We start from the raw sequence: 288,358 nt of genomic DNA, 5'->3' as shown, positions 1-288,358 counted from the left end.
GAGTCTACCACTACCCAGATAGTGTCGAAACCTTGTCTGCGTGGTAGGTCCGTGATGAGGTCCATCGAGACAGTGTGCCAGGGTCTAGGGGGAATCGGTAATGGTTGGAGTAATCCCAGTGGGCGACCCCTGCGTGATTTGCCCTGTGCACACACCGAGCACGTGTTTACGTAGTTCTCCACGTTGCGTTTCATTGATGGCCACCAGCACCAGCGTTTTAGCAGTTCCAGAGTGCGACGTTGCCCCGGGTGGCCATTAATGGCGGCATCGTGTGACCATTCTAGTGCCTGGTTGCGTGTGTCAGTAGTGGGAAGAAAGAGCTTGTCTTGAATAAAAGGTAACCCCTCCTGAAGAACCAGATCCCATTCCGCCAGTGCGTGTGGATGTTGGGAGACCCAATGACGGATGGTGGACTGCATGGACGGGGACGGTGTACAGACACAAATGACAGGACCCCCCTCCAGCAACGTGGCAGGAAAGAACGGAAGAGACTCCCCCCCCGGGGAACGTGACAGTGCATCAGCCTTCCCATGGACAGCACCCGGTCTATGCCTAATGACAAAATCATAAGCAGCGAAAAACAGGTGCCAACGCACCTGTCGGCTGTTAATGCACTTAAGGGTAGCCAGGTCCTGCAGGTTCTTGTGGTCGGAATAAATCGTGGTCTGGTGTCGGGCCCCAAGGAGGTGGTGACGCCAGGTTTGTAGTGCGTCCTTGATGGCCAGTAATTCCTTCTCAGTGACAGTATAATGCAACTCGGCTGAGGTGAGTTTCCGTGAGTGAAAAGCCACGGGATGCAGACGACCAGTGGCTGGACAGGGCTGGGAAAGAACTGCACCCAAAGCAAAAGAGGAAGCATCCGCCTCCACGATGAATGGGAGTTCAGGGTCTGGGTGTTGGAGCACGGGAGCTGTTACAAATCTGGTTTTTAGCTCCTCAAACGCCTGCTGATGTTTCAGGGTCCAAGAGAACGGAACCAGCGGACTGGTAAGGGCGGTAAGGGGAGCCACTATGGAGGAGAAACCAGCTATGAACCTCCGATAGAAATTAGCGAAACCCAGAAAAGATTGTAACTGCTTGAGGGTCTTTGGAGCAGGCCAATCCGTGATGGCACGAACCTTTGACTGGTTCATAGATAGACCCCCAGGCGTTAGGTGGAACCCCAGGAATTCGACCTCCTTAGTGTGAAACAGGCACTTTTCGGGTTTGGCGAACAAGGCGTTTTTGTGTAGACGAGCCAAAACCTCCCTAACTTGGACGATGTGGTCTTCCAGAGAAGGGGAGAAAATCAAAATGTCATCCAGATAGACCACGACGTAAACGTCTAAGATGTCACTGAACACTTCGTTGACGAAGCGCTGGAAGGTGGCTGGGGCATTACATAAGCCAAAAGGCATTACCGTATATTCAAAAAGGCCTTGTCGGGTGCAAAACGCAGTCTTCCACTCATCCCCCTGACGCATACGAACCAAATTGTATGCCCCCCGGAGGTCCAGTTTGGTGTAGATGGATGCATGTGTTAACCTGTCTAGTAATGTGGAGATGAGGGGAATGGGATAACGGTTCTTCACGGTGATGGCGTTTAAACGCCTATAGTCCACACAGGGTCGTAGGTCACCCTCTTTTTTCGGGACAAAAAAAATGGGACTGGCAGCCGGTGAATTGGAGGGTCGGATGTGACCTACCCGCAGGGCTTGTTGTATGTACTCTTTTAGGGCCTGTTCCTCCGACTGTGATAGTGAATAAATCCTGCCTCTCGGTATCGGGGCATCAGGAAATAAATCAATAGGGCAATCATATGGCCTATGGGGTGGCAGGCCTTCTGCCGAGGCCTTGTCAAAAACAGTCAGGAAGTCATGGTATTCGCTGGGAATACCAGCCTGAACGGCTCCAACGGTATGTGGTGTTGCGACTGGATGGTTCCCGTCGTTCATGTGCAAAGCAGCCAAGGCCCCAAGAACCCTAGCAGGGTTGGAGATAGTTTCGGGTTCGGTTAAGCAGTAATGTTGGCAGACCTCGGACTCAAATGAGACTTGTCCAGTGCCCCAATTAATAAACGGGTTGTGTTGCCTAAGCCATGGTATACCCAGAATGATCCCGAATTGTGGTGTGGCGATGAGATCAAAGGACATGGTTTCCTTGTGGGTGTCCTGGATCACCACTTCCAGAGGAGCGGTTTGATGCTTGATCGGGCCAGAAGCAAGGGAGGTCCCGTCCACTGCTTGCACGGGTTCGGGGTACTCCTTGGTTATCAGAGGCAAGTTGAGGTGATGGGCCAGCGTGATATCTATGAAACAACCCGTGGCCCCTGAATCAATTACTATATGCACCGGGTGAATGCAATTCCCGGTGGGTTTCAATAGAGCTTGGACAACGATGGGTCTAATGGGACCGAACGAGGGCTCAGTGGGAGTCAAGGAAATGCTCGCCCGTCCCCCCGGTCTCAAGGGCGAGCCTTCGGAAAACCCGGATTCTTGTTTCTTGGGCGACGGGGGCATTCCTTGACGTAGTGCCCATTGATGCCGCAGTAGAAACAGGCATTATCTGTCCTTCTGCGCTCTCGCTCGGCCTGGGTTATAGGACTACGTATTCCCCCTATCTGCATGGGTTCGGGTTTTGTGTCCCCCAAAGAAGGTGATTGCATGGAAAAACCGGCTTCTGCCCTCCGCTCTGAACGTCGAGCGTCTACCTGCAGGGCTAGGTCCACCAGGTCCGAAAAAACGGCCGGGAGAGAGGGAACCACAGAAAGAGCATCTTTCATTGCACTGCAGAGGCCCCTGTAGAACACAATAGCTTTTTTGTTCTCCGGCCATGAGGTCTCTGCAGAGAGTTGGTTGAAACGAGCGATGTACTCGATGAGTGTTTGTTTGCCCTGTGTAAGATCGAGTAGTTCCAGATCTCGGGAATGTGCCTTGTATCTAGTGTCGAACACCTTGGCCATCTCACTAATCAGGAGGTCAAAATCATAAAGAGCAGGGTGGTCATTTTCCAATAAGGGATTCGCCCAGGTGGCCGCTACCCCCGACAGATGAGAGAGGAGAAAAGCTGCCTTAGTAATAGAGTCCGGAAACGCGTGGGGTCGACATAGAAAATGGAGCTTGCACTGATTAATGAAGGTTCGGTACTTCCTTGGGTCACCCTGGTATCTTTCCGGGGCTGCAAGTGGGAACGGGGTTGGGAGAACCAAGGGTGTAGGGACGGTGGGTGGAGTGGAAGATGGAGGATCATGGGCTGGGGTGTCCCCAAAGTCAGTGTCCTCGGGTAAAGGGTGACGAGCACTCTGTAGGGCGTCAAGGCGATGGTGAATGGCAGTCGTGGCTGCGGCCATGTCTGACCTAAGGGCCGCGACTGCCTGCATTAGAGCGGTCACAGGGTCCTCGGCCGAGGTATTCATAATCTGGACGACCAAAATAAAAAAAAGGCTTCACAGTCTGTCTTGATCTTGTTGGTCGTGCAGATTAGTACCACCTCCGTCCCCAAGCACCACACAGTCGGGAAATAACAACACCGCCCGTGCAGCGCTTGAAGACACAGGTGGAGAATGTCGTCTTATCAGGAACCAGAAATGCCAAAGGACCCCCTGACCACTGTAAGGCAACGGAGGGTTAATCAACACAGGGAATGAACAACAATGCCATATGATAGGATAGCAGAAATGGGCTTACCCGAAAGTGAAGGAGAGGGTGGCCTGAGATGTATGCAGGAGTAGTGGGGGTACAGCAGGCACTGGTCGGTTGTGTCTCTGACAGGACTCGAGATGGGAAAACCTCTGAGGCAAATACGTGGGACAATCCGTGAGCAGTCCAAAAGGCAGTTCCGGGGTCAATAACCAAAAATTCAGTATTCAATAGGATATCCGTGGGGCAGTCCAGTGAACAATTCCGAGTCAAGAAACCAGTAGTAGACAATGGAACCCAACAGAATGGTAATCCAGGGGTGTTTCCAGCAAGGCAGACAAACAGCGTGATATCCGGGACAGAGATGAGGCAATCCGTGTACAGTTCCGTGGTCGAGTAATCGTGGTAGCAAAATATCCAAAAACGCCAAAGCAGTCCGTGAAGGAAGCAGCTGTGAAGCGGGGCTTCCGTGTTTCTCTGCTCCCTTTAACTTGTGTGGAAGGTCACATGATTCACATCACGGGAGGGGAACGTGAGAAGTCCGTGTCACATGACCCGTGATGATGACGAAGGCCGTTGTGGATGCCTTGTCACGTGACGTGCGGTTCTGCGTGTGCCCAATCGGCAGCGCCAGTCGTGCGAAAACCTCCATGGGAGGTGCCAGTGAAGGAAGGGGCGAAGATCCCTCGGGCCGTAACGTACGGGTCTCCTTTGTTTGGCAGGAGATCGCCGCCGTTCGTGTGCAGGGACACGAAAGTCACGTGAGTCTCGATGGTGGCGAATGTTGGGAGACACGACAGAGCCCCCCCCTAAAGGCCCACGACCCCGTGGGCTGGATGGATGATCACGATGGAACTGGCCAACCAACCGGGGGGCCCGGACATCCCCGGAGGGCACCCAGGAGCACTCCTCAGGGCCGTAACCCAACCAGTCCACGAGATAGTGCAAGCGACCCCGAATAAGGCGGGAACCCAAAATAGCACTGACCTCAAAGACATCAGGAGAGGACAAGGAGACAGGGGCAGGAGGGGCAGTGAGACGGGTAGGACCTAGACAAGGTTTGAGCAAGGAGGTGTGAAAAACCGGATGGATACGCCAGGTGGCAGGAATAGACAATCGTAGAGCCACAGGATTCAGGATTTTAGCAATACGGTAGGGACCCACAAACCGGGGAAGCAACTTGCGACAGCCAGGGATGTGTAGGTGGCGGGAGGACAACCACACTCGATCCCCCACCCGATACTCGGGAGCCGCCACCCGTTTTTTGTCAGCTGCGGACTTCATGGAGACCTGGGCTTCGCGCAAGTGGACTAGGGTTTGCACATGGACCGAAACCAGATCACGGGCACAGGTATTGGCAGCAGGAGTAGTGGATGAAGCGAAATCAGGGAATGGAAGGGTGCGGGGATGCTGACCGTACATGGAATAAAAGGGAGAAAAGCCAGTGGAGGAATGCAGGGTGTTGTTATAGGCAAATTCCGCCAGGTGTAGTAGATTAAGCCACGTGTCTTGGTACTGGAGGGTTAAACAGCGTAAGTACTGTTCGAGGGCTTGGTTCACCCTCTCAGTCTGCCCATCTGTTTGCGGGTGATAGGCCGAGGAAAAGCGGGCATCAATGCCAAGTAGCTTTGTCAAGGCTATCCAGAAACGGGATGTAAACTGTGTACCATGATCTGATATTATGATCTGTGGCAGACCGAAGAGACAAAAAACAGATTTAAAAAACAACTGGGCCAGTGTAGGAGCGGAGGGTATCCCCGTACAAGGTACAAAGCGTGCCATCTTGGTATAGGAGTCTACCACTACCCAGATAGTGTCGAAACCTTGTCTGCGTGGTAGGTCCGTGATGAGGTCCATCGAGACAGTGTGCCAGGGTCTAGGGGGAATCGGTAATGGTTGGAGTAATCCCAGTGGGCGACCCCTGCGTGATTTGCCCTGTGCACACACCGAGCACGTGTTTACGTAGTTCTCCACGTCGCGTTTCATTGATGGCCACCAGCACCAGCGTTTTAGCAGTTCCAGAGTGCGACGTTGCCCCGGGTGGCCATTAATGGCGGCATCGTGTGACCATTCTAGTGCCTGGTTGCGTGTGTCAGTAGTGGAAAGAAAGAGCTTGTCTTGAATAAAAGGTAACCCCTCCTGAAGAACCAGATCCCATTCCGCCAGTGCGTGTGGATGTTGGGAGACCCAATGACGGATGGTGGACTGCATGGACGGGGACGGTGTACAGACACAAATGACAGGACCCCCCTCCAGCAACGTGGCAGGAAAGAACGGAAGAGACTCCCCCCCCGGGGAACGTGACAGTGCATCAGCCTTCCCATGGACAGCACCCGGTCTATGCCTAATGACAAAATCATAAGCAGCGAAAAACAGGTGCCAACGCACCTGTCGGCTGTTAATGCACTTAAGGGTAGCCAGGTCCTGCAGGTTCTTGTGGTCGGAATAAATCGTGGTCTGGTGTCGGGCCCCAAGGAGGTGGTGACGCCAGGTTTGTAGTGCGTCCTTGATGGCCAGTAATTCCTTCTCAGTGACAGTATAATGCAACTCGGCTGAGGTGAGTTTCCGTGAGTGAAAAGCCACGGGATGCAGACGACCAGTGGCTGGACAGGGCTGGGAAAGAACTGCACCCAAAGCAAAAGAGGAAGCATCCGCCTCCACGATGAATGGGAGTTCAGGGTCTGGGTGTTGGAGCACGGGAGCTGTTACAAATCTGGTTTTTAGCTCCTCAAACGCCTGCTGATGTTTCAGGGTCCAAGAGAACGGAACCAGCGGACTGGTAAGGGCGGTAAGGGGAGCCACTATGGAGGAGAAACCAGCTATGAACCTCCGATAGAAATTAGCGAAACCCAGAAAAGATTGTAACTGCTTGAGGGTCTTTGGAGCAGGCCAATCCGTGATGGCACGAACCTTTGACTGGTTCATAGATAGACCCCCAGGCGTTAGGTGGAACCCCAGGAATTCGACCTCCTTAGTGTGAAACAGGCACTTTTCGGGTTTGGCGAACAAGGCGTTTTTGTGTAGACGAGCCAAAACCTCCCTAACTTGGACGATGTGGTCTTCCAGAGAAGGGGAGAAAATCAAAATGTCATCCAGATAGACCACGACGTAAACGTCTAAGATGTCACTGAACACTTCGTTGACGAAGCGCTGGAAGGTGGCTGGGGCATTACATAAGCCAAAAGGCATTACCGTATATTCAAAAAGGCCTTGTCGGGTGCAAAACGCAGTCTTCCACTCATCCCCCTGACGCATACGAACCAAATTGTATGCCCCCCGGAGGTCCAGTTTGGTGTAGATGGATGCATGTGTTAACCTGTCTAGTAATGTGGAGATGAGGGGAATGGGATAACGGTTCTTCACGGTGATGGCGTTTAAACGCCTATAGTCCACACAGGGTCGTAGGTCACCCTCTTTTTTCGGGACAAAAAAAATGGGACTGGCAGCCGGTGAATTGGAGGGTCGGATGTGACCTACCCGCAGGGCTTGTTGTATGTACTCTTTTAGGGCCTGTTCCTCCGACTGTGATAGTGAATAAATCCTGCCTCTCGGTATCGGGGCATCAGGAAATAAATCAATAGGGCAATCATATGGCCTATGGGGTGGCAGGCCTTCTGCCGAGGCCTTGTCAAAAACAGTCAGGAAGTCATGGTATTCGCTGGGAATACCAGCCTGAACGGCTCCAACGGTATGTGGTGTTGCGACTGGATGGTTCCCGTCGTTCATGTGCAAAGCAGCCAAGGCCCCAAGAACCCTAGCAGGGTTGGAGATAGTTTCGGGTTCGGTTAAGCAGTAATGTTGGCAGACCTCGGACTCAAATGAGACTTGTCCAGTGCCCCAATTAATAAACGGGTTGTGTTGCCTAAGCCATGGTATACCCAGAATGATCCCGAATTGTGGTGTGGCGATGAGATCAAAGGACATGGTTTCCTTGTGGGTGTCCTGGATCACCACTTCCAGAGGAGCGGTTTGATGCTTGATCGGGCCAGAAGCAAGGGAGGTCCCGTCCACTGCTTGCACGGGTTCGGGGTACTCCTTGGTTATCAGAGGCAAGTTGAGGTGATGGGCCAGCGTGATATCTATGAAACAACCCGTGGCCCCTGAATCAATTACTATATGCACCGGGTGAATGCAATTCCCGGTGGGTTTCAATAGAGCTTGGACAACGATGGGTCTAATGGGACCGAACGAGGGCTCAGTGGGAGTCAAGGAAATGCTCGCCCGTCCCCCCGGTCTCAAGGGCGAGCCTTCGGAAAACCCGGATTCTTGTTTCTTGGGCGACGGGGGCATTCCTTGACGTAGTGCCCATTGATGCCGCAGTAGAAACAGGCATTATCTGTCCTTCTGCGCTCTCGCTCGGCCTGGGTTATAGGACTACGTATTCCCCCTATCTGCATGGGTTCGGGTTTTGTGTCCCCCAAAGAAGGTGATTGCATGGAAAAACCGGCTTCTGCCCTCCGCTCTGAACGTCGAGCGTCTACCTGCAGGGCTAGGTCCACCAGGTCCGAAAAAACGGCCGGGAGAGAGGGAACCACAGAAAGAGCATCTTTCATTGCACTGCAGAGGCCCCTGTAGAACACAATAGCTTTTTTGTTCTCCGGCCATGAGGTCTCTGCAGAGAGTTGGTTGAAACGAGCGATGTACTCGATGAGTGTTTGTTTGCCCTGTGTAAGATCGAGTAGTTCCAGATCTCGGGAATGTGCCTTGTATCTAGTGTCGAACACCTTGGCCATCTCACTAATCAGGAGGTCAAAATCATAAAGAGCAGGGTGGTCATTTTCCAATAAGGGATTCGCCCAGGTGGCCGCTACCCCCGACAGATGAGAGAGGAGAAAAGCTGCCTTAGTAATAGAGTCCGGAAACGCGTGGGGTCGACATAGAAAATGGAGCTTGCACTGATTAATGAAGGTTCGGTACTTCCTTGGGTCACCCTGGTATCTTTCCGGGGCTGCAAGTGGGAACGGGGTTGGGAGAACCAAGGGTGTAGGGACGGTGGGTGGAGTGGAAGATGGAGGATCATGGGCTGGGGTGTCCCCAAAGTCAGTGTCCTCGGGTAAAGGGTGACGAGCACTCTGTAGGGCGTCAAGGCGATGGTGAATGGCAGTCGTGGCTGCGGCCATGTCTGACCTAAGGGCCGCGACTGCCTGCATTAGAGCGGTCACAGGGTCCTCGGCCGAGGTATTCATAATCTGGACGACCAAAATAAAAAAAAGGCTTCACAGTCTGTCTTGATCTTGTTGGTCGTGCAGATTAGTACCACCTCCGTCCCCAAGCACCACACAGTCGGGAAATAACAACACCGCCCGTGCAGCGCTTGAAGACACAGGTGGAGAATGTCGTCTTATCAGGAACCAGAAATGCCAAAGGACCCCCTGACCACTGTAAGGCAACGGAGGGTTAATCAACACAGGGAATGAACAACAATGCCATATGATAGGATAGCAGAAATGGGCTTACCCGAAAGTGAAGGAGAGGGTGGCCTGAGATGTATGCAGGAGTAGTGGGGGTACAGCAGGCACTGGTCGGTTGTGTCTCTGACAGGACTCGAGATGGGAAAACCTCTGAGGCAAATACGTGGGACAATCCGTGAGCAGTCCAAAAGGCAGTTCCGGGGTCAATAACCAAAAATTCAGTATTCAATAGGATATCCGTGGGGCAGTCCAGTGAACAATTCCGAGTCAAGAAACCAGTAGTAGACAATGGAACCCAACAGAATGGTAATCCAGGGGTGTTTCCAGCAAGGCAGACAAACAGCGTGATATCCGGGACAGAGATGAGGCAATCCGTGTACAGTTCCGTGGTCGAGTAATCGTGGTAGCAAAATATCCAAAAACGCCAAAGCAGTCCGTGAAGGAAGCAGCTGTGAAGCGGGGCTTCCGTGTTTCTCTGCTCCCTTTAACTTGTGTGGAAGGTCACATGATTCACATCACGGGAGGGGAACGTGAGAAGTCCGTGTCACATGACCCGTGATGATGACGAAGGCCGTTGTGGATGCCTTGTCACGTGACGTGCGGTTCTGCGTGTGCCCAATCGGCAGCGCCAGTCGTGCGAAAACCTCCATGGGAGGTGCCAGTGAAGGAAGGGGCGAAGATCCCTCGGGCCGTAACGTACGGGTCTCCTTTGTTTGGCAGGAGATCGCCGCCGTTCGTGTGCAGGGACACGAAAGTCACGTGAGTCTCGATGGTGGCGAATGTTGGGAGACACGACAGTAAAGCTGTTAAACGTGGGTCGAAGAAAGAGGAGGCCCCCTGCAAATAGTACCGCTGGAAAACCCGAAACTGTGCTTTAGAAGTAATGGCACAAGGAAAATGGGGGAGAATCAAAACTGTGGATGAATATATGAAGCCCCAGGAATGGCACAAGGAACCGCAGTCCTGATGGACCATTATTGGGCATGTGGATCCAAGGCCTACATAAGACTACCAAAGAACTGGGGAGGCATATGCACACTGGTGAACGTCCACGTTCCTGCACTAGTGATCCCAGAAAGTGAACTGAATTTGGACAGCTTTCCGAAAGCAGATGCTCACCTGAGGAAAAGGAGGTCTGTGGAACTAAAGTCAAGAATGAAGAGGGAGAATTACTTCTTCGCCAAATCAGAGGACACATTTTATGCCATTCCCTATGAACACAGGCTGTTTAGCCTAACTTCATCAGTATTTAGAACAATACTCTTGCCGCATATCCAAGTTGCTGCAAACACCAAGTGGTTGCAGATAACGAGATGGGAGTTACTGCAGACCATCAACACCACAATAAAAGGATTCAATGCGATCAAAGAAGAGCTGAGAGCAGTCAGACTGATGACCCTCCAGAACAGATATGTGCTTGACATGATCACCGCAATGGATGGAGGTGTTTGCGCAAAAATTGGAGAATCATGCTGCACTTTTATACCATCACAGGACGAAGACAATGGAACCCTCACAGAGGCCATAAGCATGTTAACAACCCTGAAAAACCAGATGACCGAGGGAACAGATAAAGTCGATGATGACAGCTGGTTTGGGAACCTATTCTCATGGGTCCCACAATGGATGGCCGATATATTCAAGTTTCTGGGAGCCTTGCTAGTGATGGTACTGCTAGGGTTCTGTGTTATCAAGATAATCATCACACAGTGCCAGTAAACTACAAAGAAGGCCATCGGGATGAAAATTATGGTCGATGTCGAACCAGGCTGGAAGCCCAGAGACCTGACAGATGAGGAGATAAAGGGCTTTGTGAAGGCCAGTGAATTTGCACCAGAGGGAACAAAATTCACTTATCCCAAGAAACGAAGACGGTATGAAGGCAAATGGATTTACTGCAGTCCAAATGGAAAATGCCAATTGATGACCTGGAACAAAGATGAGTATGTGAGAACAGAAGGAAGTTTGAAAGTAGTGATAAAGATATGGACACCCAAATTGCATACATTCACACCATCTTGTGTAAACCCAGAAGACGATGAACAAGACACAGAAGAATCAAAGAACCTCAATATAAAGGAGGAAGCAGAAGTGGTTGATGAACCGACCAGGGGGGGGAGTGTAGAGGAGACCCCAGATGTGGCCTGCACCCCTGTCCCTCGCTTCGAGGTGCCAGTAAAGGAGGAGCAGCTGAACCAACAAAGGGCTGCAATGGGCCTCTGCCCTGTGTACATTAGAAGATCAGTACCTGTTGAAATGCCCATAACCAGGCAACCCTGGGCAGCATGGTTCCCAACCAGACACCCATACCAGCCGTTGATACGGAACGATGAGGAATACCTACACACGGTCCATGAAGTGACTCCAAAAGCCATAATGGAAGGCCAGTGGAGATGAGACAAGGACCAGAGCAGCTCCAAGAACGAACTGAAGGAGTACTGAAAGCTTACATGCCAGTACTGATTACTGCGGGGACAATTGTAGTGGAAAAAGGGGAGAGACACTGTGAAAAACGTATGAGAATGGTGCCATGAGACAAGACGGAAGCAACCGCCCTGTTGAACTTGTGTAAATAAGCTTGAAACGCAAGATGCTAAGAAATCGATTCTGCTTGCAATGCTTAGTAGAAGTTAGAGCGGCAAGTGCCAACTGTATACATCTACCTCAATACAGCACAATGTACACGTGCAACTCCATTTTGTATAAACAGAAGTACTCCCAGGGGGCCAAGGCCTGACTGGCCAAGTTTCATATCCAGGCCCAAGCTGAGGAAAGGAGCGGGATCGAAACTTAACAAAGGATGGCTCATGCCGGGGAAATCGAGGTCAACCAGAGAAGGGGAGGTGAGCATGACCTCACAAGGCTCCAACTTCAGAGCATACCAGCCTGCCCATGAAGGTCAAGATAAGAGAGGCCCATGCAGGTGGCTAATCACACACAGAATTAAATGCAGAAAAGGTTGGAAACTGAAGCAGATTCACGGTGGACTAGCACGTGACCAGACAGGCACGAAGATGTACCCCCACCTGATGTCATCCAGAACCCGAGGGTGCCATAACTTGTCCTGATAAGTGACTACAGATCCGAGGCCATACCCAGCCAACTAATTGACACATAGCCCCAAACCACTGATTGATGGAAGGGAGGCAGGGTGAAACTTGGGACACCAGGCACATGGGTGTCCATTCTGCATGCTGCTAATTACAAGTGGGGATTTATGTTTAGGGGTGTAACTTGCCCAATCACAAGGTACCATGTAATCTAGGGTCCTATAGGCACTGTAACCAATGAGGCGTCGTACTTGTAGTGATGTCAATCACGTGTGTTGTAGAGGGATGGGCTTAGACGCCCACCAGATAAGAGTTAACCAATCCGCATGCTATATTTCCATATACAGATATAGCACCTATACTTAAGTTACCTTTCCCAACCAATTGTATTGCATGATGATTTTTAGTAGAATTAGACGTCAATGATGACGGATTTTACCCATAAAAGAGGCTGTTTGACTAAAGTTCGGGGAAGTCGGGTGAGGCAGGTGTTTGTGATGCTGCTGATTTCATTAAGCTGATGTATGTATCATTAAATAGACTTACCTTTGCCAATTTACTGAGTCCTGATTATTGATTCTTGCCGGAGTATGTGAATACTGCACTCTGTCCTCGCTTGTGCAGCTATCTTTTATTACTAGTCTTCGAGGGTGAGTGCTGACCAATGGGCCCGTCAGTAATTACCTCTCCTCGTCGACACTCCCTCCCACTTTCCCTTCTTGGGGTGCCTGAAGTAAGTCTGTTTTGCAGCTGTCACTGTGCAAATCAACAATAAATGTAGGAATACATCAATGTCTCTACCAGTCATTTCTCCTCATGTAGGCGCTCAAATGTCAACGGAATATGTCAGTTTCAAGCAACTCTAGTACACTGTGCTACCTCACTTCCACCAATTTTCAAATGATCCAATCGATTTCATATCTTTCTCAATTAGGTCATTTGTGCTGATCTTGGAAGGTTTTTCTCTGCAGCAAGGCCAGAGAAGTGTCACCTCAATTTATGAGTTATGCCTTTTGATTTTTGGTCACGGTGCATGTAAGGGGCAGCAGCTCTTTTCTTTGTAATGACATATGAGGAGAGCAATGGCAACAAATAAAACAACTAATACACAAAAGCATTTCTGGGACAACTTTGACGGATGCTTTTGGATGTAATTGTTTCCTTGTGAGGTCAAGATAGCACTTATACATTCTTCTAGTGTGATTTGATGGCATGGTTTTAGAAGGATCAAAAACCTCTGCCCCTGTGATAATCAATGAAAACTAACTGATATCAATTGCTAATAGCAAATCTGATATCATTCCATGCTCTGCCACTGCACTCTGTAAAAAGAGGCTCTACCATGGGTGGGCTTACACCTGTAACATGTTATGCAAAAACCAACGATGTAGCCATGACAACTTTACTTTAGGAAGAAATGAATTTCTATATGATTAAATTGTCATCCTTATTAGCCAAGTTGGTGTAAATACTTTACAGCACAACCAGCTGTTTACACTTGGTGGTCCACAGGAACATCCAGTAGAAATGCACCTACTGGGCTGGGGCAGACATGTGCTTGCGCCCGGGGCAGGAGGCATTATATAGGGCCACCCTGGAGGTGGGAAGCATCTTCTGAGACACCACCCCATATGCCATAATTCTCCTCCGGACTTGCATGTGCTCACAGTAACATTGACCACCCACTTTTAGACCAGCTGTGTGTTGGTCTTTAAGTGGGTGAATTTGATCCTTGAAAACATTGCTTCCTAATGTTTAATGTGTAAGAGGCTATTGGAGCCAGTTGTATGGGATGATTCGGGCAAGGGAACGCTCCCTTATAATGTGTCCTTGCCTACTTAACCTCCACTGGCAGTGTCTGGGGAGGCTCCTTTAGGTGGGATTTTTCCTGCCTTAACGGTCCTCCTCCAAACACCACTGGCATTTTGTACCCAATAAAAAATACTTTCTTTTTACATTTATTGGCACATCGTTTGTATCTTCAAGTGGTAATTTGGTCATTTTAATCTTATTCAATGTAAATTTAAGTTTGGGGACATTCGTCGAGGATATGTTTTCCTGGATTACATATTTAGAGAAATCATCTATAACATATTGCAATATTGTAACTGACAAACTATCACAATGTAGGTCATTTCAGGTGACAATTTGTGGCAAGAACGTTGATCTTCGGCACACTCAAGTTATCTATACATTAATTTCATCATACTTCAATGATGTGAATGTCTCAATAGGCCATACAAATGGCAAAGAGGGCTAGCAGTTTCAATGAATTTGCTATAGACCTGCATGATTACCTTTTGCACACTGCTCCAATATCTTCATCTCTATTGTGGTTAACAGTTCAGTACCCTATCGAGACCAATTTCAAAACTTAGTTAGGGAGTGTAGAGGCTGGAGGGTGGTATATGTACTGCTGTCCTCTAAATCGCTGGGCGACCCCACGCTTTAACACAATATGGTACGGATAGTTGCCAACAGCCAGACTGAGGTGCATATACCTCTATTGTTTTGATCAGACAGCAGTCAAAAAACTGATAAAACAAAATGTATTCACAATCAATAGTACAAACATAGATATTAAAACACGCAATCATACATATAATAGCACAATTAAAATGCTAGATATCATTCTCACAGAGTTTAACAAAAATAGCACAGAAGTGGTGTGGTTAGTAACTAATGTGAGTGCACTGTATTAATTCTCAGCACACTTCATTAGTCAGCACTTTTGTATTTCCTGCTCAGAGGTCAGCTGACTCCAGTTTCCAGTTCCAGTTTGGATTTATAATATATCCTCTGGGCTTTCTTCAGGACACTATGGCTTAACACGATGTAGTATCATTCTAGATTCCCAGGACAAAGGAAGGATGTCCCAAGTCTAAATAAAAACAAATGAAATATAGTGTTGGTAAGCATTTACTACTCAAAAACATACCTTCAAAACTGATTAAAAAGAGAGCATGAATTTGGTCTCCAACGGCTGTGGTTCACTACCCATCTACGTTTACTTCTTTGTGGCTTGGGCCCAATCTACAATGATACTACCTCGCGTTAAGCCATAGTGCCCTGAAGAAAGCCCAGAGGGTAAAAGAAAAAGTATTAAATCCTCCCACAAGACGGTATGGGTGGAACTTTGTCCTACATTCAGTGCATTCACATGTTTACAACTGAATACCTAAATGTAAAACTCAACCCCACAACATTCTACCGCAGACAAACAGGATGTCAAGTCCTCGATTATATGCTTACCCATGTGCCTGAATGATCTGTGGATGCAGAGCCAGTGAAGGACAGGCTCTGTGCCTTCGGTCTCAGTGCAGTTTCGAATTCCCCTTCTTTCTCTTCAGAAAAGGCCTCTTTACCACAGTCAGCCTTGGTCTGTCTGGCTCCGATCATGCCCAATTCACCTCCTCTTTTCTGCATTTTTCCTTCTTTCTCTTTTGGTAGCCAAGAGAAAAAAGCCATGCCTTTCTCTCTGTGTCTTCTTTTTAAAGCCTCCTTTTCACTCACCCAGTTAATGTATAGTACTCTACACAAAATGTAAGATCTGCCTGCCCCTGACTGTGATTTCATGCCAATCAGACATCTCCTCTGGATGGCCAAACCTCCTGGAAACTTCCAGGAGTCCCTATTCTTTTTCACCCCACCTTTCAGCAGAGTTTATTAAAATGAATGCTGGAATTGATGAGTTACATTTCTTCCTAGGCCCACTTTGAGAAACATGATTCTGCACAATCATTACAAGAGCAGCTTTAATTGCTGCATTTACTTTCTAAACAGCATTTCAGAGCTTGTGCTTGCAGTCCCATTTACATCCCAGTTTGTACCCTAAATTTGTACCCCTGATTTGCACAAAGTGCTATGGTCTAAACTGTCCCATTCAAAACACTAATTGTATTAATTGGTTAAGGGTTAAGATTTGTAATTAGTCATGTTGGAAGTTAGAAATTAGTAACTAGACTGCTGGAAAATATGCACCACACTGACAGGGTAAATCCCAAGTTACCCCTATACTCTGATTTGTATGAATTGTCTATGCTATCTCACACCAGTGTCTCCCATACAACCCCAAAGTTATGATTCCTGGACTGTTGAAATGTGCACTATGTGAAAATGTGCAGCACCTAAATCTCCTACAGTCTTATACATATTTAGCATTGGCCTTAAGCACCTATTATGCAACATAAAGCACAAGGGGTATGACTGACCAATTTCTCTCAATAGATCCTGGCATACATACAGAGAGTAAAGACAGCATGCAAGGGTATTCTTACAACACATACTTTCAGAAACAGTTGTAGTCAGTAATGTTTTCTTTATTTTATTATCTATCAAAGTGGAAGGAACTTCTTCAAATTTGTCCCACCAAAATGTATCTTAGGGGGACAACACCAAAAGTTACATTTCTCACAAAGTTTATCAGCACAATTTTGTGGTTGCAAACCAATCCATCGGCTACATGTAAAAGGTCCTCTATTCCTCCATCCACCCCATACTGCTGTCATTGGACTCCCTGAAAAACCCACAGCAAGCCATAAATAGAAAGGTCAATGGGGGCATGTGAAAGGGATTTTTGGGGGTGGCAGCAGACTTCCTTCCCTTGAAGGGCCACAATTTGTAACCTTCAGTGAACTCCAACTTCCCTGAACAAACCTCTGGAAAAGGTCTGATGGTTTGTGGAAACGAATAAAAAACAATGTCTAGTCTTGTGGCAAATCACTGAAAATGTTTACCCTGAACAACTTCCTATATTAGAAATTGTGTGTTCTGATTCCATCGAAGACTTCCTGAAGAAAAGGGTTAATAGGACAGGTATGCCTATAAACATGTTGTGAACCAAGAGATCACGCAATCATTTATTTCACAAAGTGCTGGTTAATTGGCATCTATATCTGCCACTATATATTTGTTTACTCTCCTACCTCTCTGCCCTCCAATTCCTGTTCTAGTAGGTCACTGATTCCACTGCAGCACTAGCCATCTAAAATCCAAACGTTGATTCATTCTTCACACCAGTGCATCATGTCAAAGGTAATTACAACACAACAAACATGCAAGCATGCTTCTCGTTCCAACTTTGAATTCCTCGTCCAACCACTATGGAGCAACATATATACTTTGTGCTTTTATATATACTTTATTTTTGATCCATCATATACATACGATAGGATGCCTCTCCCATTTCATTTGCTGAAATATCACTGAGGCGATATGCCCTGAGGCTGCAGGCCGACCCTGTAGGTAACGGCCCATCGCCCAAGTTGAGGGCCCGAGTGCACCAAGGGTCCCTTAACGAAGGTGCCAGTGCCATTGCAGAAAGAGTTGGACTGCCACCGAGGAGCATATCGCCAGGGTGCTAATGGTCTCTTTTTTAAAAACGATAATATAAACTTACCTTGCTTGCGCGTCGTGGCGCTGGCAGTGCGGCTGTTCCTGATGTCCGTTTTTCTTGTTGATGACTGTGATGTCATCAACATGAAAACGAACTTTGCAGATAGCCGGGTCACAAAACAAAGGTAAGTTTCTGTTTTTTTTTTCAATAAAAAAAAGAAGACGCCATTAGCACCCAGGAAGGGATGCTGGCTGCCCAGGCAGCTCGGAACGCGGGCTTGTACCATGCAGAACAGCCGCGTTCAGAGCCGCTTAGTTGGCCAACACTCCCTTTCAGGGTGATAATGAAGGTTATGGCAGAATACAAAGCTAGAGATTTCTTCTTTTAATGTTGATGCATTGGAAATGCTGTTTTCCACAATTTGAACTCAAAGAATGATAAGCTATTGACATTTTTGACATATCTGAGATGAAATTTCTTGCTGGGCTTGGGCCTTGCTAGAAGGTAATGTTTGCATGATCTTATTCTGTTAGAGGACATGTCTATGGTGGCTCAATATTTTCTACACGTACCCCGAAATGTACACTAGAGAGATATTCAATCTCATCAGCAAGCTCTGTGCCATAATAAAGTAGGTTACTGGGACCTATTTGCAATAGGCTTAATATCCTAAACAACCCAGGTGATGGTGTGTATTATTAAATTAAGTCCCCATGATATTGTTTTGAAGAATTTAAGATTGCCTTCAAGTTAGGAACATGTCTGGATGGCTTTTGTTAAGGTTTCAAACATGTTGCTGTCTGTTAGCTAATCGCAGAACGCAGACACTTCCACAACAAGCTTCGGTAAGTTACACCGCTAAATTATGCTCTTTTCCTCATTTTGACAGTTCGGAACAGATAGCATAGGTACCTCCAGCATTTCCCACCTGGTGCACTATCCTTTCATAGTCTAAGTCGTGCACTATAGAAGCTTTTAATCCTCTTTTAGACATTTTCTTAAACGCGCACGGCAGCACCATTCTTGCAAAAAGATTGTAAAACATCATATGTCTATGAACACGGCGATGGCAGCACCTAGCTTCCACCCTGATCCAGCACAAGCACTCCTTTAGCTATGTCAAGTCATGGCACAAAAACTGCTACAGCATAAAACATTTTATAGAAAAAATTGTTATCATCTTGGACTTTGCACCCACCACAAAATCGCATTGCAACCTCCTCTTGCATGCTTGTGTCACTTTTAATCACAGTAAACTGCGTTTTACAGCCCATAGTTTACCATGACATTTAAACTTGATTCCTGCCACCGACAAGATACCAAAATGATAGCCCTTACCTCATGGCTTTGTTGACAAACACAACTCGCACAAGACATCCACACCACCGGTGTCCATCATTCCGGGTCCAATACTCACCACTCCAACACATCCCATGCTGGATGTACGTGGGCCTTGTGTTTTGCTTGAAATAGACGGTCTCCCCCACACGTGGAGATAACGGTATACTTACCTTTGTTTCTACAGCTCCCAGAGACCACAGGCGCCAATAAGTAGCCTAAGTGACCTGATTCACACAAGCCCTCTCATGTCTCCAAGAGTCCAGCAACCATAACAGGACTCCAGCACAGCGTCTCCGCTGCACCACAGCAGACGGTAAGCTGTTTAATGGTAATACACTTCGAGTGTATTTTTAGGCACCAATCAGCCACTATTTATTAATACGTAAATGAAACCTCAACTACCCGAGATCCTGACAGCTCTCCCCTTCCCCCACAGATTTCCTTTTCGGACAGAACCTTTATTAAGAGACCATCCTGATGAAGGCCACTACAACTTCGGGCCTAAACCCAGCCCAGCTTGGCCGAAACACTGTTCTGTTGATTTTCTGTGGCACAACCCCTGTGTATATGTGTTTGTAGAATAGTGTTGTGTTCACTATTGTTGTTCTAGTACCCCCGGACCTATCACAGTCCTGGGCTGCACACTGTTGACACCCTCTGTCATCACCCACTTGTACTGTATACTCGTGCATCACTGTGAAAATTGTTCCTCCACAAGAAAAGAGGACGATACTCACTTGTATTTCGCAAATAAAGAAATATCTGTCCACATAACCTTTCGTACTTATCGAAAGTTTTGTAAATGTTTAAAAATACTCATCTGTGCAAAATCTTTTTGAAGGCAAAATAAAATAGCTTCAAAAACTTGACAGCTGTTTTCGGATCTCTCATCCTGATTTCTATCTATTTAACTACAAGCACCCTCCTGAGCATATCAGGGGGATGGCAGCCCCTCAGCCAATGAGGCGGCTCAACGGCATCCCCGCTCTGAGCATCCCCTTGGCTGAGAAGCTGCCTTCGCCCCCCCGCCGGGGACTCAGGTAAGAGTTTTTTTTCTTCCCCTTTCCTCCCACCTCCCTGCCATCCCCACCCCAATTACCTTCTGCCTCCTTTGTCCACGGCAGCGGCTTGGCAGCCTCCAGCTTTGTGGAGACTCGAAAGTGGGGCCATCCCCGCTCCGCGCCTCCACACGGCTGGAGGCTACCATTGTCCCCCGCCGGGGATTCTGGTGCATCTTTTTTTTTTTCTTTCCCCAACCCCCCTGCCCCACTTACCTTCTTCTCTGTCATCTTTCGGAAGAGGACACGCTGGGAACACTTGTGTTCCCAGCGTGTCCGCTCCCGATGGCTGCCATGGAATCCCGGCAGCCATTTTCTTGGACAGAACAAACTGCTTTTAGTGCCCTGGTCATGCAGATCTTGCGGGCCAGGGTACTAATAGCAATATGCCCCTCGCGGCAGGGGCATTACTGAGTCAGGTAATGCCCCGGGCCTATAACTATGGGCGCCAGGGAATTACTGACTCGGCAATGCCCCCACCACTCGGGGCATATTGCTTAATTATAGTGTATTAGTTGTAGGTACATACTCCATAGAAGCCTGCACAATTTATACAAGGAGTTCATTTTATTATTGAAGAGTAACTGTGAATTCATTACTCATATGTGAGAACAACATTACATCACTGCCATACTCTAATGACATTTTGCAATTGAATTGAGAAGGTGCTATGCCTGCTGCCTGAGCCAGCCTGGAGTGTGAATAGCAGCTGCCTGAGTGGAATTCCAGCTGCTATTAAAGCTCTTAATTAATCATGAACAGATTTTAATATTCTTTTATTCAGAACTACCTTTCATCAGTTGAAAAGGAGACATTTGTGATAGTATTTGTTTACTGCTGGGGTTAGTACAGGAGAGTTTAAATCTCTAACAGGTTCATAAGTATTGTACAGTACAAAGCCAGATTGCAATTGCATTTCATTAAACTGCTTTCACAATGGGTATATAACCCATTGCAAGCTTCAGAATGTAGTCATGCTATGTTTATTTTACAAATCCATAACTGTAATTTCCTTTGCTTCAGAAGGAGTACGATACCATTTATTAGAGGGGAGGTTGTGACAACATTATGGAATAAAATACAGCCTATCATCATACTACTTATATAATTCTCTTAGGCTGTCTGTGTGTTGCGAACTGAGCATGTGCACAGGCTTCCTTAATATGAGGCCCAGGGCCGAGTGGCAGGAGTAACCCAATGGACTGGTCGCTGTAACAGCCATTGTTTCCTCAAAGCCAAATATTGTGGCACTCTTAATAGATGCTTCACACATCAATAAAAGTCAAAAGTATGTATCCTTCACATGGTTTGAACATGGTAATGCCAATCTCTATAATAATGTGAAATGGCAGAGAATGCTAAATTTATTAGCAAGTAACAACACAACACAATTCTGGCAATAAGTGAAAACCAATTCAATGCAACAGAACGATATACTCATCAATTCTATTGCTGAGTATTAATGGATTGGATACATTAAGAATATGTATTATAAGAATATCGGAAATATCTAATCGGATGTATACAGAGTCACACTATTATGGTAACTTTCCGGTTGATGATATGTACAAAATAATATCCAATTTGCAACGTTCTAGAGCACCAGGCACAGAGGACCTGGCAAATGTCATCCTGAAGTAAAATCATACTCAATGGTCAATTTTCTCATCAAAATATCTTCAAAGGAAACAGGATGCTAATTCAATTCCTAACTCTTGGAAATCGTCCATACTAATGCCTACTTGATAGAACATCCATTGGCTTAAAACTGTCTCTTAATATGATCCAAAACTATTCGAAACAACATTATTTAAATATAAATGTTGAAAAAACAAATGGTATGTACCTCAGTCGTAAAAGGACTTTCCCCTACATTAAATGGTACATGTATAATAAAAAAACAGAAGTAGTCAAATCATTTGTGTACCTATGATTTAACCTAGGAGGTTTGAGCTGTTATTCTATTTCTGAACAAGCAATTTGGGATAGAAGAGAAACTTGCATGTATTAACAAGTTTCCCAAAACGCATGGAGGTTACAGTTTGGCAGGTTCCATACAGGTCTGCAATGAGAGTCCTGCTCCAGCCATACTGTATGGTCTTGGGGCTTGCATTTGCTCTAAACTCTCCATGTTAGATCAAATAGAAGGGAAGATGAGTTGAAGAATTCTTGCTATTTCCAACGGTGTCACCGTCCAGGTGAACAGAATTGAGCTGGTTTTACCTTCCTTATATACAAAGTGCTAAAATTGTGAAAGGCACACTTTATATAAAAAAGCATCTCTTCTAAAGAAAACGATACATATGTCAAAAGGCACTCAATGTTCACAAAAACAAAAAGCACATTGAAGAATTATTATTTCTTTTTTTAAATGTCAATTTTGAGTATGATTTATATGGCCAGAGAGCTAAATTAATTAAAAAAAAGGAGAAATCTCGGATACGATTCGAAATATTGATAATGTGGCCAAGAAATAAAAAACACACAGGAGGATATCATCACAACCTACCTTACAAACGAATGCCAACCATATATACTAAATTTCCATTCCAATTTAAAGAGGAGACACATTTTGTTCCTATGACTTAAGCAGCTACCAGTGCTATCTGTACTGGGCGCCAGAATGAATAAGCCAGAAGATAAACAACAATGTAGAATATGGAAAAATACAAAATAAACATGCAGACATTTTATGATTGAAGGCAAAGCTTTGACTGAAGAAAAGCATGACCGTCTTCATGATTATGTCTGCGGTATCAGAATATTAGATGCTTTTGATATATGGGTAAGATTTTTAGTAGACAAACCATAAGGACTAATATTGGCATTCATGAAATGATGTATAATATTCTATGAGAAATATCTATTGGTTGAGAATAGTAAACTGTAATATCTTTAAATAAGTATTCAATGAAAAAACTATATATTGTCATCTTCCTGCACTAAGTGATTTAAATGATTCATCAATTGTAGTCGAATGTAGTAATTATTTTTCATTTGTATAATCAGTATATTATATTTGATATGTAATCATTTAGATGTGCACCTAAATGGATTATGTAATGTGTGTAACGTTTGTAAGAACTATATCACACAATAATAATAAATAAAACATTTAATTTAAAAAAAATAATGTTAGTGTGGGTTTTGTGAACAATGAAAAGAGTACCAAGCCCACTGTGCATTATTTACTTAGTTATTACAAAATTCAACCCATTTACCACAGACATATTTGCCGAAATATGAAAATCTGTGGTCATTTGTGTGTTCCCAAAATACTTTATGATTTTATGCAAAGCAGGCTGGAACCCTCACTGGTGCACAAGCCTGATAACTTTCTATCCTGAAAATAATTAGTAAGGATATTCAAGGTTTTGATAATGTGGTCTGCTGAGTAAGGTAAATGCAATGTTCCATTTAGCACTGCAATATATAGGGGAAGTGATCATTATAATTAAACATTATGCAACTTTAACAAGAGTCAGTTGACGTTGTTAATGCAATTAAGCAATGTCCTTTTTGAATAGTTGCTTTCGAAAAAAAAAAACACAGCCACAAACACAGACGACAATCCCCAACTCACCTCAAGATATATGTTTTTTTCTCTAGTTGTACAAGTGTCAGAAATGGCTGGGTGGCTCTAGCAAACATGGTCCTGACAACATGACTCTCATCCACACAGAGATAGAGCTATAGAGTGAGATAGAGGGAGACATACAATGAGCAAGAGGCAGAAAATAAAACAACAAAGTGAGTGTGTGAGAGAGAGAGAAAGAAACAGCGAGAGAGCCTCAGAGAGAGTGCGTGATCAAGGTATGATAGTTGAGGTACAGGCAGTATGTAAGAAAATCATGTTGCAAGTCATCTCAGAGTTCCTTGGTTCAGTCTGCCACCACAATACTCTGGTCTCGGAATACTAGACCGAATTGCAACATCCTTGAACGGTAATGTTACACTTGGGACGGTATTACCTTAGCCACATGCAGTAAGCATGCGATAAATTGAAGAGTCTGCATAATTCTGAGTCATGTGGACCCTTCAGTTATTCACCATTTTGTTTCAGAATTTAATCTCAGTATTTGGTGTGGTGATAAAACTTGAATACTGCACAGTTAATTGTTACCACCAAATTCATAATTAGGCCAGTGGTGTTATAAAGTATTATCATATCACTATTGGAACATTCTAAACCTGTGCAAAAAAATGGAAGAAAAATATGGGCTAATGTAGTCCCCAATATATATGAAATCTAGGTTCTCGGATGCAAGAACACTTTTTAGTCTTCTGAAGGAATTGGGTGGCTAGCATGTCTATCTACCAATATAGGTGCGTGGAGGTGCTGACAGTGTGCCATTCCGAGCATCATTCACTGAACTCAGGCAGACAAGCACTAATGTCCTGCTTCTGAGGTACATACAAAAACCGGGAAGTGTTCATCCATGAAGGATGAACACTTTCTGTAAAAACACCATATTTTGATAAAGTGCTAATGTAGTGTTCTGGCATCAAAGCCACTACTTTAGCCTGTACCTGATTTGCTGATTCACAACAGCCTTAGCAACCTCGGAAATGCAGAGTTAGCGCTGTCAGGGTATTTTGCTGTCAGAAGCACTGCTTTAGCACGTCAGTGAGAGGAGTTAAAATATGGCACCAGTGGGCTGCCGTTAAATGCTGCTTCACAATTTCTCCTTTATAAAAATAGCATTTCCTAGCCTGCAGCACTATTTCTCTAGTTTAATGAAAACTTAAGCAAACGTTCTTAAAATAGAAAAGGGGCAGTCTTTTATAAAATGCTTGCAGTGCCACTGCTATACATGTTTCTATATAAATGATAGCTTTAAACAACTTTTACTTCAGAAAAGCACATCATTTCCCCACTAATATGTCCACCCCTCTCAGAATGCTGATGCTGGAAATCGTAGGGATGCATGTCGGCTTTCCACACTATATTTAGCACAAACTCAGAATCAGGCCCCAAGTCGACAGTGCTTCAGAGTTTTGGGGTGGGGGTTCTACATTCCGCGTTGCAATTCCCAGGCCTTTATCAGATTCTAGTTTGAATTTAATTTGTAATAGAACGGTTGGGTGTTCAGATTTTTTCTACAGTGTAACTTGTGTAGTTTTTGGTGTTTTAAAGATCATCCGTTTGAACATGCTAAAATATTAACTTAATAATATCAAATGAACACGAATTTCTGCTGCTTTCCAGCAATACTCTTGTCTCCATATTTTCAAATGCTTGGCCTTCAAAGCTCAACAATTCATTCTAAGGTGAGCTAAAATGCATTCCTGGATTATGCCATAAAGGCTTGTGTGTTAGCCCTGTTTGAATAGAATGTATCTGTTCCTCCATGTTGTTTCTGGAGAGTTTAGTAGAGTGGGTGGGGGCAGGCGCAATCTCAGTCTAGTCAGGGGTAATGTCTAAAGCACTGTAAACACATGCAGTGTGAGTTATCTAGAAATTAGAGACTGTCTTGTGATTCCATAAATCAAAATAACCGGTTATTAATATGTGATACAATGGAGAGTGCACGTGCATAATTATTGGGTGGGTGGAGTCCACAGCTCATTACAGACTGAGGTATGTGATGAAGTGAGGGACTGAAGGGCAAAGAGGCAGGGTGTGATTGAAGCATACAGTTAGCTTGTGCACCAATAAAATAGTGGCCCATAGACACAAATGATGATTCATCGCTTTTTAAACAGACTGAGGGCACGATTCGCAAGTGGGTGTTAAATACAGAAAATGTCATAAAAAGTGGTAACGACATTCTAACTAATTAACACCTATTCTGAAGGTGGCACATTCTTCCAAAGTTAGACTGAATGCGCCACTTTACTAGGAAGGGCTGAAAAACGACCTAGCGACGGGCACTTTCGTTATCTCTCCCTTTGCATAGGTATTGTTGTGCCACTCCTCCAATTTCAGAACTGCCTGAAATTGGTGCCGAAGTACGGTACCAAATTGGTGTCATACAGGAGGAGTCTCACAAGAAGCACACGGTTATTTGGTTGTGCAGATGGTGACAGGTGGGTCCTCCAAAGCATTTGTTTATCTTTGTTTGCAGAAGAGTGCATGCTGCCATTCATGGTTCTACTGTGGATGGCAATTTGCACTCTTCTGCAAAGATAAACAAAAGCAGTGCAGGACCCACCTGTCACCATCTTGCTTCCCACTTGCCGCCTGCAGTCAGCACCTGAGTGTTGTTTTCATCTCAACAGCATTTTCATTAAATAACGAATCCCTTGTCATTTAACGAAAGTGCTGCCGGGATTCTGCAATCCACCTGTTTCCAATAAAAACAGGCGGATTTCAGCAAAACCACTGTCGTGCTTTACGAAGACACCCAGGCCCACGTCAGAATAGTCCTGGTGCTTGGGCGTCAAGATATGGTGGAGTGAGATGTGCTCATTGAGCCATCATGAGAATCGGGCCCTGAGTAGTGTCCAAGGGGACGTTTTGGCGTAAAATGTGTTGCAACTTGTGCATTTAAAATTTTTAAAGAATATTTGTTCAGTACTAAAACCACTAGTTAGATGCAGAACACATCAAACAAGACATGTCTGTGCAAAAAACGGGCACATTTTGACCAAACAACTGACCCACATTAGCAAAAGAAATGCGAATGAGAGGCAGAGAATGCAGATGGGTGGAGAGAGTGAGTGTCAAGGAAAAAGAGTCAGAGGACGGAGGGTTTGGACAGAGTTAGAAGAGAGCAGCACAGGAATGTTGAGAAAAAAGAAGAAAGAGAGCGGGAGAGAAATTGCTACCATTCAGCTTGATTATACGTTTGGTGCTAGTGGTAAAACCTCCTGTATTTGTGTATACTTAATAGCTTAATACTCCACCTAATCAGGTGTTTCATTACAGAAGTTCATTTTACGCCTGCTTTTGTGCAGAGGAAATTTCCTCCACACAAAAGCATTATCGCATGTGGTAATGCCCAGGCAGTTTGCCCCCTTCCCCTGCATGCCCCCTATGGAGTCCTGTGGACTCCAAAGTGGGGAATAACGCAAGGGTCTGCATGCCTCGGAATCATGCAGAACCTGTACATTAACACATTATTGCCCATGTGATAACAGTACATTTAGTGGTATTACTGGAGGTAAAGCTAGCAAACTCATAATCGGGTCCTACAAGAAGAAAGAAAAGACAACCTGCTTCACGCAGTTCTAACAGGTGCTGTCTGACCTACTACAAAAGATATGGGCCGAGAGCCAGTCGCAGGGGCCACATTGCAGTTTATACAATTTGACGACCAGATCGCAAAACTCTAAATAAAGTTGTGAAGTTGTGGGGATGTTCTTTGCGCCTCCTACACAGTCCCGGAATCGCATTTATTCTAGAATGTTTAAGGCGGCCCCGCACTAACCCTCATCCTTCCCATATAATTTCTTATTAGTGTGTGATATCTGTGCAATCCAAATGGAGCAAACTGAGTGCATACTTTGTACTTAGTCTGATACAGTTTCATGCTGGTGGATCCTTTGCATGCAATCTTTTTCATTTACAACGCGGAGTGCAGGGTAAATCAAGCAAAATAGCGTGTATTCGTCATGTTTACACTTCATTTTGTAAAAAGAAAATGCAGCCTGCAAATTATGTTATTTGGAATGGATCCTGTGGAATACGCCTGCTATTTACTAGGTGCAAATGAGAGTCCTGTTGCATAGCAATGCACTGGTTTTACGCCTGCATGAAAATCACATGCAGGTCTGAAACTGGGTGCACTTCCAAGATGGAGAAGGAAAACAAAGTGGAGATCAATCTCTGGTCTGTGCCCCTCCTACTCCTTATAAAGGCATGAAAATGCCCTGGAGTGTTAAAGTAAGGTGTAAATGGCTAACATCTTCCGTTAACGCCTTACTCTTGCACTAGACGGCATTGAACATGACACTGTTTATGCTTGTTTTTAAGGAGTCTTACAGCATCATTTTCTATTGAATGTTAACTGCATGCATTTATGTGGTGTTAAGTCCCCTGCATGAAATCTCAAACATTCGCAAGGCGTAAGGGGAAAGTAAAGAGTAAAGCAAGGCTAACTCGTGTTTACTCTTCCATTTTCCACTCTGTCTAGTGAAGAAATAAACACTGTCTGCAAACTATGCTTTGCAGGTGGTTTTATTAAGCCTACTCTCAGCAGGTGCAAAACCGAGGCCGGTTCCATGGAAATCCATTTGCATGAAAATCTCATTCAGGTGTAAACCAACATTCACTGATGAGATGGAAGGCATCAGCATGGCAGGGAACTTTCTTCTGCTCTGTGCCCCTCTCCCACCTTGTCAGTGCTGGAGAATGAGGGAGCGAGTCAAATCAAAGCATAAAAGCATTAAGCCTTGCTTTTCATGCCCTGATTTATTGACCCGCCCCATTCAAAATGAGGGTGATTTTCTGCGCTCGGTGCCCCTTCTCCACCTTGTCACTTCATGAAAATGGGGCAGAGCAGGAAATGGAGGTGTGAAAGCATTTTGTCTCGCTTCTACATCCCAATTTCCCACTCCACCTCATTCAAAATGAGGTTGTTAATATAGAAGGAAGATGTCTACACGGAAAGGATATCACATACCATGAGGCACCATCCAAGATGGTGGACATGCCAGTGGCTGAGTCCATACGAAGCTAGATGAAAGAACCGAGAAGATTGATAAAGGGAAATAAGAGGTGCAAAATGTATGTGTTATGTTATATTGAGCTACATATTGCAATGTTATCTTGTACTGTTACTGTATGTTATTCATGCAATGCTTTACTATGCTACAGTACGCTATGTCATGCTATGCTATGAAATCATATGTTATGCAGTGCTATGTTATGTTTTGCTATGCTTCACTTTCCTACACAGCTCTATATTACAATATGTTACTTTATGCTATGATATGTATGCTATGATATGTAATGATATGCAATGTTGTTAGGCTATGTTGCACTAAACTACATTGTGTTACGCAATACTAGATTATGTTATGCTATTCAAAGCTATGGTATGTTGAAGCTTCTTATGTTAAGAACAAATGCATATCTCCCCAGAGGTCTCATGGTACTGGGTGTCATAGAGGAGGACTGTTGATGGAAAATCGATATTTTTAGTACTGTCCTGAAAATCAAGGGAAAACAAGTTTCCTAAATGTTGCAGGGCATGGTGTTCCTCCAGGATACCATTTGAAAGGCTAAGTTTCGTCCCTTTTTCTTCGCTCTTTGAATGGACACTAACTTCGGTGTCAAGGATGCAAACCATGTTAGGAAGCAAGCAAGAAAATTAGATTGGTCTACAACCTGGTGGTAATATGCCACTAGTGAATACCATTACAAAATGTGCACTTTAATAAGTTATAACAGGACAAAAATCAAGTGGATCATCACATATCTTCCCTGATTCTACAACTTCAGCAATGAAGACCTTTCACTGGCTGCCAATAAAGCAATAGGTTCAGTTAAAGGCCTATTGCATTGACAGAAGGAGTTCCAGGACCCCCTCCAAGGACATTTCACAAACTAATTTCTTCTGTAGTAGCTGTGAGCTGACACTATGGATCAGATTCCGCCTTCCTAGTCCTTCTATGGAAGAACCGCTACTGTTGTCACCAACACCAGATTGACTGAGTGTAAACAAAAGGCAGATTTTCTGATACAAGGGAAACCGACAATACCTGTGTTCTATATGTTACCAAAAATCCATAAAACTTTGACAAACCCAACAGGTAGACCTATCTTTTCAGGCATCACATCAGCATTAGCACCATTATCTAAATACCAAGGCTTTATTCTGCAACCGATGAAATCATACGTAAAAGACACCAAGAGTTTCATATAACAATTACAATTCTTTCCTTTCGACAAAACAAAAGACATACTTATAGGCCTTCACTAGAATCTCTGTATACATGTATCCCACAACAAGCCTCCTTGGAAGAAGTCAAAGAATGCCTTTTTGATGCAGGATACTCTACCAGTGCCCAATTCCTTCATTATGTGGTGTATCAGAACAACATTAACTCAAAGTTATTTTCAATTCCTCAATGCATGCTATCAACAAATCGTGGGCACATCCATGGGTTCAGCACTGGCACCTTGCCTGGTGAACCGTTACGTTGAAATGTTTAAACTAAGTGTAATCTATACGGATACAAATCCATTTCAGAACCACATCTTCAAATGGCTCAGATATATGGATGATATACTCCTTATGTGGAATGGGCCCAATGTGAATTCATTACATGACTTATTGAACAACAGAGATACCTTAGATTCACTAATTCATGAATAATATAGAAATTAATGTCCTCGATTTGACAATCTATGAAGAGGGTCAACATCTAAATGCTAGACTGTATCGCAAACCTATCAATCGGAATGCTTTAATACATTTCAATAGTTACCATGTACATCATATCAAAGAGACTCTCCCATTTGTAAAATGTTTGAGACTCAACTAAAACAGTACAGATGTATCTCTTTATTGAGAAGAAGCTGGAATCTTAAGCAATGAATTAAACAAAGATATCCCAATCCAAAAGAGAACTGTATTATGACAAAGACGCATTACTAATCTCAGAACCTAAACACCACAAACAGATCGACTGACCTGTGTTACCACTTATTCCAGCTTATCCTTTATTACTAAGGGTATAATTAAGAAACATTGGCAGAAATGCTATAAATAAATTTGCACATCACCTTACATGCCCAAAAAAATGTAACATGTAAATAAGAGCACCAGTATCAAGTCAGGAAGAATGATATTACAGACATAATAGTATCTAATATGTCTACTACAGACCTACGAGAAAGAGGGCATTATCCATATAACAAGTGCATTATGTATAGCCAGACAAAAACTATAACTTTTGATAGTGTGGGGTTTAATAGATGTCCCAGTATCAAATTAACTGAAAGGCCATGTTAGGCCCAAAATGTGCAGACATACCCTCTTCTCATGCAAAGGCACACTGGCAGACTGCCAATGTGCTTAGTGAATTAGAAATGTATGTACTTCTGCAGTTGGAGCAAGGAGCAAGTGAAACATTAAACTAGGCTGCAGAAGGGAATTTGAAAGGCACAATGTGAGCTGACAGACAAAAAGATAGTATTTCATTTTCAACTGCTATATCAAACATGCTGTCTTCAAAGTGCATTTCATTACATGTGACTGAGGCCTACTTTCCAGTAAAACTGACTCATGCCTAATGTCTAAACTAATGAGCACATGAAAACTGAATTTCCATTTCCATGGTAATGCAAATACATATCTTGATGGAAAAGGTGCACATAATTTCTAAGGGAATGGTAACATTTGAATATCAGTTCTGTGCATGGAGAAAGGCTGGGTTCGATCATAAGACATTTCCCCTTGCCCCATCATGGGCTAAAAGCTCTGTTCAGCTCTTTATCTAAAAGTCAAATCTCCTTGATGTTTCTGCATAGCCAACTTGTGATGGACTAAGGCTGTATGAGGTTAGCAGATGACCCCATAGATAAACAGAAGACCCAATTAATAGAAGCAAAATCATGCATTTAAATTTGTTTCATGGTGTGGTCAAGACTTCAATGACAAATGACATGTTACAGAGCCTTCCCCATGATGGTGAAAGGGCAGAGGTTACACCATCTGGCCAAGAAGATAAGACCTCTTCTGCAGACCTCTGACTTCGGAAGAGTGTTTAATGGTTTTACACCACGCCAGAGTCCATGATGGAAGCAGATGCCCTGAGTTAATGTTCAGTGGAGAAATAAAACGTAATGTACTTGAAGTAAAACTATGCATGTAAGTAAGAGGTGGCAATATGAGTGCATGCAGAATCATACTTCACTAATTTTCTCAGGAACCGTGACACTTACAGAAATGGACTTTTGAAAACCAAGTTACAACCTAAAATGTGTTTCTAGGTCCCCAGAAAATGTCAAAAATCTGAGATACGGGGAGGTGACAGATTAATAAATTAGATATTTGGATATAACATTTCATTTTGATAACTGTTATTTATGAAGAAGCACAAACAACACAAAAACCCTCACTCAAACCCACAACCTCATGCCAACACGGGGCATAGTTCAATAAATGCAGCATGATGAGACGAACTCAAATATACATATATATTATGATTCGCTGTAAATTACAATGTTTGCCCACGTGGTAACTTTGTAGGTGTAAAAATTAAAAGGTGGCGAACAAGTAATTTTAAGGGGTGGACTTGTCCCTCCCAATTTGGCCTTGGTAAACTCAAGGGGCCAAACAGAGAAGGGGGGCTCTGGCAAGCTCAAGCTGTTTTAGATTCATGACAAGTACATTTTTGACAGGCCATTCATTCTAGTGTAAACAACATTGAGCTAGATAGAAGGTTGTTGATGTATTGTTTAGGAGCTACTGTTGCTTGAACCTAGAGACCAGAGAGGTGTACAGAAGTGAGATATTGTACAGGATGAATAAAAAGATTCTTGGGTTTGGTATTGATTGTGGAAATCTAGCAGGGATAAAATGTGAAGTTTCTGCTCCTTTGCAGACAAAAAGCCACTTTTTAAATGAATGCCATTGACCTATGTGAGGCCAGGAAACATCTCCTTGCCAAGCTATGTATTCAAGGATAATGAGCTGAGAATGAGGATGGTAGCTCACAAACTAGAATGTTGCAGGACATTACCTCAGTAGGAATTGATATTTGACAGGATAATGCTATTTTACATCAAGCTATAACAGAGTTTTACATGACCAAAAATATATAGGAATAAGAGGTCCAAATGGCCCAACTCACAGTGCAGTTATATTATATTTTCATTTGCAAATAATTGAAAAGCAATTGCAATTCATGAGGTCAGTAGGCTGAATCAGACTGGAGACCTAGAAAAGGCCCAGAAATTACTTCAGTAATTAGAAGATAGGTTACAACAGAGTCAAACTTTAGAGCTGAAATAAGAAAATCTCGTTGAGCAACTCAGAAATGAGCTAAACATACATCAGCAAGAGAGTTTCAAGTGAGAAATGCAGTTCACTGCACTGCAAACCCACATAAAGAGAGTGCAGAAATGTGAGCCACCTTCAAAACATATTGAATGATCATATTATTCAAAATAGACTGTTGTCGGATAGAATTATGGCCTTTAAACAGACCATAAATTAATTAAAATGTGAAAAGAGTCAGTTCATCATAAAAGAGATTGACTCACAATAGGGGTTATATAAAATGTGTCAGGATTTAAATATTTTGAAGCAACAGAAATGACAGCTAATCCAATACCAAGAAGTTTCAGAGTTAAAAATGTAGGTAGAGAAAGTTCAGCCTCAGTCTCCGGAACTGACCAGAATTATGGAAGGAAATATAGCTCTGAAAGAGCTTTTGAGGCAAGCAGAAGCTGACCTATGACAGGCAGCACGTAGTAGAGATGTTCAAGAAAGAGAACTTGTCAGTTTAAAAGACAAGCACCGCGATCATGCACACAGAACACAAGAATCTCAGAGGAAAAATGAAAGCCTGCAGGAGGAGATTCAGGCAGTGAGAGATTGATTGCTGGCACATCACAGTGTGCTTGAAGCTAGTGAAACATCAGTGTCAGAGTTAAATGTCCAGCTGTCTGAACATAAGCAGGAAATCCTGGCAGAGAGAAACACCTGTGAAATTAAATACTGAAAGCCAAAAATATAAACAGGCATCAAGGCACCCTGACCATTCAGGTTATGGAATAGGGCCCTCTAATCAAGGAAAGATGCCCCTCCCACCCAGGACCTCATGGCATTTATCCACAACCTCCCATGAACAGACAGGAACTGACCTCATGCATACCACTTATAGAGAAAAGGGAAACATGAGGTTGGTGGCATTGCCTGTTCCTAACCTGTCTATTCTATAAGGCCAGTCTTTATCTGGCATTGATGAATATTCACCTTAACCAAACAGAAGCAAAGGTTGCCGGACCAGTATGTCCTACGAGACCAAACCTATTCCTGTGAGTTCTTCTGACCCTGAAAACTCATATGATGAGAAGATCAGAGAGTTAGACGTATAGAAAATGAGATTGCAAAGAGATCATGTAGCCCGCTTCTCCAAAAGACAAAAACAAAAGCTTCAGCATACAAAGGCCATTCTAAAAACCGCCATGCATCCAGGTGAATGGGGGGATTTGCTCAGACTACCTGAAAGAGGGGATGGTATCCATTGGGAACAGTCTGAAGAAGAGACTGTGTTCTATCGTGTGCCTAAAGTGATGACAGGGAAAGTGACCCTGAGAGTTCATGGTGGCAAAGGACAGAGGGGTCCATGCCCTGTGATTCTGGGAGGTAGTTCCAATCTCATAGAGATAGGGAGCATTTAGGAGACAGGGAATGGTGTTCAAATAGCAGCTTTGAGCAAGGAGTGAAATGGACTCAGGTTCAAAGGCATAGAAAGACACAAAACAGAGAAAGGGTTTTGTTAAAGACCCAATAAGACAAATCTAAGCCATGAAGAGTGTCCTGACACCGTACCATAAGAATGCTAAATATTGGATGGGAGCACTTAGACCTTTATGTGCACATTATGTCATCATTTGAGATACAAAATGATGTCAAATGCATGGAGTTGCAAAATTGGCATTTTCTCCTGAGTACTACAGTTTCTTTGCAGGACTGGAGAACCAGAATCATTATAAATGGTCCACCTATAAGGTGGCCATTTGGAAACACTTCTCCACTCATAAAAACCCACAAGAGACCCATAAGGCTACCTCTAACTGGTAATGTGGGGAAGATCAGGCGCAGAGGCAGTTTGAGCAAGAACTAAAACATGCATTTGTGCAAACTTCCAGGCTGGGGAATACGAATAGCATGGAATTTGTGACCACTTATTTCTATGTGCTTCCCAAATATATAATTGCCCAGTTAATGCGTGATTTCCATGAGCAGAGGACACTGGATTAGGTAATATAACAATCAAACAGGATATATGAGGTCCAGCAACCCAATGACAATACAAATCACCTCAAAACCACAAAACCATCTAGGATTGCAGAACAATGATGCCTCTGACCCTGCCATCTATGTAAGTCCTTGATACAAGTGGATAAAACTAACCATTGGGTATGTATACAGTACCTTGACACAAAGAGGGGGGAGAAAACCAGATGAGTACATCCCCAGGAAACATCCCTCCAAACATCGCTCAGGAGAGAAATACCACTCCACCTTCCCACATGAATTTTTTCAACACGTACCCTCAAAATCAGAACTTTAAAAACAATCCTCCTCCTCCCCAGTTCCGGGACAACAGATCCCTGAAACATGGAGAAGGGAGCATCATGACTGAAAATTATGGAGGACATTTCCAATATACAACCTACTCTACTAGACGGGACAGTTTACCTTTTAGGGAGAAGCAGATGTATAAACAGAGACGTCCATACAACCCAGAAACCAAAGAAGGGTACACAACTGGAGCGCCAATTTCAACAATTCACCAACGACCTGGGGCACATGCTGAGGGCTCAGTCGAACCCCCAACCTGTCCAGGCTCCCATGAACACCTCAACACCTGTGTCTGAGGCCCCAGGGGAGAAATTATTGAAGGAAGGTTCCGACAAGCAACAGGTTCCTGAGAATGGGGCCCTGGTTGAAGGAAGATGCCGAGCCATTGAGGAAGCTTCCTTTCTCACCTAAACCGAACCCCTGGAGACCTCTCAAGCCTGATATTGACTCTTCAACCTCCAGGAAGCTATCACCTACAGAACAGAGGGTAAGTTAGAGAAGTCAAAGAAAAACCTGCTTTGTGGAGAAGGAAAAACAGAACATCCCCGTTGAAAGAGAAGAATCGCTGGAGGAGTTAGATAAACAAATCTTCTCATCCAGTTATGGGAGGATCCCTCCCAAACATTAATGGGTCCCAAATGAACCTTTGTTTGACAGGGTAAGTATATAGACAGATTCAGAGCGAAAGATTCCTAGACCCCAAATGTGCAAGCCAGATCATCCCAAAACTGTAAAGGTACAGACAGGTTCTGAGAATTGTCTCCAGACAAAGGGAGACAGCAAAGAATCTGGGGAGAAAGAGGACTCCTCCTCCTTGTTGGCATTAAGGGATTTTTGTGGGTGATGGGAAAGAGTTCTAAAAACAAATAGCACATATCTGTTCTGAAATGTTTGTTGTGCAATAGGACTGTCAGCTTTGCTAAGGGTGCAGTGCCAGTCAAAATGTGTTTTACAGGTGTTGCAGTTAAACAATACTGTAATGCCTTTCTAAGCACGCATGGAGATAGCCTTATAGCTCGCTGCATGTGTGAAATTGTTTTTGCAAAGTAAGGTGCTGCATCTTTTCAGTTCTTTTTTTAATGTGTATCCCCATAAGGTGAATGACTTCTATTGAACATCTGTTTTGGTGCCACAGAGAATGTGGTGTGCCATGTGAAGTAACATTTCTCAAGGGGGAGAGATTCACTGATTCTAGATGTGGTGCCACAGAGAATGTGGTGTGTCATGTGAAGTAACATTTCTCAAGGGGGAGAGATTCACTGATTCTAGATGTGGTGCCACAGAGAATGTGGTGTGTCATGTGAAGTAACATTTCTCAAGGGGGAGAGATTCACTGATTCTAGATGAGCCAGGAATGTAAACTGAAAATTCAATCTGGAACAATAAATGCAATCCAACAATGAGAATCTAAATCAATAATACACAATTTATTTTGCAATTCATGTAGAAAACAAATGTGAAAGGTACATACAGCAGCAGCACAGAATAAATACAGAGTCAGTGGTAGATCATTCAAATTTACACACATAACATCCAAGCACACCATGTACACACAATCCACTCAACAACATATTGCGCATATGGAAATACTAAAACAAACAGGGCGTTGTATGAAGGATCACAACCACAAAAGTCTAACTAAACCAAATAACACATGCATGTAGCCAAAAGGAGAACTTAGTAAAGGAAATGATTGTATGTGTATTTAGGCTACTTTCAAAGGACTGATGAATTAAATTGTATATGTCTTCATTAGGGGGAAAAGATAATTCAAGTAAATTGAGGCTGCTCAATTCAAAAGGGCCTGAAAAGGCTGCCCATTGTTTAAAAAGTAACACACTCGATTCCCAGAGCACATTTTGCACAAAGCTATCCCAGATAGCTGCTCCAAAATGCGTGCACTATCCAAACTCCACCAGAAGTACAGTCATCAAATATTGCATGCAGCACCGGAAGGAAAATCTGCAAACATGGTGGGATGTAACTACTTTAATGATGGAAAATTGTACAGCAAAAAATTTAGGAGGGTACAGCCATATGATTATAACCCAATAGCTACTATTAATGTGTATCATATGGTAGGTGAGCCATAGATAGGGCTAAATAGAATATCAAGGTCTATTTGTGTGGCACTGTTGATTGGGAAAGTACTCCTCACATTACCAGTGATTCCATATATATCTCACAATAGAGGACTCAAGAACCTCTGGGCACTGGTAGACTTTACTAACTGTGAGAGTATAAATGTTATTTACATTTACATGATGCAATGCTCTTGTGGCTTACGATACTTCAGAAAATCTACTGGAAAAGTAAAGACCCATGTGATAAAACATAAAAGCTGTCTGAAGAACAACATAACAGCCCCATTGGTAAAACATTTCACACACACAGCTCATCGATTTGATCAATTTCAATGAACAGTCATAACAAAAATACATGTCAAAAACCAAAATGTGCTACATGCCAAACTATCTAATTTGGAACAGAAATGTATTTTCATGAGCAATAGCAATATAAATGGTTTGAATGAACAGACTGAATGGCAACACATCAAAATATAATCAGGTGTATGTCAAGTTAGCTTCATTCATACAGGACATATATCCGAGGCTGCTTAATATACACTGTTGCTTACTTGTCCTCACAACTTTAAGATAACTCACAAACCACAGAATGGCAGAACCAGATGGAAATGCCTTTCTAAGATAGGATGTGTGTGCTATATCCCATAGATAGATCAATTTAGATCTACCGAACACTAAAATACAAGGCAACCATAGAAAATACAATCAACATAAGTATTGAATTACCTAAGAAGTATCTAACATTATGCTTTCAGATAGCATGGTAAAGCCAAGTAGACCAAGATTCATTATTTTCTAGTCAACAGCAGATATGTTTATACATACACTCCCACCATGTGTTTCATAAACAAATGATTATGTTGCCGCTTTGTAAATATAATTTTGTATCATAAAGCAACAGTAGATGCTTGCACGCTACGTTTTGTAGATGTTTTAACCTGGAATAGGGCTACATTTTTTAGATGAATATCTTATCGAACATCAGTGGCCCTAACTTGCAAAATATTTGTACATCAGTAATATGAATACCATGCCAAGTATTGACATATGCAAATTGGCCATGACAACATTGCGCTACGTTCGTGTAATGACATCTTGACGTGAAATTGACGCATATATAAGATTGCATCCACCACGCAGTCTAGTTTGGCATTTGGGTGCTGAGCCTGAGTTACAAAGATTCCACTAATAACAATTAAGGTGTAAGTGTAGAAGACCCTTTTTTTATTCATGAAGTTATTTCGACTTAAAATGTAAAACTACTTAAGACCAACAGGCATTTAAGACATTTCTTTTGACTCCTTTTCCCCTATATAGGCTTTGCCACAAAGGACACCCCAAGGGAATTTGAAACCCTGCAACACCATATATAGAATTACCAGAAGAAAACCATAAACAGCTGCACTAATAGGTATTTTAATATCTTTCAAGCAGTCAGCTACAAAATGTGTTGCCACCATATTAGTTGACATTCATTATAGAGAATCACATAGCTTTTTTATGACTCTTGACTTTTTGTTTGACAGTGGTATTTATCTACAAAGTTGAGATAGAGGTGATAGAGAAAATCCATGCCCAAATAAATAAGGATGGAGGTAATTAATATCTTCATTCAAGCCAGTATATAATTGATTATACTGGCATAAAAGCATATATAGCAACTCACAAAGATTGTTGTTCTTCTAATTTTCAGTGGGACCTTTATCCAATGGCACCATGCTTCAATTAAGACTAAGGTAATCCAGTCTTTGAAAGAATAGACAATAGGGTTACAAAGGAAATCAAATCTGCTCTAAGAATTATTCACCCTTTTGAAAATTATCAGCATCAAATGTTCTATTAGATTTGTGTGAAAATTGTGCTTATAGTTTGAACCTTTTGACTGAAGAATGTCATTATTATCTTTTTCAACAGCAGCATGTTGGGATATGATTTGTTCTTATGATTTGATATAAGAAGCACCATTTACCAACCAAATTAGAATGTTTGTAATGTATGTAAATATACACTGATACACATTGGTCTTTTGATATTTAATCAAGATAAAACAAGGCTAACACATTTACATGTCTGGTCAGAAGTAACAGCTAATAGCTTTTTACTGTCTTTGGTAAATGTGTTTATGATTAACATCAATGAACAAATATATACACATGTTCTAATATAAACACATCTTGTGTGTAGTAGGTAATAATTGAACCTAGTTGAATTACTGAAAAATCTGATTAACATGAAACTTGAGTTGTATGCCAACCCTAATATTTATGTTGTATATATGAGCGTAAAGTGTGCCATATGCCCACCTACATTTACCTACATAACAAGAACTCTTCATGCTTCTTCATTCTTCAACTTTAGCACTGCAAATCTTCCATTACTATCCTAATTACCCAGAACCTTAATGCAGCATCAGTGTTACATGTACATTGCAAACATGCCTAATAACATACAATATAAATAATCTGACTTGTTTTAATGATTTGGGAATAACACATAGGGATTGAAATTGACTAGGTTCAGTGTTAGGGAGTCAGTGCATTTAACTCACTATTTTGTCTTGGCTGTTCCAAGTGGACAGAATGAAGCCTCAAAGCTGGTACTTAGCTGCTCTTTTTGGATGGGGGTGTTTCCCTCAAATTGTGTATGGTTAATTCTTTCTAGTAAGGAAACAGCTAAGAAAGCTCAGTAGCTTACAAGGCAGATTTGCAAGCTTTCCTGCCACAACTTTTGATTTCCAGAGTTGAGGTGGGGGCGATATGAGAAGGTGAATGGCGAGTAGATAGAAAGGTTTGTAGACTAAGGACTAATGTGAAAGAATATAATGGGCAGCAGTTATCAACATTGATAAAAACATGGAGTGGACCATCAACTTTAGAGTTATAAATAGGAGCAAAGAGCACAGTATTTGTGATAGTGTGAAAATGAACAGTAAGTTACATGAACCAGTAAACATTGCAATGTGTTTCTAGAAACTTAAAAATTGATTAAAGTACATTGTTAGATTCTGGGTAGTATCATAGATGGAATATCAAAGGAGATAAGAACATTTCCATTATGGCATGGACTGTTCAATTTGGAGCTGAGGAACTCTCTCTTTTAGATGAATTAAATGGGTTTGCATGTGTCTACCTCAGCTAAAACAGCAGTAGAAAATGAGAATTGTGTGCATAAAAAAGTAAATGGTCATCCTAGATGCCATTCCGTTAGACTCACACACATGACAACACATCAGAAATGTTGTGATCAGGTTGGGCTAGTAAGGGATGTATGGCTATGTGCAATGTCCAGTACTAATATCATGTACAATATCATGGACTACTTGTACACTATGTATAAATAGAATCATTTGCCCAATGGATTTCTAACAATATAGCATGACCATATATGAAATTGCAGTCACACTTGTTCTTATAGGGTGTGTGTGTGTGTTTGTGTGTGTGTCTGCCCATGTTTATTTGGTTCTACGTTATTTCGCCGCAGTATTTTTCAACGCAGGTTTTTTTATTGCTGTTTTTCTTTAGAAAAACTTGTTTTTTTTGTGTTTTTTTTGGGGGCGTTACCCCCAAGCCTCCCCTTTTTTTTTATTCCCTTACACCCACAACCATACATTTAACTTTGTAACCCCCCCAAAAAAAACATGAGTTTTTAAAAAAAAAAAAAACCTGCGATGAAAAAACCTGCGATGAAAAATACCGCAGTGAAATGCGTGTATACCGTTTATTTTTGTCTCTATTTATGCTTCCATAAGCTTGTGTACTTAAATTTGTGTTGTTTGATGTGCTTATTTATATATGTTAATGATTCTCTGTTTTTAAATAAAGTAGTTCACGGTTTAGTAAAATTAACAACATTTTTCTATGTCCCATTTAAAATACAATGTAAAAATAGGTATCCAGTAGGAACATTTTAGGCATTTCTTTTGAAAATCTGATTATCATTTGGGTATATGACACTTTTTTGCAAGCCACTCTTAGACTGATTTAATTGTATTCATTATAGATGATTTTAAGGCACTAACTGCAGCAAGCTGCTTCCAAGCAACTTGCATAATGACCATTAGACTGCGTCTCAATCCGTGCACTATGGCAGTAGTTGTCTGATGTATTAGATTAGATCAGGGATTATAGTGCGCACATCTTTTCAGAAACAAACAGTAAACTGCCTCTAGGCGCAGGTATTAAGATCCTTTGCTCACATCGAGGCACAGTCACAGAACCCAGTTTATCACTGGAACAGGTATGTTTTTAATGTTTTTTGAAAGGGAATAATAGATGACATATTCCGCAATTCTTCTTGAAGTACATCCCAGAGTCGGTGCACCTGATGGAAAAACATCAGACTCCTCAAGAGAGGCATTTGGAAGACGGGACCACGAGAAGATTTTTACCTGAGGAACATAAAATATGTACTGGCCACTAGGTCTTGATTCTTGATATCAGATACCTGGATGTAGTTCTCTGGATGCACCTGAGGATCAGACAGAGGAGTCAAAATTCAATTCTTTGCCATAGTGGTAGCCAGTGCAGTCTTCTATGGTACTTGGAGATGGAGACTCTTTTTGGAAGGTTGTACACTAATGAAACATCCGCATTCTGAGCTACCTGGAGCCGATGCAATTGACAATCTGGAGCTGCAAGTAGCAATGTGCTGCAGTAGTCCAGACTTGAGTTTACCATAGTACCTACAATCATTGCACAGTCTGATTCAGAGACCAGGGACAAAATAGGTTTCAAGAGTCTAATGTGAAAGTAGACAGATTTGACTACCTCTGAAACATGGCCATTAGTGCCCAGAGATAAGTGCAAAATATATCCTAAATTCTTGATCCTATGGGAAAGGGATGTGGCAGAACCAAAACTGCCAACACTGGGAGTAGAGGAATGGTATTTGCTAAGAAGATGCTTTGGTGTAAATACTATGTCCTCAGTTTTAGTAGGGTTTAGAAGAAGCTTGCTTTCTACGATCCAGTCTTGTAAAGCTTCTGCACAGACCAAGACACACTCTGTTTCTTCAGGTGCTGATTTTAGTCTCACATATATTTGCGTGTCGTCTGCATATGAATGGTATTTCTAATTAAACCCGGAGAAGATATCCATCACTTTCATGAGATAGATATTAAACAGAATAGGGACCACTCAGCTTGACTAATTGGGTTCGAATTTTCAGGAAGGAAGAGAACCATTTCAAGGCAGCCCCTAATACCTGGACTACTTCGAGAAGTCTAGTCAATAATAACTCAAAGTCACCTGTGTCAAAGGCTGCTGACAAATTCAACATAATCAACATACTTAGATCCCCCTCACCAGCTGCCCTCATGAAATCTTCCTACAGAGCCAATAGTGCTGTTTCAGTCATGTGAGCGGGCCTGAAACCAGACTGAAAGGTGTCAAGAATGGAGAGTTCCTCTAAATGACCAGGGTAGATCTGCAATTGGGCGGTAGTTCCCCAAGTCTTGGTGATTCAAAGTATATTTTTTAAACATGGGTTTGAAAACAGATTTCTTTTGATCTTGGGGTACAAGGCCCTGCGCTAAGGATGAGATCACAATTTCTGTCCTAAAACCGCTAAGATTGGGGGCATGTGTTACTGCCAGATATGCTGGGATTGGATTATAATCATGTTGTGTGGGTATAATTGTGAGATCAAGTCTTCAATCCCCTTTGAATTAACCGGTGGAGAAGGAAAAGGAGGGATTTCGAGAAATAGCTGAGCGTCTTGAATTTGCTTAGAGGCCACAGCGATGTTAGATTGTGAATTCAATTGAATGCGTAGAAGATTTATTTTTTCATTAAAGAACAAATTAACTTCATTTGCCAGAGTATGACAGGAGGGGAGACTGGATAATATGCAGGCCGGTGACTTCAGGCTCCTAATCAAGACAAATAGATCCTTTGACCTGTTCTTGGAAGAGTTGATCTGCTCTTGAAGGAACTGAGATTTTGCTGAAATAATTCCCTGTTCACAGTTTGCCAGTGCCTCTTTGGCATTCTGATGGGAGAGCGTGTCTTTAAGTTTCAACCACATTTTTTCTTTCTTTCGGTAATTCTTCTTTAATTCCTTTAGGGAATCTATGAAACCAGGTTTGTTTTTTCATTCTTTTTAGATTTTTTTTACTTTCAAAGGCATTCTTGCATCGCAGCATTTACTTAACATTGATGTGTTAAGCTGAGAGAATTTGTCGCAGTCCTACACCAAGGCCAGTGGCAAGAGTTCAGCAGTTAGGTGTAATCCTTGTATTGCATTTAGCACCTTCTTGCTGCGTGATAAAACCAATTTAGGTAGTGGGCCTGTCAATGGGCATGCAAAATCAAGCAGGATGTTAAAAATCACCAGAAGAGGTCTGACCAAGTAACTGCTTTATTTTCCCTATGGCAGATATTCAACCCCTTAGATAAAACAATATCTAGACAGTGAACCAGATTGTGCGAAGCAGATAAACTGAGCCAAGACAGGTCATGGGCTGTTAATATCTGATTCAATTGTAGCCAAAATGAATAGGTTTGTTACACCACACATTAAAATCACCCAAAATCAGCAATTTGGGGAATTGTAATGCTTCTGAAGCCAAGTATTGTTTGAATTTCTCGAGAAAAGTTCCAATAGGACCCAACCCATGAACTCATTTAAAAATGAGACACAGAATCTTGAACTCTATCCACCAATCAACCAGCAGCCAATGTAGGCTTCTTCAGAACTCTGAGATAGAGACTCTCTGGGATAGAGAAAACATCATGCTCACAGCCGAATTTTGAGCCAACTGTAAAAGTTGAGTTTGATATTTTGGGGTGCCAGCTAAAAGACCATTGCAATAATCCAGCTTTCAATTTGTAATAGTGCCTACCACAATGGGACGGTCTTTCCCAGAAATGAGGAGCAATAGAGGTTTTAGAAGCCTAAGTTGAAAATACATGGATTTTATAATTTGATTGACATTTAGATTACAATTTAGACCGGCCTCGCAAATACAGCATAGATTTTGTAAAGCCTGGGTATATTTGGTAGGTAACCCAAACAGAGCCAAACAAGGGATCCCAAGTGTATCATTGGACAGCTTCTGTTTTGGGCCAAGGATAATGACCTCCATTTTAGAAGGTTTCAGCTGGAGTTTATTTTCCAACATCAAGCATTCAATCTGTTCAGCACACTTCACCAACCGTTCTGCTGCCTCCGCTGGTTGGCTTAGGCGAACATAAATCTGAGTATCATCTGCGTATGAGTGATACTGTAATTTGAATTACCCAAGAATATTGAGCAGGGACGAACATAAACATTAAAAATCAATGGTCACAGGGATGAGCCCTGCGGCACTCCACAGGTGACTGGTAGTTCATCGGACAAATAGGTGTTGACCTTAACCTGTTGTTGACGATTGGTTAAAAATGACTCTAATCACTTGATGGCTTCTTTGGAAACGTGATCCAGTGATCCAATGACAAGAGTCTGGATTTGAGTATATTAAAACCGACTGTATGGAATGCTGCGGACAGGTCAAGCATGACAAGCATGCTAAACACACCCTTGTCCGCAGCTTCGAGAAGATCATAACAGATTGTCACTAGGGTCGTCTCGGTACCATGTACCAAAGCCAGATTGATAGATATTCAAAATATTGTTGTCTTCCAAAAAAGTCTGCAGCTGAGAGGTAACAACCTTTTCCAGTATCATTGATGGTCAAAGAAGGCCAGCAATGGGACGATAATTTGAACGAGTTTTATGATGCAAGGAAGGCTTCTTTAACAATGGAGTAAGGTATGATTTCTTCAAATCTGATGGAATACTCCCTTGGGTTAATGAAGCATTGACAAACCACTGTAATGACTTACTGAGGGCTTGTGCATGTTGTTTGGCCAAATAGCCCAAAATGGGGTCATAAGAGTGATTTGTTGGCATAATATTTTCAATCAGTTTCTCAACAGTTTCTTCAGTCACAGGTAGAAGAAAGATTCTGATATATGTTTCCCATAGTCAGCCTCATGGTCATCATGGGGGCCAATTTGCAAAGGGACAGTCTGAGCCTCAATATTTAATCTAATCTGATCAGTATTCTCAGAGAAAAAAGAATTACAATAATGTTTCATAGAATGTGAGGCTGGTAGGCTGACGTTTACACCGAAACATTTCATATAACTGAAAACAGGGCTTTGGTCTATTATCTGGATGATCTGTCTGATTCTGAAGACATTGGGACTTTGCCAGTAGGATTTAATCCTTACAAATTTCGAGAGCAAGTTTTGTTCTGGCATAGTCGTCTTCTGGCCTTCACCTAAGTCATATTTTTTCCTTTTTCCATTACTGACACTTTAAAAGTCTTCATTTTTCACTATAGCATTGATTGTTCTTTTTCTGTTTGCTTTTCACTTTCTTTGAAGGATCTATGGTGTTACAATTAACTGTTAACTGATGCATCAGGTTTGTATAATAATCTGTACATAATAGATATTGTTTTACCAATGGTAAATTATATAACAGCTTGGTGTCTGATATGAGGTCAAGCTCTTTCTTTCGGTGACAGAATTCTGAATGCGTAGATATCAAATTCTTGCTGGAGATAGCAGCAGTGACCATAGTAAAATTCACCATAGTATGATCCGTCCAACTGACAGGTTCATTGTTTAGATGATGAAGCATAACACCTCTAGATAAGATAGGGTCAAAGCAGTGACCCCTTTTATGGGTAGACAGTCTGGAAAGAATGTTAAGACTCTGGGTATCCAAAATGTCTTCTAATTGTGCACAATCAACATTGGTGTGGTCATTGCACCAGATGTTTAGGTCTCCCAGGATAAGTAACTTTGGGTGTCAAAGTGGTTCTGTCCCCAAATAGGAGTCCATTGCTTCAAGAAAAGGCATAGCCTATCCTGGCGGTCTATAGCAGAGGATCAGTTGACATGTGTCATTCAAAGTGGTTTGATAGGTACAAGTCAACACCTGAGAAACGTCATCCCATTTCAAAGGGTGGTAATCTTGCGCAGAATTAGTCTTTTTTTTATAAAGAATATCTGTCCCCCTCCTTTGTGTTGTTCTCTATTGTGCCATGTTATCTGATAGTTTCCAGGCACTAAAGAAAAAGATTGACACACATGAGTCTGCGATCCATGATTCTGTTATAAAAAAAAAGTCTGGATCATTGCGCTGAATATAGTCATAGATGGCTATCACATTTGTGTGGCTCATTTGGCATTAATAAATGCTATCTTAAAAATGACACAGTAGTCGAGTTTGCCCCAATAAAAACAGGCGATATTTGTTGAGGCCTGATCTCATTTTATGCACGAAGAGAGAAATGGCCTTGCTGTAAGTCCGTACAGGACAACAATGTATCTTTGGATTACGTTTTTCTCATTGTAACATTAACCCGGCCTGAATCAGGTTCAAGAACAAAAATTAATAAAATTCAAAAGAAGTAAGCTCACCAACAAATCCGAGCAGTCAGGATACCGGGACGTACTGCCGTGTGCCACGAACCGCCACAGACTGGCTTGACGCTGTCGCGCCTGGTGGACAAATTATGATGCTTGGAACTACAATTTCACTAGGGAATTGTATTTCTAACTAGTAAAGAAAGAACGGCAGTCAAACTGCATTCTCCAATTTGTTAAGAATATTGGGCATAGTCGGAATTTCGAATCTAGGTGATGGGTTGAACGAGCAACTTTTACTAAAGGCTGAGTTTTTTACAATATAATGCTAAAAATATATTTTTACACACGGTGCCCACAATATCCCACAACTTTGTTTATAAATCTGAATAAAACACTAAAATACTAAAGTTACGAAAAGCTGCAATAAAACGATCCTGGTTGTATCAAAAGCTATCAGCGAGGAGTGCTGCACTGCATTAATTCGATCAGTATTGGATGTTGTAATATTAAATAAGATCATACTTCCTGCACCAATATATACTAGAATCCCAACGTGATGACACTCATTGTATTGGCGTTGCCCATAATGGCAGTATAAATGTCATGCCACTGCAAGGAAACAAATCCATCCTGGTTGCACCAATGTAGGCCGGTATCTCCACATAAACACACTCAACATGTTGGCTTTGGCCATATTGCCATTAAAAATATTAAAATTTAGTGAAGGACTTGGAAACCCCTTCAATGCACCCCAATATAAATAATAAGCTTTGAGTTTAGGTCCTTGAGACACCGCCAAATCACCCCAATCAGAGGCTCTCTACCCTGTCCCACATTCACACACATTCATACACATTTATATGTGCACCCCTAAACTACAACATACACACTGCACGCTCATTCTCTCATTCAAATGTGGACACATATGCTACACATGCGCACCTTTATGCTAAAAATACACACTGCACTCTCAATATGTTTCGTTCACATGCCCACCCTTATACTAAAACATGCACATTGCATTCTAATGTTTTAATTCACACAAGCACACACACACACAAACACACATTCATATGCTACAACAAACATATTTCCCTCTCAGTCACATGCACACATATTCACATATGTGCTTTCATGGACACAAGTCCTAATAGCCTCTTCATCACTTGAATAATGGGAGTAGGGTGTCCTCATTTAGGCTGCCAGATGAAGACCAAAATGGCACAGTAGCACTGTTTAGTTGTTTGCCATGCTCCCACTCCTCACTCCATGCCATGAGCCCAGAGAAAAAATGACAATGTCTTATCCCACCCAGGATTACTCCGGTAGAACGGCTGGTCATTATGGTTCTCCTTTGTGCCCCCGGTGTCTGGGCTTTCCCCACTTTCCCGTTTCCTTCTGCAAGAAGTTCTACTACTCTTGCACCTCAATGCCTCCTTTGAGGCAGGTGGTGTGCTCTACAAAATGTACTACCTACAGACCTACTCTTCACCAGTCACCCCCTAGTGCTGATTCGGGGCTCCGATCACTCCCTTTAAGAATACACTTCCACCAAGGTTATTTCTTGGCTCCCCTCACTGCCTAAACACCACCAATCCACTTACTGCCCTGGGGTAGCCTCCCACCATATACCCCCCACGTGTTGCCATAGCTGATTCACAGCCCCAGGATACCCAAATGCCCCATCTCACCCGGCTTGTCGTGGGCCCTCCACAGTCCCCATCACGCCCCAAACTCCCACCTTGGGCTGCTATGGGCTCCCCTCCCAACCTCTTCTGTTCCTAATCCACCTTGTATGTCTGATCACCTCATCACTTAACCAATATCCTCTCTTTCCATCATTTAATGTGATGTGTTACTCCCTCCCTCCTCGTTTGTATGTAAAGCGCACCGAAATGGGATTGCTACTGTCATGCTTTGTCTTGTGTATAGGACAGTGTTTTTTCTAAAAACATATTCTGCTGTTTCCAATAAAATGCAAAATGTAAAAATATTTCAATATGAAATGAATTATCTCAAAGATAGGTTTTTTTCATTTTTTTGAAACTCATTCTTGTATTCTGGTTTTGGTGAGTGCAGAACTAGCATGTGAGCTGTAGAACACATGCACTGTCATTGTCATGGGAATCCTCACAGTCCTTATGCATACTAGCTATGCAAATCCTGCTTCTATAAATTCTTGCTCTGGAGAAGCAGTGCTAGCACAGGCATTTAAAATGCAAAGTAAAATAGTTTGGCCAATTATGCCATTAACTCGTGCAATACACTCCAATCAGCACTTCCACACCATGAGAATATCTAACATGTACTTCCAATAAACACGCAGAGACCAAAATGCAACCAGTAAATGCGTTGCAGTCACATCATAGAAACTCCATTTGGTAACACACTTCTCTGAAGCACCTGTAGCAATAGGTCTGCATTGTTAGGTTGTTATTGCCAGCATTCCTTTTGGTTGGAAAGGAGCCCTCCAAAACGTTTAAACAGGGCAACAGTGGGCATAGATGAACCCAGCACTGATGCCCTAAACAAACATAATACAAAGGGAACTGCTGTGCCAAGGGAACTTGGTCCTTCTATGCTAACTGGTCGCATCCTTGACTACAGATTGACCATCTTGCCAATGTTGGGTGGCAATGGTGTGAGTTCCATGGAGTTACGTTACACCACCTGAAAATGGTGCGCATACCTGGTCTTTTGATATATGAAAGTGCTACATTTGTTATGTTATGTTATAGGTTTTTATGCCGCTCACTTTCACCACCGGTGTGGTCCGTCCCTTGGCGTTCTCGTAAAATGTGAGTACCAGAGCAAATCTTGCTAGTGCTTGACACACTATGGCACTCCCTGGGAATATGTGTTACGCTCACCTGGTTCTCAGGGGGGCGTCGACCGGAACTGGGCCGCTGTTGTTCCCACCAGCGTGACGTGTAGCGCCGAGATGACTGACTGGACTGGCCCGCTCAGCCTAGTTTGTCTGGCTCGCAAGAATATTCTTCTGCAAAGGAGAAGAGGAATTAACCACCCATGGAATTGAGTGTCAACCCACCTTCCACACTCCCGTTGTCTTCCCACAGATCACTCTTGATGTCCCCTCCTTAGTCTCACCTGATGGTTTGGAAGGATGAGCTCTCCATCCTGCGTCGACCGCAGGGGCGCGTTGATGACCAGTTACTTCACTGGCGTAGAGGAATTGGTGAGTTCCAGTATTGACTCTAAAGTCCAATTGTTCATAAGAGTTCAAATGTCTGATCTTCACTCTGTCCGATTCCTTGCAGGTTGCTGATTAATCCACTCGAAGATTTCCAAATGGCAATTGTTAAGATTCAGGTAAGTCTATTGTGGTTTTCCCCTTAGGGGCCGGGGTACGGCGATGAAGTTGAGTTGACTGTGCCGATCCGAGATGAGGTGAGACCCCCATGGTAAATCAGGTAAGTTTTGTGGGGGGTAACTGGTATTGTCTTTGCTTTCTCTCCTTAGGGGCCGGGGTACGGCGATGAAGCAGAGTTGACTGCGCCGACCCGAGATGAGGTGAGTACCTCCCGTGGTAAATCAGGTAAGTCCTTGGGGGTAGCTTGTATAGCCTTAGAGAGTCCCCTTGCTCACATTGCTGTCTTTGTCTCCTTTGGTGTCGGAGGGCTGCCGCGAGATGGAGAGAGCGTATTGGAATGCTGAAGTACCACCAAGCAGGTGAGTTCAGCGCGGCGCCGTAGGAATGCGAAGCAATGCTTCAAAGACTTCTGTCTTTCAGTTCTGTGGCGAAATGGATCAGGATTCAGGTAAGGATTAAAGTTAAAACTCCTGTTCTAACCCTTATCCTTCTTTTCTTCTTGTTTCAGGAGTCCCAGGACTGAAGCGGGCGTGGCTGAAAACTGGAGCTGCTGAACACACGGTGAGCGTTACGCTGCAGCAAGCAGAATAACGCGAAGCACGTGTGGCTGTCCGGGCGTGGTTTAAATAGCCTTGGAAGAAGATCCAGGTAAGTATTCTTCCACAGCCCCACCCAAGTAACAAAATAGTTCCTTCAGTAAAATAGTCCCTCCTAAGCCTCATTTGGCTTGAGTCTTCATGCAGCATGGTCTGCCTCAGGTGAGTATGCAGAATGGTCTGCTTCAGGTATGTTATCAATAATGAGCCTGGCGCCCATGGCGCCAGGACTGACTTTATCTTTATGAGCCTGGCACCATAGGCGCCAGGACTGCACCCAAACAGCCCCTAACTGGGGCTTTTGGGCATGCTCCAAGTGGCATGATGCCTGCTTCCGAGGCTGCTGGGCCTGGTCTGGTCTTCCGGGGGCAGGCATCATGACAATATGTTGGCAAAATATGGAAAAAGATGAGAAAATCTTGCCAATGGAATGTCAATACATTAGCAAGAGCTACTGGCTCCACACATGCATGTTGTATTGCCTCCTTGTGTTATGTTATATTTTGCTATTGAGTTGTATACCAGGCTCTGAGGCCACTTGCATGGAGTCTTGGCAATCTGGCAAATCTGAAAGAAGGGCAGAGTGTGGCTAGAGGAGAGAAAGGACACATGGAATATAAATACGATGTTTTGATGATGCCTGCATTTTGGAAATGCCCAGGTACTGTGAGTGGCTCTGTTTCTGGGTGGTTTGTGTCGAGAGCACTTGTAATATTTATGATTAGATTAGATACGTGTGTGCCCTTGGTGCAAGGATGCCTTGTCCGGGATTGTGATATGTATGTTGTTCAGAGAGAAGATGTCTATTTTGTGGGGTATTCAATTGCATTCAGGTGTGGCTTAGCTGGCATGTGTACTGGGTGTTTGAACATAGGCGTTGAGAATTGTAGCGTGGGGAGCAGTTAGTGGAAGCCCATCGTCTGGTCTGGGTATAATGACAGGATAAATGTGGGGCAATATCCCGAGGATCTATATTGTGGGCTGGTATGCCTGGCAGAGAACCCTGTTCCACATATGGTCGTGACTCAGACAGGTAAAACACAGGGAAGAAGGAAGACATAACGGAGCAAGGAGCAGTGGGTACCAGCTAAACAATGGAGTTACGTGTTTCCAAGGGAGAGATCACCATAGAAAGACGCAGAGGCAAGTCACAGTTGGCAGAGATCCATTGGGTCACCCTGGAACATATCACAGTGGGAAAAACACAGTACAATACCTTGGACCAAATGATAATGGGGCGCAATATAACATTGGTCAAGTGTGAGTAAAACAATGCGCGCAGAACTACTTGGGTACACTTGTGGGTGAAGTTATAATCAGCACCTATGAGCCCTCACAATTACAGTGGGACGCCTCCCACACTGGATCCTGAAAGACACCCTCATACTATGACCATCCTCTGTGGGTGTGCTGCAATAATGGCATGACCTTGAATTGTAACCCAGAGTGCAATCCTCCCTATGAGATGCAGAAAGTAACACTCATTTGGGCATTTATATAGCGTTTCATGCAGATGGTCGTCCTCTAAGCACTGTAATAATATGTTTTGTTAATATGGCCTACCTGTGGTAGTTAATTTATCTATCTGTGAATTATGAGGCTTCAACAGTGGCGTAGACAGGCTGCGGCCTATGGGGCCAGGCCAGCACTCTTTTCTTTGAGGCCCAACCTGTCATATTACACGCAGGTGAGGTGATGACAGCGGAGTGGGCAGCTGCCTATGGATTGTTGTTCACTTGTCTACTGATGAGTGACACATTTTAAAGAGTCACACACAATCTCAGAGGGAGCAGGAGGCAAACAAAGGCACCAGAGCCCCATGCAACTCAGTTTTGTTAATTAAATGAAACCCCATCATTTCACCTGACTCTGTTCCTTCCTTAATGAAAATGGGGCCTCCTGACAGGCTTAAACACACCCCGTACAGGGTGGTATTGGTGCTGTATAACCTCACGATGTTGGATGTTCTTGAATATTCACACATGAGCTGCACATCCGTATTAAAAGGCCTTTCCCACATGGAGCTCTGCTCTAAAACGTAAAACAGTGGGAACAAGAGCTTCTGAAACAAACACGAAAGTTCATGATTAACTTCATATTGATAACTCAAACCCAACATGGAGGCCTGGTGTACACATGGTTTGCATGCCCTGCATAGTACCACATTGTTTGAACTTGACAAACAAGGATTACAAGCAGGTGACCAACACACAGGGGGTCATCATGAGTTGGGCGGTAAGGGATACCAGGCACCGGAGAGGAGACCTGTGCTGGTAATCCCTTACCGCCCAATTCTAAGGTCCCTTAGTGGGAACCGTAAAGGACGTGTGGTCTGACCACACGTCCTTTACGGGTCCCGCTAAGGGAACAGGGCGCTAATAACGGGCCTGCTATTCACGGCCCCGTTATAAGTGCCTTCCCCATTCCCATTTGAGCCCTATGGGGGCTCAAATGGGAATGGGGAATGGTTGGTTGAATGGGGACATACCGGGTCCGCACAGGTCAGAATGACCCTGTAAGTCCCCATTCAACCAGACCGGACCCAGACCCGGTATGGGAGGCAGCCATGGCGCTAATAGCGCCATGGCTACCGCCCAACTCGGAATGAGGCCCACAGTCTTTTTTGGGTTGTGTATATGTCTAAAAGTAGTACAGCCATTTGTTATGTGCAGAGGTCTCAAGTTATGTCATATCAGATGTGATGTAATAAACAAATCTGGGCTTTGAAGTGCACATCAGATTACATTCTGGTAAATAATGTACTGCACTCATGATATGCACTGGAATGCAGAATATAATGCAATACAAACACCATGGGGGTCATTCCGAGTTGGGCCGTAAGGGATACCGGGCACCTGTAAGGAGACTGGTGCCGATAATCCCTTACCGCCCAATTCCGATGTCCCTTAGCGGGAACCGTAAAGGACGTTGTGGTCTGACCACACGTCCTTTACGGGTCCCGCTAAGGGACCAGGGCGCTAATAACGGGCCTGTTATTCGCGGGCCCGTTATCAGCGCCTTCCCCATTCCCATTGAGCTCTACGGGGGCTCAAATGGGAATGGGGAATGGTTAGTTGAATGGGGATTTACTGGGTCCTCCAGGGTCGGAATGACCCGGTAAGCCCCCATTCAGCCACACCGGACCCGGACCCAGTATGGGAGGCAGCCATGCTGCTAAAAGCACCATGGCTACCTCCCAACTCGGAATGAGCCCCCATGGCTTTTGGAACATGATTTCAGAGCTCTATTTCAGCATATTTTTAAGACACGGGAATACCCATGAAGTAATGATGTTACTTGAGAAAAGTGGATTGTATTAGAATTGTCAGCGGATGGTTCCTTGCATTCATTTCACTGTTGTATAGCAAATGGAAAAATATGAATGTTATTAAATTCTGGCAGGTCTAACTGTCTTGCATCTTTACACAAACAATACAAATTATTCTATTTAGTTGCATAATATTAGAATGAATTATTTCAAATGTTTCAAGGTTACCAGATGAGTCAATGGGTCTCATTACGACTTTGCCGGTCCGGAAACAAGAGAGCCGGTAAATTTACCGGCACCCTTGTTTCCACACTGTCAAATTACAAGTTTGCATTCCGGGGCCACTGCTCCTGATAGGTCTGACCTTGCCTGGCGCAGCGGCCACAGTAGGCAGACTCTTCACGGAAGCGCCAAAACCGTTAGGAACAGTGCCCGTGCTACCGTGACCCCATTCCCATGGGACTCCAAGAGAATGGGGATCAACATTTACTGGCACCTAGCTTGCCGGTCCGACGGGACTTGTAACCTGCTGGTAAAAGGTCACGAGTCTGGCGGCAACCCGCCAGAAGCACCGGCAGGGTTACCACCAGATACGTAATGAGGCACAATGTCTCTGGAAAGATGCTAATCTAGACCTTGTCTTTGCTTTTACTTTTATTTTCATTAAGTCTATTCTAATTGAAGTGACTCAAAACTACAACTCCCAGAAAACACTCAGTGGAGAAATTAAAGCTCACCACTCTGTCATGGTGTCCCTGATGTAACCATCTGGTAACCATACATGTTATGTAACTGCTGGTACTTACTATTATGTATTGTGTCCCACACACTGTTGTGGCGGGTACTGGCAGTGCAAAAGGTTCCCCAGTACCTGATTTCAATCTTAACACTACTTTATCCAGTCACAGAAACATGTGTCTGTTACGATTTTGGGAGTTGAACTGACATGCTTTTTTGGGGTTTATGCTTGGATGTTAGGCAAGGTTGAGTCCTGCCCCACATTTATTTAACATCTATGTTCAGGAGATTACAGATGGGTTGTTAAGTGGGTGCCAGGACTGCCCTAAATTGGCCTGAAGTAAGTTCCATCCCGGTTCAATGCGGACGATGCAGTCTTGATTGCCACTATCCTGCAGGGAGTGAAGCAATTTCTGTCTTTCTGAGGAAATGTGAGGTTTGTGGTCTTACTGTGAACACCAAAATGACAATTGTCCAAAAAGAAATGAGCGAGTGGGCACCACGTGATTACTTTTCAGGTAATGCATTCTTGATAAGGAATTTGGTCCTGTCGCCAGATACCTCCCCGTTGTATTCACGCGTGCGTGCTGCCCTGCCACTGTAGCATTGTTGCAAAACAGATTGCCATAACATGAAGGGGCATTCATGACAAATAGATGTCATATACCAGCAAACTAAACCAAGCAGGCTCAAGTGGAGTATGGAATTGGGAAATGTTTCCATAAGTAAGAAAATATAAACAAGGCTCAAGCCTTTAAGTGACATTCACACAGTCCCTGAAGATGGTCTGAGACAGACCGAAATGCATTGGACAACAGAATGTTTGCAAATGGCCTAACAAGGATGAACATTGAATAATAAATATACTTGTATTACAATCAACTGAATCAACTAGAATGTTTCTACGTATTTTGATTAATGCTACATGGTTCCAAGAAAGTACAGTGGGATACCCACACAGGTCCTTCGAGCAGACTGGTACAACGAATCCAGTCAATAGTATCTTACTGTGAACACGACTAAAAGCAAGTCTCTGGTTTTTGGATCCCAATTCAGGAAGTATATTTCGATCAAGTTGATGATAGAGGGTGACCCAAAAGAACAGGTCAACAGTTTCGATTACTTTGGAGTAAGATTCCAGGAAAGCCCAGGATGGGTGGCCCAGCAGCACTTTATGGGTCAGAACTGTGGGGGAACACGAAGGTCAAGAAGATGCTTGATAGGGCAAACAACTTCATGAAGAAGTTATTGTTATTTCCTGTGAGTGCACCAATAGCTCTAGTCCACTTAGAATACGGCACCACTCTGTTGGGTGCAAGAATTGTGTTTAGGCCAGCATTTCTTTAGTAAGAGTGTGGACCCAACCAGGTGTAGGACAGTGCAGGGAAGCATTGCTACATATCATGTCACTTGATGGAGGAAAAAGCTTGAAATGGATTGCCCATGTGAAAGAAGTGTTGACCAACTTGAATGAGTTCTGGGAAACCCCACAGAGCGTCTGTGCTTCAAGTTTGAGTAGGCTGAAGTGAATTTCTAAGCAGAGAGTATAGGATCTTCTCTTGCTTGACGCATCTAAGCTAAAGTTGGGCTTTGAGTATGTGGAACACATGGGCAGGAGGTTGGTGGTTTTAAAGCCTATCTGGACTTAATCATGCCAGCTTATTGCAGATTGTTGTACACGCGGCTTAGGCTGGGTATTTTGCCCACTGCTGTTTTTACACGTGCATGGAAGGGCTCTTATTCTGATAAGTGCCCAATGTGTGGAGCCGGTAAGGAGACAGTGTCACATTTCCTTTTTCTTTGTGTGCCGACCTTGCAGTTAAAATGTCTGCATTTGAGACCTATCCTCCTAGCATGTATTCTCTTAGACACGCATTGCTCTGTCTAACTCAAAGTTCCCTTCCTTTAGTAGTGTTTGCTGCTGCTCGTTACATGCACAGTGCCTGGCTGCGGAGGAGGGCACTGATAAAGTGATGATGCCCTTTGCCAATTTTGTATTATTGTTCAGACATTAGTAGTGTTTTAGACTGCGAGCATAGCTCTCCTAGAATTACACTGTTTTTAAAAAAAATCCTTTTTAGACTAGCATGTGTTCTGTTATGTGGATGAGGGTGATGATGGTTTAAGCAATATTTGCCCTTGCAGCTTATGATTACGATTTTAAATACTTTTTAACATATAACTTAATGTAATAACCTGAGATGTGAATGAATTCTCCTTTTAATGCTTATTTGTGTAGATTTTATTATATTAACACCATGGCCCTCATTACGAGTTCGGCGGTAACCATGCCGCTATTGGCGGCATGGCTGCCGCCGAAATCGCGTCGGGGTCCGGGTCCTCGGAATGAGGATTTCCCGGGCCATTCCGAGTTCAGAAGGCCCGGTAATTCCTCCCTCCGAGGACCCGGACACGGTCCTTTCCCATTCCCATTTAAGCCCCCATAGGGCTGAATGGGAATGGGAGAGGGAGCAAACAACGGGCCATTACGAGATGGCCCGTTGTTTGCTCCCTCTTCCCCTCGCGGGACCCGGTAAGCACGCCTGGTTTTCCCAGGCGTGCTTACCGTGTCCCGCGAGGGGACCTCGTAATGCGGCGGTACGGAGTGAACGGCGCCGGCACCTTTTACGGCGCCGTTCACTCCATACCGCCAGGGTCGTAATGAGGCCCCATGTATTTTGTGATGTGTTTGAACCTGATGACTACTTGTCGAATACATTTTTTTCAAACAAAACGTATTGACACATCTCCTTAATGAGTGTGAATGTTTACATGATTCACAATGCAACCAGTGCATATGATCTGAACTACCAAACACATACCAGTTAAACATCTAATTTTCCCAGAAAAGATACTGAATCACAAAGTAAAATCCTTTATGAAAATGCTGCCTTTTATTTTCATAATGGCTGATTGTTTCACCTATAAAAATGGGTTGGACTTTTTGTAGCACTTCAAATCTTTTGTCACACAAACAACTCCAAGCTTAACATGAAAACCAATGTCTAAAATAAGGTGCTTTAACTGCTCAATTTCTTTTGTTGTGTGTCTTGAAAGCGCAGTAGTAAACTCTGGAGTTTTTTTTTTTGCACGCACATCACTTTGTGTTCTAGTGCAATGCGGGTGGGCATTTGGTTTAATTGTGCCTTTTAATTACAGTTAAACGTGTAAAAAAAGCCTATATGTTTTAAAACGCTGCCCACGTCTGTGGTAGAATGCCCTGATAATATTAATATATAACTTCTTGTTGCAAGGGCTCCCGACCAAGACCAACATGTAGAATATGCGGGTGCATCTTGGCAAGAAATCCTGGCTACATCACTGGGGATAAATTAGCCCTGACCCTGTGATTGAATGACCTGGCTTCGATGTGTTTGTTGTTGGGTATGCTTGCTTTCGTGTTTGTGTGGGTGTTCGATCTTGCTAATTCTTGAGTGTGTTTGGTTTTGAGCATGTAAGTGCTTGTGTGTGGGCTTATGACCAATGGGGGGGTGGTGGTGTGTGTGTGTGTTTGTGAATGCACATGCTTGCTTGTTGGTGTTTGCTTGGCTGTTCATGGCCAGACCTATGGCTAGTGTTTCCGAAGACATTCTTGTGCAGAGCAGGGCCAGATAGTGGCCTAGATGTCTTTCAAAGGATAGAAAAGAACCCAAGCTTAGGCAAGTATTTATTGAAGTCTCCCCAGAGCGGAACTGTTAAACCACAAATCCCCCAGAAAGGAAATATTTTTAATCACCAATTTCCAATTTTCATAGAGGAGAATTTACAAATCACACCAGCCATCCATCACGTCTGAATTGATAGATTAAAAAAATATTCTTAGATGTGTAAAAAAAAAAAATGCTTTGACTTCATCCTGATTAAAACGCACGGACTTCTGTCTTCTGTGCCTACTTCAAACTAGTGTTAAGGGCTGCCAGCATGTTGTGCCATTTGACTGGAGGGAGAAGCCGCTATTTACACGTTTTGATCCCTAATACTGTAGTGTGAATTTGGCTATCGTAACTTCAAGGGTAGTGACCTGATCTACCACGTGCCAGTTTATGGTGGAGGGTGGATGGTGGCATTGTGTGCTGCTAGGCTGCATTTGATTGGATGTTGGTGGGTGGGCACGGAGCCGCTCTGTGTTTTCACATGTGCTCAGTCTGTGTTAAACACAAGTCACATAGTAAGCAAGGATCGTGCGTGAGACTGGAGGAGGGGATGGGGTCGAGGAGTCACATTTCACTCTGACATCACTCCCTCATTCAAAGCGCAGGCGGGGTGCTGCCGGAATAGTACAGAATCCGCTCTCTCGGAGCCGAGAAGTGAGAAGGCTTCCCGCATGCACCAGGCGAGCCGGTGCCGCGCAGGACCTCCCGAGCACTCTCAGGATCGTGGTGACAGCGCTCTTTGGCTGCAGAGGGAAGGCGGCCGCAGAGCAGGCTCAAGGTAAGTCATTGCTAGCGGGTGAAGCTTGCACAGATTAATGAAACTGACCAGCTCCTTGGCTCTTCCATCCATTTAGAATGATGAAACCACAGGGACAGCAAACTGGCAGCAAGTACTGTTAGAGCAGGCATGCATGTGTGTGCACGCGAGTTACACACGGGCGCTGTTTCTCCAGAAAGGTTGCACTTTGATGCTGTAACAATTCCGTTCCTCTGTAAATTAGTGCAGAGACACCGAACATGTAAAGTCACATTCCACATTAGAGGGGTATAAACATTCGTGCACATCTGAGCCGCACTAGATAAAACAGCCTCCTTTAAGAAAAGTCTAGAAGTATATTAAATATATTGGTATTCCTTTCTTGTTCTTAATTCTGCGTAATGAACCATCCTTCCTCCCTGCCTAAACCCCCCTGCCCGCCTTCCCTCCCTCCTTCCTTCCCTCCCTCCCTCCCTCTCTCTTTTTCTTTCTTTCTTTCTTTCTTTCTTTCTTTCTTTCTTTCTTTCTTTCTTTCTTTCTTTCTTTCTTTCTTTCTTTCTCCCCCTTCGCCAGTCCCTCTTTCTTTATTTCCTTAATTATTTACTGCCCGTCTTGCTATTCTACCCCTGTCATCCACGTTTAGTTTTCTTTTCTTTTTTAGAGTCTCAAGACAGAAATGTACTTGGTGTCCCTGGTGACTGACAGGGCAACATGCCGGATCGAGGGATACAAAAAATGCTCGTTGTTAGAATGTAGGTTACCCTACATTTAGGTCGTTCCGTACTTACCATAGAGGTATTTTATATCCGAGCTTGTTTTGGTCGAATTGTTATGTCGTATGACTGGAATGTGACTAACTAATGAGCCGAGTAGCACTGTTTTAAACCTCCATTATTGGCGTGAACTCAGGACACTGATCAGTTGTGCTGTTTTCTCGGCTCCTCGCTTCCTATAGTAGTAGTAGCCAATCAGAGCTAGAGCCCACACCGAGCTGATCACTGATTGGATTTAGCACACCACACATGTCCCTTTTATTCAGTTCATGCCAGACAGTGGCCGTGTTATTCTGGTCGTCACGGGTGCTGGTGCTATCTTTAGATCGGGTCAGCTGGAGCATATGCATTTTTTTTGGGTGCAGCGCTGCCAGCATTAGCATCGGCTGTATCTGTTCCCTTTGTGGTTTCTGTTATTTAAAGCTCTGCTGTCAGCTCGAGCTTTGTGTTTTTGAACGGGGTCTACTCAAGCATGAAGCAAATCGAGGGTTGGTTACAGTACATTAAGGAAGACGATACAACAAGGAGCGGACAAAGACAGCATGGGGGTGGCGGGTACATATCTCAGACTGACATGCCATGTTAAAATGTTGGCAGCAGTAGAAAGGTGTGACAGATGGCTTTAAATTCGGCCTTCCAACGCCCTTCGCTTCCTAACATGTCCTCCTTCTTCCCTCACTCCAACTCTCCTTCCTTCCCTCCTGCGCTCGCTGCTGCCTTCCTCCCTCCCCAACCTTCCTTCCTTCCTTCCTTCCTTCCTTCCTTCCTTCCTTCCTTCCTTCCTTCCTTCCTTCCTTCCTTCCTTCCTTCCTTCCTTCCTTCCTTCCTTCCTTCCTTCCTTCCTTCCTTCCTTCCTTCCTTCCTTCCTTCCTTCCTTTCTTTTCTCCCATTCCTTCTTTCATTATTCACGCCATACCACTTGTTTTTCATGTGCCCCTCCTTTTGCCTTTTCACACTTGCAATTATTCTATGCTAAGCCCTCATTATCTTCTATAGATGCCTGGATTCTATTGTACTTTTGAATTAACTCATATGATAGTTGCCTTGAATACATTTTCCTTTTTTTGCATGTTTAGGGGTTGCTACCTGCTTTCTTATGGCAACTTCAAAGGCACTTGAAAATTAGACATTTAAAGCAAAACATTATAAATAAACTTCAACATAAACATGTGAATGTACAAATCAATATTTACACGGATTTGTTCAAAACCAAACTAAAAGCCTACCTCCTCGCCACCGAGTTACCCTCTTAACTTACCTCTCATCGGTCTTCTAGCTAACATGTTACCTTGCCTCTAACCTGCCTCTGTCCCTCACTTTCTCTGCCTCCACTCTAGCACTTCATCCACCATGGTCACCTCCCTATCACAGCTGGCTCTGTTTATCTGCACCATGGTCCATTGTTAAAATAACATATATGTGCACACCTCACCAACCAGTCCTAATCTTAATGAACTGGATATATTACATCTATGTTTTATCCCCAGCCACTAGGCTTATCATATAGAGAGGCAATGGATTGCGATGGAGTGGTTGATAGTGCCAGAGGCCTCTGGCGGGCCGAGAATAATCAGTGGCGTGACACCACTGACACCTGCGGCTCTGCTCATTCTAGGACTATTACCAGGTTGGACTCTGTCCCCAAAACATACTGAAAAGCATCAAGTGAAGTGGTGGGCTAAAAAAAAACTGTCTGGATGTCTGGTTCCAACCATTTCCAGAAACTGAAATTCATCCCAAATTGGATGGAACTGAGGAACCAGAAGACAATTATTATTTGATCATTATTATTATTATTATTATTATTATTATTATTATTATTATTATTATTATTATTATTATTTAACAGGAGACAAGCAGATGGCTTTTAGGATGGAATTAATCATTGCAATGCCAGACCTTAGTTAATGAGATCAGGAAATCAGAGGTAACCAATTTTAAGATCTTCAAAGGGCAAAAATCAAGAGGGTAATCAGAAGAAAGGCCTGCCATCGTAGGTCTAAGAGAGGTAGACACGATGAACTTAAATAAATGGAATTCACCTAAGGAAAGTAAAGGAGACTCAGAAAACAATTCAAAGTTTGCAAGTTTGCAAAATAGATGGGTGGACATTATAACACATTTAATCAATTTTACATGAAGTAAGTTTGATGAATAACCAGAAAGCCAGAAATAGAGGAAGTGAGGATTTGGTAGCTAAGCGTTGTGGGTGTCTGTGTGTGTGTGGTTGAAATACAGAAATACATCTTTTGTAAGATAATAATCATGATACTAGTGTTTAGGGTAATAGGTTATTCGGCTGATTAAATAATGCAGTTGTACTCTTGTGTAATAATTGAGTAACACACTTTGTTATTGAGCTGTTATGTCCATTGCAACACGGCTATAACGTTTTACAATGAGGTTTGGCATCCCCCAGGGAATGAGACGACCATGGACCATCCTGCATTTGTGCAGGCGAGGGGAGTACATAAGAAGGAGAACAGGAATGCCCAATAGGCAGGAGAAGATAACTAGATCTGCTAAAATTCCAGATTTAAAGCTTGATATACTATACAAGTGACTATAGGCAAAGAGTCTTAAATAGGTAAGCATAAATGTGGCAACAGCCCATGTCTGCACCTTGTGATCAACATAGACATCGTTGACGCCTTTTGGTATTGACAATGTCAGCATCTCAGGAATCAAGCCAGGGTTGTGAACAGGCTCTGGAACCTTGATTGTAATGAAGATATCAGATCATGTGTATCAAGCATGTTTCAGTCTAGAGACCTGTGAAGCTTAAGCCCAGCCTCGTCCAAATGCCTGTGGCCAGATGATGAAGAATTAGCCATGCAAGGAAAGGATGTGGAGGCGCACCAAGGGCAGTGACCACACAGGATACTTAGACATTTAGCAGTGCATTTAGGTTGAAGATGGATGATCAGAAAACACTTACAAGAATCACAGTTTGATCACTTTCGGTGATCAGTATGAAAACCTAAGTGCAGCTTTCAAACCATGTAAAATATTCGTCTATAATAAGGTTCAATGTTGCAGAAAATATACCTCAGAGTCTCACACTGGCTTACAGACTTCCTGGTGATCACACTTCACTCTTTTCCTTCCACAATAATTGTAAAGGCTGCTAAGCCTAGGTGCCCCACATCAAATGCTGGATGTCAGACCCACCAGCCATCTAAAAAATAGAAGAGTCACAGTGGGGGTCAGGTATGCATTTGTTGAAATAGACCAACACTCAGGCCCATATCATTCCCAAGCTTCCTCTACTCCCCTCCATTCCTAAGGACGCTTCCAAACATACATTATGTTCTTGCATGAAACTGGATTGACTAGAACCTTTCAATTATAGAGACACCTTAGTGTTACCCAAGGGATTTCTTCACTCTGGTGGACCTGAGTGCATGGTGTGCGTGCATGATGCAAAGCACATACTGTCCCTTGTACCAGGTCCTGAAAGGGATCCTGACACAGGTCAGATACTGCCATCTTGCAGGACACCTCAGACTGTGGAAGATTTTGGTTCCTGAAAGAACATGACTGGTGAAAATGTCTTTGGTTTAAGTACAATTCACACAAAAAGATGACTATAATGTGAGGTGGAAATACTGAGAGGGTGGTCACTCATTATTATTGGGTTGATATGTCAAACCATATAGTAGGGCTGTACAAAACCTGTCACCCACAGACATAAGGGCTGGTTAATTGAGCCAAAACATAACTTTCATCTGGAAAGGAGCACCGCTTGGCTAAGGTTTCTTAGTTGGACTGTCATTGCAACTGAGCCTCCACTACAAAAGGCTGGTGTGTCACCTATGTGGGGAAAACTATAACTGAAGGTGCTGCCAGGTTGTTGCACAAGTCATAACTGTGCAGCAATGGTGGCATTGTTGTTTTTGGGCTACATGTACCTCATAGTTCTTCTCATGAACTTTGTTAGTTGTTGATTTATGTGTTTGCTTTATCAATAGCTCACTGTAGTCTTGTCATTGCTCCTTGCTATGAAGAGGTCAGTTTGTGATGGCTTGTAGATCACACTTGTGCAGTAAGAATTCTTAAGTCACTTTTCCCCATGGCTTTTTACTGAGGGAGTTCAACCTAGCCAGACGTGTTTGGAATGTGTCGGACCCCAATGTTGTGTTCCACATCAACCTGTGGCTCCTCAGGTCTTTGTGATGCATACCCACTCTGCCACTGGCTATTGTTGCTCCTGGAGGACCAACCTGTGACATAAGAAAACGAATGTACTTCGCTTCCTCTGCCTTCTGGGTGAGAACAACCCAATCCTTTCATCAGTTGCATTGGTCTACACTTCACACCCAGCCTCTCATATGGGACCAGCTTTGCCTAGTGATGTCTTTAGGGACTCAAACACTTTCTGACACATATTCTCCCAATTAATATCTCTGGCTATCAGATCTAGGAAGCAGAGATGGAGGAGAACTGTGGGTGGTAATGGACATCTCAGTTACGCCTGTGATTCCTTCAAGGTCTAAAACCACTTCTCAATTCATTCCTCTTTCTGTCCAATGACAGACAGCATCCATCTGCACAAGTGTCCCAATGACCAGCACATTGCCATTTAGGGAACATTTCCAAGGGCAATATACACGTATATGCCTTGATGTTTATCGCCACCCGTCTAATCCACTTTTCCACTGCCTTGATATTTAGGGTGGGAGTTCCAGACCGGGCTGAAACTGGCAAAATCATCCAGCTTCATAGATAGAATGGTTACAACCTGACAATGACATTAAGATATGATAAGCAAAATACTATCAAGATGCCAAGGTACATTTTTTGGAACTCATGGGAAGGTGATATGGTGCTTGAACCCTGATTGACTATTGGCTTCATACTCCAGTGACCTCATGTTTAATGCACGATGGAGACAACAGGAAAAGTTCCCCTTTATGTATGATCTTATACAGTCATGACATGGCTCAAGCATCACCCAAGGTGACCTAGTAAGCCTGCATGTAGGCAAGATAATCTGGTTGAATAACTGGACTTCCACACTAACTAAGCCACTCACAAACCTGATGGTGGCGGCCAGTGCCAGCATTTCCTGCAGCTGCCTGATGTCCTCTATGTATATATATAAAGGTAACTTTAGTAGGAAGTTCTGCGAGAAATAGGTCACTTTTGCTAAATTCCCACCTTCCACTGGTGTCAGAAATGCTTGTTTTCATACGAGATGGTTATTTGGTGGCAAAGATTCTTGGCACAAAAATCATTTAATCAGATCCACCATTTGTGATTCCTTCTAGACCCTTAACTGCTTTTAAAACATCTTCATGATATGATATGATAGGTTATTTATAATGTGCTTAATACCCAGAGTTTTCTAAGTGTGGACCCGGGGATCAAACCTGTGTTGCTCCGTGTCGTCTTGCTTCCAAGATGAGTACGTTGCCCCTGAGCTATCCTCCCAAGACAACACAAAATAAAATAAACATCTGCAATATGAAATTCTGTCTTAGATATTTTTTAAAGGAACATGTCGTTCTACCATGTGACCTCTGGGCCATAATCCTGGGTGCTTTCTTTTCAAATATAGGACCCATGTTACTGGACAAAGTTAGAGATGTTAACCACTTTTGGAGCAATTGATGGCCTTCCATAGTATGGATTGAAAGTGGCAATGTGTTTAATAGCTGCAAATCCAGCATAAACAATGATGCACATATGTATGTAGATATGCATGCATGGGATTTATAAAGCACACACCTAACTGGGAAGCACCTCAGATCTATACATCGGAGAGTCATTCAGAGGGGTTACAGATAAAGTGTTGGGGTAGCAGAAGTAGCTGGAATGGGTAGGAGGAGCAGTGGAGGGGCTTGATCTCCAGCGAGGGAGAAATGGAGTGATCAGTGGGTGAACTAATGAGTTATGTAAGTAACAATACTGAAAATCTAGAATTGTCTGATACCTCAACCCTTGACTAGACACTATTGCATAAATGGAGTGCCTCCATGTATTAGTCACAAATGAAAGCCATTTTGCTTCAAGGTTCATGTACTGCATCCTGCTGGCCACACACAGCCAGTGTAACGGCCACAGCATTGATAACATATGCTCTCCCAGCAGATCTTTATCTGAAAGTAGGTCGCCATGTTTGGAATTCATTCAAGACATGCCACAAAAAACCCAACTGTTGGCTGCTACTACAGTGCAGATTTAAAGAGAGGACTGCTTCTACCACTTCCACCCTGTTATCGAAGACACAGTAGTGGAAGATCCCCCCGGTACCCCAAAGAACTATCTGTGCCTCAAGGGGCAGAGCTCAATGGATGTTACACAATACGTTAATGGCGGATGCTACAGTCATTGTGTGAGGGACAATGTAATTAAGTCCAAATCCTTTTAATGATAAACATGAGTCATCAAAATAGTGAAAGGCCGAAATAATATGATAATTAGCCATACAATGCAGAAGGGAACAATGCTCAAAAGTGCTTGAGACCGATCCTAAGTTGCATGTCTTCCTCATACAAATAGAAATTGTAACCAAAAACAGTGGCAAATGATATATAGAGAGTTCAAATTGGATGGTATCAGGTAATAATGACCCTATACATAATGTTGCTGGGAAAAGCCATTGGCGACATTATATATGGTGACATTATGTATGGGGATGGGTTGCAGGGATGTCCCCTGCTCCCCTTGTATTGCTACTTTTTTTTGTTAGGAGATATTTTTGGAGGGGTATATTATTACATGGAACCAATTGAATGAGGTCTATAAAGATTCCTGGGTAATGGTGACCTGATTTTCCAAACCAAAAACCGGGGCAAGTTTTCAAAGTTACTCATAGAAAAAGGACATCAATTGTGGAACCCAAAAAATCAGAATGGCTAAGAACGCCAAATGATAGGCATATCGAAGTTTGTATTTTCCTTTGAGATATTGTTCTCAGATCGTTCCCTTCTTTCTGAGTCAGGTTAGGGTTACTTCACCGATTGCAGAAGCAGTTTGAATCGCAGAAATGCTTACAGGGAATGTGAACACTTCCGATGTGCATTTACCCAATCAATGCCACCCTCCCTAGTACCCATCCTTCATTGCATTACCCAGTGCTTTAAGTGGGGTAAGAAATTGAGGAGGGCCCTCGTTTGGGGGCGTTTCTTCCATTGTGGGCATGGCCTAAAAAGTGCACAAATCATAGTAAGATGCGCAAACAAATATATAAATGTATGTGAGCATTTATATGTTTGTATGCGCACTACTATGGTTTGTGCAATTTTCAAGCCATCTTTTACAAACATAACAATGTTACATATTTCTATGTTTATAAAAGGTGGTTTGAAAAGTGCACAAACCATAGTAAGTTACGCACACTTGTGTGCTTACTGTGGATTGTGTACTTTTCAAGCCTCCTTTTATAAATATAGACGTTTGTAACATACTTCTATGTTGATAAAAGATGGCTTGAAAAGTTAACAATTCAAGGCATCTTTTATAAAGCGTTGAGGACGGACAAAACCCAAGGTGGCTTTGTCCGTCGACAAAGCTTTATAAAAGATGCTTTGAATTGTGTACGTTTCAAGTCGTCTTTTATAAACATAGAAATATTTGTACGCTTCAAAAGATGGCTTGAAACTTACACAATTGAAGGCATCTTTTATAAAGCTTTGCCGACGGAAAAAGGCGCCTCGGGCTCAGTGATCTCTGCTCAGAGCAGATAGATCACAGAGCCCGAGACGTTTCACCTTCTGGGAACCTGCGGGTTCCGTGATCTAATCTGCATATTAGATCACGGAGCCCACAAGGGTCAGTGACCTGGAGAGGGCAAACAAAGGGACAGTAACTTCCTCTGATGACCCCTCATCAGAGTGGTCATCAGAGGAAGTTACAGTGACTGACAGAAGGGCCGGCCAGCATCAGCGACGCTGTGGCTGGTGGGCACTTTTGCAGGCTCACCTGACATTAAACTGGCGGGCGCATCTCCCATCGCGGCTGCGGCGGGATAATGCGTCCCGCCAATGTTGTGTGGGACCTGGGGGCCCCGGCAGGGCCCCGGCTCGGCCCCACTTTTTGGAGACTGCCGGGGCCCGCCCCGGCTGGACCCGACCCACTTAAAGCATTGATTATTCCTTCCTCTATCCATTATACTGTCTTCTAAGTTCTATTCTATTCCATGATTCACCCCCACTGTTTTGTCATCTCTTCTTTTCTCTTTTTTCTTTGGCTTGGAGCCTTCTGCCTTGCTGTATGTAACAAGAGGTGCTTGTCACACTCTCTCTCCCTCACACAAGTCTTTTCCTGCATCTAGAAACTGACTAGTTACCAAAGCAATGCTCTGATGACAATGTAGTTTCAATGCCTTTCCATAAAACTGGAACATTGTAATGTTTTGCATAGGTGTATTGGTACAGGAGGACATGGTGAGAACAACTGGGGCTGCCCCCCCCCCAAACTGGGACGTCCGATCATTACCACAAGTAAGGATTCTAGGTGCACACTTCAGTGGGACAGGAACTGACTTTGAATGGCCGTGTATACCCCCTTAATCCATATCAGCAAATGTTTCAATATCTCTTGCTTATTAATAGAATGAAACGGAAAACAGACTTATCCATGTGTAACAACACGTAGACACAGGGGATACCAACTTCCAATCACAGATCTTTCAACAACAACTCCAGGATATACTGCATATCACTGGTTGGATGAAACAGGCATTGCATAGGTTGAGAAGGCTCTCATGCTCCATACAAATCTGCATGTGCTTCCAATTGGTGTTGTTAGTGAAGTAAGCCATGTTGTAGTTTTCATGAAGAGTAGAAAATGATGTGCAAATCAAAGTAAGAATCTGTGTTTAGCTACATTAGCACCCAGGGGTGTGCGAACAGCCACCGCATCAGCTGTGCATGCCACAGTCAGAAGGCTTCTAAAGTGGATCTGCTGTGCATGCCGCGTCCCATCGCCTCATCCTCCATCAACTGCTGTGCCCCCATACATTCCCCACTGCATCACTCTGCCCCAAACCAACACTTACCATAGTATTACAGGGCCTGCTGTACATCTCCCAATTGCTGCCAATCAAAATGGCGGAGGGACTCTGAGTAGCCCCCTTTGCTATTTCCGGTCAGCCTTTTTTTCCTTGCTATGGCTCGTGGGAGGCTGGTCAGGGTTCTGGGGGGTAGTAATTCGGCCTTTTTGGGCAGGAGCGTGGTCTTCCGTGTGTTTTCGCGTGGCCAGCTTGATACGGAGTGATTTGGCACGTGAAATTCTTGCACGTCAGCGTGTAACTTGAGGAAAGTCCCTTAGCACGTAGGCGCGTCAGCACGCATACGCGATTTCATTGGACCAAAGGCCCTCAGCGAGTAAGCGCGTCTGTGACGTATCGCGCACGGGCCTGTACGTGCTTTTCCTGGGGTTCGGTGCGTGTGTTTTCCAGGCGTTGGGGTTCACACGCTATTACTTCACAGCGGGTGGGTGTTGGTTACGCGTTCTTCTACACGCAAGGCAGACGGTGAGTGGTACCCCGCTCGCCCAGGCCCACTCACGTGTGAAACTTCACGCGCACCCCTGAAATACATGTACCCAGGCCAATCGCGTGTTAAACTTCACGCGCACCCCTGAAATGCACGTACTCAGGCCAATCGCATGGGAAACTTCACGTGCACACCTGGAATACACGTATCCAGGCCAATCGCATGGGAAACTTCACGTGCACCCCTGGAATACACGTACACAGGCCAATCGTGTGTGAAACTTCCCGCGCACCCCTGAAATACACATACCCAGGCCAATCGCGTGTGAAACTTCCCGCGCACCCCTGAAATACACGTACCCAGGCCAATCGCATGTGAAACTTCCCGCGCACCCCTGAAATACACGTACCCGGGCCAATCACGTGTGAAACTACCCGCAAGCCCCTGAAATACACGTACCCCGCTCCCCCAGGCCTAATCGTGTGTGAAACTTCCCGCGCACCCCTGAAATACACATACCCAGGCCAATGACGTGTGAAACTTCCCGCGCACCCCTGGAATACACGTACCCAGGCCAATCACGTGTAAAAATTCACGCGAACAACAGTTATACACGTACCCCACTCGCACAGGCCCTTTCGCGTGTGGAAGTTACAGCGAAACCTGTAATACACGTTCCCCGCTTGGCGTTTGCTGTTTGGCAGTCCGGTAAACTGGTCCAGGGTTGGCGCAGCCCTTTGCGCTGGATTGGGGATTTTGATGGCTTTTCCTTGCGCAAGAGCGTTCTTGGGGGCGTAACTGGCGCTGCTGCAGGGTTACTGCGCCACTCTGCGCCACGGCTGCTTTTGGAGGCTAAAATCCATGAATACGCTGTGCGCGGAAATCAATTTTAGTGCACACGGCTGGCGCAGACATTCACACCGGAACACTGCTCACCAGCCGCGTGCGCCACTTTTGTGCGAATTTCTATGAATTACCCTGATAGTATCATAACCTATCTTGTTATTTAGATCTGAATTCCAACTGCAAGCCACATGTTTTAATCAAGGCACAACTAGTGACGTGTCCTTTCATTCTGGTTGATTAATTGAGTGGCAATGCATTTGGTAATGGCATTTACTATTTTTTGTGCAATTTACAAAACTGTATTAAAAAGAGGATTGTTCAACATGATTTCCTCCTCCTCTTCCTCCTCCCTCCTCCTTCTTCTTCTTCTTCTTCTTCTTCTTCTTCTTCTTCTTCTTCTTCTTCTTCTTCTTCTTCTTCTTCTTCTTCTTCTTCTCCTCATTATTGTTATTATTTTCATTGTTTTGTTTTATCTTTATTTTAGTATTATACTGTAAACAAAAAGTCAACTTTTAATACAAACAAATAAACAAAATCCAAATCTTTAAAACTCATATAATATTTAGTTCTGAATGTCCCATGTCAGGAAGAATGATCAAGTATACAATAAGAAAAAAGAGAATAACAAGAAAAACAAGAAAAAGTTAAAAGCACCAGTCAGTATGCATCTATTTTGTCCCTTATTTAATCTTAAATATTTAAAATGTATTTGATTTGCGACCAAAATTTCGTTACAAAGAGCACCACAAGACCTTCCTCTTTGCTTCTGCCTTTGCCCCCCTTCTCCCCTGCTGATCAGTTTCTCTCTCGGCACTGTGCACCTGGCCACCCTCTGTCTTCCGGGCCCAGCTACCTTCTCACCCTGCCACCCTCCTGCACTGCCTCCGGGCCCCCCCTTGCACTGGGGACTGTATCTGTACCCATACAGTACCCTACCCCCTTTTCTTCTGCACTTATCAAACATACCTTGTCTGCTAAACCCAGCACTTGCCACTTTCTGGCTGCACTACCACTGTTGGTTGTCTTTATTTATTTATTATTATTTATTCTGTTTTTCTCCTCTGCACCGCACTTTCCACTTCTCCCCCCTTCCCTGCACTTCTCCCCTTTTCCCTTTCCCCATGCACTTGCAGGTTCTCAATGTCACTGGGCCTAGTAAGATTGTTGTTTTTGTTCTCCGCTGTTCCCCTCCCTTGCCTTGTCGCGCTGGAAAACACTTGTGTACGAGCGCGATATAATTAAAATATCAATATCATTATCAATATCAATACAGGCATCCCAGTTACCACTCATAACATTATTCCATAGTCGTTTACAGTTACTAGATTCTCCCTGTACATTTGCATTATTATTATTATTATCATTATTATCATTAGTATCACTGACTGTGGCATGCACTCTGCTCCCCAATGAGCACATAGGGTGAGAAAGTACATCATGTTTGCTGAAGTTTGAGAAGCAACATTGAAGGCAACCAGCCGACCTGTTCTCGTGGACCCTGACCCTCTGTGCCAGAATTATTTTATGCCAAGCTCGGAGGGATGAGCTACCGTCTGAAAAGAAGGCCACGCTCACAGGAAGTAGGGCACAGTAGCCGGATCCCAAGAGAGAAGATGACTGCAGATTCTGATGAGCGTTTGCATTCCTTGTGTGGGTACCACCAGCAGTGGATCCCAGAGACCCTGATTCCAGATGTTACCGCCACTGATGCGTGCTGCGTGTATATTTCTATCCGGGTCAAAGGTCAGCACTGGGAGAGAAGCCTCAGGGCAGACTTGGCTCATGGCCATTTCTCCCCTACTGTTTTTGTGATTGAAGGCAGAGACAGATACTGTTTACATAGGGATCTTCATTTCACAGTGGCTCATCCAGACCAGTGAGATGCCTCTGCACCTTCTCCTAAACAGACTGATAGACATTTTGAGAACGAAATAGGAATTGTGTGCTATTCAGATTCACTCTTTTGGGATGGCAGTGGAGTAACTTTGCTGAAAATGTTGGGGGGCATAACATCCAAATGAAAGGTGCCCCTGCCAAAATAAGTGTCACAGAATGATGTGCCACAAAAGATGGGGAGGACAAACACCCTTGCCCCCCCCCCCCCATCCCTTAAATTAAGCACACGCGGATTCGTGAATCTATTTCTTTGCTACATTGCCAGGTACTCTTATCGGAATCTGGCTCATGAAATACATTTATTTTGGGTAGTATCGGGCGTGGACCACGCTTCAAGAACTACCAGAGCGCTGCACATCAGAGGTTAATAGGATGACACATTACAGGGCAAAGTTACAATAGGGCTGTGTTACATTGCAATTAAGCAAAAAGAGCAGCAATTAGGGAAGAGGTTGGGTTGGCAAGAGTGGGATTGGGGTGTAATGCTGCTTAAAGAGGGTACGCCGTGAAATGTATTTCAGTAGTGCTTTTTACATCACACATTTTTAGTCTTAAAGATTTGATTGTTCATTCATTCATTCTAACATTTATTTTGCTGTGTCTCAGATGTCAATTCTGCATGATCGAGTGTGCCAAATCTTGCCATGTGGTTATTAAGCACTTCAATGCCTCGTCGAGGCATCTGGAAACACAATTATTATTACCTCTTGAGATTGATTCTCACTTTATAGACGTCGGGAGGATGAATAACTTATGTGCCAGGGTTCAGACTTTTGGAGTTGGTGGAATAACAGCACCCTTGCCAACCAAGCTATGTTAGTGGACTGGCATTCGAAAAGGGGATATTATGCAGCATAAGTGTGGGCACGGGGCAAAAAGTAAGGTCATTTCCCACAGTCCCCTCTTCCACTTTCGTCCACTTTCTTCGGTCATGGGACTCTGTGGATGTAATGTAGAGGTGTTGAGGCAACATTTTGAAATTCTCCACACACATGGCAGTTTTTTTAGGGTGAAAGGCCAAAGGTCGGTGAGGGACGGTTGAGAAATAAGACATGGGTGCTATAGGAGAGGATATTGAGTAAATCGGCAAGAAACATGAACACATCAACAGATTTGCCAGCGACTAGCAGCACTGAATAAAAAAAAAAATAACAGTAAAGATGAATGAAAACACCAATCATAGATCTAAGACATTAGGCCTCATTACAAGTGTGCCGGTCCGGTAATAACCGCGCCGGTAAGCCTACCCGCACCGTTGTTACCGGACCGGCACACTGCACGTCTGCGGGTGGATGCAGTCCCGCCCGCCAGGTCAGACCTGGCAGGTGGGACGGCACCCGCCCGCAGACTTCTTTGGAAGCACCGTTATTAATGGAGCTGGTGCTTCCATCATCAAATGGGAAAGGGGATTTACAATTACCGCCGCCTGACTTACCGGACCTCTGGGGCTGTAATGCCCCGGTTATTCCGGCAAGTCAGGTGGCGATAATTCATTACGGGTCTGGCAGCTACCTGCCAGTTTTACCAGCACTGTTACCGCTGGACTCGTAATGAGGTCCATTATTGGTTAGATAACTACATTCCTTAATGATCGGTGCAGCTAATCTAAGAATAGTTTCAATAGTTTCGATTTTATCCTTTTCTGAACTTTGGTCATCTTCTTTTTGTCTTCGGTCTGGAGGGGTCTTGGTCGCATTTTTAACATTGCTATGGTTTTAAAGTGACAAATTGAAAAGTAAAAAAGTCACTCATAATCATCACAAAGCAACGTTGATTTAAGTTCCACACCACAAGCTATACTTAAGCAATAGAACCTGAGGACGGGGGCATTACTGTTAGGTTAATGCCCCGGGGCAATAGCGTAGTCCCGGGGGCATTATCCTTCCGGAAATATCCCCATCTGTGGGTTCTATTAGTATCCCAGCACGTTGTACCGGAGGACTAATAGAAATTATTCTTGTGTCGAGAAACAGCAGTGCAACCGTTTCTCGAATCGAGAAAAAAAAAGCAACACAAATGGCTGCCAGGGATCAGGGAGAAGGGACTTCACGTTGTCCCTTCTCCCTTTCCATGACGGCCATTAAAACTAATGAAAAAAAGTAAACACAAAAAATGGCCCCCATGCAACAGGGAGTAGGGACTACACGTAGTTCTTGTTCTTTCTCCCGTCAGGCTACCTTTCCATGGCAACATGACGGAAGAAAGAAAAGGAACTGCGAGGGACGCAGCACGCACCCCTTGTCAGGTAAGTCTTTTTTGCCCAGATAAGGAACCAGCGAGGTCCAATCATGTTGTTTGTAACAATCTGATCGACCCTCCCTCTCTGGGTACTAATAAACTATCATATGAAACCAGACGGCCATGGTACAGGACTGAGAAATACTGCTGAGATGGTTTTAACAGAAAATGGAGAACATTTTGAACGAACAATACAGTTTTTCAGATTTTGGATCAACTCATTCAAGACTTGTCTGAGAAATAGTTCAGTTGAATGCTTTGTTCAAAGGGTTAGTTTACATCTTCTTGAAAGTTAGTTCAGATGTTTTCTCTGGGTTTGTTTGATGGCATTCCAGAGTTGTAGGCATTCACACGGAATGCTTTAACCATGTTTTATTTGACTTTTGAAATGTTGCTGGTGAATATTCCTAGCCTTGGTTCAGTGTCCAGGTTGAGCAGTACCACACTACCAGAATCCACAGATAAACAGGCCGTTTGTTTCAGGATTCTGTGCGTCAAGGGCCCAGTGGAACGAATTCAGACTATTTTCAATGTGTCCTCATTTTTTGGACTTCAGGGGTGGTCAGTCACATTGCACCTTCAGCAGTTTGTCTAGCAGCTGTTTGAAGGCCGGGTTTAATTACTTTAAAGTAATACAAAACAACTATTACTATGGAGCTGGTTTGCTTCTCACACTGCTTTGCATGTTAGGAGGAGAGCATTTTGTAAAACTTAGCTACAAGTTGGTTCCTTTGGCAGCCGGTTTTTTGCCTTATGGTAAGAGGTAATCGTGATCTCTGAATGTAGCAAGTCGGGAGGCGTATATGGCCACTAATGGCCCACCATCCCAAACCTACGTAGGTAGGATCGTGCCACGTGATGGCCTGGACCATGGATGTAGGCCGTTACCAGCCGTGTATGCCCTCTGACAAGGGAGTGATAGATATTCACACACCTAGGTTCCCCAGGGTTATGTTTTTTCTTTCTTTTTTTATGAGAGATGGACTCTGCATGGATTGCATGAGCCCAAACGCTCATAACATTTTTTTTAAAAGGCTGTCTGCCCCGATGGAAAAGGGGACTTAGTCCCTTTTCTATTTCCATGTCAGCAGTGGAAATAGGAGCAGCGGGACGCAAACAGAAAGCAATGGTGCAGCAGGTAAGTGGGAAGGGAGAGAGGGAGGTGGTGGAGAAAGGGGTCAGGATATCTTTAGGGGTGGGGATGTGAAGCGCCACCCAAGAAAGTGCCTCAGGTGGCTGGAAAAAGCAGGCGCTACACAGTGTATTATCGCTCGCTTTTCTTGCCACCTGAATATCCGAGCACCCTTCCCTGGGTGCAAATCGAACATAGATGTCTAACTTTATGTGCCTGGTAGTCTTTGTATTTCAGGGTTAGGCACCAAGAAAAGATTCTTGGTGTCACACAGACAAAATAACGTATCTTTCTTTCAGTGACAGATATGGTCTTGGAATCCAGTTATGCTGGATTGGCTCCCATGCCCTGTCCATCTATGTGGGATTGCTGGTAGTAATTGATTAGGTATGACAGTGGGTACATGTTGAAAAAGACCCAATGCTGATTTTAAGTCATTTTGATGAAATGAAGGGACCCACTAAAGATTCGCTTCTGTGGTTTGCACAGACTCTTTTAGTCGTGTATTCAAGAGTTTGGGGTCCTGTCTATCAAAGGTTACAGAGAGATCTAGGAATATGAGGAATGCTTGTTTTTCTTTCTCATGAAGTGGTTCCCTGTAATGCTTGTTTATGTCATAACTATGGGGCTGGCACCTAACTTTAAGGTTTTAGCCAGCTGGAGGCTTTCCCTTTGCCAAGGAATGCATTCATGATGACTGCAGTTTTGCTGCTAGGGTTTGGAGGTTGTCCGGGTTTCAAAGCACTGGACATGGTTCTGATATCATGTTGGAGGTATTAACCTTGCAGACTGGTTTGTTTTGCTCACCCAACTCTAGAGGATAGAAATGGGGAAAATATGTTTAGTTAAGTGGAAGGAAAGGATGGCATGGCAATGGGACATGCTTTCTTGCTTTATCCTCGCAGTGAGTGCTTGAAAAGTGTATAAGAGTTATCTGGTGTGGGCACGATTTTTAGAGCTTCACGGTTTGTTTTTTCAAGAACAATATTGAAAATCTCCCACAAATGATTAGATGTGTCATTGGATATCACTATTCCGTCTTCGCTACTTTGTGGTATTTTCTCCTTTCAACTATGCTTCAAATATTGTCCCCCTGAGGGTAGGATCTGCAGCATTGGCAATCCAGATCTCAGCTTTATTTTTTAGCTTTACAAGATCCACATGTCTGCTTTGTCCAAACTTTAACCTTAACCTTTTCAAGATCATGGGTATGCTAATACTGCGAGTATGATCTGCGTCTATTCTTGCAAAGGTATTTTGCAATGCTGTTTTCTATGGATTATGGAAGGAACTTTTGTTGATATTTTCGGTCAGTCGGATTGGGGCAGATATTTTGAAACACTGCAAATCCTTTCCTAAAAGGGACAGTGTGAAGGTGTTTATTTTAAATGAGCATCCTGGTTTGGGAACCCGAGAGGCTGTTTATAACTTGGCCTGAGAAACCCCATTGGGAATACCACGTGTCTGCTTGTATCCACCACGTGATCTAGAACTTTCAAAAGGTTTACAAAATTAAGTATTGAATCAGGATGTTCAATGCACCCATTGTAGAAGTTAGAACAGGAAGAGTGTAGCAGGTGGAATTTTAATCATGATTGGTATTTTGGTGGAAGCACTGACTTCAACATAGTCCCACCTGCAAATCTTGACTGCTAGTTAAAGATATGGAGGGTTTACCACATTATAATGTAAAGGCCTCTGTGATGAGCCCTAGGGCTGGAGGGTTTCCCTCTTTATAAAGGAGGGACATCTGTGATGAGACCAAGGGCTGGAGGATTTGCCTCATTTTAAAGGAGACCCATCTGTCATTGGATAGAAGTATTGATTCTGCGGAGAGAAGCATATCCAAATGATCTATCATCTGTATCACCTTGTGGTAGAGAGGGGGAGGTTCCACAAATGCAGGGATTCAAATGACATCACCCATGATCTCCTTCTACTGTGGGTTGGGGAACACTGAGAATCCCCTTACCTTGGCCTTTGGCTTCCTCTGGCATGGCCCTGGAGGATAGTTCAGGGGCATCACGTTAGTCTTTGAAGGAAGACAGTGCAGAGCAACACAGGTTTGAATCCCAGCCCATGCTTAGGGACTGGTTTCCGGTTTAGGTGCTATAAAAGATCAATGAATTAAAAACATGCCTTTCAATGAAAGCCAATGCCAATAGCGGCATGGCTACCGCCGAAGTCGTAATGAGGGCCAATATGTTGATACCTTTTGTCGTGTATAAAATTACCACTGACTATTCTGGTGGATTGGCGCACAATGTATTAGTAAAAAGTAAGCACAAAACAAACCAAGGACAGTACGAGCCTTTGATGCAAGTGAGAACCCCTAATACTAATACTAATAATAATTATTATAATAATAAAATTAAAGGTAAGAATAGTAGTTTTTTCAGACTCATACCAAAATGTCGCCCACACAATGGCGACTTATCATTTACTGTGCATTTGCAGCTTACAAAACGTCTAACTTATTCCGACAGCAGTGCCATTCGTTCATTTTATGTCCCACGTCACGGCGTAGTTTGACATCGGGCATCATGGAAATGCCTCTTCATGCAGTTATGGAGATACTGAATGACCATTCAGCCCGATGTCTTATTTAGTGAATGCAAATGTTATGTTTTTTCACTGCAGTCGCAGCGCCATTCATTTACTCTGTTTCCCGCACCGCAGTTCACTAAATGAACGAACATCCACTGTGGTTCGGTGACAACGGGCGTTATTGAAATGTGTTTTCATGTATTTATGGAGACACTGTGAGGTTTGGCAATGCCCGGTGTCTTTTCCTCACGAAAAGCCTTCCCGTTCCATATTCCACCTATGCAATATCTAGTTTATTAACTTTAACACACAGTCACGCATGACCACATTTTTAGTTTAATAATGCATTTTCAAAGGCAGAAATCTTTGCTATTGTTATTCTTTCCTCACTAATGCCTCAAATGTTAATAAAACCGTTAATTTTCTTGCGTTAATCCAGGTTAAACAAATAATTTACCTTCATTTGTAAAATTATTTTTAATTATGCAAATATACTATTTCCGCGGATGGTGCCGCAAGGATCAAGTGTATATTTGAATGCGAGCGGGCGCATTAAACTAAACAAGCATTTCACACACTGCAACTTTCTACTGGTACCAAGTGTATTCGTTCGCCCTTAATACACAAGGTGAAGCATTGATATGATATGATATGATATGGCATTTATAACGCGCCTATACACAAGTGTTTCAAGGCGTGACGAGACAAGGGAGGGGAAACAGGGGGAAAACAGGCAACGATCCTATTAGGCCCAGTGACATTGAGATTGCGTAAGTGCAGGGGAGGGGGAAAGGGGAAAAGTGCAGGGGGAATGGGAGATGAGGCAGTGCAGTACATAGGATAACAGTAAGTAAATACACACAATAAATAAAGACAATAAATAAAAGGCGGCCAGCTGGAGGCCAGTGTAGGTGTCAAGTGCTAATAGGGTTTGTAGGCATGCAGAAACAGTCCCTGAGTGCAAAGTGTGCCCAGGGGGCAGTGCAGGTGTGCTACTGGCAGGGAGGCGACCTGGGCCCGAGATCAAAGGGTAGCCAGGTAACCAGTGCAATTACAGATTCAGGCAGGAGATCAGCAGGGGAGAGGAGGAGAGAAAGCAGAAGCAAAGAGGAAGGTCTTGAGGTGCTTCTGGAACCGGAGATGGTTGTCCTCAAGTTTCAGAGAGGCAGGTAGGCCTACATTTATGCGCACCAATGTATGAATGATATAATGTCAGTATTTTAAATAACTATCTATACTTTAACATTTTGAGGAAACCTCATATGTTTTAACTATGTGATCATTGAGTCGACGTGAATGCAGTCAGCATTTTTTAAGTCTACATTTCCGGCAGCGCAGTTATCATATAAGGCGCCAAATCTGGTGATTTGCTGCACATGTGCACTAAATGAGGCAGCGCCGTGGGAAAGTGATAGTCTTCTGTCTTAAAGGGGCCATTCCCGGCAAGCATGCTGTATCCTGCAAGAATTTTGGCTGCCTGTGAGTGCCTTGGGTCCAACCTGTTTCAGTTTCACACTGCTGCTGCCCCAACGAACGCTGTCGAGGACTCTGCACCAGCCTTCCAGATAAGATCACGGCTGCTGCTTGGTGCTGCCTTTGAAGATTCTCCTTCTGCGCTTGTCGTGCCATAGGCCCTGCTGAAGTGACAGACTGCCCAAACACTGAAGGACCATGCCCCAGCACTGCTGCAGGACACTTCACCAGCCGTGCTGCCTTCCAATCAAGAACACCAGCTGGCTGGTGCTGCCTTGGAAGAGCTCTCCTTGTGGGCTTGTTGTACCCTGGCCCCTGCTGAAGTCAGTGACTGTCTGCGACCTGGTCTGCCCGAACAACACTGACGGATCCTGCTGCAACCCTGCTGGCTTCCTAGAACACTTGCTGGCTCACACGGTTGCCTTGGAAGAACTGTGCACTCTTTGTGCCCTTACTGCTGCTGAAGTAATTCTTTGACCTTGCTTTGAAAGCTGGATGCGTTCCATTAACTGACAAGGACTCAACAGCTGGTAAGTGTGCATTTTTCTCTCCTGCAACTTCGCATATCACTGAATATATATATATATATATATATATATATATATATATATATATATATATATATATATATATTTCACAAATGTATTTTAACATTGAAAAAGTAGCCAGAGAGAGTGACTGTCTGGCCACTCTTTCAAGTTTAAAATACATTTCTGAGATATATATATATTAATATTTTTAACACAGCATAAATACCAGGTCAGCTAGCATGTAGCTTGGCAGTGAACATTTATAAGCCTTTCTCTTTGTAAGGGTTCTGGCAGGAACCTTGCTGTACATTTTCTCTATTGGGCATGTTCTGCGACATTGCCATAGTTTTCCTTGTGCTAGCCTTGGGATATGATATGATATGATATTTATAACGCGCCTATACACAAGTGTTTCAAAGGCAGTGTAAAGCAGGTGTAACTGATTTTCCTTTGCATATGTTTTAAGGGCATTCGTTTTGCTTTAAGTTTACCATGTGACAACGCACAATGCCACACCTGCCACATGCCTCCTCTTCCTTGTTGGCCATACAGAAACTGATAATTCCATAGATATCAAGTGCTGCTTGCAATTTCCATCACCATAGCTATTAATGGCAAAAAAGCCCTATGTCCACGGCTTCAGCACCCTCTTACACAGTGAATTCCTTTCTTTGGAGAAGTGATACAGCACCTTTCAAAGTTGTTAGAAACAAACTTTATGCCCAAGGTACCTTACTACAATTTATTTTAGTGTGTGTTAAACACTGCATTGTTTTGCATTCCAAGCTTGTAGTTTTCCATTCAGGTCGTGAAAATAAAGCAATAGTATTGTTTTCGCTTCACATGTTTCGATAAGGATTTACATGTTGTCAGGTTGCTTTACTATGTGATTTGTGTGTTTTGCAAGTAATCAATGTTAGATAGTGTTATTGAAGTCCCAGATAGCCAATATGTGTACCACATAAATCTCAAAAAGAAAGTGCTTAAGTGGCTAAATTCAAGAGTGGGTTAAAATCCCAACTTCACTGCTTAACTAAAGTGCGTGTGTGTAATCCTAAGAACTCAAGGCACTTTTGAATTTACCAACAATGTCAGTTTTGATAAATTCTACAATAGTAAGCAACAAAGCAAGTCTCAAAATATGTGTTTAAGTGCCATATGTTAACAAGAATATAAATTTTCTGGGGGGTAGGAATAGTACTGTACAGACCAAATTCTAGTCCCCAACCAGTGGAGGAAGCAGGGCTGAGGCCAGTGAGAACGCAGATGGAGGTTGTACATTCAACATATTTATTCTGATTGGGTCATTCAGTGGAAACTGCTCCCAGATTTCTAGCTGCCAGATTTAATACCAGTCCATTGCCAGCCAGCTATGTCCCGCCCTATGGAAATCTGATGGAGACAGGGACAGAGAGAAATTGAACAAACTATCTGTGTAGCTATCTATGGCATGTCAAAAGGCACAAATGCTGACCATACCCGGCTGTCTTTCACAAATCCCAAAATTCTTCTCACACAGGCTCCCACCCCCAATGGCCTCAACTCATATATATAGGCATTGTGTATTTTAATATGTGTCCTTCTTGGACAATAAGAAGTGTGTTTATTGTTGACATTGCCTGACCTAATTTGCATTGCTGCACTAAGTAGATTTATTTGTGTTTAAGTTCATTTATCATATCCAGTCTGACTCCTGTAGTCAATTTCGGAAACATTTTTCATACTGACAAAGCATGTGACGTTGAAAGTAATTTCCTAGGGAACTTGCTCATGCTCATTTAACCCCACCCCACATCAGTAAAATGGCAGAGTCAAAGAAAGAATTTCTAGCTGGTTCACACTTTGAAGATCTTTCTTTATTTTCAATATGCTTTGCTCCTGCATTTCCAGGGCCTGGTTCCTCTTGCCCTAGTTTCTTTGGTCACTATTTGCTCATCCTCGGGAATTCCCTGTCTATTGTTAAAGGCCAAAAGAAAACATGTACATTCATGGTAAGAATAGCTGTAGTACTGTGTTTTGTAGAATTATGTTACGTGAGATGACCACTGGGAAACTGCAAAGAACCTGTTTATTCTGCCTTTTAACTGTACCAAAAAATGGCTTAGCATTCCATGAACTTACTTGGATTGTATTGTATTTCTTATTGTACTGGTACATGTATTGTTGCTTAATGAAATCATTTTTTTAAAAAACCAATTTGATTGACTACACCACAAAAACCTATTGCAGCATTCTGAGGACACCATTGTGGAATAGGGTACCATAATCCTATTTTGATTAAGCTTCCATAATAATATCAGGGCCTCAAAGAGCTGGCATGAAGTTAAATTCTATTACGCAAATTCCGAAATATTGTCTTTTTTGTCAGCTAAAGAATCTTTTTCCATTGATAGCACTGCCCCCTCTTCTTCCAATATAGCAAAGCCTATGGGTGGATGGTATATGTGCCTACCCCTGGATAAAATATGAACACAATTGGGCCTCATTACGACCCTGGCGGAAGACCATGGTGCTATTAGCACCATGGTCCATGCCGGTAAATTACCGACTCTGCCATGGAGAAAGGGGGAATTACCACCCCATTACAAGGTTGGCGGGCGGTAATTCCCCCTTCCTCCATGGCCCTTCCCCATTCCCATTTTTGCCCCATAGGGCTCAATGGGAATGGGGAAGGCGCTAATTACGGTGCCGCAAATGGCGCCACCGTAATTAGCACCAAGGTCCCTTTGCGGGTCCCTACTTTAACGGCTGGTCTACACCAGCCGTTAAGGTCGGGTCCCGCAGAAGGACCTCGTAATTAGGTGCTAATAGGTTAACGGTGCCGCAGCCTTTTACGGCGCCGTTAACCCATTAGCGCCTGGGTCGTAATGAGGCCCAATGCATGCATGCTTCCAAGATGGTGATGGAACATGTAGCACACAATGGGCCTCATTACGACCCAGGCGGTAAGTTACCGCCTGGGCCGTGACTTTACCACCATGGCGTAAACTACGTTTACGCCATGGTGGTTGGCGGACTTACCGCCCCATTCCGAGGTCGGCGGGGCGGTAAGTCCCCAATCCCCATTTACCCTTCCCCATTCCCATTTTTGCCCCATAGGGCATAATGGGAGTGGGGAAGGCGTTAATTACGCCACCGTAAATTACGGTGGCGTAATTAACATCAAGGTCCCTTACCGCCATGGTTTTTTACACCCGCTAGAAGCAGGTGTAAAATCCGCCATGGCGGAAAGGGAACTCGTGATTGGCGGTAAGGGGTCGGCGCAGCTAACGCTGGCGCTAACCCCTTACCGCCAGGGTCGTAATGAGGCCCAATACCTCAATAACACAGCAAAACAAATACATCCCCACATCCCTCATTCTATTAATGATGTAAACTATTTTTGTATTCTCTAAAATTGACAGGGCTACTCTTCTTTTTATCTCGTAGTTTCAAAATATGGAACCACTACTGCATATAAAATCTATTGGAACAACGATATTCGCGTGGTAACTCTTTTCCTTAAATTCACTATGGAATAATATTCGGCGAACTCTCCTGATCTCAAATGTGTAAAAATCTTTATGATCAGATATACTTAAGCTTTATAGACCTAGCCCAAGGGTGGTATCTGGAGTTATGATTCCTGAACACCAAGTTAAAGCCCTGAGCGCAGCAAGGATGTTTAACAAAGTCTTCAGGACCCTTAACTCCTGGTACATTCGGAGGGTGTGGTCTACAAAGCTATTATCTACCCCCCCCCCAAAAATACAAAGTTTTAAAAAAAAACTAGTTTCCAGCAACCACGTCCAAACGTGATGAGGAGGAGGGGCAAGGTTTAATTAGCAGCTGGACTGCGTCTGCCCGGTGCAGATGGTGAAGGTTGTACCCAATAGAGGGGAGGCCACCTGGCCCCCCCACCCTTACAAGAGAAGTAGTCTGGGAATAGAGCGGCTTATTTCAAATTTCGTGTCTTTGAGGTGAGGTGAGGCAGGATAACAGCGACACTGGCAGGAGGGCCTCCGCCTTCTTCTATAAGGATGTAAGGCGTTGGGGGAGAGAGAGGGTCACTTTATGTGCCCGGGCCATGTCTGTCATGTCCAGCATGGGCAAGGTGGAGAGCCGTCTGTACAGCATTACTGTCAGCGCACCACTCCAGTGAAGAGGGAGCACTGTGCTGCCAACTATGTCTGCATGGCTCTCAGTGTGGCGCTCCCGTCATGAGAGGGAATGAAATGCTGAGAGCCATGTGGCACAGGCATCATGACTCTCAGCACGGCACTCCCTCATTGCGGGAGCGCCATGCTGAGTGCCATGTGGCACTGGCAGCATGGCCATCAGCACGGCCTTCCTGTGATAAGGGAGCAGGAAAAGTGATGTCTTCCGCATTGGCTAATTTGGGGTTATACAGTATTTGATAGCCAAACCCACTTTCATAGCCCAGACTTAGACCAATGGGGAGTATCACGTCACTCCCCCGAGTTATGATAGACTTTATTCTAATGCACTCTGTAGCCTTTACATTTGCAAGACAAGAAATGTTTCGGTATACTGCAACTGACAACTAACACAAGAGTAAGCCTTGTAGGTTACATCAATGATTGAACATGGATAATGAACAGAATACTATATTGTGTTATTAAATACGGGCGGTGATTTATAGGCCTCAAAAACATGTTATTCTATTTTCGGACACAGAAAACAATTGACTAAACGTGCTGCTAAGATCAAAATCATCATCCTGATGAAGGGTGGCCATGAAAGAAATACCCCTTCCGCCAAGACCAGTAGACTTCTATTTTGTTAATATTGTATCACTTTAACCATATTTTTTGTTAGCTTATTACAATCAACCCTTTATGTCTTTGTATTATTTTACCGTGTTGGCATAAGTAGTTTATGTAGGTGAGGTTCTGTATCATGAGATTTACTTTATGTGCCACTAGTATGTGTACTTTACAACATAGTCAATACCACATTTCACAGCATGATTGAACACCCACTAACGGAAATGTACAAAAATGTCACCTCTACTACTGCACCTCCGCAGTTACTGCAACTTTGGCAGTGCACAAAATACAGACTCCCATTAATGCACCCAAGCGGAAGAGGGGTTGCGGGGGTGTCCCCCGGTCTCCTTGGGCACAGTAGCCAGGAGTTAGGGTCTGCAGGGGTGTCCCCCGCTTACTACTGTGGTAAGCGGGGGAAAAGAAAGTAACAATAAAAAAGAAAAGCACCCTGCAGCATCAGCTCCGACCCACGTAAGTGGGAGGAACTGACGCCACAGGGAAAGCGGGTTGTAGACAGGCACACACAGAAGTGTGCCGCTGTTAAGAAAAGTGGGGTGGGGGGTCGGGAAAGGGAATGCAGGCCGGGGGACGCGGGCAAAGTGATCTATCTGATCACTGCAGCACTGTAATTGGTGTCAATATTTTATTCAGCGCAGTTGCGGGTGGCACAATGATCACATTGATTCCCCACTGACTGTTATGGAACTCTCATTGGGCTTTCATTAAAATTTTACATTTTGACCTGTAACACCATTCATGATTTGAGGGAAGCTTATGTGGTCAAATTGTTCAATACCTCTTTCAACTAGTGTGGCAGTCTGAATCTATGTTATTGCCCATTTTTACATGTGTTATCCTACTTCTTGCAATAGCATGCCAGTACCTCGTAAAATACTCACCCACTCCTAAAGCATGAAGCGTCTCATTAATCGTCCAGTTACCATTGTTTGTACAATTCTGCTGCCAACCTGTCTCTTATAGTGTAGGCTACACACAGTGAATGTAAACCTGCACTACGTGTTGCAATATGAGTACACACAGGTTTTCTGTGACATCTCACACTAGAGGCATAACTGCTATGGTTGCTAGGTAGCCCGTTGCATGCTTGGATCAACCCCGGGCCACCCAGAATATAACAGCTGTGGCCTGGCTCCTGTTTGTTAAGGGTGCTTCAGGCACTTCACTTCACAGGCACTTCAAAGTAAGCTAAAAAAAAAACGAGTTAAAATAAATGCTAGCTGGATCTCCCTTTGTGTGAATGCCAACTGCTTCTCCCGGACCATTCAATGATTCACTTGACAAAGGGCAGCCAATGAATTGCTCTGACATCCCATATAAGATGCTCTCATAGTTCACTAAAACAGGTCTTGGGTTTCTGGTCAAAGTAGAATGCAAGCTGACCAATGTCACATTTTGTCAACAGCCATGACTAATAGTGATCTGACAGGCAGGTGGCAGCTGTGAGCTTTGGCCTGCGCTCCTGCAAGACCAATGCACGTTCATTAGCTAATGGGGAAATAATGACTGTCATCAGCTGGCAGTTCACATCAGCTACTAAACTTCATAAACTCTAGAATGTATTCCAAATGCAGACTTCCGGTGACTACTTCTCGCGGCATTTCCGGCGGCTTAAATCCCTTGGCCTGCGTGACTTGCTTTCCAAGCGAGTAGAAAAGCAGCGCAAATTTAATGAACAATCTTGGATCTGAAATAGCAGTTTTCCATCTTTGGCAAGGCACAGCATGGTTTCATTCAAGTCATAAGATTTGACAAGGATTTTAAAGCAAATTTGTAAAATGAAGTGTACAACATTTACAAGACTACACAAATACATAGAACATTATGTATTGAAATGTTTGCAAATACTACAAATATGCTATATTCAGAGCCATCCTGTTCTGACATGTCAAAAATTAAAATAGAGCGGAAGATCTCCAGCTCAATTCAGATCTGATGTGCTTGAATAGGAGAACCAAATAAGCCCTGCTTTCTAACCGCACCTGATGAATGTATGACTAATTTAACGCGCCTGAAGAAGAGTAATTTTTGTTCTGAGTATATTCATTATTTTCTAAGCCCATTTTACAAACCACATTATATAATGACATGTCTCGCACAACATCAAATAAGGCTTTTATGTATTTTGGTATAATGTGTTGCAGGGTAAGGACATTCTTGGAGCCAGAGCTGGTCTACCACAACGGGACCGCATATTTCGTTTTTGTAATGACAGTTGCATTGTACAAATACTTTTTCATATTTATGGGGTATGCCATGAGCTGCAATTGTTTGTTCACCCTGATTTTACAGAATCAACACGTGTGGCTATGTCTAATATTAGGAAATCAAGTTTCACTTACATTAGCAGTATTGTGATTCTGCATTGTCTTGACAGCATGTACATACAGTCTGCAGCAACTTGTATCTGTGCAATCTATGTATTTATATTTTAATGGATATAGTGTGTGTGTGTACAGTATGTTCTAATGTATGTTATAATGTATAAGGAATATTCAAATGTGTATATATATATATATATATATATATATATATATATTTATTTATATTAACTAAAAGTGTTGGGTGTGCTTCAATCTATAGAGACTATACTTAAATAAATATAAAAACATGTATGTCAAGCTACACTCTTGATTGCGTTCATCTTATCATGGGTCCTTCCATGGAGTATTGTGCAGAGTAGCACTAGTCAAGTTGTAGAAGAAATGGAAAGTGTGGGGGAAAAATGGGTGGTAATTCCGTTATCGCCAATTCTTTTTGGTGGTAACAGATTTACTGCTGTATTTCCCCCACCGCTGAATTTGGAGGTAAAGTGGAGGATTTACTTCCAGCAACAAGCTGGACATGATTCCATCACTTCTGGAGTTGAATCTGCATTTTTCCTTTAAAAAAATGGATCTGTGCAGTAGATCAGCCAAAAAGCTCCATGGATTCCTACCGACTCCAAAATGTGTTGGTAATTTGGCCAATTTACTGCCATATTATCACCAAACCCGTAAATAGGCCCATGGTTTGATCCAGTTTTACAAATCGATGTGGGCATGTCAGTTTTCACTTTATTTTATGTTTGGACCTTCTGTCCATTATAGACAAATCTCAATAGGAGGTCTAACATGTTCTGTTCCGTAATTCCTGCACCATCAGAAGCCCATGCATAGGTCAAAGTTGATTCATTTTGTCACGCCATTCATTGCTGAATCCACTGGCGACCTAGCAAATACCTTCTGTTAAACAGTTTTATTTGTATTTATTTTATTTGTATTGTGCACCTGGCCCATGGGCATCTGGGCGCTTTTCTTAGGGATTGGTAACATGGAAGGTACATAGAAAGGCAGTGAATTTACAATAATGTCAATATGCAGCAATATACACCAGATAACAGCAAATTTGGCCTTAATTATAGAGAGGCAGTATGTCATGGCTTGGGAGAGATGTGAGAGAAAGGCACAGTTAATTGCATAAGGTGGTGTATTAGCATGCAGTGGACAAGAGAAGATAATGGTGGTGCCGCAGGTTATGTAAGAGAAGTAGTGTAGTCCTGCTCGATGAGCCGGGATTTCACTTTATTCTTAAATGCCAGATATGATGGTTCAGCTCTTAAAGTGGAGGGTAAAGTGTTCCAGAGTTTAGCGGCGAGAACTGGGAAGCTGGATCCCCCTGTTTTCTGGAGCTTGAATCTGGGTATTACCAGTGAGTGGCTTTGTGCAGATCTTAATGGTCTGCTAGTAATGTGGGTAGTGAAGCGGTTAGCAAGGTAGATAGGTGCCTGGTTGGTTCTGGATTTGTGGGTGAGTTCAAGAGTTTTGAGTGATATTCTAGAGGCGATAGGGAGCCAATGTAAGCTGCTTCGTGTGTAAGAGATGTGTGATTTCCTGCAGATGTTGAGGGCTGCCCTTATAGCATTATTTTGGGTGATTTGGAGCTTGTTGATGTTTTTTTGGCTGGTACCTACATATAAGGCATTGCAGTAATCAATGTTTGCCATAACAAGGGTTCTGGCTAGGGTAATGCAGTTAGGGGTAGTTAGGAACAGTCTGCATGCAGTTATCAGCTTGCAGGTATAAGCTGATGCAGATACAACTGCATTTGCGTGTCTGGTAAGTGACAGTGTGGAATCAAGATGAATACCTAGTGTTTTTGTATCCTTGGAGACGTTAATAGTATTGCCGTCAATGATAAAGGATTTGAAAGTGGGATCCAATTTACAGAGTCTAGTGTGGGAAGCAAGAATAAGTAACTCGGTCTTCACGTCATTTAAGCACAATCCATGATGTGCCATCCAGGCCTGGATGACAGAATGAACATCATTAGGTGCTTTGGAATCAGTAGCATGGTTGCCAGTGATGGGGATGAGTATCTGGGTCACATCCGCATAGTTGGTATAGGTGACACCCAGATAGTCGAGAATATCAAAGAGGGGCTTTGAAAATACATTGTAGAGTGTTGGAGAGACACAAGAGCCTTGTGGGACTCCATATAAGACTGAAGATGGTTCGTCAGATGCTGTCGGAGAAAAGACACGCATGGTTCTGTTACCTAAAAATGATCTAATCCAGGAAGTGGCTTCGTCTGAGAAATGGGCAGCAGTTTTAAGGTGATTTTGCTGGCTGACCAAATCAAAAGCTGCCGATAGGTTGAGCAGTAGGAGTAGGGTCAATTTGCCTTTGTCTTTTAGATCCTCGATTTGTGTTTTTAAGTCAATAAGGGCAGTTTCTGTTCCGTGTCTAATGTCAAGGGTTTTGACCCATGTTGAATTATTAGACGGGGTAGATGTGGGGATGAGCTGTCGCCGCCCATCATTCTATCCCAGCACAAAACTAAATCAATAGACTGGGTGGATGTGGGGATGAGCTGTCGCCGTCCATCATTCCATCCCAGAACCAGGAAAACTGCGCGGTTGTGCGCACACCAAAATGGTTGTCTAACCTGCCACCCACCAGTGCCAGCATGATGGACCGGAAGCGCCAGGGGTGAAAGGTGGTGTCAAAGGAAAAATAACAGGCCTGTTAGCTTAAAAGCACTTTAAAATCACCTTTGTTTCCCTGAATGCAAGCTCAAAATGCCTATTTTAAACATCACAAGATATACAAAAATCTCAATGAACACCAGCAGACATTTGGCAGAATGTATTCTTGTGTGCATACAAAATCTGGGAAGATGAAGAGCTAAAAACAATGTTTATAACAAAACTGGCTGAGCTGTGGATGTCAGCAGCTTAAGTGAAATTGGACTAAAACCACTAAAATCGAAATGTTTAAATTAAATGAGTGACCCACTTTTGAGTGTCACATAGTTTGCAACTGTTAAATGTCATGGTTCTGAACTTAGAATCAGCATTCTAGCTGCATGTGTAAAAATTGTAAGTTTGTTTTAAACTGGGAACAAACAGGACATTTAGCTGAAGCTTGACTTAAAGAAATTGATTTCTGCCTGACAACTACCCCCGACAGGAGTTGAACTGGCTCAACCCAGGCCTGGCTGCATCCTGCTGCCCACACCTAAAGGAGATCACACCTCTCTGATTGAATTAAGGGAGGGGTACCTGCAGACTGCAGGAAGTTGAACAAAGCCCTGTCCTGGGCTCAGGCAAATGTTATATTGGGGGGGTCGTAAAATGGCTTCCTCTTGGGAGAAACTGGGAGGGGCAGTGCCTGTGAGAGCCAGCTGAGCTTGGGGGAAGTGGATAAACCAGTTATTCCACCATGTGATGTGGGAAGCCACACCCCTTTTTGACCAGGGCATAATTTTAAAAAGATAGATAACTCATAGTGCGGATTGGTCAAAATTATATAAATAATATCATTATTCTTGGGATTTTTCCGTGCACGTTTTAAGAGGTGTTAGGACCCTGTGGTGTATTCTGGGGGGTTGCTAGCAGAAAATAGGGTCTTACTCCAAATGTCTGCATCTTAAAAATCTGACACTTCATCAATTAATGTCCATACTCCTTGCGCACATTTGTGTAATTTTTGGTAAATGTCCGATATTGGTAAACCGACCAAAAAGCGCAAAATGTTGTCATTTCTGAATCCCAGCTCGCAGGAACATGGGGCTTGAACAGAGACCTGTCTTAATTCATCTGTAATATGTACATGTAATGTCAACCACTTGTGTATCTGGGAAATATGTATTTGAGTCAGAAATAGATTTGTGTGCAATTTGACAAGGGGAGGATCCTCTGACCCATAAACAGACCTCATCATGATGACAATCCATTTCCTTCCCCCAATCATGGGAGAGAGGAAAATTGGGGCAATGACAAGTAGAGAGGGGCAGGTTCAGTTATGCCATGCACACACCCACTTTCTAAACACATAAAAGCAGACAGTGCAGGACAGGTGGGGACATTCACTTTCCACTTTCTTGCGGGACGCTTTGCCGGTAGACTTCTGACTTCACTTCCAGAGATCCAGACTTCAAATCCATCAATCTCCAGAGAACAGAAATTAACTCCAGAATTTGTAGCAGAGAGGCCTGAATCCACAAGCTGAATCCTCTTCAGCAGGCCTCAAAACCAACCAAACTATTCAACAGCCGGGCAAGCTGTTTGAATTTTTTGCCAAGAATTTTTGCAAGAACCTGTAGCAGTATCCAGAAAGCAGTGCTGTATCCGGAACCAGAGAGAACCACAAACCAGACCGTTGTGAGCAGAACCGGTGCTTGACAGACCCAGAGAGCAGAGCTGACCCAGATAGCCGGGACTTCAGAACCACCTGCCGGAAGTCCCGTCCAACCTGACCAGACCTTGACGGCTTATTTCAAAAATATAGTGTGAGTACTCACTATGCCAAAACCAATCTCTTAGTTTAAAATAATCTAATCCAAACTATTTTAGCCTATTAGAACTGCCTCCTAGAATCGTGTCATTCTGTCATCTTTAAAACTGAAAACTGTCATCTGTCATTCTGAGCTTTAAAATTTAAAATCCGAAAAACTACCTTGACTAAATTGGCCGTATCTCCGGAACCGTTCGTGCTAGGAGCGAAATTTATCTTAAAGCTAAGATTCTAGGCTTTCCAACGAACCTAGAACCGACTTGCTACTCCTAATAGGGCCTCCGTAATTACACTCGACGCACGCGATTAAATTTGCTGCGATTTGACATTTTGCACAATTTCAGCCACGTGTAAAAATCAGCAGCTCCTTGCTTTCCTTTGCTAAAATTCGTTTTAACCTGCTAGTTACTCATAGAGCATTGCTAAAGTGAGCCTGAACTAATATAAACTAGATAGCGACCCTTCCCGGGATCAGCCCAGGGGAGAAAATAGAGCCCCGTATCAGCCTGAGCGGGTTTCACAACTTGAGCGCCAGCTCCAAAATATGGCACGGGATCTGGGTCACATACTGAGGGCTCAACAGAACCCTCAGATGAGCATGCCACCGCAGAATGCCCCAAACTCTGGGCCTGGTGCTACAGAACAATGTCGGGGGCAGCACCCCGATAACCCACCGGTTCCCAGGGAGGAGGCACAAGGGGAAGGGGGGTGTAAAGCCTTGGAGGAAGCTTCCTTCCCAACTTGTAAACAGCCCCTGGAAAACCAGGTACAGGAAACAAAATCTCCTACCCCTGAAAGTCTGCCACCCAAGGAGCAGAGAGGAGCTAGGAGAAACAAAGGACCCAAACAGACCCATTTTGTGGAGGAGGTACAGGTCTTCCAATTTGAGGGAGAGGGATCCTCAGAGGGCGCTGGGAAAAGGATCTTCTCCTTCAGAAATGGGGGAACTCCTCCCAAGGAAAAATGGGTCCCAAGAGATTCCAATCCAGACTGGGTAGATGTGGGGATTGAGCTTTCGCCGCCCATCATTCTATCCCAGAACCAACAAAACCAAAAACCCCTGGTTCAAACCCATCCTGGTGACTGCCTCCCAAAAGGCAGGGGCGGCCCAGAACCGGAACCAGGGGAACCTAAAACCGAATCAACAGACTGGGTAGATGTGGGGATTGAGCTGTCGCCGCCAATCATTCTATCCCAGAACCAACAATACCAAAATCCGATGGGTCCAACCCATCCTGATGAATGCCTCCAAAAAGGGGGGGGGCCCAGAACCCGAAACCATTTCCAGTTGCCAACTTTTTCTTTCAGATTCCCCAGGCTCTCCACAGAATTCTGCCCAAATCTCTTCGCTAGCAATGTCCAAGACCAGAAAGTTAGCCTACCATTTGTCCAAAAATGTGCATTATCTGTGCCCCTTTGAGGAGAAAGAGGGAAGATATTATGCCCCGGTACAAGTACAGGGGCAGGGTACAATTTCAGCACTGTGGACACTGGATCTCAAGCTACCCTTCTGTCCAGAAGGGCCTTTGATGAACTGAATTTAGGAAGGGGAGAGAATTATTGTATTCCTCTCACCTCTCTTTCTGGACAACTCCAGAACTTTGACGGGAAGGAAATTCCCGTCGAGGGGACGGCAGATTTGGACATTAAAATTGGGCGTCACAGGTTGAAACACCCGGTCATAGTAGTGACTCCAGAGGGCACCCCTTGTTTACTAGGGAACGACCTCCTGAGAAGGTTGTCACCCCTAATAGATTGTGTAAACAAGGTCCTCTGGACCCAGACTAGCCGACCAATAAAATTAAAACAGAGTGTCAACCATGTTAGTTTAAACGGCACCTGCCACATGATTGAACAAAAATCTGACCAAGTAGAATTTCACTTCCAGAACAACCAAATTCCAGACGTGACAGTAATAGCAGTAGGACAACAGACTGGTGATGGGGGGTCCTCTCTATTTCTGAAAATCAACTTTCCTTCCAGTTTAAGGTGGTATTCCACACTGGAAGGAAACACTCTGAAATTCTTTACTAATCCACAATCAGACACTCCCACTCATATAGTCCAGAAAAATGTGAAATCAGCTCAGAGCCTGGCTGATATTCAGCAAATTGGAGAGCAGTTGTTCATCCCTGTTCAGTTAAATGATGGGAAGGACTCTGTTCTCGCTCGAGTGTGTGTGAACAACGGTAAGAACTTTATCAGCAAAGCCATGTTCCGCCAACTCCCAAAAGATCCAGCCATTCCCACATTCAAACTGATGGACGAATGGGAAATGGATCTGGAAACACCCAATTCCAAACATCTCCTGCCAAGCAGATGTATGCTCAAAATCTCCATTGGCAACAAGAGCATAATCCATAATTGTTGGGTCGTGCGAGACGTCACTGCCGCCTTTTACCTAGGCAGTGACATTCTCAATCGCTTCGCCATTAGTTTGGACCTAATAAACTTCAAAGCTTGGTCCCGATTAGCGGATAATCCCATGGGCTTTGATGATCATGAAAAAGCATTTAGGTCAGCTCAATTGCTACCTTATGCAGTTGAAATTCAGCTTAATGAGGAAGTCACCATCCCAGAAAGGACCCGACAATTCTCCCTGGAAGTGAAAGGTAAAAGAGGCCAAAAATTGAAAAACCCTGATGCTTATATTCATCTAAATGCTTCTCTCCAACAGCAAGGGTTAGGGGTAAACCCAACACCATTAGTCAACATAGAACATGACACCATTCCAATAGAGGTGGATAACAGGCACCATCACTGGAATGGCGGTTGATGACCAACATTTCTCCATTGATTTAGGAAATGAACTGTTAGGACAAATCCCCAAGGACTGTTTTGACAGTGACAGTGAGGACAATACAACACCAGACAGGATTTTCACCCGGCATGGGGGGAACTTCCTGGTGTACACATCTTGCCCTTATGGTAAGGAAGATGTGACTTGTGACTTCAGGAGGGATGAGGTGATTTTCCAGGTCCATGAGGGCTGCCTTTCCCACCTGAAGCCTCCAGTCCAAATCAGCACTCTGACCAGGGACTTCTCCACCCAGCTGGAGGAGGCCGCTGAGATAGCCAAACCAGAAGTCTTTCCAGGCTTCAGGCAGATGGTGGAAGAGAGAGTGAACCTAGCTGATGCCTGTGTGACTCTGGAACAGAAGCAAAAGTTGAAACAAGTTTTCTTGGATTTCCAAGATCTCTTTGCGGTAGACACATATGACTGTGGTCGCACCGACATCCACACAACAACAATTCCCACGGACCCTGGAATGACTCCAGTGTTTGTGAAGCAATATCATTTGCCTCTCGCATCCATGGAGTCCCTTACTGAAATATTTAAGAACTTTGAGTCCCAGGGAATAATCTGTCCAGTACACAGCACCTTCAATAATCCGGTGCTGGGAATATTGAAGCCAAACGGCCAGTGGAGACTCTGTGCCGACCTTAGGGATCTCAACAAACGAGTCCATACTTCCCGATGGCCTTTACCCTACATTGACCAAGGGTTGGCCAAGATTCAGGGGTAACAGGTATTCACTGCAATAAACCTGACCAATGGATACTGGACCGTGCCTGTCAGTAGGGAGGACCAATACAAGCTGGCTTTTACCTTTGGGGGCCAGCAGTACACATGGACCCGGACTCCCTTCGGAGACCTCAACTCCGGCAATTAATTCAACATTTTCCTACATAAGGCCATGCCCGACCTGGGTGCGAGGGGTAACCTGGCTTATGTAGATGATGTCCTCATCAAAAGTTCATCTGTGGAAGAACACATAGCGAAGATCCGTTATGTTCTGACACAGTTGAGGGCCACCGGAGCAAAACCTTCCTTTCAGAAAGCACAGTGGTGTAGAACCCGTGTTAATTTCTTGGGGCATGCGATTACTCCTCAGGGTCTCTGTCCCCAAGAAAAGAAAGTGGAAGCACTTCAGAAACTGAAGGATCCCACAACTCTGCGGGAACTAAGGAGCCTCCTTGGACTGACTAATTACAGCAGAAAGTTCATTGAAGGCTACGCAGAGATCACTAGACCCCTGATTCATCTCTTGAAGGGGGGGTGGTCAAGTGGGAATGGGGTCCAGAACAATACGAGGCAGTAAGACAACTCAAAAGAAGCCTCTCACAAGCGTCTTGCCTAGCTTACCCTGTCAGAAACAAGGAGTTCTTCCTGGAGACAGGGTTCTCTAATACGTGCTTGACGGCAGTATTATACCAAAAGCATGACAAGGTCAATAAAGTAATCTCCTATGCGAGCAAAACTTTATCCTCTGTGGAGGAAAAATTCAACGATTGTGAAAAGGCACTCCTGGCAACGGTGTGGGCATTGAAGAATTACCGCCCGTTTATCCAGGGGGAACACATCATAGTGGAGACTCCACACCAGCCTCTGCAATATCTCCAAAGTGACAGAATCCGGGCCGGTAATGTGAGTAATTCCCGAATTACTTCCTGGATTCTGTCAATGCAAGGTTTTCCTGTGGAGGTCAGATATGGCCAAAACAAGAAGAGTCCCCTCGAGCAAGGTCTGGCTGACTTGCATGATTGTGCCAGAAAAAACTGTCTCGAGGACGAAAGTCTAAAAATCAAGGACAACATGGAAGCATACCTTAATTCCCCACGCAAAGTCTTTGAAGAAGACAAGTGTGAGGGAATGCCCACTGTCTATGTGGATGGATGCTCGTACCATGTTGACAACAACGGGGAGAAAGAACTGGTGGCCGGCGTAGGGAATGCATGGCTGAAGGAGTTTCCAGAACCCTCCGCTGGATACAAAATTGGTCCCCGAAGTAGTCAGGTGGCAGAGTTGATGGCTGTGCATCAGGCCATGCTCACTGCCGTCCAACATCAACTCCACGAACTGGTCATAATCACAGATTCGGATTATGTACGGAACGGGTTCGTGGAGCACCTGGTTAATTAGAAAACCAGAGGCATGTTATGTGCTAATAACAAACCCTTGAAACATGGGAAGTTAATCCAAAACATTGATGATCTGGTCTCCTCGAATGGGATGACCATCTACTGGAAAAAGATCAAGGGTCATTCCAAAGTAGAGGGACCAGACAAAACTGGAAATGACTTAGCTGACCAGCTGGCCAAAACCGGGGCCATCCAAGGGGATCTAATAGAAATAGAGTCCCTGTTGGGGGAAATCCAGGTCACTGACATCACTAGGTCCCAGAAAAATGCTCACAATGATCTTTCAACTGCACAATGGAGTAAGGAGACCCCTGATGCCGATTTGATTACAGCTCAGAAAGGGGATCCAATAATTGGTAAGTTTTACCAACACATTGAGGACCCTGAGAACTTTCCCCTGACGGATACCGATTACATTGGGAAGGAGGACCTAAGAGTGTTGATGAAATGTCCAAAAAGGTTCCGAATCCAAGACGGTTTGTTGGTAAGGAAATCCCAAGCTGGCCATGATCAGTGGGTGGTCCCTACCTCATTCCGAAGCCTGATGTTAAGTCACGCCCATGATGCAGCCACCGCCGTTCAAAGGGGGTTTCACACAACACTGGAAATCTTAAGAGAGGTTGCATACTCGCCACACATGGGGCAGGACCTCGACCAATACTTGAAGGGGTGTCTTGTGTGTGCACAGTTTCAGCCATCATCCCTCACACACCGTGCGCCTCTCCAAAAGAGGGGGATGACACTGCCATGGTCAGATTTGCAAATCGACTTTGTAGGCCCTGTAATTCGCTCGTCTAGAGGAAACAAGTACATGTTGACGGTTACATGCTTGTTTACCAAGTGGGTGGAATGTCTCCCGGCCCCAAACTGCAAGGCAGAAACAGCAGCTGCCCTGATGATTAACCACATCTTTTCTCGTTTTGGTCTACCTCAACGGATTGAGTCAGACAGGGGTAGCCACTTCACCAGTGAAGTAATGACAAAGATGTGGGAGATAATGGGGGTCATACGGAAGCTATATATTGCTTACAGGCCAGCTTCCTCTGGGGCAGTAGAACGCTACAACCAAACCATTGTGAGCATCTTAAAAAAGTTTGTGGCAGATTCTGGGCCAAGTTGGGATATCCGACTACCTCTGGTCCTAATGGCCATCAGATCTACCCCTTCATCTGCAACTAAAATGTCACCATTTGAGTTGATGACTGGACGCAAGATGGTCCCCAGCATTTGCTCTACAGAACCCAAGAGAAAACGTTGATAAATGCCTCCACAACTCATGAGTATGTGGAGAATTTAAGGAAACACCTCCAACATGCTTTTGCCTATGCTCAGCGGAATCTAGAAAGATCAGCTGAGAGTATGAAAACGCACTATGGAAGAAATATGATGTGGGAGACCGGGTCTATCTATACAATTTCCAAAGGAACCAGGCCAAACAGCGAAAACTTTTGCCTACATGGAAGGGACCCTTTGAAATTATAGAAAAGATCTCCCATGTTGCCTACAGAATCCGCATCCCCAAAGGTAATTTGGCGGAAGGGGAAGATAAGTGGGTCTATATTAATCAGCTGAAATATTGCCATCCCAGGCACACTCTGCAACAACTGGAGGAATCCACTGGAATCCCAGAGGGGGCCGCTCCAGAGTTCCAACCCTAAAATATTCCACATATAGCATGTAAAATTCTGTGATTCTTGAATATATATGTTCTTGTCTCCTAATAAAAAATAAAAAAAATGTATATGTTCATATCTTCTGATTTACAAAAATGTATATGTTCGCCACACCATTAATAGTGGTGGAAAAATGTCTAGGAATGTGTATTGCCGCTTTGCTTTATCATCCTAGGAGAGATGAAACTATGGAGACTGACCATTGAAGGCGACCTGGGGACCGGGAGCAAAGATCCGAGGGGCCCGGGGTACCGTCCAATATTCCCATCAGGACCGGCGAGGAGAACCGATCGATCCAACCGGATGGAGGAAAAGATACAGAACTGTGCCATCTACAGAATTGGGAGAAGATGATGCGGACATACCAGCGTGTGGATCAAAACATTCTTTGCACCCGACTCCCCAACGACTCAAATTCAAAGTGCAGTCGAGCGGGGGGGTTTGTCAAAGGTTTTGACCCATGTTGAATTATTAGACGGGGTAGATGTGGGGATGAGCTGTCGCCGCCCATCATTCTATCCCAGAACAAAAGTAAATCAATAGACTGGGTGGATGTGGGGATGAGCTGTCGCCGCCCATCATTCCATCCCAGAACCAGGAAAACTGCGCGGTTGTGCGCACAGCAAAATGGTTGTCTAACCTGCCACCCACCAGTGCCAGCATGATGGACCGGAAGCGCCAGGGGTGAAAGGTGGTGTCAAAGGAAAAATAACAGGCCTGTTAGCTTAAAAGCACTTTAAAATCACCTTTGTTTCCCTGAATGCAAGCTCAAAATGCCTATTTTAAACATCACAAGATATTCAAAAATCTCAATGAACAGCAGCAGACATTTGGCAGAATGTATTCTTGTGTGCATACAAAATCTGGGAAGATGAAGAGCCCAAAACAATGTTTATAACAAAACTGGCTGAGCTGTGGATGTCAGCAGCTTAAGTGAAATTGGACTAAAACCACTAAAATAGAAATGTTTAAATTAAATTAGTGACCTACTTTTGAGTGTCACATAGTTTGCAACTGTTAAATGTCATGGTTTTGAACTTAGAATCAGCATTCTAGCTGCATGTGTAAAAATTGTAAGTTTGATTTAAACTGTGAACAAACAGGACATTTAGCTGAAGCTGGACTTAAAGAAATTGAATTCTGCCTGACAACTACCCCCGACAGGAGTTGAACTGGCTCAACAACTCTTCCCAGGCCTGGCTGCATCCTGCTGCCCCCACCAAAAGCAGATCACACCTCTCTGATTGAATTAAGGGAGGGGTACCTGCAGACTGCAGGAAGTTGAACAAAGCCCTGTCCTGGGCTCAGGCAAATGTTATATTGGGGGGGTCGTAAAATGGCTTCCTCTTGAGAGAAACTGGGAGGGGCAGTGCCTGTGAGAGCCAGCTGAGCTTGGGGGAAGTGGATAAACCAGTTATTCCACCATGTGATGTGGGAAGCCACACCCCTTGTTGACCAGGGCATAATTTTAAAAAGATAGATAACTCATAGTGCGGACTGGTCAAAATTATATAAATAATATCATTATTCTTGGGGTTTTTCCGTGCACGTTTTAAGAGGTGTTAGGACCCTGTGGTGTATTCTGGGGGGTTGCTAGCAGAAAATAGGGTCTTACTCCAAATGTCTGCATGTTAAAAATCTGACATTTTATCAATTAATGTCCATACAAGAAACGAGCCACCCTCGCAGCCTGGAAAGCCAACCCCAATGATGCAACCAAACTAGCTTTCAAGACCATCTCCAAAGACTATAAACTAAGCATAGTCCATGCTAAAGCAAACGCTTTTAACACTAGGATAGCCAACGCCAAATCCGGCACAAGGGAAATCTTCACCATTTTCAGGGAGCTGGAAACCCCTTCCACCCCGCCACCCACCCTCCTGAAGGATGAGAAATGGTGCAACGACATCCAATCTGCCATGCTCAACAAACTAAACACCCTACAAACAAAAATCCAAGCTCACCAAAAGGCCCTTACTCTCCTAATTGCCACTCAGAATAGCAAACAGAACAAAGAGACCAAAATCAAACCCTCCCCTGTATTCAACTTCAAGGACGTAACGGAATCCGAAGTAATTTCCCTCCTAAAAACCATTAAACCATCTAACTGTAAGGGCGACGCCTGCCCCTCTCAGCTCATCAAGGACTGCGGCGCGACACTCGCACCCTTCCTGACAGCATTCATCAATGCCTCCTTCCAGTCTGGCCACGTCCCATCTGACCTCAAGGAGGCTTGGGTACGACCGCTCCTCAAGAAGCCCTCCCTCGACCCCGCGGCACCAGGGAACTACAGGCCCATTACAACCGTCCCCTTCCTGCTTAAAATTCTGGACAAAGCAGCCTACCTGCAAGTCCAGAAATTCCTCGAGGATCACCACCTTCTGGCCCTTCGGCAATCAGGCTTCAGGCCACGACACGGCACCGAAACCGCCCTCCTCGATTTAAAAAATCAAATGGACGACATCAGAGACGCTGGTAAACCAGCGCTCCTTCTGCTTCTTGATCTATCGGCCGCGTTTGACCTCATGGACCATCATACTCTTTGCCATCACCTCTCCATCGCAGCTAACTTCTCCCCTAAAGCATGTGCTTGGATCACCTCCTTTCTACAGGATAGGGCCATGAAAGTCTTCTCAGACTCAGCATGCTCCTCCCCTAGTCAGATCAAATGTGGGGTTCCTCAGGGCTCCTGCATTGCGCCCACCCTCTACAACCTATTTACTAGGCCCCTTTTCAACCTTCTTGACACCCTGGGTATCTCATATACTAACTACGCTGATGACACCCAGGTGCTCATCCCCCTCACAGGTGACTATGAGGCAGATAGGATATCCCTCAACTCCATCTACTGTACTATCCAAGCCTGGATGGCTGAAAATTGGCTATGCCTAAACAGTGACAAAACCGAGCTTCTGCTCGTTGGGTCACCTACCATCCTGGGCAACCTCAACAAGAAATATCGCTCCTTCACCATCGATAATATACCCATCGCTGTGTCCCATACAGTAAAAACTCTGGGTGTCTACCTTGACTCTAATCTCACCATGAATAGACAGGTTAACGCCATTGCTGCCTCTTGAGCATACTACTCAAAACTGCTCAACGCAGTAAGACCCTTCCTAACGACACAGAACTGCCTTACCATCGCTAGAGCCACTATCGGCTCAAGACTGGACTACTGTAATGCTCTCCTCGGAGGCACCTCCAGCAAAAACATCGCCAAACTCCAACTTGTCCAGAACAATGCCCTTAGGGCTGCCACGGGATTCCCAAAAAAGGACCACATATCAGACCTAAGGAGACAGGTTCACTGGCTTCCTGTCAAACAAAGAATCATCTTTAAAATCCTCTTCATCACTCACAAATGCCTCCATGATCTGGCACCCCCCTACCTCGCCCAGCGCATCGCCTTCCCCACTTCCACAAAGCCATCCAGGCTAGCCTACACCAACTTGATCACCAAGCCCAAAACCTGCAGAGTGCGTGCAGGGGGCTCCAGCTTCCCAGCCATCGCTGCCACCCACTGGAACGCACTACCTTCACACCTTAGGGTAATCGACTCTCACCTAGCTTTCCGCAAGGCCATTAAAACTAGCCTGTTTGTCTAAAAGACAGGCGCCGCATTCCCATCTGTACTCTGTAACCTAGCACATATGTTGTAACCAAGTAACCGCATGTCCTAATGTACACATGACTACGTACACTTTCATGTAAACAGCGCCTCAATGCCTTGGGGCTGTAGTGCGCTTTACAAATGTAAAAAATAAAATAAAATAAAATACTCCTTGCGCACATTTGTGTAATTTTTGGTAAATGTCCGATATTGGTAAACCGACCAAAAAGCGCAAAATGTTGTCATTTCTGAATCCCAGCTCGCAGGAACATGGGGCTTGAACAGAGACCTGTCTTAATTCATCTGTAAAATGTACATGTAATGTCAACCACTTGTGTATCTGGGAAATATGTATTTGAGTCAGAAATAGATTTGTGTGCAATTTGACAAGGGGAGGATCCTCTGACCCATAAACAGACCTCATCATGATGACAATCCATTTCCTTCCCCCAACCAAGAATTTTTGCAAGAACCTGTAGCAGTATCCAGAAAGCAGTGCTGTATCCGGAACTAGAGAGAACCTCAAACCGCTCTTAGTTTAAAATAATCTAATCCAAACTATTTTAGCCTATTAGAACAACCTCCTAGAATTGTGTCATTCTGTCATCTTTAAAACTGAAAACTGTCATCTGTCATTCTGAGCTTTAAAATTTCAAATCCGAAAAACTACCTTGACTAAATCGGCCGGAACCGTTTGTGCTAGGAGCGAAATTTTATCTTAAAGCTAAGATTCTAGGCTTTCCAACGAACCTAGAACCGACTTAGGGCCTCTGTAATTACGCTCGACGCACGCGATTAAATTTGCCGCGATTTGACATTTTGCACAATTTCAGCCACGTGTAAAAATCAGGAGCTCCTTGCTTTCCTTTGCTAAAATTCGTTTTAACCTGCTAGTTACTCATAGAGAATTGCTAAATTGAGCCTGAACTAATATAAACTAGATATCACTCACCCTGAACCTCCTACAGGGAATTAAAATCAATTTTAGCATCATTTCACTTCATTGCCACCACATTCAAAGCATTTTGGGCCTGTGTTTTAAAATCATACCTTTTTTTCTCTAAGCTTGCTAGGGGGGAACTGCATTTTATATTGCATTTTGTTGGGATTCTTGAAGACTGTGTGCTCTCCTTCCATTTCTTACATTGCAAAGGGGGGGGGGGGTGCATTGCCAGAGAAAAAGTGATTATATTATCTTTTGCTAAATCATATCAACTTATTTCTCTACTGCATTTTATTCATCATTGCATTGTCCTTGAAGCCATAAAAGCATTCTCAGCCACTTCATCCGCTCTATATCACTTCTAAGCCATCAAAAAGAGTGTACCACTGTAACATTATCCATTGTTGATCACTATAATCCTCACAAGTGTGTTATCAAATATGAATTTACTGTAGAAGTGTGATATATATATATACTGTTTAATTTTTCAAATAAAACCTTTTAATTTGCGAAACAAACCTACTTCTTGGCTCAGTGGGGTCAGGGGGATTCTAAGAGAGGGGTGTGATATAAGGGTTGTCATCCAGAGTACATGAACTGGACATAAAAATATATCAATAAGGGTTTCCATCAGCATCCCAGACTAGGCATTGGCTTAGCTGTAGTGTTGAATTGAATCCGCTTACACTAGGATGGCAGCCTGATTGCCGGAGGCCAAGAAGCTTGTTAGATTCGAGGTAGGCCTGAATTTGTAGGTAGGCTGCCCTGTCTAATATTTTTAGGAGGAAGGGTACCGTGGTAATAGGTCTATATTGGCAGGGTTACTGGGATTGAGGTAGGTTTTTTAATTAGCGGGATGACCCAGGCATCCTTGAGGTTATCTGGTATAATCCCCGTTTTAAAGGAAGCATTTATGAAAGTATTCATAGAGGGGGCAAGTTTGTGTGCTGCATCTTTAATGATAGGTGCTGGGCAGGAATCACCTTGACAGTTGGAAGGTTTGAGCTTTTTAATGATCTGCTCAAATTCCCCTATGGAGAGTGGTGAGAAAGTTAATGGAGTGGCAGGATATGTTGCCGTGGTGGTATTAGATGCTAAGTTGAGTGCAGTCTCTACTGTGATACTACCTTTTTTTAAATTGATTTTTGTTTGTAGAGATGCGACTTTATCAAGGAGAGCTTTCTGGATGTTAGTGCACCAGCAAGAGTCTGTGTTGCACTGGTCTAGTGGCGCAATAGGTGACTCAAGTTCTATAAGGATCTTAAAGAGGTCTTTAGTATTAGATTTGCAAAGCAAAATACAGTTATTGTAAGCATCTTTTTTAGCGACGAATATAGCTTCTTTGTAGGTTGATGAAGCATTGATCAGGACGCTTTTATTAGCCTCAGATGGAATACTTTTCCAGTTCGCCTCTGCATTTCTTTTTGCTTTGCAGAGAACTCTAAGCTGAGGAGTAAACCACGAGTTCAGGTGAGGACGTGGTTTTGGTTTGCGCAGTTTTAATGGTGCAATAGTGTTTATGGCCTTTAGGATAGTGAAGTTATAAGTTTCGACAAGGACTGTGGGGTCAGAGTTGGATAATGATATCTTGTTGAGGAGGGGGGTGGTTAAAGGGAGCAGTTTCTCCTTAGTAATGTCCTTCTTGTTACAAGTGGGGATGGCAGATGCTATGTTAGTTTTGGTACTTAGTGGGGAGCCTGTGATGGTGAAGATTATTTTGTGGTGATCTGACCATAAGCAAGGAGTTACAGACGATAAGTTAATTGTACAGTTCAAGTCTGTTAACCAATCGAGGGTTCTACCGTTGATATGAGTAGGTTCCTGGATGTGGTGGGTGAAGCCGAGATCCGTCAAAGAGTTGGCTAGGTCAAGGGTTATAGGTGCCATTGGGGTCTTGGAGACCGAGGTTAAAGTCACCAAGTAAGATAATTTGAGAGTTGGGCTTTACGATTTCACTTTAAAAGCACTGTTTTTGCATGAGCTAAAGGGGCGTATTAACAGTTAGCTCATGGACTGGAGTATGTGATACGATTGGAAGGGCAGTCAGAAACCTTCTTTCCCAAATAAATTACTAATTAGAAAAATATTAAGCCAACCTCCTCCCCCAGAATAAAAGGGAGTAAGTATTTAAATATATTTTAAGTCACATGATTAAGGGAAAATATATAAACACTCCCAGGGAAGGCAAGATGGACATAAATTCTTGATTTGTCTCCAGACTTGTGAGCAGGCAAATACACAAAAAGTAGGAATAGAGTATATTCCTCCAAAAAGTCATGTAAGTGGAAACAAGTATAAGAAAAAAAGTGAGAACCCTGGAGATCCTTTGAACTGGACATATAAGGACAGCATCAAGTCAGAATAGAGACAAAGGCCAGTGGAAATAATATGTTCTTGACAAGAAACACCCTCAGGGAAAGTACAGCACCCCGATGGAGTAACTGAGATGAGTACCTGTTTCAACCTGTGTGCCAAGTTAAGAGAGATCAGTGTTGAAGCTCCTGGTAAAGCCTAGAGAGAGATTCCATCCTGGGAAAGAGAGCATTGTCTTTCTAGAGTATGGAACTTCACGGTGATAATGGAAAAGCACGACTCTTTGAATCAGTAAAATGAAGTACGGCTGTCCCTCAAAGCTGATTGTGTGGTCAACCACAAGCAAACGAGACACAGCAGACAAGGCTATGGCCTATGTTAAGGGAACAGTGGCAGAGCAGGCATACCTCAGTCTAAAAGTTACAGCTGAGACTTGGAGGGAAAGAGAAGCTTTTGGATTTGCCTGTCATCCCAAACCTTTAAGCTGCACCACAGTAGTGGAGAAATAAAACAGCAAGGGCAGACCCTGGTGCAATGATTAAGGAATTGGAAAGGGCAGTGGCTGAGCAAAACGTAACAAACAGGCCCCTACAGCTCAAGAGCAATGGTTGTGGGCAAAGAGCAAGTAGTTCTGTTATACTAATTCGCTGTGTAGACCATAGGAGAAGAGCAATAGTTGAGTCCAAGTCTGTCCTCACCATATTCATAGAGCACAATTGTCTTGCTGACCTTCCACCTCAATCAAAAAAGGTCTCATGGTCAGAGTTCTCAAATGACAGAAAGCAAAGAAGGACCGAAAAGACCCATAGGAAAGTGAGGTAAAAGAGCTGGAACATGGACCAGTGCTTTGTACAATGGATACATGGAATGATTCTGATTAATACATTGAAAGGGAGTAAAAGAAAGAACTGGAAAGACATGCAAAAAAAACATCTCGCAAACTGCGGCACTCAAATTAAGAAGTATGGCCCTAGAAGTAAAATAATATCACACAAACTTCTCTGAAGGAACAGCGAAGATTACCCAAAAAAAGCGGAAAATCATGGGAACGTTGTCCAGTGCTGGATGGTGATTTTTTTTGTTGGAGGGATGTACATTTTTCCGCAAATATGTGGGCTGGACTAAGCTTACGGGGAATGCGGCGGGTGGGGGATTCACTGCAAGAACATTTTTAAAATAATGGTTTAAAAATTGTGCTTTTTACAACAAACTTTCTGTTTGGGTTAAAAGCCACCAATTTGCAATCAGTTGTGTATGGTAACACATGGAAAAAGCCAATAGATGCAAGAAACCAACAGTGCAGAGGAGCATTTTCCAACTTTTGATGATGCCTTTTTCCAAAATATATCACAAATATATCACATCATGAAAAAACATGTTCATGCTGGTTTTGCACCTACATGTCCATGCTGGCTGCACTGATATATTCCATTATTACCAGCATATTCTTGTTGGCATTGCCAGTAATAAACACCATGCTGCATTAAGAAAATGCATCCAAACTGGCAGATCCAATGTAGGTCAGCCTAGCCGCTTAGCAACATATTATGCGTTTTTTAGCCGGAATACTAGTAAATAATTCCATGCCACAGTAAGAACATAACACCTGACTGGCTTCACCAATGTGGGTCAGTTTAGCTCTATAATATCACCGATCCTGCTGGCTTTATCCTTGATACCAGTTCAAATTGGCAAGCTCTAGTATGAACACATAGCAAAACTGGCTGCACCAGTATATGCATGTTTAGACACATTAATAACACTCATTATGCTGACTTTACCCTTTATACCGGTAAAAAAATGCAGGCTGTAAGAAAATATAACCAAATGGACTGCACCAATGTAGGCCAGTCTTGCCATGTAATAACATTCATCATGCTGGATTACGCTTGATACCAGTTCAAAATACCATGTTGTAATAAGAAACTATTGCTAGACTGGCTGCACCAATATAGGCTAATCTAGCCACATAATAACATTCATTGATGTTGACTTTACTCTTGATACAAGTAAGAAATGTAATGCCGCAGTAAGAACATATTACTAGACTGAATGCACCAATATAGGCTAGTCTAGAAACGAATGCAAAATTAACTGTGAGAATGCACAGACTGTATCTCTTAATGAAAGAGCCTCTTGCCTAGATCCAGGGAGAAAACCCATGATGGAACCTAACCAAACCAAATACAAACTAACGTGGGGATAATTGACCATGGCTCCCTAAGAACATAGTAGATACAAACCTGGGGATATCTTCTTACAACAAGGCTCTGCATATTTGGCTCACCACATGTTTTGCATTACAACTCACGTCACTCTACCCAGCAGAGTGACTAGTGAGTGATCATGGGACTCGTAGTCCCAAATATCTGGAGAGCTTCAGGTCACAGACTCCTGCCGTACAGCATTGTTAATAGTACATGTGTTATTGTTTATAATGACATTGCTACAATATTCCAAAGACCTTTTGACATGATTCTGCTTTCAATCCCAATGGCATGCTTATTAGCAACCATCCCAATAAACTATTTACCTGAAAATTAAATTCAAAACTGCATTCTGAAAAAAGCAGCTTCTAAACCCCTTAAAACTTTAGAGAGACATTGCAAAAATGACTTGTGTAGTCTATACAAGGAATATACATTTCATATGCCACAGGTGGTACCATTCACATCATCCTAATGTAGGGCACCAACACATTAATAATAGTTGAAAAAATGACTGACTTTAATGGCTTATATAATTATTTAAGTCTTTGTCCAAACAAGGTTTCAAACCTGGGAAAGAGGGTGGGGAGAGGTGGAATTTGATTATGTTCAATATGCTTTGACATGAATTTGTAATGTGGGCCGTATGACAACCTCAATACAAATGCATTTGAAAAATGAATGAGGAAATGTCCCAAGGAAAACAGAAAAAAATGATGCCATTGGAAAAAAGAGCCATGCATGCCAAAAACATGAGAGTAGACTGGCAGATAACGTACATAGAGAAAATGGGGCTATGCGAAACCCAAAAGAATGCTGGTTGTAATGCTAGTGGAGCTGAATGACAGATCACAAAGAAACAACTTACTTATATGGGATCTGCCCATGAAGTTGAATGGTCATATATTCAACATCATGCCCAAACCTGCCTTATTGCTAAAGAACCTAGAGCCCAAGGAGAAGCCCCTTCATTGTCCCTCATGCCCTTCATGTAAGAAAACACATTTTGATTAAAACGATTTCCTTTGTCAATGCAGACATTATTGTGCTTGTTTTCCTAAAGTTATCCAGCTCCTGAAGGTGAGTGCTGACAGGAGTCGTAGAGTTATTAGTTCAACACACCACTGAGACCACCTCCTTAGCCACCCCCAAAAATGTGCACCACAGTTTCTATTCACCATCTCAGATTGATGTAAAGATCAAAAGAATCTACTGCTCCCTTTTAATGGTGTGTATCCTCTACTTCATAGAGCTAGCCGAAGGGAGATGCAAGTCTCTCTGATGAAGTGAAGTTCCCATTGCATTTCGAAGAAAAACATTTGGTGAATTATGCTAGCCTCACCAGGCAATTAGCATTTTCAAGCTTTTGGACTACAAGCCAATGCCGGCAGAAATAATATAATTCCACTTGATTCTTTCCTATGGCACCATTTTACAAATCTGCAAGGAGATTCCCTTGATAAAATATTCTAGATTTTCAAAGGAAATCAATGATTGGAAAAATGAATATGTTTTGCCTATGCATGGGAGGCAGCTGGTTAGACCACTTTATCCCTAAAAATCTCTGGGTGATAATGTCACATCATCATTTGGCTCTTCGGACAGCCAAAGATATATACTGAGCAAGTTTGCAGACAACCACAATGGCACAGATCGACCGCTGCCCTGGGACTGCAAACAAAACAGTCAGCCACACATTTACTGATATGGTCTGACCACAGAGTTGTCACAATATACAATTATATAGGGGGAAATAAACACATACAATGTTGGATCTAAGACGAGCTAAACCACATTCAATCGCTATGGCTCCATTCAGAACACATGCACATTCCACGGTCAATTTTATAAACAAAATGTATTATTGTTATTTGGTTAACAAGTAACCTCTAACAAAACATAGACATTCTTTCAAATTCGTTAAAATAAGATTACATAATACAGAATATATGCTAAAATTGCATAATACAATGCAAATGAAAATAGAGAGTTACAAGATACATGTTAGAACACAGGGCAAACAAGGAAACCAAAATGAAGAAGGAGATAAAAAAGCAGAGTGAGAGACACTCATGTCTGAGCCTACAGATATGAACATGAATCAAGTCATTTTTCCCCTTCCACTTCTTTCCCCACTTATAACATTCTTTCAAAAAAGTGGATTGCGGTGACCTTCCAATAATTGCGGTCATAGGAATTGATAATTAGCTGCCACACTTTTTCAGTGGGGACCTGATCACAGTGTTGGAGCAGGTCACCGAAATAAAACAAGCGCCTATTCTCGAGGGCGCTACAGTGCAATATTATGTATCAAAGGATCTCCACCCAGTCAGGCACTGAGCAGAACTTGCATAATCTTACTGATCTCAGAACCTTCTTCCTGGCACCCACATTTTCGTTAGTCAGCAGCAAATTTAGCCTCAGCCTCATCACCCTAGATTGCCAAGGTCTAGCTGGTGATTTACACAGGAAACCGGGACACGTTCGCACAGGTCTCATGTCAATCAGCAAGGCAGTGTATAGATGGTATGTTCTGACCTTGCCGATCGTATTGATCCAGTCTTATTCCTTAAGTCTCCTTTTGAGAACTGGTGGACTGTGGAGAGCTAAATCTTTTGGGATATCATACCTCTCACAGATTGTATAGCACTCAGTCTTCCAAAGATTTAATGAAGGCCAGGATTTCTTGAGCAAAAGCTGCTTTAACAGCCACCACATTGAGCCTTCATTTGCACAAAGAAGGTTCTTCAATAGTGAGAGGGTATTCCAATTAAGCTAAATTGTATAGAAGACAGACCTAACTCATAAGGAATAACGGCTGCAGGGACTCCGTTGGGCAAGTACAAAACCTTCCTCCAAAACAGATCCTCCAGCGCGTCACAATCCACAAGTGTATGAAGACCCCAGTTCACGCCCCTATAGGTTATGGGTGGCAAAACCTTGCTCTTACAGAATTTTAACACTGGGATCAAGGAGAAATAGCCAATTTGTGGTTCACTGCACAGGCTTGTGTGGCGTACATCAGCATTTTTGAGCGCTGGTGGTTTTGAAACTTCAGTTTGTTTTAGAGTTTGAACAGCATTCAACCTAAATAAGAGAAATGGGTAACCTTTTCAAGGGGTAAATTGCTGACGTTCCAGTGAAAGGTCTTATATTTTGGTTTCATCCCTGGCTTAAAAATGAGGATTTGGCATTTTCTTATGTTAATGCTTAGATGATTTATTTCTGCATAAGCTGTCAGGGCATCCAGCATATGCTGTAACCCTATCGGGGTGTAAACGAATAGGACAAGTTCATCCGCATAGAGCAGATAGTCCAGATTAGGGGCACCCAGTTCTGGGAAGAAACTGCTCATTTTTCCAAAAATGTCAGCAATTTCAGGGAGAAAATGACTAAAAAGCAATGGGGCCAGGACACAACCTTGTTTTAAGACCACTCATAGTCATGATGGATGATGACGATTTGCCCTGGGCATTGAGGCATACTCTAATGGACGTATTGGAGTTTAAGGCCACCAAAATCTCAAACGTATGGATTGAACATCCCCACTTTTTAAGTTTAGGCCACAGACACGATTTATCTATGCTGTCAAAAGCCATGGTAAAGTCAATAAATGCCATATATATAGGCTTCGATCTCACCATGGCTTTGTTTTTCAGCATGCCCAAGATGAAGACGTTGGTATTTGTGCCCGTCCCTTTCCTAAAACCCGTTTGCTGCGGGTCCAACCTTCCCACACCGAAGGTCCAGTCTGTTGTTCCCTTAGCACTATACTAGCATACATCTTTCCAGGGATGTCTAAGAGTGCTATAGGTCTGTAATTAGATGATAACAAACGTTGGCCCTTTTAAAAAATCAGGACAATAATGGATTCTCTCCATGATGTCGGCATACTGGCCGGAGAGGTAATTTGCTCACAGATTATGCGCAAGATGTTAGCCCACAGATGAGGGTCAAGTTTTAAGACTGCATTAGAAAGGCTGTCAGGGCCTGGAGCTCGCAAGTTCTTGCTGCGAGAGATTAGGGAAGCTATCTGTTTCTCTGAGCAGGTTAAGTGCCATGACCCTGAGGTTGGTTGTAGATGGCAATTCTCCTCCCCTGGTACACCCTTATATACATTGGAGTAGTGATCAATCCACCCTTGTTCCCCAACGGGATTAGGAAGGAAGGAGGATGATGTTGTATCTGTGAAGTCAAAGCCATTGTTGATAATTAAGTTTCAATCTCTTTCTGAGGTCGACCTCTGATGGCAAACATAGGCACACAGCGCGCCTCATGTCCCTCTTCTTAGATTGAATTATGGATCGTAAGCATGATTCCTTAAGATTTCCCTTCTGGGACTCGAGTGAGGCATTGCTTCATAAATCTGATCCAAAATAACCCTGTAAGGGGTAACTAGTAAGGCCTGCTCGAGTTTATCAGGATTGAAAAATCTGTGGAGTATACCATAGAATTTCTCCAGCTCGCTCCATTCCAACAAACCCTGTTTTTACCAGAACCAGGCTCTAAGGCATGATCATAAGAATGAGTCTTTTCACCCCGCTTAGTGATCCTCCACTCCAAACGTAAGGGATTATGGTCACTAAGATCAGTTCCAGTAATCGACAAGGATTCAATGTTTTGCAGAATTGCCCCTGATACAAAGAAGTAATCTAAAATGATATTCGAAGTACCACAGTGCCAAGATGGATTTGGCGGGATGTCACCCTGTGACCATACCATTCACCATGTTCAAGTCCCATGCATTCATTAGCTCCAACCATGCACTATCCTGCTTGCTTGCCATCACACTGTGACCAAACTTACTCAGGTCAGCATGCTCCCAACACAGTGCATTAAGGTCACCACACAGTAAAATGGAATTCGATTTTTTTACAGTTTGCCATTCATAGATTATATCCTCAATTTCGGCAAATAATGTTTCCTGTGCAATCATTTTGGGATTCCAGTACAGGTTGATTAACAGAGTAGAGAACATTTTGACATACAACCTCTTGTCCCATGTTAGTTCTACTGCTTGCACAAATGGGTTTGGAATAGCATTGCTAATTGCGGTTATCCCCATATCCTTCCGAACACCAACCAACAGACCGGAGGCTGTTCTCACTTTGTCCACTTTGTATGTCAGATTCAATAAGCAATGATATCCGTCTACAGTTAGGGGTTCAAGGAGCCAGCCCCCCTGAACACAGAACAGATCTGTTTCAAGAATAGGTGAGGCCTATTGAGACAATAGGTTGACGTAGCCCCTTGAGTTCGATGAAAGGCAATAGATTGTTTTGGACATTACTTCCGGGCACGACTTGAGTTGCTAACTGTGAGGCGCATTCAGGCAGGCCGCAACACAATTCCAGTCCTCGCCGTCACAGGATTCCGTATTACCAATCAGGTGGTTAGTAGTGTGTCTTCCCACAGATGTGTCCCTTGAACAAGTCTCTGTTAAAATAGGAGGACGTGTTGCCATGTTTAAAGCCTGAGTAAATGGGGTTGTATCATGGCTGACTAATGGAGTAGGAAGAGAAGGCGTTTGCTGGGGAGTAGGCAACTATTGAAAAACCCCAAGATTCTAATTGATCTGAAGCTGCTAGGACCTGGTCCATGTCTAGACGAGAGCCAAAATGAAGGATGACCTTGTCCAGCCTGAGGTTGTTCCTGAATTCCACCTGTTTGATGTCAGCTGAACCCATGTGGGATAGGGACAGCACTTTAGCAAGCAGCTTCAGGACAGCTGACCAGTTTAGAGTCAATTGGATACAATCCTTCAACCTCCAGGATAAAAGTAGTTCCAAATTCTGAGGCAGCGATCTTGGTAACAGGAGCTCTGCAATAACCTTAGTTATAAGATGTGTGCAGCTCTCTTCCGTGGTTATGAATGATGGAGTCCTCCAATTGCCTGTCTGAGAGCTCAAGCCACTTTCTTCATTCAGTCTGAGGGGGTTTAAGGCAGTACTTGAGAGTACAGCCTCCCAAAGCAATCACCTCTTGAGCAGGGGAAGAGGAACAGACTGAGCCCCAGATGGACTACTGGCAGACCGTGTCAGGTCAGTAGAGGTTAAGGAATCTTCTTCCACCTCTCCTCCTCCATCACTGGCCTCAGATATTATTTCCGAGATAGGATCTTGGGCTTTAGTTTGATGCCGAGCCTCAGAGGCAGGCAAGGGACTCTGCCCCTCCGCCATCAGTTGATGTGAAGATTTGGGAGGCTGCACTCTCAGGCAGTGTGACTGAAATGGAAGATGCAGGCATGAGCGAGTCCATAGAAATTTTCGAAAGCCTCTGCCCATGTTCTTGTGGATACCATTCCTGTTTTTAGATTCTTTTGGGGCAATTGCTTGATTCACTGCTGACTGTTCAGGCAAGCTGGATCTATATCATTTAAAGGGCTTCTTTACTTTTTCCACCCAAGCCTCAAAAATTGAGAAATGCACTCGATATGGTGGGGATGGTTGACTTCTTGCCGGGCTGTTACAGCACACACCACCTCTCCCTTCTATTAAGAGGGCTTCTGCCGTTTGCATAACGGCTGAGTCGATGTGAGTTGATGCCTCTACCATAATCCCCAAGGAGCCTTCATCAAGGAGCCTTCATAGAAACTAATTGTGGCATCTTCCAGTGGTTGTAAACAGCAGCCCACTCATGGGTCACTAACAGGAATGGCACCCGATAGAGAGGCAAGAGACTGAGTGGAATGTCCCAATGCTCCCCTAGATGCTGTTAGGGGTGGGTTATTCACAAGATCGAACGGCAAGAACCACTGGGGACCCCTTAGGAAAATTGTACAAAAGACACCTTGCCATTTAAAGCAGTCAGTAGATGGGCATTTGCTCGCACATCGATTGAGACCAGCTCCTGCTGATCGTGAAAAGCCTTTAAGTCCAGCTGCGTGCCCACCCACGCAGTACAGGAAGCTGGTGGAATGTTGGAAGGGTGGGCCCCATCATCCTCCTTCACAGGACTAGACTTCCCCTTAGGCAAGGGCTCAGATGCTGACGATTGAGGACAAGCAGGGGGAGAGTTGACGGCCCCAAAATTGTCCTGGAGATGGTTATGGTTCGTAGAGAATGAAGAAAGAAGCCTTGAATTACACAGGCGTGCTTTATCTAGATCATTGTCAGAGGGGGCTAAAGAGGAAGGGTCCCTGCTCACACTCGTTAGGTTTCCCCTTGTAGTAGTTTTAGACAGGGGAAAGGGAGATCAGGGACCCTCCTCATTAAAGAAGGAGCCAAGTTCGAAGTCTGTGATTTCCTTAAAGGGATGGTCTAGTAAAAAATGTTATTTAAAAAATAGATAGGCAACATAAAAAAAAAAATACTAGCATTCTCCGTTTTAAAACTTCCTATGTAAAATTTTGAGCTATTCAAGCTCAAAATTTGCAAAATCAAGCACATGGGCGCAGCCATTTTGTGAAATGGAGGCCCTCCTGTGCTGGCTTTTGCGGCACTATTGAAGGAAAAGCCAGCCAGCTGTAGTAAACAAAGGCTACCGCTGGGTGGCTTTCCCTTCATTAGTGCTGTAGGCGGAGGACGGGGACCAGAGACCAGAGCAGGAAAGCTGCAGCTGAATCTCGGTAAGTGCTACTTATTTTTTTTACAAAAAATAAGCACTAGCTGCGTTTTTTTTTCTACGTTTTCTGGGCTGGAGGAGCCCGGAAAACTTAGAAATAAAACCGCAGCTTTAAAAACGTTGTATTTATGTTTGCGGTCGCTTTTGAAGCGACGGCAAACATAAATACAACGTTATTGTGTTGGAAAACGCTGCGGTTTCCAAAACGCTCGGAGGAGCCTGAGAAACTTGGAAAGAAAAACCGCAGCGTTTTCCAACACAATAACGTTGTATTTAGGTTTGCGGTCGCTACAAAAGCGACCACAAACATAAACACAACGTTTTTAAAGCTGCGGTTTTATTTCTAAGGTCAGACCTGCTGGCAAAGCCGGCCCCTGCCGGCATTCTTGTAGTGTGGCAGTCTGGAAAGGGTGCCAGTACATTGCTACCGGCACCCTTATTTCCGGACCACCAGACTTGAATGAGGCCCAATGTTTGTAGACTATTTCTGTCAAATTGTAGGGTTAAATAGCTTCTCTAACTGACTTTTGGTTCTTGTTGTATTGTTATATTGTTGATGAATTCATATAATTGCTCTCTTGAAAAAGGATGTCAATTAAAAAAGGACTATTTTTAAATTCTAGTGTTGCTTTCTAACCTTTGACTGTTGCCTTGCTTTGGTTGGGTAGTTTCAATGCCATCACAGGTTTATAGCAGATCTAGAGGTTTTATAAGGACAGAAACAAAGTCAGCATCATCAAAAATATCAGTGTCCCTCTACTGCTATATTTCTTGTGATGGTGTTCTTAGTGGGCTGTAGTTCGGATACTATGGTGACGCACCACCCTCCAGCATGTGCCTTGCATACTTTTGCTATTTCTTATGAATAATTCATTGCCTTACATCCATTAACCTTTGATGCTTATTGGGAGTCTTGCTAAGGGAGAGGGGGTATGCCCAGCTGTGCCCAAGTAACCAAGATGCACCTCACTGTTGGGGCCCAATAAAGCTCAAACATGACGAGGGTTGCATATATTGCTATGCCAAGCAGGCTGGGCTGGACTGCTGCCACTGGTGGAAGACCAAGGCCGCTTGCACATGTTTTGATGCCTCCTGCAACTGCACAGACGGTCCACAGATGGTGACATGAAAGCAGCACTGAGCAATTATGAATAAGAAGGTTTTCCATCCATACTTTTATTTATGGCTAAGCAAATTTAACACGATGGGCCTCATTACACGGCAGGCGGTAACCATTAGTGCCATGGTTGCTTCCAGTATTTTACCGTGTCCGCCCTGGTGGATGGAATTACCGCCCTATTCCAAGGTGAGCGGGGGTGGTAATTCCCCATTTACCAAGGCACTTGCCCATTCCCATTTTTGCCCCCATGGGGAAGGAGCTAATTACGGTACCGCAAATTGCGGTACCATAATTAGCACCAAGGTCCCTTTGCGGGCCCGTTCCTTAATGGCTGCTAAAACCAGCCGTTGAGGTCGGGTCCGGCAAAGGGACCTCGTAGTCGGGCAGTAAGGGTTTACCGGTACCGGTGCCCTTACCGGTACCGGTAAACCCTTACCGCGTTCCGTGTAATGAGGCCCGATGTGTTTTTACTCCTACCCACAACTACAAGATGTTCTCCAGCTCAGCAGCCACACTTAATTATGTTGATCAGAAAATCTCTACTTGTAATGCTCAATCATTTTCTTTTCTGGAATAAGAATTTGCAGCACAATGCTGAAGCAGCTGCATTCTGTGTGTAGTCTTTTTTTTTAATGTGTGGTTAAGGCTGAAATCCAATTAATAATAACTCATCTTGATTTTATTGGCATTCTAAACCACTTATGTGTTCTATGTAAGGTCTTAGAACTCAACCACGATCCTGTATAGCAACCTGTATGTTCATTGACATTTTAAATAACTGTCATAATCTAAAATCTGAGAATTTCTAATAGTCAGCTGTTTCTTACTTATGGAATGTGGGCGATGCATGGTTCATATATTTTACACGGCCCTAGGTAGCGGCCGTGTAGTTATGGTTAAGTTTCTAAACTCATAGGAAGAGCACTTTTTCGGCAGCTTATAACTTCGCTCCCCCTGGACGAATCCTCACCAAACTTTGCAAAAAAAATGTATATGGTCGGCTCTGAATTTTTTTGCCAAGTTGGGCAAGGTTTTGTGTAGGAGGGGTAAAGTTATACTTTTCTTCCATACACTGAATTGGGAAAAACTTTGCACAAGGCTACAGGCTGAACGGCTGGACGGATTTTCACCAGATTTGCAGCAGGAGCAGGGGCTTGGGTCAGAAAGCGTGCTTTTGTGTGTTTGGTGGAAATCTGACCAGTAATTTATTTGCAAAATTCTGAAATACACGTCCCAAACAATTGGTGATACCTGGGTCCGCTCCTCTGACCCATTTCCCTGTTCGCTTTGCGGACAGATGTGTCATTGACTCGCGGTAGGGCGTGCTGTGAGAGAAGTTTGGATGCAGCCGGTAGTTGGCCGGAGGGAAACATGCTGTGCGTAAACATTTTTTGGGAAAGCCGTCATGGTGTACCGGAGGACAGTGCGGCGGCGGAAGGGTCTGGAAAATGTACTGTACGCAATGTGTTGGCGGCAATAAGGGAGGGAATGGGTGGCGGAGTGAGAAGTAGTTCATGTGACATATGTAGACGAGTACTTTGTGTGGTGATTGGAGGCAGATGTCATAACGGCCCCATAGCTTCTGTCACAACCTGTTTGCAGTGACCTCTTTTTGTGGTGAGTAGTGGCACGTCAATTGCAGAAGGGGAGTGAATTGCACATGACATCGGTTGGGTGGGAGCGCGGGTGGCTGTGCATTGCAGATGGAATGCAGTAGTTGGGCACATGGTGGAATGCATGGGCGAATGAAGGTTTGGTGGGTCTGTGGAAGGATTAGACTATTGGGTGCATGGCGGAAGGTCGTAGGCCGTAGGCTTTAGGGCATGCACGCAAGAGCGTAGGGCTGCAACATACCCACCACAGAAACACATGTTTGACTCTGCATCCGGTAGAGGGTTGTGCATGCATAGTGTGGTGTGTGCAGATTGATTGCAGTTGGACCAGTGTTGCAAACAGAATGTGGGTAGGTTGGCAGTGACACAGTACTTTGTGAATGAAAGTGGGTACGCTCATAGTATGTGAATGAAAGTACACAGGGGTGCAGGAGAGAGTGTTTTGTTTGTACATTATGTTAACTGTTGCAATTTGTTGCTGCATAGCTCCATGGCGGTGTGCAGGTTGGGTAGGAGTGCTGGTGGCAGTGGTGTGTATGTGGATGGTCGTAGTTGGTGACATGGTGACATGCATGGTGGCATTACGTTGTTGTGGGTGTGTTCAAGGCCTAGACTATTGGGTGCATGGCCGAAGGACGTAGGCCATAGGCCATGCCTCAAGAGCCTAGGCCTTGAGGACACCCACGGCAGTAAGGCATTTTTGACTGTGCATCAGTTAGAGGGTGGTGACATGTAAGGAATGGTTGTGGAGCAAATTTCAGCCATTATAGGCCATTGTTGCAAACAGAATGTGGGTAGGTTGGCAGTGGCACAATACTTTGTGAATGGAAGTCGGTACACCCATAGTATGTGATTGAAAGTGAACAGGGGTGCAGGAGAGAGTGTTTTGTTTGCACATTATGGTAACTGTTGCAATTTGTTGCTGCATAGCTCCATGGTGGTGTGCTGTGGTTGGAGATGCTGCAGTGAAAAGTCACGCAGTGTGGGCACTGGGTGCAATGTTTGCATACTGTCAATATGGTAGAGGGTATGGTTGAAGGGCAGCTTATATGTGCTTGGATAGTGTGTTGTGTGCACAATGCTTGCAGTATGGGCAATGTTGTAAACATTTTGTGGTTAAGTTGGCAGTGACACAATACTTTATGTGTGCAAGTGGGTAAGACAATAGTATGTGAATGAAACATTATGGAAACTGTTGCATGTAATGCTGTGCATGTCCATTGCGGTGTGGAAGTTGGTTAGGAGTACTGGTGCCAGTGGTGCGCATTTGCATAGTGGTAGTTGGTGACATGCTGACATGCATGGTTGCATTATGGTGCGGGAATGTGTACAATGATCACACCCACTGGAGCAATGCAGGTTTGACAGTGCATGAGGCACAGTGTGGTGATCTTTGGAGAATGGGTGTGGAGCACATTGTCGACATTCTACAGCACCACAAGTGAGTTGCAAAGCGTGTATTGTGCGTTCCATGGTTGTGGTGGATGCAGTGTGTATGTAATGTGAGTATGGAAGTGGATATGGTTGAAGTGCAGCTTATATGTGGTTAGTTACTCTGCTGTGTGCAGATTTATTGAAGTAGGCCCAATTCTGTGAAGCTGTTGTGGATAGGTTGCCAGTGACACACTACTTTGTGAATGGCAGTGCGTAGGGGTAGTGCAGGCTGTAGTATGATTGTGGATACTGCTAAGTATGACACGTTTTTGTGAATGGGTGTTTTATGGTGAGGGGGAGTTGGGTAGAAGTGCTGCTACGTATGTTACGTTTGTGCATAATGTTAGGTGCCCACATGGTCTCTTACTTGGATGTATAGTGTTGTGGTGTGTGTGGAAAGGCCTGCACTGTTCTCTGCATGGCCAAAGGTGTGCCGGGTGCATCTTAGGATCTTTGTGGATGCTGCAATCGTGCATTCTTTAGCTGAAGTTTCTGGTGGAGCGGCTTTGCAATCAAACGGAACGTGTACTGAGAGTGTTTAACTGTAAATATGGAGAAGTGTATAGAAATGACAAGTGTGCAATGCAGAGGTTATGTATGTGATTGCTGCATGCATGTTTGAAAATTTGACAGCACCCAATGGCGGAGTGCTGCAAAAATGACTGTGCAAACGGAAGAAGTATTGTTTGTGCTTTACTGGGCTGTGGCTATCACTGTAGATGGGAAAGCGCATGTGCCACATCCTGCCATTATGAGCAGGGTGCAAAGGGAAATGGAATTGTGGGAAATAGGCAATTAGGAGTTTAGGGTGTGGTTCACAGGAAGGGGTGGTACCATTTCGTCCCAATACTGTGTCGTGAGGGTGGTCGAGATCGAGAGACGCACAGTGCTTATCGTCGGTGATACCTTTGTGCACCATCTGCACATGTGTTGTGTGCAAAGAGGCGTTGCTGTTAATTTCGGGTTGGAAGGAATGGACGCTTTATGGGCCTTTCAGGGTGACTGCCGTTTTGTCGGGATGGTTCGCCTTTGCAGATAGATGGCATCCGTCACTAACGTTGACTTTGTCGTGGTGCACTATGGAAGTTTACATTTGGGTTACATGTCGTGTGGACGATTAATCCGTCACCTGAAGAGGTTGCTGACTGCAGTGATGTGTATTTCTCCTACTGCCAAGGTATTTTTCTCATGCATAACACCAAGAGGAGTTTGGGTCCATGACAGTGTAATTTGTCCCCAGCCAGAGGTCAGAAGGTGTGCTATAAACAGAATTATGCGTGAATTTATGCAGATTGCTGGCATGTTCTCCACCCACTATGATATCATGAGGCCGCAAAATATGCAGTGGTTCTGTAGAAATGACATTTATTTGAGTGCCATTGGCAATGCCATTTTCTTTTACACTGTGCAAGAAGCATTGACCAGAATGTGGTAAAAATGTGAGGAGAGGCAAACAGAAACGCATATAAAGAGAAAATACAAAAATAGTTGCTTACACGCACGTCAAAAAGAAAAAGAAATCCCTTAATACATCTACGATGGAACACTGAATCCCCTACCCAGTTTGATACTGTTTACGCCGTCACCCCCCCAAGAAAATGGCATTTTGTTGTCACCCATTGGCAATGCAGTTTTGTTTGCTCGTCTTCAGGATGCGGCGAAGAGTTTACTGTACCAATGGGAGCACAAGAAAACACAAAAGCTAATAAAAACCGTAAAAAGGTGTTTCTGTAGAAGCATCTAAAAAAAAAACAGGCTCTTTTAAGAGCCGCCCCTTACCACGAACTCCCCTTACCCTGGTTGCTAGTTATTATTCACTTGCACGTGCCACATTCGGCGCTTCTCACCATGTTGGCCTATGAAATGGGACTGTATTGATTGTCCTATCAGGTGGTGCTCAGGGTGTGCGTCACAGGAAAGTTCACCAATAGGAAGAAGGACTCCTCCTGCTTTACTGGGGCGTGGCCCTCGCGGTACTTGGGGAAAGACACGTGCCACATTCTGCGCTTCTCAGCATGCTTGCCAACGGAAATGGGACTATGGCCTTTTTCCAGTCAGGTGCTCATGGTGTACGCCACAAGAAAGAGCACCAATAGGGAAAAGGAGTCCTCCTGCTTCACCGGGGCACGGCCCTCGGGGTCATTGGGGAAAGGCATGTGGCACATTTTGCGTTTCTCACCATGGTGGCCAATGGGAATGGGACTATGGCCTTTGGCCAATCAGGTGCTCTGGGTGTGCCTCACAGGAAAGGGCGGCATTCACTTATTCCATTACTTTGTGTACTGTGGTTGGCAAACATGGCAAAATGCTCAGTTTTTGCTGTGGGTGATGGCTTTGTGGAAGATCTATGCGTGTATGCCCTGCAGGAAGATTTGTCTGGAAATTTCAGTTTGGAGGGAGTGGACACTTTGTGGTGTAGTGTCGAAGCATGCTGTTTCGGCGGACTGCTTTTACAATGTCGACAGTTGGCCTCTATGGCAACTGTCCATGTTGTGATCGTTCACTTTGGAGCCTTCTTTTTGGGTTACATGCCTTGTTCCCGTGTGTTCTGTCAACTAAAGATTATGATGAAAGCAGTGCAGCACATTTTTCCTACTGCCAAGGTGCTTTTCACATGTATACCCCCGAGAATAGTGTGGAAGTATTCTAATGATTATTGTTGCCAGCCAGAGATCAGAATGGGTCTCATCAACAGAAGCATGTGTGACTACTTGAGCGCTGCTGGGATGTTCTCTTGTGAGAATGGGAACATTGGTTCGCGATACATACACCTTTTCAAGGCAAATGACATGTCTTTGTCGACCAGTGGCAATGAAATGTTGTTTCACAATCTATGCACTGCACTGAAGACCCTATTGTAAGAATGTGAGCTGACGCTGAAAACACACATTTACATATGAAAACCGCAAAAAAGTGCTTCTAGGGAAGCACCTTTAAAAAAAACAAAAAAAAAAAAAAAACCCCACAAAGGTTCTTTTAAGAGCCACCACAACTAATGAGGTCCTCTCCCCTGTTTGAAAGTTATTCCCCAACTCCCGCGTGTGCCCAGCACGAAAAGTCAGCGAATATCTCAGATGACGGCCATAGAAATGGGCCTGCAGAGGCTACGGTATTGGGCAATAAAGTTTGTGGGTATGGCGTGTACAGACAGACTGTGCTAAATGGTGTGTTTGTCGACAGAAATGCAGATAGTGCAGTTCTGGCTGTGTGTTTCACGAGGCACAGCGTGAGGATTTTAGGGGATTCCGACATACATTGACTGAAAGTGAATGGAAAACACTGTGCATTGGCTATTCATTTTGCAATCTATCATGTGCATGTGTAGTGCTATGGAGTAGCTACAATGAAGTGCCTCATTTAGGTTTCTTTGTGTGACACTTTGGTGAGACGCAATCATGCCGATATTATTATTGTTTATTGTGCAGGGAAAATTGCACAGTATATTACGTGAGTTTCAGTGCCGTTTGCGATGAAGGAGGCACTTGCCCAGTTGATGCGTTTGTTGCTGAGGTCTTGCATAAGTTTCTATCGCATTATGCAGCGTAATTTTCTATTTGGGCCATGAATAAAGACAGCGCGGTACATTGCAAAGAAGTGTATTTGTGCCTTTGTTTGACAGGTGCCAATGGCATACTTCGCCCATGGGAATATGACGTTTCACAGCACTAATATGTTTCCCCAGCTATAACGTTCATCTTACTATGCCAGCCATCCCGATTTCTGCACACCCCATCTAAATTGGCTTGGTGCCCCTCTTGAAAGTAGTGATATTTATTTTTGTAAGTGTTACGCACTGACTCTCTTGAAAAAGCTCTGCAACATGTAAAGACACCTCTTTGTACAGCGACCCCCTTTCTAACAGATTGAACTACAGTGTTTACCACATTGCCACGCCTCCCGCCCTGCAAGCGTGCATTTTCAATTCCATTGTTGATCTGTGAAAGGCGCTTTCTTTATTTATCTTTTTTTCCTTTCCCAGTTCATTTTCTTTTATTATGGTGTTCTCACACATGCCACAGAAGGAACGCATGAAAGGTCCAGTACAGAAGGGGCAGCACCTGCCTGAATACTATAGGGGACGTGCAGGGGGATGGAATTATTGGGTGGCACTCACCTACATAGGCGGCAGTCATTGTAATGCTCCCGTAAGGACTGTTCCTACGCACTTCCAAGTACCTTCCCTCTGTACAGTAGCACTTTGCTGTACATGCACAATACAATGCCCTTTGCCGGGTAAGGGTTTGTAGCACAGCATATGGTTTGCAAAGGTTGTTTTACAGCTCTGCTGCCCTACAGGAGTGCCCCTATTGTTGCCCACAGCACATGTGGCAAATGCTGTACATGAAAGTACCCTACATAATTGTTGGAAGGGCGGTAGCCTGCCCACTGGTCCCTTGTGCTTTCATTTCAGTTGTCGTCACATGCAGTACAAACACTTTATGCTACGCCATTAGTGTTAGGGGTAGCATTCCCGGATATACATGCATTGTGGAATACAGGAATGTTTACACCAACATGAAACACAGCTTCATTATGTGCAGCAGGAAGCCATTTATTCTGTGTGACCCATGCAGCTACAGAGCTTTTCTAACCACCACTAAGATTTTTTGCGCTCTGCATATTCTGCTGTTTCCTTACTTGCCTTTACCTGCACTAGTATGTGCGTGAGGAAGGTGCACCAGCTTTGCCATTTTGCAGATTTACTACAAACTGTCCCACCTGCAGTTACATGTTTCCTTCAACTGTACGACCGGCAGGCAACCTCTTGATACTTTCCGTCACATTGCTGAGTGCAGACACAATGTATCTATTTCACGTGTCATGGAAAGGCAAGAAGCAGATAAATCAAAGTAATGCAACATTTAACAAGCCCACGTGACACTGCAGGTTTCTGTTCCTTGTTTACCAGTGGCCGTTATACCATTAGGAGTACTTTAGCCACACATTGGTAGGTTTGCAGAGCCACCCACGAAGTCTGCCGCAGTACTTTAAATGCGGTAGCCTACTGCATGAATCTGTAGGGCTAGCAACAGGGGCAGTGTTACCAGCATACAGTGGATGACCTATGCATGGGTCTAAGTGTGGAACGGAAACACGTGCCCTTCAACAACTACTTAAAAGTGCATTCGAAGATGCAGACATGCGGCTACTAATGGAGTCATATGGATACTTGCAGTGTGATTGCACATACACCAACCAGGTGCAGTCTCCCTAGGAAACGTCCGTATTGCTCATCTGTAGTCATCTCGGCCAGTAGTATGCGGCACAGATTTATCATGCACTGTTAACACAAAAAGAGAGCCTACTGACACACTAAACAACATTTACTATGTACATCTGTAATTGGTACGATACACCAACACTATTCGGAAAAGTAAGGGGTAGCGCAAATGGATACATACACCAGACAATTTGCCCTTTTCACACGTTTATCATGAGGGCAGCCAAGGAATCATTAACAAACCATTGTTAACGGGACGTTATGGTTATGTTGCTGTACCAAATACCTAACCTCTTTACAGAAAACGCTATGCTAAAGCAACGTTCTGCTTGCAGTGCCCTACTAAAAACCTATGAAATTCACTAACAAAAACTTTGTTAAAGGGACGTTATGGTTAAATTGCACTAGCAAAAACCTATGAAATTCAATGGAAAAATGTTGTTAGAGAGACGTTATGGTTACAGGTAAAACCGAAAAAAAAAAAAAAAATCAACAGTTATGGTAAGCTAAGCAACTATAACTCGTGCCACCAGTGTGCACTGCAAGGACTAACACACATGACATCAAAGATGCCATCACAAATCTCATTTATTTTCCAATGAATTTCATAGGTTTTTGCTAGTGTATCTTAACCATAACATCCCTTTAACAATGTTTTTTTTAGTGAATAGACATATATATATATATATATATATATATATATATATATATATATATATATATATATTTTTTTTTTTTTTTTTCAAGGAAAAAACATGTACATAAAATAACAGACCCAAATAAAATGCTGTACTGCATCATCCACATAAAATGTGTTTATTGCACCGAAAAGTTATATTTATAGACGCAACTTTAAATATACCTTTGGTTCCAGCCACAAAAAATAAAACGCAGAATAATATAGATGGGCCTACCCACGTGCTTTTCATAGATGTGGTTATATGAAAAGCCTGTTCTTGACATTTGCTGATAACTGCCGATAATCGCAAAAACGACAGATTCAACATTGCATTTCCACTCCACAAAACTCAATCTGTCCCCAACATACCTATAAGCCCCCTCCACTCCTCATAGTCCTCCTCTACTCACCTAGTCTCTAACAATCCCCCATTCAATTCATATAAGATGCCACCGTGCCCAAAATTCCAGATAGCCGCAGGTACCGCACGCCCACAAACAAACAACGTATCATTTGCCTGAATATAGCTGTGACTGCAGAGGATAGGGTGTGGGGGTGTGTGGGTATCTACCAACGAATAGCAATGCTGCATGCTGGGTGGCTGCTGTAAAGCCACAATTAATATCAACAGCACCATCAACAAATTAGAAACTACAACACACATGCACATCATACATACCCTGCTCATACAAACTAGAAGAAATTCAGACTAAGAATAATTTTCCTGAAACAGAGTAATACTACAGATATCATGGCTGGTTTGAAAACTGTTTGGAATATTGGAGACAATTGTGTGTTTTGGTTGCTGGCTTTTTGTGAAAAACTAAATATTAACATGGACCTAGGTTTGAGAGATTTAACTATTAAACGGTTTGGAATGCGTTGGTTCCAAGTAATTCCAAAATTGTTAAGTCTCAGAAGTAGAGGTCACCCAGGCGTCATGCTAATTAATTTTGGAGGTAATGATTTGGGGAATGTACAAGGGTGTCCCTTACTTTAATGATAAAACAATACAAGGGAAAAGTAATGGAACTATTTCCTCACACCATCTTTATCTTTTCCAATCTCACTGAAAGGCAGAAATGGAGATGGACCACCAGATCTAATGGTAAAATTGAGAAATCTTGGTGAAATGTTAATAAAGAAGGTTCAGCATTCATGATAGAGCACAACCGGTATGGATTTTGAACAACGCACAATTCAACATGGCCAATTTCTAGACATGATGGAGTACACCTAACCAAAGAAGGAAATGCACTGTTCCTTCATAACATCAAAACAGTACTCTTGATGTGCTAAAGTTCTACACTCAGTGAACCCCAAAACAGTCCTTTTAAGGACTACTCATCATACATAAATACACAAATACAATAAATAATAACAAAACATTTTTTTATTATACCCGCGTTTACAGTGCATTGGGCCTCATTACACGGTAGGCGGTAACCATGGCGCTATTAGCGCCATGGTTGCCGCCGGTATTTTACCGTGTCCGCCTTGGTGGATGGCGGAATTACCGCCCTACTCCAAGGTGAGCGGGGGCGGTAATTCCTCATTCACCAAGGCACTTCCCCATTCCCATTTTTGCCCCCATAGGGCATAATGGGAATGGGGAAGGCGCTAATTACGGTACCGTAATTAGCTCCAAGGTCCCTTTGCGGCACCCTACTTTAACGGCTGGTGAAAGGTCGGGTCCCGCAAAGGGAACTCGTAGTAAGGTGGTAAGGGTTTACCGGTACCGGTGCCCTTACCGGTACCGGTAAACCCTTACCGCCTAACGTGCAATGAGGCCCATTGACTTTTACCATAACCACAGTTACAAAAAGTCAGTTAAAGGAAGGACTGACATTTTATACTGCAATCCAACTTAAACGATCAATACAGTACACTAGTCATGTACTTATGTAAAGTAATTGAAAAATAAGAAAGCACAGAAATATACATACCAATAAACTAGATAGGCAAACATTTGACAGCCACACAATATAATGCCATAAGTGAGAATATACTACCTAAAATACACTGTATGGCGCATCTAAAATGAGACTACAGTAGCTCTTTTTTATATTTATTTTGTTAAGCTATGTTCTTCGATTTTTCTCCAAAGTCTCACATCCTCAAAAGTCTTAAAACACACATCCAAAATAAAAAAGACTTTGTAGGCCTGGATATAGCCGTGAATATCTGAAAAATGACCGGAAATAAAATGCTTCTGTGCCCCTTGACCAAGTCCTTCACCAAGTGCCCCCCTCATCTGTGTCAGCTCCACCCACTCCCCAGATGGCCTCCTGACCTCCCTGACTTCTCCCTTTCACCCCAAAGCACACCCTGCTTCTGTGACGCAGTTTTCTTTCAGATGTCGACTATTTGCGGCTATAGCCGAGGCTACAGAAAGCTTTGTGTTGCAAACTCGGTCCTTGGACACCCTCCAACGGCCAAATTTCATTTAGTGCCCTCTAGCCATCCCTCCAAATCTACCCTGATGGCATTTGTATGTTTGTTGATCTGCCTATAGCTTTTTAAATGTGTTTCATTTTCCCATATCCTCGGTTATAGCCACAAATATCTCTCGCCTTGAGAAAAAAACAAGATGGCGGTCGTTTCATTTCTGAAAACCATGATCCTGCAATGCAGCATGGGAGATATCTCTATTGTTTGGGGGAAGGAGGCACCCCCTTCTCCATTAAATATTTAAATAACTCCTGCACAGAATAACCCAAAACCATTCATGGCATGCGAGTCAACACTTTGTGCCCAAATTGTTTGGGACCTGGTCCAAATCCGTGAAGCAGTTTGGCTTTGCGCTTTGGCAAAAATGTTGTCTATGGGAACATGAATGGGAAATAGGGCACACATTTAGAGAAACATTTATTTTTTGATGCTTAATAACTTTTTAATTGTTTAACATATTTTTACTAAACTTTGCAGGCTGGGGCCTGGGGGCTGTAAATTATTTCAATCCGGCACCCACCCAAGTCACGCCCAGCGTGTAGTGCACAATTGAAACCCTTATTTATTGTATCTATCAGTTCAATATTTTGAAGGATATACCACTCGTATCACACCCTTCTCCTGAGACCCCCCGGTCACACCGAACCAGGAATCAGGCTAGTTTTCAAAGGTAAATATTTATTTATGTATTTAGAATTTAATCACAATATATTTTAATAGGTAACAACAATCACCAATGGGGTTACAGAACACTGAGTGATGTATTGAATACACTAGAAATCAAGTAATGAGCACAAAAACAAATGCAGCACAGAAAATAAATACTTTTTGTTGGTTTAGAACAGATGGCACTATGGTTAGAGGTTCCCCCTGCAACACCCCCCAACCCACCAATAGGCAATTAAATAGATGTGAGGAGAGAGCACGTATTCATGAATAGCACAAATCAACAGAATATCTTTTCCACCTTCCCCCTTCAAGCACAAGAGAAAAACATAATTGACTTTTCAGCTGTCAGATGGCTTTGAAATTGTCTTTGGGATTGACTGAGCAAAAACACCAAATATCTGATTCATGGATTATTTGCGCTGAAACAAACAGGATTATGAGTGCCTTTCTGCCCGCAAATCCCCATTTGTTAAACAGGGTTTTCCGGGCAGAATGGCGCACAAATCCAGTTTCTTTCGGTGAAAATAATCCGTGAATCAGGGTGACAATGTGGTCAACAATACTTAAATTGTTATATATTCCTATGGGAGCCGCTTTGAACAGTTGCAAACAATCACCAGTAATGATTTAGTCCAAAGAAAACATTTGAAATCTCAAAGTCCGAGTCGGAAACAATTTAAAGCTAATTCACACGTGTAAAAACCTTTCAGAATTTCAATTCGCTGAAAACTTTTCATTGCGAGATATTCACGATAACGGGAGAATCACACTGTTTTGCAATGCGATTTTGGGTTCTATGGATAGCTATGGATGTTAGGTACAACTAGGAGTTGAAATTTTTATCATAAAACTGAGGGAGTTATAGAGGTTTTAGAGAGAGTTGTTTTTGCAATTTAGGTGTGAGAATGGAAAACAGAAATGCACTTTGAAAATGAAAGATGGGTTTGATTACACTATATTATGACTAGCAAAAAGAGGATGCCACACATGAATCTCCACAGTACGTGGCCGGCGTAACCCTTCACGTAGTGGATACTCAATTTCTTTCTGGGATTCACTTTAGTTACTCAAAAACACTAATGACTTATGATTTTATAAAAAAAATGAGAGAAATCAGCACAAGATTCTGACAATACTATAATTCTGAATTTACAGATAGGATGGGTTTGAGATTGGGATCCTACAATGCAGATATATTAGGGTCACTTTTCTTCCTATTAATACTCACAGAATAAGTTATTAAATTGGACCGTCAGTTCTGGTCATGGATTGGATCTGTTCTAGGAAGAACAGCACATCAGGCACGGGATTGGATCAGCTAGGCTGGTCATCGGATTTGCACAGGATCTGCCCTTCTTTTGTGTGGTTATTTCAATCAGCTGGATAGCAAGTTCCTCAGTCAAGCCTTGTGGTGGCAAGCCAGAGAGTTTCAGGATACTAGCTCAAAAGGCTTTTCCACACCCCACAGCTCTTCACTGGGTGGTGAGAATAAGTTTGAGGATTTGGACCTTGCTGAAATCAATAGGTCTCTACTGCTGGCAAGAGTCTTGGCATCTGGATCTGGAAGAATGTTAAAGGCTGGATGTAGAATGCTGGATCAGAGTGCTTCACCGGCATCAGGAAAGTGAGTGGATCAGTGAATCCCTATGTGTTGCCAGCTGTCTTTGTTTATCCTTTCAAATGACATCACAAAGTGGGTTTATGAGCCGGCTTAGCTAAACTTGCCCGTATGAGCTGGGATTGAATCAAAACTTCATCTCCGCCTTGCCTTTGAGTGATTGGATCAAGGCCGGATGATGTCACATTTTATGGTTTGCTTTACAGTTCTAAGAAACCTCCCTTTAGCTACTAGTACCAAAAATCGGATATTATACTAAATACACATTTCTACATTGGTCACCTTTACACAAATCACACCCAAAGATTACATATTTTATGTAGCATCTGTTCCTCAAAATCCTGCAGCTGTGGGATCTTGTTTCAACTTTCTACAGAATTTTGTCCTTTTCACTATGAACACAATTTCAAACGTTATGCAAATGTCCACAAATGTTTGTGTTTAACATAAGGATATGTGTACATTTTCACAATTCTAGGATTAATATATTTCACATAAAACCACATATATTGCCATTCCTGTCCAGAACATGTTACACAGTTCTATCACCTCTTAAAACGTGCAGCCAGAAATTAGATTAACAACGCTGTCCTTTTTATATTTTTCACCACTTTGAATCACAAGTTATGAGTCTCTGAAAATTGTTCACTGTTTATGTTTAACAGCAAATGGTACGCCCCTTTTTCTCTCCCTGGAGTCCACGAGCAGCCCCCTCCTTGGGGAAGTTCCTTCCAGGAGCCATTTATGACCCTCTCACACCTCTGTTTCCTGGGCTGAAAGGTCTGCTATTGTTTATTCTCTTTCTGTAGACAGAAGTCTGGGGTAACCCACAATTATCATCTCCCAGTGAGTTTCAGCTGAGAGAATTTCCCTCCCCCTGGAAGAAACCTGTTTGTCCACTTCCAAACAGTTGCAGCTCAGCCAAGCTAATTTATTCTTAATTAAAATCCAGGAAAAACCACATTTGTTGCATCAAACATAAATACATTACTTTCTTAGCTTTAACTCTGTGGGATAAAAAGCAACTGAGATCTGTATTCTTTTTAGCCACAATCCATTTTATGTTTGCTAAACCGGCAGACTTTTTAGTTTAGATCACTTTGAAGTTTCATCAGTAACTCTTCTGACAGCTGTCATTCAGGTGGCCCAAGGTACTGCACCCAGATTTTGACAGTGGCTGTCAGTTTACAGACAATCCAGTTTGTCTGATGAATGTTTTTCTCTTCACATTAGGACTTTGTATGTTCGCAATGCTTCATTAGATTACATGAATTTTAGCGGCAAGCAAGATTTTGAATGTTGAGAAGTGTTGTGTTATAGGCATTTTGGAGGTTTTTTTTTAGCACAAAGCAAATGTCATTTATAGGCACATTTTGGAGTTTCATTTGCAAAGCGCTGTTTCTCTCTCTGCACTCTGTTTGCTCGTCCTGGAGCCCACTGGCACCTTTTCTGCAGGGTGTGCCCTATTCCACCACGCATGCACCATGAGTGGTAGTTTGTGCATCCTTCTTTTTGTTGTGTTGCAGAACGTGGTTTTTGTAGGTTTTTGGCACACACAAGAGTTTTGCCGCCATTGTTGCAGTTTCTTTCACCATAACTGGCAGGGTGATGTCTCATAGTACAGCAAAGTGGGTCAATACATCCCACAGGGCGCAGACTTTTAATCACTTTTGAAATTTCTGTCAAATCCGTTACTCAAATCAAAAGTTATTAACAATAGCATGTCTCCGACTCACCTTAACTATACAGCGGCTGTCGCTGCCACATAATGTCCCGGGAGGATAGCTCAGCGGCAGCGTGCGCGTCTTGGAAGCAAGACTACACGAAGCAGCAACAGGTTCGATCCCCGGGTCCGCGCTTAGAAACCTCCGGGTGTTTAAGCGCGTTATAAATACGTAACTAAGACAAAAAAAAAAAAAACACACAATTACGCAACTAAGAAAAACAAAAAACAATTCCTGTAACAGCGCCTCGATGCCTGCGGGCTGTGTGAGCGCTTTATAAATGTAAATAAATAAATAAATAAATAAATAAATAAATAAATAAATAATATATATACATATATATATGCAGATGGATAAAAAGACTGAAATTGCTTCAAGAATGACATGCATGTGACAAAAAAGGAAGCAGAGGGTCTATTTGGACCTGCAAGAGTTATTATTTATTTGTTTTATGCCTCGCAGCCCCTTTGTAGCACTGAAAGTCGGTTGATCATAGGAATATCTCAATTGCAGAGGGGGCATAGAGGAATACTGAATATTCTTCAGGTTTACCTAGTCCCCGGGTATGCAACCTGTGACTCTCCTGATGTTTTGGACTATATCTCCCATGATCCCAGACCATTGACTGTGTTAGTTAGGGCTGATGGGAATTGAAGTCGAACATCCGAAGAACCACAGGTTTCAGACCCATCAACTAGTCAGTATTATCTCTCACCATAAATGGCTGTTAAGTTGTGCAGGGGAAAGACACTGATCTGTGTGAGGGCAGGAGTTAGCTGGGATAAAGGTCCTCTTTGTATAAGGCTGTTTGTACATATAGGAATCTGTTGAAAGTAAGGGTTAAAAGCATTCACGTGCAGTGAGCATTGCCAGTGGTTTTCCATTCATCCATCTACTTTGTGAATTTGGCTATGCTAAACCACATGAACTTGTGTAATGTTGATTGCCAGTGACCGAGAGATAAAATTGGGTATCTGCCCCGAAGGAAAATGTAGCATTAAAATTACGTATTTTGTTACAGGTTTATAATAAATGTTATTGTAATAAGTGTGGGCATGATCTGTACACATGGCTATGGGGTTTAATCAATGATTGTGATCATCACCAGATGCCAAAGATGGATAAGGTGCATTACTGTATCAAAAGAACAAATTGATCGAAAAGGATCAGTGATATGACACATATTGACTGCTCTTACGAGATCATTCAATATAGCTCTCTAGTTTCTCTAATTGTATTCCTAACTGAAGTTCATTGTTGAACTTAATTGCTGTATATGGGCCTGTGATCGACAAACAAAAGTCAATATTGAATAATGGGAAGCACCGATCCCACTGGTCTTCCACTTTCACAATCTATGTTCTTTAGCCAATAGGCCAGGTGGATGGTGTGTGCCATGGAGTATCAGTGTCACAGGAACTCAGTGGAGCTTGGTGGATCTTCTATCTCTATGTTGTCCCTTTTCTATGATTGTCTGCAGGCTGCCTAAAGATGGGGAAAGGATTAGATGGCCCAGGCACCCTGTTTTGGAACATGATGGAGCAGGAGAGGAGTCTTACCACTTCTTGCATGGGTAAAAATGCCCTGTGGAACAATTTACCACTTCACCTGCACTCTGACCCCTCCTACATCTTGTTCAGAAAAAATCTCAAAACCCATCTTTTCCACTAATGTTGGTACCCTCCTTCTCTGCTGAACTGTCTCTTATTTCTGTAACTAGCGCCTAGGTACCCATGGGCATAGCACAATGTCATAAATGCTATAATAAATAAACAAATAAATAAAATGGGCTTTATATGAGCCATGTCAGATGTTGGGGTGTAGGCTGTGGTTAAATTGTGTGTACAAGTGGACCCCAACTGTGAAGAGTCCTTCTTGTGGATGTGTGAGTGTAACAAGTGATGAATCACCAGAGAGGATCTAAACAGTCCATCCAGGCTTTCTACGTCCTTCTCCCTCTGTCTACACCCTGTCCTTTTGGACATTGATCATCTTCCTTGCTTTTACGATAGGTTGTACTATGTATATCCCAAATACATGAAGTAACCAGTTACATTAACACATGGTGCAAGCAGCACCGGTGAAGGTAGCTCAAAGAGTTAAGTGCTTGCTTTAGAATTCTGCTGCTAAATTCATGCGTTTTGGCAGGGCCTTTAAATTGAGTACAATTAAGTTGGGCAATAATAACACCAATTCTTGTACTGGGCATATAAGGGAGGAATACAGAATGGAACTCAATACGAATACGTGTCATTATTATGTATATGACTTTCACCAAAAGACATGGGGCCTCATCACGAGTATAGATGTAATTCTGTGATTTTTCTGCAGAATTACCATGAAACTTGTTTACCTGCACCACCCATTTTTGGAGGCTAAGTGGACAATTCACCTCCAGCTAAATACTGGAGATAAATCCTCCACCTCACCTTCAAACTAGGAGCTCCTCTGTGTGAAATGATATGATATTTATAATGCGCCTGTACACACGTGTTTGTAGGTGCCAAAAGAAAAGGGTGGGGAGACAGAGTGGGGACAAGACAAATGATCTTACTAGGCCTTGTGACATTGGGATCATGCAAGTGCGACAACGAGAAGTGCAGAGGGAATGGAGAGGGGGAAGTCCGGGGAAGGTAGGGGAAAGTGCAATCAGGGCAACAAGACTCTGAGTAAGTGCAGCCAGGGCAGCGTGGCGGTGAGCAAGTGCACAGAGGCAGAGGGTGTGTATGGGTTACAGTTGCAGCCCCTAAGTACACGGTAGGCCAGGAGGCAGTGCAAGGAAGACTGGTCATGGAGGAGACTGGTACCCAGTGAGAATCTGAGGGTACCAAGCAACCAGTCGGCACTGCAGACAGGTAAGTTAGGAAGGAAGTGAGAGAGAGAAGGCAGAGAAGAAAAGGAACTTCAGGTGGTCTGGCTCAGTTTGAGAGGGGCAGGGAGGCTGTTCCAGAAGGAGGCACCTGCAGAGGAGAGAGACCTACCCCCCACTCTCTGCTTGGAGAAACGCCCTTGTTGTAGGTGATTAAAGGTTATTTTGAACATCAGTAGGCTTAATTTTGAATCTTTTCCCCAAAAAGGCAATTTGCAGAAAAATATGAGCAGAGAAGATTACTAACATATGGAGCAAATCTAGAGCGAGCCATGTAGAAAGTAACTTGGTGATTGTGGTCAAATATCTAGCATGAATGAGTGCATGCCAAAAGGCACAGGGAGCCTGGCCCTCCCCGTTATACATGACACACTATACTGGTGCTTCCAGGATAGTGTCTGCATTCAGACACGGGTCCATGAGTGTGCGAGCATGGGCACGGTAGAGACAAAAGGCAGGGGAGAGTGAGTGAAAGATGACACATCTACTAAGATAATAGTGCACAAGGTTTGATCCTTTTAATTCAAGGTAATTACATAACGTTACAGAGTTACACTTTGTGTACTAGAAAATACAGAGGTAGAGATGCTGTCATCAGAAGGGCATATTTTACTGCAGCAGTGTCCAGGTTTCTACTTCCAATTAGAACATCAGGAGTTTGCAAACACAAAAGAAAATCTTCCAGCCTTGATTACTCTGTTCAAGTGAGGTTTTACCAAAAGATTTCCTTCATGTAATCTCAGCAGGAGTTAACCAGATGTTGTAATCCAAGTCCAGGGATCAAAATAAAAACTCGCAAGTAGGAGCTACCTCTATGAAATGAGGAGCCAGTGCATAGCATGCAACAAACCTAACTTCCACAACAGATTCAAGCTGTCCTTTTGGCCCACTAAATTTAAACTATTGAGATTTAGACCTAATTCATAGAAGCATTTTATAATGGCGCAGACCCATTGGAAAACGCTCTGTGAATCAGGCCCTTAATGTCTTCTAGAGGTTTCTAAACACATCTATATGAAAATTCCCAAACACATAACTAATATTGCATATGTATTTTTGGATTGCATGAGCTAACCTGTGGAGTCTGAGGTCGCTCATGGTAGCATTTGGTGTCAAGATAACAAGACTCTTTTAGGCTACAAACATGAGCTAATAGCTCCCATCAATTTCAAACTCTGAATTTCAAGATGCGGAAACAATGCCCTTATTGTGGGATAGTACCGGGACTAGTGAATGAGGAGACTGCCGGCAGAAGTGGACATTGTTTTTTCCACTTTTCTCTGGATCCTTTTTGACTCTTTGGTGCTTTCTTAGTTTCATTTTAGGAAGGCCGATGTAAAGGCTGTTATGTCTAATTGAAAGTAAGGAAAGCCCATGGGATCCCGGTCGTTTGGTGGTTCACTTGATGCAGAATCTAGAGTCAACTGAGAGGCAATGTAGTTAATTTCTATGGTATGTTTAGTTTTTTACATTTTTGTTTAGTTTACCCTAAATTCTTCTATCTATTTTAGGATCATATTGGAAGTACATCATTTTAAAATTCAGGGTATAACAATGATTGAAAATATCTTCACTGCATCCTACTCAATTGTTTAAATGATATTCTCCATATCTGAAATGGTAATTTCCACCTTATAATCTGAAGTTTGGTGCGCCATTAATGATCTCATGTGGATTATGGAGTATCTGAAAAAAACAAATGGAAAAAAGCGAACAAGCAGGCCTGCCCTAATCTGTAATGTTTACTGGCCTAGAGCTTCCTGCCGGATTTTCCTCAGGCTCATCCTTTTTTTACACTCTCGGTGAGGATGGATTCAGATGGACAGTGGGCCTCATTACAAGTATGGCGGTAAGGCCACAATGGCACTGGTATCGCTACCGGCGCTGGTGCTACCGTATCGCCATAATAGGAGTTCTGCTCGCGGGTGCCCTTGCAGTCACCAGGTCGGACCTGGTGGCCGTACTGGCACCCGCCAGCAGAACATGATGGTAGCACCGGTACCGTTATTAACGGTACCGGTTCTACCACCCTCCCATTCCCTTTGAGCCCTATGGGGATGTACCGGGCACGGCACCCGCGAAAGGGCAATTACAGGGTCTGGCTGGGTCAGAATAGCCCAGTAATTGCCCATTTGCGGGTGCCGGACCCAGATGCGAGTTTGGAGGTAGCCTTGCCGGTAATGCTACCTCCAACCTCGTAATGAGGCCCAGTGTCTGCTTTTGTGTAACTGTTAGAAAACAGACTCAGTCAATCTGAATGCATTTCATTTAAGGCCCCCGGGTTTTTATGGTGGTTGCCATTGTGCATGCGTTGCAGAGATCCATCCATAGTATCCATATGGAGTGGTAGCAGGCACAGGAGAACCACCTCGGGCTGTATTGCCTTGCAGCGGGCCACTTCATGTTTGGGGCTTCCTGCTGGAATGTCCTGCTTGATCATGTTGAGGCATTCAGTAGGCTGATAGATTTCCCAGTGTTCCATTTCCAGCAGGCTACCAATAAACGTCTAGAAAATATTAACAGTTTTTGAGCTACATGATGTGCTTAGTATTTGAACTCCTATTTAAATGGTTAGATTTTTAATGGCGTATTCGGCATCATTCGCCTGGAAAAAATTGTCACTGTGTTTGTCCTGATACCACGACAAACTGCCATACTGAAGCCTTCTGAAAATGACCCCTGCATAGCCAGCCCGTGCAGTGACATTCGGGCATACGCTAGCCAGACATTTAGCTCCTCCCGGGGCATTTGGGATAGTGATAAAACTCATGAGCAGAAGGTCTGATATATTGTTCTTTCTAGTGAATTATCGAGGGGAAAGGTGCAGCCTACCTTCCTAAATCAAACCATTCTGTCTCTTCTGCTGGGGGGTTCTCTCTTTAAGTATGAGGACGTTCAAAGTGTTTCCAGGCATGTGGGGGACCTCCGTAAATCAGTGGCCTTTGCAACAAAATGCGTTTCAATGCACCACTCGCTGTGTAAATAAAGTGGTAACAGACCTCTGCTTCTTTTCAGAACCCGGTGGCAGGGCAGGAGCAATGGTGTCCCGCTGAGATCTACACAAGCCATTCGCCAACAGCAACAATGAAAAAGTGATGGCATTTGGGAGCAAAGAACCGGAGAGCTTCTGAAAATGCCAAAGTCCATCGGCAGGTTTCCTATCAGGGTACTTTTTCTGCTGTATTTGAACTGGTGTTTGATATGGTCAGGGTTAGGGCTGCCAAGCGCACCCAACTACCTACAGCGTGGCTGGCAAAGACTACTGGAGGAGGGCGAGGGCTGTGCAGACTGTGATCCGGAGGAATGCCTGGCGCCCCGGGGTTGCCTGGCTGGGGTGGTGCAGGACACCTGTGACTGTTGTCAAGAGTGCGCCAACTTAGAGGGCCAAATCTGTGACTTGGACCATACCAACAGCTTCTACGGGAAATGCGGGGATAACTTAGAGTGCCAGTTAGACATGGGGGATCTCAGGCACGGAGAGGTCCCTGAACCCCAGTGTGTTTGCTTGTCCAGCACCGCGGTCTGTGGATCCAATGGGAAGACATACACCCAGATCTGCAAATTTCACGAGGCATCAAATGCTCATCCAGAGGCCAACCTCACCGTGCTCCATGAAGGGCCCTGTGAATCAGGTATGTCATGCTGAGCGATTCCACCAATTGAATAAATTAACGCAATGTTCCTTGTCATCCCTTCACTTTTGCATGTATTTCCGCTATTGCAGCTACCATCTATAGCTATATTCCTCTTGTCACTTTACTTAGTTTACAATTATCAGGACCTAATTATTCACATGACACTTTACCAAGAGGAGAACATTTTATGGATGCATGCCCCATGTCATAACATCTAGAAAGGAGCCTACATATGAACTTGTCCTTTTCATGGTAACATTGTGCTAAATAATTTTCATCAATGAATACCCATGACTTAGCCCATTCAAATGAAACAAAATCAAATTATAATAGCACGTGCTGCAAGTGAAATCCATTGCGTTGGAGAAAGGGGCCAACGTTTCATTGTGCACATTTAGGTCTTATGTATGTCCTTCTTGAGTTTCTCGGGTATCACCCTTGATTTTCACCCATATTGGAGGGTTTGAAATTAAGACTGGATAAGAAGGAGCTAAAGCAGCAGCTTCTGGGTATCCAACATTAACCAGTGCCCAAGAGCATCAACAGCGGGACGAGGAGCTAGTACATAGCATTCCGCAAATCTTACTTCCACATAAGATTACAAAATATAATTGTGTCCATTATTTATGACTCCTTGTGCTTTAAATGTCCTATAGATGTGCACTAATGTTTATCTGTAGATTGTCTCAAACACACAGAGTTATATTCACATAGTTGCGCTTGTTCAGCATCAGTTGGCCTGGAGAGCGATAAAGTTGCTCCTGGTAGCTGTTGAGTGTCAAGCTAACCAGACTCTACTAGGGTAGAGGTAGGAGCTAAATAGCTCTCAGCTCCCCTCATTTTCGACGCCTGTATTGGTAATAAGGCAATTGTTATTGAAATAAGAAGACATAAAATGGATAGCCTAAACTAGGGTATGAAGTAGGGCTTGACATGGTCTACCGTCAAACCCCTGAAAATGAAATCCAGTTGGGTTTACATAATGACCTAAAGTCTTTCATTAAAATATGATAAGTGTAAATGGTCCTTGTATGATGGAAATCCTGAAAACCCAACTGAATGTTCCTAATTGGTGGGTTTATGAGAAACATGGACCAAATCCAGGATTGGGTTTTAAAGCAAGCTCAGAGAGCTGCTTCTACTGGGGCTAATTTTATGCATGCGGAAGTACCTGCGTGTCCTAATCTGGTCATTTCACAGTAAGTGAATATGTTCCAGAATTGTGATTGTAGAACCTTTTAGTTTGCCGTATTTAAGTGTAATTTAGATTTTTTAGGTCGCTGTATTTAACAGTCTACATGATCCATCCTGTAGAGATTTGAAATGTATAATTATTTTAGACTCACTGCACTCTTAGTGTGTATTTATGGCAGTAGATTGAAAAGGAGTCAGCAACAGTGTTGTGCTGCGTTGTGCTCGAGTACTTTTAATTGTTTTTGTGCTTGTTCCTCCGCCCACTGACTACAACTACCAGCAAGGCTGTAGTCCCTCGGACTACTTTATCGCAAACCTGACGCGAGAGTGCCGGCGTGAGAAAAGCCAAGCCAGTCTCTGCCGGCCCGTGTTCAGGCCGTAAGGGTGTAAGCTGTTGTCTGAGTGGAACACTTCGTGATGGGGATTGCTGAAGTCCTCGCCGTAGTTACAGCCGCGAGAAACATCTTCAATGCCCCTGGGTCCATTTCTGCTGCCGCACTCCTGGTACGTTCTGCTCTATCAGTCTGCACTTTAGATGTCCTCATCTCAACTTCTTGTCCTGGGGACTCCACTCTTACAACAAATCTGACTCCTGAGCCTGGCCTGTCAATGATTCTCAGAAGTCATGCTGTGGAGATCAGCTCTATACCTGATCTGCCTGGTCACTTCTCACTCGACCCTTGTTCGTTAGGAGGGGCATGTTCTGAGATCTGCATGACTCCTATTGTTGACATTTATTGTGTTTCACAAGCTCAGGTAGGGGGGGCGGCTGAGAATGGGCCGGCCAATCAGCGAATCAGCCCTGTTCATAATCTTTTGTGCATGTTACTAAATACAAGATCTTTAGTTAAACATGCACACAAAGTGAGCTCATACATAGAAGATAATAACATTGATGTGTGTGCTTTGAATGAAACATGGGGGTCCATTGCTGCTGGCCCATCCCTCAGCCTCGCTATTCGAGATGGGTATGCAATGCTATGGCAGGACAGAATGGAATGCAGAGTGTGGTGGTTGGCTCTGATATTCAAAGCTGAATTGACTATCTGGGAAATTAGGGGACAAATCATGAGCGGCATTGAGTCTTTACATGTGAAAATAGGTCTCAATACCGAATCCACGATGAATTTTCTTTTAATTTACAGGCCACCTTCTCTGTCAGAGGATTTTATCTTGGCCTAATCTAATTATCTGCTAGACAATTTGAAGCCAAATTCTAGATTTGTCTTATTAAGAGATCTACATTATTGGCTAGGTCGTAAGGAAGATGCGTTGGCCGCTGACTTGGAGCAGGCATTATCAGACCTCGGTTTTGAGCAAAGGATTTACCTGCACACTCAGTGCCTGGGTCATGCTCTTGATTGGGTTTCCACCATTAATGTCACACGCAAGGATTTTGAAGTCTCACCATGGCCATGTCAGACCATGCTTTTGTGCACTTCATCATTCAGGTAGACTTTCCCAAGAAATTGAAAGACAGTAGAACACAGGGATCCCTGTCAAGAAGTTGTAAGCTGCTTACACGGGACAGAATTGAACCTTTGCTAGGTTCCTCCATCAATTTCTCCCCATTGATTCTGCGGCAATAAAGTCCCAGTCTCTCGTATCTAATTTGGACATTATTACTAATTTGCTTGCTCCTCTCAAATACAGGAAAACTAGGGAAGCAATGAAGAGCAAATCTTGGTTCTCCTCAGAATTGCATAAACTTAAATCCTCAACCCTCAAGTTATTTTATTTGTGGAAGTTGAATCCTTTAACAGGAGCACTGGCAGCTTATAAAGTAGCTGCCAAGTCATATAAACTAGCGATTATAGAGGCAAAAAATAATCTTGATTCTTGAATCCTGCACACTAAATCTGAAGTGAAGGAACTCTTTAAAATAATAAAAAGAACTAGAAACTACCAACCAGTCTTCTGCTAGCCTTTTAATTAAGGATGCTGCCTGCTGCCACGAAATTCAGAATGCCATGCAAAATAAATTGAATAGCATCAGGACTGATATAATTCATAAAAAATATGATCTTCTCCTGTCTCCTAGTAAATTTAGGAAAGGGTCATTCAGCAGCTGTCCGACTATCCTGCAATTTAATTTTTCCACTATTACTGTGGATGAGTTATTGGTCGTAGTGGAACAGTTGAAGGCAACTAGATGTAAAGGTGACCCCTGCTCATCTATGCTAATTAAAGCTTGCCCTCCTATTTTACTGGATGCCATCTGCAGGTTTGTTCATTTCTCTCTTACGGAGAGCTATGTTCCAACTGATCTTACAAAGGCCTGGGTTACCCCCATTTAAAATATCCTGGCTTAGCACCAGAGGTGCCACTCAATTATAGACCCCTAACAAACACACCATTTCTTTTGAAAATCCTGGATTGTGTCGCCTATAGTCAGATTTCGCAACATTTGAACAATTATCCTGTTCTTAATTGCCACCAATCAGGCTTCAGACCAGGATTTGGAACCAAGACTGCACTCTGAGTGTTGAAATCGAGGCTCTTGGAATGTGTTGACAAAGGTGTACCTTCCATGTTAATGTTATTAGACGTGTCGGCCGCATTCAATCTGGTCGACCATTCACTTTGGATAGATAGACTGGAAGAAGTAGTCCATTTTTCCCCAATAGCGGGTCGCTGGATAAGCTCATTTCTGGATAATAGAGAAAGTAGAGTTTTTCATGAGGTGGTAGAGGCTAAACTGGTTATGGTCCATTTTGATGTTCCTCAGGGAGCTTGTTTATCTCCCTGTTTATATAACATCTTTCTGGCTATCTTCTTTGCTATTTTGGAACAGGAGGAGATGGGATTCACCAACTACGTGGATAACACACAGTGTGTCATCCCCATTGTAGGCTCCCACCACCAGGACGAAGAGGAACTGAACAGAGTCTGTACTATGGTCGAGGACTGGTTGGTGTGGAACAAATTAGCACTGAAGCAAGTCCCAGGAAGTCCCGCTTGTCTGCGTTTCTCTGCTGGGATCGTCTTTGAAAAGCTTTGTTTCGTGTTAAAACATGACTGTGTGTGAGCTTCAGCTACCAGAAGGCTGTGCAAGTAAAGCAGGGGGAGTGTCTATATAATATGGCACGCGCGCGCACCGCACGTGCATACCCAAGCAAGTCCCAGGAAGTCCCGCTTGTCTGCGTTTCTCTGCTGGGATCGTCTTTGAAAAGCTTTGTTCGTTTTAAAACATGACTGTGTGTGAACTTCAGCTACCAGAAGGTGATAATTACGGACACTTGAAACAACACTCATAAGAGGCGTGCACCCAAGCAAGTCCAAGGAAATCCCACTTGTCCGCTTTGCTGCGGTGCTGCGTGTTGCTTGCTTGCCGGTGGCTATGCCCTTCTTTGTCACTTAACTGGTATTTGTATTTGTTTAAACTGTAACATTACTTTGGTCTTTTATTCCGTTTGTGAGCTGCTTTGGCTTTTGCCCTTTTGCTTTTGCCCTGTAGGTGTGTTTCATAGTTCAGATTAGAACGTGACAGCGTTACATCTTTCTGTTGGCTTAACTGAGGACGCCATTAAAGGAGCCTGTGCACTTAATATTATTGCATGAGCTCCCATACATACACACTTAAATCTGACATGCCTGAGTCAGCAGGCATGTTACATACGCCAATTGGGGCAGTTAAAAAACGTATTCCACAATTTCGTATGTCTAAGAAATCAATTGTGTTAACTCCAATACTGCGAACTCCGCTCTCAAATAGAGACATTTGCACATTCTGTGAGAAACGGAAGGAGTGTATGATAGATGAACCACCCAGTGAGGAAGTGTTGCCCTCTGCCTCCATTATCAATCTCCCGCCTCTGCAGCCTCCTGCTAAAGCTTTATGTACAATAGAACATTCTTCTCTAGAAACTGTTCTGTCTTCTGAACAAATGAGCTTTCCTGTACCTCAAGAATCTATACTTCCCGGATTGGTGGGCTCTCTACCTATTATCCCCAACATCTCTGATAATACCCTTTTAGCCTCAGTTCAAACTCCAATTAAACTCACTACTAAGAGTAAAATACTGTCTCCTGTAAATGAGACTACAGAATCAGCGCTTGACCTGTCTAACATTTCCATCCATGCTAGTGCTGGAAAGCTAAGCACTATTCATGGAGATTCCTGCCAAAATAATGGCTCTGCAGGCTCGCTTGATATATCTGCTAAATCCATTACTGATTCCTTTTTACAGCCTACGCCGCGGCGACGTATCCAGTTGAGTCATCTGGATAATCAGGCTGAGAACTTGGCCCTTATAGAAATTACATTGGCCGCTGTAAATACCACAGTAGCGAGTTTGTTTAAATTGTTTGAAGCCTTGGATGGCAAAATCACAAAACAAGCTATTCAAATACAGCAGATTCTTGATTGGACCACGAATCTGCCAGCTGACATATTTCTTCGTATGAATGGTGACATTGACAGTGTTCCTAAACCAGAAGCAAAGGAGGGTTCACTTACATCAGCTTTACCATTGTTTACTCACATCATATGTCCAGTCGAACAATCTGCACCTGAAGCCATTAATATAAATGATTCCTGGATCAGTTTAGACAGGAGTGTGAAAAAAAAGGCCCATATAAATGTAAGTGGCTTTCGGGTTAAGAGTGATACCCATAAAGCAACTCGCTCAATCCGCTTAAAGAGAACCGCTCTGAAACCAAAAGTGACTTACAAAAAATTGGTAAAACCTATCTTTCAAGATTAACGAGATGTACAATTGGCCCACTCTATACCATCCACTGACACGAGTCCCGTGATAGAACTTCCTCAAGTCCCAACATCACTTCCATTGAATCCGGCAGTGGCACAACTTGTAACTGCTATAGGGGATACCCGAATAAGCTCACTTCAGCTCACAAATAAAGATCATATGAACTATGCTCCACTGTGTGAAATTATACAGTTAATTGAGAAAGTACAAGTAGGGAGCGGTGAACTGGCACAATCAGCTGTTGCCCCCTCCCGTAGTACTTATCCGAATTCTCAATTAAAATCATGTGTGGGGAATATTGAATCAAATGTTCTTGTAGAAGAACAAGACATGCAGGAGCGTTTGACTTCAATTAAAGCAGCAGTGGATGCTTATTTAATCCAACGCGTGTCTGAAGCCAATATGGTTAAACCGTCGGTAACATCAAGAGTACAAAATACTTGTCACGATAAAGATACTTGTGACACACTGTTCAAAAAGAAGGATCTATGTCCTGTAGGGGAGACAACTTGTCTATTGTCTAAGTCAGCGTCGGGTGTCAGTAAATGGTCTTCTGATTGCCCACGCTCACTTGGCCTTATAGACATGCAAGGCAAAAGTGAGAAGTCCTCTATGAAAAAAATGCCTGTCAATAATAATAACACCAGTAAATCTGGTCGGCAACAACATAGAAACACTTTTGCGAATTGCCACTCCTTAATTATGAAATGTCGAGATGATCCCCATGAGAAATATGATCTATGTAGAACAAGTGTTCTGTATATATTTGGTGATGTTAATGATTTACAAGATATCTCGTCTAGTGATATTGATCAGGTTGATTTTGTTTGTGACCAAAATCTGTCCATTGTATGTCTGTGGATTAAGTCCGGACTGGTCTTACACTCAATTTGGAAAGCAAAAATGGAATTGTTCAAAATGGGCTTTTTAATAGCACAGGACCCAGAACGTTTGATAGAGGAACAAAAGGGTTCTCTGGAGAATAAAACTGAGGCAAGGGAGGAAGTCGGGGGCCAGCCCATTTGCTCATGCTCTTACTGTGGTCCTATTGATATACCGCGCAAGGAAGATTTGAACTCCTCAAGAACATAACCACTAATTGAGGCTAGTACATGTACTTTGTCCTTAGTAAGTTGGATTACTAGGGGACATACCCATTTGCAAGGAACCTCAATTCAATTTTTTAACCAATTTGATATAGTGGCCATTCAAGAATCTTGGTTACTAAGACCACCCTTGTGGGATGACCATGATATCATCTTGCTACCTGCCATGGTGGGTACAAAGGGGAGACCCACCTCGGGCCTTATGGTGGCAGTTAAGACAAGTAAAGGTTTGAGCATGACCAAGTGGGCTGCCCCTAATAACTTTATTCAATTGGTTAAAATATGTGATTCTAAGTGTTCGCTTGCTTTGATAAATCTTTATCGTAATCCAATGGGTATTTCTGATGACATCTTTTACAGAGATTTGGTTTGTGTCCTACAAAAAATTGCTCAAGATCATAGTGTTACTGCAACCGTGGTGGTAGGAGATTTAAATCTTGACTGCTTTTGCCAAAAAAAGATCTCTTGCGCCCCAATTAGAGAACAGTGGCTTAGATTTACATCAGATCATAACCTTTTCATGGCAAATGGAGCATTTTTGGGTGATACCCCTCCCCATTACACATGGGAAAAGGGTGCATCAAAATCTACCATTGATTATGTGTTTATGACTGCAGACTTGTTCTCAAGGGTCATTAATTTTAAAGTAATTGAACAATCTGCAAGTGATCACCAACCTTTAACTGTGGTTTGGCAGTGGAATCGTAATGTGAACGAGCTTAACCAACAATGGTATACTCAAAATGTACAGGTCAACAACACAAAAACTCGCCTCAAATGGTCAAAGAAATCCCTTACTGAATTTGAGGAGGCAACTCGTCAGCTTTCTGGAATGAAGACTGGCTCGTACGTAGATATTTTGACCACCTTGCAGAACATCCATCTTGATAGGAGACCACAGCAAAACCATAAACATACTTTTGATCCTATTGTACACCAAACTAGAATTATGTATAGGAGAGAGCTAAAAGCTACTCTTAAATTGCCATTAAATCAGCGCATGGAAACAAGAAAAATGTTTTAATGTCGATACCGTAATTGGATAGGGGCAAGAAAGGCGAGGCTCTTTCAATCTGATAGTGAAACCTTCATGCAGACTATACTAAATAAAGACTGGTCAAGTGTGGGCTTTGCTGAATAAAATGTCTAATTCGACACAAGCTTGTGATCAATTAAGCGGGGTGACTGAAGCCTCATGGCTTGCACATTTCTTGAGTCTTTATGCAGACACAAAGTATGACAGTTATAAGTATGAGAATCAGAGGGTAACTGTTCTGAGGAAATAATAGAAGAACTTATAAAAAAATCATCCTCATCTAGAGCGGTTGGTCTGGATGGCCTAAGTAATGCCATGTTTAAACAAAACCCAACTAGATGGGCCTCTATTCTGAATAACATCTTCCAACAGATTATAATTTCCAAGACCATACCAACGTCTTGGAAATCATCCCTGATTGTGCCAATTTTCAAAAAGGGAGATAGAGATGCCCCGTGTAGTTATCGCCCAATCGCATTACTTGATGCCCCAGGCAAGATCTTTTCACAGCTAGTATTGAGAGATTTTGTTAAGTGGTCTTTAGCTTTCAATCAGAATCAGACAGGATTTGTAGCAGGGCTGGGAACAGTGGTTAATTTGCTAACTCTTAATGCGCTAAAATCGCAGGCTCAAACTCTAAAGCAACCTGTCTACTTTGCTTTTGTCGACCTTCACTCGGCATTTGATTCAGTTTCTCGAGTGAAGTTATTCGACAAACTCCAAGCTGCAAACTGTCCTGCAATTCTGTGTGATATTATCTTCGGCTTACATTCACTGACCTCAGTAAGGGTGAGACTGTCAATGATGGGTCTCTTATCTGCAGCAATTTGTACCTCAAGAGGGCTGAAACAGGGTGGTATCCTTGCCTTGGCCCTCTTTAACTTTTTCATTCACAATGTGATGCAGGCTTTTATCCCAGTGCCATCAGACTCTCCGAAAATGAATGGTGTTACAATTAAGGCATTGTGGTATGCAGAGGACCTGGTGTTAATTTCTAAGACTCCCATAGGTCTACAACTTCTGTTGTCTTCATTGAGCTCATACCTAGATACAAATGAGCTAGTGCTAAACATAAAGAAAACTCAGATAGTGTATTACGCAACAAACATTTCTAGAAGAGCGAAGATGGATTGGAAAATCAAAAATGTGAGTGTGGAAGTGGTGGCAAATTATTTGTATTTGGGGATCTTGGTTGATGGATCTGTGCAAATTGATTCACAGTTGAGGTCTCTCGAACATAAATTGGTTTCAGCCATTTCACAAACAAGATTGATAATATACAAGTATGGGAAATTTTCCATCAGCCCCGCCATTACATACTGGCGACAGAAAGTGCTGCCGAAAATTCTTTATGGTCTGGAGACCAAAAACATAATTAAAACATCTTTTCTAAATAAGTTAGAAGCCAAATTTTGGCGGGCGGTTCTTCATTTGCCGCATTGTGTTTTGGGACCATGGCTGAGACATGAGTTAGGTCTCACTTCTTTGATGGCACAATATGAGTGGCGGCTATGTGCACTTTTTCGTAAATGTTTAACATACACACGAACAGATAACATCTTGGCCACCCTTTCTGTCTATATGTTAACATCGTCTCATAGTTTTGTCCACTCTTGGTCAACATAAATTATGAAAATCCTCGCCAATGCAGATGTGAGTATTGAGACTCTCATTATGAATCCTATTAAAGCCAAAGACAAAATCTTTAAGAGGGACTGGATTATAACCAGGAATCTGTGTCTTACTTATACAGATTTTGTTGTGACTGCCTTTCCACATAAAAAATTAAAAGATCTGGAAAGCTATTTGTATAGATCTCCTTGACCCCAGATATGTTCCTCCATTTTGCGCCTCTGCTTTAATCTAGTCCCTACTCGGGACGTGTTAGCAAGGAGACATCTTATTAGCGGTGAAGCAAACTTTTGCAGATTTTGTGCGGATTCAAATATTAAGGAGACATTAAAACATATAATAATTGAATGTCCAGCACTAATGGATTTAAGAGTCACATTCTTCTGGAAAAATCTGACATTTTTTAGCTGGATGACCCCAGAGTATAGATGGCCAACCATCCTATCCACCAAAATTATTAGTATCCGTATTGCAACTTACAATTTCATGAATGCTCTAAATTTGAATGGGGATACTGAATCACTGATGGCTTAGAAATGTATAGGCTGCGAAGAGTTTTCCTAATCACCACATAACGCAGTGTTTTTTTTGTGTGAGAAAATCTATTTCTGCATCTTTTGAAGGATTCATAGATCACTCAATATTGTGTTGTGTAAATATGTACTTATATGGGAATAAGATCTAATGGTTGGATTTTAAATTCTATTTTATTATGTAAATATGCTTATGTGTATATGACGGTGTTGATCAACTTTTGTTACACCCTTTCTTTTAATTCTGACTATGATCAATTTATTTGTTTTATCTTTGAGTGTGATGTTTCCTTTGGATAAGAGCTTAATTGTTTCATACATTTGGAATTTTTCTTTCACAAAATAAATTGCTAATTTTTGTATGCTTTTATTTTTGAATTTTGTAAAATGTGAATGAGATGTTAAATTTGATAAAAGTTGAGTTTCTCAGCTAAATTAAAAAAAAAAAAAAAAATAGGGTTAAAACAGAGCTGCTGATTGTGGGCTCCCGATCAATGCTGGCCAAGCTTGGCCCATCATACAATAGTTTTCAACTCAGAGAGGTAAAGATAACCCTCCAAAAGAAAATCAAAACTTTGGGTGTGATCTTCGACAAGCAGCTTAGTATGAGAGCACATGTTGGGGGCTCTGTCTTTGTGGCAGTCTTTTATATTACGCTTTCTGCACATCTCAGACCTTTTATCTCTCAGGTAAACGCTGAAACAATTGCGAGAGCAATCATCAGATCATAAATAGATTATTGCAGCAGCTTTTTGGTTGGGCTTAGTGAAGCTGACATTAATAGACTTCAGGTGGTCCAAAATGTTGTGGTCAGAGTGGTCGTAAAACTATCCCGTTGCGACTACATATCTTCAGCTAGACGAGCTTTGCATTAACTTCCTGTTAAGGCGCGTGTCCTTTTCCGTCTTCTTGTCATCACCTACAAATGAAGACGGGGCTTAATGCCCCCATACCTGCAAGACCTCATCTCTAACAAAGTGAATAGCAGATCTCTTAGCTCTAGCAATCATAACTAAATGATGCTTCCCAGATGCAGGACCAAGAAGGTTGAACATTTTGCTTTTTTCATTGCAGCTTTTAAAGCTTGAAATAAGATTCCCTTAGATCTCAGATGTCAAGAATCAATAGAGTCGTTTAAGAAAAAACGTAAAACATAGATGTTTGCTTGATTTTTCTGCGCAGCTATGACTAAGTTCTCTCCTTTATTGTTGGTTTCTCTATGGCACTCTTAATGTTTTGTCTGTGCTCTAATGCCCATGGGTCCATGGTTGCACATTAAAAATGTTCTAAAGTAAAGTAAAAATGAATTGTGCCAAGTAATGTGGGGGGCAGGGGAACCACAGGGCAAAGTGTTCCCTCTGATGTAATTTCTGCAGCAACTCTTCTTTGCCATTGGATCAGAGATGACTCGTAAATGGTGGGGTGGTCTTATTTCAACAAGTTCTTGCATGTGTCTTTTTTCTCCCCGCCTCATTTTCTGTGTAAGACCCTTATACTCTTGTGTCATGATTAGTCCTTTGGACTCTCCCCCTTGTTCTCCAAGATATAGGAATTTGCGAAGCGATCTCTTGGGAAACAGAATGATAGAGATGTTTGGTCAACATGTAGGACATGTTTCCAACATGTAAGAAACCTAACTGAAGGCAAGTGAATTGCATTCAAATGTACGTTTTCATTCGGACAAACTAGCAAACCACATGCCTATCAGCATATTTTCCAAAATGAGCAACAGTTTGGAGGAGGGGGTTATACAGAAAATGGACCAGAGAGAGTTAGGAAACACAATTGTGTTTCATACAAAAAAATTCAAGAAAACCTTGAAGAATAAGTCTCTGAAAATGTCACACATTTCGTTGACAACTAGAATTGACTTAAAGGTGACAAATCTGCATTATTCACAGGTACCCAACTAGAAATCTGGGAAAATTGTTTTGTGTGCATGCAAAGCGAGAACATGTGTCCAGCATGCCTCTATATTGTGATAAAATGCATGCCAGTTTCAATAATTAACACGAAGCAATCAGATTGTTTTGAACGAGGACCAGTTTTTCCTGTAACTTGTGAAACCCTAAACTGAAAGTATTCGTGTTTCTTCTTGATCGTTTGCGCCCTGATACCCTCGGGTCTGGCACGCATTACAATAAAAAATAAATTTAAAAAAACATCCTCTATGCTACCTGTTCACATTGCACAATGGTTAATTAATCAATAAGCAATAAGACCAACCTGTCAGGCAAGATCAGCTGGTAATGGCCAGGGCCCAAGTTACAGGCCCAGGCAGGGTTTTGATCTGGGGTGCTGAGAGCAATGAGTTTGTTTGAATGAAAGGAATCCGCTCTTTCTGCGTCCCATTCATTCAAACAAAGATGTACCTAAAGGGGCCACAATGGAAATAGAAGGTGGGGGCACCTCCTCCATTTTCATGGTGGCCGGGATACGGAGGGTGTCGACAGTGGTGCCGCCACTCAAGGTAGAAGGTAAATGGGGCAGACGGGTGGGGAGAGAGGGTAGCGGGGACGGAGGGAAGGGGAGGGTGGAGGAAAGAGGGTGGGGCAGGTGAGATCAGCCTTCGCGTTGCTTGGAACTCAAACTTATAATGTGAGGTTCAGCTTGCGGTCAGAGCAACCTGATTGGCTGGCTCCCCGCCCTGTGTGTTAATATGCATTAAGCGATAGAGTTCTAAGGCATGGTTACAAAAGTTCTCTCCATCAGGCCACAATCTGACATATGCATATTTATTTGCTAGAGGTTACTCCCAGTAAGTGTTTTCCTTCAGCAATGGTGGGTGTGCATGGTTCAGGGTCTGGAAAGGTCATTGCCCACCCGCTCACCCAAAAAACATATTTAAAATGTATGGGTGGAAATGGCTGGATTTTGCAGCATAATTTCTTGGACAAGTTGCATAATTAGCCATAGGTCATACCTGCATTTCATCAGGGGATCACGTGAAATATTTAAAAATGTCAGATGCCAGGTCATCAATAGTGCACAGGACCATTTTGCCACAGCGAATCATGTGTCTGCCCTTTTATAAATCCCGATATAGACAATGGATTAACAGTAGGCAACTATGTGTGCCACTTCACCAAAACAGTGGCTAATGACTGTGTGCCAGTACCACACTGGAGTGGCAATCATAAATCACATGCCAGTCGAAATGACACACCTTTTGAAAATTGTGCAAAGAGATTTAATGGACTTCAGTGAAACTACCACTCCATGTGGAAGGTGCTATTTATGCTAATGTAACCGCATAAGCAACATAATCACATTTTTAACTATGCCACTGTGTAGGCAATTTTGTGTAGGTTTTTTTTTTTTAACTTTTGTTTATTGGCAGAAAGTTAAGACAGGCACAGCAGAGATTACACAGCAATAAGCAAGCAACATAACGTCATTCAAAGGCAGTACAACGTTATTATATCCGACATCCCAGGTAGGGGGCGGTTGACGGCCTGGAGAGGCGCAAAAAGAAAAAAAAAAGGAAGGAGAGTCACACTTCACATGGTATGTTGGGCTGTGCTGGTGGGGGGGTACACCTCCATTCCACTTTGTCTCTATTGTTCAGGTAGCTACAGAATTCTGACCACACGTTTTTGGGGCATGATGACATTGGTAGGGATCCGATGTATTCTTCTTCACACATTTGTACCCAGGTAAGGGCTTTCAGCCACATCATGAGGGTGGGGGGGTTATGGCGCTTCCAGCATTGCAATATACAACTTTTGGCAACGATGGCACTTATATCTAAGAATTTTGACATTTTCCCCAACCCAGATACCAAACAACAGGGCTAGTGGGTCCAGATCCATCGGGGAACCAATTATTTCCGAGAGCACCTCCGCCACGACCACCCAAAACTTGTTTAGCGCAGCGCAGGACCAGAACATGTGTATGTGATCTGCTTCGCTGGATTTGCATTTCGGGCATGTGTGAACCGGGGTGCGTGTAAATTTTGCTACTCTGTACGGTGTCTAATAAAGCCTGTTGAGGAGTTTGAATTGTATGCAGCGGAATCTAGCGATAAGGGAGACTTTGCGCGTGTGTGCACACATTTTGCTCCACATTTCATCGGTTATTTTCGTTTCGAGCTCCCTAGCCCATGCTTCTCGTGGTTTGAGAGACCTGTCCACTGTTTTCTCCAGCTGCATTTTGTACAAAGTGGATATTATGCCCCTGCCGCCTGCGGAGTTTGTTATATATTGGAGTTCAGGTGAGTCTGGGGGTTCATCTAGGTACGAAGGGCAACATATCTCGTACCGCTGCTCTAAGCCTGTAGTACTGTAGCACCTCGAGCAGAGAGTTGGAGTGCTCTGGTCGCCATGTTTGAGGGATAACAAACGTACCATCGGGGAAGAGGTCAGTTAGTGCTCGATAGCCCAGATTTTCCCAGTGTCGCAAGAGGTGTTGGTCGTGTGTGGGGGGAAGTCTGGGAAATTGCCATATGGGAAGCCACTTATAGTATGGGTGTTGCTCTTGCTCGGGGTGCAGAATACTATTCCAAGCCCTGATCGTGGTGGCGACCGGGTCGGCCTGGGCGTCTGTTTGGAATGTGCAGTGCAGTAATAAGGTCATGATGTTGGTCCCACCCCCAGCCAGTTTCTCGAGTTTTACATGCGGGGGCGGATTCTGGAACGTGTACCAACGGGTGGCATGTTGGGCCTGTGCCGCGTTCCAGTACAGATGGAGGTTGCCACTTCTTGCGGACCAAACCAGAGTGCCAGAGAGATTTGGCGCACTCCGAGTGGAGCCTCTTAAAGTATTGCTTCCCGGGCCAGACTGGTACGTTAGCAAAGATGTAGAGGAGCTTGGGGACCACTATTATCTTTATTAGGGAGAGTCTGCCCGCAAGGGATAGCGGTAGATTGCGCCATTTGGAGAACTTGGACACGACGAGCTGTGCCATAGCCTCATAGTTGTTCGCTAGTAAGGAAGATTTGGTTAGCGACACCTGCACCCCGAGATACCTGATACCACCCGGGGACCAGCATAGGGGGTACTCACATGCCGGCTGTTGAGTTGCTATAGTAAGAGGGAAGATTTCTGATTTAGAATAGTTGATTGTGAAACCGGAGTACGTGCCTATTTTGGTAATGTCGCGGATGATCGGGTCTAGGTATGTGGAGGGATTTCTGACGTACAAGAGTATGTCATCCGCGTAAAGTGAGACGGTTTCCAGCGTGTCCTGTAACCGGATGCCTTTATTGATGTGACGCCCTCTTACATGATCAGCCATGGGTTTGATAGCGAGCGCAAAAGCACCCTGGCTAGTGGACCCGTGTATAGAAGTTTTATATAGCAGATCATATTTGGCCCAACTCCCATTTTCTCCAGTACGGCCCATAGGTATTGCCATGAGACCATATCAAAAGCTTTTTGGGCGTCCAGTGTTACCGCTACTACATCGGCGTTTGGATCAATTCTGGACATCACGTTAAATAGGCGGCAGATGTTAAGTGCCGTGGATCGACCGGGAATGAATCCACTTTGGTCAGCATGGACCATATGGGGCATGAATGGGAGAAACCTGTTTGCGATTATCTTGGCAAAGATTTTCATGTCAGTGTTATTAAGGGATAGGGGCCTGTAGGACCCGCACTCGTCTGGGGGTTTCCCAGGTTTGGGAAGGACTGTTATTAAGGCTTCTCTTAAGGAGGGGGGGAGGATGTTTAATCAAAGTGATTCGGCCCAGACCCCGTGTAAAGCAGGTGCTAGTATGGCCATGTGCTCCTGATAGAACTCAGAGGTGAGCCCATCTGGGCCAGGAGCCTTGTTTTTGGTAAGGTCTGAAATCACCTGGACTATCTCATCCAAGGTGAACGGAGTGTCAAGTCGTTCCCTGGTGTCCTGGGAGATAAGGGTCATAGGAATGTTTTCCAGCAGGTCACCCAAGTCCTGGGCTGAGTGTTCAGGCTGGGGACCATATAGATTGGCATAAAAGCTGGCGAATGTGTCTAGAATGGATTGGTCCAACCAGTGCCTTAACCCTTTTTCGTCTATAGTGCTATCAATTAGGGTCTTACCACCCTCCGCCCGCACCATCCTGACATCTAAAACCCTACCCACATTGTTACCAGACAAGAGGAACAGATCTATTCTTGAGGAACTGTCATGTACCGTTGATTAGAAAGTGTAGTCCCTTTCATGGGTATGGAGCGTTCTCCATATATCATGTAGATTCAGAGAGTCCATGTGTATGAGGAGTCATTTGGCTGCTCGAGTTGTGGCTCTGCGAGTAGACGTTGTTCTGTCTAGGACATTATCAAATTCATGTCCCCCCCATATGATGGGGACGTCTAGGTATCTCATAAGAATGGTGGTCACCTCGTCAATAAACTCGGGGGAGTCAGTGTTGGGCGCGTATGAGTTGACCAGCAAGCATTCTTCGTGAGCCAAAGTGCAGTGAAGAATCACATATCTGCCTTTTGTGTTGATGTGGGATGTGTGGAGTATGAAGTTTACCGACTTGTGGATGAGGGTCAGAACTCCCCTAGCTTGAGTGGAGTATTGGGTATAGTACCTGTTGAGGCCCCAGGCATGTGCTACGTTTGATGATAAGTGTTTCAGAGCGTGTGTCTCCTGCAATAGGAGGACCTTGACCCCGTGTCTTTGTGCATAAGCCGCGATCCTACGAGACTTCATGAAATTCGTCAGTCCCCGAACATTCCATGTCATCATTTTGATTGCGATATAGATAACTTACGGGACATCCCTAGCGAAGGATCTGTCTCTGACAAACGCCATGTGTGCTGCAATAACATAAGAGTGCCTCCCTTTAGCCCCGGTCTCAACTTTCCCGCCATTTTGTATATAACATACCCCAACTTCTACACCCCCCTCCCTCACCGCCCTGCACAAACTAGCAGTGTGTAGATACCCACCCTTAAAGCAAACAACTGCGTGCCATCCCCAACTCGGCAGCGCCTGAGAAATTGCCCAACCGGGGATAAAACACAAACATTTAGACTCAGAGGGTATTGCAACTGCAGTGGGGGCTGCCGCTGCCGTTCTGCCCACATGTAGTAGTGCAAGTTTCGATAATACAACATAAATCTGAAGATCGGCTGATGAAAGTACGGTTACAAAGCGAGGATACGCATATTCTAGGATATCAAGGTCATAGCTAGAACTACCGTGAGCCAGTACATGACGGCGGAGCTTGGCATACAGTGTACAGGCCCCATGTGCGGGACTGTTACCAGGCGAGCTAGAAGCGGGCCCCCCTCAGGGAGCAGTGTTCCCAATATGTTAGTGTAGGGCCCGGAAGGCTCGCAGTGGGACAATGAGGGGGGACCTTTAGCCAAACGGGGGAGTCAATGGCCAGTTCACCGGAGCTATTGGGGATTCACAGCCGGAGTCCATGCGTCTGGCATTAGTCGTCATCCATCGGTTCCTGCGGGGGGTCCACCAGTGGGATCTGCGCCTCAATGAACTTAACCGCCTCATCAGGAACCGTAGAAAAGTAGAGTTTGTTGCAGTGGGTGAATTTTAAACGCGCAGGGAAAAGCATTGCGTATTTGATTTTCCTGTCCCGTAACATCTTTTTCACTCCCCCTAATTGGCGTCTCTCCATCTGCACACCCACTGAAAAATCCAGGAAAATCCTGATGATATTTGAGTCGAGCCTTAGCTCCCCTTTCTCTCTGTCAAGCGGAGTATGTGGTCCCTGTCCTTATAACTCAGTAGTTTTGCGATTATAGGTCTGGGAAAGTCTCCTGGATTAGGCTGCGGTGCCAGGGAGCGATGTGCTCTTTCTACTGTGAAGAATGGTGAGAGCTCGGGGTTGTCAAGGAGGTCTTTGATTAGTTGTACGACCGCCGGCTCCATGCGGCCCTTCAGTGCAGCTTCGGGAACCCCTACTATCCGAATGTTATTCCTTCGGGACCTCGATTCAAGGTCATCGCACTTAGCTTTGACCTGTTTCATGTCTCGGACGAGCTCCGTGTCTGTGTTTTGTAGGGCATGAACGCAGTCTTCATTAGAACCTATTCTTTGTTCCGCCTCGGTAATCCTGGCACCATGTTGGTCGATTTTCGCTTTCAAGGAGGCTACATTCGCATTGATGTCATCCAGCTTTTCATGGAAGGCTGCAAAGTTTTTCGCCGTAGATTCCATCATCACAGATAGGTCTGGTTGCGGGTGGACCAGCAGGACCCCACCATTTTCATGTGTCGCAGAAGAGGACGCCTGGTCAGCACCAGGCGTGGCCCTGGCAAACCTGTCCATAGCGCCTACTTTAGTGATAGCTCGCGCCTTGCTGGGCATTGCTGTGGCAGGAACAGTGACTGATTCGCCAGGGTTAATGATGGCCGGAGAGTGGGTCTCCGAGGGGCTGACAGAGGCGCAGCCCGCAGGTAGCTCCAGCGCAGAAGGATTAGTATTGACCAGGCCAAGTGGGGGAGGTCCGCATGCAGCGCGGCAGTGATGGCGGGGCTGCCGCAGGAAGAGAGGAGCCAGGGGAGAGCATGGCGCTGGGTTCAGCGAGCTCTGTGCGATCAAAGTCTCTTCGAGGTATGTTTGGGTGCACAGGACAATGGGGCGTTAGGGAGACAGGAGTGGGGCCATACACCCGCTGGTGTGCCGTCTACTAGAATGGGGAACTCGCCCGGAGGTGGCCCCCACAACGTCGCAGTTCCAAATAAAGTGAAGCACGGCACATGGATATTTAGGGCCTCATGGGGCGAGGCCAGGCTGGATGCTATTCTTCCCAAACGTAAAGGGTGGCCAAGGGGAGGTGAACCCCAGGTTCCAGTGGCTGCAGCATGGGGGTACAGCGTGTCCTGGGTGGATAGAATCAGGGGGGGAGCAGGGAAGCTTTCATGGAATCGTTCCTCCAAATGGGGAGTGGGTAGCTGGGTAGTTCGAGGGACCCCCCTTGGGTGGAGGGGCAAAGTTCAGGTCACTACACCCACCTTGCAGCCTCCAGGGCGGCTGGACCCATGTGCTTCCGACTCGAGAGGGCACCCCCAGGAGGCCGTGCCCCACCTGCCAGAGCCAAGCCCAGATCCGGGGCCGCAGCAGGCCGGAGACAGGTGCCGCGATCGCGAGACCACAGCGTCACGCGGCGGCCCAGCGACTCCCGGCCCAGGAGTGCACAGGGGCCATGTTGACAGGATCTCGGTGGGGGCTGAGGGTCTGCTTCAGCAGAGGGCCAGCGGGGTAGGCGTGGGGGGCAGTGGCCGTGTCCGGCAGCCGCCACCGGCAGAAACAGCAGCTGATGCTGGGGGAAGAACCACTCCTCATGCGGCGTCTCAGAAGCGGTGCGTAGTGCAGCATGAGAGGTCCAGCCTCGCCGACCGAAGGGGGCCGCGTCTATGCGTAGGTGCAGGGGGCTCCCCTCCAGCCTGCCGCGGCCAACAGGCGGCGAAGAGTCCCGCTCCACAGGGCCCGGCAGGGGAGTGGATCGTTCCAGCAAAGAGCCGCCACAGGGAGCCCACAGCGGGCGGCGCTCAAGGACCGGGGAAGGCGGCGCCACCCGGTACGAGCGGCCACAGCAGGGAGGCCGCGCGATGTTGCAGGCCCAGTTGTTGGCAATACCAGTTCCAAGCAGCAAAATCCCTTCAAACTTCGACCACGCTAGGGAAAGAGTGACCAACAAAGAATCGTGGTAGTATTGGTGCAATATCCTGAGGATTAGCGCCAATATTCTGCAGATACTTGTGGGCAGGAGCGGAGCTCTCGGGGAAGGAAGACATTTTCCTCAGCTGCTCAACAGCACCCCCAATTTTGTGTAGGTTTTTAAATGAAATAGGTGAAGATGAGTGCAGACTTTGCCCTGGTGGTAATAATAGAAGTATAATGTATTTATTTCTACAACATCACCTAAAATGATACAATGAAATGAATGCTCGCAGATATTCCTGACCAGTAGAGACACAGCACACTCATATAATCTCAGCAAGTTCATGAATATTGTGTATGATTTCATGTACCTCTTCCAGAGGTGCACAGTTTAGTGCATTCTCCTGGCTTAATGGGCATGATAGCATGCGCTACCTTCGCTGTCCAGCTATTCAGATTGTGATCTTGCTGTCTATGAAGGACTTTGCTGCCCTTGGCTCACCAGATCTTTTGAACTATGACTCCCACGATGCTTCACAATTGCCTGTACTTGCTATGGCTGGTGCGAGTTGTAGTTCAAAACATCAGGAGGGCCAACGATTGCAGATCCTTGAGTTCTGCTGCTTGTGACCCTAAGCATTTCGGAGAACTGTCTTTGCCCATGAGTACTGCTCTTTAGCAGTTTAGCATGCTCAGAAATGTGCTCCCTTTTCTATCATCTCAGGATCTCCCAGTAGTGGTGGGCGCCCTGGTTAACTCCCACCTTGACTACTGCAGCAGTCTTTTGACAGGGATCCCTAGGAAACTAATGCTAAGATTGCAGAGGGCCCAGAATGCGGCCGTCAGGCTAATAGCTCACTTGGGCAAAAGAGATCATGTCTCCACAGCCAGGAAAACGCTACACTGGCTGATGGTGGAAGATCGCATCAAATTTAAGGTGGCATGTCTGGTGTACAAGTGCTATCACAAACTTGCACCTCAATATTTGAACACCAGAATTCAACACTATTATCCAACCAGAGTCCTTCTTTCAGAAGATAAATTGCTGCTATGTGTCCCGAGGACAAAATGCATCTCAAAGGAGACAGAAGGTTCTCTGTATTTGGGCCTAAGCTCTGGAATCAGCTGCCCCTTAGTATCATATCTTGTACTACTCTGGGAAGATTCAGAAAGGAATTGAAAACATTCCTGTTTAAATGATCCCATTCCTTTAGGGTCGTTGCTACTTCGAACTCTCCACAGTGATTGGTCCAACTTTTAGTTAACATCTGCGCCCAAATGCAGTTATCTGCCTGGTGCGCTCAAGAAATAAATCAAAAAAATATCTCATTCTGTTACCGGCAGTATAAACCGGCTAACCATGAATGCATGGAGACACATTTGCACATTCTGTTATGGATAGAGAAGGCAGCCTTGAGATAGCTTGCCACAGCCACATGTATTCCATGACTACATGGACAAAGACTTGAAGACCAAATAGTAACAGAACATGACAATCAATAAAAGCTAATATCTATTTCATGTGTATCCTTATGCCATTGGCAGGTTAGTGAAAGGTGAAGAGCACTGAGTTCAGAATTTACGTCAAACAATAGGCATTAGTGCCATTTCTCTTGCCATCAATAGATCATTTTTTTTATTGCTTATTTATAACATGTTTAATACCCAGAGGTTTCTAAGCGCGGACCTGGGGATCAAACCTGTGTTGCTCCCAGTTGTCTTGCTGCCAAGGCAGCACGTTGCCCCTGCGCTATCCTCCCAAGATAATCTAGCCTTAACTATTTAAATGGTATGTTATGTTAAGTTGCTTAATACCACGCACCGTTGACATTTCCACGGTCTCCAAGCACTTATATATAATATAATATCCTGTCTTTGGGTGATATCCTTTATGTTAAATACAGTTCAAAGTAAGTACCACGTAGAGGACGATTTCTTGTCTTCCACCGTAAAGTGCCCCATCCCCGGTATTGGGTCATAATTGTGCAATGCTACAAAAAACCCACTTGGTGCCGCCCCGTTTGGCACAGGTTTTTTTCAATAGTCTCTGGCTTTTTCTCATCTGGGTGTCGGGTCAGCATCCGGCTCCATTTAGGCTGCAGTGTGTGATGCTTCTCTTCTATGACAGGCATCGGAATGACAGAATCGATTTTCTCCAGAGGTCTGTGTGCTCGCTCAATGTGGCAGTGCATGATGGCCCTGTTAGTTCTGATATAAAGAAAAGAGAGTTCGGCTCAGATCTGAGGGTGCATGGCAGTAGGTGATTGACAGTGGTACCAGCGTTACTAGTCAAGGCACATTCAGGGGGTTCAGAGTCTGGGGTCCTCCCAAATCACAGCACCTCTAAGGGTTGAATAGCTCAGTGACAATGGGCTTGTCTTGGAAGCAAGACGATGCAAAGCAACACAGGTTTGAATCCTGCGTCTGCGCTTAGAAACCTCTTTGGTATTAAGTGTGTTATTAACAATAGTACATTATAAGGTAGGACTGGCTCAGGGTTATCTTGCATTATCTTAGGCCTCCTACCTTAGGTTGGGAAAGGTCACTGAAGCCCCTGACCCTGTCACAGTAGTCACTGTTGCAAGGTAAATTAGCTGTGTGTTCGAATGAAGGAACGTTCACGTGCAGACAGGATGGATCCAGTGAGGAAAGTCATTCACTTAGTAAGGATGCATTTTTGAGAAAAGCTTTTTTTTCTTGAAAGCATGAGGAAATAGGATCCATCAAGCCTCATTGAGTGTCACCTGAAAGATTGATGGACTGTAGGAGTTTGCCTGTGGAGAGAGAATTTGCACTTGTGGATGGGGTCTGGCAATTTGCTCAGGAACAAACTACTTTTCAACTGTAGGGGCAGATGGATAGCAGGGCTTTGCTCAGGGCCGAAACACTACATTGCACCTCTAAGAAGTATAGATTCTGCTTATTGTCCCACAGACAAAACACTGCATTTCACCTGTTAGATTCTGGGCATTTTCTCACTCAAAGAAAGGGTGTAACATGATGACCTGTTGTAATAAATGGTTCTGGGGAATTTTCAGGACCAAGGAACAAAACATGAGCTATTACCTGAAACAACTGATGGTGCTAAAGATTCAAAGCGGGATAGATAATGTCCCTTGTAAGAAGAGAGGATTCTAGGAATTCTTTTCAGGGACAAAAGCAACTTTTCCCGTGTGGGTAGTAGAGGTTCTGGGTAGTCACCCATGGACAAAGAGTCTGTCATCTGTTAGAAGGGTGAATTTGTGTGATTTGCAAAAGGCAAAATGAGCTTTACTTGTACACAGAATAGGCTCCTTCCAAGGTGAAGTGCAGGTTGGTGCAGGCAGTGCTCTGTAGGGTTCAGCATTTGGGACAATTTTATTGCACCCCAAGAATAAGTTAATGTTGGGTGGACTGCGGATGAAGATGGCTTGGCACTCTCCCGCCTCAATCTGGCTGACACTGGAGGACTCCCTCTTTCTCTGACTTAGTGGTCTAGCACTGTGGTAGGCCAGCAATTTGCACCTGCATGCCTGCAGACAGTGATGATTACACTGCCCAGCTCACACATATTTGTATCAATTTCACCTGGTGCAAGCAGGCACAATGCCAGGCCCCTGTTCAACATCCTCTGTGCTCAGTTAGTAAAGTCCCAGTCCCCTGCACTAGTCAAAGCCTATGTAGTACAGTCTACATAAGTCAAATATAGGCAGCAGCAAGGAAGATTCATGGTTTGGGACAGTCTCATTATTGTGAAAGTGTTACTGCCAGGCCAGCATAGACCTTAAAATGTAAGACTGTGTGCTAGTGGTGTGACACAAAATGAGGGGATGCCTGCAAGCCATGCTGAGGTGTTGCTTCAAGCACCTAGAAAAAACACATGCTGCACCACAGACTCTCAGTCTGGCCCGGGCCATCATGCATGCACAATGCAAATGACAAGATGATCATGATGCTAGCGAGGCACTCCGTGCGATGCACAAGGTTTAACATACCAGACAACACTGTGCACCGCCAGTGAAAATATTAGACATATGCCATAGATAAAAGCAGCTTTTGATGCTGAGGGGCGGGCGCACCTGAGTGGGCACTGGTATTGTAAATTATTCAAGATCAGTGGCAGTAGGTGAATATTTTAATGGAGGGGCAATAACATTTTCCACAAATTAGTAGAAATGTACAAGCGTCGTACAGGAAGTCCTAAGTAATGTAGGGCTCTTACTCCCGTGAACATTTTTAAAATGATGTGTTGAATAGGTGCATTTTACCGCCCCATTTTGGAGAAAAAGCAAGCTAAAAGCCGCAGTAGATATGAAGTTGGATGGGACTCCAACAAGGAGTGTAGCTGAAAGATTTATGGGTGTTACCTGGAAGGGGAGCCGCATGCCCCAACAAATAAATCATGAGACAAACATGTTCTTTGGGTTTAGCGGCATGGTCTCATTAGGTCTAGTTTGTATCCAGTTTACATATTGTAAATACAGTACAATATGGCCCATTGCTTTTTGCAACATTTCCTCCATAGTTTCTATAGACCTCCATTCCTTTTGCTCAATTTGTAAACCTGTTCTGACATTTTGAATGGAAGTAAAGCCTTCAGCTTCACTTCCCTTGCTTTTTGCTCATTGTTATGGGGATACTAATCGGTCCCTCAGACTATCAGCCCTTGGAAACTGTTTCCCTTTTGAATTATTGTACTTTTTAACATTGCATACATGACCTCACAGTGCAGTGCAATGGTTATGCTTTTGTAGCACCCCAGCTTTTTACACTTGGGAGTTTTGGTTACTTGTATATGTGCCTAGAGATAGGCTGGTGGCAGCTGATACATTGGTATAATGTTTGCATTATGTTTAGTGTGAGAATTCATGTTTACTGCATATGGCTACTAAACATGGCTAGTGCCCTAAACGGCTATGCCATGAGATTTTCATTGCTTCTTTAGCCATATTGTTGTTTGAACTTCTTCCTGCTTTGCCAGGTCAGGAAATCCCTTGTAAGGCCATGAACTTGGCATGGAAATACTGCTGCTTTCACATACCACTGATGCCTTTATGTGTGCATGTGTGGCCCAGGAAGGGGGTGGGACTGGCTTTTCCAAGCCACCTCCCGGGTGCCAGAAAGTCTATCTGTGGGGCAAATGTGAAGGCAGTAGTTGTCCCTGATTGGACAACTAAGGGTGGTTTGAATGGTGCAGATCCTTATCATTGTTGGGCTTTGACTTGCTTACAGCTAGGATTGTGGATAAGAAGAACACCTCTGAAGCCATTTCTTCAGATCATTGTTGAAGCCAAGAATATCTTAAATAAGAACAGAAGGCTGAATTTCTGAAGATGACTCCTGAAGTCTCCTAGCATCCCTTCCTGTGTCCGACCCGAGGAAGCCCTGTTTGACTACCTGATATCTGAAGACACATAGGGGTGCTTCAGCGCCTTGTACTAGTGGCACCAACTAATGTTGACCCCTTCTCGAGCATCCTAAGCCTTCTGAGCCTTCAGAGGTGTCCCTGGATTTCCTGGTTGACTGACAAGCTCTCTCGTGGACTACCTCATCAGTACCATCACCATTCTGTGTTCAAGCCTGGAAATTCTTGTGCTGCATCTTCTCCCCAAATTTCAGCATCCCAGAATTAAGGAACCATGTCCTGAAACAGTTTTTGTGACCACAACTGGAACGGTGCCTGCCGTTGAAGTGTGACAAGACCATCGTTGGAACTGGCCTTTCGCCAACCTGTGAGGTGTCCTGAATAGCTCTGCATCAGAGTTTCTTGCATTTTTTCATCGACAGAGGTTGCATCTTGTAGCTGCACCCGACCGGAATAATCCTCGTACCCGCAAATCACCATAACCAACAGCAGAAGAATGAGCCCCCATCAACCCCCAGATGATCCTCAAGTCATCTTGGAAAATTGGAGTTGGAGGAGTAAGTAGATGCAGTGTATCTGTCTCCCCCCTGGCCTCCATAGGATAACATCTGTATATACTTAAAAGGGAAATGTGTGCATATTTGTGTGTCTGTTCAACATGTTCAGCATACTTCCCAACATGCTACAAACCAGACATTTGGCATGTGGTTAGGTTCCATGGCATAGACAATGTACACAGTACAAAATATACATTTTTCTAATTGTCTTTTTTAAGATTTTTTTGTAAGCGGTCTGCAATACTTGGATATGTGTGTGTCTGTTCGAAATATTCAGCAAACTTCCCAACATGCTACAAACCTGAAATGTGGCATGTGGTTAGGTCCCATGGTGCAGACAATGAAAAAAGTATAAAATATAAATTGTTCTAATTTATTTTGTAAGCTGTTTACAATGCTTGGATATGTTTGTGTGCCAGTTCGAAATGTTCACATACTTCCCAATATGCTATAAACGTGACATTTGGAAGGTTCCATTTTGTAGACAATCTAACATGTATATAATGTTCATTTTTTAAGCGGCTTGCATTGCTTACCCCTGCCCTATGGCTCTTTGTGCCGTAGTTCTACGTTCATGAAAACTTCAGCACTTCATTGTTCCTAAACTTTCCACAGTATCAGCATTCTAGCTGACATTAGCAGCACTCACTTTTGCAGTCATGCAGATGAAACAATACAGTGCTTTTGTAGTGATGCAGATGCCAGGAAATTGTTCATGTCTCTTCAATAGCGTCCACAATTACTTTGTCCATCACATCTTGGCAAATCTCTCATGATTTACAGTAACTTAATTTCCCATGGAAGTTGATGAATGTATGCCATCTCAACAGTACGAAGCTTTCATGCTTCAGCCGTACACGTACATGTGCTGCACTTCAAGTTTTCTTGTTTCAGTCCTACACGTACGGCACTTACGGTGAGGTCGCTGCTGCCTCGGCTGTAGATTGGGACACCAATAATGTTGCTGCGCAATCTCAACCCTTCAACTCAAAGGCCCTCATTCCGAGATTGGAGGCAGCCATGGCGCTATTTGTGCATTGGCTGCCTCCAATACCGGGTCCGGCACCGTTCTGGTTGAATGGGGATTTAGCGGGACATTCCGACCTGTGCGGACCCGGTAAATCCCCATTCAACCAACCATTCCCCATTCCCATTTGAGCCCCCATAGGGCTCAATGGGAATGTGGAAGGTGCTAATAATGGGCCCCCGAATAGCAGGCCCATTATTAGCGACCTGGTCCCTTAGCGGGACCCGTAAAGGACGTGTGGTCAAACCACACGTCCTTTACGGTTCGCGCTAAGGGACCTCGCAATTGGACGGTAAGGGATTACCGGCACCGGTCTCCTTACCGGTGCCCGGTATCCCTTATCGCCCAACTCATAATGACCCCCAAAGTATCTGGAACCGATTGACGGGATTCATTGTTCCAGACTTGGGAATAAAAACAATTTATTCAAAAACAATTTATTCACACTAGCTCCTACAGGAAAGACAAGCAATATTGCCTACAAAGAAACATGTGTTTAGTTCATTGAATAATCTTCAAACTAGGACTGAAGTAGGAATTACTGTGCAAAGCATGGGTACACCTGCTAGTTGGGAATAAATTCCTTTGTCTCCTACCTTCCATTCCACTCACCTTGTGATCATAGAACCTGGGTAGAATAACCTGAAATATAAGAAAACATTTACTTACCTTTAGTAAAATTGTTGAATAACTTCTTTGAACTTTTACCAGCACAAGTAAATCACCACTTACCTGCAGAGGCAACATTCTGGTGAGAAACATTGTGGCTTCTGTGACTTTTTAGCACAGGCCCCATTCTTCTGGGGGTTTGGACTGCTTGAGTTGGGTTATGAACTTCTGATCCGGTTCCAACGTTTATTGCATTTACCTACCTGCTTTGCTGAAGTTATTTGGTGTATTTATGAACCTATGGTGAATGATTTGTTTCATAGAGTATTGTGCGGTAATACTAACTGTTAGATTCATTTTTCAGTGTGTTCAGAAGGCCTATAATAAATAACTGTATATTTACTGTCTAAATTGAATTACTGTGTACCATACTGTGTGGGCTCATTGAGGCCCCCTGAACCCACTCACACTCTCCTATGGATAAGCCTTGACTGCTCATCCATGTACCTTGATTGGGTTTTCGCTAAGCCCTCTGAGTTCTGTGTTCATTATGAATAGGCTGGCCTTCTAAAATCTCTCCACCAGGTCAGCTTCTAGAAATCCATCTTAACAAATAAATCAATGTATGTAAATCAAACGCCCTCACACTCAGACTATCAATAATTTAATCAGTCAGAATAATTTAGTTAAAACCGGTAACTGCATGCAGGGGAGACAAAATCACCTTACCCTTTCATTTTACTCTGTTTTGTAAAATAAAAAGTAAAAGCCACCTACACATTACATTTACAATGGATTCCTATGTGGGGTCCCACTGCTTTTATCAGGTGTTAAATGCAGGCAGATTCCATAGGAATCAGTCCATTAATGTTTGGCCTGTATTAAAATGCCATGCATGAAGAAAACTAGGCAATGTGCATGCAGTATGGGCATGAGGAGGAGGAACCGTATTTCCCCCTCTTGTCTCCCACTCTGCCTGCAAAAGTGATCTAGTGCTCTTTTTCTGAATTAGGCCAGATGCCAACCCTTTATGGCAGCAGGGCTACCGGTGGGACGGCTGAGATAGGTGAAACAACCTGCTTTCTTAGGATTGGCTAGTTAGTTGTCGATTGCAGAATAATGAACAGATTCTTAGTACACATGTTTTTTGTAATGTGCGATTGATCGAGATCTGCCTCATATCTTTCTGCCCTGCCTCTTTAGCCCCATGGGCAGAAAGATATGGGGTCGCAACATTCCCACAAAACTCTTGAACCTTAAGGTACCATTTGTGACATCAGTTGTTTTCGTTGCTGCTCCGGCCATTTCATTAGAGCAGAAACTGCTGATATATATTTGCAGCCCAGATAATTAAATTACTGGATATTTTTAAGGGATTATTCCTTAACGTGTAACACATGTTTATGATCATAATTTTCACTTTTGGAATACTATGTGATGTACAAACATTTACAAAACATTTAAAAACAGTGGATTGATATACGTGTTGGCTATAAAAGCCACACCTTTTAAAAACAAGCATTTGCAAAGCCAAATGTTTTGCCGTTTGCAGCTTGTATTTGCATTTTGCATTTATAGCCACCAGAGTGCAAGGATGAGAATGCAAAGTTTTAAGGGAGGAAGCGATAAGGCGTGCAGGTGTCCAAGAGAATGTGAAGGAGAATAGAGCAGTGGAGGAGGCCATTGGTAGAGGGATCCATCCATGATGAGCAAGAGGAATACGAGTGAGAAAGGGTGATTGTGAGAGAGTACGAAATACATTGAGAATGTGAGAGGAAAGATGAAAGGGGTTGGGTGGGTGGGGAATAGAGGGAGTAGGTTGCCTGGGGCTAGGGAGATAGATGGGGTAGTGTATGTGGTGGTGTAAAGAGAGGGTGGTAAGGTTGTGCAGAGTGAGTGGGATTAGAGAGAGAGGATAAGGGTGTTTGGGGATAGGGTCAGGGGGTATGGGAGGTGCATGGTGTAGAGAGAGAGTGGGTAGGGTAGGCGGATATGGTAGGGAGAGGGGTGTGAGTGGGTGGGGTGGATAGAGTGAGTGTAGAGCGAGTGAGTGGGATTAGAGAGAGAGGATAAGGGTGTTTGGGGATAGGGTCAGGGGGTATGGGAGGTGCATGGTGTAGAGAGAGAGTGGGTAGGGTAGGTGGATGTGGTAGAGAGAGGGGTCTGAGTGGGTGGGGTGGATAGAGTGAGTGTAGAGCGAGTGAGTGGGATTAGAGAGAGAGGATAAGGGTGTTTGGGGATAGGGTCAGGGGGTATGGGAGGTGCATGTGTAGAGGGAGAGTGGGTAGGGTAGGTGGATGTGGTAGGGAGAGGGGTGTGAGTGGGTGGGGTGGATAGAGTGAGTGTAGAGCGAGTGAGGGTAAGATGGGCGAGTGGGGGTAGAGAGAGTGGGGGTAGCACTGTAAAAGTTTACCCACACATTACTGCATTCCTTTTCAATTGTGTGTTAGAAATCCTAAGATCCTTGCTCAGCTGCCTATAATGGCATAGCCAGTAGTCATAATTTTACTGTGGTTATTCAAGAACATTCCAAAACCTAGTTCAGTAGTGCTGCACAGCAGCAAGGCTTTAATGTTTGCCTCATATCTATCTGTTAGTAATTGTGCTTTAAAAACGAGCACCGCTGTCCAGGTGGTAAGTATGAATAGCTTTGGTGTATTTTCAGGTTTTAAAACTAGACAAGAAATATTGTTGCCAGAGGAAGCTACATGAATTATGTAGAATCTTACTGGAATTTCCAATAGAAGTGTAGGACTGCTACTAAAGTCTCATGGCTGTATTGCAGCATTCCAATGGGCGTCTATTGGATGAAATTCCTCATGGTGTGTTGTAGGCCCCTGCTGTGGAAGGTGAAGTTAGTGGCGTACAGGGATTTAAACTGGAATCTTCATTTGACAGGGAGCAGTGGTGTGTCCGGAGAGCTATGGTAATATGGTCCCATCGTTCCAACCTTACGAGGAGTCTATCTGCTGAATGTTGTGCTCTTTGTAGATGGGTTTAGCAAGTATTGTCGAAAGGCCTCGGTAAAGGCCATAAGCATAGTCCGCCTTTGAGAGAACCATAAAAAATGACTGCCAGGTTTCTCTGTGGGAATGTCAGTTATGGCGTAATTCAACAGCAGGATAATATTTTCTGTGTTTCTGTCAGTAGCATCGTCATGGGCTCTGCATGGATGGAGTGAGGGCAAGAAATGGTTTAGTTGCTAATCATAATTGGCTCCTTTCAGTGACTTTTAGGAGGCAATTCATGGAAATATTTGCATGGGAAATCAGTGATTTGCGTGCCAATGTGCGCGCAAATCCCGATTCATCGATTCATGGAACCGACTATGCAGCACTTCTCCAGCACTTGTGTGGAGTTACTGCAGGCCTGGCACATCTTTGCGAGTCAACGCAGCGTCTCACACGAGACTCCACGCAGAGTGTGGTATGGCGCTACGCAGCAACCCAAATAGGGGTGGATCATTCAGAATGTTGAAGAACACGCACAAATATGGGAGTGTTGAGGAATGGCCTACAGCCAAGCAACAGCACGGCCATACTTGCGCAAATACAACCGTATTCATGGAATTGAATTCTGAACTTCGGGTTGCAAAAAAGAACACGCAAACCCAGGAACCCATACGCCACATGATAGCAGGCGTAAACGTCAAGACGAGTAGGATGAAATTCCTAGAAAGCATGCAATACACACCAAACAAATGTCTACACGCACCATGAATCCAGCAATAGTCAGAGCTATCGTCCATGGACACCGCAAGAGGAGGAGGATGCCCAGAGCCCGGATCTTCACAGCAAGCACTATGCTTTTTTGGGATGCCGGATAACCAGGTCTATGGCAGGTACAGAGTCCCTCCCATATAATCCTAGACCTTGTTAGGGAGTGGGAAGACGACCTAACATCACCCACCATATGTTCCTAGGCCCATACCCCTCTAGAAAAAGTGCTGCCTGCACCCCATTTCCTTGCCACTTGGTCCTACCAGCGGACCACTGCAATAGTTTGTGGGATATCGCCAGTCACACAATCACGCTGTCTACACTAGGTGCTGTCATGAATAACAGCATGTGTGTGCAGGCACATAGATATGCCCTAAACACTGGCGGAAAGACAGGCAGTGATTCAGGATTTCTATGCAGTGGCACGCTTCCCTGTGTATTGGTGGAATTGACTGCATACATTTAGCACTACGGCCACCCCGTTTGACAGAGCGCATCTACCGGAACAGAACACACTGGCATTCCATCAATGTGCAGGTTGTGTGTGATGTCAAGGGAATCATTATGGAAGTCTATGCTAATTTCCCGGGCAGCACACATGACAGCTACCTCTTCCACATAAGTATGCATGCATGTACGTTACACAGTGAACAATAGACCCGGCAAATAAATGGCAACAATTAACATGTTGACATTTACAGGGGACAGTGCCTACCCATTGACTACCTTCATGATGACACTCATCAGGGACCCCACAACACCAGCTGAGGTGAGATATAATACTGCAAATGTAGCCACTAGGGGCATAGTGGAGTGCACATTTAGAGTGCTAACGTCACAGTTCCGGTCCCTTAACCACTCTGCTGGGGTGTTGCTATTTGCACCACCAGCAGTTTGTAGAATCATTGTGGCTGCATGTGTCCTGCACAATTTTGCCACATGGCGTGGGGTACCAGTGGACATGCAGGTGCGACACCGGCCACACCTACAGGGCACGTAGAGAGGCTGCACGCGCATGGCTTGTACAATCATACTTCACCTAAATACCAGCCCCTGTGGAGTACACACAATGAAGTCATCTCCAAGGTGCCATTCAATGATGAATTGGGGCCTATCGCCTGTGCTCACAACAACACCCTGAGAATGGGCCAATGGAAGTGCCAAATTGTATGTGTGCATTAGACACAAAACATCATGCACAAACAGAGGCCCCAGGAAGGACAAGTATGTGGGTGTATACCACTACGCAAAGCATGGAGTGAAATCATTATAGAGACTGAACAACTGTACAGATACCCATAATACAAGAACAATTTAACATATGTAGCCACATAAAAATAGATCAACAAGGCAACAATCAAATCTTGTCACCTAGCCATACATGGACACCAAAAGTAACATGTCCACCAATTCCCATAAGCAAACCAAAATGGGATAGAACACCAGTGGGACCATGCGCACTACAGACACAAACACATCCATGTTGCTGTTAGCATGAAAGTATGGATACAAGATTTCACATGTGACATACATACCTGGTATAGGGATACATTGTACCCCATATCAAAACAAGCACTCAATAAGTGCCAATTTGCTATTGAGGAAAAGTGGTTGACACACCACAAGGGCCAGATTCACCAAAGCATCAAATAATGGTGCAATAACACATGAATCCAGCCTGTGCATTAATGAACAACACAGGCATAGCAACTTTAAACAACAGTGTCCATATAGTACACCCAAAAGCACACAGCACAAGCAACAACGACCCTGACCACCGTCACATGGACAACAACAACTGGACTGCATGTAGACACCTGACCACCACACACATGAGACCACAATAAGGAAGGTATAATACACAATTGATGCAAACAAACTCATGCAAGGACAACCCTGGACACACAATGCTTGTTACATAACAATTAACAGGTTCAGTGGTCAACCCATTCCCTGACAACCACTATGCTCACAATACACAGTCACATAACAGCAGTCATGTTGAATCACAACAAATGAAGTGCACTACAAGAGAAAACCACATTTTACCTCATCCCATGTGAGCCTGCAGCAGCTGGGCTGTGCAGTCTACCAAAATTCCCCTCTGTCAGCATGGAAACCACCAAACATTTATGGTGTTTCCTGTGCATGCATGCAGCAGCTGCTGCCTCCACAAGTCCTGCGTTCATCATTACATGCCAAATTCATCTGTAGATAAATACAAATCAATGTGAGTGTCGGCAACACATCTATGCACCCAAATATACACCAACATGTGCCCCCTAAATGACATGCAACAAATGCATACAATAACTCTACAGCCACCTATCACCCTTTGTCCTGGCACAAATGCTGCCACATCTGCCCACCTCGCAACAATGGAACAGTAAGAACCAACACAGTCACACCTTGCCCACCCACAACCCCTACACTGCCACCCCTACACTCCCTCCTGAGCGCCATGCAGTGAGGGGTCATGTTACATTTCCCAATCCAATCCCTTCTCCATTTACATGACCTGCCCAGCCATGCTAATGTTCAACATGTACCACACACGTCGGGTGGCTGCCATGCAGTTTGTTTGCTTATGTTTGTTTATGTGCTGTGACAACTGTTTAAGGTTGTGGTGGTGAGTGTTTCCTTGCACTTTTCACATGTGTCTTGGCTCCCACATGGCATTCCCTACAATGTTTTTGGAATGCCGGATGCATGTGTTGGGAAGTTACCATCATCATGCTGATGGTAACTTTCCAACACATGCATCAGGCCACAGTCAACATGACACTAAGAGGACCCCCAAAAAGAGAACACTCAGAGGATAGAAACACAGGAGCACTTCACAGAGATAGCTATCAGACTGGAAGGCAGGGCACCGAGGCAATGAGAAACAGAGGCCAAGGACAAACACACACACATGGGAGCAGGCAACAGGAAAGTGCAAGGGAAGGCAGACATCACCTGGATTGGAAGGCAGACATCACCTGGATTGGATCAAATGGGCATTGAACTGAAGGGAGCATTGAGATGCACCCAGAAGCTGGCAAGGAGCAGAGATGGAAAAAAAACACATGTATTGTGTCATGAAGGACAAAGGTAGGTGACAGTGAAGGGCAGACTGGCAAATAATGGGCACATGTGAAAGGTCAATAATCATCTCTACATCCAAAATAAAACACTAGTAACACCCTTCTGCAAATCACAAAAAAACACATGCATGCTCCATCCCTGCAAAGAATGCACTCCAACCATATACCCTGACCCTACACCAACCAACATACACCCCGGTTCTACAACCCTGCAAATGGACCTCTTGACAACATGCAGCTGTTCACTCACGCCCAACACACCACACACCCTGATAGAGACTGTTGCAGTAAGTGTGCATGGATTCCAGGATGCATTTGCAACTCAAACGGGGAGAACAGATGAAAAAATGGTGTGGGGATTCGATGATCTCACACATGCATGAGACCACAATGTGGGCACGCTATGTACACTCACTGACAATGTCAGATGACACAAAGAAGATATCAATACCAAAAATAACTAGTATGACACCCTGGTGCAGATAACCAACAGAATCAAACACTGTACAAAAAGTAACCTCATTGGGTAACACAGAAACAGTCAGTCATGAGAAGACATGCACATATCTATCCAACCTGACATAGATCAAGTGTGAAAAACATGTCCTGTGGAGTCAATGCACACAACAGGCCAGAATTGAGTCACCATAATCTACATGCCAGTCGATGTGTGTGGTACATGTTAAACAGTGGCATGGCTGGGCAGGTCATATAAATGGAGAATGGATTGTATTGGGAAGTGGCACAGGTAAAAACATAGTATAAACCAGCATGTCATGGTAGAAAACATGTGGACAGGGGGAGCTGAAGGGAGGTGGTAAAAAGTCATCATCATGGTCAGTGAGGCAAGTGTACGAGTACAAAAATACACATAGTGCAGATGCACAGTGAATGCATGCCATCAATCAGTATGTATAATCACACTGAATGAAACGCTGCTAATGGGTAAAGTGTGAATAGTACTGCACAATCACTTCCAATGATGGTGTCACTCATCTAAAACAGTGCACACATATAGAAGTGCAAGTGCACATACACACACATGCATGTGTACAGACACACACCTGCACACACATTCACCATGACACAAGCTAAACACCCCAGTATGTCAAGATGTGTACTGAATGCAAATACAAAGTTGTCCAATACAATTTACCCAACATGCGACACAATGCACATGCTTACCTGATGACTGAGCTGGCATGATGTGATTCCCTCATCACCTCCACCAGGAACTGTGCCTCCAAATGTGTGAGAGGAGGGCCAGTGCCTGGCAGAGGGCATGTGGACTAGGGATGTGATGGTGTGCAGTCACAGCATGATACAGGAGCACGGCAACAGCATGGAACAATGCATTACAACAGCCATAGTTCACAAACATGCATACAGCAGGCATGCGTCAATATTCCCTCCACCCAATGTTACCTGCACATGCCATCCTGTTGACCAAGTGGCAACCAATGGCAGAAGATGTCACTGTGCATGGCTGCTAGTCCACAACTGCATTCATCATGCCCTTGAGGGGTCAACTGCACATTTCAAGGTAGTAAAAAAAATGAAAAAGAAAATAACAAAAAAAGGGCCATCATGAACTGGGGGGGTCCACCTAGAAGGGGGAGGGGTAGGTTACATGTCAATGTGCACATGAATGGGCATCGAAATTAGATACAAAATAATCCCCTCCATGTGCTCTTGGCCCTCACAGCAAGGATGGACCAGGAGGATAGAATGTGCTGGGACCCCGATCCTGTGGTTGATCTGCAGGTGGATGTGATGTTGGAGCCCTACCATGCAGTGCCAATGCCTGGTGTACAATGGCCACAGTCAGCCGTGACACACTTTAATGCACCAGCACAGTGAGGTTGGTAAGGTATCCATGCATTTCTTCATGGATGGTTGCAGACTCTAAATGCAAGCTCACCCGTGATGCATTGAGTTGCTCTGAGAGTGTCTGCCTGCAGGCATCCATCTCCCATCTCCTCGTGGATCAGCCTCCTTGTGGCTGCAAGTTCGTCAAGGATTGCAGTCCTCATGGCCTGCATCTCAAGCCTCAGGGCCTCTTTGTGTGCCTAATCAGCCCGTCAGCACTCAATGCTGGTCTCCATTCGTAGTCTGGGGGAGCAGCATGAGGACCACTTGACCTGCAGCTATTGCTCTAACTGGGCCACTGGCTGGGACATGGACTTGGCCATTTTATCCATCCAATCAGATATTTTGTCCAACACATGCCCATATCGGAGGGAGGCACACAACATCTGCTGCTCCCACTCTGTCTCCCTAGCCTGCCCCCAGCGGCCTGATGCAAGGTACCATGCCCATTGCTGTGGTGCCCCTGTCTTTGGCTGCAGGTCTGCAACCCTCCCAAGGACATCAGCCCCAGGACCTGAAGCCAAATCATGGGAGGGTGGCCTTGCAGCAGTAACCACCGCAGAAGGGGGCCAACCAGTGACTGGCCTTGTGAAGCCAGCTGCCCTGCTGTAGACTCACAGGCCCCATCTGATCCGTCCCATTGAGGCACTAACCTTCACCCGCTTTAAGGTATACACATAAGGTTCAGCATCAACACCTGTCCGAAGAGTCTGCAACATAACTGAGGATGGTCTGGCACACCAGTGGGTTCTCATGGCATACCACACCATGTCCTTCACTGGTGGTCTCACGCTCCACTAACTCTTTATCCTCCTCTGCATCTGGTGGACCCTCACCTACACATGGGCAGAGCAAGACATATTGAGTCATGTTCAATGTGACAACAATGCACATTTGCTTCAAAGTGCACTCTTACAACAAATGGCAGGACACACACCAATCAGATATTGTGCATTCACATACTTTGCTCTGTAAGCAACAGATGCAGGGCATTTGCTGACAACTGCACTCCTCTACCCCACCCATCATGTCCATGTCAACAGTGGACACATTGACATTCAACAGTGGCATAAACGTACAATTAGGGGCCATGCAACTGTCGATTTGCCAAACATACCAGGGGAAAAATAATGTACATGTGACATTCAAATGTTGAATGACATCACATGCCAACAGCCAGCCATCCATATCCACAGACACCACCACGGTCAACACATTACACACTAATCAGATCTGGGACAGGGAACTGTAGAGAATGAGGACCAGCAGAAAGGTGGGGAAAGGGGAAAAGCCCATGAGTGGGTACAGCTGAAAGTGGGCCTTCTAATCAAGGTCTGTGAAATGCATAGAGATAGAGAGCAGATTAGACGATGTAAACAAGGTCCACTGAGCCATAAGTGGGGGATAGTAGTGGCCCCATGTAGTGGGGCCAGTGTGTGGGAGGGTAAGAGGGAGCAGGCCTCACAATGAGTAGGCTCTCTGTGTCACTGGAATTGAGGCATTGGGGATGTGGTCTGTGGACAATTATGCAACTTCACTCTGGCAACACAACAAGGTGCATTGACAGACAGCTCAGATCTGCATCGTGACATGACAACTCATAGGAGCAGGTGAGATATGGAACATGCAACTCTGCATGACATACATTGAAAGTTAAACTTTGTTTGCATGCACCTGTCTAGCAGTGCAGAGTGACACACAAAAAGAATGTAGCACTCTAAAGTATATTTAGGTGTCTCATGGTGCCCATGTCCCGGGGGTGTAACCTTTTGGGGATGTGTACTGTCACACAGACATGTCCAACTAATGTCCACCATGCGGGCTTCTCCCAGTATGATGGCCATGTGACATGAATCTGTGCGTAACATGACATGCTTTACCCAGGCCTGTCATCCAAATGCAGGCAGATGTGCCAATATACAAATAAGGTGGGTCATGCATGACTGGTAAAACACAGAATGTACAATGACAGCCACTCACCTGATGTGTCCTCATAATTTTCCAGGCCTCCCACGCTTTGCACCTGCTCAAGGAGTATGAATTGGCTTGTGGCCTCTTCATGTGGGTCAGCTGCTCCTCCTCTGCTGGACTCCCTTCAGTTGCCTTTGTAGAGGCCAGGTTGACAATCAGTTTGTGCTTGGTGCAACGGGTGAGATCCTTCTACCACTTCACGGACTGTTCTGCAGTGAGCATCTCCACCCCTAAGGTGTTAATCTGGTCTGTGACATGCTGCCAATGCACCATACATTGTGCGTGTGTATGTGTGCTCCCTGCATACAGGCACGTGTCACGTTGGTGATAGGTCATATAGTCAAAGATGATATGGAGCTCCTCATCAATGAAGATCTTCCTCTGCAGGCCAGTGTCCTGTGCCGTGTCTTGGGGTTGATCCTCTTCCTGCTGTGCAGGGCTTTCTTTCCTGCCACGGGTGGCACAGGGTGTTGGTGCTACCCCTGTCTGGCTGGAACCACATTGGCATTGAGGTGCCAGCTATCTGTAGACAGGGACCTGCCATGTCCTCCTTGGGCTGGGGCAGATATCGCCACACCATGTCCTCAACCCCGTGAGGCTGGGGCAAATGTATCCACACCATGTCCCCAACCCCCTGGGCCTGGGGAAGATGTGACCTCACCACATCCCGAGCCAACCCTGTCTTCCCCTTTCCCTCTTGGGCCTTTCCACTCATGTCACAGGTTTAATTGATAAATGAAGGCACACCAAGTTACTGTACTGAGCAATATAAGTAAGTGAACAGTATACGTGATGTGCAACATAAATGTGTGGTCCAGGATGGCTCAAATGTACCCCAAAATGAAAAATAAATGGCACACAGAATGCCAGAATGTGCATATGTGACACAAGGAAAGCTTCTGACAAACAAAAAAGCAGTACGCGATACGCAGTGGCACTCCGAAAAACAAAAAAAGGCGTATGTCACACCAGGAAAGCTTCTGACAAACCAAAAAGCCGTACGCAATACGCAGTGGCACCTCCGAAAAACAAAAATGTAATACACGACACACTGCAGGCCTCACACTGTAAAGAAAATATGTGCCAAACCTCCCCCCCAAAAAAAGTATGTGCGCTGTTCTGTAAGGTAACGGATTGCATGGCACCGCAAAATGCGTCTTAACTACACTCGTCCATCTTTGTTTCTTCATGTGCACAAACAGTGTTGCGGTTCCAAGTCCTTATGCATCCCCATCAATACCGTGGGCAGTGTCTGTGCGCTGCATGCAGCGCGTGTCACGTAACTTATGCGCTAAGGGCCTTTACTATGTTTTTGGATGCCTTTGTTGCTAGACATGGACGAACCACTCTCCTGCCTATGTGCCATTTTACCTGCCTCCTCCTTCCCTGTGCTGTCTTCCATGTTGCCATCTGATGTTGCGTGTGCAGTGTGGGTGCCTGCTTCCCAACTGGACTGCGTTGAGAGTGCCTGCTGTCCAGTCATTGCCTATGCTCCTGTCTCTGTGCCTGTGACCACCTCAGCTGCTATGTCAGACTCCCACCGTACCATTCCACCACCACTGCTCCACAGCACATCTCCAGAACCACCTTGCCCACCCACACCTGCCTCAGGGGTTGCCATGTCAGTACCATCTTCCTCCGACCAGAGCAGCAACCCCATGGCAAGGAGGCAGAGGGCTGTCAACTTCGGCTCAAGGGAAGTTGGCATCCTGGTAGAGAAGGTTGTGGAGAATTATGATGCCCTCTTTGACCCAGAGAAGCAACGTGGCAAGGAAGGATGTATGCAGATCTGGGAGGTCACAACGGCTGCGATCAATGCGGAGCGGATGGCAGAGTGCTACTACAAGACCGTCCACAAGTGCTGGGAGGACCTCAAATCAAGGACCCACATCAAGGCCCAGAGCGCACTGAAGGCCAGTGCAAATGTGGAGGGGCACTGTTCAGGCAGGCAACAGTTCTAAAACAACAACATGCAGGTCCTGGCAAGGTTTTACCTGGAGCTGCATACCCAGGTCTGCGATTGCCAACAATGTCTGGAGTCTGCTGATGAGTAGGCATGTGATGCAGTGCTCTATGGTGCATGTGTGTTGTGCATGTCTGTAGTGACACTGTTAAGGTTGCACCATGTGTATTTCTGAGATCGACATCGGCATGCAGGCCCTGGACAATGCTCTCCATTTGTTAGGTCTAACATTGGTGGACTGTACATGCGCTGGTATTTGCAGTGTGTGTAGTTGTACAATTGTGCTGAACATGCACATGCAATGTCACTTGTGGCTGAGATGTGCTTGGATGGCAATGCTGCCAGATGAGTGTGTGGTGCCCATGTCATGTGCATGTATGATGGACATGATGTTGTGCAGACTATAGCAATTTGTGACTCTGCTTCCGCCTCATCTGGAGGGGTCACATGCTTGTTGATGTTTGGCTGTACTGAAGTTGGGTCCTTGCAGTTTCTGGGACTCTGATGTGATTTGACATGTTGCAGCTTGTGTACTCAGAGTTGATGTGTGTGCATGCCATGTGTATGTGCTTGGGACCATGGCATCCTCACGTGTGACTGTGCAATTGACTGTACAATTGATGTAAGTATGTGTTGCATGTGCAAAGAGTGGGTGGTGACAGAGGCATGTTGTTTGATGTGATTGTGTGGAGAGATGCCAACGCAGGTGTTGGCATGGCCATGTTGTGGGTGATGCAATCATGGCTGACTAGTGGTGGTGAGGAATCCATTGTGTGTCTTACCCACAATGTGTCCACAGTGGTGGCAATGCACATCTGTGTTCACATGCATTACATGTATATACATACTGCCATTTTACTCCCTTCCCACTCCTGTGCCCGTGGTAGGTCTACCATGGATGTGCAACAGGTTGCAGTTGGGTTATGTTGACTTTACCATTGTAACGTGATTTCTTTTGGTATTGGTCTGTGCACTGCACACATTGTGCTGCATTTCAGATGTGTATAGGTCATGACTGTGGGTGATATTGAGCCTGGGTTGTTGTGTCTGTTTAGATGATATGATTTGCATGTCTATGTCTGTGAGTGTGGATGATGCCGATTGTGCATTGGACAAATCATGTTCCCGTAAAGGTTGTTGATGCCACACTGGCTTTTACACAGTACACTGATGTCGTTGTTCTGTGTCTCCTTTACCACAGTTGTTGCAGCTTATGAAAACGGCAGAAGAAGCGGTGCTGTGGATCTTGGATGCAGAGACCATTCCAGCAGACAAAGCCACTGTCCCATGACAGCTCATCTTCAGGGAATGATGTGGCTGAGGTAGCGCCTGTACCATTGGGCGTGGCTGCTGAGGATAAGTCCAAGGTGGTGAAGTTGGCAGGGATCTCCACAGTAGCAGTGGGACCAGGTGAAGCCACACAGGGGCCATCCACGGCAGAAGACACCCTGTAGTCATCCATGTTAATGGAGGGGTAGGAGGAGGTGGCCATTGCAGCCCAGCCATGGGGTCAGGTGGGGGTGTTGAGGTGGGTGTGCATGCTGCAACCCTGTCCCAGGGACATGAGGCTGTGCAGGCCACCGTGGAGGTGCCTGTGTAAAATTCTTCCTCTGGACCGTCGGATGCAGCAGTGCACACCTTCCATGATGCCTCCACCCAGACCAGCATCCCTATGCCAGCTGATGTGTCCATCAGGGATCAGGTGCTGCCCCTGCTGGCCAGCAGAGGAGGTGGACTGCAGTCATACATGACAATGGGCCGGCTACTCATGGTATGCCTACCCATCATTACAATGAGCTGTACCGTCTTGTGGTCTTGCTGGCAGCAGGCTGAGCCCTGACCTCCATGGGTGGTTCACTGCTGCGACCTCCTCCTCGGTTTACTCCTATGTTCACCAGTCATACACTGGGGTGCCCTACAGGCCACATAGTAGCACAGCTCCCTGTGCACCAGTCCCACCCCAAACGCCCCGTCTGGAGGAGCTTCTATCCCCACACGAGGCGGGAGTCCAAAGCACATTGGCTGTAGTGGTCACTGTGCCTACTCAGGCACCAACAGGGGCACAGGCAAGTGGAGGGACAGCAGGCACCTCCGAGTAGTGCAGGTGCTGTACTCCCTTGACAATCGTCATCAGATTGGAGGGCGTACCAATGGAGTATGCACTGGGCACAGTGGCAGCAGATGGCAGGAAGAAGGAGGTGGACTGTTGCATGGCAAGCAAAACCAAGGAGGCAGGTGGCAACTTTGGGACAGGAGGACCACGTGGGTGCGCAAACCAAATTTCTTCCATGTTCTGCAATTATCAAAGGCAGATGCTGGCAGAGAGGCAGTGGGTATGGGAGGCCCTTGTGATGGCGGCAACTGCTGAGGTGGTGCTGCGTCGGGAGAGGATGCGGGCTGCCATCGCGGGCCTCCGAACTACAGATGTTGTCCACCCTGCAATCCCTCCAGGAATCAACGGAGGCCCACCTGATGGAGGAGGACGAGGCGTGTGACTCAGCCCTAGTCGACAGGTTGTATAACATTGGTGATGATGACTAGCCTGCTGCCTTTGTATATAGTTATTTAGGTATAGGTGTAATTTCTTAATTTTTTCTTTTCCCCCAGACTTTGATGACTGACCTAGTTATTTAGGTATAGGGTTCTATTCATTTGGCATCATTTACCCCAGACTTCTTGCATCTTCCTTCCCAGTTTTTGTTGTATATAGTTGTGTTTAATACAGGTTTAAATGGTTCCATTCCACACTTCATGCAGTTAATTTGTGTGTTTGCCACTTTGTTGACATTTCACCCAGTGCATCTCTCCATTGCAGGTCATGTTTATTGTGGTGTGCATGTTTGTGTCTGTGATGTAACTGCTGTGATGGTTGTGGGTGGAGGGATGCACATGTGCCTGACATGTGTGGGTGGGTCCACCGGACAACTGGGCGCTGCACTGGATGTTTACAATTGCATTTACATGTGCAGCATCAATGTGTGTTTACAAAAAAGGTAGCAGGCGCCCCTCTCTCGAAAGAACAAGGCATGATAACCTGTTCAGTGGTTATTAACCACATTGAGAGTTCGCAGCCATTGCTTTTTGCTCACTGTACCTTCACAGATGGGAAATATCCATTTGCATATCAGTCTTTGTCCCGCGCACAAGGGCAGTCCAGCACCGAAATGCTATGGCAATTCTTCTCTGAACAAGAGTACCATCAGCAACCCCATACACGTGTTTCAGCCTTGTTGAGCATCATCAGTGAGGTGAAGCTGAGCCTCTCTAAGCACAGTGAGCAGGGAGTCCACGTCTGGTTGCCCCCAGGTAACCTAGGGTGACCAACCCCAAGTTCCTTTCATAAATACAAAAAAGGTAGCAGGCGCCCCTCTCTCGAAAGAACCTGGGATTGGTATTCCTAGGTCTCCTGGGGGCAACCAGACGTGGTCTCCCTCTCACTGTGCTTAGAGAGGCATCAGCTTCACCTCACTGATGATCCCCAACAAGGGTGAAACACGTGTATGGGGTTGCTGGTGGTACTCTCGTTCAGATTGGAGTTGCCATTGTATTTCGGTGCTGGACTGCCCCTGGGCAGGACAAAGACTGATATGCAAATGGATATTTCCCATCTGTGAAAGGCACAGTGAGTAAAAGCAGTGGCTGCGAACTCTCAAGTGGTTAATAACCACTGAACAGGTTATCATGTCTGTTCTTGCGAGAGAGGGGCGCCCGCTACCTTTGTAAAACTATTTTTTAAGGAACCTGGGATTGGTAACCCTAGGTCTCCTGGGGGCAACCAGACGTGGTCTCCCTCTCACTGTGCTTAGAGAGGCATCAGCTTCACTTCACTGATGATCCCCAACAAGGGTGAAACACGTGTATGGGGTTGCTGGTGGTACTCTCGTTCAGATTGGAGTTGCCATTGTATTTCGGTGCTGGACTGCCCCTGGGCAGGACAAAGACTGATATGCAAATGGATATTTCCCATCTGTGAAAGGCACAGTGAGTAAAAGCAGTGGCTGCGAACTCTCAAGTGGTTAATAACCACTGAACAGGTTATCATGTCTGTTCTTGCGAGAGAGGGGCGCCCGCTACCTTTGTAAAATCACTGTGTGTTTAGCATCAGTGTGGTTGGAGAGGAGGGTTCTGGTGTGTGTGTGTGTGTGTGTGTGTGTGTGTGTGTGTGTGTGTGTGGGATGATGTACATCCAGGTATGGTTGCATTGATGCATGGATATGGTTTGTATTTTTTTTTTACTCTGATTGTGGATGTAATGCCTCCTGTTCCTGTGTTTTGGCACAGTTTCACATTGTTTTTATTTCTGGGCCACTGTTCTTCATGTATCCCCTTTGCACATACATGTGATTGTGTATGTGCCCAAACTCGGTTCACTGCATTGTGTATTTTGCATTGTGGTTGCTGCGGTGCGAGTTGGGCTCACTGTGGATGGGTGGCCTGGTCGTGTCACTTGCAAATTGGTTTATCATTGCTGTGTCACTCCCATGTCATGCGCACACGCCCACCAGCATGTGCAGTCACACACTGCCTGCTCTCATGTCTTGCTCCACCTCTGCCCCGGAATGAAGTTGTGAACCATGTCTGCTCATTCTGTGTGGAAGCACACATTTCCTGTCTCAGTGAGTCATGCACTCTCTGACTACACTCCCATCACCCATGCATGGGCCAGTCATGGTGTGTGGCTCACTTATGATCAGGCTGTGATGTGCATGGTAATTATTTGTTGATCTGGCTGATGTTTGAATCTGTTTAATTTTGCATTGCATTCACTTGTCACATGTGCATGGGGTGGGCACAATGTTGTTGATGCAATATAGTGCTTTCTGGCTGCGGTGCTGCAGATTCAGGTCGACCAGGAAATTACAGCAGATGCTCTGGTCCAAGAAGGATCTTCGGTCCTTCCTGTTGATCGTGTTGGCGGTGGACATGTTGGGGCTCTCTCTCATGGTAGAGCCAGACCAGAGAGGTTTAGGTGAGTTGCAGCCATGCATTGTACTGGTTGTGTGGGAGACTGTGAGGGGGCTGGCTGAGGTAGTGTCAGAGGTGAGGGTGGTGTTGGGAGTTGGGAGTACTGTCACAGTGCTGCCTGGGGTAGTGTCGGAGGTGAGGAGGGCTGGTGGGTGGTGTCTGGACTTGATGGGGCTACCTCGGGTAGTGTTGGAGGTGAGGAGGGAATGGTGCGTGGTGTCGGGACTGATGAGGCTGCCTGGGGTAGTGTGTGAGATGAGGGCAGTGTGGGGATGGTGGAGTACTGTCAGGGTGCTGCCTGGGGTAGTGTTGGAGGTGAGGGAGGCTGGTGAGTGGTGTCTGTACTTGATGGGGCTGCCTGGGGTAATGTCAGAGGTGAAGGGGCTGGTGGGTGGTGTCTAGACTTGAGTGGGCTGCCTGGGGGCAGTCTCAGAGGTGAGGGCAGTGTGGGGAGGGGGGACTGTCAAGGTGCTGCCTGGGATAGTTCCGGTGGTGAGGTGGGCTGGTGGGTGGTGTCTGGAATTGATGGGATTGCCTGGGGTAGTGCCAGAGTTGAAGGGGGCTGGTGGGTAGTGTCTGGACTTGAGGGGGCTGACTGGGGGCAATGTCGGAGGTGATAGGGACTGGTGGGTGGTGTCTGGACTTGGGGGGGTTACATGGGGTAGTGTCAAAAAGTGAGGGGGGGCTGGTGGGTGATATCTGTACTTGAGTGGGCTGCCTGTGGTAGGGTTGCAGATCAGGAGGGCTGGTGGGTGGTGTCTGCCACTTCAGAGGGCTGCCTGGGGTCAATGTCGGAGGTGAAGGGGGCTGGTGGGTGGTGACTGGACTTGATGGGTTGATGTGCAGTAAGGGTCTATGGCTGCAGTTTGGGTGTTGTGGCAGTAGCGAGGTGTACTCGTATTTTCGTAGCGGTGCCGCTTTAAATTACGAGTTGTCTCTTGCGTTTTTGCTGGGGGGCAGCTTTGACATATGAATGTGCGCCCGTGTTTTCACAGGGCTGCAGCCTTGACTTGCGAGGCAGCTTGTGAGTTTTCGTATGAGTGCCGCCTTGAACTACGAGGGTGCGCCCGCATTTTCATACGGGCCCAGCATTGAGTTATGAGGGAGCTTGCGCATCTTTGCAGGGGAGCTGCATTGACTTACGAGGGTGTGCCTTCATTTTTGTAGGGGCACAGCGTTGAGTTATGTCAGAACACGCATGTTTTTGTAGGGGTGCTGCCTTGACTTACGAGGGTGCACCCACATTTTCGTAGGCGCACAGCCGTGAGTTACGAGGGAGCTTGTGCCTTTTCATAGGGGTGCCGCCTTGAGTTACGAGGATGCGCCCTTGTTTTCATAGGGGCGCAGCCTTGAGTTATGAGGGAGCTTGTGCATTTTCTCAGGGGAGCTATGTTGACTTAGGAGGATGTGCCCGTGTTTTTGTAGCGGCGCAGCCTCGAGTTACGAGGGAGCTTGGGTGTTTTTGCAGGGTTTCTGGATGTTGGATCAGGGGTGGAGGTGGAGGGTTGCGCTTAGGTTGGGATATTGCTTGTTCTTTGGTTTGCGTGGGGGTGTTCTGGGCGTTCCTCGAGCAGCTCATTTTGAATTGGTGGATCGGGTTGTAATGCGCGTTTAGATTCATGAATACACAGAGTGCGCAGAAAGACTTCGGCGCCCAGGCTTGTGCAGTGCTGTTCTCGGCGCTCTGCCTTTGCGGAATAAATGCACACTTTTACATGAATCAGCCTCTTAGTTTTTGCAGTGTTACCAGAGCATACCCTGAAACTAGTTTTCCAGTGAATTTGGTTTAAAAAAAGATTTATAATAACTTTATAAATTTTTTCCATGAATTAGATATTTATATACCAAATTAAATACATTTTCAGAAACCACAACAAAGGATGCTTTGCAGATCTCCCTAATGCATATTGCAGATTTTTGTTTTCTCGTCACGTGAAGATGTTCTGTGTTGCTGGTGCCCATTTTTCAGAACAAACGGATAAAATGCTCTGTTCTTCTTTTCGGAAAAAAACAACATGTTGGAAATTTAGTGGGAGCCTTTATTGCAACAAGTGATTTATGCTAATGCCGTGTGTTTTGCAAGCCCAACTCGGCTGTCAGCATGGTGAATGAATGCCAGATCAGCATGACTTCCAGCCCTGCTGAGCAACGCTGGACCCCCAGCCTGCCCTGCAAAGCTCATCGCCGCCTGTCCATCACATGGCTAGCCAGCCATCTGTAAGCCTTGCTATTATTTACTCTGCGTCCACAGAGCAATGCTTCTTAATACAATCCCGCTCAGGCCAAAGGAACCAGTGGGGCATTTTTTCATTCTATGGTCTCATTAGTTTTCAGAGTTCGTTTTAAGTGGTTAGGTCTGGCTGGTCAGAGTATATCTGTTCATTATTGTTGTCAGGAGTTTCAATATAAGATGCTCTGAACAGCGTGGGTTTTATGGAATTTGCATTCTTGCTATAAATTGAAGGGTTAAGTTGAATATAACATGTGGGGTTGATCATTGTAATATTTTTAAACAACACTATAAAAGTGTACCCACAAATTACTGCATTCCTTTTCACTTCTGTGTTATAAAACTCAATATCCTTTCTCGGCTGCCTATAATGGCATAGTGTGTAGTAATAATTTTACTGTGGTCAAGCTGTTTCCAAAGTTTGCTTCAGGAGTGCTGCACAGCAACAAGACTTTAATTGGTGCCTTATGTCTGTCTGTAAGTAACTGTGCTTTAAAAACGACAAGGGACGTCATTCTAGCAATTTGATTTTATCCGAACAATGTTCGGGCAGAGTAAATGAACTTTTATATGTAGCAGATTCAGCGATGCACAATGTTTAGCACAATGCCTGTCTTGATGGAGAAGGCTGGTCCTGATGTCTCAGAGTCCTTCATTGTCTTCCCAACTGGCTGAGAGCTGCCATGCCTCTGCTAAGGTAATAGTCTGGCAGAACTATTGCAGTGCTGTACGCATGGGCGTTCCATGGTATCGCACCCTGCATGGGTTTCCAGATGTTTGGGACTACAACTACCATCAACCCTAGCCAGCAGAGCCAATGCTGAGAGATCAAGGGAGTAAATCATCACCACAGTTCCCTTATGTGACTGATTACCTCATCTCCTGTTAACCCACAAATGTACTTGTAACTTCAGCTCTAATGTATTCATGTAAAACATGTAAAGGCATAACCCACTTGTACCATCCCTGTAACTAAGCTGCCCTCAATTAACAGCGCCACGGTTGCCGAGGGCTGTTTGTGCGCTATACAAATGTAATAAATAAATAAATAGTCCAACACATCTGGACAGCTACAGCTTGCAGACCATTCCCCTACACCTTCAGACGTTTCATAACATTGCAGTGCATCCACTCAGAGACAAAATAACTGGGTGCCAGGTTCCTATTTCCCCACTGTTCTGCACCCTTGATTGGCTGCCTGTTCATACAATTCAAGTCTGCAATGTGTGCTTGCAGTTGTCTTTCTGCACTATAAACACCCGCCCTACCACCACATTCAATCAATAAGGAGTAATGGAGGTGTGCAGTTCCCACCCATGTAAGCATCCCTGCATTGGTGGTCAGTCATATTCTTTGCTGCAGCTTTTTGAAATGTCCGACCAGTGCCTCTCAGAATATGTTTGAAAGGATTAGGAACATTTCTCTTTCCAGGGTATTCTTTGAGGCCTTGTTCCCTAGCCCAGGGATGTCAATCCACCAAGATGCCAGGTGTATCTTAAGTGAAGTCACATACCTGATAACATCATAGGATACAATGCCACATGGCCTTTGACCCCGATAAATTCCCAGGCAGTGATGCCTTACCCCCTTCTGTAACACACCTATAAATAACATTGTGGATATGAACACAACTTAAATAAGGGTATGATTAATAAACAATTAAACAGTCCCTTAAGCAGGCAAAATGCTATTTTAGTTGACAGCCATACTTTATCAAGGGTACTGTCTTGACATGCAATGGGTGGGTTCATGAAATGACACAGCATAACATATAGAGGCCTGGGGAACTATATATGCCAATGCAGTTGCATGGCCAGTTGCTGGCATCATGTGATAGTTATAGCCTCACGCAGCAGGTCTAGTGATATGCTTAATGAAACCCAACAATTCCATGTGCTGTCATACCTGCTATATCCAGATGCTGCCATCTTATGCCTGTTGTAGCTTCACATTCCAGGTATGTCATAATATGTAAGGTAAAGTCACATCCAGGTGCTGCTCTAATATGCCAAGTGCAGTTTCCAATTCCTCAGAAAGGACATCTAGTTCCACTTAATGTGTCATATCCCTGGAATGGTCACCATATGTAAGGTGCAGCCTGACACATGCAGGAGCTACCATCCTAAGCCGAGTACATCCTCATAACCATCAAAGGTGACATTTAATGCCCGTTAATGTCTCCTATGCATGGGTACATTGTATAGTCACCATTTGCAAGGTACAGGCTTGCACGTCTAGATGCTTTTGCTTGTAAGTGCAGCCTCAAATGGCCCAATAATGCCATGTAATGCCAGTGAGTACTTCAAATGAAATTAATGAAAATGAATGATACACTCACCACATGTAAGGTACAAAATGACATATGTAGGCACTACCATCATATGCCAAACACTCTCTGAAAAGCCACAGAAATGCCATCCTAATGTGGCATGATGTTTGGTTTAGTCATTACATGTAAGAATAACCTCACATGTCCAGTTGCTGCTATCATATGTCAAGTGTAGCAATAATTGCCCCATAATGCCATTTAATTCCTTATAATAATATTTGCTATTATTATCCAATTTAATGGAACAGAATATATCAACATTGGAAGGATGAAGGGCTGAATCAGCCATGTCAGGTTTTGTAGCCCATGTCCGAGTTGTGCGCTTAACTCGTTGAGCTATCAATTTCTGACAATCTTCATTCGCCCCCTGGGGAAGGGTGCTTAGCCAAACAGGTGGCCGGCACAACGGGCGAGAATACACCATCCCCGCCCGCTGTCCCAGCCCCCGAGGCCCTTTTCAGGGTGGCACCCATTTATTTCCATGCGTGGAGGCAACAGGGAGGCTCTCCCTGATATGGAGACTTGTCCAACATTAGGAGGATGCCAGATGAGCTTTGTGATGTATTCAATACACTTCTGAAGCGTGACCGCCCTGCAGGGATGTTTATCCTCTAAGGTGGGGATGAAATCTGGATTTAAGGACTCCTGCTTCAGAGGCAGTCCAGGCAACACAAGAGAGGACCTGCCTGCCTTCTAACCTTTACGTAGCGGGATTCTCATGCACAATGCCAGGGATATTACCAACGTTAAAGCCAGGGGTAGCAGATGCAACCCCCCTCACTGCCCCTAAATGTCATCCCCACGATTCAAACAGAAACACTGCCAAAGGATGATATACTGGCAACAGTATCAATCCCCTTACAAGGCGTAATACAGAAGCAATAGCAGACATAATGGATGATACAAAAACCTGTTGATAGTGGTGTAGGGCTTGAAATGTTGAGAGGGGATGGTACAGACCGGTATTAATATAAATATGATGGGAGGCAGGCAATATTAACAATATGTACCATATTTTTTAATCAGCCAATCAAAATGGATTATTTCAGATAGATACATCAATAAAATAGAAACAATGAACAAATAATAATAAAAATACAACATATATATAGTACATGGTACAATACAGAAAAAAGTGCAAAAAGCCTCTGCTTTCCTATGTACATACAACAACAGTTTGTGTAGTAACTCATGGGGGAAGGATTACTACACTGCGGGTGTGAGTGCCACTGTGGGCATATTTTCGCTCTTTAGGGTTTAGGAGTTCCAGATGTGATCTAGGCAAAAGGGAATAGAAGAACGGGTTTGCTGTTGGGGGCAGGAAAAAGATTGGATAGAGACAGTTCGTGATGACGTATGATAAATCTAAGGTGACAGAGAGGAGGAATATTTGATTAGCGACATGAGAAGTCAAATGATCAGACGGACTTGCTGAGTGAGGAGATGTATTGCATAAATAGAAGATGTCCAATTGCAGAGCCATGGCAAACGCCTTCTGTCAAGATGACAGTGTCCCAAGAGATGTAGAAGGCGTTGTCCCCCCGGTAAGAGGTGAGTGATTTGCTCACAGTGTCATGGAAGCCAAACTGAGAGAGCATGAGTAGGTGGGGAGATGGGCAACAGTGCTGAAGGCAGCCGGAAGTCTCGGAGAAAGCGTGAATGAGGCAATGAAGGAATGAGGAAGGTAAAAGTGCTGAACAGAGGGAGGAAGCTATGACTTAAAGTTAAGCAATTCCGGTTCAACATGGTCAGCGAAAGACAGGGATGTGGAATGCTGAGGTCCTGACTTGATTCACGCAGGTGCCAAACATTCATGATTGGTGACCAAACTAGCCAGAGGGAATTGGAGAGGGGGATGGGGAATTATAGTGAAGTGAATGAGAGAGTGTTCAATGGAGTGGGCAAAGAACCTGAGGATGGAAGAGACAATGACAAGGTCAAATGTGTATTACCATCACTGTGCCCTGGTTTATGATGTATGGAGTCCAGGGACCTGAGAAGGGAGGTTAACTGAACTCAATGGGACTTAGGCATGTATTCAAGTAGGAGGTTGAGGTACGTTTGTTGATTAACAAAGTAATAGTGCTACCATTTTGGATAGTTAAGGAGTGAATGCGAAAGTGGCAAATGCAGTTTGTAAGGTAGCTCTAGTGCCTGTGTCATACAGCTGTTCCCAATTCCAAGCGATGACCATCAATGAGAGCTGGGCCGGGTGACAATTCCCAGAAATATGTCACTTGGGTGGTAGAGGATTGTGATGCAGGAGATTTTGAGGCAACATGGAGCTGAAAGATTTAGATTAGGATGGGCTGTTTAAGGTTAAATCATTCAGAGTCAAGTGTCGGGTGGGTGACAAGAATCCCACTGGCAGGAAGAAGTAAGGAGAGAAGATGGAGGTATATACAGCTGCAGTTACATTACGCATATCTAGAGCAGGGTAATCTTTCAGGAAATCTGAATGGTGTTAATGATTTGCGCTTTATCACCCTTAGCAAGTTGCTGCGGGAAAGCGACCTGGCACAAAGCCACACGCTTTATTATAGTCCACTGTGATCAGGAAGCACCTTTGGCCATGTAGCAACCTGTGCCTTTAAAGAATGAATATGTGTCATTTTTCCTTAGCTGCTGGGTATGTGCATCGAATCTGTGATGTCATGTGTGGCACAATGAGCAGCGCCTAGAGGTGGGCAAGTAATAGTTGATATGGCAACTATAACTAGCGACTTTCTGGTCTCTTATTCTTTTTTGCTCATGAACTAAACATTTTCAGTGATTTTGTATTATTTTATATTGCATAAGGTTACCCATAAATGCACTTTGCAGTGATTCTTTGTTAATGCTATACACTAATATATGAACAGTACCCGCTGGGGATAGTCTGCGGCCATGCAAGAGGGACACTATGTCTGGGAATTGCCTACATGTCATTGCACAGGAAACATAACTGAATTGCCCTCTGGGCATGCCCGCAGCCATGCCCACTAGACACTGGGCCTGGTGCATTAGACAAGGCCATGCCCCAGCACAAAACATTCACCCATTGAACGCAGCAGACATTAGGCCTCATTACACTGTAGGTGGTAACCATGGCACTATTAGCGCCATGGTTGCCGCCGGTATTTTACCGTGTCCGCCTTGGTGGATGGCGGAATTACCGCCCTACTCCAAGGTGAGCGGGGACGGTAATTCCCCATTCACCATGGCACTTCCCCATTCCCATTTTTGCCCCCATAGAGCATAATGGGAATGGGGAAGGAGTTAATTACGGTACCACAAATTGCGGTACCGTAATTAGCACCGAAGTCCCTTTGCGGCACCCTACTTTAATGGCTGGTAAAATCAGCCGTTAAGGTCGGGTCCCGCAAAGGGAACTCGTAGTAAGGCGGTAAGGGTTTACCGGTAGCGGTAAACCCTTACCGCCTACCGTGTAATGAGGCCCATTGTCTGCAGCCATGTCCTGTGGATGCTTTGATTAGGGAATGGCCTTGGGCACCTCAAACACACTCTCAGAGATCGCTGGGCTTGGGGTATGGCATGTAGGCATTCCATGGGCATGGCAGAGACCACACATATCCACTAGAGAAGGACTGCAGTCATAACCAGTGGATACTGTGCCCATGAGGCTGATTATTATCCAGGGCATAGTCACCGCAAACACAACATGCCTGAATGGCATACCCAGTAGACATTGCTCAGGGACATTGCCTTCGGTTATTCCCCATGCACAGCAAATTAGCGTATAGTGCCCACTTTGCAAGCAGGTGACCATGCACAGTGGAGACTGTGTTATAAACATGTGGAACCCATTCCATTGGCATTTCTCCTATCATAGTGTGCTCTACAGTGCCACCAGGGCCATCATTCCCACCCTGTTTTTTCAGTGTTCTAGGTCTGCCTACACCTTGCTGAGTCAGTAAAGTTAACTGCCAAATCGGCTTTGTTTTAGGATAAAGGGAGGCAGTTTCCATCTCTCTAAGGCACATTCTTACAGTGTAGAATCCACAGTCACCCTCAGACAGTTTACAACTCTTAACTAACTGATGGTGCTCCTTTTTATTCCAGTTGTGTTCTTTGACCATTCCACAGACCCACATACACCAGTGGGTGGGTCCTCTGAAAATCTCTGAACTGAAAATGGTTCTACTCCAAGTTTCCTTTATTATGTACATTTTTACAGATTTTTTTTAACCCCCTGTACGCATTTTCTTCACGAGACAAAGTGAATATTGCTAGTTGGACTCCGGTTTCTTTCAAAGTTTTGTTGTAAATGTAATACATAGGTTTTGCTGCAAATGGCAGCAACAGCATACATTTGGGAGTTTGAATTCTGTATGTTGGCTGTACCCAGGGCACAACAAAACATTGTGTCATACCTCAAATACACCTAATATGCCAGGCTCGTCCGACGGACACAAGGTGCCTAGTTAACACTTTATTCAGAGTGCCCATGGTACATCATATAAACCCAAAGTAGCCCAGCCCAGTAGACCCTGTGCCCAGAGCATGACCTTTGGCCATGCCCATGGCACATCACAGAGACCCAAAGGTCTCCCTGTGTGTGTCCCCAGCCAGGGCAGTGGATATTGTTATCGTGGCATGCCTTTGGCCATGCCCTGTGCACTTCAAACAGGCCAAATCTGTACAGTTGTCATAGAAACAGGCCGCTTCCAGTGGGCACTCGGCCTAGGGCACGCCTTTCAGCTTTTCCCAGGCATCTCAAAGAGCCCAAATGTGCCCACAGAAGATGTCCTGTGCCCCATACCCAATAGAAAGCGTTTTCTGTTGATGGCCTCTGACCATGTCCTACTCACCTTGAGGAGCCTTAATGTGCTAGTAAAAACATGTTTGGTCCATCTGAAGCAATTGAGAATTGATCACTTTTAATTAAGCAATCAATCTGCATTTGACTCCCCTCTTTATACGCAGACAGATCCATAGATGCAAATCCACCAACCAGCGTCCACGATATTGCCATAACTTGACACCTCCTTAGGCTTAAAAAACTCTAACTCGATTTTGGCCATAATTTGTTTTATTCTTTTAAATAAAATCCACTGGACTGGTTTTCATCAGACAAATTGAATACTGCGACCGGACAAAACAAAAAATATGGTGGCTAGAAGGTTTAGAATTAATCCTATTACCTCTGGCATCACTCTGGACACCCCCCCCCAGACCATCGTTTTTCAGCAGGCCGTGCCTTTACAGGAAGGGGAAAGACCATATGGAAATCAGGATTGGTCCCACCTCAAAAGGGAGAGTCCAGCCTAAACTGTTTGGTCCCATCCCTCCTGCACAGCTGATCTGGAGAGTTGCTCATAGCTAAGCTCATGGTCATGATGAGCATTCCATGGATCACCTTTTGATTTTGTTTTGAATGAGACCAGACATCAGCTTCCCATGCAGGTTTGCTGTAAATCCATCCAGTAGTTTTTTGCTGTGGTTGAGCGCAAACATTCCCTACCGTAGTTTGCATGGGAAATGCAACTATGTTACCAATAAAATACGTTGTCTCTGCTGCATGGAACTTCACAACACTTTCTCAAACATTTAATACTCAAGTCTATATTTTTTCTGGAATGTTTTGTTCACTTTTATTAAAGAGTTCCACATTTATTGGCATCTTAAAAAGCGAAGGACTCTTCCAGAATCTCTTGAGAACAATGGTGCCATTTGGAAAAGAAAAATGGCTTTCTCTTGACTAGCCAATCTCTTTGTTCCTTACTAAAATGTATTGATTCTGCTCAGATCCACGAGTATGAAATAGCCAATCAGCACTGACACATGCGACCTGTGTGTCCGCAAATACTTCTGCCAGCCAAGATATCTCTAAACACGATTGGCCAATCTTCGGTACATAAAACAAAAAAAGAAAACAGACACATTTTTTCCAAACAAGGAAAAGCATGCCTTTGGGAACTTAAGCCAGCTTTCATGAAAGTTTGGGTCAAATTCCTGCAGCATTTAATTATTTTGGTGAGAGCAAAGGTTTCCCTATGAGATATTTCTTTGGAAACAGAGGTTTTGGGATCCCCTTGTAACTTTTCCCTCCTATTAACAGAACTTCATAACACTTTGTAAAGAAATTCAGAACTGGATCTACATACTTCTAAGAATTGAGTGTGTAAACTTGATAAATGGTGAGAAAGGTATAAGCACCTTAAATGGGGGATTTAAAGTAACCATGACTACCTAGTCAATATCAAGGACTCTGTAATACTTCGAAATAACTCCAAATAGCACGAATTGCTACTGTCCAGTTCGATGACGCTTTCTCGTCAATCTCAGAATAATGAAAGACTCATTTTGACTGTTAAGTGCACACAATAAATCACTCTGCTGTCATGACAAGTGTATGGGAGCAGACAGGGAACTGATATGAATAGAGAGACAAATCAACCCGAAGCTCATCAATCATAGCCCTAGAAAACACACCCTCTACAGTAATTGCTTTCCTCTCAAAAACAGCCGCACAGACTAATATTGTACTTAATTCATGTGTGTCATGTCAATCAAAAGCAGTATTATCAATATTGAAGCATCATGATTCTAACACAGAAAGGATCTGCCTCAGCGCTTAGATAAATAGGAACTTGGGTGGCCCCAGAAACTCCTGACAAGTGTACACAAAGTGGCGGGATACAGCCCATATTCAAAGCGTTGTAATACATTTCACACATTCAGAGGTAAAAATGGAAACGCAAGCATCAGAAAGCAAATAGAAACTCAGAAATCTAGAGAATACCTGACAAATTCACAAAATAATCAGCCTGCCCGTAGTGGAAACACTGAAGGGAAAGCAAACAGGAGCAGTGGACAAAGCAAACATTTTACAAGTCATTTGGGAGCACGTGGAGCCATGAGCTGTGCATCCTGGCACGCTTCTTATTTAAAAGCAGAAGGCAGTGCACACATGCCGAAGCCTGGAGAAGAGCGCAGGTGACATTCTGACCAGAAAGATTGAAAATCGAACTACATTTGCACCACGCATCCACCAGCTGAAGGAACTATTGGATGAAATAGAGTGCAGACCGACTCACTGACAGAGCTGGGGGGAGGGGAGGGTGGACTGTTACCCCTCTGGGAGCCACTTAATTGGCCAGTTCACTCTACATGCATTGTGCAGTGGTGGTGCTCGTTGAAAGATAGAGCCTGCATTGTGGTATGCAGGCCCACGGATTGCTAAGAAATCAAGTTGAAACCATCAGCCAGTATCTGCCATGTACCTAGGTGCCCTTGTAGGTCACTGCACCACTGCCTGCTTGCATATTGATTCCTGCTCCATGCCTCTAGGTTTACAGCAAAGGGCATAAACGCATAATGTGAAATGAAGGGCTTCTACTGCATTCATGTGTATATATAAGGACAGATTGTGGCCATTACAGGCATAGATAGATTGTGACACCATCTTCTTAAAAAATGATGTAAAATGCTTCTGTGTATTGTAACATGTACTTTCTTCTTTTATACATTTCCCCAGAGAACCAATTGTAAATTGTTTGGCTTTTTATACAATTTATTTAACAATTGTTGCTTTAAAATACAGCAGCTCCTTCATCCCTTTGTATTACATATGGCAGCCCCACTATGGGCAGTTGCTGGGGCTAATTGGGAGATGTTAATGTCCCTCCACTAAAAATATTCACCTGCTAACCTGCATCCATTGACCTTTAGCTGTTTTCGATGCCAGAGATTCATCAAGAGCTGCCCACCTCCCCTTGTTTCAAAAGAGTCCTCTGTCATGTGTCACACTTCTTCCTCACAGTTCAGTGTTTCAAAGTGAAGCAGATACGCTCAGTTCCCAGATCTCCTACATTTGCCATGTTGTTTTCCTTTTGGTTTATACCAGCAATGAGAACGCAAACCCCATAAACATAGCACAAAGTGAAAGAGGAGTTAAGCAACACCCTTCCTCATGCGTTTAGCAAAGCAAATTATATTTGATTCCTAGTAGAAAAAAGGTGATCATTAGGTGAACACGAAGAAATTACTATGTTTGGACTCCGAAAGGCTAGTTTAGTACCAATCCTTTTGGGATTCCTATAGGGAAGGGTCATGATTATTAGGACAGGAACAATGGTCTAGCATTGCCTGTACGAATAAGACTAGACGTGGAAATTGTTCTGAATGATTTACTCGGAATATTATGTTGGGCACATTCACAGCTCAGGGTTCCACTTCATGAAACTAATTGGATCTTCATACTGGGAAGCAGGTTCAAAGATCTAAAACTGCTATTGATTACATTTCAAAATATTTTCTTTGTAGATTTGAATCCTCATATTATAAATGCATTTCTATAGTTATTCATTATTACTGCCTTCTTTATTTTGCATGTATATCTGTACTTTCTATTGTATCATATCATGTAGGATGCTGGCGCTCCATTATAATGCATCTGCCGGTGAGGTATTGATGCACAATCTGAACGTCACATAATCCATTCATATATTTGATATATATTTTAAAACATTTCTTTGTTAACTTTTCAGTATAATGTACATTTAAAAGTACATAGCTGTTAACAAAAGGAAATGTCAACAACTGTCAATTACAATATGAATTACCCAGTGGGCATATAAACAGTGTTAATATCAGTCAGTAGCTGAACATAAACTTCCTAAACCCCTTGCACCATTACAGCAGATGCTATAAGTGATAAATTAAGAATGAAACAAGCATAAGTGATCGTACACCTGAGGCTGTACCAATAAAACAGAGGTTTCTCAGATAATAAAAGGGTCTTGATGCATGATTCATGTTTTCTTTACTCTTGATGCCCATGTTGTTATTACGTGGCTAGACTAGCGCACTGTGGCAGGCCAGTCTGGGAACATATTGTTTGCAGTGGCATGTTATGATTTAATGGGCATCAAGAGTAAATCAAACATGATGAGTGCCATTACATGGGTGTGCTAGCCTATATCGGTGCAGCCAGTCTTGGCATTGATTCTATTGTGGCATGGTCCTTTGGCTGGCAAAACCAGCAGGAGTATGTTCTTACATGGTGATGCTGATATATTTTGGTGAAGCCAGCATGGACATATTTTCTTATAGTATCTTTACTGGCAATAAGCATAAAGCAAACATGAACATGTTCTGATCTGTAAATGCTGGCAGATATTGGTGCAGACAGCATGGAAATGTATGGGCTCAGATCCAGCATGGAAATTATTTTTATATCGGCATATATATATTGTGGGAAAAGGCATCATGAAAATACTCCTGTGCATAGTTCATAATTTGCATCAATTGGATTTTTACATGAGTTACCCAACAAAAGCAATTGCAAATTGTGTGGCTTTACCCAATTTTTCAAAATGCTGTGCTGTAAAAAGCATAATTTTAACCCTTTATTTAAATAAATATTTGAGGAGGAGAACACTTGCTTGCTCCCAAATACTTGGGGGAAACATTCAAGCCCCTCCGATTAAAAAAATCACTAGTCGCCAAAGGCCACCACCACCCAGTATTCGGCAACTTGTTATATATAGGACCAGGCCAGATTGGAAAAAACCAGCAGGCTGAGCTTTACATTTAGGAAACTTGTTAAGGCTAGTCGGGTCCAGAAGGCAAAGCTTAGTCTGGTAAAGTGTAAATAATGTGCATAGTCATAATGCACAAGCCACAACATGGGCTACGAGAAAGGATTCAAATTAGCACAAAAAATATTTACCCCCTATTTCTCTTGAAGTGGTTACTGGAGATCATTACTCCATTTTGGCAGTGCTGGGTGCACATTTTAATTGTTTAACCTTTTTAAAACTCGCTCCTGTGGGATGTGTTGACCCACTCCGCTATCTTATGGAGCATCACTCTGATAGTTATGGTGCAAGAAACAACAACAATGGCGGCAAAACTCTTGTGTGCACCAAAAACCTCCAAAACCGCGTGTTTAAACACACAAAAAGATGGATGCACACCTGCCACCTATGGTGCATGTGTGGTGGGATAGAGTACACACTGCAGAAAATGTGCCATGGGCTCCATGACCAGCAAACAGAGTGCAGAGGGAGAAGCAGCACTTTGCAAGTGAAAATCCAAAATGTGCCTTTAAATGACATTAGCTGTGTTGCTAAAAACTCCAAAATGCCTATACACAACACTTCTCAACATTCAAAATCTTGCTTGGTGCTAAAATTCATGTAATTTAATGAAGCATGGTGAATATACAAAGTACTAAAGTGTAAAGAGCAAAACATTTCCTCAGACAAACTGGATTGTCTGTAAACTGACAGCTCCTGTGAAAATCTGTGTGCAGTACACTGGGCTACCTGAGAATGACAGCTGTCAGATGAGCTCCTGATGAAACTTCAAAGTATCTAAACTAAAAGTCTGCCGGATTAGCTGCTAAAAGGAATACAGATCTCAGTTGTGTTTTTGATCCCACAGAATTAAAGCTAAGAAAGTAATGTATTTATGTCTGATGCAACAAGTTTGGTTTTTGCTGGATGGAAGAAGTTAAGAATAAATTAGCCTGGCTGGGCTGCAAGTAGAGGAAAACCAGGAAACGGTTTCTCCCAAGGGGAGGGCAATCCTCTCAGCAGAAACTCATCGATAGATGATAATTGTTGGTTAGGCCAGACACTTGTCTACAGAAAGAGAATGAACAATGGCAGATCCTTCAGCCCAAGAAACGGAGGTGTGAAAGGGTCGTAAACTGCTCCTGGAAGGACTTCCCCAAAGGAGGGGGCTGTTCCTGGACTCTAGGGAGAGACAAATGGGCGGACCATTTGCTGTTAAGAATGAACAATGAACAATTTTTAGAGACTCATAAGTTGTGATTCAAAGTGGTGAAAAATAATCAAAGGATAGATCTGTTAATCTAATTTTTGGCTGCACGTCTTTAGAGGTGGTAGAACTGTGTAACATATTCGGGACAGGAATGGCAGTATACCTGGTTTTATGTTAACTGTGTTAATGCTAGAATTGTACAACTTTACACACACATCCCCATGGTAAACACACACATTTGTGGAAAGTTGCAGAAAGTTTGGAAAATATGTTAATGGTGAAAAGGACTACATTCTGTAAAAAGGTGAAACAAGATCCCAAAGCTGTGGGATTTTGATGAGTAGATGCTACATAAAATATGGAAACTTTGTGTGTGATTTGTGTAGAGGTGCCCAATGTAGAAATATGTATTTAGGATAAAATCCGATTTTGGTACTAGTGGCTAAGGGGAGGTTTCTAAGGACTGTAAAACTAAACCATAAATGTGACATCATCCGGCCTTGATCCAATCACTCAGATGCAAGGCGGAGATGAGGTCTGGATCCAATCCCAGGCCAAAGGGGCAGCTTAGTTAAGCCGGCCCATACACCCATTTTGTGATGTCATTTGAAAGGATAAATAGAGACAGCTGACAATACATAGGGACTCATTGATTCACTTACTTTCCGATTCCAGCAAAGCACTCTGATCCAGCATTCTACATCCAGCTTTAACATCCTTCCAGATCCAGATGCCAAGACTCTTGCCAAGCAGTAAAGAACTATTGACTTTCATTGAGGCCAAAATCCTCAAACTTACTCTCACAACCCAGTGGAGCGCTGTGGTGTGGGAAGGCCTTCTGAGCTAGTATCCTGAAACTATCTGGCTTGCTACTACAAGGCTGGTCTGAGGAACTCGCTATCCATCTGATTTGAAATACCCACAAACAAGAAGGGCAGATCCTGTGTAAATCCGGTGACCGGCCTAGTTGATCCAGTCTTGCAGCTGATGTGCTGTCCTTCCTTGACATATCCAATCCATGACCAGAATTGACGGTCCAATTTAATAATGTCTGCTGTAAGTATTAATGGGAAGAACAGTGACCCATAACATATCTGCATTGTATGATCACAATCTCAAACCCATCCCATCTTTAATTCAGAACCAGAGTATTGCTAGAACTATCCTTGCTCTGACTTTTCTCTCATCTGTGTTACTAAACCCTAACTTCTTATTGATTTAATTAAGAAAAGTAATTCCCAAACCAAACGGAAACTAGAGTATCACCACATGAATAGTTATGAGCGGCCGTGAATGACTGATTCCCGTGTGACATTCTCTTTTCTGTAGTCCTTGATATAGTATACAAAATCCTATCTGTTGTTTCTAAATCCCGAATTTCTGTTTTACATTCTCACGCCTATTATGCAAAAATGACTCTTACTAAAACCTCTATAACTCCCTCGGTTTTTATGATAGAAGCGTAATTTGTAACAGTGTGATTGGCCCGTTATAGTGAATATCACATAAGGAAAAGTTTGCCGAGATTTGACATTCTGAGAAATTTTACCCGTGTGAAGTAGCTTTAAATTATTTCCCACTTGGACTTTGAGATTTCAAATGTTTTCATCTGACTAAATCATTGCTTGTGATTGTTTGCATCTGTTCAAAGCGGCTCCCATAGGAATTTATACAATTTCAGTATTTTTGACCACATTTGGTGTTTTTGCTCAGCCAATCCAAAGACAAATTCAAAGCCAGTCTGACAGTTGAAAAGTCAATTCCGTTTTTCTCTTGTGTTTGAAGAGGGAAGATGGGAGTGACATTCTGTTTGATTTGTGTTATTCCTGAGTACCTGCTCCCTCCTCACATCTATTTAATTGCCTATTGGTGGGTTGAGGGGTGTTGCAGGGGGAACCTATAACCATAGTGCTATCTCTTCCAAACCAACCCAAAAGTATTATTTTCTGTGCTGCATTTGTTTTTGTGCTCATTACTTGATTCCTAGTTTATTAAAGATATTACTCAGTGTTCTGTCACCCCGTTGGTGATTGCTGCTACCTATTAAAATATATTGTGATTAATTTCGAAATACATAAATAAATATTTACCTTTGCAAACCAGCCTGATTCCTGGTTCAGTGTGACCGGGGGGGGGACCTCAGGAGAAGGGTGTGATGTGAGTAGTATATCGTTCAGAATATTGAACTTATATATAAATATAAATAAGGGTTTCATTTGCGCACCACATTCTGGGTGTGATTTCGGTGTGTGCCAGATTGAAATCACTTACAGTCCACTCTTTTAGTTCAAAGCTGTTAAACTCCTTATCTCATCACTTATCTTTTTCTCAACTTAATTTCTGCTACTCTCTTCGAGTTGCGCTCCCTACCTATCAACTCTTGCTCCTCTGTCCTAATCATGGCTCTGCTATACATCTTCTATTTTGCCCTCACCCACATGTTTCTATTACTTTCGTTTCTTTCTATTTCTAGGCTTACTTTTGAATCTTTCCTCCTTTATCATTTTCTCTGGATATTCTACAAATGTCTTTATGACCCTTGTATCTCTTATTTTCAACCATCATATCTGCTTCACTCACAGCCTCAATATCTGCACATTTCATGTGTAGCCCCACTTCCAAGCTTTCTCACTTATGGGATACCAAGCAATCACTTTCTCTCCCTCTTGATATTTGATCCACCTTTTCCATAGCTATCTTTCGCACTTGTTTGAAATTTCACCATCTCTCTTCTTTGGCTGTTATTATGAGTCTGTCATAACCCACCGGTAGCACCAGTGGGTTACCGGCAGGCTCACCTAACAGTTTCCTCCACCCAATATCCTGATAATACTGGGATATTATGGGCAGCGGAGGAACGGTAAATTCCCATTCCTGTGGAGTTCCAAAGGACTCCACGCGAATGGGAACACTGAAGCATTGACACCATTAGTAACAGTGCCAGTGCTTCAGTGAAACGTCTGCCAGGAGGGACTTAAACAGGTCAGGCCAGCTGGTAGTTCAATGCCCCTACTGGCAAATTGTAGTTTGCCGGTCCGGAAAAGGTGCCAGTAACCACTTTTTTCTGGACCGGCAAACTTAGAATGAGGTTCAATTGTCTTAATCTTGATGCTGCTTTCGTTCTTGAATTGGTTTACCATATTTTATACCATTAACCTACCTGTTGAGTACAGTGGTTTGGCAAAAGCGATATATAAATCCCAATATAATATAAAGAAACTGTTATTCTCTCTGTTCCAGCTGCACTCGCCGCACTGTCCCATCCCCCATGCTTCATCTCACTTCTATTTGCCCCACTTTATTGGAACCCGCTGACCATCACAATCAAAGCCGTAGCAACTGTGGTCTCTTAAAAATCTAGCTTAAACATCCATTACTTGCGAAAGAGGATACCTATCAGATATATCTATATCTCCACAGGAATGTATATCCATCATATGTCCCTTTATCTCTGTGTATGCGGCCAATTGATTTCTTCATTAAGACCAATGATATGACTTTGGCACCTATAAATCATTTTTTGTTCGAATAAGATGAGTTTGCCATCTGTATGGCTATCTTGTTTATTTAATTTATAATCTTACCAGTACATTGGTATAAATTTCAATGTGACTGGAGTTCAGTTAGTAGTATGGAGCTGACTTATATATTTGTGATGATGTTGATGTGTAGTGATACCCCTTCGTTTTTTGTCTTTGTGTATTTAATAATTATAGGAGTACGATTTGAAGAGTATTTTTGTGGCCCTGGATTACATGGTGGAGAATAAAAACAAAGGGTTCTTCCCCTGAAGAAGGTTCATGCATTGAGCGCAACAAGGAACTGAAACATGTCGGGACTTTTTAACCTGAGTTAATAATACTCAGAGATTGGAAGTGTTAAAATCACTACATAAATTTTATATTTTGATGTATTGTATTGTTATGTTATAGGAATGTATGTGTGTGAAACTAGTAATTTGTATTGTAGATGTATCCACCTTGTGTTGTTGGGTCTATTTTAAGAAAATTCTGTTTTTAGAGTTGGTTTTCTAAAGGAAAATTTGGGTTGTGATTTAACCTATTAAAATAAACTGTTTTTGATATTGTGAAAAAACAACTAGGTACTAGGTCTATTTTTTCAAGACTATTGGTACAAAGAGGGTTCTTCTGCATCATGCAATATGTATAGATCAGTATATAGTGAAGGAATGTAATTTCTGTCTCCTTTATATGATAAAAATGTCTGGTTATCCCCTGACCGTGAGAGAGAGTGAGCATTAAACAAGGGGAACGGTATGCCTTTGTTAAGGTAGCTTTCTGTATTTGTACAGTACTCTTCTTTAGTTTGAAGTGCTGGCCTGCCCCCTGAGTTAATTTTGCCATTGTAAATCACCCGTTTACTATATTTCTTTTTTATTTGCTTTGTCTTGTCCCTGGTCTATTTCCCATGTTGTTCCCACCCTCATAAACTGGATCGCCACTTGCTCTTATCCTTGTGCTATTTCGAAGGCACCCTTTCAGGAATGCCTCCACCAAATGTAAATGTGTTTATGTAAGTCGCTTCAATCAAAATTGACATCTGTGTTCTTCAAATAAGTAAAAGTAGTAATAAGAAAGTGTCTCTTTTTTTGGCCCTCATATCAGGCAGTTGTAGTATTCTCTTGGAAGATCTAGGAACATGAGATAGAAACGCTTATCCATTGTAATTAGCAATATTTTTGGATGGCTGGTTAAAACGAGACAACTAAGTGATAGGTCTGCCACAGATACAGCCTGGGTCAGAATAGAAATGTGCATCCAGGGATGGATGCTCAATCAGGTTGCTGGAAAAGCGTGCGAGAAAACACTGTGTACTGCCCACTTTTGCCAGCTACCTAAGGTCCTTCCCTGGGTGGGGCCATCTTGATTATGGTAGGCAACAGGGATCTTGGGGTGTCAATCACTATCACCACCTTGCCAGAGGTGGGTACATGGCCAGTAACGTCCCACAGCCCTAGCTGAGGCCTTTGTTTCACTCAGACCTGCCTCGGTTCCGGAAGGTGGGTTGTAACCAGCCGAATACGCCCCCAACATGAGGGTGATTGCTACAATCATCTTTTAATAGAATACCAATTGCATGACAGGTCCGATGTTTTGTGACCACCAAATGAAGACCCTGTGAGGTTTTAAAAAATTATGTTATAACCAAAGGATTTTGGGAAGCTGTCATGGTCAATACCCACTCTATCTACAAATGTGGCAAATAATCAGACTCTGAGTATGAGATACCAAGTAATAACCAAACAAATCTGCTAAACCAACCCACCGAGCGAATGTAGTCTAGTGAGATTCTTCCAATCAAGCCTTAGGAGTTTCCTGCCACACACCGATGTTGAAAAATGGGTTTTCATATCTGCGAAGAAGCTGGGTGGGGGGCACAACTCTGCGGCTTAGAAGAAATATAAACATGTGGGTGGTGTATTCATTTTCATTGCAGCCACCATTACAGACAGCGATAGAGGCAATGTAACAACTTCTGTATTCAGTGTTCAGACAGTGCAAGTATTGGGGAATAGCTCAAATTAAAAAGGGAATCAGTGTTTGCACTCAATCTAACACCTAGGTTCTTGACAGTTTCCAGGCTCCATCGGAATTCTTTATGTAAAAGGGATTGTACTGCTATGGGTGTTAATGGTGGTGATTCGGATTTGATAATAGTGAGCCCAGTATATATTTTAAAGCGTACGATCAGCACCATTTTTGGATCAACAGGAGCCTAAGGTTTATTGATATAGAGAGCCATGTCCTCTTCATAAAGAGAAACACAATAATTTTATTGTGATATATGAACACCTCCATGTAAGTGATTATGGCATAACATGAATGCTAGGGGTAGGTGTAAATATTCTATTTCTTTATTTATTTAATGGACATTAAGGGAAAACAATGCATTTCGGGCACAAAAATGCTTACAACGCTTTTTTAACATTGATTTACAAAGTGGAGGACCAGTGTCCCTAACAATGGGTGAGAGGATGTGGATGTAGGACCAGATGATGCATGGGAGGTAGAAACATGAATCAGGAACAAGGAAAGCAGAGCATGATATAGGAACGGGAGAGTGGAGGAAGTGCTACGTTTTAGGATGAAGGGGTGAGCGATAAGTGCCGTGGTGTTGTCATAGAGAGGTAGAGGGAGAGGAGAACAGGGAGATGTGTGGTGATTAATATCAGGATTAATAGGTAGCCCTTGCTCAGTTGAAATTTCAGGGACGAATTAGAATTGGTAACAATTTTATGTGAATGTCTGGTGCGCAGAAACTTGATTGAGAGAATAATATTAGGACCCAAGTCACATCATTCTAGTAATTTCCACACATTGTTCCACCCAATTAAATTCAATGTTTTCTCAGCATCCAAGAAACCTGCCACTACATTCTAAAAGGATACAGCTGAGAGATTGTTCTAAACCTGCGGCTAATGTTCTGATAAGTGGGATGTTTCGGACAAACCTGGATTGATCCTGAAGTATCATATGTAGTATAAGAGATAATAGATGATTTGCGATCATTTAAGCCAATATATTATTGGCTGTATTTAATATAGTTACTGAACGGTATGATCCACAACTATCGTAATGTTTGCTCAGCTTAAGCAAGGCTATAATGTTCACCTCGTTGAGTGAAGTAGTTCAAGTCAGAGCTGTGGCGATCCCGTTATAGAGCCACATAATATGTGGGGGATTGTAGGGTGTCAGGATATGCTTAATACAAATCTACTGGTAAGCCACCTGGTTCATGAGATTTACAGTTTGGAAAAATGCTTATGTTTTTCAGGCCTCATAAGAGCGAGGACCCTAACTCAGCAGATTCTTTAATCAAGAGTGGGAAATTCCACACCATCTAGATAGAAATATAAGGATATGATTGCAGTGATGTAGGAGACTTCAGAGTAGTAAAGGTCCATATAGCGACATAGAAAATCTAATTTATTGAGATGTCGTCCATGATCTTTAAACCTGTTCCATTGGAGATAATATGAATTCCTGAATTGCCCCTCTCCAAATTGGCTACCATACAATAAATATCACTAGGTTTGTCTGCCTCTTTCAATGTGCAAATGGGCCATATTTATGTTTACAAGTCTCCCATAGCCCATAGTGCGACAAAGGACACTTTGCTCTCATTGAGCATGAAACTGTTTCAATGCATCTAGAATCTCTTGACAAAACATCAGGTGAGTCAAGACCCCTCCACATTGTAATGGTAGCCCATATAGCGGGTAGCAATAGGAAATGATTAAAGGCATTATTACGAATTTGGCTGAAATTCGTTAGTAAGCCTGCCAAATTATTGCAAAACCAGTATACCGTTAGAGCCACTCTGTCCCTTGGGCTTACACAGGCTTATCAGTCATTGAAGGTCGATGCAGATCCACTATTTTGGAGCCTTTAGGACTCCATGAGGATTTTTGGTGGAATTCCGGTGAGTTGTAATTTCACTGTGTTAATTCCATCTTTTTTTTATAGTAACATAGACGATTTATGCGAATTATGCTAGAGATAATTCCTCCTCTACAAGATCAAACACAGAATTTCTTAGTGTGGTAAAAAAGACTGTAATTCTGTTACCGCCAAAAAAAGTGGCAGCAACGAAATTACAATCACTCTTTACTGCACAACTGACCTCTTGTAATAAGGCCCTTATGATCGGACATTGTAAGTGCTAGTATAGTGCAACCATTCACTCTGGTACAGCCTGGGATGAGACTATACTTTCTTCCAAACATAATGGGGCATATTTGATAATGAGTGGAGCAGAAAATTAAATTTTTAAAGTGCCTTTACGCTTTATTTTCTGCTCCGTCTCATTTCCGTGTTGTTCTGAGTTATAGAAGGGCAGCAACGCAAACATAGCATCTTCATTTGCTTTCCTCCTCTGTCTCGGAAGAGGACATGGTTTTACACCTCCACAAACGTGAAAGGGTCCTCTCTTCCTACTCCCAGATCACCCCCTGACGCCCTTGCATCCTATCCTACTCCGTTCTCCTGTAAACAGTTACCCAACAAATGACTGGTTCTTGTGGCTACTGCCTGTATTATCTCGGTATTGTCCCTGCTTTTTGTTCATTCATTTCCATATCTTCTTTTAGTCAATAGATCACTACCTGTCCTAATATTGTAGTTCTTTTTTTCTGGACTGCCCTCCTGTGTGTAATTTCATTTTGTAAAATGTTTCTGGGTGAAACACCTTGTACCCTCAATAAATCTAAAAATATGCGAATATAAAGGTCTTATTAAGTGTCCAACAGTGTGGGTGAAAATGGTGGCAAAGTAGTGGTAAGTCAATCTTCCACCTCACCTTGAAATTCATCGGAATTACCACTCACAGTAAATTAGCTAAAAATCCCAAAAATGGGGACTAACACCAATGTGCTGCCACTCATAATCTGGTGGTAACAGGAGTGAGAGGTGGTAATGGTAAAGGATGTTGGCAGCACGTCTTTGGCGGTATTGAGGCCTTAAGTGTTTGTTAAACATTCAAATCAAAATGTCTCTGTGATCAATGGTCTTGGACCACCTAGCAGAATAGAGATCCAGCCATCAACAGTAACTATATCTGCAAGAAGAAAGCACCCGAGAGCCACACATCAATAACATCCCAAAATAATGGGGGATTCCCATGGGATGGACCGGGTCCGGGGTTCCTTGGACGGGGAGTTACCGGGTCCACCAAGGTTGCGATGGCCCGCTAAGACCTCATTTGAGGAACCCGGGCCCGGAATGCGGTAAGGAGGCAACCATGCCGCTAAAAGCGGCATGGTTACCTCCAACCTCCTGATGAGGGCCAATGTCTTCACTGATGCCTATCAGGGCAGGGTCCTAAAGTGTGGAAGAGAATGGATAAACTGCATCACCAGTTCAGGATCCGAGTAGAAATGAGTCTTACCATCCATGACCAGTCTCGGTTTTCTAGGATACATCAATGCATAGCTAATAGTCCTGCTGTGGAGGAGGTTTTTAACAGTTGCAAACTGTTCATGTGCTCTCTGTACTTGTGTGCTGAAGTCTGGGAAAAATGTGAGTTGCACATTTTTAAAATGCATCTTTAACATTTCTCTCCCTGCTTGTGGCATCCGGTCACAAACTCAGCAATTCAATAGATTACGTATAGTTCGACTCGTCAGACTAGTTTGCGCTCCTTGAGGTGGGGACTGAGTGACCTGTTTCACCATTCAATTGTAAATAGTAGTGAAAGAGTAACCATCGTCAATAAATCTGTTAACAGATATTCCAAAACAAAACTTCTTCAATTTGTCTAGTTTTATCAGACTCCCACACTCTTAGGATGTAAATATTACAGTGACTCAATCCTCCCTTCAAATCTGTAGCCTTTTTCCAGAGGGCCTTTACATCTTACTGCAGCTTCTTGGCTAACTAAGTCACCTCCATAATATCTTCTGCATTTTCCACCCACCTCTTCACCTTTTTAGCATGGTCTGGAAGCTCCATCTACCTAGACTGTACTTCATCTACTCTTGAAATGTTGTCCATCTGAGAGGACAACTGTGTGGCTCGCTTTCAGGTTATCCATCATTTCATCAAGGGAGGGTGTATGGTTCATCATCAGCAGCTGTGCATGTATCTTTTTCTGGGCTTTTATAGGACCATGTTCCATTGTATATCTAATAGTTTCCTTACTGGGTGATCTGCTCCTCTACAGATCCTTTATTTGTCAAGTGCTGCATCTTGTAACTCTCCATCCTATGAATGCATGGAAAAATGCATAGGCACACTTCTTGAATGAGAAGCGGCAGGCCCAGCAACTACTTTACGTCCTACTGGTGGGCTACTGTGAGTGCAGTAGAGAAATCATGCTGGGCACTAAAGCTGGTACACTGTGACTTCGATGGGCCAATACATGATTTGATTTCAGTGTGTCCACAGGGATATTGTCCACATGTGCTACCTCTAGATCCCGTTTTAAATCATTTGAAGGCCCAGTAGTGAGCGTGCACCCATTGTGGTAGTCCTCCACACTGGGCATCCAGGGTTTTGGGAAGACTAGCAGATCCCACCCAGGCTTCCCCTGGGCCTCACATAACGTAGCAAGTGTTACGGGACAGCCTCAGAGTCCCCTACACACATACCCTAAAGGCCAGGTAGAGAGCATCATCACAGGGCCTGAACTCCATTCATACACCACACACTGGAACATGGAATTAGGGCACACATATTCTGCTGATTAAAACCAGCAATTTCTACATGATCCCTAGTGGAAAACTGTTGGTTTCTTGTAGTACATCTAGGAACTCACGAGGTAACTAAAAAATGACTACGCCTGGATATGTATAGGATCGTTTAGTATGAATCGTATAGGCTTTCGTAAAGGAAGGGAGTGTGATCAGTAGGTCAGTAGGAATGTCCAAGGCTTACCTATAAGAATAATATCATAATGAGGCAAGTGTTCTTAAGGTGTATTAGGAATAATATTGCACACATTCACAGCACATGTCACAGCTACAAGAAATATAACGACTCGTCATGCGGAGTAGTGATTCTAAGCTTGTCACAACTGTGTTTAATTACATTGCGTTCCCAAAAGGTAGAATGCATCTTTTTCAGACAGAGATAAACAAAGAGAGAGATAGAAAGAAAGAGGGTAGAGAGACACAGAGAGAGGGAAAGAGAGATAGAGAGAGAGTGAGAGAGAGAGAGAGAGAGAGAGAGAGAGAGAGAGAGAGAAAGAGAGAGAGAGAGAGAGAGAGAGAGAGAGAGAGAGAGAGAGAGAGAGAGAGAAAGGTCACATTGGGGACTAGATAAATGGAACCTGTCTTAAAAGTGCCAGTGGAAGGAGTGCAGTAGTGTATGTTGTTTTGCCTTGCAAGGCTGACTTCTGCCTTCCCCTGACCAACCAATTCCCCTCTAAGATCTCCTACCAGCTTACACTACAAACACAAACCCCCACAAAGGGCCACCACAGGCCTAGAATTAGCACATCAACACTGAGACATAACTAATCTCTCCTCTTTAGCCCTGTCACAGTCTCCCACATCAGTGGCTAACCTGACCCAAAGCACTATAGTCTATCACATCCTGGGCTCATACATATGGATAACATACTCCCACATTTCTCTGCCAAACCCAAAGAAAGCATATTGGCACAAAGGGGTGATGTGTGCTCTTGCATCTGTTCCTTGTGCTTATGTCTTATTAAAAACAAGCACTAACAAAGGCAAACGTTTTGGCTTTTGTATGGGTATCATGTAAGGGGTCTTGCATAGCGCCCATCTGCCACTATTGGTGGCCTCACTGTGCTTGGCTTTGTCAGAGAAAACAGTGGGGGTTTGGGGGTTATTAGTGGGGCAGTGGAAAGGCAGGTGCAAAACCTGTGGTGTTGAAGTGTGTAGGTCGGAAATGCCTGATTCCTAAGTACCAATCTGTTCTCTGTGGGTTTGCCAAAGAAACCTGGGAGCATGTTATCCATGGGGAACATGGGTGTTTCCTGAGTGTGACCGAACCATATGCCACCAACCTTTGATGAGGGTAATGCCTTCACAAAGATATACTAAATGTGTCAGAAGTCAGCTGTATCATTTTTGCTTGTCTGCCTTGTGCCCTTGGGTTGTTTAAAAGGAATTCACAGTAAAAACAAGATGCTTCAAATGTTTTCCTTTGATCACTTTTTGTCCCATGTAACTTTTTATTTGAAACTTGGCCAATTGACCTTTCAACTGTGGGTCTGTATTTGGACCGTACACAGCAGATATATACATGTATCCACGTTATGAATGGCAGTGATGATGTCAGATACTCAATGAGTATAGAGTCATTTAAGGGGTAAACACTATCATTAACTCTTAGTAGCAGAGCATATTTGGAACGTGGGTCTTGTTTAGCATGGCACACTTTCCTGCAAAGAGACCACCTTATTTATTTATTTAATTGTTTTTTTATAACGCGCTTAATCCCTGATTTCATTTCTAAGCGTGTATCCAGGATTTGAACCTCTGTTGTTCCGTGTGGCCTTGCTACCAAGACCAGCACGTTGCCCCTGTGCCTTGCACCACCACCATAACAAAAAAAATCGGGCTGCTACAACCACACCGGAGGCATGCTGTCACAGGCACTAGCAACCTTTTCTGGGGGTCATCTTTGTGCTCAACAATGGCCACTGAGTGTCATAGAATGCGTTTGGAAGGCAGAATCCTGTCCAAACTGCTTATTGATAGAATCAGACGATGTGCAGAAAATGCTGCTAGCAAGATTAACTTTTTGTCAACTCCTTAGGGGGTATTCATCCATTTTATATACATCACAAAGCAAACAAACATTGATTGTATACACGCCATATGCACCTAACAATTATATAATCAGTGCATATGGGTGAACGATGAAAACCTCATGCCAGTAAACAAGCATTGTCATCCTTCTCATAAGAAGTTTTGTCCATCATGTTCTTACAATCATGTATTTGAGAAGTTAAATTGCCTAATGCGCTCTGCTCTGTTCTTTCGGATCTTCCTACAGTTTTCTTTTCTGCATTCAGCAATTGTTTTGTTGCTGTGTTGGGGGCTGGTCCTTTTTCTTTCCTGGAAATCCATGAATGGAACACCCTGCCCCTTCAGCTTCATTCTTATTATCAACATTACACTTTACGACAGCCTCTAAAAACGTGCCTCTTCAACTCTAATCTTACTGATTTTCCTTTCCAATCAACCTGAGACACTGGTGCCAAATTGTGCTATGGGTTTCTGAGTGTCCTACAAACCTCGTTAACTTAATATAACAAATGAGGGTCCGATTAATGGAATTATCTGCGTGGAAAATAGGGTACTTGCGTATCTAACTGCATGCAAATCCGCCTATGTCGATTCATGGAATCGAATGTGCAGTAGTTTTCCTGGACTTGTGTGGAGTTTGCGCTGTGCGAGCAGTCACGGGCCTTGAGCGACACTCCAGGCAGATCGTGGGCATGGCTTGCACAGAGGGAGCCGGGAAGATGGTGGATCACCAGAAATGGGGAAGAACTTGTGAAAAAGTGGGCATTCCGAGGGACGGCCTGCAGGCAGTCCCTCACGCGCCCACAAATGTGCGGCATGAGACATATTCATGGATTCGATTGCGCAAAGTCTCAGCCAGGAAATGGCCAGGCAAATCCTTCATAAGATCCGGCCCCCCTGAAGGTAGGCGTAAGTACACTTACGCGTACGATTTGCAGCAGGGAGGCGGGGTTTCATGTCGGATTTTGGGGTGTGTGTACTCAATCGCAGTACTGATGTAACTCAGGGGTGCGAATAAGCAGTGTAGTATTGTGCAGGAACAATTTACGGGTGTTTACACACAGATTTTCAGAGTTAAGACCGAGCTACGATTTTTCAGACTCAGGTTGTCGGGGTGCCGGGAACAGTTACGGGTGACTTGTGCAGGGTCCCCGAGATGCAGGTCTGTTTGCGGGAGGCGCCACATACTGTTTTAAGTGTGCGTGTATTCACGCCCGGGGAGCGCGCAACGGTAGCTGATCTGGCTGTTTATGCTTTGCGTGTGAGCGTGTTGGGGTGCTTCGGCCATGACTTCCGAATACGGTTACTTTGCGTGAACCATTCCATGAATATGCGGGGCATTCATTTTTTTATCTGCGTACAGGCTCGCACAATGTCCTCAGTGTGTGGCCGTTGCAGGATGTTTGCGCACATTTCCATCAATCGGGAAATCACTCCATCACATTGCCCAGTGAAATTATAAAATGCTCATTGCAGTCCGCAGAACAATACATTTCGAGGAAATATAGTTCCTGGAATTTTTTCTTCAGTATTTTTTTATTTTAAAATGTTCATCCATTTACTTAAAACCTCCATAATCCTAAATAGTTTGAAAGAAATTGTTAATGCAAATGCATTTGAACCATTATTTCTAAAAGATACATCCCACCATAGAGCCCAAGGATATATAACATTCACATTTAAATATTTGGGCTATAAACACTAGTAAGTTTGTCAATTATCTCGAGGCTTGTTCAATATCCTCCACATTATTTCAATAAACAAACAACATTGACACTGCTTGTGAATTAATGGGTGAAAAAGGAAAAAGGGCAACTGATAATCAAAAGATTAAAATAGGCGGAATTGGCTGGGAAAAAATGCACTGTATATATAGAACAGAGAGTGCTATGACAAACCAGCACGTTATCTCAGGTATTTAGTACTGCAGAGCTCTTTCTGTATGTGATGATACAAGATTGCAACAATGCTCTTTGTCTCGGGTGTCCATCATTCATTCTGAGATCGGAAATAGCATCTGGTGTAATGTGAAGGCATGTTATCCACATCTAGACATAATTTATCCTGCAATGTGAACTATGCCAACATTGTCAAGGAATATTATGTGCTGCTGGAGAGAAAGACAATGTGAAAAACAATAATAAAATCCTTATAAATCAGTCAATAACTACTAATGGGCTCTGTACATTGCTTCCTTTATAGGACCACAGATCTTGTCCCCACCCTACAACATCTGGAATGTCACGGGGCAAGATGTGATATTTGGCTGCGAGGTCTTCGCCTATCCAATGGCATCCATTGAGTGGAGGAAGGACGGCACGGACATGCTACTACCTGGGGATGATCCTCACATATCTGTTCAGGTATGTCTGTATATGAAGTATGAAGACTGTGAGGGAAAACCAGAGATGAATATCTAAATGAATTAATTCAAGCAGGATGTTAGCCACTGTTGCACGTTAGTGAGTAGGCAGATCAGAAATGACCTTTACAGCTCTCAATGCAATTCAAATCTCCCTTCTGAGAAATGTCCAAAGTCTCCAGGTCAGGTGAACTATTGCCAAGTGAGCTCATGAAGCAAGATCAGCTAAATTCCCAAACATTAATCACTGGGTGAATTGTGTTTGGTTCTGGAGGTCATAGCTCCTAAAGCTTGCATCATTGGCCAGATTATGTTCAGCAGAGAGTAACCAGGATGGTACTATTTCTGATTTAGAAAGTGTATGATGCGAGATGGAAGGATGTAATCTGGAACAAAAAAGGAGAAGGGGAGATTTGATATACCATAAACTGTCATCAGGGCCAAAACTCTGTGATTGTTAAGGCTCTCATCAATGTGTGTAACTAAGTAGGATGCAGAAGTCGGGGAAATTGTCAAACCAGATTGACCTGGTAATATGGTGATCCTGAGCAGGCACTTGCATGTATGAATGTATGTGCTCATATGAAGACATTCTTGAATGCATTCAAATTGGGAAATACCAATCAACTCCCTAAGATCACAGTTTATCTTGTCTGTGCCACAGCCATTTTCCCTTCTCTGGTATGCCCCGATATACAACTAGGGCCTCATTACACGGTAGGCGGTAAGGGTTTACCAGTACCGGTATTTTACCGGTACCAGTAAATCCTTACCGCCTTACTACGAGGTCCCTTTGCGGGTTGGGGAATTTAACGCCTGCTTTTTGCAGGCGTTAAAAACCAACCCGCAAAGGGACCAGGGAGCTAATTACGGTACTGCAATTTGCGGTACCGTAATTAGCGCCTTACCCATTCCCATAGAGCCCTATGGGACAAAAATGGGAATGGGGAAGGGCAATGGGGGAAGGGGGAATTACCGCCCCACCAACCTTGGAATAGGGCGGTAATTCCTCTTTCCACCAAGGCGGTGCCGGTATTTTACCGGCATGGACCAAGGTGCTAATAGCACCTTGGTCCACCACCATCCGTGTAATGAGGCCCCTAGTCTCTTCAGACAAACTGTTGTTAAACAAACTCCAATTTGGTTGAAATTAAATATTGCTTTTCAATTAATGAATGTAACTTTATTCATTACTTTACCAAATTGTATAAAATGTTACAATGTTCATTCATCGACAGTGTTTTTACGATGGGTTTTACGCCAAAATGTATTTTCTCGAAAAACCTCATCGAAAAATATAGGAGGTTGTGGTTAAGGTTTTATTAGAGGCACTGGGCCGGGAATAGTGTAAAATTAAAAGGGGAGAAGTTGGGGGGGAGCCTCCAAAATTAAAAATAAAAATTTCTGAAGCATTTTTTGGGAAAGAAAATTCGTCAAAAAACATCGGAAAAAACACTGTCAATGAATGAACAGAGAACCGTTTCAAAAGCATTTTACTAGGCATTATTTGGGACCTACTCAAATGATAATTTGTCAAACCAAACCGTTCCAAAGATACCAGAGCATGTTAGAAAACAACTCATAGTTCTAAAGTGACAACTGACGACTGAATATTTGCAATATTTGGAGTACATGCATTGAACCGGATACATAAGGCAGCGTTAAACACTTTGCAGGAGTTTCTATTTCGCGATCAGGCCAATTTAGTTTTACCTACCGGACTCATTCATTATTTTCCATACTGTAGAAAGATGGCTCGTGTTTTAAACTTCAGCATTGAACATATATTGGCATCTTCGTCACTACAGTCCACATTTTCTCCATAGGATTATTGTGAGATGTGCAATTGCACGAAGTCCTACACTGAGTAACATCTTGCCCATGTAACCACCTCTCCCAAACCAAACTCATAAATGTCCAAATAAAGCTATTTTTCTTTTATTGTTTTATTGTTTTATTGCATTTTATTGCATTGGCTGAAATAAATCAACCTTTCAAACATGTACAGCATAAAAACATGGAAAAGTAAGAAAAAATGTTAACAAACAAACAAGCAGTGCAGACGAAGTCGAACATCTTTTGCCCAACGAGAAATAAAATGTCAAAACTTTGCAGAACTTGCAAGCAAACATATTATACAATTTCTTCTTCTTGGGGGTGCCACCGCAACATAAGATGGCACCCAAATTGTCAAATTGCATTACTAAACCAAATCAACAAGTATTAGATGGTGAGTTTGAAACTTTTCTTAATTATGGAGTTTTGCATATATTTCGTCCTCCAAAACTTCCAAATTTAAACTTGATAAGAAGTTGATGGTTGCAATTTGTATTGCCATATTAAAAGAACCTAAAATTATAGACCAACATTACTTTGGCTCTAAAGAACCCAGAAATGTTCAGTGTCTTGAAAAGTGGGTCTCTCTCAAAGGACGCAGTCCGACACATTCAGTGATCAGGTGAACTAAGGTTTCTCGTGTATTATGATTAAAGCAAAACCGGCAGAAGTTGTCTTGTTCCAAGAGAAGCTTACGTTTAGCTTGGATGTCATTAGTAATCCACAGGTTAAATCGCAAACGCAATATGCCAGCACAATATTTTCTGTGAAGGGGATCGTACTAGATATGGAAAAACTTTTTTGTGAGGAAACCGATCACATCACCTTCCCTATATTGTAAACCAATTTGTCTTGTCTTAATCCAGTCTACCTGAAATATTTTCATTGTAGCTTTGTCAGGATTATTGAGCAATACATCGAGGGATACATCTATTATTAATGTTACATGTATTATTATATAATACTTACAACCAAGCGTGCTGGCCTTTTGCAGTGCTCTAAAGACGATGTATTACAATTAATCGACTTAATGGTTTATTTTAGATCAAAGCATGTGGAGGCATTCACATAGGCAAAGGTTTGTGTGGTGGAAGGACTCAAATGAAGCTGTGGTGGAGTAATCCGCACATCCTACCAATATATTTTTTGCTTTCAAAGCCAAACTGTGGGAATGATTCACAAAACCATTTTGCAATGGGTTAATCTCATTAAAAAAGTTTTGTGAATCAGGCCCTATCTATGTCTTTTAATGGCAGAATTAATGAAAAATAACCAATTGTTCATTTTCAAGTCTACACAATATCAACAATCCCAGAAAGGCTTCTGTTTTTTTTCTATGAATTACCAAGTCGGGCCAGCTGCATAGACCAGCATCCATATTGCTAGTGCCTTCCTACACTTTTTGACCAAATGTCAGTGGATAGTCTATTTTCCTTAGTTTGCAAAGAGCAGCACATCACCTCTGGTTTGATAAATGCAGCCACTTGGATAATTCTTGCCATTTGCACGAGGGCATCTCTGTTGCTCATCTGCAGGCGTTGATCCTGGAGGTGTTTCATCTTACCTGGCTATAATGAGGAGCAGGTGACAGTGGAAACCCTTGCTTCATTTTTGATCCAGGTTGCATCCACAAAGCTCTCCCCTAAATTTCAATACCTTCTTGAAGCCATTCCAACACCCCTTCAGAAACCGAGATATAAGTTGCCATTCATTGCTGCCTTCAGCCTCTTCATTTTACTCTGTATATCCCTTGGTGGCTTTGGGCCCGATTCATAGAATATATTGAACAGAAAATAGGCTACTTGCGCCCAATCTGTACCCAATCTGTGCATGCAACTATGTTTGTTGATTCATGAAATCAAATGCACTGCACTTTTCCTGCACTTGTGTGGTTTTCGCAATGGCCTGGCATGCCTGTGCGAGCCATCGAGGGCCATGCATGAGACTCCAAGCAGAGGGTGGGCGTGATCTGCACAGAGTGCTGGTAAGGGGGTGGAACACCAGAAATGGGGACTAACTTGCGAAGAAGTGGGCATTCCGAGGGACGGCCTGTAGGCAGTCCCTCACATGCCCACTATTGCATGAAAAGAGACATATTCATGAAATCGATCGCACAATGTCTCGGCTGGGAAATGCCCAGGCAAGTCCTTCATAGGATTCGCCACCCAAAGGCTGACGTAAGTACACGTGCGTGTATGATTTTCAGCATGAAGGTGGGATCGCATTTCGGATTTCGGGGTGCGTGTACTCATTCGGGGTTCTGATGTAACATAGGGGTACATGTAAGCTGTGTGGCGGTGTACAGGAAAATTTTACGTGGGCTTGCATGCCGTTTCCGCAGTTATTGATGAGTTATGAATTTTCATATGCATGTCGTCAGGGTGCCGGATACACTTCCAGGGGACACCACGCAGGCTCCCCGCATTGCAGGCCGGCTTACGGGGGACCCATGCACTGTTTGAAGGGTGCGTGTGTCAGGGGCATGCCAGCCGTGACGTGCGAATACGGTTATTTAGCGTAAAAAATTCAATGAAAATGCATTACGCGCATTTTTTTGTCTGCGCAAAGGCGGGTGCAGTGTCCTTCTTGGCCTGTGGCCCTTGCGCGATTTCTGCATGAAATTCCATGAATCAGCCCCTTTGTGTCTAGAGGCAGTCACAGTGTCACAGGTTAACATGTATACAGAAATATCTTACACTCAGCTTCTCCGCTGCACTCTGCAGTGCTTCCTGATCCTGATCATTCATGCTGCCTTCCTTTCTGTTGCCCCGATATTCTATTAAGACCCACTGTTAGTGATGCCTAATATCTACTGGTATATATTCAAGCTCAGTTATGCACATACCCTGGTCAGTCTCCCTTCTATTTATGCAATTTCTCAACACCTTTTCTGGACTAGCGGTCAGCATACTACCTAATGTTTTCCTCATGTATACTTGTATTTTATTATATTGAATCAATATAGTGCTTTTGGCAAAGCATTGCACAAATAAATGGTGCATTTTTAATATATAAATATGGGTAAAACATATGCCATTATACAAAGGAGTGTGGGAGCCCCTCTACTGAGAACGAACATGGGTCAAATACCCTGTTCTATAGGATTTCTCCAACTCAGGAGGAGGGTCTACAACCATGTTCTAGCTCACTGCACCTTTCACAGAGGAGATATATCCATTTGCATCAGTCTTTGTCCCACCCACAAGGGCAGTCTATTCTCCTCTGAACAAGAATATCATCAGCAACCTGACTAATTCTTGTTGCTATAATAAAGTATTATAGCAACAAGAATTATTCAGAGGAAGAAGTTGTAGTACAATCATTCTTTGTATCGCTCCTATATTTTAATGTTATCTTTGCACACAAATGGTCTGATTTACAGAATGTTTTGCGTGCTGAAAAGTGACTTTACGCGCTTATCAGAGTGCAGAACTCCTTTCGTCGATCAATGGAAATGACTTTGCATGCCTTTTCGGGACCTTACTCAAGACAGTCTCGATGGGCCTACACAACTAAATAAATAGGGGGCGAAACATGCATATTCCCATTGCCCCATCAAAATGAGGAAGAACAACGAATAACATGGCATGTTGAGAGATGAGCTACGTAAATAAACAACATGCCCATTGAAGCACAAACATAACCGAATTTATGGATTTCACCACCGAAAGTCACGTTGGTAAAAGTCACACGCAAACACCCTGATATCGCTCCCACATGATAGTACACACTAAGTATAATGTGCAAAGGAAACAATACATATAAAGCAAGCAATGCACACCATTCCAACGCTGGTCAGCCACAATGAATTCAGGTTCACTGGGAGCCATCGTCGTTGGGCTCAGAAGAAGGCGGATGTAGAGACCCCTGATTTTCCCAGCACGCACCACGCTGTTTGGGATGCCAGGCGACCAGGTGTATGTCAGATATCAGTTCCCACTCCATGTTATACTAGACCTGGTCAGGGAGTGGGAACAAGACATTGCATCCCCCACATCTGCTCCCATGCCCTCACCCGCATGGACATGTACTGACAGCATTCCATTTCATAACCACAGTCTCTTTTCAGCGCACCACTGCCATAGTTGGTGGCACTTCTCAGGCCCCCAACCCCGCTGTCTCCACCAGGTGTTGGCTTGCATAACATCACGTGCGCGTGTGTGTAGGCACATACATATGCTGCAGACACTACAAGAAAGGCAGAGTGTGTGCTAGGAGTTCTATGCTGTTGCACACTTTCCACTGTACTCAGTGAATTGATTGTGCACATGTTGCGCTACACCCCCCTGACTGATGGAGCACATATACCGCAACTGGAAGCACTGGCATTCCATCAACATTCAGGTCATTTGTCATGCAAATGGAGTCATCATGCAAGTCAATGGCAATTTTCCTGGCAGCACACATGACAGCTACATTTACCACCAGTCACCATTCTACTGGGACCTGGCATCGGGAGAATATGGCAACACCTTGCTCTTTGGTGAGTATGCACTGTCGCACAGATGCATGCATTCACATGACACACTGCACAAATGACCATTACAATAAATGCCAATAGCAACCATTTACCCATTTGCAGGGGACAGTGCCCACCCGCTATCAACATATATGATAATGCCATTCAGGAATCCTGCCACACCAGCTGAAGTAAGATACAATGCAGCACATATAGCCACTAGGGGCAGAGTGGAGCGCACATTTGGACTGCTTAAGTCACGTTCCCACTCTGGTGGGGTATTGCTATATGCCCCACCAGTAGTATGTACCACTAGTAGTATTTAACATCATTGTGGAAGCATTTGTCCTGCACAATGTTGCCACACGTCGTGGCATACTAGTTGATATGCAGGAGGGACATCGCCCGCAGACACCACCCTTGCCATTGGTTGGCCAAAGAGCACAGGGAGAGGCTGCCCACAATAAGCTTGTGCAAACATACTTCTCATGAATATAAGCCACTTTGGAGCACACTCAGTGAAGCCACATCCCTGGTGCCATTCATTGATGACTTGGGGCCAATCCTACATGCCCATAACAACACCCTGATAATGCATGTCTGGGAGAGGCAAACTGTGTGTGGCCATAGCCATGAAGTAAACTGCAACAAACACTGGCACAGTCATAGTAACTATACACAACAGTGTCCATGTTGCACATACAAAAGCACACAACAAAATCCCTGGCCACTTTCACATGGCCACCACCAACAATAGTACTTGCAGACCCCCAACAACACATAACACATAGGAGAGCACAAGTCGGAAGGCACAGCACTAAATGAAAACCACACTCGACACCTCCATGGGCCGCCCTATGCATGACTCACAACAATATACTGCTTGAGTGGCCACCCCTTTCCCTCACAACAATTATGCCCACAGTACACATCTACATAAAATTAGACATAGAGAATGATAACATTACTGGTTCACTACAAGAAAGTTGCGCATCTTACCTCACACCTTTCCTCTTGTGAGCCAGCTGCAGATTCACCCTGGAATGCATCCTTCCTCCACTCCATAAGCTTACAAACTAGCCAGCTCTGTTGACACGTTGCATGCAGGCATTCCACAGCACTGTCCTCCTTAATCTCACCAACCATCTTCACTTGCAGAATGACACTGCAACATGTGCCCCTTGAGTGCCATGAAACAATTGCAAGCAATAACTCTCCAGCCACCCATCACCATGTGTCACTGCACCCATTCAGCCGGACCTGCTCACCTCAGGCGAATGGAATGAAAACACCCCAGACAATGACAACTTCCCCACCCACAACATCTACACCACCTGCACCTCAGAGAGCCATGCAGTGAAGGACCAGGTACCACTTACCCCTTGTTCTGGTGAGGGTCCATTGTGAACACTTAGATGCAGCTGGAGTCAGAATGAAACTGAGTGGAACTCTCAAACAGAGGTCACTGAGAGTTTGGAAACCCATAATCCCCTCGGAAGCAGTGCAATTGCCACGATATGGCAACCGCTGATTAACGTGGCATCAGGACAATGCAGTAAACACTGGCAGCAGAGACGATGAGGGAATGCCCAAGACGACGGAATGCAAACCTCTCATCAATTGCAGTGAAGACAGGATCTGGCAGAAGGCAGCTGGGCAAACAGGCAGCAGTGATAGAGGAAGGCATGGCACCGAGGCAACTGGCATAAAAGAGACAACAAGCAGACAAGTGAAAGGAATAGGAAATGGAGGTCATGGAGACTGGCACGCCAAAGGGGGCAGGGAACAGGCAATAGGAAGGGAAGGCATTGATTGGGGACCAATGAGCCAGAAACTGAAGGGAGTGTTGATGCACTGAGCAGCTGCGAGCAGGTTGCAAAATATCTGTTGATGTACCGTGCATGGTACATGTCCTCATGGCAAACAACAACACCAGGCCAATGCCGTTTACCTGGTGTCTAGGGTGAATATGATATCCCCCAAAAGGCCTACAATGCCGTACTGTGTGTGGAGTTGACTTGGGACAGCACCCCCAGAAGGGTCAGAAGTACCAGGAGTGTGGACTGCCACCCTGGGTAGACATGCCATGAAAGGCTTTTTGAATGGGATGCTGCACGGTAGGCAAGACACATGCAATAACTGCAAGCAATCTCTTGCCAGACTTCCATCACCATGTGTCCCTGCACCCAGGCATCTGGACCTGCCATCCTCTGGATACCTCAACAATACACACCCCGCAGCCTCCCTCACAACCACCACCCTGCAACCACCCCCGATTGCAATGCAGAAACAGCAAGCATAGACTCATCAGCCTACAATCACCATGTGTCCCTGCACCCATGAAGCCAAGCCCACTCAGTTCAATCCAAGGCAATACAAAATCACCCCACACAGTGCCAGACTCCCTGTTACCAACTACACCACAACATGTGCCCCCCTAAGTGCCTCAAACTTACCGGTCCCACTTGTATCACATCCACAGCATTCCACCTGAAACAATAGTCTAAGCTTGCAAACACATGCATGACATTGAAGTAAAGAAACTGGACAGCGTTGACAACTCCCATCTCGAACAATGTAACCTCCATGGACCACCGAGTGTGAGCAACTATCAACCTCACAACATGTAAACTCATTGACAGATAAATCACTGGCAGTGAAGCAAACAGATTTCTAGCACAGTACAGCGCTGGATTTAGGTATCAGTCAGTGCCGGGATGTGGGCCCAAGTCAGGACATTTATAGCTGGCATACTAGTTCAGTACACTCACTGTGAGGTGCCACGTGTGCCTTTGGGTCACCCATGGATACAGGGGAGTTAAAGGCTGCCAAGTGAGGAGGAGAAGGCCTGAGGAGTGGAGGTACAAGTGTGGGAGCTGATGCTAAGGATGATAGAGGGCAAGAGGGAGACAGAACACAGAATGATGAATGTGTAACTGTGGAGTGGAGAGGGAGAGATAAGGGTAGGGGAATCATGGTGCAAGGAGGAGTCTGGCTGGTGGAAAGATAAGGAGGGAGGTGGTGGCCATTACATTGGGTGAGGGCAGAGAGATGGTGGTGAAGAGAGGAAGACAGACACAGGAAGACAGAAAGAAAATGCTGCATGGTCTGAAAGCCGTGTGCGAAAAATTTAAGCAACATCCACGCAAAATCGACGCAAATAAGTCCCTTCACCCACATCGCCAGACTCTGCACCAACCACCAACCCCTAGGTTGGACACCACAGTAAATGGACATGACAACAATACCCATCTGTTGTCTCATCCTCCAACAAACCACACACCCTGGACGAGACAGTCCCTGTAAGCGTTCAGGGATCATAGGGTTCACTGGCAACACCTACATGGACATCAGATGAACAGAAGCTGGGAGGGGTCGACGAAGTACCACATGCATGTGCCCACAATGAACACACACAACGTGCAGTCACTCGCAGTGCTGGATTATAACACGTAATGGAAAATAAAATCATGCAATACATCTAGATGGAGAGAACATACCGAAATCAACAATGAAAAACAAGTCCATTCGTCAATAATCTGTCAGGGGTATACATATGCAAACCAGTACAAACCTAGATGCAACAAGAGTGTCAAACCTGTCCTGTGGAGTCAATGGAGACAAATGACCAGATCTCTGTTTCCAGAGGCAAGGCCATGAAGGGGAGCAGCCACAGTTGTGTAGACCTGTCAAGGGATGTGTGAGTAAGATGTGGAATTGTAGCAGGGCAGGTCATAGGAGCAGATCAGGGTGTGGAGTAGGGATCGGCACAGGTCAAACTATAGTGTGCACAGGGAGTACACCTGCAGGGCCCTGTAGTACACATGGGGCAGAGGGAGGAGACAGGTGGCAGTAAAAAGACATCATAATGGCAAGTGGTGATATACCAAAAAGCAGAGTCCAGATGCACATAGCATTCAGGACATGGATGAGGTTGTTTGTGGAGAATGTGGCAAATACTGCCAATGGCTCAAGTGTGATAAGTGCTGCACATTTTCATCATTTGGCTGTCCATTGTGTGAGTGCAGCCTGCAAAACAATGTACATGCATGGATGTACAAGGGTACATACAAACACATGCATGTGGACAAACTCACATCTGCACTTACATTCACCATGAAGAAATGATTACACCTGCAGTAACTCAGATGAGTCAGAATGCATGCAAAGATTGTGGTGACCACTAATACATCTATTACAGGATTGACAGTGCACATCCTTACCTGCCCAAAGAGCTGCCCTGACGTAATTCCCTCATCACCTCCACCGGAAACTGTACCTCCACATTTGTGAATGCAGGGCCAGTGCCTGGCAGAGGGTATGGGGACTAGGGAGGTGAAAGGGTGCAGGGTGGACCTCTCATGGAGTACAGTCACTGGATGGATCTGGATGACTGCAACAACATGGGACATTGTATGTCACCAGCCATGGTAGCAAATCATGCATAATCCACATATGATCAAAAAGACTATTAACCTATTGTTACCTGCACACGTGATGCTGTTGTAATCAAGTCAGTTCTTGCATGGCTGCATCTCCAGTACTGCACTCATTATTTCATTGAGAGGGCGACAGCTCATCTCTCAGGTATAGAGAAAAAAATTAAAACAGCCCATCTCAGACAGGGGGAAAAGAACATATGCCTCCATCCTGGACAGGGGTATAGAAAATCATAACAATGTGTCCATCCCGAACAATAGGGTACACAAAAGGAAAATCAGACCACCCCAGTCCGTTTCAAAACAAAATAATAATATCCATCCTGGACTGGTGGTAAAAAAATGTCCACCCTGGACTGGGGAAGGTGAGGGTGCATGTCCATTTCCACATGAGTGGTCACAAAAACCAACACCAAAAAAAAAAAAACTCCATGGGCTCATTGACATCACGGCAGATTTGACTAAAGTGGTGTGGGTGTGCTGGAACTGCCATCCTGGGGTGGATCTTCAGGTGGTTGTAAGGCTGGCGGTGGATCCAGTCCACGCAGTGCCAAAGCCGGGTCTTCATTGGCTAGGGCGAGCCGTGACATGGATGCATGCACCAACAGCCCAAAGGTGGTAAGGTCATGATGCACCTCATCCCGAATGGCCACAGGGTCTGTATGTGCGCTCACTCGTGGCACCTCAAGTTGCTAGGACAGTGTCTGCCTCAAGGCATCCATCCCTTCGTGGAGATGTGTCCTTGTGGCAGAGAGTTTATCATGCAGTGAAGCCCTCAAGCTCTCCATCTGAAGGCGATTGGATTTACGAGATGCCAACATCTCCTCCCTCAGGGCCTCTCTATGTGTCTTAGCATTTGCACTGAGGGAGTCCTGCAGACACTTCAGATCAGCCTGCCGGCCTCCATGTTGGGCTCCATGCCTAGTCTGTGGGAGAGCCTTGAGGACGGCTTGATTTTCTGCTGTTGTGTATCCCAGACCGCCGGAGTGGACATGTTCTCGACCAGGCCCTTTGTAAGACTACTCCACATATTGCCATGCCGGATGGCAGCACGCAACATTTGCATGCCAGAGGTAGGCAAAATGTGATGTACTTGCCAAAGTGCTCTAGTGGATGCATTGGGACCTGGCCCACATGAAATCCCTCACCATCTACTTCCTCTCCATCCTCCCAACATGACAACCACTGTGAGATGTCTCCAAAATGTGACTCTGCACCTTGTTGTGCACAGCATGGTCCATTGTAGGATTTTGCAGACAGTACTCCATGCACAGTCAATGATGTGATATGTGTGCAGCACTGATAAGTACAGGCAAAATCACAACCCTCACAGTGAAGGCATCCCTGTCCAGGACACAATATGTGAATAGGCATATGACTGTTAACGTCTGATGTGTCACGTCAGTGATGACACCAGGTCTTCCAGCTCCCTATGTGTGATTGTACATGGGGCGCAAATCCCCTGCTGTAATTCATGTAAAGGCAGTGTCCATGAACATTGTGTGTGATGACAGTGCCCTTCACATGGCATTTGGCCTTGATACGACTTTGCTGGTCCGGAAACATGGGTGCCTTCCTGGCAGCCTTGCTTCTGGATCAGCAAATTACAAGCTTTCCTGCCGGGGCGGCTGCACCCAACAGGGCTGACCCTGCCGGGCACATCGACCACGGTAGGCAGACTCTTCATAGAAGCACTGGCACCATTAGCAAAGGTGCCAGAGGTTTCGTGAACCCATTCACGTGAGTCCTCTGGGACTCCACGGAAATGGGGAACAACATTTACTGGCACCTAGCTTGCCAGTCCGACAGGACTTGTAATGTCATGGTGGCACTGGCAAGCTAGGTGCTGGTAAAATGTCACGAGTCCGGCAGCAACCCGCCGGAAGCACCTGCAGGATTACTGCTGGACTAACAATGAGGCCCATTGTCATGTCAAGTGTCATGCAATGACTGTCCATGAGTGATTGAGAGTCATTGAGTGTCACATTGAATGACACTGTCCTACAACGGGTGCTGTCATGTCACACAATGTGCAGTGACACTTCACATTGTGTGTGCTGGCTGGGCACCCTATGTGCCCTGGCACAGTGTGACCATAGAACTTAGTAGCCCCTTGTGCCAGCTATGTGTAATTTATACATACAACAGTGCACTGTGAATGTTGACACATGCAGCTACGAGTGTGCCATACTGTACCCACACTTAAGCACATGAATAAATCACACAAACCACCACAAATGCAACACTCCCCTGTACCAAACCCACATACCACAATGCTACAACATGGTATGCGCTGTCTGCAGGCCAGCACTACTTGAAGTGCTAATGCCAGCACTGTTAATCACAACATGGTCCTGGTCTGTTGGGCTTGTAACACCCATGAGGCATGCATAATGGGGAGTTGGCAGTGTCACTGTAAAAGTGGACCCCATACGACATGTCAAGAGTAGCTTTTGTCATTCTTACTGCTAAAGCCCATTCATGGACTACGAATTGTATATAGGTGCAGCATATGTTCCCTACATTCATGCATCCTGTATGGGTGGTTTCAGGGTTGCCTGGGGTATTGGGAGATTTGAGGGGGGCTGGTGGGTGGTGTCAGGACTTGAGGGGGCTGCTGTGCAATATGGGTATATGCAGGGAGTTGCTAGGTCTGGAAAAGACCCGGGGCTAAGCTGATGTCGGAACTCTTGGGACTGGGGGCTAGCTAGTCTTTTGGCTGTAGCTCCTGAGATTCTATCCGGGGCTACAACCAAAAGATCAGGGGCTATAGCCCCTTTAGCCCCCCCCTAGCAACGCCCCTGGGTATATGCCAGCAGTTTTGTTGCCTTGGGAGTAGGGGGCACAGTTTGCAGTTTTGCCGGGGTGCAACTGTTACTTATAGGGGACTACGTGCAATTTCACAGTGGTGCCGCCGTTACTTGCGGGGTACAGCGGGTAGATTTGCAGGGGTGCAGCCATGACATATGCAGGACCTCACACAGTTTCACTGGGGTGCAGCTATTACTTATGGGGGACTTCACACAGTTTCACAGGGGTGTAGCCTTGACTAGCGGGGGACTGCGTGCAGTTTCGCTGGGATGCTGGATGGTGGGTCAGATGTGGGCACAAAGGTTTGCACAGAGGTTGGTCTTTGGCAATGGTTTTCGTGTGCATGGGGGCGTGTTGTGGGCGTTCTTCAGGCAGATTGGTTTTCTTTGCAGGTTGGGTTACTTTGTCCTTTGGATTACATAAATATGCAATACACGCAAAGGAACATGTGAACGTAGTTGCATGCAAAGTTATTGTACGTGCAGAGGACTTTTTGGGGTCTATGCGCATATTCTATAAAACGGCCCAAACTGTTTGTTGTTGTCACCCTTCCTTGTTTCCAGCGATATCCTTCACACTTGTGCTTCTCAATGTAATGTTTTCTACATCCTGTGACCTACAACCCTCCCTCCTGGTGGAGTATTTGTACACAGTCTTCTTCTTTCCTAGATAACCTGCATAGGCGTCCACTTCCTCTACCCATCAATGCTTTTTTACAATACAATTTAACTCCCAAGTGATAATAGCACCCTGGTTGCACACTCTTTGACCAAAAGAAGAATCGGAATTGGGAGTCAGTGCTGTTTGCATCATAGAAATGGAAGATATACTAGAATGCTATGCTTTGATAGAACCTTCCCTCTACCATGTAAGTATATCACTAGAATGATAAAGCTCTGCAAATACTCAGCCAAACCCAAAGATTATACACCTTTTGGCCATGTAGATACAAACGCATATCCTCCTTCAGGAAAGCAGAAAAATGTCTGTAGCTTTTCCCCCCTGACAGCCTACCAATGCATTCTCGTTGGTAGAGTCTCACGTGTTCGCCATGGCTTTGAATCAGAAAGCACTGATGCCATCTGTAACTTCAAGAGCTCTGAAAATATATTTGGTGATATTTAGCAGGTCTGCCTATATCAATAACCTCCTGAAGACTGCATATAGTTTCTTTAGTGTTCTTTCACACCCTGCACTTGGATTTTGAGAGAGGAGGTCAGGCACAGGGAAAACGATTGAAAGGGCAGGTGCATCCCGACAACATATCTTCGGGAATCAAGGATGCGCTTGGGTGCGCATTTGGCGTCTACAGATTTTGCAGGTGGCCAGGACCTGCCTGCACACAGGTTTAACTTCAGGAAATGATGCCACCTGTAAAACGCAGTAGTTTCTTCCCGTGTGTGGCCACCTGTACCACTCATTCGAGAAAAGCATGCATGAATCTGAGCTACACTGTCTCGTATCCCACTTTTAGTATAGACTTTATTTATTTATTTGTTATTATTATTTGTATTTTTTTATTAACGTGCCGCAGCACTAGGGCATCATGGCGCTCAAATACACGCAAGACAACAGAAAGCACAGGACGAGAGGAAAGGGGAAGATGAGGATCAGGTCAGATCTACTCAAAGAGGAAGGTTTTCAATGTTTTTTTGAAAGTTCTAATGTTTGCGTCCGATTGCAAAGATACAGGGAGGCAATTTGCAAAGGATCTGCTCAGCCCTTTTGATTTCTTAAAAGGGGGGCGCCAACAAGTTTGTTGATTGTAGATCTTAAAGATGGTAAAGTAGTTGACTTCAGGTAACTATAGTATATACATATATATACATAGGGCCGCATTACGAGGTGGGAGGTAAGGGATTACCGGCACTGGTAAGGGCACTGGTGCCAGTAATCCCTTACCTCCCTACTACGAGTTCCCTTTTGCGGGTCCTTCCTTAACGCCTGGTTTTTGCAGGAGTTAAGGACGGGACCCGCAAAGGGACTCTAGAGCTAAAAACGGTACCGCAATTTGCGGTACCGTTACTAGCGCCTTCCCCATTCCCATTGAGCCCTATAGGGGTTCAAATGGGAATGGGGAATGGCCCTGGTGAATGGGGAATTACTGGTCCCTCCGACCTCGGAATGGACCGGTAATTGCTCCATTCACCAGGGCGGAGTCGGAAGGGTTTTGGAAGCAGCCATGGAGCTAATAGCTCCATGGCTACCTCCAACCTCATAATGAGGCCCAAAGTGTCCCTGTAGCACCGGAATAAACCAATACTTTAAAAGTCGGTAATACTTTTGTCTAGCACCTTCCATCAACTTAAGCCATCATTGATACCTCTACTTCACTCTATTTCTTTTATTTATTGTTCTTTACAGACCTACTTCACTCTATTTCAATAGCTTATCCTGAACTATTACAATCTTGCTTGGCTTAAACATGTGCTTGTTTATGTACAATATACGTTCGTATATGTTTCCTGTTCGGATCAAAATTGCAGAACACAAATCCATGATAGAAGTTGAAAACTTCAGATGAATTCACAATACTTGTGTTAGCTCTCGCGGACATAATGGAAGTTTGTGTATCACTTTGAAGAAACTGGGGGTGGTATTTTTGGCGGTCACTCTGTAGGCAGGTCAGTTTTGCATTTCATGTTTTCTTCTGATGTTTAAACAGCTAGCAGCATTGTCTGTGTTGCCTCTGAAGTTCCACATGCCTTCATAGCTGCTGAAAGTAAATGCCTCTGGAGCTCATTCTATTCCTGGCCTTAATTTGGCAGTGGGGAGCTGTTCCGTTTAGACAGACATACACGTATGCGGCTCCCCACTGCAGGCAGCAATTACAATTACAATGAAATGCTGCCTTCCATGCATGCATGTCAGGCAGCATTTACAATGGATCCTTATGGAGTCTGCCGGTTTATGCTGGTGCATAAACCCTGCGTGCTCCATAGGGATCCCCAGCATTTAACAAGTTATTTGTATGGCGGAGAGGAAGGGAGGCTGCAGAGAGTCAAGTTCCATTCCGCTCCTCCTCTCCGCCATACAAATGAATGAAAATGGGGCGTGATGTTAATGGAAGGCATAAAGGTCTTAAGCAAGGCTTTTTCACCTTCCATTCACGTTATGCCCCATTGAAAATGAGCGCCTCGGTGTTCACTGCTGAGCCACAGACCTAGATCTCTGTCTCTTTCCTTTCATAAACTAAAAAAACGGAAACGTTCATCAGTCCTTTCACTGGATTGTTTTCTGTTGTCCAGTATATGTAGTGAATTCTTTCAAATACAATGGGCCTCATTAAACGGTAGGCGGTGGACCAAGGTGCACCGCCTTGGAGGAAGGGGGAATTACCGCCCTATTCCAAGGTTGGCGGGCGGTAATTCCCCCTTCCCTCATTGCCCTTCCCCATTCCCATTTTTGCCCCATTGGGCATAATCGGAATGGGGAAGGTGCTAATTACGGTACCGCAAATTGCGGTACCGTAATTAGCAACCTGGTCCCTTTGCGGGTTGGTTTTTAACGCCTGCTAAAAAGCAGGCGTTAAAGTACCAACCCGCAAAGGGACCTCGTAGTAATGCGGTAAGGGTTAACGGTCACCGGTTCCCTTACCGGTGACCGTTAACCCTTACCGCCTTCCGTGGAATGAGGGCCAATATATTTGGCAATCCAGTCTATTCTCATGTTCGAATCCACCTTGCTTTCCTCTTTTAACAATTCGGTATCCATTCAGTGTGACAGTAGGTGCGCAAATCAGAGTAAGGTGCCAGAGTGAGGGAGAGAGTGTAGGATGTCCTAAAATTGATGCTCTGCTTGTGGGTAGCGCCTTACAAAAACAATACATAAAGGAAAGCTAATTTCAGGTAAACTCACTGTCAAAATCAATATGAGAATAACTTAAGTTTAAGAATATCATTTTTGGTTGGTGGAGGATTTGGATGTCTGATTACATTTGTGGTGGTATGCCTTATCTACCAGTACTCCTGAAACAAGGACATCTTAACCAAACCTTGATGCACCCAATATGCACAGGAGGTACCCGGATTCCCGCTATTAGAAATGAAGCCCATTGAAACGAGCTGCTTGGAAGCCAGCTGATCAGTCACCATTCTGGGCGGCTGTTTGACTGCCTGCAGGAAGCCATTTTGGGTACTTTGTAATGCTCATATATAATTTATTCTACTCTTTTCACCAACTTGTGTGTGCATCTTCCATTCAAGATCGCAGCCATTTTTATCATTTGACTTTCCCTCCATGTAATATCATGCCTGTTTATTTTATCCACATATCATTGCTTTTGGAACTTTGTTCCTTTCGGTTCCAAGCCGTATCTATGCTCATCGTGCAGAATTGCGATGTCCGCACCCCCTGTAGGGCCTCAATTGGACGTGCTACTTATGCTGTGTGTTTAGTGTTCACAACATCTGCCAGGCATGTCATTTATGCTCTTAAGTACTGTTTGTACACAGGTAATAACTGACACACTGATGGTAGTAACCATGAAGGATAATATTGTGGCTTCCATTAGTAAAACTAGGAAAACTATTATTAAGCACAAACAATAAGGGTTTATTTTTTTCACTGGACTCGGTCCGCATATGCTATTTCGATAATCCTGACTTCAGTTGAATGTGGGTAGAGGTAGGATGTGGATACTTTTATTTTACCATTTTAGCGCCATGTGAAAGATACATTGAATAATTCTAAAACCGCTTCTGGTGGGGGTCGGTAAAGTGAAGAAGCAACAAGGTTGCTGTGGAAGAAACATGCTTGAAATGTAATTACATTGGGTTTGAGTCTCCAGATAGACTCAAACAAGCTTTCCATCACTGCGACAGACCTATTGTTGCTAATATTAGAAACTGACCATATTATTCTTCCCCTGGACCAAATATTTGTTGGTTGTGCTGCTCATAGAAGTTCTGAAAAAAAAATTAAAGAAAAGAAGAAACGGCTTTAGATAAATGAATAGCGTACATTGTGTACAGACGGTGACGATGCTTTTGAGAGAACATGTTTGTAGCTACAGATAGATCAGTTTCACTTAACATGACCAGGTTACCAAGTTGATTGGTCATTTTTTATATGTACAATTTGCCATAAACAGATAGGGTCAATTTTAAGTGTTGGGGTGGGTGGAGCCTACACTAATCCCTTATGGGAATTCAGGATGAACATAGACGCCCTTAGCAGTTAACATTTGAATGCACATAGGTTTAAAATGCACTCAATTTCCAATAGTGCAAATTACACCTATTTTCATGAAGCAGTGTGAATCCTTTGATTGTTAACTATAATGAAATAGCCTGACCAAAGGAAAATCAAAAACGAATCTGGACATAGTTATTATGTACAGTTAGTTTAATTTCATTGCTTTGGAGCAGTGATTCAGCAACTCTTTGCATGTCAATACTGATGAGTTGCATTAGGCAATATTGGGACTGAGAAAGGCTTCCAAATAGGTCCAAACATGAAAGAATGTAATATACAACAAATTCCTCAAAAAAGCTTGTAATAAGCAGAACACAATAGATATAGAGGAGCATGAAATAAAGACATAGGGCCTCATTATAAATATGGTGGTACAGCAACAACGGCACCGGTAGTGCTACCGACACCGTTGATACCGTACTGCCATACTATGAGCCGTGCTCGCGGGTGCCTGTCAGCTCGTCAGGCCTGGCCTGGCAGGCAGAGCGGCTCTCGTGAGCACAGTAAGTTGGATGCACCGGCACAGTTATGAACGGTGCCGGTGCATCCAAGCTCACCATTCCCAATAGGGCTCAAATGGGAATGGGGAGTTCCACATTACTGGCACCCGCGAAAGGGCAATTACCGGGTCTGCCCAGGTCGGCATGACCCAGTTATTGCACATTCGTGAGTGCCAGAAAAAATGGGACTCCGGTGGCAGCCATGCCAGTTTTACCAGCACAGCCACTGCCAGAGTTGTAATGACGCCCATTATCCACTTGGAGCTGGGAAGGCACTCTTTTTGACGGCTCCTGGTCCCTCTTTGTAAAAACAGCTCTGATCTGCATATTTGTCACTGCTCTAAGATTCAAACTGGGCTTTTGCACCACTTAAGACCCAGTTTCCACTCCGGAATGCTGGGAAAACAAATAAGAAGCAGGTGAGGAGTTGAGAGCTTCCTTGCCTTCCTTTCTGTTGCCTGACAATCTGATGCAGCCGAGGTTGACCCCTCTAAGGCACACTCTTTGCAGGACTGAGCAAACCTAGAGCTGACAATTCCCAAGAAATTATGGCATTCAGTGACATTAACAATTCTAAAGTCGATAACGTTTGTGCTAAACTGGGTCTGATGAAAAACAGAAAGACTATTCTTGCTGGCCTGATTTGTAAACATGAGCTGAGTATCGGAGGGTCTGAGGAATTTAGTACAGTGCTTTAGGCACACTCACTCTGAAGCAACAACTTTGAATCTAAAGGCACAAGGTGAGGATCAGGAAGACTGTACATGTCAAAACAATATTCAGATATTCGGGGTGCTGGAGCAAGATGCCCATGGCTCAATCAAGTTTTACACTGAGAAATTGATCTGTGATGTTGTCAGTGATGGCATCTGTCAAATGTCACCTACCAGTGAGAAACCCATGTCAATCATTGTCATTGACACATTTCAATGTAGCGTACAGAAGGCCAACAAAAGCATTTGACACATTAAACAGGTGCTTCATCGGCACTAGATTACATGCTCTAAGTTATTTCCATCAAGGCTTAAGATTCTGCATCATAACAGTATACACTTCATTTTACTGATCTGAATCATGCACTGGATTATGGGTAGTGGATTTTTCTTCTCCTGGGATCACCTCATCAAAGAATGAGTGTCACTCTTATTGGACATGATTTGAATATTGTAGGGCAATCGTTTGTTTCTGTCCACACATATCTATATGCTTTGAATTTCTCCCTGCTACTGGGATGCCTGGCAGTGTGGTGGGAACTTCCTGTGCATTTAATACATTTTTATGAGATCTATTTTTCTTCTCTCTATTGTATATACTGACTTTTGTTGGGTCCACATTCCATTATTATTAGTCTGTTTGGACATATGGATGATTCATTAATTGCATTTATTGGGACAAGATGCCTATGAGAAGGCACCCTTTGCTTAACTGAGAGAGCAAAGGACCTTTTTCAACACTGTTCATAGTTTTTTATTGGTTTTATGTCTTCCTCCTCTGTGGACCACACACTGATTGTTGTTCTTCACTGGATGGTTGTGATGATGTGTGTGTCTACCTCTTCTGCCTGGTGCTGGGGGGTTTCTTGGTACTTCATCAGGAATGTTTGGTAGAAGTAATTATCTGGTGCACTAGAAATCCTTCCTGGAAGCAAAGGCAGGGGCTAGTCTTGTGTTGGGGAATGGGGGGGGGGTGAGATTCAATAAGTGATATCTTGCATATGCTGGTGATGTGCTAGTCTGATTTATTTCAGTGGGCCTTCCCCATAACTGAGTTGCCTTTTCTACAGTACATTCATTTTGCTTGCATGTATGTTTTGCATTTTCATCCGGGTTTATCTTGGAAGATATTAACAGAAGTGTGAGTAAGCGTAATACGCAACATTATGCTATTTTCTAGGGGAGCGCACGAGTGGGATATGGCATCAACTTGAAGATGATGCACACGCCGACTCTAGGGAGGATCACTCTTTTAATGGTACTCGTGGAACTTTCGACACATGATATGTGCCAGTTTTAGAGGCAACACAATATTACCAGAATTTAAGGGCTGTTAGCAAAGTATTGACCTTGCATGGATGAGCTCCAAATGTCTGCAATTGGGAGATTACATTGTTAGAGCAACATATTATGTCCAGAAGGTATGCGCAAGCGGATTGTCTTGGAATCTTGACCCAGCTCATTAGGTGGGAAACTGCCATGCCTGATATTTGTAGGATATTGCATCCACCAGGTGTGTATCATACACGGTCAGTATCAATTAATCCGTTTAGATATTTTATGAGAAACTTTACACTCTGAATTTCCTATTTTTGATGATGAGAAAGACCCATAGTTTAAGGCATGACAGAAAAATAAATACCATAAAACTGTAAGCCTTAAATATAATAGAATTATTGAGCAGTCAAAACATTGACTCAAATACAATATTAGCATTTACTAATGAAACCAAACAAAAGTATGTCAATGCAGAAATAGTCCTTCTGTTCCTTTGACGGCAATCCGTGATTCTTTCCTATTTATTAATTTCATAAAACCATTCTCAGACAAGACTTCAATAGAATAAACAATATGTTGCACAAAATCAAATAGTATGTTCTCCATTTTCCTTTACTGCTATAACAACCAAATAATCTAGCTGCAAATGTCTTAAACTGCTTATGGGATTCTAAACATGAGTGATAGTGACATCTAGAGGGTAAGAACAGTATTGGCAATTACTTGTAGCGCAGGAGAGTCAAAGGAGCCCCTCTTGACGGTGAAATGTAGCCACTGCTGGGGCTGAGCCCCAGATAGCCCCAGGCTACTTAAAGCCCTGTGCAGTAGCGCTGGCCTACTATAGCAAACTCATCTTTGGCTCCTGACATCTGCGGACGTAGACTTCTGTCTGGAAGCGCACGTTCATCTAAGCAGCCGATCATCTGGTAGCTCTCCACCAATTTGAGAGCTGTGTGCCAGTCATCAACTGGCTTTTCAACCAAAGTCATTTTGAATGGATACTTTTGATGATTACAAGTGTTTGTACATGTAATCTTAATGGAAAATTAAACGTTTAAAACGTAATGTGCTTCTATGACCGTAATGTACCTTAATGGGGAAAAGACATTCTGCCTGTCTTTGGAGAATTATTATTTTTTAAACAGCTAAACACTCTTTAAATATGTTTTAGTGTGCTTGTGTGTTGTGTTGTTTTGAATTTTCTTGACTATTGTTTACATTTCAACTTATCTAACTTACTTAAAATACGAACTTTTAGTTTTGATTTCTATTAAATGTTCTGATCTCCCCTAAAATAATATTATTCCGCAGATAGGTTACCCTGTACCAGGGGCGGCCTGCCCATAGGGCACACCCAGCAGCTTCCCCCCTTTAATTTATGGATTTATGGACCCTCTGTGTCACATTTCATAAATGTAAAGAAAAATAACGTGTTTTGCATTAAATGTAATTTTTGCATTTGCAAAGAATCGAAACATGTTAAGATTCTTCCCAAATGGAAAGAGTGGTGGTATTCCCACATCCTCTTGTCTTCCATAGGGTTGCACGGGGTTCAGTGCAGGAGCGCCCTGCACTGTCCCATGTGCATCCATATGGAAGACATTAGGGCGACTTCACCTGACGTCACAGCATTTATTTCCCTTCATGGGTGCTGAAAATCCAGCCCCTGCAGGGAAACAGGTGTGTCATTCACCCCCCCCCAAGCCCCTCCCCCCTCTCCATGTCTGATTAGAGCCGGTGAGGAGTCAGAGTGCTGGCCGGGAGAAGAAAGGGTGATGGCTCCTGACCTCTGACCTGCTGCTGTGCTCAGGGCGTGGGGACTATTTCACCACTGCAGTAAGTGAAATATTGAATATCTCTGTGTGTATGCATGTTTTGTGTGTGTGTGACAGTGTGAGGGAGAGAGACAGCATGTTACAGAATGTTTGCGTGCAAGTGTTGTAATGGTGTGTGAATGTATGTGTGAACGTGTGCTTTGTTTTGTGTGATGATGGCTGACAAGTGAACAGGTTTTCCCTCGTCAGCCATCACTCAGTGAGGGTCTGAGAGAGGCCATTATAGAACACTCACGTTGTCTGTGTTCATTATTCCAGTACTATTACCAATATTACTGGAATAATCAAGACACTTATGCTGTCTTTGTCTTTGTTCGAGTAGTATTAACAATACTACTGAAATAATGGGCAAAGACAAGGTGGCAGTGCTCATTATTGCAGTAGTATTATTAGTTATTGGAATGATTGGAAAATATATGTCGCCTGTACTTATTATTGCAGTAATATTTACGGTACTACCGGAATAATGGACAAAGACATCTTAACAGTGTATTTGATCATTATTGCAGTAATACTAGTATTAATGGACTAATGGACTAATGTGCAAAGACACTGTGACTGATCTCATGTGGGAGGAGTATGGTCTTTACATTGGTGCAATGGTGCTCTGTGCAGCCACACTGCACATATATTCATAGTAAGTATGAATGTGCAGACTGGTTTAGGCATGGAATTTGTTACTGGGCATCAATGATAAAATCAACATCATAAGTGTTCTTAGGTGACTTGCTGTACTGGCCTACATTTGTGCAGCCAGTCTGACCGATTTTCTCACTGTGGCTAATGGCTTAGTAAGAAAATATGTCTGCACTGGTTGTATAATGGTGTTTCTTAGCGTACAAGGCATCAAAGGTTAAACAAACATGATGTGATACACAGTGGCGTAACACACAATGTGGGGGCCCCCCTGCGAGCTATGCTGAGGGGGCCCTCCCACACCCTGGGCCAGCCTAGATTGTCACGCTTGTGCAATATGCACGAACGTGCTGCTGAAGGGGTATGCCGCACACTGCACATGTATTTTAATGCAATATACAGCAAACTTTCTGAGAAAAATTGGCTATAAAGCCACAGTGTTTGCAATTGATTTGTAGGGTAATACCAGTCCAATACATGTAAGTCACCAACAGTGCACAGGAACACCAACAGTACACAGGAACATTAATGCTTTGCTATTAAAAATGCCATGCCACAATGAAAACATGTCCAACTGGCTGCACAATGTAGACCAGTGTAGACACGCAATAACAATACAGTAAAGCATGCCAGGCCACATTTAGACATACCTAAACTGGTTGCACCAAAATGCCAGTCAAAGCAACACTCATCAAGAAGAGAGCACACATTAAAGCCTGTGTCTCCTCGCCCTCTACCAACACAGCCAAACTCTTTAAAATCTGCAAAGAACTGGTCAATCCTGTTGCGATCTCGACCTCTCCTGTTCCCTCCATTGCCCTCTGTATGGCTCTGGACTCCCACTTCTCCGCTAAATCTCAGGACATCCTGTCCTCTAACTCCTCTCCCTCTATCGCCTCCCTTTGGCCATCTCTACCTCTCCCCCTCCCTTTTCCTCTTTCTCTCTGAAAACACCTGACAAGGTCTCTAGACAAGTCTGATCTATGAATGCGTCGTCCGAACAGGTGCTCCCCAGCTCCTCCAGAACCATCAAGGACCATGACACCCTCGCTCCAGCCTTGGCCAATTTTTGTAATCTCTCTTTAGCCACTGGAATGTTCCCCTCTTTCCTTAAGCACTCCCTTGTGCACCCACTCCTCAAGAAGCCGTCTGCTGATCCTACCTTTCCGGCAAACTATTGCCCATCTCCATCAACCCTTTCTTGGGCAAACTCTTGGAAAAGCTGTCCATCACCCAGCTTACTCTCCAAACTGAATCTGTTGGTTGTCTCCATGACCATCAGTCTGGCTTCAGAGCTGCTAGAGGCATGGAAACTGCTCTCCTGAACAACCATGAAGATCTGCTCTCTAACCTTGATTCCAGCATTCCTTCTGTCCTCACCCTCCTTCTTTCCGCTGCTTTCGACACAGTTAACACCATCCTGATAAATCGACTCTGTGAGAACTTGGGCATCACGGATCAGGCCCTGGAGTGACTGACCTCCTTCCTCTTGGACCGCCACCTACACCCCCAGGTCCATCCTGGTCCCAATCTCTCTGCCACCTCTCTCTACCTGGGGTGTTCCCCAGGGCTCTATGCTCTCACCCTGGTTTTTCAACCTCTACTTGGCCCCTTTGGCCCACCTGATCTCTACCTTCTCCTCTAACTTCCAGTGTTATGCGGATGACTCAGCTTTCCTTCAGGCTCCCCTCAGCCTCCTCTCCTCTCTTGCTCATGCCTGACTGTCTATCCGCGATTCAGGATTGGTGCACCTTCAACGCTCTCTGCCTTAATGCCAGTAAGACGGAGATCCTTCTCATTAGGACCCTGGCACCAGCTTTCCCACTCTCACTCTGGCCATCCCCCTAGGGCCCTCTCCCTTCACCTTCCTGCGAGGCAAAAAACCTTGGTGTCTTCTTCTATGCCACTCTCTCTTTCTCTCCTCACATCTCGGATATCACCAAGAAGTTCCACTACCAGCTGATCTTCCCTTTCTCACTTTCCACCAGATGCTCACTGTTTCCAGAGCCCTGGTTCTCTCTAGGCTGGACTTCTGCAACAGCCTCTTTCTCATTCTGCTTCCTCTACTCTCCGTCATCTGCAACTAATCCAGAACAGGACTGCAAGACTTATCCTTGGCCTCAAGCCCAGGGATCATATCTCTCCAGCCCTGAAATCTCTCCACTGGCTCCCGGTGGCTGCAAGGATCAAGTTCAAACCCTGTTCATTATCCACAAGGCTTTCTGGGGCCGGGGCTCACACTACATCCAACGCTCTCTATAAAAATACCTTCCTTCTCGAGCCCTTTGCTCAGCTACCACCAACTCTCTAGGGGTTAGACGCTTCTCCAGGCAGAGAGTGGGGGGTAGATCTCTCTCCTCTGCTGGTGCCTCCCTCTGGAATGGCTTCCCTGCTCCTTCAAACTTGAGCCAGACCATCTGAGGTTTCGGAAGCAACTCACAACTTTCCTTTTCTCCTCTGCTTTCTCTCTCTCCCTCCCCTGCTGACCTACCTGTCTGCTGTACCAACCGGTTGCTTGGATACCCTCAGAGTCTCTCTGAGTCCAGGCTCTTTCTTGATCAGTCACCCTGCACTGTCTCCCTGCCTACCATGCACTTTGGCGTTGTAACTGTAACCCTGCAGACACTTGTTCTCCTTTCACTACCCATAGCCACGCTGCCCTGGCTGCACTTACTCAGAGCATTGCAGCCATGTTTTCCCCTCCCCTCTCCCTTGCACTTCCCCCTCCCTTTTCTCTTGCACCTCTCGTTCTCACAATGACACAAGGCCTAGTGAGATTGTTTGCCTTGTCCTCCCTCTATCTTCCCTCCCTTGTCTTGTCGCGCATAGAAACACTAGTGTACATGCGTATTATAAATGGCTTTTATCATATAATTTTATCACAGATGCCCAGAAAAATATACAATGCCACAGTAAGAAATGGCTAGACTGTCAGCACCCAAATGCCAATCTAGCCAGGTAATTACACTTAGCAGGACTGCTTTATCAGAAATTCCCAGTTAAAAGAAAGTCATACCAAACTGAGGAATGACTAGACTGGCTCCACCAAAATGCATCTCTAGCCACTAACACCACATATCATGCCTGCTTAGCCTGGACATGGACAACCATTATGATTTATCGCACAATCCCACCCCTCCCACACATCCCCTCTCCCTCCCACCCCCTACCCTAACCTCCAAAATCAGTTCCTTGGCCAAGAATTACCTCCACGTCCCTTTTCCTTGTCCCAGAGCTTACGTATGAGGCTCCTTTCCTCATAGGTAAGTACTGGGATGAGGAAAGTGTTACTAGGAGTAAATACGATTACAGGTAGTTAAGTCAGGCATTACCTCCATGTACCTCTACCTCATCCCAGTACTTGAGTATGAGGCAGACTACACAAGTACTGCCTCATACATAAGTACTGGGACGAGGAAGAATAGGGCTAGGAGTAATCAAGGCATTAAACACAAGTAGTGGCGCAACACCATTGAGTTGACTGGGCTTCAGCACTCCCCCCCCCCGACATTTTGGGCTATGTTGACTCAACCTGACTGACCTTTAGAGTAGTTGCCGGAAAGAACAGGACATAGATGTTAAACGGCACCAGGGTTTTGCTGTTAATAAGGGCCCAGCAATTACTAACGTAAAGCATTTCTAGTACTTGCAGGCGAGTGATCGGAAGGGTAGAGAGGGAATAGGAGACTTAAAGGAGAGAGTTAACTGCTTGTAACATTGAAGCTGCACTAGAATAGTCTCATTAAAATGTGTAAAGAAGTTAGATGCCCCCACACAAATAAGTTAGCCCCTCCCCACCACCTGTGAAGTTAGCGCCACTCCCAACATTTGAAGGGTTAGCCCCCGGAAATGTAGGTTTTGTTGTGCCCATGTACACAAGCACACACACCATTCATCATATACACAGGCAGCCATCCATACATTTAAGTGTGCACCCTTTCACCATACAGGCACACTTAGACAGCCACTCGTACATTTAAGTGTGCACCCTTTCACCATACAGGCACACCCAGGTAGCCACCCATACATTTAAGTGTGCATCCTTTCACCATACACTCACACACAGACACTTCATGGGGTTGAGGGGAGCCCTATTACTTCAAAAAGAAATTGGGGCTCATTACAGGTCCGGTGGTAACCGTGCCAGTGTTGCCGGTGCTTTCGTGACGGGTCTGCCTACTGTGGCCACTGTGCCCGGCAGGGTCAGACCTGTCGGGCACAGCGGCCCCAGCAGATAGACCTGTAATATGCCGGTCTGGAAACAATGGTGCTGGTAACATTACCAGCACCGTTGTCTCTGGGCCGGCATGGTCAGAATAAGCCCCATTGTTTCTTTTTGAAGTCACTCTAACTTCATTAAGAAATTATTCAGTTAAGGACCGAACCATAACGGAAATAATTTCTTTATGAAGGCAGAGTGACTTCAAAAATAGACTATTTATTTTTGAAGTCATAGGGCTCCATCCCACCCTAAAACATGGAGCCCTCCTGCCTAGGGTCTTCCATGTCATGGGTTGAGGGGAGTCCTCAGCCTTCAAAAAGAAAGTTTCGATTTGTAGTCACTCTGCCTTCATAAAGAAATGATTTCTGTTACAGAAAAAAAAAATCTTTATTAATGCAGAGTGAATGCAAAAAAATGTGTTTTGTTGAGAAAAAAAAATCTTTTTTTTTTTCAAGTGGATCCCCTCCCAGGACATGCGCTGGCAGGCCCCCGCACCGCGGGGGCTGCGGTGTCTCCTGTTACACCAGTGGTGATACAATGTGGCTAGACTGGCATACAGTGGTGCAACCAGTCTGGATGTACAGTATTACTGAGCATGGCATTTTTATAGGCAAAGCCAACAGAAGTATGTGCTTACGTGGGGAGACTGGAATATATTGGCATAATCAGCATAGATGTATTTTCTTATGGTAACATTATAAGCATTTTGCACAAAGGAAACATGAATATTCTCTTATGTGTGAGCACTGTAATATATTAATGCAGCCAGCATGGACAGGTATGGGCACATCCATCATGCAAATGTGTTGGAGAATGTTCGTTTAAACTGTTGATGATAATGATAATAATAATTTAGCATTTAAATAGTGCTACGAACCCTCAGGTATCTGAGCGCTGCTTATTATTACCCACGGTGTGTGGTGCTCATTTATTGACCTCTGATGGATGAAAGGCTGAGTTTGGCCCTGCCGGGATTCGAACTTGTGTCAGCAGGCTCTGCACAGATGTGAAAGCAAGCTTCTACTTGCTGTGCTATCGGACCGGATTTGCCTCCATTAAATCTTTTTTTTAAGAGTTACCCTGTGAAATTGTTTACAAACTGCATGGGATTTTACAAAAAAAATCCTAGAAAGTGTGCTGTAAAATTCAAAATTTTAAACCATTATAGTAAAATTCTTCCCAGGAGGAGAAACCACTCCACAAGCCTTCCCGCTCAGTCACTTCCCCATATGTGTGCAAATGATTTACACTACATTGATTCAGAAATTCACCAATCGCCACTGCTCTGTACTGAACTTTCAAGAAACACCTTGGAGTTGGTTTTCCTTACTAATGAGCAAGAGGACGCTTCATGATCATTGTCTTCTTACCCGAGGTGAGCCAATAACATTTTGCCTAATTACCTACTTGCCGGGGGGGGGGGGGGGTCAGTGATGCCTCCCTGAAGTTACGGACTCAGACAAATCCAACACTCATAAATTGGAGAAGGGCAACTATCCAAGCTCATATTGAAAACTCATACTTTTGCAGAAGACTGTTAGCACAATTAAACTTGTCCACCCTGTTAAAATTATGCAGTAACTGACCCACATGAAAGGTGCGGGTTTTTGTCCTTCTCTGCATTTAATGAAATTAACAATTAACTGACACATTTTGAAAGGAGTGAACTGAGGCATCTGACATTTGACTTTTAATGTTCAGTTTTGCATAACAGTTCTATCATTGAATTTAGAATAGTGGGAATGCATTTGTTTTAACCTGTGCTGAAAGAAGACATGTAGCAATCCACTGTTTTGTGTGTGATATCCAGTGAGACAGTGGTCTTGATTGAAAATTAATACTCGTGGCCTGACTAAGCCCGTACTACCGTTGCCTGAAAGTGTGCACTGCTTTTCAAGCAGTCTGATTGGCCACAGGGTGGTCAATAGTCCATTCATCCATGTAAAGTGCTAATAATGGTTCAATCTGAAACCTGGCTTGTTTAGACCATGCCATTTTCGTACCGGAAGTAATGGGGGTTTCTTCCAAATCATCAATACTAAAAATAGGGAATTGGAAGAAAGTTGAACTTGAAAATGTTTACTTTTTCAATGACATCAACTATGTAGCTATGCTATATGCTACCTCATGCCGCCAAAAGAAATTAGGTGTCATTACTTCTCCTGAAGTTAGGGATACAAAATGGCAGTTATATAGCAGAGATATCCCACTAGGGAGGCGACCTTTAACTTAGTCAAAGTTGTTTAATTTAATTTAATTGAATGTGTTTTGCAATGATAAACTTTGGCTTATCATAAATTCCATGCTCGGCATGGGATATAGCTGAAGACTGTGGATCAGAGAATGTGAGTCTGAGTGGTACACATAGTGCACTTTCTGTGACCCAGCACTGCGTAAATGGAGCAGATGTTCAAAACAAACCTTTTGTCCTTTAGCCTGTACTCTTTCCATGTAATACTCTGTCTCATGAAAATGTAAATGCTGCCTGCAAATAGACTTTGCAGGTGGCGCTTACTAATGGATTCCCGTAGACTCTGCCTGGTCCTGACCAGGTGCAAAACCGAGGCGAATTCCATAGGCATCCATTCGTTTTACGCCTGCATAAATATGTCATCCAGGCGTAAAATGACAACATGGAGGAGCAAAGCATGGCAGAGATCTTATTTCCGGTCTGTGTGGCTCCACCTACTTGTCACTGCTGGGAAATGTGGTGTAGAGGTAAATCAAGGTCCTGATTTACCTCTAAACACAATTTGAAAATGAGGGTGATACTGTGCACACTGCGACCATGCACTGTGTATGACTCTCAAGTGCACCTAACATGGAAAAGAAGGACCATATTTAATTAATGGATGTGTGGTCCTCACAGAGTGGTGCACTGCCTACAACTGCAAGATGATTTCTGAAGAGTAAGACTTTTTTCTTCCCAAAAGTGCAAGATGGGGGAGCGTCTCTATGCCAGTATGAATGCAGGCTCCTTCAGATTCTGGGTGTATAGCTGGAGAAGGCTTATTTCCTAGTCTTTTTTCTGCAGTTCTTAGTTCTGAGCTTGGAGGTGTCTTGGCTTTGAGGGATGTGTAGGCTCCTGATATAATAATAATCATCTCTTATTTACATGGCACTTTTGCTGAAGCACTTTACATCAAACTGTTGTATATACAATTGCCCAACCAAAATGTATACTCATTCAACAACCTTGAAATGATGAGAGGCTGAACTGGCCTTGCCATTATTCAAACTTGTGACCACACGATCACACAAGGATCTCAGCTGTGAGCACCTAACCATTGCAGCTATTTTATAACTTTCTTTTGTTTGCCACCCAGGTAGGTGGAGTGATTGCATTTAATGTGAGGCACGATTGAAGTGTGAGTCAGTGTAACTATTTCAGGGCTTTGATGATGTGCCTGAATCTATTTGTGTAACAATGACCATTTCAACTGCTTGGCGTGTGGTTGTCTGGCGGTCCAGAGGGGCCACTGAAATGCCTGTCAATATGGTATTATCAAAGTCTACGCGAGAGAAAGCTAGTACCTGGACAGTGGTTTGGTAGTTCTCAATTGGAGGGAAAGACTTGATTTAGTGAAATAGTGAGAGCTGGTTCAAAGTTGCCAACAAAATTCAAAAGGACTCTAATAACCACATACACCCAATGGAATATAGCCAGATGGCCCTTCCAGTGCCAGTCAGCACTAGTTAATGCAAGGTCTCTTTTGAGTAATGCAATAGCCCTGGCAGATTGTATTTAATTGAATAAATTGGACCGTGTTTTTAATACTGAAACATGGTTTTCATCTGCTAGTTCCCCCTAATTTACAGACTAATGGGTACATCACAATATCTATAGAAGGGGAGGACTTGTTGTTTTTTTAAAATCCTGTTGGGTTTTACAAGATTTTGAGTCATTAAATTGGGATGAATTGTCCCAAATTTGTACATTTCATTGTCGTTTATCCCTAACTTGTTCACTTAAAATGGTTTTATGTTATTGCGTTCATGGCCCTGGTGGTATTTCCTTGAATACAATTGAGGAATTTCTAGCCACTAAAACCCTCAGTTATTCCAAATCTTCTTATAGTTGGAGATTTTAATATATAGGACTATTTTCCAGCTAACTCTGACTCTTTCAAATTCATTTAGTTACTTCATGCGCATAGTGTGCATCTTTGGCCTGTTCACCCTCTCATTGTCAGTGTCTTGTCTTAACTTGATTCTCTGTAGGGTCCCCGGAATCTTATTCCTGGACACATTACCGATCTCCTGGTCGGATCATTTTTCCAGGATCTTTATGATGAAAAAAGACCTCTTGTGAATTCTTGATGTTACTCTTCCTACTTGCAAGCTGTGGATTTAAATTGAAATACAGAACAAAACCCCACAGCACTGGTGCCTCCCAACTCAGAAATCACATGTGAAGAATTCTTCTTATCCAACGTGAATGAGGTGGTCAGATTATGCAACCTTATCAACCCTTTTAAGAGTAAATGACCCTAAAAGCGCACCAATAATTGGTATTTTACCTCTGGTTCAGCCGTGCAGCAGTTACCATTGGAGAAAAGAAAAACTGTGGCGTAGAAATAAAGACCACACATCCTCTCACTCAGCTGGGATGTCCCTCACAAACTATAAAATGGCAATTTCTTCAGCAAAAACCACTTATCTTTAGAAATACAATGACATTATAAATAAATTGAAAGAACTGTTTGATATTATACAACAATTTTGAAACACCAAATATAAATTGGCAGTTTTTCCCTGGATCAAAGTAGTTTTGTCTAGAAGAAAATGATTCACTCATTTTCCAACTTTATGAATAGCAGCAAGATTATTGATATAACAATGTGCCTCAACGTGCTTGCTGATATCCAGAAAGTTGAATATATTTATCCATGACTCCCATACCTCTTGTTCTTGAGGCTACCCCTATGGTAACTTTCCTAATATTAACCTTCACTTCTCACTAGCCCTGCCCGTAGACATACTCCCATTTCTGAAGTCCACTAATCACAATTATGACTATATTTCAACAAGCCTTCCTCATAGTCAGCCTCATATTCTAAGTGAATTTATTACCATATTCATCAATTCCTCCATTTCCCAAGGTAATTCCCTCCAAGCCTTGAAAGCCTCTACTCTGACACCTTTTCTGAAAAATCCACCCCTTGATCACACATTTTTAAAAATTATCACCCCATTGCTGGTCTTTTATGGCCAGCAAAGATCCTTGAGAATGTAGTTGCTCTCCAGCTGAAAAACGTTGTTGAAAAGAATCAGCTTGTTGACTCATTCCAGTACGGTTTTCGGCTTGTGTCTGGACGACATTCGGAAGTATATGGATAAAGGTATCCTTACCCTGCTGATCATGCTTGACCTTTTAGCATCTTTCAACATGGTAGATTTTGAGCTTCTACTTCCTAGGCTGACTTAAGTCACCGGCATATCCCAGAAGTCTCTAAATGAGTCACATTCTTCTTGACCGAACAGACTCAACAGGTAAAGATTTAGATCTACCATTCTGATCCAGTCCCAGTCACTTCTGGAGTTCCCCAGGGTTCTACCCTGTCACTGCTACCTTTTATTATTTGCATCCTGCATATATTTTCAAAGTTTAATCTCCAATACCAAAACATTGGTTAAATGATTCATCATGGCTTCCAATCTGTCCCACATTATTTAACCTTCCTACTATCTTCCCTCGGAAGGTAAAAAGTGTTGGATGTGCGTGGCAATTTAACTTGGATCATGACTCTCAGGCGGAGGAAATAGTACAATTTACTAATTTCCATCTCTAACTTCTCTGTCCTATTTTTTCTCTCATCCCTGTGGCAGATTGACCAGTTGTGGTTGATTACTTTGATTAATACCAAATTAGGTTACGGAAATGTTCGGCTGACAAGTATCTCTGAGAAACAACTTTCGTGGTTACAAACGACACAAAATGCGGCTGTGAGACTAGTTTACCAAGTACTGAAACTTACCTCCATCTCACAACTCTGCAGGTCTCTTCACTGGTTACTTGTTAGGCAGAGGTTCGCATTAAAGTACTCTGCCTTGGTTTTCTGTGCACATTCAACTTGATCACCCTGCCCTCTCTCTACTAGCACCATCTGCACCCCATTATGTTCATAGAGGTGACAGGCGTTTTTCAGTTTTGGGTCCCTATCAATGGAAGTTACATTCCATCGACCTCAGAAGGTTTGATTCCTATCTGGTTTTCTTGGAAAAGCTTAAACCTCATTTTTTCCACTAACTAGGGTCTTCCTTTATTTACTTCTCATACAGTGTACATTACACAGTCGAATATATCAGTAACGTCAGCAGACAGATGCCGTTTAGTCTTCTTGGTTCATCTGTTTTTTCGGTTACATGTCTTTTTACCGATTTTTTTTCACCTGCAGATATTTTCATTCAATTTTTGCACCAAATTTTTTTTCACCTAATGTAGATTAAAAAACATATTGGCCGAAAACCTGTATACTCAAACCCGTGTTTTCCGTTCTTAAAAACGCCCCCAACATTCCCAAATAATGTATTCTTCTTTTTTTACTGGGCGTCCCCCCCCAAAATCCCGTTTTAAAAAGGAAAACCTTTACCCCACCCAAACATACATACATATAATTTCCATAAAACAAAATTCAGTGAAAGATTTTTTCGATGAATACGCAGTAGGTGAAATTTTTTTCAATTAAAAGACTGTATACCCTGTTTTTCCTTGTGGGTTTGGGCCTGATATATCCAGCAAATAAAATAAAATTAAAAAGTTCAACTTAGCCTCTGTCGATGAGGAAGAGGATGGGTGGGATCTGTGAAGTTTTATTTCTGCCAGCCAAGTCTAGACGTGTTTCCGCTTACTATGGCTACCAAGAAGGAAACGTTGGGCTTGATTGGGCCTTGTTTGAGGTAGGCTCTAACGTTAGAGGCCATAGATATGGAGCTATGCCCACACAAAGGCCATGGTTTATGGCCATGTATTGCGCTAATTACACAGATGCTGCTGAAATGGCCTGCAGAGGCCCCTGTTTAGTTTGGGGATAAGAGCATTTGGCTGCAACCTTTGTTTACTGCACGAGTGGTATACACTTTGTACATGGCCTAAGGCTAAAGCTTTAATAAAACGCCCTTGTACTGGTACCTGTGACAAGTTACTGCCAGCTTATGCCCATGAACCGTCATCATGTATTCAAGAAGTGCCCCATCATAGTCCCAAGTATGTGCATCCTTAGTGCAACAACAAGCAACATAATGCCAATATCACCCATCATAAGCCCATTTGCTGCCAGCTCACAGCCAGGTTCTGCCTGCTTATGCCCTATCACGACAACAGAAATGGTGGCATATGGTCAGGTCTAACCTCCATTGTAGCCTGCATGTGCCCAGTGATTGTATCCATAATGCAAAGGTCAATCATTATATGCCGTGCCTGTGCCAGCTTGGGCCCAGGCACTCTATCTCGATGCCCAAGACCTGATTGCAGTGGTTTGCAGTCATTTGTTAATTATAGGGTTTGAAATAGTTCCTATACCGACCGAGAGAATACTCCTTGCACATCTGCACACGCACCACCACACACATCCTCCCCTTTGTGCACATCAGCACACACGTTTACATAGTTCATGAGAAGGAAACCCAGGCATTCATTATGCAAAAGTAGGAATTGAAATAATAACATTGATCGTCTGCCTCACCCTCTTTCAGCACCCAACTCCTGCGATCTCTCCTTTTCATCCCACTGGTTGCTATCTTGGGCAGGGTCACAATTCACCCCCAATCAGACAGGTTTCAGCAGTTTAAGTGGTGACTTGCGCAATATAAAACACTAGTAAAATAAAAGAACATTGCCCAGAATAATATTAGGTTCTCCGAATTTTGAGCAACACATGAATGAAGCAGAATGGCCGTCCTTTGTGGAAGAACATGTCGGATACCGTAAACCTGAAGGCCCACTCAGAACATTCCGATCGTTTTCTACAGTGAACCAAAATATGTGGGCTGCACTAAAGAAGTTGAAAAAAAGAAGTCATTTACAACTGAGAGCCATGATCACTTTATGATACTATATAGAACACATATACTTAAAGTCTAACTTCTTGGCTTTGCAGTTGCTTCTTTCACCTGGAGTGGCACTGGACTGATGACGTCATCTTCCTGGAGCCACCCATGCCTGTATGCTGTTTACACGCGTTTAATCTGCCAGTGACATGCAGTTGGTATGTGGGCGAGGCATACTTTGTTCTTTGAGCAAAAGGTGAGCATCACCTGTATTTTCGGACATGTCTACTGTTCTTATGTTAGAAACGTGCCTGCCGGGGCTCACTACTGCTTTTGACGAATGTCTCTTTTTGACGCTCTGGTTCTCGGTGGGCGGCAGTGCCTCGGGCAGGACATTCACACCAGCTAAGGATCCCTGCTGCTGCACTCCTGGGATAGTCCTTAACTCTTTCAGTGCCGTGGCGTAGGTCTATCCCTCCCCGCCATTTTTGCTCTGCTTGGCTTGACTGCAGGCCTATTTGGGCTCCTGACCAGCTAGAAACGTGCCCCCTCTCTCAGCACCAACACCTTCAGTGTGGCTCTTTCTTTCACCATGCGGTGTTGCACTCTCAGCCAGCCCGATTGTTCTATAGCAGTGTGTATTCTGGACTGGCACATCGCCATTTGCCAGGGGGAGAAATACATAGGTTTGTGATGCTATCTAATTGCCTTTTATGACATACGAGGGGGTTTAAAGACACACTCAGCCATTCAAAAGAAACAAACACACATAGGTTTTAGAAAAAGGCACACAGACAAGAAATGTCCTGGCTAAAAGATGTTTCCGCTTTGAATCTAGGCGTATTATTGTTTCTTTTTCCAAATGAGTCCCAGAAACAGTTTAAAAGCTCCCTGTAAAGTATTATGAATCAACATGAATGCACTTCACCGCTTCCGGTGCACTGTAGATGTCTTAATTCTTAATCCTATTATTCAGGTGGTTTGAATAAAAAAGCCCTAAGCTTTCTTCGGAGTAGTCTCTGCTGACGAGAATCTGCTACTTTAGTTTAGCTCACTGGTCCCTGTATTGTATTGCATGTATTTACAAGCTTAGGCGTCTGTACCTGGGCCAGATTCCAAATCCACGCAGACAACCAGATGAGTGTGTCTCATAAAGGCACACTTTGACAGCTCTCTCTTCTGTCTAGTGAGCACTCAACTTTCACTCCACTCCTCTTCCCCCCTCCCACGCTCTCAACTGTATCTAACCTCCAAAAATATGCAAGAAAGAAATCCCCCACCAGGGGATTGCAGGCGTCTTAGCTCGCTAGTATCTTAATGGCGAATTACAAGTACACAAAGCAGTGACAAAGCCAATCGTTATGACAAGAGCTAGTATGTCAAGCGTGTGCTGGTACTGGTTTATTGTATCAGACAACAGGGCCAGGCCTGTCCGAGCATGCTTTGTACGTTCTTATTCAAAGTAGAACATGACAAAAAATGAGGCATAGTTGTCCATACTGGTAATAAATAATTAAATGCCATCATACAAATAAGTATGCAACTTTGACTATTATCTTCATACATGCTGGCATGCAATCTAGCATCTCACTTCGCCCTTCCTAAGCACGCTGGATGTGCCCTGTAGGGCAGTATTAGAAGATACAGCGGTCTATATTCTCCTGTCTAGAAACTTACCAGATCCCACAATGGCCAGCGACCAGGGCTTCGGTGTGTGCACTGTCTCCATTGCCAAAATGAGCCAAAAAGACTGTAAGCCACTGGCCATGGCCTACGGACATGTCCACTGCCCTCATTGGGCTAAATAGGCAGAAAGACTGTGGCCATGGCTAGTGGATTAGGCTTTCACCCGAGGCCCATATCTCCCTTACAATAAAATTATTAAATCCCATTGGCCACGGACACTGTACGAATGTTGGTCCCCTGCATGTTGTAGCATACATTTGGAAAGGGGTTCTTTTGGATCCTCCCTTAGTACCTATGCAAATTAACCGTGAAGCTACTTCAAGTTTACTGAAAAAATGGCTTGCAACAATAAAAACACAAAATGGTGGTTTAAAGTCTTCGCCCTCCCCAATGCAACTCTCCTTGTGTCCCCTTCCTCATGTCTAGCCCCTGAGTATAAATCCTCATTTATCTTGCCCTAATACCCCCTTCTCTTGTCAGGTCATGTGACACATTTTTTTCGAGCACAGCTTGTAATACTTCCGTGGCATTCCCCCAGTAAGAAGAACATTGTCTGAAATTAATGGGCTCCCAGCCCATCCCTAACTCTTCCAATAGACGCGTGGATCTCTTTCCTCCTCGCCACCTCTACCCTTGTATGGAATATCCCCTTTCCCTCCTCAAATCTCGATTTGAGCGCTTTTCTTTTTCGGTTTCCCGCATCATTCCCCAGTAATCACTTGCATCAGGCAAAGAAATTGGCGGATCAACCTCCCAGCACCCTCACCTGACTCCTCCCAATCCAACTTTTTGTTGTCAGTTACGTCCTGTTTTTTTGTGCGCTCTGACGGCTACGGGCATGTAGCGCTCTATAAAAATGAAAATAAATACATATATCTGAAAAAACACCCCTTTCTCTGTCGAATGTTTAAAAAACTACTGAACAGATTTAAGAGTAAACCAAAAAAAATAAATATCTGCAATGCATTGCGCCCAACTTGTATCTTATTTGGTGCAAGCCTGTCCAGGAGATTTCACGCTGGAGTTGTTTAATAGAAGCACCCACCTCTCTAAGGGAAAATGAATGGGAACAACTTTTTTTTGTCTTCTTAATAACATTTGAACCATTTCACAATTTCCCCCAAAATGTCCATTTTCTATGGACCTGGGCCAGACAAATCCTTTGAAAAATGTCATCCAAAGTGAAAATATATAGTTAAGTGACTGTTACCTTGAAACAGTTCATCACAACAAAACCCATGAAATTCAGCAGGTTCTAGAAGTGATACCATTAACTGGGGGTCTGCCTTGATGTTCAGCCCATGAGCAAATACATGATATCACAGATGCGATCAGCAAAGACATAAACAAGACATTAAGTAAGACATCAACAGCGGGCTCCGAATTAAGGTTGTTGGTACTTACAAAACTGCACAGGTTTCAAGCATTTTGTTGTCATTTATTGTTTCATCTTAACTGTCTCTCAACTTACGTTTTGTGACTGAATTTCAAAGGTTTTGTTAGTCTAGCTCTTACTGCAACCATGATGGTAAATAGCCATGGAATGCAGCCATGAACACTAGACACCTTGCTAGTGGCCATGGCATTCAGCTGTGCCCAGGCCACTATACACCAATTAGGGTGAAAGACCATGACCCACTGTCCATGGCCTTCAGCTGTTGTTCACAGCCTGCAGACATGGCCACGTTAGTAGTAATTAACTGGCTATGGACATGTCCCCTGCAAGTTTGCACCAATTTGGGTGACAACCCTTCAGAAGGAATTAACCATGTCCCTCTGGGAATGGCCTTCCATTGTGGACCCTGCCACTTTGCATCATTTTGGGAAAAAGACCTTGGTCCACAGACCATGGCTTTCCATGGCAGTCCTTTGTGACTTTCAACCAATTACAGAAGAACGCTATACCCTGCAACTCTACATGTGCATTGCTCCTCCTTTTGTAGTCTCCCCCAACTTCCCCCTATAGACAAAGAACACCCTGACCCTCTCTTCATATAATTATCCACGGTTTCTTCCCATGATGCACTTCATCATATTTGACAGAAAAGAGGGTGCCTTTGGCTATGCCCACTGAATATGATGCACCAATATGTTTCTTTCTGGACCCACTTGCCATGGCCTTCGGCTGTGGCCACTATACATGGTGCACCAATAATGATTTTCCCATAGACATCTTGCTCCTGCCTAGTAGTTGTGATTGCTGCAAGTCTAAAAAAAAACTTTTCCACTCACGATTACTGTGATACTTTTCCAGAAATCCTTCCCTAGTATTATGAATCTCGGCGCAGCGTAGAAGTGGGCAGATTCCTGCGATAATGGAAAAAACGCTAGAAAATTAAAAGATTTCCCATCCTCACAGGCACACATCATGTGGACCGCGCCACTTTTCTTGCCCCCCACAATCCCATCAATTGCTTTTTACCTCACTGAATCTCTCACATTAACACTACTACTCTTCAATTCCTGTGACACCATTTTTTCCCCAGCCCACTCCTAAATCCTTACCTTCACATGGTGTCCGCTTTTCCCCTCTCCACCTCTAGCCTGAAATGATTGCAAACTTTTTCCTCCTTGAAATTATATTTTTAGCACATTTCATGTTGGGCTTCCCCCAGTATTATTCTGGGAATCACTCACATTGAACCAAAAACAATGTATGATTTTCATTTTTGAAAAGCCTCTCTCTTTCAGGGATTTTATGGTTGCCCTGTAAAAAAAAAATGTAAAAAGAAATGTGCCAGTTATGGTAAGCTAGGCAACTAATACTTGCTCCATCGCCATGTACTGCTAAAACTAACACCCAGGACATCAAAGATGACATCACAAATGGCATTACTGATGACATCAAATATCCAGGGCGGGTGTTTTTGTTCAGTGACAGCGGGAATTTTAAGCAGAGGACTTCATCTGGTCATACTGCATTGAAAACATAATACACATACTCTAAAGGTGTTATATATGTAGAACGTAATCGTGTTCTATGAATGTAAGGTATTGTCCTTAGGTTTTGACCTGAGCTCATGGTGCACATACATGGGACAATAAGCAGGTCCCACACAGACAATTCATTTTTTACACATGATGATGAACTCGAATCTTAGTGTCATTTTCTGGTCATGTTGTTTGTTTGGACCTTACTAGAGTTTCCTTGAATGTGCCTCCGATTTGTATGCAGTGATGTTCTCCACATCTATTATTTGTACTAAAACATGTGTGTAGTAATTATTGTATTGTTAGCTGTTAATTCTAAGTTTAACATAAGTTAGGATTCTCAGAGGATTGGATACATGATTCTACTGGCCAATACTACCAGATTAAAAATACTCTACTTCCAGGTCCATGTGCATGCAGTATTAGATTGCTGTATTAACAACACTACTTCAGAACATTTCTGTTTCAATAAGTATATTTTGTGCTACATGGAGTAGTTCATGAGAGGTCTCACGATCACCCTTCATATGTTGCTAGCAACATTCAAAACAGAACATCTTGTAGTGATTTTCCATCAGAATCTATGCCATCAGTGATGCCCTGGTTGTTAGTCTAAATAACAAGGGGGGTCCTGGGAGACTCTCTGCCAGACATTAGTCCTGGTTACAAGAGCCTTACCCAGAGTCTTTAGCTCACCATCTTTCACAGAGGAGAAATATCCCAAACATATCAATCTTTGTCCTGCCCTGGGGCAGTCTAGCACCGAAATGCTAGGCAATTCTCCTCTGAACAAGAGTACCAACAGCAACTCCAGACATGTGTTTCGGTCTGGTTGAACCTCATCAGTAGGGTGTAGCTGTGCCTCTCTAATAATAGTGCGCAAGGGGTCCACGTCTGGATTCCCCTAGTAACTTAGGGTGAGACCCAAAGTTACTCGAAATATGCAAAGGACAAGGGGGGGCTCCTGGAAGACTCTCTACCAGACATTAGTCCTGGTTACAAGAGCCTTACCCAGAGGCTTTAGCTCACAATCTTTCACAGAGGAGAAATATCCCAAACATATCAATCTTTGTCCTGCCCTGGGGCAGTCCAGCCCTGAAATGCTAGGCAATTCTCCTCTGAACAAGAGTACCAACAGCAACCCCAGACACATGTTTCGGTCTGGTTGAACCTCATCAGTAGGGTGTAGCTGTCCCTCTCTAAGACTAATGAGCAAGGGGTCCACGTCTGGATTCCCCTAGTAACTTAGGGTGAGGCCCAAAGTTACTTGAAATATGCAAATAACAAGGGGGGTCCTGGTAGACTCTCTGCCAGACATTAGTCCTGGTTACAAGAGCCTTACCCAGAGTCTTTAGCTCACCATCTTTCACAGAGGAGAAATATCCCAAACATATAAATCTTTGTCCTGCCCTTGGGCAGTCCAGCACCGAAATGCTAGGCTATTCTCCTCTGAACAAGAGTACCAACAGCATCCCCAGACACGTGTTTCAGGCTGGTTGAACCTCATCAGTAGGGTATAGCTGTGCCTCTCTAAGGATAGTGAGCAAGGGGTCCACGTCTGGATTCCCCTAGTAACTTAGGGTGAGGCCCAAAGTTACTCGAAATATGAAAATAACAAGCGGGGTTCTGGGAGACTCTCTGCCAGACATTAGTCCTGGTTACAAGCGCCTTACCCAGAGTCTTTAGCTCACTATCTTTCACAGAGGAGAAATATCCCAAACATATCAGTCTTTGTCCTGCCCTGGGCAGTCCAGCACCAAAATGCTAGGTAATTCTCCTCTGAACAAGAGTACCAACAGCAACCCCAGACACGTGTTTCGGTCTGGTTGCACCTCATCAGTAGGGTGTAGCTGTGCCTCTCTAACAATAGTGGGCAAGGGGTCCACGTCTGTATTCCCCTAGTAATTTAGGGTGAGACCCAAAGTTACCTGAAATATGCAAATAACAAGGGGGGTCCTGAAGTCTTTAGCTCACTATCTTTCACAGAGGAGAAATAGCCCAGGACAGGACAAAGACTGATATGATTGGGATATTTCTCCTCTGTGAAAGATAGTGAGCTAAAGACTCTGGGTAAGGCTCTTGTAACCAGGACCCATGTCTGGCAGATGTTTATGATGTCTGTAAAGGTTACGCGGCTCCCTGATTGGCTCAGAGGCATTCATGGACACCGAACAAGGAAGTAAGTCCACAGTCTGGACAGACATATCACTCATTTGTTGTACGTACGTTTTGGGAATTTAAAAAAAAATCTACTGGATGTATTACCACCAAATTTGCAAAAGCATGCCTTCAGGAATAGGCTGCCACTCCTCACATAAATTTGATGCAAATCCATCCACCGGTTTGGGCTTTAGCCGCTAGCAAAACATTTTCCATTCATGTTTATATGGATTTTAAAGGTTTATGGGAACCCTATATAATTTTGCCACCCTTTAATGAAATTGTACAACACTTGGCAACATAATTCAGAGGGGGCTGTAAAAATGTTTGCAAAGTTCTGTGAGGATTCATTGAATGGTGCCAAAGATATAAACTGCCCCAAAACTGCTTCTCCTATGGGTTGTGCAACTTAACTATAACTACAGGGTTGCTCCCACAGACCCTATGTAAATAGATATATGTATTTATATTAAGTTTCCTATATATGCAAATTTAATGTCTACAAAGCTTTGTTGTGTATGGCAGTATTAACTGAGACATCTGTTCCCCAGTTCAGAGGAGGCCCGCAGAAATATGAAGTGAGTGGATGGTTACAGATTCAAGCCGTCCGGATCACTGATGAAGGAACCTACCATTGCTTTGCTAGGAACAAGGTGGGAGAGGTCACAGCTACTGCAAGCCTTACAGTGCTCACTCCAGGTGAGAAGAATGTTTATTATTAAAGAGTTCTGCTCACGTTGAAACAGTATATGTACATAAATATGTGTTTAATAAATCCCAGAAACAAGGCAATGAGAAGCAGATATTTACCCCCAAGCACTTGTGCAAAGTAGTGTTGCAATACCTTAGCAGTACACATGCCAGCTTGTTTCACAAGCCCATTGCCATATTGGAATAATCATGGAGAGGTTTATGAGTTGAGAATGTACTGATCATTCGAGGTATTATGGCAACAGCTTTGCTAAAGTGTAAGCCTATACAGTCTTCGAAAAATTGATTGACATACCATAAGGTTGACAGAAAAGGCATGCAGTTAATAGGTATATATGTTTTAGTTATGGATTACAGCCATGAGTCAAATAGAGAACATTGAAAAGGATGATTTCGGTTTATAATAAGGTTTTTTTTCAGAACCGAAGAATCTTCCTGTAATTTTAGAACAGAAAATGCCTACTTCTACTCAAGTACTTTTTTTCAATCATACACCCTCCTTTGATTCTTCCTTAGCAATTTAACATGTGCATCTGAGGCTTTACGATCCCAAGAGCGCAACCACAAGCATCTATGTAGATGTATACTGATCTTTGAGATATTGACCAAACATGTGAAGCACACTGTGCATGTAGCTAATCACTTACAACTATGTGTGCATAAGAAAGAATGGACGACAACTTAAAGCGAGATCTTTTCTCCTAAAATGAACAAAGGGACTGGTCAAGGTTTGCTGTTTAATTGATTTGCCCAGATCTGAGAGAAGGTAAAAGGTCTGTTTAACAATGCATTATGCATCAAAATCTCACTCGATTGGCACATGCACAGTGTGAAATCTCTGTTGTTGAAAGAAATTTGTTTCCAGAGGTAAAAATACACTAAATATGGAATTGAATCTACAGAATTTGCTGGATGTTGCTCTTTTCTGTTTGATTTGACTCGATTTCATTTGAGTAAAGGTGGTATAAGTCTCATATCACATACAATCAGCAGACTTAATGTCCTCTATGCACTAAATACAGAACAAATATGTTGGCCATTTGCAAAAAAGGAAAGATGTTTCATCCCATTCATAGTAACCATGCACACACAAACATATTATTTTCTTTGCATTCAATATTTCACTAAATAGATCATGCAATCGATGATTTAGTGTTTATGATATCCTTCCACGGTACATCGTAAAAAGTGTTCCTGTTTTCCTCAAATTGTTTGCACGTGTACATGTCATTAAGCTAGGCCTATGAGCTCAAATGGAGACAAAATAGAAAATCAGGTCCCTAACGAGGCATTATTGAGAGTTATTTCCTGCATCTTTATCTTTAGAAGGTATTGGCGGAAAATGACTTTACTTCATGCCACTCTGACCATTCCTATAAAAACAGAAAGTCATATGTGTGAGTTTGGAGTTGTTATTTCTGGGTTACATCTTCCTCAGATTCATACGTTTTAATAAGATATGGATTCTGACATACAGCATGCTCAGAAAAACATACTGGGCCTCATTATGACCCCGGCAGCAGCTGTGACGGTAAAAACAGCACGGCTGCCGCCGGAGTCCATTTTCTTCTGGCACTCGGGAATGGGGGCTTACCAGGACATTACAGCCCCAGCGGTCCCGGTAATTCTCCATTGCCGGGCGCCATAAAAAATGACTCCCCATTCCCATTTGAGTCCGATTGGACTCAATGGGAATGGAGAGGACGGATGCACCGGCACTGTGTGCAACAGTGCCGGTGCATCCGTCAAGGTCTGCAAACGGGTGCCGTTCTGCCCGCCAGGTCAGTCCTGGCGGGCTGAAAGGCACACGCTCTCAGAACTCGGAGTATACCGGTCGGATAACAACAGTACCAGTAGCTTACCAGCACCGCTGTTACCGGACCGGCATACTTATAATGAAGCCCACTGTCTCCTGATGCATATAATACATACATTAACTCATTGATAAAAAATGTCTGCATCTGATACAGTTTTTGCAGATACGGACACTTAGGGCCTGATTCATGGAATTTTTAGTGCGGTGCAAGTGACTTTGCACTGCCAACAAGCACTATGATTCACAGAGCGATGCAAAGTGTATTTGTGCAGTGCAAGGTGACTTTGCACCAGTGCAAAGTGACTTTACACCATGATACAAATTCCACTAATCGGCCTTTAGAACTCCACTTGAACAAATTCGTATTATCCACTTAATAAAACATCCATGCTCTATTGTACTTGCCATAGTGCACTACACATCACCAACAAAGTAACAATACCTATGGTTCACTGAAGGTGATACAAAGCAAATGCACTTAATTACTCATTCTCCTGGCATGGGTATGGCAGAACCCACTGATTGGAAGACTCAATGAGTTAATATTCTACAGTGTTACTTTACATAATCCCAGTAATATGTTTTCCACAGCATCTACCCCTACTTTTCAATAAAACACATTGTTCATTGATTTTGGAAATGATGTGAAAATCTGCAAAGAAAGCAATCTGCATTATGCATGTTTCAATATTCGATGTGAATGTAATTAGCACCACTTACCCCTGACACAAAAATATGGTCAATGATGGGGGTCGCTTTTTATTGAGGAATGCATGAAGGGGTACAGCAGAAACTCCCCCGCCCAATATCATTGGTGTCTTCCTGGGTGAAATCCCCCTTGGAGTACTAAATAACAACTCATACAAGGGATTATAATGTCGTTCATAGAGGAATTACATACAGGTAAAAATAAACACACACGGCAAGCCTAACGCATTTTTGGATAAAAATGCATAAATGTCCCTTAGGGTAGTTTAGAGAAAGAAGAAAGTCAACATCACATAGTGAATGTCCTGTAAATGTAAAATGTCAGTCAACATAAAAATATGAGTAAACTGTTTACCCTTAGTGCATGTGTCAGCTGTGGTGAATTTTTAGGTTTTAAGATTAACAAGGGGTTGCTTACCCTTCTGTGAATTGCTAACCAGATATGCAGAACCATTCCCAGGGGCAACATGGCTGCCATAATACTAATTTAGCATTTATATAGCACTACAAACCCTCAGGCATCTGAGCGCTGCTTATTACTACCCACGGTGTGTGGTGCTCATTTATCGACCTCGGAATGATGAAAGGCTGAGTTTGGCCCTGGAGGGATTCGAACCTGCGTTAGCAAGCTCTCCCACAGATGTCAAAGCAAGCGTTCTACTCGCTGTGCTATAGGACTAACATGTTATATAACTCAGCTTTTATACTACACCATAGTTGTTTTACAGCACAGAGAGGGAGGATCTGGAAAGACAATAGGAGAGGAAGCGTGAAGGGGGAGTAGATTTTAGACAGACATGAGCAATGTATACCTTCCAGTGGGTGGGGTGAGTGAGAGAATGTAGTTTGCGATAATTTGAAGTCTCGTTGCATCCATGCAGAAAGATTGGGGAATACAGGTGATCAGAAAAAGGTCTCAGTCATAATGTTCCTGAGAGAGAGGGAATTGCCCATGAGCAGATTTTCTAGTACTTTCAAGAAGTACTGAGTCTCGGGAGGATATCTCAGGGGCAACGTGCTCGCCATGGAAGCAAGACGACACCGAGCAACATGGGTTCGATCCCCCAGTTCGCGCTTAGAAACCTCTGGGTATTAAGCTCGTTATAAATAACCTATCATATCATATACTGAAATTATTCAAAGCCAGAGATACCATCACGGCTGGCCTACCAGCCAGTTGATTTGTAACCATTCCAGGATACTGTCAAGTTGGCACTGTTTCTTCTTTCTCTTGTTATGAGTCTGTCTTCATTCTGGATCCTGACTCTTTACTGCATCAAAATGGCTGTGTTGTCTGCACTCAGGCAGCCTCTTCTCATTCTTGTTTGGCTTTTTCTTCTCCACCTTATTCTCACTTCGTCTGCAAGGCTACCAGTGCTCTATGTTTAACTAGTCCCAATATTTCCCGTGGTGCCCTTGTTTTCAATTGCATATTCTCTACAGCTATGCTGCCTCACAGCTATGCAGCCTCTCCCAAAGCTGTATTTTCATATTTTCTAACGAAGGCCCTCTCATTGGTGACCCTGTCCCCCTCACCCATATATCCTCTCTCTACCCAGGCCTGTGCCACTAAATAAAGATTCCATCTCTCACTTCCTGCATTTTAATACATAACCACCCGTCTCCATTATTATGTGTCACACACCTTTACTGACCCTTCTGTGGCCTGTAGTATCTATCTTTATTATAATGTCCTCTTGCTGTCATATGAAGCACCATTGCTCCAGATCCATTAAGCTTGACTGCACCCGCAGCTAATGCCTCGACTGCTGATTCATCCGAATGCTCTCTCTGACAACTGGCCTACTCAGTACAACTTACATTCTGTACAGGTACCTTGCATTATAACTCGGTTCAGTAAGTGTCTATGGATCCCCTGAAATCCTGCATCTGGATCTCCCATAGTGCCCCAAATCTGTTAGACTATTAAATATTATTTTGTCAAAGTATACGCTGTTACTCTGAGCTCTTCAGACTTACACTAAAATAAGATTCATACAGTCATGTCTTCAATAAAGTAGTTGAAAACTAATGTTTCACTATTAATTTACAACACTGGCTTTATAAATAGCTAGCGTAATCAAAGACCCATGATCTAAGAAGGGAATTGTTCACTCAAGTTTATGTTTGTTTTATTTTTTTAGGGTGCACTGCAAAACGAAATAGTTCCCAAACTCTAGCACTTTGGGGAGAATAAATAGGGTTTTTTATATTCCATGTTGGCCTGTCTTTGGGTGCCAAAGGGTGAAGGATAATGTAGCCTGATTATAGGGAGTGTTACTAATTCCCCTTGTGTAGGAGGTTAGTGAATGAGTGATTAAGGAATATTTAACATCTTCTACAAAATGTTAGAGGAAGCAGGCACCGTAGTGATGGAGGACTGTCGCACATGTCTTTTAAAGGGCGCAAATCTGGGGGGTGTTAAAAGAGTGGCATATTTAGACCTGCCATACATTGTGCAAGAAATGGCCAGAGTGGAGACTCTTTGGAAAAGGGTTACAGAACCGTGAACCAATGCTGGTAAAGAATCGTTCGCCTTTGTGTTGTGTAGAGGGATCATGGGATGGACACATTTGAGAAGGTGGGATGTGCCTGCGATGTATTTTGGAATGAGGATGTCAATCCCTTTGTAGAGCAGGTTGAGTTCTTGGAATGATGCTCATGGAAAGAACTTTGCTTTGTTTGCTTGTTTTTTAATTTTTTTTTTATAAAGTTCACCAATCCCATTGGTACAACTCCAAGGTGCTTAGATCAAAGGCACACATCGTGCAGTAACAGGAAGAAATAGACTAAACCTAACCAAAATCATTAGACAAACAAACAGACACATGCAGGAGAAGTCAATGAAAAGTGAAAGCAGCTCAGGTAATGTGTGCTCAATAACTAAGATGTTCTTTTATGTTCTGCCACAGATCAGCTCAACACGACAGCACTATCTTTACCAAAGCCTCGGCATGAAATATACGATGATGAAGAAGGCGAGGACTCAGATGACTATTACTAACACGTATAACACTGGCCCATCACCACACACTTTATCCAGATTTCAGAAGCAACGTGATCCAATCAGCATCAGCTACACTCAGAAAATGGACAGACATGTTTACATCTCATAAAGTCTTCATGGAGATGAAGCGAGGACGCTGTGAGAATGTAATGTAAAACATTAAAAACTACTGCCACATTCCCAACATCCTCCTACAACTGTGGTTAATTCAGTGTGTCATTTGTTTAGCCCTCACATTATTTAGAGAGAAGACAAAGAGGACACAAGGTAGACACATTTTTAGGTTTGAAAGCCAAAGGGAATTTCAGATTCCAAATGCTACTCTCTAAAAACCTGGTACTTGTTGTCAAGGGGACCCTTCTCAAGTAATTTATTGACTTCATCAACGCCTTTGTTTATAGACATACATTTGCTTGCAATGCTTGTGTAAATGCTTTCTGTTGTTTCTTTCTAAATACCCTTTAAAAATAATGTGTAAACATTCTTTGGTACTGCAAAATGATGTAAGCTTCCATTAGGTACTGTACTAAATTTACAAAAATGATATCAAATTATCCACATGTAATGTTTTGTAAAATAAACCCATGTTATTCTCTTGTACTTACCTGTCATATGTTTGTCATGCAGCAGTAAAACAACGAGATAACTTTGGCAACAAGGATAGCTGTGACCTCCACTGAGAGGTCCCTACACCTTTTATGGTCCTCATTACACATCACTTACAGGGCACACATTAACCAGGCATCACACCCCAACTCTGAACCTGTCACCCACGTGCTGCCAGCCACATTTAAGCCTCTTAGTTGAAGCACTATTTTTAAAGGCTACTTGGCCAGGCCAGCACAGCCCCAGACTCTGGCTAACCCCACCAACATGCTAGCCTCAGCGGATTTCCATTTGTTTCCCCATTTTACGATCAGCATCCTCTTTCATCTTTCACTTCCCCTTTCACATCTTTTCGGGCATTTATGTTTCCCCTCCCCACATTTTTCAAGCCCATTATCACAATCCCTAAATGAAAACCACACTAACAACATCTTACTTTGAGTGGACCATACCCAGTCCCCATAAACTCAACATCCCTAGTCCATGCGAACATCTAGCAAGTCAGCCTATGAAAACAACACCCGCTCTACTTGGCACTCTCATTCTACCTATGATAACCTGTGCAAAGAATAACACCTTTGTCACCCTGAATGAGTATATGCATGCAAGGTCATTTACTGGAGACTGGGTAGGATACCATGGGTGTCTTCTGATCAAGATGAAAGCCTGGCTATATCACAAGCAGGTTGTGGGTGTGTGCCAAGGGTCTGAAAATGCTGGGATGAGTGCAATGTGGGTGGAGCTAAAGTGGGTGGTAGGCTGTGCAATGAAGGTACCAGAAGGAAGGATTTGCTGTAGGTGTATAGGAGGCTGACAACTGTTTAAACTATGGTGATGGACGCAGAAGGAAAACCTGATTAAGACAGAGCCATTGAGAGATGAAGTTGATAACTGCCCATTATCAGGTAGGAATGTTAATACTCTGAGTCCTTCTTTGGTGGCTCCTTCTTGTTTTCACCTTCTTTAACTGGGGGATGACAACTGGCATGGCCCTGGTGTGACAGATCAACTGACATGGTCCTTACTGTATCAGAATGTTGACCCTGCCATTAGGGTGACACAGGAAGTGTTATCATTCTGTGTGGCGCAGGAGGCACTGATGGTTTGTGGCATTCCAGAGGACTGGATTTAAACAATGTTGATTTTCAGATGTACTGACTGCAAAGGGATAAGGACCCATATTCTCGTATCATTAAACCTCTTCTTTCAGCCATTCATACATGCACATCTCACTATCATAAACCCTCTTCCACATTGAACTTTACTAGTTAACTTGGTTATTTAATCACTCATTATTCTTGTTTTTTGTATGTTTTGTTTTATTGGTTAAAAATCAATTCAACCTTTAACAACATTACAGATATACGTAATCAATCAAGATATTATACAGAAAGAAAAAAGGATAAAAAAGACACAGCATAAAAAATCATATATAAACTAACTAAAAATTGAACTTAAAATATAATACCTAATCATTATTACGAATCATGTTCAATCACAGTAGAATCAAACAAAGAAGCAACCACAGTAAATAAGTATTGTTGATCCTGCTCAACAATAATTCCACATATGATCCATTGATAAAAAATAATCTACGAGAAACTTTTTGCCCTCATAAAAACGCAAACAGGGCAATAAAGAGAACTTGCTAAATTTTGAATCCACCCTTTGAAGTTGATTCACCAATTTAGTGGCCTTGGTGTACAGCCTTGATTGAATAGAAGTTAAATAGGGTCTGGAATTTATCATAAAGCCAAGAAAAACAAAAGAGTCAATCCTTTCCAATACCTCTGCTTCAACATACCAATTGAATGGAACTCGTTTCCGAGAACTTGATATTTGCATTACCTCTAATTTTGCAGAATTGATGGACAATGAATTGGCGGTAACAAAGGCAGAAAAGCCATTCAACACACACTGGAGACCAGGGTATTATCAAAGATTAGAAAGTAATCTGCATAACCCATCCATAAGGGCCTTAGAACACATACTTTTAGAGTTTCCAAAGCCTCAGACTGCAAGTATTGTTCTAGCTCTGCCATAAACAATTTATAGAGGCAGGGGGCTAAAACTCAGTCCTGCCTCACTCCTCTGTGAGTTCTTATTGAGCGCGACAGAGTGCCTTGTTGGTTTAGGCTAACTTGTATAGTCGAGTGGCCATGGAAAGTGACTATCAATCTTAGGAGACCTGGGGGACTACCCCACTGCTGTTGCTTATGCCACAGCAATGCCCAGTCCACTGCATCGAATGCAGCAGCGAGGTCAATTGAGGCGAAATACAATGGGTTACTCCATTTTGACCAAGGCTGATACCGAATGCATTTGAGTATCATACCATTCAATTGGGTAGCCCTCCCCTTCCGAATCCTGTTTGCCATTTGAATACTATCCCAGGACTCAAGATGTTCCAACAGTAGACAGGAGACAATTTTTGAGTCTGCGTCAAGAATAGCTATTGGGCGGTAATTACTTTGGTTAGCTCTCTCTCCCCTCTTATATATAGGTATAATATGGGCCCTATCCTAAGTAGGTGGGAATTGCTCTGACTTCATAAAATCTGAGAATAGAATATAGAGGATATCTGCACGTTTGATGGATTTGTTTTAAAGAGTTGGTTTGAGAGCCCATTCGGGCCCGGGGCCCATGAGTTTCTGATTCTCACAATTAAGTCCATTAATTTGGACTGAGTAGGGCCTATATCAAACTGCGGGCCATAATGATCCACCCCACTTGTCCCAGCAGAAGCACACTGTTGTGCTCTGTTGATGCAGGGCATAGAGTGTTTCAAAGTGCTGTACCCAGGCCTCCTCTACAGCATTAACAAGCCTGCCACCTTGAGTATTTCCCATAGCGTTGATCAGGGACCAGAACATTGTTGAATTACTATGAACCAATGCCACTAGCTTTGTTTCACAGTTCAATTGGAGGCAATGGGCTCTCGATGAACGTTACCAGTTTTTATATCCTTGATTTGCTTTCTTCATATTCACCTCTTTAGAGAGCCCAGATAAACAAGAGTTATTTTTAACCCACCTGAGTGTGCATCTCAGTATTCTTCTTCTTTTGACCACCTCCATATTATATGTGTGTGATTGGGGAGAAGAGTGCAGCTTCCTGTTTCCCTTCTTCGAGATATTAGGGGAAATTGCTTCTTCCACAAAGCTCTCAAAATTCTCAACCTAGAATTCCGTCTGCATTCCGTATGTAGATATCACTGCAGTCACCTTGAGAAGTGTTTCAGTGACTCTAGTTAACATATGCGGTGCCCTGATTAATCGGGATAACTGCCCTCCACCCCAAATTTGTAGCAATGCTGCCTTTAGCAATTTCAAATGACTCGAAGTAAGTTATCAGCAAAGAATGGTCACTGAGCTCCGTTTTTTCCACTTCAAAACGGGAACAATTGTCCATCAACCAATGCCCCACAAAAACATAATCTAAAGTGGAGGAGCTCAACCCATTGGTTGAGGTTGCTGATGGGGGAATATCCCATTTTACCATCCCATTCAGTGTTTGGAGCCCCATACCTGTAAAGCAGCTACACTCTTCCATTCTTTGTTTTTAAACCCTTGATTCGTGAACCTATTTCATTCAGATCCAGCACCGAAACACAGTCTGAGTTTAGATCACCTGAAACCAAAACATGCCCGGGTGGTGTAATGCTATAACAATCCGCACACGTGTGGAGATAAATTCAACCACTTCCAGTATGGCTCCCATACCCTGATGCCAATAAACATTGATCATCAAAACGTCCGATATCAGGTTGGAGACTAACCTAATATGGGTAGCTAGTATACCAGACATAATTTCAAAGGATGTCCTTTTTAGCGGATAAAGTTTCACTAGGGTCAATAGAGCACTATAAAGGATGACCACTGTCACCCTGTCGAGCCACCTGACCTTATATCCATCAAAAGACTGCTGTGACTTAAGCCAGATTTCCTACAGGTTTATAACTGTATGGTGTCTTAATATGTGAGCCAAAGATACATTGTTAAACAGGTGGGTGTGCTCCTAAATGAGGCTACTGAAAAGCATTCTGATTTCCCATTTGGGAGTTCAGACTGATAGGACTATATGGGAATGGGGACTTATAATTTGTCGGCGCCTGACGTCAAGGGCCGCCAGACTCGTAATCAGCCGGTGGCACCGGGAAGGCAGGCACCGGTAAAATATTACGGGTTCAGTGGCAACCCGGCGGTAGCACTGGCAGTGTTACCTGTGGACCCATAATGAGGCCCAATATGTTTGATCGATTTAGGACTGAGGAGCGAGTTTTTAGAATCATGCCTTCAATTAACACAGTTAAGTTTTCTTCCTGCCTTTTAGGCTGATTTGTGCGGTGTGAATTGCGTAGGCCCAGAGGACCCTGCTGACAACGGGCCTGTGTAGCTGTCTCCATCGTATTTTTAGCCTCTTTGTGTAATTCTTGGTCTTAGGTCAGCAGATGACACCGCCCTTTGGGCAAAGCATAGTTGCTGCTCTGAAGAATTAGGCAATGTTGATATTCCCACTCATTATTCACAATCATCTATTGTTCATATTTCAAAACCGCTACTGTGACGTCCATGCGCCAGCCAAAATCATTAGCCAACCTTTCATTCCTCACTAGCAACTGTAGCTTCCTCTCCTTCCCAAACCTTTTGACAGACTACTCTCTTCAGGTTTCCCTACAGCAGCACTTCAAAAGAGCATGTGCTGGGGGCGTGGCCTGGCATGTGACATGAAAGTATGACTGCCTTGGAGCAACTGCATCACTGGGGGAAGATACGGGTCTATGGCCTGAACGACACCTACATTTGCTTCCTGAATAGCTTCTGTTTGCTCTGTACGGCCCTGAAGCCGCCCGGGACTTAGTTTTGGGCTTATTTATGAACTGGGAGGCCCGGCACCAAGTTGCTTCACCCACACTGCCTATGGCCTACTTACTTGGTGTCTGTGTTGGGTTCTCAGGTAGACCATTGCTGAGATTTACAAAATGCAGATGACTTGGCCCTCCCCTCCTGCGGCTATCAGTGACCTCTGCTCCCAGAGAGAAGAGACTGCTTCATGGATGCCGTAGCCGCGGGAGGTGTTTCCCTCAGACAAGGTCCTCTGCACCTTCTCCCCACATCCACGGTCTGGGGGCCAGCTGCCTGGGTCCCTCAATGAACTCCATAATACAGGATTGGAAGCCTGCCCACCCAGCTGCCAACTCTGCTATGGGTGCCCTGCTGACATCTTCCGGATCGGCCTGTGTGCTGGGGACACGGCCCAGACTGGGGCTGCGGTGTGGATGGGTGGATTTGCCTGGTGAGCTAGGACTTTAAGCAAATGTGCCTTGCCTGTCCTGGCTTTCCGTTTCTGGGCCTTGAGGACTGCTGCAGAGGACAGAGAGGTTGCAGGTGCAGAGGGGTGGACCCCGGTGCTTGAGGTGCGACCTACTGACCCAGACTTTAAGCCTTTAGCCTGACATACTTCCAGGGGGGTTTGTACTCTCTTCTTTTTGCCTGCTTGTCATGCCTGCATAGCCCCCTGCTCCTGCTCTCCTGGTGGTCTCTTATGGGTATATGGCTGGCACCTTGACTAAGACCAAATCTCCAAAATCGGGGAAAATTGCAGATTCAGGATCGAGGGGAGAAGGAACTCACAATGATCGCCCAAGTGCGTGATGACCGACCCCAAGGAACAGGCTCCCAGTGGGCCAAGGAAGACGACCTACAACAATGGATGGTGGAGATGAAAGGGCAACTTCAGTCTGGTATAGCTGAACTATCTGGTAAGATCTCTTCAATTGACAAGCGCCTGGATGAGGCCAAGCACCGGTGGGGGATGTTGAAAAACCACCTTGTGTGAACAGGCATACAAGGTCAGCAAATGGGTCCAACCCATTGAGACCTTGGAAGACAAGGTGACCCATCTTGACGCCAAACATTAGGACTCAGATACATATCCCACCATAAACATATCCATGTCATAGGTGTGCCGGTTGTTGTCCCTGACCGGGATTTGGATGCTTATATCACCGGTCTCTTTCAGCAGATCAAGGATGCTGCACCAGAGTAGCTGATCGAGCTTGATAGAATGCACAGGGTTCATGCAGCAGGTCCACCCCACCAGCGCATGGTCCCTGATGTCTTCATTCAAGTTCACTTCTACAAGCTTAAGGAGAGAATCTTGTCACATGCCAGGACCTTGGATGAAGTTCTCTACCGTGGTTCCGCTCTAACCCTTTATCAGGACCTGGTGGGGGTCATGCTTATGAAACGTAAAGCATTCAGACCCCTTACGGAATGGCTTCAAGTGAGGAATGTTTGATACAGATGGGGTTTTTCTACCGCTCTTCACTTTACCTATAATAATCGCCCCGGGATGGTCACCACTATTAAGGAGGCTGCGCAACTTCTCTCACCAGACCGAGTGGAGGCACCTCAAGAGTCAGACCTGGCAGATGAACTGCCTGAAAGACCGGATGCTAGGGTGGGGCCTTGGTCTAAAGTTGGTAGGGACTGTAAGAAGAAGGAGGCTGAAGCAACAGTGGCCGTAGAACTCTGCCATGCGGCACCATGGAACTGGTTTCCCTCATTGGTTTGGAGGTTTGCATGATCTCAACTGTTAACATAGAGTTTGGTTTGCTCCCTGTCGCAGATTACCCCGAATTTGTAAATGGGTTTAATGTTGGGAATGACAACTATGCATTGCCGGTTTTGGGGAGGGAAGAGAGGAAGGGGGTTTGTGTTGGGATGTAAAATTGGGGATGGTCAACAGGAGAGATCTTTGAGAGAGCAGTTGCTAACATGACAGGGTTATGCTTGTTAGCTTCATGGATGCACATATTTAACTTTGATGGCGGGACTTGATAGTTCCGATTCTGATTGTACACTGCCCATAGTCACATGTAATGTCCAGGTTTTGAATTCACCAATTAAACGGAAGTCAGCGATTGGCAAGTTGTTCAACTACTGCCCCTCGGTCATTTTTTCAACAAGAAACACACTTGCTTAAGGTAGATGAGGTGAGGTTTACCCATAAATGTATTTGTCCTGCCTACTTTGCCTACAGCAGATCTAAACAGCGTGGTGTGGTGATTCTGTTTGATAAGTCGACTCCTTTTATAATAACAAGGATTCTTAGGGACCCTAATGGGAGGTACCTGGGGGTCAAGGGCTCATTTATGGAGAACACTTTCATCTTTGTTTCGGTTTATGCTCCCAATGAGGGTCAGGACCTGTTTCACCACGATCTCCTGGGAAACATGTAGACCTTCGTGGAGGGCTCCCTCCTCATGGGGGTGTTTAAAATAGCTCTGCATCCTACTGTGGACAAGACACTGCCTGCTATTAGGGGAACATTCTGGAATTCGCTGGCCCATATGCGAGTTCTGAGGAAGTTAAAACCAGTGGACATATGGAGGTTTCATAATCCTGCTTGCAGGGATTTCACACACTTTTCGCATGTACACAAATGATTCTCTCGTATAGACTCAGACCTAATCTCCTCCTCCTTGGTCGCTTCAGTCTCGGAATCTGTAGTACACATGATGGCCCTTTCGGATCATGCCCCTGTGTCACAGTCCCTTTAGGTGAGGGACCTCCCTTTTTAGCTGCACAGACCATGGAGGTTGTATAGCCCTTTTCTCAAATATCTGGTAAGCTGTAGAGAGATCAATCATGCCATAGTCACATACTTTGAGCACAATCTCAATGTGGAGGCAACACTCCACATGGTCTGCGACTTAATGAAGGCGGTGATCGTGTGGTGGCTATGAGGCTAACCTCATCCTACTCCAAGGCTAGAATCCGTTATGCATATAAACTCAAGGGTTTTGGAAGGGCATATGCAGAGAGAACACCAAAGGCTTTTTTTAGTGGTCAAACAGTATCACTACACCAGGGGGATCAAAGATAATACGATTCTGGTCTGCAAATTGGCCAAGCACAAATCTCGAACAACATCAGGGCACTGCGGGATGATGAGGGTACCCTTCTGGTGGGGCATCAGAACATACTGGCCTTGGCTCACAAACGTCATGCTGCATCCACTACGGCTGCTTTCCCAGATGCTTCGGCCTTGGGGAATTACTTGCAGTCAGTAACCTTCCGTCCCTCCAGCCTGAGGGAATCGCACACCTAGAGTCACCCATTAAAGTGGCTGAGACTTTCACAGCCATTAAATCACTTACAAACACTACCCTAGGGTCAGATGGGTTCTCCTCCGAGTTTCCTCAAACTTATTGTGAGATATTAGCTACCCACCTTACTTGGCTTGGTAAAACTTTCCCGTATCTTGGGATGCCTTCTATGCTAGGAACTTCCACTATCTTCCTACTGAAACCAAACAAGGACCTGGACTTAGACTCTTATCAGCCTATTTCTCTTATTAACAATAATGCCAAAATGTATTCCAAAATCTTGGCCACCCGACTCATGATGATTCTACTGAAGTTGGTCCACCTGGACCAAACAAACTTCATTGCATGTTGGTGTAAACACAACAACATTAGGAAGACCATTAATTTGATGGAATACTTGGACATATCAGCCCTTAAAGCTGGTGTGATATCCCTAGACGCTCATAAGGCTTTTTACCACCTTGATTGGTCGTATATAAAAACAGGCAGGCTTGGGCCATCAATTACGGACCAGCTAATTGGCCATCTACTCCTTACCCTCTTCTCAAGTGCTACTTAATGGGAACTCGACCCCCCTCATCCAGATTGCTAGCGGCACTCGGCAGAGCTGTCCATTATCCCCCCTCTTGTTTGCCCCCTCGATGGAGCCACTGGCGATCCGGGTTTTCTGCAATCTGGGTATTCAGGACATTCTATGGGCACGGCAGGAGTATCCAATCTCTCTGTATGTAGTGACATTTTGGTCACAGTGATCAACACAATAGCATTGGGTGGGGCCCTTTTGGGTGAACTGGAAACTTTGGTTCTGTTTCCGGATTTAAAATCAACCGATCTAAATCCCAGGGACTTATTTTGAGATTGTGCGGTGGAAGGAAGATTGGATTGAATACCTAGGGATATAAATCCATAGCACAATTATTATTATATAAGGTAAACTATGCCCCTCTGTTCACTTGCATGGAATCTGACCTCAAGCAATGGGACAAGCAAGTGATCTTGTGGTTGGGACGGGTCACAGCAATTAAAAAAAACACTATCCGAAATCTGTTATATCATTTCTCAGCCCTGCTGACACAGATACCTACACACAGACATCACTTGCTTCAAGGGAAAATGATGGCATTGATCTGGTAGTGGATCAAACCTAGGATAGCTAAGAAGGGCCTCCTTCAGAGGGAGAACCTGGGCGGGTTGGGTCCCGGTGTTTACCACTATTTCTTAGTCTCAAAGCTCCCACATATTTTTTCATGGCCACAGATCAGAGAAGCTCCCATCTGGACACACATAGAACAATCGGCGCCCCGGGTCCAGTTGCAGCAATTGCCATTCATTAAACCAGCTCACAGCCTGACTGGGGAATCACATCTATCTTCAATGACACATACATTCAGATGCTAGAGTATTGTGACTAAAAGGTGGGCTACCCCGTTGGAACTGTGTCCCCTTTAACCTATTGTCAGAAACTCAGAGTTCTCCCCTAGCATGCAGAAATTAGCTTTCTCTTCCTGGGTTCAGGGTGGCCTGCGGAAACTAAGACAACTCTTTAAAGAGGTGGCCCTGCTCACCTTCGAAGAATGCAAACTAACACTGCGATGTTGGGTGATTCACCCTAGGACTAAACAAAGGGGGACGACAGAGCTAAATACTTCATAACTCACATTTATAGCGGGTCGTTATAAAGGTAGAATTTCAGGGCTTTATAACTTGCTTGACCTCTATGACCCCTAGGAGCACTTGTCCTACCTGGTGAGCTGGGGTGGGACCTGGGTATCCAGATAGGAGAAGAGTCATGGCGCAAGATATAGGAACAGAATCATAGGGTGGGCCGATGTACCACTGACAAGCAATGCCAGCTCAAGCTCTGTCACTGGTGGCACTTGTCCCCAGATAGGCACCGCCACTTTGTGCCTCCTATCCAGACGTATGCTGGAAGGGATGTTCAGAGAGGGGTACCTACCATCACATGTGGTGGCTCTGCTCCAAAGATTTTGCATTTTGGAAAGAGGTCCTTTCACACATCAAGTTGATGCTTAAGGTGACTTTGCCCCTACATCCACTGGTAGTGTTCGGTGGGGATAGTAGTGATGGAATATATCAATTGATCGGCAACACTTCCAAATTGATCACTCATCTTTTCTTTGCCACCAAGATCTCTCTGGCCAGGAACTGGAAGTCTACAGAGGGCCCAATTATAGCAAAGTGGTGAGGAAATCTCTTGGACATGTCGGTCTCAGAAGAAATCACTTCGTTGACACAGGGGAAATAAACCTTGCATGTTGCAACATGTTCCTTTTATTAACTACATACATGATTGACATAGCAGGTTACGAGCCGAACCACCCCGGCTCCCAGTGATGCAACAACCGTAACAACCTCCAACCATAGCCCTCCCCCTTTTCCACGACCGATGGAAGGGGCTGAGCACATCCGTAAGCAGGAAGAGGTGCTGGGAACTGTTTCCGGGGAGGGAAGGAATGATGATCAGCTGTTAACAGAGCTGTATCACTGGAGGCATGGAAGGAGGAGAGGCAACTGTTCTGTGCCGGTCGCAGTAACTGTAAAACCATGTCAGGGTGTACCTGGAAGCCAGGGACCACCCAAACCACCGCCGCTGCCGGGAAGCGGCGCGCCAGGCGCTAAGGTGGCGGAGTGGCAGTGTTTGGCGGCCCTGTCGGAACTAGCCGTCAGGTTCTCACAGTCCGCCGCGGTTCGCTCATACGGGGTCTTCTCATAGGGATTTTCTAGGAAGCTACTCATTTTCTTTGACCTGACCTGGAAGCTACACAAAAACGTCCCCTATCTCTACGTCATCGCATCCATGATGTTGAATGTCAGGCTGAAGGTACATATTGAAATTCACTGATGTAATTGATTAGCTGCTTAATGGATTTCATAAATGATAAAATCTACAATCCGTTTTATTTCTACCTTTTGAAAATACAAAGTAGAATGGATGGAATGCCTTTGACTGATGGATCACTCATACAAGTAGAGGAAAACCAAGAAGAATATTCCAACTTTAAAGAAATGCATGAAACCAGTGATTGCACAAGTGAAAAAAATCCATGTGGACAAAATGTGATTTCTCTTTTTCATGGTTTAGATATTTCATTACGGAAATCAGAAGTTGATGGCAGTTACAGTTTACATAAAGAACATTCTCCACTGCTCAGAAATTTTGGATTTGGAAAGGGTGAACCACTGCCTCACATTTTCAAGAAACGGTCTAATTTATTTGAAGCTGTTCTAACCAACAATTCAAAAAGACCTGGTTTGTAGGATTCCACAGCTCTTGGTGTTTCGCCTACACATGACCAGTTCTGTTGGATTTTTCACCATGTTGACAGTGCTTCTGTGACAGAGTGGCTTAAGAGGGCTTACATTTCGATGGCCGTTTTAAGGCGATGGTGTCATACGGAAGATAACTTTGTACGATTCGCACATTTCTGGTTGTCCGACATACCATATCAGCAAATGTTGAACCTGTTCAATTTAGAAGTTGGGATTATTGAGGATGAACTGTATTTTGCATTTCGCAAAGCTTTATATTCCGGTGTATTGCAGCTCTCTGATTTACAGTGCCTCCGTTTTACAATACTGAGTGAATACCCTGCTATGCTCACAAGCAGAAAGGGGCAGTTTCTTTTTCTTGACTATTTAATCCTCATCTCGTCAGAGCACACCAAGGAATACAAGAACAGGATTTCCAGTGTGAAAAATGCAACCAATAATCCTCATATAACACAAGTGTTGTTAGCAATGCGCGCTTTTGCACTATCAAGTGTGTGGCATGCCGTAGTTCAGTTGTATGAGACATTCGTCCATAGCGAGTCTCTTCGACGACCACCAATCAGGAGCCTTACTTCCATGATCCAAAGACAGAAAGCAGAGGACATTAAAGGGATGGTCTAGTAACATTTTTTATTTAAAAAATAGATAGGCAACATAAAAAAAAATACTAGCATTCTCCGTTTTAAAACTTCCTATGTAAAATTTTGAGCTATTCAAGCTCAAAATTCGCAAAAGCAAGCACATGGGCGCATCCATTTTGTGAAATGGAGGCCCTCCTGTGCTGGCTTTTGCTTTTGCGGCACTAGTGAAGGAAAAGCCAGCCAGCTGTAGTAAACAAAGGCTACCGCTAGGTGGCTTTCCCTTCATTAGTGCTGTAGGCGGAGGACGAGGACCGGAGACCAGAGCAGGAAAGCTGCAGCTGAATCTCGGTAAGTGCTATTTATTTATTTTTTTTAAATAAGCACTAGCTGCGTTTTTTTTTCTAAGTTTTCTGGGCTGGAGGAGCCCGGAAAACTTAGAAATAAAACCGCAGCTTTAAAAACGTTGTATTTATGTTTGCGGTCGCTTCAAAAGCGACCGCAAACATAAATACAACGTTGTGTTGGAAAACGCTGCAGTTTTTCTTTCCAAGTTTCTCAGGCTCCTCCGGCTCGGAGGAGCCTGAGAAACTTGGAAAGAAAACCGCAGCGTTTTCCAACACAACCGCGTGTGTTTCTGCCTGCTGTGGCTATCACTTTGGGTCTCCGGGGAGCACCGGAGACCCAAAGTGAAAGCCACAGCAGGCAGAAACACACGCGGTTATGTTTACATGCCGCGTAGTGTTTCTACCTGCAGCTGATTTCCCATTTGGGGCTCTCGGGCTCCCCACGGGGAGCCCGAGAGCCCCAAATGGAAAAGCAGATTCAGGCAGAAACAACGCGGTTGTTTTCTGCAATGCCGCGTTGTTTCTGCCTCAATCTGCTTTACCATTTGGGGCTCTCGGGCTCCCCACGGGGAGCCCGAGAGCCCCAAATGGAAAAGCAGATTCAGGCAGAAACAACGCGGTTGTTTTCCGCAATGCCGCGTTGTTTCTGCCTGAATCTGCTTTACCATTTGGGGCTCTCGGGCTCCCCGTGGGGAACCCCAGAGCCCCAAATGGTAAAGCAGATTCAGGCAGAAACAACGCGGTTGTGTTGGAAAACGCTGCGGTTTTTCTTTCCGAGTTTCTCAGGCTCCTCCGAGCCGGAGGAGCCTGAGAAACTTGGAAAGAAAAACTGCAGCGTTTTCCAACACAACGTTGTATTTATGTTTGCGGTCGCTTCAAAAGCGACCGCAAACATAAATACGTTTTTAAATCTGCGGTTTTATTTCTAAGTTTTCCGGGCTCCTCCAGCCCAGAAAACTTAGAAAAAAAAACGCAGCTAGTGCTTATTTAAAAAAAATAAATAAATAGCACTTACCGAGATTCAGCTGCAGCTTTCCTGCTCTGTTCTCCGGTCCCCGTCCTCCGCCTACAGCACTAATGAAGGGAAAGCCACCCAGCAGTAGCCTTTGTTTACTACAGCTGGCTGGCTTTTCCTTCATTAGTGCCGCAAAAGCCAGCACAGGAGGGCCTCCATTTCATAAAATGGATGCGCCCATGTGCTTGCTTTTGAGAATTTTGAGCTTGAATAGCTCAAAATTTTACATAGGAAGTTTTAAAACGGAGAATGCTAGTATTTTTTTTTTTTATGTTGCCTATCTATTTTTTAAATAACATTTTTTTACTAGACCATCCCTTTAAGGAAAGAGCACTGCTGAGTGTCCAACTGAGGTATGTAGATGTTTTGAATTATCTGATCAAGAAACAGCTTCTTGACCCTTGCATATTGGATGAAAGCAAGCAGAATCTCATATGTTTAGCCGTAATATATGGTCGCCGAAGATTTTGGATTACTTGTATGAAAAGGTATTCACGAAGTCTGATGTTAACCAAGCAGCAGAAAATGGAAACCCGCCACTTCATGCCGCAGTAACAGTGGGAAACACACACCTTGTGTCTATGCTGTTATGCTTTCCTGGAATTAATGTCAATGCCCTGTATCATGAGTGTGGAGGAGCCACTGCATTGCATCTTCCAGTTACATACGGACACATGGAGATTTGTGTCTTACTAGTAGAAGCAGGAGCTGATACAGAAGTTACTGTGGAAGGGGCCACACTAGCACAAATCGCGCACAAACCTGGCCATGAAGATATTGCTGTCCTCATTAAAAACTACACTACAAATAATACGTTTAAAAATGTGTAGCAAATTTCTGTATGTACTTAATATTCCAGAGCATAATCTACAAAGGGCAGAAGGCTGTTGTTTCACTATACTGTACTATACATGTTTCTTTATCATACATCTGTCACCTTTTTGATAATTTAGGGATTGGTATGGCAAGTGTTAAAAAATCAACCTGCTGTGAACAAATAAATAACTGAACCTTTAAAAAAAAATACATACATGATTCTTGCTAAGGGGACTATGGATGGCACTGTATAAATTGTACAGTCTATAGAATGTAATTGAATTGTGTTCCTATTGTTCAATTGTTTTTTTTTCAAGATACAATGCTGTACTCAGTCGAGGGACTTTGTTGAAAATGTTGGGGGGGACATAACATCTGAAGAAAAGGTGACCCAGCCAAATGAATGTGGACAAAATGGTGTGCCATGAAAGTTGGGGGGGCAAACACCCCTGTCCCCCCTAAAATTACACCCATGGCTGTACGTTGCCCATGTTTACATTTTGCTGTCTCCTATCCGTCTCTAAATAAAACAAAATAAAGATGTTAAATAATTTAAAAGAAAATAAGAAGAGCACGTGCAGCATCTTTCATTTTTTCAAGTCCTATATGAACTTTCATGGAAATGCTCCTGCCAATGACCCAAACCTCCTTAATACAACCCGCCATGAAGATCTATGTGCCCTGATGGCCCTCCTTGATCCAGTGATCAAGACAACTGTCTAACACTCATGTGCCCTAATGTAGTCAGGGGCATCGCCATGATACATGATTCACCTTTGCTTTCTGCAGGTTCAACTAATTCTTCTCTGTGTCCCTGTGCTTCACCAGTCATGAATACTCAGTGAGCAGTGGGCATTCACAAGGCCAATTTCACAACCCTCTCGTCTTCTAACTCGAGACCCCTGACCTCAGTGATATCATTTTTCTCCTCATATGTTGCACCACCTATTCGCTAGTCACACTCAAATCGAGTTTGACTTTTCATTCCTCACCACATATTCCCAAAAGCAAGTTAACAAATGTTGCATTACCATTCAGCACTGGAGGCTACACCAGTGTCTGAACTCTGCCAAAATATAAATCATATTATTTTCTTTATCTCAGCTGTTGCATAGCATCCCCGAATAACTAATGTACCTCCTGCTCTGCTAGAAATCATGGCATCCACATTTATAGGGAAAATCCTATACTCGCCTGCACCACACCTTTGCAGCCACAGCCACCTGATGGACACTTTTCAATTACAAAATGGTCCATCCTCGCCACATTCGCTATGACAAAAACATAGTTTTCAGGAAACAGAAATACTGTAGAACCTTATGTTTCTTCATCCAACACTACTCCTTCCTACAGCCCAGAAAAGTGCTCAGATTTACCACAAGGGCCCTATTCGACCTCCAAGCTTGCTGCTCCTTCTCTCTCTCCAAGCATCACTCTTAAGAACTTCCAGCACACAATAGGGCTCTGGGTAATCATCAATTAGATAACTGTTATAACGTGAGCAGTCATGTCTGTCAGTTAATGACTCGTGTGTGTGTGTGTGTGTGTGTGTGTGTGTGGGAGAATTGTCTAAAAATAAATGGAGGCCACGCCTGGGTGACAGGATGGATTCCTCCAACCTGACGATTGTGGTCTGTGTCGTTATTTAGCATGGTGGGGCATCGTAACAACTAGCGACGAAAGGGAAGCGGCCCGTGTGGTGTACGTGTTCACTGTGATTTGCTGACAGTACGGTTCCTGGAGACTCGCGTTGTGTGGCTGGCGGCTCGTGAGCTGTTCTAGGATGGGCCAGCTCCTCTCTGGTGACTTGCAGAGTGTGACTTGTGGCTCATGGTGGGTGCTCATGAGGCCACCTTTGCTGCTGGCAGCTTGCAGCCCATGGTGGGTGCTCCTGCAGCTGTTGGTGTCACAGTGGGTGTGAGGAGGGCCCGGCTGTGAGGAGTGCCGGTGAAAATCCATGATGCGAGATGAATGGGAGGATGAAGTGGCTGGCGCTGGTGCTAGTTCTGTGGGAGGAGTGAGCCGAGATGTGGCAAGGAGTTTGAGAATAGTACGAGGGTTGTCCAGGAGTTTTGCGGGTGCTCCGGTTCCAAAATTTGACATCCTAGGTGCACCAGCGATGCTGGGACAGAGATGGGACCTATGGGTTGAGCGTCTTGAGATGTTCTTTGCTACATCTGTTGAGGCTGATGATCAGAAGATGAAGGCAATGCTTCTCTTTAATGTGGGGAGTGATGTCCATCAGGTCTTTAAGTCCCAGGTGATGGGTCCTATGCATAGACAAAATTGGCACTTCAGGTGTACTTTCGGCCGATGGTTAATAAAGACTATGAGGGTTTTCGGCTTAGGCAGGCTCATGAGGATCAGGCAGAGTCATTGGATGCCTATTATGCCCGGTTGCAGCGTTTGGCAGTGGCTTGTCGATGAATTGGAGGAGATACATGCCCAGATTATCCAGCATCGTACATCATCTGCATTTCGGAGGCAGATTCTGCTGGAGACAGACATATAATTGCAGCATACTGTGGAGTTAGGGAGGGTGCAGGAGTTGTCATAATCTCGTGCTGCACAGATGGATGAAGCCTCCAAAGCGAGGCGGCTTGACACAGCGCATTTTGTGTCAGCTAGATGATTGCCAAGGCAGCCTTGCCGGCTTTCGCGAGGATTGTGAGGGTCATAGCGGTCAGCTGACAGAGGTGACAGGAAGGTTTGTGACAATTGTGTTGGTTTGCTGACTCATGATCGGGTGTGTCTGGCAATCAGCCAGAGCTGTAGCCGGTGTGGGAAGTTGAATCACTTTGCGCGGATGTGCCAGGCTCAGTGGATGGAGCTGCTGGTTTGTACTACCCCATTTGTTTCATCCAGGCCTCACCGCAGGGGTATGGCTGTAGTGGGGAGGGTCAGGTACTGCCACTTTCAAGGTTTGGGGTTGCAGTGGATGAAGGAGCTGTGTTCTTCGTGTCTGCAGTATGCCTGGATGGCGTGAGAACTGGTCGTAAAGCTTGTTGCGTGGTGTCAGTGTTGGGGGTTGCAGCGCTGGTTCTTATTGACACTGGTGCGTCAGTGAATGTGATGCCGATGACACAATTTGATATGCTCCTAACTTGACCTGTTCTGCATTGCACCAGGATTCAGGTTTTTACTTGTGGGGGTGTGTCACCTTTACCCTTGGATGGAGCTTTTCGCACCTCTGTGGCGCATGATAATGTTTCGGTGGACACTACATTTTATGTCACTCCTGTTGCAAAGGATACTTTGTTGAGTTGTACTATGGCTGAGTGTCTTGCCCTGGTCTGTTTTTCGTTTCAGGTGTATGTGGGTGACGCTGAGGACCTTTTGGAGAAATACGCCCATTTATTTGACGCGGTGGTGTGTTTGAAGGCCCAGGAAGTGAAGTTCCATATTGATCCCTCTGTGAATGCATGTTGCTCTGCGAAATCACTGCATTCCTTTCCATTCATGGCACAAAGTGGAGTTGAAGTTGGAGAAGCTTGAAAAGGCCAACATTATTGAGCAAGTGGATGGTCCTACACTATGGGTGTCCCCGATTGTGGTCGTGGCCAAACCTAAGGCCCGGATGAGGTGCAGATTTGTGTTGATATTCGGCTAACGAATCGGGTTATTGGTCGAGAACGGCATCCCACTCCAATTCTTGATAATATTTTTGCCGATCATCAGGGGTCTTCTGTCTTTTCTACTCTTGACCTGAGGGTGTGTTTTCATCAGGTGCCTCTGCATGTGGACTCGAGACCCATTATGACTTTTTCTTCCGATTTTGGGTTGTTTCGGTATAAACGTTTGAGTTTTGGGGTCTCATCTGATGCTGAGGTTTTTCAAAATACGATTAGGAGTGTATTGACAGGGCTCCCGGGTGTCCTGAATGTTAGCGATGACACGCTTGTGTTCTCTGGAACCTACAAGGAACATCTTCCATGGATGGGAGCGGTTTGCCCATCCGGACAGTCAGGGGGCAACGCTTAATAGGCATAAATGTAAGAGTTGCAGGAGTATGGGATGATGTTAAAGTTTAGGATAGGAGTGGATAATCCAGCCGATTTACTCTTGCATCACCCGATGATGGTAAGTGTTTTGGGGGCTTGCAGTGATGAGGGGGCTGTGAGTGTGACCGAGTTTGTCTTTAGATTGCCAGGGGGGCGGTTCCTAATACAATGTCGCTTGATGAGGTCACTGAGGCCACTAAAAATGATTTGGGTATGTGGCACCTTGTTGTCCAGGTTTGGGATGGCCATTGGAAGTCCTTTCTGTCAGTGTCCCATCATAGGACGCCAGAGGCTCAGGAATTTGTGATGAGTCTGTGCAGCATTCATCCCGAGATGTCTGTGGGGCCGGAGGGTGGCTTGTTGCTTGGAACTCAGTTGATGATTCCATTGGCCTAGCAGGACGAGATTCTTGGGTTGACACATGTTGGACAAGTAAGACAAAGGCCCGGCTTCGAGAGAAAGTTTGGTTTCCTGATTTGGAATGCTAGGTGGATGATGCCCTTGAGAGGTGCAATTGATGTCAGGATGCAAGGCCGGTGGCCAAAGGGCCATCCATTAAATCGCCACAGAGAGCAGAGGCACCGAGGAAGGTGACAAGTGCAGGCTTTGGGACTATATTACAGTCTGAACACTTTTCGGTTGTGCTGGATGAGTTCTCAGGGTATCCATTCATTCAATTTGTGGAATACACAGCTGCAGCGGTAGTTATTCTGGTGCTTAAGGGTGTTTTTGCGGCCCATGGGTACCGTGAATCTCTGATATCTGATAATATCCCTCCTTTTCAAGGAGTTGAGTTTGAACGCTTTTGTGGTTTTATGGCATTACACATCAGTGTATTACTCCTTGTTGGCCCAGAGCTAACACGGATGTAGAGAGATTTATGAGGACTCTAAATGAGGCATTTCGGATTGCTGTGGTAAAGGAACAGCCCATGGATCTGGCCCTGACATCATTTCTGATGGCGTATAGAACTACGCTGCATGCGTCCACTGGGATGGCAGAGGCCTTTTTGGGGAGAAAAGTGGTGTCACTCATTCCTGAACATCCTTCTCAAATGTTGGCTGCTCCTAAACCAAAGGGGGTGGAGGCAGCAGCATTTGCAGGTTAGCAGTTGGGAGTCTGAGAGGAGGGGCCTGGGTGTTGAGGATCCATTGGTGGTTGGGGAGTTGGTGTTGGGGAGATCCAAAAATGTGACTCATAAACTGTGTCTCCCGCACAAGGTTTAACCATGGACAGTTGTGGGTCTTAACAGGTCCATGGTAACTGTGCAGCGAGGACGAGAATCAATGACTGGAAACTCTAGATGGTTTAGGCGGGTGGCCCCGCCTCTGGTAGATGGGACTGCGATGGATGAATTTCATTCCCTGGACGATGGTGACACAGTTATGCCAGATGATCGGGCCGATCAGGGGCTACCACTGCCCGGTGGGGAGGCTGTGTGCTAGGATGGTTCCCTGGGGGTGGTGTGTCCTGGTTTGGTGCCAGAATTGTCTCTCAGGATGTACCCACAGAGTATGGAGCGCATGCCTTCAGAAAGATTTCGGGACTATGATCTTGAATGACCAATGAATGATATGACTAATGTTTTATTGTGTAGGGTAATAGTTCTTGGTGTTTGTGGTCTGTTTGAAAGGGACATTTGATGGGATGTTATAACGTGAGCCATCACGTCTGTCAGGTGATGACTCAAGTGTGTGTGGGATAGGTGTCTAACAATAAATGAAGGCCACGTCTGGGTGACGGGAGGGATTCCTCCAACCTAACGACTGTGGTCTGTATCATTATTTAGCGTGGTGGAGCATCGTAACAATAACCTATGGCCAAGCGGTTCCTTCATATCACCCAAACCATATCCCTCACAACTAACCCAGCCACTTCCAAACTCAACATTGCATTTCACTCACAAGGACCATTTGCAGATTCCAGTCCTTTGCCCTCTCAGTGCTCTTTGACCATATAAATCTCCCCATAGAATGGGGGAATACCTTCAGATTTCAAAGTAGCCATGTTTCCTGTTGACTATCAAACTATTGCATCGAATCACGACTGATAACACAATGAAACATCATTTAAACATAATCACAAATTAGCATTTTATCATTTTGTCACACAGTAGTAACTTTCAATGATGAGCATTGTCCTACAAGTTATTCAAGCAAAGGTATAGCAGCATTTTGCCCATTCCCAACTTTCTAGTCACTGAATAGAGCCAAAAAAGGGGGAACACGGTTTGGATTAATGCATCATAACAGCTCTACAGCTGTTGGTTAAAATGGGGAAGTTAACTCAAGGACCCACTTTACTTTCACATATTGTAATGATGGGCTGAAACCCCCAGACTTATGCAGAGGATCAGGAGCCAAAAGAACAGGACTCAAAAAACAGAAGTAGACAAAGTGAAAGGAAAAAACCCAGCTTTATTAACACCCAAATTAAAGCAGGGACAGCATGCAACCAAAAAGTTCAGAGCTTGCACACAAAACAACATCCATTAAGGCGGACAACCATCATGAATGACGTCACATTGCAATGTTAGTTACCAAAACCTATTGGCAAAAGGGATTGGTTAAGGGTATTGACTACATAGACATTGTTTATGTTTCAAACTTCTAATTGAGGAGTAAGGCAGGTGTCCTATCTGTATTCGTTGCTAATGAATAGACAGTGTTCTTCAATTACGGGTCACATGTGATGACACCACATTTGGAATTATTTCACGCTGCATTCTTTGGGATTTTAGCTAATATTAGTGTTGTTGTTTTCTCTTCCACTGGGGATTTTCTTTATCCATTCCCTATGGAGTATTTCGGCTTATAATTATTCTGCACCTGGCTCACAATGGTCGGTTGTTCTTCTCCTAACCTTTAATTCGATGGAAGTATTCTTCTTGTGTTCTCGGAATTATTATCTCGTACTTTTTATGCAGCTTTTGGACCCTCCCTAATTTCTCAGTAACCCTGGATTGGTCTGCATAGCTACTGTTGGAGCCCTGCATGAATCTGTATTTTAGCCTTTTAAGTTCCCACGAAGCCTTGAGGCCTTTTATTTACTTAGAACTGCACTGCAGCTTGCATTTTGGAACAGATGATTGCCCATTACTGTTGCGTTCGTATGTTAGTGAGCTACATACGCATTTTGTTCATGTTGCATTCAGCTTATATATAGGCTATGTTAGTATTCTTCATGTCTTATGGATGTAATGTCAATATTCTTTGTGTATACATGCATATTGTGAGTTTGTTTGTTTTCATCACCTTTAGTTTAGATTGTATTCATATCCCACTGTACCTGTCCTGGAAATGGGCAGCACATCTACATTAGTGAGTAATGTTTGTCACTGGTGCGATATTGAGTCAGGGGAGGGGCAATAGCTATTGATGACATATTCATCTGCCTCTCAATAATATCGAACCAATCCGTCATAAAGTTAAAAAGAATCTCCTTCACAGTGTTCGACTCTCACCACTTACATCAGCATATAATAAAAATATATATACATATAACACAACACGGATAAAGACATTATCAATACATTGTGGTTTTAGTAAGTAAAAGACCCCATTGTCCCATGATATTAGCATCAAAAGATGAACAATGAGCTGGTGCTTGGCACGCCCAATTATGACATCATTACAAACACCATGGGCCTCATCACGACCCTGGTGGTAGCTGTGCCCTTATTAAGGGCACGGCTGCCGCTGGTAATGATTTTTTACCGGGTCCAAGAAAAGGGCAATAACCGGGTTATGCCGACCTTGGTGGACCCGGTAATTGCCCTTTTCTTGGACCTGGTAAAAATCAATCCCCATTCCCATTTGAGCCCTTTAGGGCTCAATGGGAAAGGGGAGGATGCTAACAACAGGCCCGTTAATGATGGGCCCGTTGTTAGCATCCTGGCCACCTAGCGGGTCCCGCTTTTCACGTCTGGTCAGACCAGACGTGAAAAGCGGGACCCGCTAGCAGGCCTCGTAATAGGGCATCCCGTAATGAACGGTGCCAGTCCCGTACCGGGACCGTGTCTTACCGTCAAATAAGCTTATATTTGATCATAATGTTTAGACACAGCCTGGAGAGATATTTTATTGCCAGTTCATCAACCTCACATTAGTTGTATAATTTTATAATAATTAAAACAAGAAACCAGAGTCAATGCTCCAGCTTTTTGGTCTTGTGGAAGCTAGAGTATTGCACCACAACAGCATCCTTGATGATAGTCTACGTCAGGACAACAAAACTTAAGTGTCTCCATTTCTAATACATTTCTGTTATATTGTCATGCTGTAACTGTGGGGTCAAGTCAGAAAAATCGAGAAATATGTTAAGGATTTTCACCAAATGCACTGTTTTGCCCATCATGCTCTCGCTAAGTGGAGCATGAGCTGTTGTTGACTTCAGTCGGCGTGTTCCATTAGAAACTGCCCACATGAATTCTTCCTTTTTAAACCATGCAGGCTGTCCTCTATGTTACTGTAAATGAATACATCCCAAATTGCGTCTTCATCCTGACTGCCATCCACATATTTCGTTTAATCTGATGGTTATGAATGAAAGAATGTGATCAATTCTGAAACAGCTGCATTTCTTCACTCATCGAATGCTTTTAAGCTTCCTGTGCTCTCCAATCAATGTCCACCAGAAATAATATCCCATCCAGTCACACATCCTTAAATTTCAGGGACCGGCTATACACACTGCAAGCCTCTATAGTTTTCGACATTTCAATATGATTAGGCACCACATGTGAATACTTGTAGCTTCCTTCCTTTAAAACTTTTTTTTCAGAAGCAATATTATCCCAAAGATCACAAAACGGAACAATCTTCTCTGTAAGTTTAATCATTACAAATGTTTTTAGAATGTACAAACTTAGCAATCACTGAAACCTGGCTCCACCCAGCTTCAGGTCCTCTTCTCTCCCTCGCTATCCCTCCTGACTACAACATTATCAGACATGACCGTAATTCCATCCAATCTAAAGGAGGTGGCATCGCCATCATCCACAAAAACGCTTTGAACTTCCACCTCTCAGCCACACATCACTCCTCCACTCTGGAAGCACTGACTGCTAAACTAGCTCTCACACCCAACCATTCTATCACCTTTCATCTACTCTACCGGCCACCCGGCCCACTATCTACCTTCGCGGAGGACCTCTCCAACATCTTCACACACAGCACCAAAGTTACCTCCCAGGTTATGATACTGGGGGATTTCAATTTAGGCCTCAACGACCCCAAGGACACCGCTGCTTCGTCTATTGACAACATCCTCACTAATGCTGGATTCACTCAGTTCCTAAACCAACCTACCCACAACAAGGGCAGAACCCTTGACTGGCTAGCCGCCCTCAACTGTCCCATCAACATCACCTCTAACCAACAGTGCGCCTGGACAGACCACAACTTAATTACATTCAATATTGAGTCCAAACCTATCAGCCTCCCTCACAACATTGCCCCGGCTATGGCCACCCGTAACAAACGCAACATTACCTGCGATAGACTCCTACCCCTCCTCCTTCCAGCTCTTAATGTTCTGGATCCATCATGCTCTGACCCTACGGCCCTGGTCGACACCTTCAACCGGGCCATGCTTACAGCCTTAGACACCATTGCACCCTCGAAACTGAGAAAATCTAAACCTCGAGCCCACCTAAACTCCTGGTTTACTCCCCATCTCAGAGCACTACGCAAAGAAAAACGAATTGCAGAATCCCACTGGAGAAGCAATCACTCTCTAGCTAACAAATCACGCGTACTCCTGGCCACCCTTAACTACAAGGAAGCTATATTCCAGGCAAAAAAAGACACATATAACAAACGCATCGAGCAAGCCAAATCTAACACCAAAGAATTGTTTAAAATTCTAAAAGAACTTGAAACTCCTGTTACCCCACCTGACACATGTACCAAAGATAGCACCTGGTGCTCCAAAATCCAAGAAGCTCTCCTAGGTAAGATTGCCACTCTCCAAATTAAAATTAACAACAAACAATCTAGCCTTCAATCCAACCCACTACAGATCCCTATACCTACCACAAACCCCTCTATCACAGACTCTCTGACTCCTTTTAGCTTCTCTCCACTCTCCATTCTCGAAGTGGAAAAGATTATCACTAGCCTTAAACCGTCCAATTGTCAGGGTGACCTCTGTCCTGCACCTATTATCAAGGAAGCTGCTCACGACCTAGCACCTTTCATCACTACGCTCATCAACTCCTCCTTTAGCTCTGGGATTGTACCGGACAATCTTAAGGATGCATGGGTCATCCCGCTTCTGAAAAAACCTACCCTCGATCCCAGTATACCCACAAACTACAGACCAATTACCACTGTACCTTTTTTACTAAAAATCCTCGACCGCGCGGCCTACCTACAAATTCAGGAATACCTTGAATCTAATAAACTTCTGGGACTCAGGCAATCAGGCTTCCGGCCTCGCCATGGCACTGAGACCGCCCTTATTGACTTAAAAACGCAGATCGAAGATCTCAAAGACAAAGGCAAACTGGCATTATTACTTCTCCTGGACCTCTCTGCTGCTTTTGATCTCGTCAATCACAAAATTCTCTGCCATCACCTCAAATCAGCCGCACACTTCTCAGAAAATGCCGCCACTTGGATCAGATCCTTCCTGGATAATAGATCTATGCGTGTATTCTCCCCACTTGCGGCCGCACCACCCGCTCCGGTCGCCTGTGGTGTGCCTCAAGGGTCTTGTATCTCGCCCACGTTATATAACGTGTTTACCAAACCCCTTTTCGATATTTTGGATCACTTGGGCGTCACGTATACCAATTACGCTGATGACACACAGATACTCATCCCCATCACAGGCGATTACACAACTGACTCCCTTGCCATCAACGCCATCTACCAGGTCATCCAAGCGTGGATGGCCCAGCACGGCCTCTGCCTAAATGATGAAAAGACAGAGCTCCTCATTCTTGGTTCACCACAAAAACTCACTAAACTTAACCCTGCCTTCAAGTCTTTCACCATCGATGGGAATACCATCCCGATTGCTAAGGACACGAAAACCCTTGGGATTTACATCGACTCAACCCTATCCTTGACTAGACAATCCAACGCAGTCTCATCTGCAGCAGCGCTTACTTGCAAGCTCATCACCGCCTGTCGCCCGTTCCTAACCACTGCCAACTGCGTAACCTTGGCCAGGACCCTTGTTCTATCCAAGGTTGACTACTGTAATGCCCTCTATCTAGGTACTAATCTCCGCAACTTAAATAAGCTACAAATTGTCCAAAACAATGCGATCAGAGCGGCCCTTAACATTCCTAGGCGCCAGCATATATCTGACACCAGGCGCAACCTGCACTGGCTCTCTATCCCACAGCGCATCTCCTTGAAGTCCTTGGCTCTCACACACAAATGCCTCCACAACCAAGCCCCTCGCTACCTGGCAAACAGATTCTCTTTCCACAATTCCACCAGACCTCGCAGAGCGGCCCAAGCCAACTGCCTTGTCATCCCGCGCTTTAATCTCCTAAGATCTGGTGGAACCAGCTTCCCCATCCTGGCAGCCAAACTTTGGAACTCACTCCCCAATGACCTTAGAGCAGAACCTTCCTTCCTGAAATTCAAATACCTTACCAAAGCATGGCTATCCGCCCAAGACTGCTAACATCAGCTTACTGCCCTACTTGCACTTTGATCTACTCGGCATCCCTTATTAACTATCCTGTAAATCACTGCCTTATCGATATTCATTTGAATGTATATGTTGTAAATTTTGTAAATCTTCCTGTAATAATCTTGTAATACTCTGTCACATTCCCTTGTCATGCTTTCATCTTGTTGTAACTAAGTTAAGCGCCCGGATGCCCCTGGGCCTGGTGCGCTATAGAAATAAATAAAATACTAAATACTAAATATTTATTGGACAGCGACGATGAAAAGGGAAAGACACCTACCTCCAGGATTCATTGCCACCTTTAGTCCACATATCTACAAGATAGTTTTTTAGTGCCGTAGTGACACGTTCATTTCATTCATCGTAAGTGCCTTTTATTTGCGTCAGTATACCACCATATCTGTCATTCATTGTTCATAGATTGGGGTAAGGACCACTAGTCAAACTATTTGTAACCCTTCTTAGATCATGTATCACTGAAAGAGAAATGTCCTCACAGATATCTTCACACCAGAAATACCACAAGCAACTGATGCATACTTTATAACAAACTGTTCGACAATTGTGTCTGAATTCGTATTAGTCATTTCAATTATGTTAGCATACAAAGTGAAGAGATTCAGCATCTTGGAGACCCACAAGGGTTATAAGCGTAAGATTTCTTCATCACCCTATCAATAAAGTATGCCAATAGTTGTATTGG

The 288,358-nt window shown here is 44.1% G+C and overlaps 1 protein-coding gene across 1 annotated transcript; it reads left to right on the top strand.

Annotated features, from left to right (window-relative positions):
- Window positions 1-58,652: 58,652 nt before the first annotated feature.
- On the top strand, window positions 58,653-261,835 carry KAZALD1 (Kazal type serine peptidase inhibitor domain 1). The gene is made up of 5 exons (XM_069611649.1): window positions 58,653-58,834; window positions 136,903-137,519; window positions 212,143-212,303; window positions 255,545-255,692; window positions 261,141-261,835. Exons 2-5 carry the CDS (start codon window positions 137,021-137,023, stop codon window positions 261,230-261,232), a joined length of 900 nt encoding a protein of 299 aa, XP_069467750.1. The 5' UTR covers window positions 58,653-58,834; window positions 136,903-137,020; the 3' UTR covers window positions 261,233-261,835.
- The last annotated feature ends 26,523 nt before the right edge of the window (window positions 261,836-288,358 follow it).

The sequence above is a fragment of the Ambystoma mexicanum genome, chromosome 8, assembly GCF_040938575.1.
Source record: "Ambystoma mexicanum isolate Mex_15411 chromosome 8, UKY_AmexF1_1, whole genome shotgun sequence".
In the NCBI taxonomy this organism is placed as follows: domain Eukaryota; kingdom Metazoa; phylum Chordata; class Amphibia; order Caudata; family Ambystomatidae; genus Ambystoma; species Ambystoma mexicanum.
The sequence above is the reverse complement of the archived record's forward strand: the minus strand, read 5'-3'. Positions and strand labels throughout refer to the sequence as shown.

Coding starts and splice junctions, on each gene's coding strand:
- KAZALD1 (XM_069611649.1), top strand. CDS start 137,021: ATGCCAAAGTCCATCGGCAGGTTTCCTATCAGGGTACTTTTTCTGCTG. Junction 212,304..255,544: donor ATCCTCACATATCTGTTCAG/GTATGTCTGTAT, acceptor TCTGTTCCCCAG/TTCAGAGGAGGCCCGCAGAA. Junction 255,693..261,140: donor CCTTACAGTGCTCACTCCAG/GTGAGAAGAATG, acceptor GTTCTGCCACAG/ATCAGCTCAACACGACAGCA.